The sequence below is a fragment of the Tyto alba genome, unplaced genomic scaffold, assembly GCF_018691265.1.
Source record: "Tyto alba isolate M040663 unplaced genomic scaffold, T.alba_DEE_v4.0 Super-Scaffold_14, whole genome shotgun sequence".
Taxonomy (NCBI): domain Eukaryota; kingdom Metazoa; phylum Chordata; class Aves; order Strigiformes; family Tytonidae; genus Tyto; species Tyto alba.
Window position 1 is genome coordinate 30,110,523 of NW_024881276.1, and position 288,358 is coordinate 30,398,880.

Consider the following 288,358-nt stretch of genomic DNA (forward strand, 5'->3'; position numbering starts at 1 on the left):
CCCCCAGCTCCACGTCAGCTCCACTTCTGTTTGGAAAATTGAGCCAATAGGCTGCGCCTCTGCGATAACGTATTTGAGAAGGGATGTGGTGACGTGCAGTCGGACTTGGGAGGAGGAGTTGTGGCAGCTGTGTGAACACCAAGGTCAGTGGAGGAATGGAGGAAGAAAGGAGGGGGGAGGTGTGCCGGAGCAGAGACCCCCCTGTATCCTGTGGTGAGACGGCAGGGCGGCCCCCTCCCCGCCACCCATGAAGATCTACAGTGGAACAGACATTTATTTATGGCCTGTTGCTCCTGCTCGGCTGATCAAGGTTCTGTGCCCGAAGAAGGCCGCGGTCTCATGGGAAAAGGTGGCCCCACTGCTGTGATTCAGCGCTGGGAGGATTGCAGCATGCGGGGGAGTCCCACGCCGGAGAAGCTCGGGAAGGGCTGCAGCCGTGGGAGGGAATCCAGTCGGAGGAAGTTAGTGACCCATGACGGAGCAGTGTGGGGAATGCTGCGGCCCATGGGAGGGACTCACGTCAGAGAAAGTTTGTGGAGGACTGTCTTCTGTGAGAGGGGGACCACGATGGAGCAGGGGGGAACAGGTTTTGGACACTCCCCTCACCGAAGATGAAGGAAGTGGCAGCACTGACTGCACCCCCCATTCCCTGTCCCTGTGCCACTGGGGGAGGAGGTAGAGATATCGGGAGCAGAGCTGAGCCCGGGAAGAAGGGAGGGGTGGGGGGAAGGTGTTCTCAAGATGTGGCAATGCTTCTCACTGTCCTACTCTGTTACGTGTTGTTAGTGTCTGTAATAAATGTATGGGTTTTTTTTTCTTCCCCTAACGAGTCTGCCTTTTGCTCGTGATCATAAAAGGGGGAATTTTCCCCCATCCCAGTCCTATCTTGAACCCCAAGCCTGGCTCTCTGTCCCTTCTCATTTCCAGAGGGGAAGGGAGAGAGAGAGGTGCTGCATTGTGGTTGGCTGTCAATCAGGCCTAAACCACGACACCAGGGCTGTTGGAAACACCATAGTGGGAAATGTGTGCAGTCATCTGGTGCACCATAGACCAGCTACTGAAAGCATGGGGACAGCTGCTTCTGGGTCAGGCCTGGGCTTTCGAGATGTTCTCCCAGTTTATTCCTCTGGCTCCCGAGTCCTCAGCAGCTGTCTGCTGCTTGGGACACGCAAGACCTTATATGCTTGTTGATATTTAGTATTTGTTAAATTAACAGAAACATGTCACAATTTGGGATATGTATGTCAGCTACTGAAATTTGTTTTCAAATGAGGTAACTATGTTTTGTGTAGAATTAGTGTATTGAACAACTAATTTGTTCACTGAATTCATGACAAACTTTGATGGTAACTCTGGCTACACTTGAATGAAAGGTTTGTAACATCAAAAATCAATGCTATTAGCCTATGACAAACATCACTCCAGAGCTTACACATAAAGTCAATGCTTTTGGTAAAACTGCTGATGGTACTTGCAAGGAATATATTGTTTGCCTGACTATTTTTGAAATCAAATGGCAGCAGTTTGGAAAATTATGCTAGGTGATGAAACATACTTTAAAAATATTTTAAGTGATGATGCAAAATCCTCTGGTATAATAATGAATTTACTCCTAGTTTGGGGATAAGCCATACCACTGATGCAGAGAGACCTGAGCTAGTGCTAATACTGAGTTAATCAGGGTCTAGCAGGGATTACTTCTTTACAAACAACTTGGATATGGGCATTGTATTCCTGCAGTCAGGCAAAGAGGGGAGCACCATGGAGAGACACCTGAATTAGCATCACATGGTCAGCTCTGGTGGCATCAGGGCTGCCAAGGTGTGTCAGCTAATTAGTCCTTTTGGGCCAAAACTTACTCTGTTTGGAGATATTTTGCTAATTTGGGTACTGATTTGAACCACTTCTACCAGTTATTCCTTAGAGCATATCATCTTTCATTTTACGTTCAAAGCATGTCTCGACTTGCTGCGATCATGAATGTTAGTAGAAACTGTACTTGAATATTTGAATTTAAAAGCAAAGTATTTTGCCAATTGCATCATGCCATGAAATTATCTCAGACTTCACTGTATTATGAATGGACACAAATCACACTAAACATTACTGTTGTCAAGCCATGAAAATAATGCAAAACTATTCTGAGTAATATCAACACAAAAAAAAACAGTCAGTATGGAAATGGACATTTCCTTTAGGTATTATTTATGCAGTCATTTATACAGTCCCATTTCTATTTCCTGAGTGGCCACCAGTCCTCGCACCACCCCTGTGCCCCTGCCCTTCCACCCAAGCTCCATCTGTAACAGGGGCTTTTTGGAAGTGAAATGTCCTTTTGCCCGCTGGGGCAGTAAGTCTCCCTACCTTGGAGGTGCTACCAAGGTAATCAGGAAGCATCTTTCTAACTGACAAAAGTCCAAAGGCTGGAAAGGACTGATGCAGAGGGAAACAATGCACGAAATGCCCATTTTACCAGAAGGCAATGTTTCTGTTAACAGAACCATGAAACCATATGAACTGTGTTTCATTCAGTTAGTCTTTACCCTGTCTCTGTTGGACCGCGACTAATCCTCTTTAGCCAAACAACTTCAAAGTCTTTGATTAGACACCCCTTGCAAGCGTACAGCAGCTGCCTCTTTACCTCCGGTTACCTGCTGGCAAATGCTGCAAGAAAAGGTGTTATTGGTGAGCATCTGATCCAGTGCTTCGGGTCAGCCCTCAGGTTTCCTCCCCCCTGCCACAGGACACTGGCTCCCCAGCAGGCAAACACCCAGGCTGACCAGGACCGAGTTACCAAAGCTGACTTCTCACCATCTCATCTGGGAGGGAGTGGGGCCAGGGGGTGGCGGTGAGGTGGGAGGGCAAAAGCAGCAGGTCAAACCCTGCAATCCCAGGGCCGATTCCAAGAGAGGGTGTACAGCAATGTGTGCATCCCGTGGAAGAGCTGCATGCTGATGTATATGCATTTATGTATTGAGAGATTGAAAAATGTCAATTTGTGCTGGGACCGAATTCTGTGATACAGAGGCATCCATTTAGAGGTTAACTTTATAAAAGTTGAGGATTAGAGTTCCTCACATGCAATCACGCTCAGATCTTGTAGGACACCCACAGCAGTTATATGTGCTGGGCCAAAGCAACATTAGTTCTCAATCTCTGCTTTTCAGCATGATATTCAACCTTTAGTTCTCTCAGCCTGTCAAACATGTTCACTACAAACCTTGCTGTGATACAGGCTCTCCTTACACCAGAAAAATACACAAAACTACAGCAGCATGTAGTCTACTTCTCCAGGAAAATGTATCTTCCACTAGTGAAACTCCAGCCCCAAACAGTGTCTGGTAACACCTTGGTACATACTTGTTCAACTGAAAAGAAAAATAAGAAACTCTACAACTGGGAAGAGGTCTTTTTTTCTTTAAGATTTTGATATTATTGCTACTACTACACAGCTGTATTTACAGGGATGGATGTCTGTTGTCTGTCCTTTTAGTTCTCCCTTATCCAGTCTGTATAAATAAACAACAGTAATGCAGAATCAGGCAGAATCTGACAGTAGCTCTAAACCAACATAAAAGCCCTATGTATATAACTATTCTTTGAGTTCCCTACTTAGTTTTAATTTTATTAGTATTAATATTATGTGAAGGCCAGAGTATTAATAAGGGGTCAGGAACTGGTTACTGCTTAACCATAAAAATCTTAAGGTGATGGCTCCAGAGCTAGTATACCCACAGCACGTGTCTTGTTTTGCAGCACCTCTGATGAACACACGTTGCTGGACATGCCAGATTTACACACCTGTGAACAAAAATCCCTGTGCAAGGAAAGTAATCCCCCATCCGCTGTTTCCTGGCAGTCTGACATGGGGCAAAACCCAGACTCTGCTCCCAACACTTGGTGCTGTGAGGGCATGCACTAAACAATAACAGATGACAATAATCAGGATATTTTCTGTTCTTATGCAAAGATTCATTACAAATTGGCTTGCTCCTAGGGGTGAGCAGTTTTGAGGACAACATGAGACCTGATGGAGATCTCCACTTGATTCACCTTCGCCCTTGTTCAGGCTTGAAACATTTGTTTTCCTTCTGCTTTTCTAAAAAGATGGGAGAAAGTAAAAGTGGAAGAGGAAACAAACAGGACATTTGTAGTGTTTGGGGTGTCTGCAGTACAGCCTCTTCTAAAAGAGGGATGAGGGGGACAAGCAGAACTGATCTAAGATAGGGAAAAAACCCCAGGGAGGGAATGGGGTGTTTCCTCCAGGGAAGAAAGGAAGCCTCCCCTTCAAGCTAAGAGCAGTTTGCTACACAAAATGCCAAGGTGCTTCAGCTTCTGCTTGTGTGTCTTTTGTGTATGGTCATGTCGTGGTTTGAGCCTGGTCGGCAGCCAACCACCACGCAGCCACTCCCTCTCTCTTCTCTTCCAGCAATAAGAAGGGACAGAGAGCCAGGCTTGGGGTTTGAAATAGGACTGAGATGGGGAAAAATCACCCTTTCTGGGCACTGAGCAAAAGGCAGACTTGTTAGGGGAAGAAAAAAAGAACATACATTTATTACAGACACTAACAACACTTAACAGAGTAGGACAGTGAGAAGCATTACCACATCTTGAGAACACCTTCCCCCCACCCCTCCCTTCTTCCCGGGCTCAGCTCTGCTCCCGATAGCTCCTACCTCCTCCCCCCAGTGGCGCAGGGACAGGGAATGGGGAGGTTCAGTCAGTGCTGCTGCTTCTTACATCTTCGGTGAGGGGGGAGCTTCTGGAACTTTCCCCCCTGCTCCATCGTGGTCCCCCTTTCACATAAGACAGTCCTCCACCAGCTTTCTCTGACGTGAGTCCCTCCCATGGGCCCCAGCATTCCCCACACTGCTCCATCGTGGGTCACCAACTTCCTCCAACTGGATTCTCTCCCACGGCTGCAGCCCTTCCCGAGCTGCTCCGGCGTGGGACACCCCCGCATGCTGCAATCCTCCCAGCGCTGAATTACAGCAGCAGGGCCACCTTTTCCCATGAGATCCCAGCCTTCTTCGGGCACAGCACCTTGCTCACCAGGCGGAAGCCACAGGCCATAAATCAGTGTCTGCTCCACCGAAGATCTTCATGGGTGGCGGGGGAGGCCGCCCTGCCGTCTCACCACAGGAGTTACACCCCACCACTCACTCAACCCAGGACAGGTCAGCAGCAGGCAGACTTTCATGACAGGTTTCTGCCTTCAGGACTGTGCAATATTTGCTCCCTACCATTTTCCAAAGGTCAATATTTGCTACAATTTAAATTTAAGATCCAATTAAATTTCCCCAAATTTAAGAAATAAAGCACATAGATTGTTTTAGTGGAAAAAAGGTTATCTGTCTCTGGGAATAATACACCCCATCTCTTTCCTCTTCTCCAGCACCCTCCACAGCTCTAGTATTTAAATGGTTTCCAGGCATGAACTGGTTTATCCTCACAACATACCTGTGAAACAGGGAAATGCTGGCAAACCCATTTTGAAGGGCAGGGAAGACAGAGATGTGCAAGGGTTAGATTTACCACACAGCAGCCTCGATGTGCGGGGGTATGCTTTGTCCACCCCCAATCCACTAAAGCCAACTTCATCCCACCAGTGGTACTACTGCACCCCCTGTGGACTGGGATCCACAGAGCTAAAACAGTTTATAGCCCTGCATTTTTGCATTAAGTGTTTGCAGCCATGCTCTTCCCCTGGTAACCCATGGGAGATGGAAGGAAGCTTTCTGCTCCCTCAGAGAAGGGACATTTGTTTCGCATTTACTGCCGAGTAATAGCCCACTTGCAAACAAATTGCCATGAAGTAGCTGTTGTACTGCATGTTAGTGGCCCAGGTTGATTTACAGCAAATTGTCCATCTGTCAATATCTCTAGAATAGACCCCTCTCTCCAGGCTGTAATATTCATGTCTAGTTAGCACAGCACTTCTGAATTTAGGAGCTGAGACCACACTTGAAATACAATGTCGTTCAGCAGTTAAATCACAAAAAGCGCTTGCTCTGTAAATAGTGGCATTATCAGAAAAGTTTAGAGCTGCTGATTTAGTGCTAGCTAGAGCTCAGTTCACTATAGAGCAACAAAAAAGGGGATTTCCAAAAAAATAATTAAAAAAATAAAATTGGGAGAAAGAAATAAACCAAACCTCAAAGCCAAACCTTTTGCTTTGGTCTAGATCGAAGTTTTTTGTTCCAATTTTAGGTACTTTGGTTTTAGAAAATAAAACAAAAGTAAATTTAATAAAAGAAATGCCTGAGTAACACACAACTGCATTCTCCCATTATAAACAATAAACACTTCTGGCTGTTTTTCCCACAGAGGGTAAGCCTGGCATAAGCTTATGATATTTAGTGGATGTTCTAAGTTTGCATTTTTTTCTTTTCATTCACTCCATTTTGGGAAGTTCTAGAACTAGATAATTAGTTGTCTTATTTATATACTCCAGCAGTGGTTCGTGTGGCAAACGCCCAAGGGCCGTGGGTATGCTTCAAGCACAGCATTCAGAAACCAATACATCGTTAGTTTTATGGTATCTTGCATACTTTCACGCTAGAGTGACAGGGGGAGAAACACTGACCATAGCATTTCATAACCCGAAGATGAGTGCAAGGGAGGTGCAGCGAGATTCGTACGGGAGTATTTGGAGGAACCATCTGGGATTCTCCGAGGCTGGTAGGGGCTGTTGATCCCTGTGATGCTGGCTGTGAACCAATCCTGCTCATGTTTCACAGCAGAAGAATAGGAACTAACTGCTAATGTTCAGTTTCGCCCGAAAAATAATCAGGTGTCAATCACCAGCTGAATATAAGAGAGCTGGTGGCAGCAGGGAGGTTGATCTTCCTACCATATGTCTTTTCTCCTGCTTTGGATCCACGGTGGCATTTGTGAAGTGTCAGTACTCGATTCTTTCCATTACCTGGTTTTAATTAACCCCCTAAAGCCTCTTTGTGCGGCTGGTGATATCAGCTGGGGCTCTGAATAGAAGCCACTCCTGTCAAAAAATTTTGGAACAAGCTCCTCTTGAATGGGCCCAATGAGCCGGGGGGCTGTTTCCTCCTTAATCCCACATTTAATAGCACGAGCTGGGGACAATAGGCAGCTTCTCCAGCTTTTTGCAGCTTGATTCCAGTTTGACATATCCAGCCCTCTTTTGTCCCCCCAGCAAGGACATGCCACCTCCGCGTGCTGCGCACGGGACACCCTCCCCGAGTGTCACTGAGATGAAACAGTCCCCGGCAGCCTCTGACTCTGGGCCTGCCAGGTCCTTCGTTGCCCACAAAGCTGCCTACCAGCAGGGAGGACTCCGAATAGCAGAGCAGGAAAACCTGGATGCTACTGGTTTTTGTTGGTCTCTTTTTTTTCTTTTTTTTTTTTTATATATTCCTGTAAGGATGTGCTTTCATCAAAGAAGTCAAGGATTATAAGATTTCGCCATGGCAACATGCTATTATAAATGCAAATGTAAAACTGGAAAAGGGGAAAGCCTTTATTTCTCATAATTAGATGACAAAAGAGTATAACATTACAATTTTCCATATACTTTGAAACTAGAAAACTAGAAAAATCGTCCTCTCCTCTGTCACCTTTTTTTTTTTTTTTTTCTAGAGAGCTATTTTTCTTCAAAAAGAGCTTTTGGCTGGAGACTATGGAAAAAATAAAATTTTTAAACTTAATTTTTATTTTATTTCTGTGGTGAGATTGATACTTCACCTGAACAGGGGCTAGATCTGACTGGCTGCTGCTGTTCTGGGCAGGCATTTGCTAACCAGTGTGATCATCAGTCTGGGAGCCACATTTTAAATCAGGAGACTTCACAAGCAGAAGCTGTTCTGCCTGTGACCTTTCATTTGTATTTACAGCACCAGGGCTGATCACATGTTCATTAGATATTTCTTCAAATGCCTGCTGCATGTAGAATAAGTGGACTAATTAGGTTTAGTTTCGAAAAAGAAAAGTCCTAGCACATGCATAGTTGGCTAAGCGTAAAACACTGAGCAGCACATTATACAGAGAATACCTGTTAGCATCTTTTTTTTAACTTGCCCATCAGTATTTATCATTTTCACTTATGCAAAAAAACTTCAGAGTAACACAAAAACAAGCAATGACCAGCTTCAGTGTCAGATTGCTCCTACCTCAGGAAAAGAAGAAAAATTTGATTTATAACATATACTACTCCAATCTACTTTTCACATAAAAACAAAACAAAACAAAACAAAAATGCCGTAGAGTCACTGGCCTAGTGCTAGACCAGATTTCCATGTGTAAACAGCAATGTGTGGGGACTCCACTTTTGGATGATGCACTTAGGGCTTTCTTAAACACATCTTGTTTTCACAATAACAAGTCTTTCCAGGAAGTCACAATGTTTTAGGACTGCTCACCAAAGATGAAAACAAATATTAATAATAACTCCTCTAATTTGTCTGTATACCACCCAGTCAGACTTTTTCCCCATCTATTCATACAACACTCTTCCAAGATCCCTTTAAAAATAAATTTCTTTAATGCTGCTTGCAAACTCTCATCCTGACCTCTGAGGATTTTTTGCTAATTTGGTGAAGACCACACACATAAAATCAAATGCTTTTGTAATTTGTTTCTCATCGTACCCACTTTCTAAAAGAAAGCATTGCCTGCATTGTCTGATCATAAACATTGTAGTTCACAATCTGGCACCTTTCCAAATGTTCATTTTTCAGGGCAGCATTTTAGATAATTGTTGAGCTTCATGGTAACTATCAATTATATGACTCGCTGGAAGCACTAGCACACTTTCCTGTGTCCTGACATACCTTATGTTCTAATATTGGACTGGCTCTATATCTCTTTGTGGTTTTAGTCCTCACCAAGTCAAGTAAAGCAGGATTTCATCCTGTGACTTTATCACTTGTAAGAATATCCATTGGTAAAACAAGCTCTCTTGAAAATGGTATTATTAAAAGCTGCATCAATTGGTAAATACCATCGAGAGTTATTAAGCCTTATTTCAATGGCATATAGAAATATTGTATGGTACGTACTTCCAGCCTCACGAGTATGGCTTGTGATCTCAGTTCTCAAGCCAAGCACTGTTTATTCTAGCAACTATTTCCAGCACAAGTGAATGCAGAAGCACCACCCATGTAGGTACCAGAGGCCAAATCATTCAGCGATATGATATCCATTAACTCAACACCTAAACCTTAGACTCCTGGGTCCTGACATAAAATCCCCACTGCTCAGCTAGGTATCTGAGCTTTCTATGCGCTGAAAGAGGTTTGGGTTGGGGATGGGATGCGATCTACCGCAAGCCAGCCTACCCAAGTCAGCCGGCAACATGGGCTGAAACACAAGCTCCATGCACTTGACTCGAACAATCCTATATGCATTTGCACTGTGAAAAAATAGGCCCTCCTGGCATTTGCATGTTGGCCAACTTAATTGCATGACATAAACCCTAGACCACACTATTCCTGTTCTCCTTCCTTCAGTGTTGTCAATATAAGGCAACTCAACCACACTGACTTTCAACTTCTTCCTGACCTGACTGACCAAGAACACGACTGCTGTCAGGCAGACAGCACCCTTGTTGATGAGGTCATTTGTACCTGCTGTCTGCAGAGGGCCAAATATTGTCTGCAGGCCCCTCAAATACTTATGTGTCTGCCCTTTCTCCTTTTCCTTTGCTGTCCTTTAGCTCCTGCAATGCCTAGGTGCCTCACTAGCCTTAAGACTAGACCATAAGATATACTTAATTCTTAAAGGAAAGTAGCTGTTTTTCTTGTGATGATGGACTCTAAGCTCTTCTCTCACACTCTGTAATGATCCTGACATCCCTGTGAAATCTCACTGTTGGTGCCCCACTGCCCAGGTATCATTTTGCTGGAGAGACCAGAAGTGCTGGTGACAGGAAATCAAAGTGCAGAGCCCTCAGGGGAGCTTAGCCATGGCAGACACTCAGGAAGATTCACCCAGAAAAGGACAAGACTATGAAATATGTGGTCAGTGATGGTCTCAAACTATAAGGATCCCAGAAGTCTGCAGGCATAACAATATGAAGTTAAATATATTTCTCGTAATTTCATAGAAATAACTTCAGATTTGCTTAGGGTCAGTATACCATCTCATAGCAAAATAACTATCAGGACAGTAAACTTTAGTTGAAGGAGTAATCTTTAAACAGACAGCTTGCCAAGTAAAAATGTAAGGGGCTGTTGCCCCTCAAAAGATGACAATCTAAGATAATATAATATCATAGTATCATAGAATACCAGGTTGGAAGGGACCTCAAGGATCATCTGGTCCAACCTTTCTTGGCAAAAGCACAGTCTAGACAAGATGGCCTAACACCCTGTCCAGCTGAATCTTAAAAGTGTCCAATGTTGGGGAATTCACCACTTTCCTGGGGAGATTATTCCAGTGGCTGATTGTTCTCATTGTGAAAAATTTTCCTTTCATGTCCAATCAGAATCTCCCCAAGGAGAAACTTGTACCCATTACCCCTCAGCTTTTCCATGTGACTCCTTGTAAAAAGGGAAAGCTTCTTTGTAGTCAATCTTTAAATACTGGAACAAAGTTGTGTATACAGTTATGTATATACTTCCTAGGAAATAATTTGAAAGAATTGACAAATATGAACACCATCCTAACAAAAATTTCTCACATTTCTTCACAAATCCTCACAATTCGCTGCTTTTGAGACAATCTCTATTACTGTGTTGGGTTCTATCCCTGACAAGTAAATAAGGAAAATATGGGATTTCATCCTAGAAAAGAAAGAAGTCTTCAAAAAAGCATTAAATTAATCTGAAGGAATTCAATGGGAAAATGGTTTTCATATTAATAACTGAGCTGATGAAGGCTCTATGAAGTTCAAAGAATTGATATAACATCAGAGCAGCAACAGCATTAGGAGTCATGTGTGCCTCTACACCTGACTCCAGTAATTGTAGTAAAGTCAGTATCATGTTTAGTCTTGAGCTATTTTTCAGGGCGTTTTAGTGATTTTACTCTCGACAGACTGCATGAAAAAAAAAAAAAAATTCCCATGTTTGTAAAATGTTTGTATTCATTTACTGGGATTTCTTAATTCTGAAAAAATAATTGTTCTCCAGAATTGGTCAGCTGTTGCGCTCTGACTTCCAGGAGTAAAGCACAGAGGTGAGGTCCTTTTAGCTAGGAAGCTTCTTTATATCTGAAGAACCAGCTGCTCCATGAAACATGTTGGTTTCTACATCCTTAGTCTGTATTTGAACACCTAATTTTTTGTCCTGTGTGGATTTGTACCAGAAGCCTGGTAGGCAGATGTCCTGGTTTTGGCTGGGATACAGCTAATTGGGGTTTTTTCCTTCCTTCTTAGTAGATAGAACAGTGCTGTGTTTTGGATTCAGTATGGGATCTGATATGAGAAGAATGCTGATAATGTACTGATGTTTTTAGTTGTTGCTAAGGGTTATTAGGAGTGCTGAGGCAAAAGCTAGCCTGCTGATCAGATTTGTTATTTAGTTGGGTATCAATGCTGGAAGCACATTTTGAATCCAATAAACAGTAATAGACCTGAGTCTATTACTCTGAGCATGTAAAAATGGTCACATTCAGAAAAAAAAATACACTTAAGCTAAGAATCAAGCTTCAAGCCTTTGCCTCCAGTGTTCGCTGCTAGGATAGGTCATAGAAGCAGAGATCAGAGGAGATGAAGCTTGCCAGAGGCTCTGCTTCACTGAATGTTTCGCACCTCTTTCCTCTGCCTGCTCTTTCAAAGCCTGATTACACCAAGTTAACGAAAGCCCTTTTGCCTTCTGTAAAAGGATAAGGATTAAGTAGAAGTTTGCTGGTACGGAGTTCATTCAGCCACTCTCGACTCATCTGATACAGAGCCCTGAATGATGTCTGAACAAATTGTTCAGTAGGACTGGGATATTAAAAGCTCTACTGTAAGGCTTCTTTCCTTCATTTTGCATAAGGAGCTATCCTTTTCACTGGACGGTGCATTGTTTTTTGATGGTCAGTGAATATGGGAAAAGAAATTAATCTGAAGGATCCTAAATAGGGACATTTTACACAGGAAACAAGAGGCACTTCTCAGCAAGAAATAAATGTGCTCTATTTAATGCCATTCCTACCTTGGGTAATGAGATAATGGTGTGACACAAAGGGAAGGACACATTATAGAAATCCTGCATGATACTTGGTGCAAGTGTACTACATCAACATTTAAAAATGATTAGATACTGATCATCAGTAAAGATATGATTGTTCCCAGTGTTCCACTTCAAACACAGAAATGTACTAAAAGGAAACTCAGAGCATCAGTAATGAGATTTATTACTCTGAAGGTGAACTTGGGGCACTTGCGGTAAACTGAGAAAGGATGAGCTGAGACGACCTCAAAAAACTGGCAGATAAGTGTATGTAGGAGTGACATAGTTTTAGTCTTTAAGCCTGTTTTTGATTAGATGTTTTTGCAAGAGATTTTAATGGCAATGAAAGCTATTTTCTTCCTGCTAGCATCACTGCCTCTGAGGGGCCATGAATTTTCCCATGAGCATACAGTCAAAGTGCAGTCAGGAATATCTTGCTCTTGCTTAAGCCATCTTCTTAACTCCCATTGAAACGGCTGAGTCTTAAGCTCCTTCTGTTTTGTTTTCCTGACCAAGGCATACCACCATTCCATTGTATCTTTAATATAAATCCTGCTTTTATTTTCATTCCTTGTTACTTTCAAGCATACAAACCAAGCCAGCATCTTCCCTGACCCAGGCTCTTAGGAGAGTAATTCCAAAGGCTCAGGCAGGGAGACAGGTAAGAGGATTCCCTCCCTCCACCCCACCCCCCCTCCCCCAAATTACCCTTGCCCAAACCTAATATGTAAGTTCTCTTCAGCTTCACAGACCTCCCTGTTACTTAAAAAAAAAAAAGGAGAGAGGAGGGAAGGAAGATACGTATGTGATCGGTAGTGGAGACTAGGGGTCAACACAATGCACACCCTGGGCGGTTTGAAACAGGGAGTCGCTCAGAGCACCGAGGTCCTGCCAGCTGCTCTGCCCTCATCTGCGGGAATGGAGAGGGCACCTGGAGAGGGGTATTGCTCAGGAACCCCTCACAGCATTTAGCTCAAAACAGGCACATCTAATCCCTGGCAAGGCACCCCTGCCAGGGCTGGGACAGCCACAGTGGCTCCGTAGCCTGGGACCAAAGCTCCCAGGAATGCATCAGCAGCAGTTACGCTCGGCACCCCTGTCCTGTTCCCCCTGCACCCACGTCCCGCTCCCTTTTTTCCCTGGGGAGTCTGTGGCGAGGATCTGCCCTGAGGAAGGCCAGTGGTCACCCTGGGCTCCCCAGCATCCCTTCTCACTGACACAGCCCCCCTCCGCCGCTGCCTCCTGGTTTTTGATGACAAAGAGCTGTGCCCCAGGCATGCCCGTGGCAGGGAACAGGAGCCACCTGAGGACAGCAGTGAGGGCTGAAGGGAGATCCCAAGCACAGCCAGAATGAGGGAAACTCGAGCCATCTCCGGTTTCTCCCCAGCCATCTGTGTGCCCCACAGGCCAGGGGGGGCTGAGCAGGAGGAGAGCAGGCTATGCTCTCTCTGTGCTGCTGGGGGACTTCCTCCTGCGTGGGAGCCGCTTTAGCCAGTGGGGCACGAACCCACGTCCTCCACAGCCTGCGGCGTGAGCGCAAGAAGTTGCCGCGTTGCAGACGATCCCAAAGTTCGCCACCTCAAATTGCTCGTTAAAGTGGGAGAGATGAAATCTACGACGTGACCTGATCGATACCAGCCAGGAAGGGCGGGTTTGCGGCAGCAAGCACTGGGGGGCGAGGGGTTTGGAGGGGGATGTGGGAGGGTGTGGGGGTGCAGGCCGTTACCGCAACACCACCTCGGAGGACCCCGCTCCCGCTGCCGGCACCTCCCCGGCGCCGCCACGCCGCCAGGCGGCGCTCGCCCTCCGCGGGGCGGGCAGCAGCGCGCCTCTGCCCGCGCGCTCCCGCCGCGGCGGCGCAGGTGGCAAAGCTGCGGGCGCCCCCTGGCGGCCCGGCGGGGCGGGGGCAGCGCAGGGCCGCCGCCGGCGGGAGAGGCAACACACGCACCCCCCGCCCGCCCCGCGGTGGCTCCCGGCCGCTACTTCCCGCCCGTGTCGCGCACACGCACACGCAGGTAACGGACGGACGGGGTTTGCTCCGCCTCCCGCCTTGGGCCGGTGAATTCAGGACGGGGCGCTGTCAGCTGGTCGTTACCTTTGCATGCAGCGTCACTGAGGTCTGAGAAGAGCAGCCTGGCTAAGGGCTTTTGGCAAACCGTCATTTTTTACTGTTCGTTCCCCCTCCACCCCCCCGCTTTGCTCTCACATCTGTGTTTTGCTTACATAAAAGAGAAATCCCTCCTACGGTACTGGAAATCCCTCTTTTGACGCTAATTCCTTCATTTGCTGCTGAGATTTTTGGAAGGTCTGCCACAGCCATTTAGCGGGTTTTTCAAACCACCCGTATGTCCAGGCAGCATTTTGCAGGCAGGTACAAGCTCCCGCTGCCCTCACCCTGAGGCAGCAAAGCAAAAGCAAACTGCAATTTGGCAGTATACTTTCTATCCCTCTGTCCTTCCCCCTTCCACCTCATGCCCCCCAGTACAGCTTGGCACAGCAGCAGTGTTGTCCCTAAACCAGGGTTCATTACTCGGGCTGCAAAAGCCAGTCTCACATATAGAGCCAAGATACCAGTTTATTCCATGGTTGCACAAAGATGGGTGCTAAGGGGTAATTCCACGAGGCTAGCATACTACACAGAGGAACTACAGACTATTTATCTTGTTACATGGTTAGTAAAAACCTAAGTTTACACTCATTGGTCTGTAATTACCATTCCATCTGCTATTGGTTAGTTATAGTTGAATTAGCCTTGCTTGCTGTGTAAATTAGCATGTATGCTCCTTACAGATGTGGGGGGCAAATTCCCTGTTACCACAGATTTTTTTTTTTTTTTTTTTTTTTTTTTTGACTTCATGCTTCTTGGGCAATCAAATCATCCAGCCTCTGGCACCTTCTGGGACAGGGTCTTTACCTCTTACCAATCTCTCTTCTCCTCTTCAATAGCATAGTAGTTAGCAAGGCCTGCTTCTTATCAGACTTACACAATAGAGCCACAAAGTGTCAGGCTTACACTACAGAGCCAGTGATTAGTGGTCCTTGTGCTTGATTAGAAACGTTTGTATGGGCTACAGCAGGTCAACCTCTGGTGCTGGAGGAGGAGCACAGAGAGGTGCCTGCAACACCAGAGCTTCTCCTGCTCCTCTGGTGCCTTTGGACTGTCCAGGTAAACTGGCAATCTGCTTCCCTAAAGATCAAATAGGTTGCTGATTACTAGACTTGGTTTGTTATTAGCTATATTTATTGTTGTAGAATTGACTCAGAAAATACAACTGAGTGCTCTGCAGAATTATACTCCTCAAAATCACTTGTTGGATCGGATGAAGTCAGTATAAGGTCTTCAATGTAAGTGTTTTTAACGGAAGTAGATTTCTTTTTGTTGAGATCTTTTTGTGATGTAAAAATGCTTGTACTGTACGTAGAGCAGTAGCGGCATGCGTGGCTCTGCTCAGGGAAGAACGTTATGTAAGGTGGGCTCCACATTTTGGGCTAGGCACATTATTTTGTCTTCCTTCTGATAAACCAAAGTAAAGTCCTCTGAAATAATCTGGCTATCAGTACAGCTAGCTTCTTTCCTTGTTTTTCATCAGGTTTCTCAAGCCTTAGCTGGAGAGATGATCTCGTTTATGTGTACACAGTCCTTGGCCTGTGGGTTCACATGAACACTGGTTGCTGCCAAGTGTGGAAGTGTGATTTTGGTGTTTGCTTAGAAAAGTTTATCCAAGGTGAGGTTTTGGTGTTCATTTAGGAATGTTTATCCCTTGACCACAGGACAAAACATTCAGTTCCCTTTGTGGATGATACTGAACTGTGACTACCAACCCTAATGGTTAACCCTAGTGAACTCAGAAGCAAGCATTGATTTATCACACCCAATCATCATTCAATTCACATGGGTTTAATACTGCTGTAATATATATATATATATATATATATGCATAACATGTGTTTATTACTAGTCTGTGTCAGCATATGGGATATTATACTATTCCACACTGTGGGATATGTGCTCTGTTCTGTAAAGCCTCTCTGCTACTTAGCCTCTTGCAGAATTGCTGATTATTTTTATTGACTTAAGGCTGTAGGATTTCTGACACACTATAGGATTTCTCTTCACATTCACGGGATAAGAATGCAAAGGACAAGGGGAAAAGGCACCCCAGTCTCAAGCCTTCACATTCTCCTTGGAGGAATACTGAAACTCGGAATAATCTCCTGATTCAAGAACCTACATATATGCACACATGCACATAAATGGAACAGCTAGCAGGTGTATTTTCTTCCTTCAAAGATAAATGGCAAAAGATATCAGTCACCTTATACAAATGCTTTTGTGGCAGTCCACTCTGCACGCAGATGGGAACATGTTCCCATTCCCCATGATGACATACTGAGAGGTGCTGGACATAAGCAGGAGCACTGCTGGACAAAAGCCACTTGACTCACTTATGAGTCCATAAAACAGAGCTGGACTGAGGCAAGGCTGATACCCACCCCTCAGCCTGGCTCTGAAATCATTAGAGGTTTAGAGTCTGATCCTGCAATGTTGTGAGAGCTGAAATGGCAGGGATGAGAGTGCCTGGCATATTGCTGAATCTGGCCTTCAGGGAAGTAATTTACCAATTAAGAGAAGAAGAAATTTCTGTCTAATGGACTGTGGTACTACAGAGATTAGCGGTTGCTCATGGTAGCCCCTTGGCTGAGCAGAATGCTACCCACAGGTAGAAAAGAGGGAACACTCCTGCTGCAGTAACCCTACTAGATGCAGGGAGTCAGAGGGAAAAGGCTTTAGGAAGGCTGAAGGTTGGGCTGGATTTCAACCATCATCTTGGCAAAGCCAAGTCTAAAAACTTGGCTTAGGCTCACCAGGTGACAGAGCTGTTTGTTCTAGAAAAGGGAAGACTCAGAATGACCGTTTCAAAATTTATTTTTAAAATATGTGGTCTTCTGAGAGTGAGGGGAAAGAGCAACTTACTTTATTTGCAGGCTATATACTCAGAAAAACTTTCCCATGCTAAGTTTTATTAAATACTGAAACAAGTTTAACAGGAAGGCATTGGAATCTCTTTAGGTGGAGATTTTAAAAAGATGATCCAAAGTTGCTTAACAGCCTAGGAAATGGCATATACAAAGTTTTCAGACCTCTTCAAGCTCTGCCTTTCTGGGTTTCTGTGATTAATTTGAATGTGTTCAGGAGATGAAGCTAACACATCCACAACTAAAGCACAGCAATGTGTGCAGTCTCTGTGGAGCAGGCACTTACAACTGAAACAGTGAACTCTCGACCAGTTGTTTTTTTTTTTTTTTAGTTTTTGCATAGTTCAGAGACACAGTTGGAATAGTAAGACTTTTCTCCCATGTGGGCAGGAAAGACTTGACAACAAGAATGATACTCCAGGCAGACAGGAAGGAAAAGGTGCTGTCATTTAAATAGCAGAGCCCCCCAGTTGCCCCTCCACCCCACCACATGGCTTCAGGAGCTCAGCTCCTGGGTCCCTGTTTCTTTCTCGACCTTTCAGGGCAGGGGCCTCCTCTCGGTTTGTACAGCAGCTTGCATAAATAGCAGTACAATGTTAGTTGGGCTCAGGAGATGTTACTCCAATTCAGGTATTAATAACTGGTACTAATACATGTTGAAGACCCGGCTTGTGACACGCAGCAGCACATGGGTGGGCTGTATGCCACAGGATGGCAGCCGTGCACTTTGCACCGAGCCATCCTGCAGACACCATCTCTCCCCCTCCCTCTCCCCCTGCTAGATAAGCAGCTCACAAAAAGGGTCTCTTAAAGGAAACCACAGACTTTGAAAGCTGTCTCCCCCATGCAGGCACAGCCAGGTACTAAAATGTCACTTCAAAGAAATTCTCAGCATTTTTATCATAGACCTGAAGCTACCAGGAGTTTGTTTCACTGTGTTGTCCAAACACTTGGGTTTGACAATTCACATTTCCAGAGCTGAAGCTATACAGAAGCCTGAAGCAAAGAAACATGGTGCTGAGCTGGAAGACTGAGGTGATTAGTTCAGTTCTAAGCAAACCAAACTGGGGGGATGAGTCAATATGCTCAAGGGCAAGGCTGTCACTCAGAGAGAGGGACCTCAGCAGGCTGCAGGAAGTTTCCAGGAACCTCAAGAAATTCAGCAAGGACAACTACCAAATCCTGCACCTGAGAAGGAATAGGTGCATGCAATGGTAAGGGCTGAGGACTCACTGGCTGGGGACAGCTCTGCAGAAAACGCCCTAACAGTCTGGGCTAACAGCAAGCCAAGAATGGGCCAGAAGCTTGCCCCGCAGCAGAGAGGGCCAGCAGCATCCTGGGCTGTTTGAACAGGACCACAGCCAGCAGATCAAGGGAAGGGATTTTTCACCATTTATTTGGAACTTGTTGGACTGCATCTGGAGTAATGCTTGTAGTTTGGGGATTTGCTGTACAAGAAAGACATGAGTAAACTGGAGCAAGGTCAGGGGAGGGCCACCAGGACGGTCAAAGCTGGAGCACTTGTCCTATGAGGAGAGACAGAGGGAATGGAGATTGTTCAGCCTTGAGAAAAGAAGGCTGCAGGGGACCTAATAGCTTCCTCCCTGTACCTATTGAGTATTATCAAAAACATAGACCTAGACTTGTTACTGAGGTGCATAATGGAAGAACAAGAGACAGTGGGAAATACAGGAAGATCCAACTTGGTATAAGGGAAAAAAATTCTCAAACCCTGGAACAGGCTCCCCTGAGGGGTTGGGCAGGCTCCATCCTTGGAGGTTTTCAAGGCCTAACTGGAGAAATCCGTGAGAAGCCCGGTCTGATGCCAGAGCAGGCCCTGCTCTGGGAAAGAGGTTGGACCAGGTATCTCCTGAGGGACCTTGCAGCTGAGTGACTGTGATTCTGTGAAACTGCCTACCTGACAGTACTCTTCCGAGCAGTAATGGCTGAAGAGCTGGGGATGCAAAAGCTGGCTCTGTACCTCATCACCTGCATAGCTGTGTGTGAAGAAGATGAGCAAGCTTTTCCAAAATGTCAAAAATCACGTATGCAGACACAAGTGTGTGGGAGTCCTGACCAGAGCTTCCTATTGCTCCCACCTATAATGTGAAATTGCAACATCAACCTCTGTGCAAATGATGTCTAATAAGCACATTGTCCACAAGTTCTCAGCAGCAAGATGAACGCACTCGTAAGACTGTGGACCTCATCCAGTTCTTCTTGAATATCAAACTCTTGGGCATTGCAATACAAAACTTCTTTAGAAATCACTAGAGCAGAAAAAAATAACTGTATTTCACAGCTAGCATGAATGGCATGTGCACATTTTGTAGTATATATGAAAGCAACAAAAAATAAGCATGAGGAAAATCTAATAAACTTTAATAAACTTTTTTTTTACAGTTGACAGCATCTTATATTTTCACAGTGAGGTGCATCAATGAAAGGACCTTTCTTTACTTGTGCCACAACATGGCAGTAGCAACATAAACAAGCAAAGTGGTGTGTCAAGGCGGAACAGCAAGAAACTGTCAGTAACTCAGCTTCAAACTTTCTCTTCATTTGCCCCAGGGACAGCTCAGCCCTGCACAAAGGAAGGATGAGCCAGCCTTAACAACCACCATCTTCTTCTGTATTGCTTGTGCCAGATGATAATATTTTGCAATAAAAGATTACAGTCTGATTAAGGGAAGATTCTTTATTGGTTTACCCTTTTCTCATGCTTTTTGCTATTGAATGACAAGGGCAAATAATGCTGTCTTTTGAGGATGTTCATTCAGAGTTGCTCCAAACCTGTTGGTAACAGGTCCTTGGAGTGGAGGTGCACACAGGTGCCAAACCCAGGTTTGCTCAGTTTCCAGAGCTGGGCTACTGAGCTGGCTGCCAGCCAGATCCTTTCTTAAATTACTTGACAACACCCAACGGACCCACAGGAAGACTGAAATTACCAGAAATAAAGGCACTTTGTGTAAGCCCTAAATGAAAACATTAAAGCTAAGAATGGTTTGGAGAAAAGAGGGAATAAAGGTCTTCCCTTATTAGATGCATCCAAGGAGGGCAAAAAGGGTTTAAAGTTTATCCTGAAATACAACGGACTTTCTGATAAGTGTATAGAGAGTCAAATTCACCACTACCTTACATGTGATATAAATAAGCCAAAGTGTCTCTTGTTGTGTAACATTAGCAACAGAGAAGCACTCTAGTGAACAGATTGCATACGCTTCTCACATTTGCCTGATGCACAGCCCATGCATTTATTACAAAACAGGGATCCACAGAGTACTTCTCCTTCAGGAGCTGAATGGGCATCTTGGGAATTCAGGCATCTAAAGAGACTTCTGATGGGCAGAGCGAAATACTGCTCCTCCAATTCTTGAAGTCTCTCATGTACCAGCTCTTCCAGGGAAAAAAGTACAGTCACAAATTTCAAATTCACATATCAGACAACTTGCTTGAAATATCTATAGTATAATTGGTTGGATTTTTTCCTTCACATTTGCACATGCAATACGCCTTGTAAATGAGTAGGTAGGACTTGAATCACAGCAGCGTTTCAGTGTCTAACCTTCATTGGTTTCAGTAACAATAAAATGCCCAAATACTTCTCTGACTTGGGCCTAAACAACACTCTAACTCCTGGCTTTGGCCAAATGCCCTTACTGAGGTAGCAGCATCAGCACTTCCCAGAGGGCTTTTGGGCATGTAAAGGCCAGGTGTTGTTTTTGAAAAAGCAGCAGATATATTTTCATTTTAATCACAGCAATTCTTACTCTGTTGCTCACAGGGGCCCTGTCAGAGTACCTTTGCCCCCCAGCATGTTGCCTCATGGTTTGTTTTTTAGGATGCTCCTAGTGCATTTCCTAATGAAGCTGCTTATGACTGGCATGTCCTTACAAATAATCCCACTGGTTATTCATGCTAGTTAGTACCAGGCTACCTGTAGAGATTCTAGCTTTTGGTAGGTACTCTCCTGTGGTAACAGCATTGTAAAACATGCTACAAATATGTTGTTTTCCATGCTGGATCATGGAGAAGCATCCACAGCATTTAAGTCATGGTTGAGAGACACGTTTCCCTCTGCTAAGTTGTGACAGAAAATTTCCAGTTACTCCTTCCAGTTGGGTGATCAGGCTTTCAAACCGGATCTGTTTTTTTTCTGTTTTAGACCTACGCACAAAGCCCCTGGAAAGCAGGCAGAGCAGAATATGTCCTACGGGGATGGTCACGGGGCTGCCCAGGTCACGGGAGGGGAGCACAGCATGCCGGAGGTGCCATCTCCCTCCCTGCACACCAGGCTGGCCATCCCCCTGCGAACACGGGTCACCAGCTCCCATGGCTCGGCTGCACTCCAGCTCCCCTCCTAGAGCAAGCAGAGAAGCCGTCGGTCAAGTCAGCATTTCCAGGTGAGCCCTTCGTGTACGGCAGCACACCCGACGGCGTGGGAGCAGAGGTAATAAAACCAGGTAGGGATCCTGCTGCGGTGGTGTTAATGATAGGGGTAGACCTTGGACCGCTCTCCCGGTTGTCAGGGGAACGGCACGGGTTGCTGGCCGGTGAAAACATAAAAGAGCAGCTGCAGCGAGCGGGAGAGAAGGCACTGCCGCTGGCCCCGCAGGCCCACCCCGTTCCCAGCCATAGCCGAGCATCCCTGCCTCGGCCCGCTCGGCCGAGCGGGAAGCCGGGCGGTGGTGAACTCATCCGCCAGAATCTGGAGAAAGAGTAAGTCGCTGTCTTTGTTTTGGCTCTAAAAGGGCAGAGGGGTAAAAAACAGAATATATTTAATAGCTTGTACTTTTGTGAATGAGGAGGTGTCTCTTCTAGCACAATTATTTCCTTGCCAATAACTCTGTTCCTGGCAGGTATTTTTCTTTCAGATTTGTTGTTTTGTAATCACAGTGAAATAACAGATTCTGCAAAGTTTGTCTTTCATATGTTGCAATTGTTTAGACACTGTATCTGTATGCCTTAGGTAATAATTAATATCCCAATGAATGATAACCACAAAGAACAGCAGAATGATTTTGCTCTATTTTGCAAATACTTCTTTAGGCAAATCTTTAAAGGTGACATGAGTGTTGGTGGGAATTATTCCAGCTGACAGGAGTTGAGTCATTTTATTCAGTCAACTGCCTTGAGAAGAGCACTGGAAGCTGAGGATCGGAGAAAGAGCAGCTAGGACTTGTGTTTTATTCTGCCATTTAACTTACCTGTGTTTTAGACCTGTGTTTTATTCTGCCATTTAATTTATAAATCAAGCCAGTGATACAGTAAGGACAAAAGAAACTAAATACACCATCTCTATATAGCTTTGCAGCCTTGATGGCAATGAGAACATCCACTACCCCAGTGAGTGAATGGAAGCCAACATACCCGGCACCAGGAGGCCCTACTCCAGAGTTTCAGCCTCCAGCTGCTTAGTGACCATTCACATTTCATAACAGCTTTCTATTATGCAGCCTTCTCCTCTCACATCTTTTTTTATTAATTTATGATTTGAACAATAGAAAATAAAGTGTTAACGTATACTTTTTATGCCATTTTCATTCATGAAGTAAGCACTACACTTTGGGCTTGGAAAGTCTTTAATTTAGTGTAATGCTTAACTTGAACTTTTGCCCAGGTCAGGTTAGAAAGGACACTGGGAAATAATAACAGAAAGTTGCAATCAAGCTTTCTTTCCTGAAGTTCACTCAGTGTAAGTACCCTTGCTTCAGGGAGTAGTTGGTTTGACATAAAAAAATGAGAATTTTAGAAAGTGGTTTTAAGATTAATTTTAGTACCCCAGTGTTCAAGTGCTCAGCTTGAGCCACCAAGGATAATGCTGGTTTTCAGGCAGTGCTGACCACTCACCCTTGGGACGCCTCATTTCCCAGAAGGTGTCCCTTTCTGAGGACAGATGAATAAACAGGGATGTGATGGCGTATACCTCACAATTATAAAAGTACTTGTATGAAAATGTGATGCACTTGTGCATTCATGAGCATATGAATTCATTCTTTATGCACGTGTACACACTTTTGGGTTTTTTTGAATACTCAGACTTTAATCCACAGAAAGCACAACCCCCCTAGCATTGTAGCTTACATACATTCCATGCATTCAGAGTCAGCACTAGTACTGAAGGAAATTGTATTTGCTAAGGCTTCTCTTTTATAAAATTAAATAAAATTAGCTTATTGGAAGGCAAAAGGCTGGGTCGTTCAAAAAGCAAACAAGGAAGTTACTGAAAGGTACTGATCTATAATTTATTTCACAGTGTAACATATAACTTTACTCTCTGGGGTTTTTCTTTAACACAAAGACAGGACTTGATTTTGTATCCCTGACAACTTTTTGGTACAGGGCTCTCATAAGCATCAGGAGAAGAGTTCAAGCCGTTAGTGCTTCCGTTATTTGAAAGCTGCAGAAGGCACTGCAGAGAAGTACCAGTCAACAGACTGGAATAGCTGCCTGGTTAGATAGCAACAGGAAGAAACTTATTTTTCTGTAATGCCTTCCCTCTTAAAGCACTTCATAACCCCTGAATAGAAAACTAGACTTCTAGTCATAGATTGTACTAGTTGGCAGGATGGACACACACTGCTGTAACGACACTGCTAGGAGTAAAAATCTGATCTTTCATCTCATTAGATCAGATTTATACCACTGATTTCAATCCAGTTACACAGGTGTAATGACAAATCCTGCCTATGGCACTCGAGTGGGTAAAATACGTTTGATCTGCTGCTGCTTTGTAAAGCTGTGCAGAACAGTGCTCTCCTCCCAAGTTGGTAAAGCTTTGTATCAGTTTCTTCTCACTTTTCATTTATGTAAATGCTTATCCTGGTGCAATTCAAAGGTGAATACCGAGATCAGTGTGTGTCAAGCCTTCCTGGACAGCATGTACTGTGCACACCTCCAAGCTGGAATAGCTCCAGGTCTGTTCTGGCAAAGCAAATCCTGCCACCCATCTTGGTCCCCCGCTCTTTATTAGGAAAAGTGCAGACTGCATGTGTGAAGCTGGGCATGAAAATGAAGGCCTTACATATGCATCCTTTATACCCACTCAGGTTGGGAATAATCAGGCTGTGACCTGCTGAGAGTGACCTTCATCGGGAAAAAGGGAGATATCACCACTCCCAGTTCTTTGGGACAATAGGACTTCCTCCTTTCTCTTGAGTTTTCTCCTATTAATCTGCATCCTTGCAGTTACATGTCAGAACTTTCCCCACTGTAATGTTTGCCTCCAGTATGGACAGAAGCTTTGCATGGGATGGACAGGCTTGATGATTTTGCAGAGGTGTTTTTAGATTAATGGTCTGTCCCAGAGTCTGTGTACACCTGAATACCAAAATACCCATATGGGAACATTTTCACGGGCCTGTGTGTACTTCAGGGAAACAGAACTGCCTATTTTATCTTGCATTTTTACCATTGCTGAGAAAGAATGTGTTCTGCTACACTTGACGGCACCACTGCTATGGCACTGGCTGCTTAGCCTAATGACAGCAGCCCAGGCTTTTGCTCCACAAGCAAAAGCAAATACAGTTTTCAAGACACACAGATTGCGCTGCAGCCTGGAAGGCTGCAGAATGTCATTTTTTATCACAACGTTATTTTCCTACATTTATCTGTGGAGTAACTAAATAATTATGGTAATTGTTTAAACAAAGAAATGGAAAACAAAATACCTCTCTCTCTGCCATCAGCCCACTTAGGGAACTCCTAAACTCCCACAGAGTAAAAAGGTCAAATCCAGCATTTTGTTTCCCTCAATGCATGAGCCTCCCTAGGGCTTCCTGGTAAGATAATGTAGCTTGTCTGTAGTGGAGACTCAGACTGTACGTATTAAGGGACTGACTCTTTGCATTTTACATAACCCTTTATGTTTTCCTGTAATCTTGTAGTTTAACACCTGCTTAGTTCAGTAGATGTTAAAAACTAACCTCACCCTTTCTCAATGTGCATACCTCTTTGTAAAACAGGGATGTTATTTTTTTCAGTTACAATTTAACAAAGGGTTTTTTTCCAGAAGATGTGATAGGCTTTCAAGCAAATTGTTAATATTATCTTTCAGGGGAAAAAAACAAACCAAACCAAACCAAAACAAAAGAAGTTCATTTTACTTTTTCAAATGCCAAAGAAATTGCACTTCAAAAACCTCCATTTAGTCATGATGTGAACACAGAACAGCCACCCAACTGTAGCCCTGTGCAGTCTTTAAAAAACCCTTTATCAACAAACATCTTACAGGTTATACTGGTATTAAATATCACCAAAAAAGTACACAGATGAAGGCAAGCCTCGGGCATGCTTTGCTCCTCGGAATAACAGGAGCCTGTCTGTGCTCCTCTTCCCCCTGGCTCCCTTTTGAGGTTTCTGAGTGGCAGGTAAGTAATGCATCAGCCCAGGTAAGATCAGCCCAGTTAAGCTGCTCTACCTGCCTCCTTGCTGCCACCTTCACTCTGAAATGCAATGTGTTTTTTTACACATCCCTACCATACCTACATGCAAAAAGGAAAAGAAAGAGGCCGTCTTTGTAGTTCTAAATGCTTTTGGTGTCCAGCCTTTCATGCTATTTTGATCTAAATTGGGTGGTTTTGGTATTCATCCTGTGTACATTACTCAAGCTGCACAAGATTATATGGATTTAAGCTCCTCTTTGCTTAATACAGCACTTTCACATAGGCACATGTTAACACAAGTGATCAATGAGGGGTTTTAATTAGTTTTTTTTTTTTTTTTCTGAATAGAGAATGGAAGAAAGCACCCTGTGAAGAAATTAATTGTATAGGCTTGGGACTTCCATTGAATAGGATTAACTTTCCTTGAGACAGTAGCATTCTCACACAACAGTCAAAGGCTTTTTATTGCTTTTTTGCAGTTTTCTTAATACATAGATCTGCAACTAGAAAAAAAAAAAAAAAAAAAAAAAAAAAAACCAAACCAAAAAACAGTGGAATAATCAAAGCAAATTCAGAAACCTAAAATGACACTATTACTAAATAAGCATTGAAAATCTCCTTTAGCTATCAAAACACAAGAATTAAAATGAGTGGGTATAGAATCTTGTTCTCTAAAACTTTTGGGATAATATGCAATATAACAGGGGTTTCAATGCTGGAAAGAGATAACACATCTAAAAACATGCATGGCTGAAGCAATCAAACTGGACTAATTTTCTGCTGGTATCTGTGTCTAATCCAATTTTCACTTGGAAGGCCCGCCACTCTGGACAAAAATGAACAAATTATTTACTGGATTTAGATCACTCAAAATTGTTTAATCAGAAACAGGTTACTGCTACCGGAAGCAAGTAAAATTTCCCTACAATCACTAGGATTTTTGTTTGCTGCCAAGCAGAGAATGCAGCTTCTCTTCTCCCCTCCCTACTGCAGAGATCCCAGCTCCGGAGCAGTGGCCGCCTTCCCCCTCCCCAGGCCAGCACTGCAGGCTGGAGGGACTCCAGAGCAGCTGCTGGGATCCAGTCTTTTTCCATTTTTTGCATAATAGGGACAACTTATTACTGAACAACAAATATTGGACTGGATATAAATCACACAAATCAGTAGCCAAAGCAGAAGCAGAACGGGTGGCTCTTTGGAGAAATGTTATTCCTTTTCTTTTACTTTCTGTCAAGACATGCTTGTAAAGTTAGCAAAAAACCTGCCTCAGGACCTCAGTTTTGTACCCCTTCTGTATGTTCTGCCCTCTTAAAGAACTTCCTTATTTGCTGAGGAAGGCTTCGTACTCCTTTGTTCTCCTCCTCTCCTCCACCCCATTTCTGGGCTGCACTAGCTTCTCCTCCACCCAGCCCCTTATCAACCCTTTTCCTCCTTCTCCCCACAGCTTCCACTGTATTCCACCATACAGGTTGCTTGGGTTTCCTCCTCACCCACCTGCATCTGCTTGGTCTGTCTCTGAGGTTTTGGTATTGTGTCCAAGTACTTGCACATCCAGATGTGCTTTACTATACACTCATTTAGTTGTTACAGAGTTGCCTTCGGTGCGTAGAGGAGACCTTTTCTCCCTGTTCTCCAAGTATTCAGCTAAACAGACCTGATTACAACAAAAAGTTCTCCAATTTGGGGTGATGCAAGAGCTTCCCTTTAATGTCAAGGAAGACTTTTCTAAAGGAGTCTATGAGGAAAACTGGATGGTAGCTCTGGACTTCAGGAAGCTTAAATGCCAGATGAAAACCAAGACGACACCAATCACCAAATCCTTATTGTTGATTAATATCTTCAGGCCAACTAAGAATCTCTTGATCTTGAACATACCCTGCTTCTACCCTGCTATTTCCCAGAAAGCACTTGCAGTGGCAGAGTTTCCATCAGTACTCTTTTTCTAATCGTTGAATCTTTGCCTTCTGATACCTGAACTGAGGTAGCTCTTCAATTTATAGAAACCAAAATCCACACTTCAAAACCTTCCTGTGGTGTTTTAATGTTGTAATTGGAAGGCAACCATTGGGGAAACACTGTAAACTGTGTGGAGGAGAACTGGATCAACTATCAGTAATTCCCATCAGGTAGTGATACTCTACCACTGCTCAGTGAAGTTTAGTGACTGCTTACCCAGGCATAAGAAAAAGCAGGCCTAAGAAAAGACCTCTGGGGCAATACAGTCTAATTACTATTCAAGGCACTGAATCATTCTCATACACTGATTTAATTTTTCACTTCATTCTCAAACACTAAATGCTTACTGCACTGTGACTCTGGACAGCAAGGTGGTGTGGGAGTATGACTCAGCAGCTATTTATCTACTAGTTTTACTTGCCTCTTGTTTTTTCCAGAACTGGACTATGTAAAGATGGAAAGGGAAGGAAAGTAGGCTTTACTTCAAATTTACCTATGCAGGGGGTGAATTTGTTGAAGGTTGCAGATTCAGTAACAAAAACTGAGCAGTAACTGATAAAAGGAAACATTGCAATCACAGTGCATCATTTCAAAACACTGTGTAATTGTTAACTGGCTGTATGAGACCAACTTAGAAAAAGTAGCAGTGCGGTTGGGTGAAGGTCGTGTTATCATATCACACCTATGCCTCATTTGAAACATGGTTATTTGGGTTGTTGTTAGAAATGATACCACCATGAAGAAACCATGTTATTAGAATAAATCACCATCTATTCAGACAAATTATTTCTTCGCTTCATTGGACAAAGAGATGAACCCAAGGTGGTATTACTTCTGGAAGTCATCTTCCAGCCTGGTAGAGCTCTAGATTATTCTACTCAAACGCTTAAACCAAACCTTCAGCAATAGCACAAGACTCCAATAGCACATACCACATTTAGGTTACAGAGCCATTCTGTGTTTCAATCAAAATGTATTTATCAATCAGCTCACTACAACTGGATAATGAACAAGTTCAATCACTTCTGGTATGAAAATGTGCTACCATTTTTATTACTCCAGCCACTCTTAAGGACTCATGAGCATTGGATATAAGATTGGACAAGAATTGACTGTCTAAATTAGCCAAATTGAAGAATTACATGGAAATAAAATGCAGACCAGCTCCTTCTTACCTTGAGCTTCTATAGATAAAGAAGTTATACTTTGCACCAGAACAGATACGTACAAGCAGATGGGTTTTGGTTGCCCATCTGTGAGGGAAGAGCATGCAGATAATTTGCCAAGTTCAGATTTGACATTCTGTTCTCATTTCTTGAGTTCAGCAACCTTCTAGTATAAACTGGAAAGCTAAAAAATGTTTATATGATTTTTACAGTACTTCTATACCTGCTATGCTATGTTATGCAAGGAAATGTCAAATGACTTATGGAAACAAGCTATAAAATCCATTGTGTCAGGTGGATGAGTCTTTAAATAGCTATAGATTTCAAAAGTTTTAAGTAGAAACAACACCCACAGATGTTTTCTTCATAACTGTATGATAAAACTCCGTTTTCCAAAGTTAGTAGCATAGTAGAAGAGTAAGGCATAGACTGAGTCTGTTGGGTTGTTTTATTACTGAAATGTTGTCTCCTAGCCATAATCAAGGAAAAAGGCTGCAGAACTAACTGGACACATGCACATTAAATGCATATGATGAGACTTGCTTAGTCTCTGAATATGTATTGATGATACTGGAAGTCTAGCTAAGCTGATTTGAAAACCAGGGGAGAAAAGAAGCATACCCAGCAATTTTTCCTCTAAAATTGTACAAAAATTCTTGACATTCAGCACAATCTGATGCATTCTTTGGGTTTCTATATGTTACATCTAAAAATATTTTAGTGAGCTCAATGGATAAATTATTTTTGTTAAGGGGAGTGGGTAATGCTCAGAGAGAGAGCATGGTGGGAAGATGTATCCCACAGGCCAAATTCTTCAGTTTTCTGAAGATACTCCATTATTCTTTGAAAATTTGGAGGTGATGGAGAACACAGACCCACAACAGGCAAGAGAATCACCCCATATTTTCCTTCAGCTTAATGGCAATATTACAACAAAGGGCTTTTGTAGGCATCCTTGTATCTTTGCACTACAAGCAATCCAAAATATAATGAATCTCTGCAAAGGAGGGAGATTTTTGGAAACAACTCCACTAGCTTTTGCAACTTCAGAAATACTTCCTGAGAGACAAACACTTTATTCTTTGTGTAGCTCACCATGACATCAACGCACCAAATTAAAAAAAAAAAAAAAAAAAATCAGTCCTTTCCATGATTAAACTCAGATCACCTCACCTCAATCATTTTGCTTCATAATAATAATATGTTATACTGCAGGTGCATACATTCAGGCCCTGGCCCTGTTTTTCAGACCCATGCTCTTCTATGGTCCTCTTTCTTTTCCTCACATCTTCTACCCTAGCAAAGTCCTGTTCCTCGACTGCCATGTGTGTGACTTTTGCTTCACATTCTTTTTTATTTTCCTTACTGAAACTCAGACTCTTCTAAGCCACTCTTAGAGAAGACAAGCTAATGACCTCTCCCCAGACTTCTAGTGAAAAGAACCTCTTGATAAGGCGTGACTCCTTCCCTCCTAACAGTGCCTTGACAGCAGTAAAAACTCAAAAAGATACAACTCAGAGCCATTAAGCTAGCATGGTTAAGTTTTATCTATGCTTTAACTCGCTTCTTCTTTGCAAGGCAGCTCCCCCTACCCCTAAAAAATTAAAGCCAACTTTTTACCAAAACTCAACCAGTGCAGGCAGCAAAGTAATTTGATTCAGAGCCATATAATGCACATTTTTCTGTAGATAATTGGTAGCTTAAGTAAAGGTGCATAGCAGGTGACTTTGACACTTCACAGACAGGCAACCTGAAATGTATATTTCACTGCTTGCATATCACCCACCAAAGCCACCCAGAAACTAAGTACCAAGAACTGAACTGATAGGAATGTTTCTGTATTGCAGGGAGCAGAAGAGGATAGCAAGTATTTCTGGAGATAACATTTCCTGAAATGCCAAGATTTAGAATTTTGTTTGGGTTTTGATGGGTGAAGCCCAAATGCTATCAGCTCAGCTAAACTTGAAAGAGAATTTTCTCTGGCTGGCTGCAAGACAGTAAAGAACTAAAGGTTCTCCACTCTTCAGGTACTGAAAGAAGATATGAAGAGGAATGAAGACTTAAAACTAATGAGGATGCATCAGAGTATTTTATCTAATGTTTTATGACTATTAAGTCCTCACATGTTATATGGAAAAAGCAGTATCACCCCTTTGATGCAGGTGGGAGTTTGCAATCCAAAAGTGCTGTGTCTTCAAGTAAAATCTCTTTTACTAGTTCAAACTCATATTGTTAACATTCGCTAGGAATTCTTCTTGCAAATATTACCTCCAAAACAGATAAATCCAAATAATTTCACTGAGTTGTGAAACGGTTGTGATATTACAGATTTCTGATTTATTACAACTGTTAGCCACAGTTAAGGACAGAAAATAAGCACAGTGTGGAGGCTTAGTAATAGCATTTTCATTGTGATGCATGAATAGAGGCTTAGATACTGGAGACCAAATTAATCTAGCAGTAATGACACCAGAACAGCTACCGCTTGGATGAGTCTGACCTTTTAAGTTAAACATTAGCTAACAGTTTGACTGGTATTTCTGGTATGTTCCACAACATGGATTAAATATTTAGGCATTAAAATGTCTGTACCCTTCACTTAAGAAAACAACATACTAAATTCAGGAAGTACATACAGAATTAAATCACGTTTGACTCAGTTTGCATATTTACACTACAGATCTTGTATAAGAATGGCCATAATCTGTCAGACCAAACATCTATCAAGTCAAGTAGCCATCTCCATGTGCAGCCATAAGAAGGTTCATAGGATTTTGAATAGGACAGCGACATGTGATACTTACATGTGGTAATTTTCTTTGCCTCCAATTATTTTCAGCACAGGGCCTTCTGTAGTCTGGTGTGGTGCCTGTGTACATAATAACTACAGTGGACTTCTCCTCACTGAACTTATCCAGTCCTGCCTTGAAAACGTGAAAACTTTTTGCGTCCCTGACATCCTTTGCTAAGGATCAACAAGTCAACTGTGACTCTACTGGTTTCATTTGAGATGTCTTGCTCTTGTTCTTGGAAGAAGCAGTGAAGAACTGATCTTTACCCACCATCTCCATTTTATTTGTGCTGTTATAAGTCACCACCACATCCTGCCTCAACCATCTCTTTTCCCACCTAGAGTCCTACTTCACCTAGTCCCACTTAAAGAGAAGCCTTTCTATATCTCATCACTCTTGTTGCTCTTCTCTGAACTCCAGTCCTGTGGTATCCTTTCTGAAATGGTGGGATCTGAACTGCACACAACAGGCAAGTGTCAGCAAACAAGTGATTTATGCAGTAGCCCAAAAACATTGTCTCTTTTTTCCCATCATTTTCAATCTTAACAATTTAATTACTTTTTGACTGCTGTTAAGCAATGAGCTGATATTTTAATGGAACTGTCTATCACAACCTGAAGATCTCATTCCTGAAAAGGATCCAGTGGTAATGTCTGGCCCAGAGTCCACCATTCTTATGTGCAGATATTTCCCCCATGTGCACATAACTTTCCCTTTTCTTGTTTTTCCCATGGATGACAAAGTCCTGGTCATTTATGAACTATCACAGTTTCTACAAATTCACTGACAGGAGACCAAACTTCAAAGAAAAGAAGGTGGACTAGAGGACTATATCTTCCATAAGTGAGACATGTAGAAAGTAGGACACAAACTGTTCTGTCAAGATGCAGTTTTATGGGTTTTTAAAATTCAGTATTAGTCAAAGGACACTCTCATTTGAATTTTCAGCAAGAATTGAGCTTGGCAAACTACCATGCATATGATAGTGCTAATGAGTAAGAGAACTTGAGTGTGCTCCTAAAGACACTTTCCTTTAATTGTCTGTTAAATGACCATGAAGTTATAGCAGAAGATTCCATTGTCTAATGATGGAAGATTGAATAACAGACAAAACCAATTTGTGTTTTTATTATAAATACTATTATTTTCCTTTTTATCTGGTACGTTTTTCCAAAACTGTAGGTGCATTGCCATGTTTATTCCGGTGCTGGAGACAAGCATTTTGGACATGGATGAATCTTTTCACATGCTTAGGACCAAATTCTGCCCAGGGCATGCTCTACTGCTGCCTTCACTTGGACCTTCCACCTTTGGACAAAATTTGGCTCTAATGTCTCTTGGTGCTTCAAAAAAATTACAGTCAAATCAGACAAACTTTCCAACATCTTATAGTTTGTGTTGAGAATTTACATTCTGCATTGTTGCTTGTATCATCATCTAATAGTACACAACGAGTACCCAGATGCACCTGGTAGGATCCAACGCTGCTCTGAAAACCAAAGGGCTGGTAGCTGAGAATTCAACAGTCCCCAGCAAAAGCTCCCAACCATTTGAGGTGGAGCACGGCTGGGATGGAAACTTGCTCCATTGTCATAAACGCGTGGAAGTCCTACTTTGCTTTGCCAGGGTAAACGAAAGGGGCAGAGCAACCAAGAAAGCCAAGACCTATCCTATGCTAGTTGCCATGCAGACACAGTGAGAGATGGTCCTTGGTCCCCAAAACTTACAGGCTAAGGCTGAAGCAGACATAGCTTCAGATGGATCAAAAGCAGGTGTTATCAGCACACCACATAGCTCAGAGGGGCACGTGCTGCATCCAGCAGTGCTTCTGCTCTTAACCACCCTTTCTTTCTTTCCCTCTGCCCAGTATATCCCACACTCAGTTTAAAAGGAAGGTTATCACAACCCTTACTTAGCAATTCAAGTGTAAAACAGAACACTTGTCTTTAGCCCTTCTTAGACTGCCTTTCTTGATGAAGTGGAGAACAGGGTCATTTTTCACCCCTATCTGTTGGGAAGCAGACAAAGAGAAAACAGGAAGGACAAATAAGCAGGAGGACTCCTGCCCTTACCTTCACACTGGGCAGGCTGAGGAGCTGCCTGGATAGAGAAAATGGTGTCCAAGCTGACCCATAAGCGGATGAAAACATTTAGAGGAAAGGAGGAGTAAAAGAAGGGTCACAAACATGAGTCACAATTTTTTGAATCAGTGTAGCTGTGCTTCCTCTCTAATGCAGGGCAACCTGCAAAACTACCATATGGTTCTGACAAGATGAGACAGATAATGAGTGGGAAAAGTGAAGCAATATTAACTGCTGAGTGGCCTTTAGTATAATAAAGAAATTGTTTTTCCTCAGTAGGTAAAGCCAAGTGATATAATTCACTGAGTAAAAGGAGGAGACACCTGGCAGCCCGGCACCAGTACTAATGAAGCCAATAGCCTTCTCTGCTTTCTCCTTTTGGCTGGCTCTCATTTTGGCTGTCTTCCTTGGCATACACATCACTGGCAGTTTTGTGAGAAGTCAGAAGAACCATACGTTAATTTTCACCAAGGAAAACACAATTCGCAACTGCAGCTGCTCGGTGGATATCCGTGATTGTGATTACTGCCTGGCAAACTTGATGTGCAATTGCAAAACGGTGCTGCCTTCTACCATGGAAAAAAATACCTACACTAGCCATCTGACCATTTGGTTCACGGACACCTCTGTGCTGGAGATGCTCCTCAACTTCACAAGGGTGTGGGATTTGAAGCTGTCCTTCTGTGGCACCACTCTTCTCCCAACAGAATACTTGGCCATTTGGGGACTTCGAAAGCTCCGGGCAAACAAGATCAAGGGACGATTTCCAGAGCAGAGTGTAACCATACACAGCAGCAGCAGCAGGAATGAAAAAGAAGACTCACTTGTGGTACACAACAAAGACAGGCAAATGCCCGTGTATATTTCTTTTCTGGATACCTCGCTTTTCAATGGATATTCTTTGCTGAAGTCATACAGTGTGGAAAACATCTCTAGTATCACAGAGTACTTTCCCAGCCTGCTGTACTCTGATGTTTTCTCAACCTCAGATAACAAGAGCTATGTTGTAACATTCATTTACTGAGTTACTTAACATATTCAGTGGTCAGAGGCATGGCAAACTGCTAAGAGAGAGATGGGACTTCTTTAAATCTGTTTGGTTTGGCCAGGAGGAGCTGTTACAGGATGGACAGTTCTTACTGTGACAGCACTCGACAAGGAGGTGCTTAAAGTAAGACAAGACTCATCAGACTAATTCAATAAACGCTTTCTTAAGGAACAAAGAAAATGTGAAACAACTGTTTTAGAAAGCATTGGCACAAATTCTTTTTATATATTGTAAGCTAAGAATTGAAAACTGCTGATAAATTTTGTTTTAAGGTTATGCCTCAAACAGAGAAAGATGTAACTCTGTACCTCCAACAAGAGAAGGACCTGAGCCTACTGCAGAATCACTCGGGTTAGAAGGCAGCTTGGGAGCTCTCTAGTCCAACTCCCCGCCCCAAGCAGGGCCACCTCTGGGATCAGACCAGGCAGCTCAGGGTTTTCTGCAGTCGGGTCCCAAAACCCCCCAAGGATGGAGCCTGCACAACCTCACTGGGCAACCTGCTCCACTGCCTGCCTGTCCTCACTGGGAAACTTTTCTCCATGTAATAACCCCAGCCTTCTCCACGCTGAGCAAGCCCAGTTCCCTCACGCTTTGCTCACAGTCACATGTGCCATCCCCTGACCACCTTGGTGGCTCTCCATGGGACCACTTCAGTTGATCCACATCCTTCTTGCACTGGGGGGGGCCAAAACTGAATGCAGTACTCCGTATGCATTCTAGCAAGTGCCGGGACAAGGGGACTAATCCCTTTCCTCCATCTACCAGCTGTGCTCCTGTTGACACAGCCCACTGCTGTCTCGTTCCAGGGGTACGACGTGGTTACAGGCTGCTCAGACTGGGAGTGCCGAGTTGTCTTTTGCCCACTGGTACTTGGTCAGAGCTGGGAATCCTCCGGTCAGGCTGAGTGACGCAGCCTCCTAGGAAAGCAGGGACGGGCTACGCAGGCAGCCTCCACCGCCAGCGTACAGCCGAAGGTGTGACTGGGGAATGACTGGGAAGCTGTGTTCTCTGCCAAGACACGGCACACACCGTGGGAAAGCACTGGGCAAGAGGCCACCTGACAGGTGAGACGCCACGCTCACAAAAGTGTTTTTCCCAGGGAAAGGCCTGTCTCTTGCACGTTGGGTGTGCCCATGCCTGCAATTTCCCCAAATGCAAGGAACTTCACTTCATCTTTTGTGACAATGGCAAGCTCTGCTCATGTGCTCTGAAAAACATACATCTGGTCTATTTCTATAGCCCAAAGTCTGCTCCTTGCCCACATCTGTAGGATTTGCATTCTATGAGAGATGATTAAGGCTGGGATCCACCCGTATAGTACATTAAAGACTTTGGAATAGCAAGCCCTAACAGTCTTCCACTGTCAGCAAAGGATTACCTGAAATTGGGATAAAATATGTGTACTGAGGGAAATGACTATCAAGATTCTGAAGAACCAATGAATTGATTTAACAGCTTTAAATTAAGAGTTTTTCTGTAACTGTAATCAATGATGGAGCAGTTTTGCTAGGAAGCAAAACTTAATTTTTCACAATACTTGAATACATGCACACCTTCCATTACTGTGAGCTTTCCCACCAAAATCAACAATGCGGTAACTATTGAATTAATGGGGTCTATTTGCAATTGTAAATTAACATATTTAAGCACATGGGTGCTTGTAGGCTGGGGACTGAACTCAATTTAACTCAACCAGAGAACTTTTAAATCAGCTGTTATAAAGACGTTGTTTCCTTTGCACCCTGGCAACAAACCATAAGCCTCCTACTCAGATCACAAATATTTCTAGTGATACCTCTCATAATTGTGTCACAAGTTACAAAATGGTTAGGAGCTGGAGCTGGGCTGACAGAGACTGGAAGTGGGGCAGGGGGGAGGTGTTCTGAGCATGTTACATGCCTGGAATATATTACAGACACAGACAAATAATACATATTGTCTGCCCAGGAATCCCATGTTCCAACTGTCAGTGCAAACGTACTAATGTTGCCTTCACAAACTGGCTAGTCACTAATCCTGCACAGGATAGTGTTGTTAAAAAAAAAAAAAAAAAAAAAAAAAAAAAAAGAGCTGGCAGACACAAATACGTTGATTTCTAAATGTCACCAACTCTGTCTTTAAAATCTGGGAAAATCAAACCTAACCAATCCTCAGCAAATTCACTGAGTTTCTGCTGCCCTCTAGTAAAAAATGTGCTGAATAACACAGTACTACCACATAGCCGTAACAGCAGCGGTTGGCTGCTACTACAGTTCAAATTTCACACGTGCAGCAGTAACTGAGAATGTATGTATTCCGGCCTTCTTGGGAAGAAACCATGAGATTAATAAATCCATGGACTTTCTAATATTGCAAATTACAGTTTCAGTTACTTTTACCACTGTAGTGTTCTGAATAAGGCTGAAATAAAAGACCTTTTATTCCTGTGCCCAAGTAAGCATTGCAAAGATTTTCCTGGAATCAGGGAAAAAACCTCCTCTCCATTGCATCTGCAGCAGAAATCCAGCAGAAATCCACAGCACTAATATTGCAGTGATCTTTTCGGCTCCCCTGTTTTTTCTGCAGCAGATACCAAAAACCAGATTCTCCCAGTTTCAATTTTATGACTTTGCCACATGAAAGCACTTCATTAGAAGTTTGCAGAATTTCTTCAAAGCAATGCATACAAAACATGTACCTTGTATATTGTTCTATCAGTTCTATTGGTGGAAGTATGTCTGCATGTAAACCATGCAGAGGCACATTAAGCATCACTCTGCAGAAATAATGATGTGATTTTGTGAATTTGTTTTAAATTCTAGTGTAAGATATGCTTAACCACACTCAACACTCTATGGCATTTCCTCCTATATTTATATCAATTAACATTTATATACACAGTGGTTTCATTCTCTACGTATCAGGTTCAACCTGTATGTATTCAACACTTTAACCTTGATGCATGATTATGGGATGTGCCAATCAATGGAGAATGAGGTGATTTTTTTGTATCAGAAAAAAAACAGAAATAGGAGCTGTAAATTTATTTTCCTTCCTACTAGAAATTCTGGTGTGACTTTGGGAAGTCAGTACAGATTGCAAACAGCACGAAACCAATGCGATGCTTTCTACAGGAGATCTCGCTGTGCAGCTGCAGTGAGAGGCTGCGGGAGGCCAGCCAGGCCCCCTGCACCTCCTCCTGGGCAGACCCCCAAGGCGGCTGGCAAAGATGGGCTGCACGGGACCCTGCCCTTCCTGATCCGGCAGTGTCACCGAAATTGGGAATGAAAACTCCTTAATGCTGCGCTTAGCATTAACTGGCAGTCATTTGCTTATTCAGCCAGGGACGTGGAGGGAATCATTCCACCTAACATGTCCACTGTATGTTACAACAGCCAAAGCTTGTATCACTCTGTTACATACATAGTCATCAAACTCTAAACTTGTTATATATGGGTCTAAAACTCATTATATATATACATAGTTATTACAGGTGTGGTTTAACTCTCTGAGGGGCTTCCATGGGGGTCTCTGGTGGTCTTAGGAGAGAAGCGCTTGTCTATACTTTAGAATTGGCCTTTCTTTGGTTTATGCCTGCACTTCCTTATCTCCTGCCTAGCTTCAGCTAGTTTGTTTTTCAGAGGGCCTTTATCTTCAAGCACAAGGGCTTCTGATTACAAGTCACGCCATTTACCCACGGATCCTCTCCACTTACACATTCCTGAAGAGGTGCTTATCATGCTTGCCTAGCTCAAGGACTTCTGTGCAACAGACACGTCGCAGGTGTTCAACCGACTGCTTAAGTTCTTACACTACCCTAAACAATTTTCTTTTTTCTTCACCCATTTTCCAACAGCAGGAAGGCTGAAAACAAGTCCTTCCAGTTACCAACACTTGTACTTGAAGAGATGGTCTTCAGAAAGGCCAGTGATCTTTTGGCATCTGCCACCAAACCTGCAGTTTTTCTTTTAGTCACCACAGTGGCCACTGAGGCCGGCTGGACCGAGTCCCGAGGATGCCCCCGGCCCACATGAAACCGAACCCCACACTTAAGACGCTACTGTTTCACATTAGCGAAGAGGACCACCACATTATTTCTCCTCTCCAAGCCGGAAGCCAAAATTTCTTCGGGGAGGGCAGGGGCTTCCTGGCAGAGGCCGCGCAGCGCCGGGTAGCGAGCCCCGACTGAGGCGAGCACCCCGGCCGCTGAGAAGATGGCGGGGGCTGGGCCGCTGCGCGGGCCCCTGCGCCCACTCCGGATGCGCGCTGCCGCCGTCCCCAAGCTGGCTGCGGAAAACAAGCCCACGGGGATGGTAAGGCCGAGGCTCAGCGCCCCGCTTTACCCCCGCGGGGACCACAACCACAATGCCCGCTCCCCAAAAACAAAACCACACACCCCCGACGGCACACTTCCCCAGGGTCCGCGCCGCTTTCCCCACACAAGATGGCGGCAGCCGGGGGAAAAAAAGGGAGGAGGGCGGCGCGGCGCGGCCGCTCTACCCTCCGCCGCCGCCGCCTCTCTATGGCCAGGCGGCCGCCTGGCCGCTGGCGGGCGGGCGGCGGCGGGCGGCGGGCGGCAGGGGGCGCTGTGGCCGGCGGCGCGGCGGCTATCATGCTCGGGGAGCCGGGCCTGGGCCGCGGCGCGGGGTGGCGGGAGCGGGCGGTGCCGGCGCCGGTGGGGCGCGGCGCGGGGGGTCGGTGCTCGGCGGGATGTTCCGCAAGGCGCGGCGGGTGAACGTGCGGAAGCGGAACGACTCGGAGGAGGAGGACGAGGAGCGCGACGAGGAGCCGCCTCAGGAGCCGGCGCCGCCGGCCGCCGGGGCGGCGGGGGAAGGGCCCGGCGAGGCCTCCATGGCGCTGGCGGCGGGCCCCGGGCTCCTGCCGCTGCCCGCCGGCTGCGTGCCCCTCGCCCTGCCCGGCAGCCCCGCCGCTTTCGCCTGCGCCGCGGGCTACGGCGCGGCCCTCGGCTTGGGGCTGGGCTTGGTGGGAGGCGACCGGGCAGGCCTGGGGGCTCTGCCGCCGCCCGCCCTCCTGCCCCCGCCACCGCCGCCGCAGCAGCAGGGCAACGGGCTGCCGGCGGCCGGGCGCCCCAAGGAGAAGAAGCGGCCGCGGGAGAACAAAGAAGTGCCGCGGGCCAGCCTGCTCAGCTTCCAGGACGAGGAGGAGGGTGAGGCGGGGGGGGGGGGGGGGGGGACGGGACGGGACGACACACGCTGCCCGCCCGCGGGCACCGGGGACGCGCGCGGCCTTCGGATCGCTGCCGGCAGCGGTGGACGGGCCCCGGAGCTGGGCAGCCCGCGCCGGGCCCCCGCCCCGCCGTCTGCGCCCCTCTCGTCCCCCAAGAGGGCCGGGACCTTGGTTTTATTATTGTAGGGTTTTGTTTTGTTGGTTTTTTTTTTTTTTTTGGTATATTTTTTTTTTTTAAGGTAGTCGGGTTGTCCCCAGTGACTCGGGGGTGATGGGGGGCGGCACAAGAGGGAACGAGCCCGGCGGCGCGGAGGTCCCCGTCCCCCCCCCGCCGCCTTCGGCCCCGCTCCCTTCCCGCCTCCCGGCACCGGGGCGATGTCCCGCGGGTTTAATTCCGGTTCAGCGAAGTAGGTTGCCTCTGCTGCGGTGTTTGCCGGTGCCTGACTGGCACCCGTGTTGCCCTCGCTGCAGCTGGGTGGCTTGCTGGGCCTGAGCTGGGCTTTAGCCTGAGCTGGGTTTGTGCGGTAGCAGGTACACCCCCCCCCGCCTACCCCCCCTCCGCCCTCCCGAGCCGGCAGCCCCGGGCGAGGCGCATCTTCCCCGCGCCTTCGTGTCGAGTTTGTTTTCATCCGCTCGGGCTGGCTTTCACAGGTCATGTCAGACTGCCTGTTGTCCTAGCAAACTCCGTGTGAAGCCACGGGTGTTTTGTTGCAGAGTTGGTTCGTCTAGCTGGCCGCAGGGTTTATTAGATTAACTTTTACAAATAATGGAAAAAGAAGTCGAGCAGTTTCTGGACCTCAGCTCTTGGAAAAGTATCGTAGTTGTGTTTGTACAGTGCTTCAGCTAATAATTCTGATGTATTCCAGCTGGTGCTGCAGTTATGAATTGGGCCACTCACACTCAGATAATCTGGTTATGGATAGTAGTTATTGCATATTCCAAATGATCCAAAAATTATCAAAACCCGCTCCTCGAACTTCAGAGTTCATTGCATCTCAGGAGTATAGGGTGAATAAAATGGGGGGCTTATTTTTGTGATACCTTTTGTCAGCAGGGGAGTTAGTGTGCATTTTGAATTCTGTTCAAATGAATTCTCTTGTAATCACTGGAACTTGGATTCAAAGACTGGGGGTTTGAAATCTTGACAGAAGTACTGGAAACATGGAATTGCACTATAGACTTTAAAAAATCCCAAATACTTGCAGATTTCCTACATCAAACTGTGATTTTTTTTGCTGTGCTATTTAGTTCTGTAACTTACTGTATACCTTTTGTCAGGTTGTAGTGTGCAGGCATTTGAACTGGTAATACAACCAAAACCAGTAGTTCACTTACTCATTAGTTGGATATATGTATGGCTGTGAAAAGGCTGTTGACCCAAAATGTTGGGGCTTCATGTTGTTTTCTTGTAAATTTGTGGTCACGGTGAAGGATCAGCTGTATTTTGTTTGTTTGTCGTCTGATTTGTTTATGGTTTTGTTTGTTTTTTTAAGATTATTGCAGTCAGATAAAAGCAGGCCATTTGTGTATGCTTTTGTGTAACTTATGCTTTGCTTTTCTGTGACTACAGGATGAATAGGTTTGAAAATGAAAAATGTTGAGGTAGTTGTTACTCACATGAAAGGATATGGGACTGGTTTTGTTGCAACAGTGCAAATGTAAAGTCACATTAAATTGTGGTGTTAGTGGCATTTATTAAGTCCTAGGTACAAAATTAAGAGATTTAATTAGGTAAGTATACTTCTTGGCAGGTCTAATGTAATGTTTTCCAACTTCTCTTTTAAAGAAACTGAAGAAGTTTTTAAAGTGAAGAAATCAAGTTACAGCAAAAAGATTGTAAAACAACTGAAGAAAGAATACAAAGAAGATCTTGAAAAGTCAAAAGTTAGAACAGAGGTCAATTCTCCAACAGATGGTAACTGCAAAACTAACAGTAACTTTTGTAATGGAAAAGGTTAAGTATTGTAAATACAAATTACTTGTATTCAAGATGAAGTGTTAGTCTTTTTAGAGGATTTAGCATATAGAACTGACGTAAAGCATGCATTAAATGTGTTCATTCAAACATTACAAGTGCTATTCTGAAGCTGGTGGAGAGTTCTGTATTTCAGCTCTGTGTCAGATGAGTTCCTTCCTACTGAATTAAGAAGGAATTAAATTAGTTTAGAACTGCATGGTGCTTATCTGACAGGATGTGTCCTTGTAACACATCTTCTCAAAAAGGAAGATTTTGGGGGTGAGCAGAGTGATGTTCCTTGCTATAAAGTAAATTATTCAACAGTTGCCTGTTTCAGGACTTGGGCCTCAGGAGTAGACTTGATGATTAAGATGACAGGATGAAAGTGTTGGAGCAGAAGGATCTTCTAACAGTGCACAGTCCTCCAGAGCTTGGAGTAGAGCCTGGGATTTCAATTTCATTGTACTTTTGCTATTGGTGTTTGGCAAGCTCGTTGTTAAAGCATAATGGTTCCTGTTCCAGTTAGGTTTTTGTGTAGAGTAATAGTTTACAACACCATGAGCACAAGTTGAGAGGCTTGTGATCTAAAGATTGCTATGATATAACTGAAGCATATGAGAGTTAAACATGGTCCTATGCAGAAAATTGCCCTTTTTAAGTTAATTAAATTAGTCTTTTAAAAAGGATTCATCTGCATTTAAAGAACCCACGAATTCTTTTTTATTAGAATCTTTTAAGTTGCCTGTGCAGTGGTATGTGGTGTGAGCAAAAGCAGAAATGATAATTTCTGTGGCTAATATTAAGGTGATCTGTGGAAACCTGTATCTTAATTCTTGCTTCTGTCACAACGATCCTTAAAAAATTGCATTTTGTACATGGCTAGTGTGTGCATATATTCTGTTTGTTTGTTTTGCAGTCTCTATAGTTGTTTTAGTTATAGTGCAAAGACTTCATGGCTGCTACTGAGTCAGTAGCCCAGATTCTCTAAACAAATGCTAAAGTCTAAGAACTCGGGTATGGACAGCTTGGATTGGATACCTGGATTTAACATGCATTTTTTTACGTAATACTTGTGCCTGCTGCTTATATGTATGTTATCCACCTCATGTAGGGTCATGTTGCAACCAGCCCAAGAGGAAAATGAAGGGGTTCTTTTGGAATGAGTCTGTTCTTGTGGAAAGATATGGTGTAATGCAGGCAGTGCTTTGTAATTACATATATAAGAGGCTGTGTGAAGGTTGCATATATGATCTTAATTATTGAGTTTCCTCATTTTTTTAATATTTGGTAATATGTAGGATGTTTAATGGTTGTTGGGGTGTCTGCTTTGTCAGATTTTATTTTGAGAGGATGTCAGTGACTTAATCACAATTAAGAAGATGTATTTTACTAGATCTCAAACAATAAATTAGCACTTAACATTTTCATTTGATTTTTACTTTTGCTTGTTAGACCTTAAAAATATACTTCTGAGTAGTCTTTATGAAAGGAGTAAAACATGGGCTTTGTTGTCTTCCCAGTCGAACCACCACTAGAAAAGGCAGGACAAATTAAGGATTTAGGTCAAGAAGATGGGACAGCAAACAGTGAGCATGGTGAAGAAGAAATGGAAGTTGAAAGTGAGAAGGAAGAAGAAAAACCAAAATCTGGTGGGGCTTTTTCAAGTGCTCTGTCATCACTGAATGTTCTCCGCCCAGGTTGGTTATTGTAATATGTCTGATATGTTAAATGCTTTAGCCAGTGTCCACAGCAGACTAATGTATATTGAGAGAATAGGAAGTATTCTCCAGCAATATATCCAAAATCTGAAAATTCAGGAAATGGCTATTTTCCAAAGCTGTTCATTTTACCAGCTTTATGAGAGAACATGTTTTACTACAGAATGCTTCATCTTGATGTCAAAGGCAGAAATTTGCCTTTCAAAGTGATTACAACCTGTATGAAAACCTAGATTTGGAATAGGTGACTTAACACGAATTTTAACTGCTTTCAATTAAAATTATGTCTTCAGTTCAAATGTCTCTGTTACAGGTCTGCAAGGTATCTCAGATGTTTTCCTATCTCATGTTGTCTAATGAGGTTCTCGTCAGGCCCAGAGGCCAAAGAAATCAGTCTGAGAAAGTATTTCTGAAACTAGTTTACTACTTATTAGCTAGCTTGTGGTAGCCTGCTCCTCACATAGAAGATGAATGTCCTGGGGCCACAGACCTAGCCTAGAGGAAGAGATTTTCCTAGTTGACTTGCAAATCATTTTTCCTTTTAGGGGTAATTGCAGAGTGGTGTGATATGTACGTTCCTGCATCTCTAAAGATATTTTGGGCTTGAATGGAATATGTTATGTCAAGTGTAAAGAGAATCTGAAATTTAACCTTTTGTGCATGCCGAACAAAGTAGTGGTAGGAATTATTTATGTTTCAAAAAATTTATTTTGGGGGACCATTCTTTATATGAGTTATGTAAATTGTATTAATTTTGTGCTAGGGGTTTTAGATTTTTTTAAATTCGATGTGCTCTTCTTGTTTCCCTTTGATTGTGTACAGTCTTCTCATATTAGTTTTGTCAGGTTTGGTGTCCCCGTAATCTCTGAGCTGTTATCTGTTGAAATGGACAAGGGTTTTTTGTTCCCCCAAAATAAGAAGAGTTGGGGGCAGTATCAGGGCAGGAAGTGACACAGTCAAGCACCTTGTTTTCTTCCTCACTTTGCAATATTCAGCTCCTGTTAAGGGCTTGCTCTTCTTCAGGAACATTTTGCGTAGGAGCATTAGGCTTCTGCTCTTAGGGCACTTAAGGTGCTGGAAGCAGAGCCAGACTTTCTGGGAAAGATCCCAGCTTTGAGTGTTTCTGATCAGAAAGTTTGCATGTGTAGCTTAGAAGTTGCTTGCAAGTGTTTCTGTGAGTATGGATTCTTTTCCTCTCATTGTTTTTTCTGTTTGCAAAGATGATCAGGTAGGGTGACAGAGATAAGTAAGAAGAAGTCATAATACCTGTTTTGTTGCAGTGCTTGTTTAACGGTGCAAACATCTGTCTCTAGGAGAAATTCCAGATGCTGCTTTTATTCATGCCGCTAGGAAAAAGCGTCAAATGGCTCGTGAACTTGGAGACTTTACCCCTGTTGACAGTGAACCAGGTAAAAGCCGCCTTGTTCGAGAAGATGAAAATGATGCCAGTGATGATGAAGATGATGACGAGAAGAGGAGGATAGTTTTTACAGTGAAGGAAAAATCCCAAAGGCAAAAGATTGCTGAGGAAATAGGTAAAACCATTTTAGAAGGATAGCTGCTAAATATTCACACCGTTTTCACTACAAGTACTCCCATTCAACATTTTTAAACAGGCTTGAATCTGGACTGTATTCTGTTTCTAAGGAAAAGTACTGCATAATGGAATTTGCATATAAAATTTTGAGCACAGACTCTGTTCCTGTGCTAGAAGCATACAACTGCTGAATCTGGTAGAAACTTACACTAAGGGTCTACTAGTATTGTTCCTGCACTTTGTTTTTTAGGAAATATACAGTTGTGAAGAAAAAAAAAAACAACACATCAGTTCTTTGATATATCATGCTTCTTGCAGGTAAAATAACCTTTTGGAAAAGGTCAATTAGTAAGATATATAGGATTTTAACATTAGAGGGTTTTACCAGCAGTTAATTGCAGATTTATCCATTGGATTTTTAAAGTGGCACCTCTGTGATAATAATTCACAGGCTACCATCCTTAATTCCTCATGAAGAGGAAAGGAGAATGCACTGAGATGTTCCCACCAAAGCATGGTCTCTCAGGTTTTTGAACTCATGGCCCTTACAATGAATACTTTATCTTCTTTTTGTTACATGTCTGTTTTACTCGTATTAAGGTATTGAGGGAAGCGATGATGAAGCACTGGTGGCAGGGGAGCAAGATGAAGAACTCAGTAGATGGGAGCAAGAACAGATACGGAAAGGAATCAACATACCTCAGGTATGTATTTAGTTATGAACTCTTTTTCAGTTTGTTTCTGTATATATGGCTAAATCTGTTGCTAACTTGAGTAATTTACAGAAGGCTGGTTCATCTGAGAAGTTCAGTGTGTAAACTTCTGATATTCTTTAGAGAAATGAGAGGTCAGATTTTAAGTGTCCAGTGGTATCTGTCTCATTAGTCTCCCTGTTCTGGGTAGATACTGATTGTTGTGCCGTTAGCCAGCATTTATTTGCAGCCTAAAACAGAGCTAGAATAATGCCACTTTGAAGAGACCTCTGTTGTTTATTATTGGGTTTGTAGAGTCTTTGTAAACAGTGTGTGTTTCTTGTTGTTTCTGTACCTTGTGTTGCAGCATAGAGTTGGAATTTGTAGCAGGTTGTACCATATGTTGTCTGTTCATTGGTAGTGAAATTGCCACTCAGTTGAAGAGGATAGTTTGTTTTTTTAAAAAAATAAAGTAAAACATTTCAGCAAAATTCCAAGCAAACACACTGACTCTAAGAACCTATGTCATTCTATTAAATAGTCTTAGCAAAATTTAGTATAGTCCCAAACACTTGGTTATTCTAGGAGTTAAAATTGTCGTTTAAAAACTTGTTATAAGTATAAATATTTAGAATGAGAGTGATACGAAGAGTTTGTCCATTTAAGAAGATGTTTCTGAGGGAATTTTTCTTCCACCTTAGGTGTTGGAGGTTCTACACTTAAATTCACTTGATAATTACATTTTGTAAATGTACCTGCACACGTTTTTCACTTTATAACATTTGAGATATGAAAACCTTATTTTCTTTCATTTCTTTAAAGTCTTAATTTAGTACAATTGCATTTCTTTCTCCTTTAGGTTCAACCAAGTCAGCCTGCTGAAGTGAATAATCTGTACTACCAGAACACTTACCAGACACTGTCTTATGGTTCATCATACGGCATTCCATACACTTATGCTGCGTATGGATCATCGGAAACAAAATCTCAAAAAACAGATAATACAGTTCCTTTCAAAACTCCCAGTAATGAGATGACTCCTGTTACTATTGATTTGGTAAAGAAACAGCTTAAAGACAGGTAGGACAGACCATCTTTTTAGACTTAAAGACCTGTACCCTAGCTTTCTGTTCCTCAGGCATCTTTTAGTCTCGGTGAGCAAACGCAGAGTTTCATCGCTGGAAAAGTACTGACTGGCACATCCATTAAAAAAAAAAAATAAAATAAAAAGGCAAACAAAAAAAAGCTCAGAGTGAAGATGACATTGACACTTTGTTCGAAAATCTCCTCGGATTGCTTCTCTGGAAGTGAAGCTTTAAATATGAGGCCATTGATCTTGTTGAAGACAGGTCTGAGTTGCATCTTCTGGACACTGCACAGTCTCATAGTCAAGAATTGAAAGGCCAGTGAGGTGTTTAGCGTATCAAATTGCATTCTTTCAAACTGTGAATCAGAATTTTTTCCCTTCAGTAGATAAAGAGTTAAAATTTTAGTCTATACAGGGTGTTTTTTGGTTTAAACACTGTAATCCTCTTGTCAGGTACGCAAAAGGTCCTACTGAATGAACAGCCCAATTGCAGTGAGAAATCACTTGTAATGAACAACTTGCACTTTACATGTCTTCAAAATTGGTTTGTATGCCCCCTGTAGTGTTACAGCCTTTGAATCAAGTTAGTAGAGGAATACGACTGCTTTGTATAAGCTGTAGTTCTCCGCTCCAGACCTTCCCCCCTGCCCAGTCTTTCCTCCCAGTTCTACTTTAGGGCCAGCCGTGTGCTATTCTGAGTGCTATCAGTTCTTCAACTTCTGTAAAAATTTGTGGCAGTGGGCAGTGCAATGCACTCAGCATAATTATATAACTCAGCAAATCAGTTTAAACCATTAGCCTTGTTGTTTCTGTAGAGAGCGGAGAAAGTGACAAATGAAAGTTAGAGAACATGTCTTTGCAGTATTTCCCATATATAGACTTGGTACTTGCACTGTCTGTTTAATATCTCAGCGGTCTGAAACATACAGACTTTTGGATGTAAATTTGCTATTTATCCGTTGCCCTTCAGGTTGGACTCTATGAAAGAATTGCACAAAGCTAATCGGCAGCAATATGAGAAACATCAGCAAAGCCGAGAGGACTCTACCAAGGCAATTGAAAGATTAGAAGGGTCTTCTGGGGGTATTGGTGAACAGTATAAGTTTTTGCAAGAAATGCGAGGGTATGTCCAAGACTTGCTTGAGTGTTTCAGTGAAAAGGTAAGGATGCAAAAACATTCATCTTTTTTCAAAAAAAAAAAAAAAAAACAAAAAAAAAACAAACACAAAAGAAGTAGGGACTCTTAGTACATGCCAAACACCACATCTCCTGTTTTCGAAAAAAGTCCCCTGAGAACATATTCTTCTAAAGGTTTGGTTATTTGAGGGTTGAAAAGATAACTTTTCATCATGCTAAGCTGGTTATCAGAAACCTCTTTTTCACAGTGTAAGAGATCACTGACTTTAGATTGCCTAAAAACACTTCTAGATTATAAGTCTCCAGGATTTTGGTAGATACTCTGACATTTCCACTTTACTCAGATGCTGCTTTTTATTTGTGTTGGATATCAGGTTAACAAAAACAAGGGCTGAATTACAGCACTGCTAGTTTCTGGAATGCTTTATGAACACAGTGACAAAGACTTGTACATTGTGTGTTACTATAAACTTCCTCTTGCCAGGCAGTTTCACATACTTGATATTGCTCTAGTGTCTGAAGGAGAAAAGCTTTAAAACTAGTGTAGCTGTCTGAAGACACCCAAACTTAAAAATACATTTCTTTCATGTAGTGTGATACTTCTCTATGTCTAACTTGTTTCATTCTTATATTATTCATTATGCTCAAATGACTTCATTGTAAATATTAACAGGAGCTCCTGAATATATATATATATATTTACTTTATATATATATATATATTACACACACAGGAGCTGTAAAATTCAGTTAGCAGTATGTAAGCTATTTCTTTGTTGTCTTCTGACTTGAATACGATAGTATCTTCTTAATATATTAGCTGTCAGAATTACTTGAGGAGTTGAAGCTACTGCCTAGCTAGCTTGTTAGGTGTGGGAGAGGAACATAAAAGCATTGTGGTTGCTAATCAGTTAGACATTAAATAAATGTCCAACATTAGTGGTATTGGGAGAGTCCCATCTTCAGTCCTGTAGGTTGAAGAATAGCTATGTCATGAACAAACCCAGGAAGTGCGGACTAGTTAATTCACCCAGCTAATTGATTAGTTGCAGTAGATAATGTTCACTGAAGAAGCAGTATTTCTGAGTCTGTATTGGCATTAGCTGTTGAGGGGTAGTAAAAGTGCTTTCCCTTGCAGCTCTGTCAGTGCTGGTCACCCAAATGCCTAAATTCCTACTTAAAGATAACTGTTTATATTCTTTCTCTGAGATAAATTTGTATTTCAAAAGACATGTTAAATACCTGTATTCAACACTTGCTTTCTAAAGATCTCTTGTTTAATTTCTTCTGTAGTAATTATAAGCCATGTCTGGAAGTTCTCTTTGATAGCCCATGCTGTTTTGTTTAAATATTTTCTTCAAACAAATTGTTTTAGAATGTACCATTCTAAGTATAAACCAAGTCTTTTAGTCTCCCAGATTTTGTATAAACCAGGAAAACTTACTGTTAAGTAACAGTGTAGCAATTCCAGTTCAGTTTGTAGGAAGGTCAGTGACGTATCTAGCTACAGTAGTAAATAAATCAATTCCAGCCATTATACAGCAAATTGTCTGCTGATAATTTAACAAACATGCTGATTAAAGTTGCTTTGTTACAGTGTACCTTTACTTTCTCAGTAGTTGGTCTTCTAAGGAGTCTGCATACCTGGATACCTTCCTCCCCCTTCCCCACCCTCCCCATACCCTACCTGCCATGGCAGTCCACTGAGCTTTTAAGATGTGAGTTTTATAATCTCATGCTTAGGGGCATTGACTGAGTTTTGCTGTTTTCAGTTGGAGGCTGCTGCAGTACCTGTATGTACAGTGAGTTGCAAAATTAGGAGGTGACGTGGTCAGTTTAACAGGAGCATTTCATTTATTATGCTGTCCTGTATATTCCTCAGTTCTTTGGACAGATAATCTGTTTTGGAATTCAGTGCTTTCAGCATGACAAAAGTACTATCAAATTCAAAAACAGTAGCCCACAGGACACTGCAAGGTGTTCTAAAAAGGAGACGAAGGGAGGGAAAAAAATAAAGTAATAAAATCAGTATCAGTGTGTATTTAAATTAAATAATGAAATGCAGCAGGACAGTAAATTCTTTTTATCTTCTGAGTCTAGAGATAAATTGCCTTCATCTTTTTTGTAGAACCTTTAGTGCTGACTACTTAATATTTAAAGTGTGTGTGTGTGTGTGTATAATGTATAATGTATGTAGTTGCTATAATATACATAAGCATATAAAATGTGTATCCGTATGTGTAATAACAATATTGTGTGTGTATCTGTGTATATATATACACACATACATATATGAACACATATCCTAAATATGTATAAAGCTAGGTCCCTCCATATCCTTTCAAATACAATGCTTTGATGCTTTCTTTTTATTAGGACTAGTCATGGTTATTTAGTCAAATTCACATTGGTACTGATCTGAATGAGAAAGTGGTTTGCCAAAGAAGCACTAATGGGTTCACAACATACTTACCCACTCCAAAAGAGTCCATTCCCCTAGAGTTTCATTGTATGTCTGTTGATTTAGTTTTGGAGAACAAAAAAGGTCATCATACATTAGACTTTCTTCCCTGTGCCACCTTATTTCTGCACCTATTCACCATGCTCAACCCTTCATGACCCCCCAACCAAGCAAAACCATTTTGTTTGTATTCTGTTTAGAAGAGATTCTAAATGTTAGAAACACTTCACTCGCTGGTAAGGTGCAGTGGAGAGTATAATGAGACAGCTATTATGGAAATTTTAGAAAGAAGCAATAGAAATGTCAAATCCTTTGATTTTATTTTTTTTTTTCTTTCCCCATAAATGATAAAACCAGTGGAGTGGAAGATGCTTGCATGACTTCCTTCACAAGTAATTACTGTCAAAATTATGCTTTCTGAGAGGGCTAGAAAATAGTAATGGTGTCTTTACATTTTGAATGTAGGAATATGCAAGGGATACAGAAAAATTAAATTGTTCCAGGTGTATCTCTGACAGCACAGTTAGATGAACTGTTATTTTACCTGCAAAAGAAAATTATCAAAACACACTGTTAGAGAAGGAGGGCTGTAGGTTAAAATTATGCTTGTCAACTAAATGTTCAGAGAGCTTTCAACTTTTCCTCTTGCACTGTTGACAGTAAAAGTGAAGAAAAAAAACCCAAAACATTGAATTCAAGGTATTGACTAAACAAAACACAGTGAATGAGAGCTGTAACTTTAACAGTAGTCAGTGAAATTGTCAGCCATTCCTCAACCACAGTATTGATTATAAAAGAATAACAGTTTCTAAGTCTCTTGTATTTTAAATGGGAAATATTTTGAGTGGATTCATATGTCTGAATACATAGTGAGTTTTTTAAATCTTGAGGCAATTATAGAAGGAACCTCTAGGGATGTTTTGAAAATTTTTCATTTAACTTTTCAATTTTTGAATTCCTTTTACACTTTCAAGAGAGGAAGCTGTATTTTCTGTAGTGAACTGCAGTAAGACTAGTATTTTTTTTTTATTATTTCTGTTTTCAAAATTGCCTTAAATACCGAATATACACTTCCAGCACTGGGATATTCTCTCCTCCTTTTTCTCTCTATTATGTTTTCTCCAAAAGAAAGTTGTATGTATTTTGAGTTGGTGCAGAGTTGCTTTCATTTTAATCCCTGTAGCCCAGTTTATACCAGAAAGAGCTAATATTTCTTTCCTTTTAGTATCTTCTCTGATGTGTGTGTCATTCTCAGGTAGCTGAAATGGCCCTGTAGCTATAATCTTCTATTTTACTGGAGGAGGTTCTTTAATAGCTGCTGAGTCACATTCTAAATTACATCAGGAAACAATTTCTGATTTTAGCTTTTGTTTTGAAAAAAAACTTAATCCTGGATGGTAGGCAGCAATGAGATATTTGAGCTGAGACTGGAAGACTGTGGACTAAGCATATGTCTCAGAGGTAAGGAGGATATAGCTTACGTGTTCATACCAACAGGACTTTCCTTTCCAAATTAAGAGATTGTGAAAAGTTCTGTTTTGCATTTGATTATAAATAATAGTCTAATCTTAACTTGTCATAGGAAATTATTTTTTTTGCAAAAGTGAGCAGTGAATCTGCTGTTTAATGTCAGGAAATTCCTAGTGGTTATAAAATCCATCTATTTTTGTTGTAGTTGCTACTGAAATTTAGTCCACTAAAAAAAATGACAGGTCTGATCTGATTTAAGTCTATATAGTTCAAAGGGTATACTTCATGCATCACTCTCATGAATTGTACAATTTTAATGATAGGCTAGAGTAACACTTTATTGATTTTAATTACCTGTTTGCATAATATGCTTATGCAGTATTTTATTGCATTTCAGTAATACTATTTCAGCATATGCTAGTAAGAGTTATAGCAAAAATACCCACTGGCTTCAGGTGGTTAGATTCATGCTTTGTTTTTTTCACTGTATACATACAGTCAGGTTATTTTCTCACTAAAGTGTAGAATACTACTACATTCCAGTTTAAAGATAGAGAGGAAACAATGAGGTCTGAGAATTGGAAGAACTGTAACACAATGTGTAACGCACTTGGTAGAGAAGACGGGGACTTGAAATAACATTTCACACTCTCTAAAATGGTTGTCTTACTGCATAGGCTCATTCAATCAACAGGAGTTACTTTCAGAATGCTACTGCCACAGTTGAAAGCTGTCAACGTTGTTAAATGCATGCATTTTCTTCACATTGAAATATTTACTGGTCCAAATGATACAAGTGGGTAAAAGGAAACAGTTTGTGCTGCTAGAAGTACAGTGACAGCATTATGCTTCGGAATAGTATGGTACCCCAGAAACTAAGCACCTGAAGAATTTGATATTACGTAGTGTGTTGTATTTTTACAGGTGCCTCTGATTAACGAACTTGAGTCTGCAATGCACCAGCTGTACAAACAGCGAGCTTCCCGCCTTGTCCAAAGACGACAAGATGATATTAAAGATGAATCTTCGGAGTTTTCAAGCCATTCAAGTCAGTCCATCTTGAAGGTTTTTATTATTCATTAAACAACCTTGTTTACTTAGTATGGCTTAATTTAAATGTAAATGTTTAAAGTATGACTGTGTTAAAGTTTATCCTTACTCTTGAGATAGGTAGAAGCAAGTTTAGATAAAAGTTCTCTAATTGGTTTTATTTTAAACTCAAAGCCACTCTGACTTCAACTCTCCTTTCTGTTGCTCTTAACTATATTTTCTCTTTCTTAGCACTGAAAATGTATGCATGGTGGCAGTGGTAGCCTGTGACTTCCGATTTTCCTCTTATATCGGGACTTCTGTTTTGTTTTGCTTTGGTTTTTAACCTACTTGAATCTATACATTTCCTGTAACATCTACAGTTAACTGAACAAAGCCATGAAGCACTGAACTAGAGTTGGCTTCTGTCTAATGCTCTATTTTGTAGACAGCATAAGTATTTCATTTCAGACACTTAATTGGTAAAGCTAAGAACTGCAAGAGACTGGTGCCATTGTTAAAAAGTCAGACTAATATAGAGAGACCCTATATGTAATACAGCTTAAAATCAGCCAGTTAAAATACCTGCTTACTGTGAGTGTGTGGATGGGGGATTCTCACTGAGTTTTCTTGTGGTGATTACTCTTCAGTATGTAAAACTCTATACAAAGTATAAATGTTAACTTGGATAGAAATACACGTTCCTTGGTGGAGGTTTTATTCAGCATGTTAAATAATGGGTAAAATACCATATTAATAGTAGTTGTCTTCTGCTTTGGAGAGCTTCCCATTTTTAAAAATGGCTTTGTCTGTCCTATTGCTGACCTAAAATCCTGTAATAAAAGACATTTCCTATTCTGTCACAATGAATCCAGAGGTGAAATTTTGTTAATACCATTAGGTAGAACTTGCTGAGGCTGATAATAAAGCATTAGGGTGTCAGAGTTGGCATACGTTTTCCCTTTAGGACTTTATTTGAGCCCCAGGCATCACAGGCAGGCCTTGCAGTCTTACCATGAAAATACTGTTGTGAGAATTAGAAACCTAACGTACTAGAAACATATTTTCTAAAAGAAGCTTAGAATGGATTAATTCAGGCTGGAGTTTAATGGTAGGTTGGGAATAGTTGTCACTGTCAAGGCTGGGTTTTAAAGAGAGATCATATTTAGTATCTGGGAGTCTTGAGAATGAATTTTACTGTGTCTAGAAATAGTTCAGCTCTGTTCCTCAAATTATCGCAGAAACTAGGAATTGGCACCAGCTTTTGATTTGATGTGTGTTGCGGACATAGATGATCTGCTTTTCATCATACAGTGTCAGAACACTGAAGGGCTAGAATTGAATTTAAGTTTATCTGCCAAATTTTGCTTTACTTCTGTGTAAAGACAAGTAGCTCAGCTTTGAATAACATTTAAAAAAATTGGACAGTTGATGGCTTCATCTGTATGTGAAGGATCTTAGTGGTTTTGATATAGAATTGGAATACTGACATAGAGCATCATTAATATTTTTAATGATGGATTTGTGAATAGATTTAGTTAAACATGTAAATTTACTCCTGAAATTTGGGTAGGTTTTTTAAAATTTGATGTTTATATTATAGAGGATGGACTTGAGCACTGGCTAACATTCAGTCCACTTTTAAAAATTTAGCTGAAAAGGATGAACTGGAAAACAGTCTTGAGTCTGCTTTCTGGTTGCTGATCAGCTTCACTGGTTAGCTGTGTTGTTTTCTATAACGAGGAACATATACAATGAATCACAGCTTAAAAAGAGAAGGGAAGATGATTTATTCTCCTGTAGGTTTTGATGTGTTTTAAACTTTAGGAAATCTAAAGCATATAAACTTAGAAAACATTATGACTAGAACTCTGAAATACCATATATTCCTGCTTCAGTCACTCTTCTCTGCCTTTCTTTTTGTTCATTTTTCTTTTCAAAAGACACATGGTGAACATGTTCACATAAGGAGCACTTTTTGTCTTGGAACAGTCAATTTATGCAATTCCTATTACAACTGTTGACTTTTATATAGTTGGGCACTGTTGTGAGAGGGACAAGAGGGAAGTATGGTGAAAACTATTTGACATTTAAGTGGAGATTTTTCCAAACTTCACTACTTCCTCTTTTAACCTCTACACTTGGAAATTCAGACTTCTGGGTGCATCTTTTGGAAAACTTCGACTCTCTACTTCAAATTACACTTAGTGTAAAGTAGGTAAAAGGCTCTTATGAAACTGCCTACAACACATTTTTATCATCATAGATGAGCATTTTAATTTTCATCGATGTAATTTTACAGATAAAGCACTGATGGCACCAAATCTTGAATCTTTCGGACGAGACAGAGTGATCTATCAAGAACAAGTAAAGCGTCGGACTGCAGAAAGAGAGGCTAGAAGGTAGAGTACTGAGATTTCTTGTTCATTGGGTCTTTTCCTCCTTGCAGAATACTTTTGTCCTGGGTGACATACTAACATAAGTAGCAGTGTTTGCTTCTTTCCTACAAAGGGAAGAAAACATAAGCTGGTATGCTGGTCAGGGGTATTCTTATATATCCCAGTTTATCATGCCAGTGTACAAAACAAGGCACTGTTACATGATACTGATTTAACAATACTAAAAGAAAGCATAGTAACCCCATTCCATATCTATATGGTCTCTGCTGGTTTCTCTTCTTTGCATTGCTTGAGGCAGCACTGTAGTAGAATGTTTGAGGGAACAACATAGTGAAAGTTTTTCTCAGCCTGGATTTCCTGCATTAAGTCACGACAAGCTTAGCCAGGTCTGTTCATTGTATGGGGTGGGAAAGGTAATAGTTGGTTCATACTGCTGATCCTTTTCAGAGCTCGTCGTAGACAAGGAAGAGAGCAAACTGGTAAGATGGCAGATCACCTTGAAGGCCTTTCCAGCGATGATGAGGAAACTTCAACAGATATTACAAACTTCAACATGGAGCGAGGTTAGAAAAGCTACAAAAGCTTTATGTAACAAAATACAGAAAGTTTGGCATGAAAAAAAAAAAAAAAAAAGAAAAATTGATCCAAATTCCACCCTGTCCTTATATTTCACCATATTTTGGAGAAAGTTTAGGACCTGTTCCATGCTGGATCATCAATGTGACCAAAACAGTCTCTTTAGCCAACCTATTGTACAGTTTGCAGCTAACTAAATACCCCATCCTTAGTGAGATTTCTTACTTAATTCAAACGTTCTTTTGCTGGCAAGCAGTAAGCTTCTGTCCCTTCAGTGGATACTAAATTTTCCTTCTGATTTGTAACATGGTTTATCATTTGTCAAATATCTGTTTATTTTACATGTGAAATTCTGAAAACCTCAGTGCTTTAGAAACCTTTTATTACTTGATAGGAAGTATTTTCTGGAGTTTTGCATAAGCATCTAGAAATGCAATGACAGAAGTTCTGTAAACTTTTGTTACAGCCTGGCACACTTTGCAGATGACAGAAAACAATGTTGAATGCAAACATTGCAGAAAGATTTTGTGGTACTGACTTGATTTGAAATTCATCTGCAGTTTTATGATGGGTTGCTCAAAGTAACCATTATTACGCAATAAATGGGGTTGTAAGTTAAGCCAATGCCTCTAAAGCACTGCGAGAACTGCAAGAAACCTGAGATTTGGGGATGTATGTGTAGTTTGATGGAACAGTCATCTTTTACAGCAGCAGTTAGAAGGCAAACAATTCTAGTGGTTACTGTGAAACCAGTAGCGGTGGAAGTAGAACATCACTGTAGTCATCCTGTTAATTTCTCATTTTGAACCTGAGTACAATTGTCATTCTCTCTGATTAAAGATAATTTAATCACATTAGAAGAAATGTGAAGAAGGGGAACATCAAGGATCACATATATAGAATTGCTTATGTTGTATGTGAGGAGGGATTAAACAGTTTTAGACTCCTCAGCTAGGAGAACGATGTTGACTTTTCACAGTATGAGAGATAGGAGGCCTGCAATGAAGTGATAGGATAGGCTTAAAGTAAACAAGTCACTTCCCACAGAGAGTGTAATAAAAATGCCAAAGTCATTGCTGTAGGTGGTTGTGGAGACCCAAAATATGAACGAATTTAAAGAGCAGTTTTTAAGGATGATCTGTCTAGCAGTTGGATCCTTCAGAAGTGCAGTTTCCACACCTTCAGTTGCTGGCTGACTTACCAAAATTGTGGATGCAGGGAGAGCTATTTGATAAACACAGTAACTGTTTAGGGTTGTTAAGTGCTATAATTAACTTTGCTAAGTTAAATGATCTAGATTAAAAATTCAGTGTGGCTGAATTGCTCTTTGTAACTTGGCACTTATTTGTGTAAAAAAGCCTTTTGTAGGAGTTTCAGCAATTTCTGAGTAAGCATAGTATTTCTAAAGCTTTTTTTTTTTTAATCATTCATAGCTCTCATGTTAGTCCAGTATCAGCAGTGAGCTATATGGAACAGAGGAAAGCACACTGGACCTGCTAACTTCATCTGTAGCCTCTTCTTGATGCCTGTGTGAAAAGTGTGTTTACGTGACACAATCTCATGTTCCTTCAGCCCTGTCTCTGCCTGCTGTGAGCATGAGTTGTGCTATCTGTGTACAGGTTACTGCTGTAACTGTACATTTAGAACTGTGGCTGCAGCAAAAATGGCTGATTAAAATGAAACTAACCCTGGGAAGTAGACAAGATGAAGGAAAAATAATATATAGAGAAAAAGTCTTGGCTGCATAATATACTGGTACAGGAAATACAAAAAAATGGAAGGAAGATGCTAAGAGATTGCAATGGCTGCCCAGTACTAACAGTCATGTTATGTTCAGCAGTTTAGCATGATATCTGCTAGGACCCACTCTGTCTGAAGTGCCAGTTCAGTGGGCTTATCTGAGATACCCTCTGGTATTTATACTTGTATCTTGGATGAATGAAGTTGTAGAATAATTTGGGTTGAAAGGGACCTGGAGATCAGATGTTCCAAACTCCCATGCAGAGCAAGGCCAGCTTTGAAGTTAGATCCACACTAAATACAGCCCAATACATCAGCAGTCCAGTGTCTGGTAACTGAAAATCATTGTATGAAATGTTTAAAGCAAGACCTGTGATAAAACAGTATATTGGAGAGTACTCCAATATGCTTATGTTTTTATTGCTTTGTATATTTGAGGCAGAAGTAACAGAACTTTTAATTACTCTTTCTCCTCCCCCACCAGATCGTATACTGAAAGAATCCAGCAAAGTTTTCGAAGATGTTTTGGAAAGCTTTTATTCAATTGATTGTATTAAGTCACAGTTTGAAGCTTGGCGCTCAAAGTACTTTGCTTCTTATAAGGATGCTTATATTGGCCTCTGTTTACCAAAGTTATTTAACCCTTTAATCAGACTTCAGCTGCTTATCTGGACTCCTTTGGAGGTAAGGTCCTCTGCAAGCAACTTCTGCATTAGCTTCTATATAGTGGTTCTTTCATACTTCTGCAGAGCAAAGTAAATTGCACTTTTGATGTATGCTTCTTGTAAATGCATGTTCTAGGCATGAAATTTAAAATGGGCACCTTTCTTGGGGTGAAGCTTTTCTGGGCTGTTTCTGGACTGTTGTCCTCAGTGTTCCCAGCAGGCCATAATTCAATTTGGAAGATGCCAGTACCTTCTCAGTGAGTGGTATAAACCATAAAGCCAAACAGCTTCTTAAATAATACATTTAGGTTTAAAAATACTTAAGAGAAAATTGTGATTGTTGAGGTGTTGTTTCTTCAGAAGTGGAACCAAGAGGCCTGTTGACTTATAACCCATGTCTCTAATGTTATACATCCATCTTTGTCACCTATACCTTCGTACCCTGCAGAAGAACTCTGCCTGGCAGTTTCCAAGTCTTCCCCCTAGTACTTGTTGCCCAGTTATTTGGTGGGGAACAGGAGGAAAGCAGGACAGCATTGTTGCTTTTGTACTATCTCTGGCACATGTTCATTGTCCAGCTTGCGTAAGTGTGCTGACGTGAGTAGCCATCAGGACAGACAGTTTTGGGTAGCTTTTGACTCACCCTGTTCTTCCTACCAGTGAAAGCTCTTGTAAGGTGTTTCTGCTGCAGTCAGGTGCTTATTTTCACAGTACTGGTAGGAACTTACTTTTTTATGCTATGTTAGCTTTTTCTGGGAAATGGGAGTAGGTCAAAGCAGAGTGAGTGCAATTGCATAAGCTCTTTTTTTTTTTTTTTTTTCCTTCTTGGGAAACTAGGCTAATAAGGCAGATTGTCTTCTGCCCTTTCAAAATTTAGCTCATCTACAGCACCATCTGCAGATGTGTCAGCATTATCTCACAAATGACTGAATCTCCTTTCTTCAGAAGTGTTTTTTTCTTAACTACTAAGAGAATATTTTTAAAAGGGTATCTTCTGTTGCCTCTGTTCTGATTGCAGAGGAAGGGAAACATGAGTCGTCTTCAGAGAACATTCTGAGTATTTAATTTGAATAAACAAGGGGAAAAATCTGTGAAAGGTGTCCATCCTCATTAAATTTAAAACTGTTTTTATACATTTTCCCTTAGTTGAAGACATCATACAGAATTCTCAAATATAATAATAATATTCACTACTCTTGGTCTTGTTAAGCATTTTAAATTAGAAAAATTACAAGGTATTCATAAAAAGAGGTTTTTAATCCAGAAAGCATAATTTTGTAATGCAGCACGAATGAACTATACTTTCTACTTTTACCTCTAATCTGTGGGCTTTTATTTGGCTCAGGTGTAATTGGAAGTTAAAATCTGTAGGGCAACAGCTGCCAAAAAAAAAAGCAGTCTTACTTCCACTATTTTCACTTCCTTTAGATCTAGTGATTGTGTGGTTGTAGAGTCAGTTGGTTCATTTGGCTGATTTATGGAAAATTGAACTTGCTCCTCATCCTCTCTCAGGTTTTGGTTGGGTTGGGTTGTCCATATACTCTAATCTGACCTGTGTTGGCATGATTGGTAGTGTCCAGGCAGAGACAGAACATATTCTCATTGAAGTGAACTTGTGTTTCTGAAGGAAGTAGTAATCACTGCTTCAGAGGTAGGAGAGCCAAAGCAGGTGCAGTAATTTGCCCATCCTTGTACCAAATTAAGAGACTGTTTGGTCTTAAGGCACTATATCCTTTTTTTTTTTTTTTTTTTTTTTTTTTTTAATTTGCATTGCAGATGAATACCTGACACATAGACAAAAAGGACTAAATTTTTGAGTTGTTGTTGTGCTCGGTTGCTGTTTACCCTGTCTGCTTAGTACACCCGGTAGAGTGTTTTAAAGTAGTTTTGTTCTGTTTTGTGAATGTATCACACTTGAATATATAATACTTTTTTTTTTCTTTAATATGTTGACTTCAAATCTCTGTTGAGGAATCTAACCTCAATTCTTTCTCTATTAGGGCAAGTGTCGAGATTTTGAGACTATGTTGTGGTTTGAATCGTTGCTGTTTTATGGCTGTGAAGAACAGGAGCAAGTGAAAGATGATGCTGATATTTCACTATTGCCTACCATTGTAGAGCGAGTTGTCCTTCCTAAATTAACAGGTATAGTCTTAGAAAGAAAATGAGGGAAAAAGAGTGCGTGTAGATGTTGATGCTTGTTTGTTCTTTCAGAAGTTACTGGTTTGTAAATTATTGTCTGACTCTCTTAGTACCTGTATTTGAATGTTTGCAAAGTGGAGTAATTCTTTAATCTCTTACAGTGATTTCTGAAAACATCTGGGATCCTTTTTCTACCACACAAACATCTAGAATGGTAGCAATTGTACAGAAACTAGTAGATGGATATCCTTCAGTTGTGAATGCAGAAAACAAAAATACTCAAGTAAGTTGTATTTTTCTTAAATACCTTGCATAAGTTAAGGAATTTGGATGTATTTTTAATACACTGTTGGCATGGTGTAAAACTGGCCAGCAGCCAAACACCACACAGCCACTCGCACACCCTTCCCCCTCCCCTGGGGGTGTGGGGAGAGCATTGGGGGGGTTAAGGTAGACTCATGGGTTGAGTTAAAAACAATTAAATAATTGAAAAGAAATAAAATAATAATAATGATGATTATAATAATAGAATATACAAATGAGTGATGCACAATGCAGTTGCTCACCACCTGCTGACCAGTGCCCGGCCCATTCTCAGCTAGCGATCCAGGAGGAGAGAGAATCCCAAATTTGCAAACCTGGAAGGGAGCTAGCTTCCCTGCCAGCCCTCATCTATATACCAGGTGTGGTGATGTATGATGTGGAATATTCCACTGGCCAGTTTGGGTCCATTGCTCTTGCTATACTCACTCCCAGCTTCTTGTGCACCTGCACACTAGCAAGACATGGGAAGTTGAAAAGTCCTTGATTTCTTACCAACAGATAAAAATGTCAGTGTATTACCAACATTATTCTTGTACCAAATCCCATACTGAATCCAAACCACAGCACTATTCTAGCCACTAAGAAGAAAAATCTAGTTCTATCCCAGCTGAAACCAGTATAACTATTATGGAGAACAGAGCATGCTCTAGTGAGGAGCAAAAAAGAGAATTTTGCAATTATTTGATGCTCTGCAGCCTAGTTATAGAAGGTCAAGAGGGTCAAATGCAGTGATAAATTAGGAGGAGAAACTCAGTGAAGTCTCCCCGAAATAGATGCTGAAGAGGTACCAAATGTACTGAGTCTTGTTGGTCTGCAGTTTTGCCTTAAGGGTCAGCTACAAATAGTCAGGCTTTTTTTTTTTTTTTTTTTTTTTTTTTTTTTTTAATCTTTGTAACCTTTTGCAATGCGTTGCCTTAAAATTTGATTGTTTTACCTTCTATGTATACAAGAACTGATGTCATGAGGTCAGGTGCCGTAGCTAATGCAATATATGCATTGCCTTTAGAATAGTAGGAGATAGGCCAAAGTGCACGTGTATGGGGAAGTTAGCAGAAAGTTAAAAATGACAAAAACCCTGGCTTCACAGAAGCTAATTATGTGGCCAAGCTTAACCATAAAGTAATTCTATTGCCTTCAGTTTTTATTGAAAGCGTCAAATTTCAGCTCTGTTAATTATTATAGGCTTGCCTTTTACTGTTAGGTTAGGGTCACAAATGTTCTCTCTGGCTTTGAAAATCAGTTTCTGAGTGGTTAACTACTAAGCAGTGCTGCGGACACTTCTAAAAAAAATTTATCTGTTTCAGATGCTTTTAAAGGCATTGTTGCTAAGAATGAGGAGAACACTAGATGATGATGTATTCATGCCCTTATACCCAAAAAAGTAAGTTTGCTTTCAACTATGGTGTTAGACCTTTATTAGCAAGTCGGTGTCTTCTGTCTGTAGTTAACAGGGGTTTTTTCCCAGTATGGTTCACTGGCTGGATACAGGAGATCTTTCGTTACCATGCTCTGAGGACTTAGCAAAGACAAGCAGGATAGAAGGGAATATGTATAGAAATGCACTGTGTGGGAAGGAGGAAACCAGCAAACTCCAGACAGAAGTGGTCTTGGTTGCTCATTAAAGAAATCTCTTACTTTCCAGCATCTTAGAAAACAAGAACTCTGGTCCATATTTGTTTTTCCAACGTCAGTTTTGGTCCTCTGTTAAGGTAAGTCAGTAAATACATCTGGTAAATCTTTGGTCTAGACAGTGTAGCAATAAAATCCTCTTCAAATTTGTGGAAAACGGTAGATGGAAATTGCTTTAACTTTATTTGAAAGAACTGTAAATTAGGATTCTTAGTCTTTGATAATGCACTGTGCCCTCTTCAAAAGATTGCCAAGTGAAAGCACTGTCATTTTAACTTGTATGTTGTGGGTTTTCTTAGCATACTCAACACAGTTTTTTCAATGTTGTTGTGCTTGTCAGAATAAAATATGCTGCTTTTATTTCACTTATGTGGGAATGAGAGAGCTTGGTTTGTGGGTTGTTGGGGTTTTTTTCTTTATATATATAGTCTGAGAAACTCCATGAAAATAACTTAGCCCCTTTTGGAAAGCTTACTGCTATTTGTAAGGTATAAGCGCATTTGTAATTTTAGTTATTGAAATGATAGAGTGTGAAAGAAAAAGTCTCTGTGTGGAATGTGCAGTATAGAGTTTGCAACGGTCTGTAAGAAGCTATGACTGTTGTAGTTTATTTCCAGTAAAAGGCTGTGAAGAAAAGTAACTCCCCAGCTAAACAGGAAAGTAAAATACAAGACCCATGTTGATTGAAGTGCTGATCTCTGAGATCATGCAAACAGAACTCTTATCTGGAATTTTCTGTTTAAATTGCAGCAGTGAGGGAGACTGTATTCTGAATAGGTTAATTAATTTAAAATACTTGGCACAGAATTCTTTCACTTTGAAATAAAAATAAACTTCTTAAATGCTGCCTAGAGGAAAAAAATGCACAAAGCTCATTTATTAAAATGCTGTTTTTAAGAGTTAAACTGATTGCTTATTTAGGGCTTGTGTCTCTTTTTAAGAGTGAAATTGCCTGCTTCTGGCAGTGTCTGTAGGAACCTGGGCAGTTTAGAGGTGCACATGCTGTTACCCCTGTTTTATTTTAGGGAAGCATTAAAAACACAGCTCTCTTGCTCTAGCAAGTCAGTTATAGCATCACAGATGAGCAGAAATAGAAGCTGGGAGGCAAGTGCTTGTTTACTGTTTCCTGATGATCTGCCTCAACAGTAAACTGCTGGCTGCCTTCATTTCTACGAGGCTGGCAGCAATTCTCCACAGGCCCCACGCCAGTGGGGAACAACAGCTTTATGGTTGGCTTAGCCAGCACTCCCCCATGACACTTCTCCTGTGTCTCTTGTGTCACCGTGCCGTGGAAATAAGGGTATGCTGGCAACATAGCTGGGGATTTCATTGACAAGGGGGCTGTGAATTTGCCCCCATACGGCATATGCTAGACCTCACTTGGCTTGACACTGACATTGGATTTTGAGACCAGATGGCTTAAAACTTTTAATTCTTTTTTTCTGATTTCTTGTGCAGAACATGAGCAAAGTTGAGGTGGTAGTGGTGGTGGTTGTATGAGAATTCATAACACTCTAGACTGGTACTTTATGGATTCTGAACAGTTTTGAAGCCAACGGAAGGCAGATTTCCACTGCTTACTTTGACCATGCCATTTCTTTTGAAGAGGCTCTGTAGTGTTTGATCAACTTCTTGGTTTCAGTACGTTTTTAAATACTTATTTTCCTTGTGTTGTATTTGCAGTTGTTAGGAAACTTTCTCCAATGGTATGGAATCCTTTCGAACAAAACCCTCCAGGAACTGTCAATAGATGGTCTGCTAAACAGATATATTCTTATGGCTTTTCAAAACTCTGAGTGTGGAGAGGACAGCATTAAGAAAGCTCAAAGTGTAAGTAAAATCAAGCAATGTTTAAAATCACTTGTAATTCACAAATTTCAAATGAAGGAAAAGTGTAGTTAAAACTTGAGGTTACCTATGAGTCTTGGCTTTGATATCTCAAAGTTCTAATGTCAGTGAAAATTAATATTTTTTTTTTTAAACACACAAAATAAAGAAAGAACCTGCTCTGTCTCATACCTGCAGATAGTCTAGGTGTGGTGTAGGTTTCAGTGTTTTATTGGTTGAATTTAGGAATTTTTTGTTTGTTTGTTTGGTGGGTTTCTCACTGTTACACTCGCTTGGGCCTTGTGACTGCAATCTTACCTGGCAGTCTTCACAAATCATGTTAGATAGCTTTTAAAATTTTCTTATGTTGTGTTTAACTTTCTTTTTCCTGTTATGTCTAGGTAATTGCTTGCTTTCCTAAACAGTGGTTCACTAATCTAAAAGGAGACAAGACTATTTCTCAACTAGAAAACTTTTGTAGATACCTTGTTCATCTGGCTGATACAATTTATAGAAACAGCATCGGTTGCTCTGATGTAGAGAAAAGAAATGCGAGGTAACTTACTTTGAGTTAATGTAGTTGCAGTTCTTGTGCTTTGTGTTATTTTGCTGATGCATGCAAACATGGGTAAATATTTCCATACTGCTGCATGTCTTTTAAACCTCTTTGAATTCAAACTTTTAAAATGTTATGGTGTGGTAAATAGGGCGATTTTGAAGGTATCAGAAAACAGCAACTGCTGGAGACCTTTAAATATTCATAATCTATTTTACACTACTGCTTAGTGTCACTGATTCTGGCAAATTTTGTAGCTACTGGCTTTGGATTGTTCCACCTTGTGAGCCTGTTGCCAATTCCTGCATAGTGGCTTCTAAATTACAAACTGTGCTTTTGTATAAAGTTCTGACTTTATTTACACAACCAACTAGATGAACCTGTTTTCCCCTAGATCAGAGAGTCATTTTACTTGTATCTAATAACCAGCATAATTAAAAGTTCAGATTAGATGCATAAATGTTACTGCTGGCCAAGTAACCTGAAATGCTATGGGTGTATCATTTTAGGCAATGATAAACTTAAATTGCTGCACTGATATGCAGGAATATAACAAGGCTGGAAGATCGTTTATTCCTGTGCTGCTGCCTGAGAAGGAACGGTTTCAAGGTCAATAGTTCTGTTGTTCCAGCAAATACGAAACTTGGAAAGACGAGCCCCCTTGCTACCTACATTAGTCATTCTTGATAGCTGAACTTGCTTGAGCCATTGTTGAGTTACTCTTCAATTATTGAGGCTCTCTAGGGGATTAGCTCCTTCTCCCTTTTTGATCTGATGCTTGGAACTGAAACATAGAGACAGAAATTTCCCTTAAACTGTATCAGAAAAATCTTGATTAAGATGTTGGGGTTTTTTCTGGTATTAATTTTTTTTCCAGTTGCTATGTTGGTTATTAGACATTTTTCTGTCTTGAGTCACTTTTGGCTGTGGTGTATGAATCATCTAATTTTCAGAGAACACTGAGCACACCCACACTGGGTTGTGCTCAAACAATTTTCTGTCCACTCCCAGGTTATGCCTCAGAAGTTTGTGTCCAAAGTATAATAGTAGTGTCACATAACAGTTTAAATTGCCCCAGGATTCAAATTCAAAGTAGACTTGTTACTGTTTCCTTTCTGAAATCAAAATGCCTAGCCTAGCACGATACTGGAACTGAAATGAAGGAGTTGAGAGAGAATCCAGCAGATATTAAACTTTTTCTCCTTTTGGTAGCCTGTTTCTAAATTTGAAAGAACTTTCTTTACTAGCTGAAATGATAACTTGGTAAAGCTTTGTATTGGAAGAGAAACATCCAGTTTATCCTTTTTTTCACAGTGAGTTCTAATTTAATTTCTATCTTCTGTCCTCTTGATTTTTACCAACATTTAACAAAATCTGTTGCCATTGCCCCCATTAAGCAGATAAAATAAGTCTGCAACAAAAATACTAGTTTTTATAACAGAAGAATGTCATGTCTCTTCATATGAAACCTAGTACAGTTGTTTGAAACAAAAATGCATTAATTTCTGCCAAGAGTGAAGTGTATCTTTATGTCTGGTGCTAGTTTTACAAATGCTGGATGCTTTTTCACAGATCAGTTAGGTTCATTTTTAAGATTAATTTTAAACTTCTAGTATTTTTTGTGAGACTGGTCTAAATTTCACATCCATTCTTCTAGCACGATAACAAAATTGTTCTTGACAGCCAAAGATGTACAGTCCTCCTAGCAGTTTGTTCATTTTAAGATTCCTGAATTGACTCAAATTGTAATGCAGTTCATTGGTGGCAAGCTTCCTACCTTTTTAAGGCATGCGTTAAAGCATAGTTGATGCCTTGATATCTTTTTTTTTTTTTTTAGCTTAAACATTAGTTACCAAGAGCTGTGACTCATTGCACAGTACCATAAGTAATCCAAGACTTCCCCTGAGATGATACTGCATCTAGTATTAAAGCATGTTGTATGATTAATTCCTACTCCCAAAATAAATTTTTCAATTTCTCTACAAAGCTGAAACTAATATCAGGGTAGGCAGGTGGAGATTTGAAGTTTATCTGAAAGTAATTTGCTGTATGGATTAATAGTGTTGAAAGACTAATACTTGTACATGATTGTTTAATTCCTGTATTGACTTTTCCTTCCCCTTTTTTAGGGAGCACATAAAGCAGATCATAAAACTTCTAGCAAGTATCCGAGCACTGGATCATGCTGTGACAGTTGCAAATGATCACAACGTAAAAGAGTTAAAGATTTTAATAGAAGGAAAATAGACTTTTCAGACAACTCATTTTGAGCTTTAAAACCATTCCTGATGTGTAATTTATGTACATATGTAAAGTTTCTTAAACTGTAAAGTATTGATCTTTGTTTTAATACAAAGTGCATTCTTATATACAGCATCCTTAAAAAAAAAAAAAAAAAAAGACTTATTTGAAAACAAAAATGGAATCCCAAGATTGTCATCTTTCCAGAAATCAGATTTTCCTGAAAGTTTCTCAAAATCTTGTTTACAAAAATACTTTGTACCCATGATTAGTAGTCATCTACTCCTGTTAATTGTTCCATGGTTAACTGGAATGTGTATAATATATTATGTGTAATACAATGTATGCATATATTTATACCACCATGTTGCTTTCACACTGGATATAGGGATCTTGTACTGTTGGAATAAGCTTTTCATTTGCTAAAAAATAATAATTTTGACAATAAAATGATCATAGTATTGTTCAAAAGGGCTGGCAAAACATTCAAATATATGAAAATTATTTGAGCTAAAGTCCTTTAAAAAGCAGTATTTGGAATATGGAACTCTTAAGGCTGTTCTTAGAAACAAAGCAGAAAGGAAAACCCAAATCAATGCTTATTTTTTTTTTTTTTAATACAGGTATACAGTGAGAACTTACGATTCTTGCGCAAGTATACATGACAGCACTCCCTAAGCCCCAAACACCTTTCATTTTGTAGGAATAGTAGTTTACCCATGAACTCTGGGCCCTTGTTCCTTGTGCACGGTGGTTATTTCACTGTTTGTGTTAAGGTTTTTGTTTTGTTTTGTTTTTTATTGTAACTTCATACATGGAACCTGTTTCTTCTGATTGGTATGGCTAAAGATGTCAAACAAAATGGAGGTGAAGAAAAATTGATATCCTATGATTTGAAGTATTTGTATTTTGGTAAATATTGTTACACTTCCCCCTAAATACTGTCTAAGAACAGTCTTGCCAAAAAAAAAGCATTTAATTTAAATGTAAATTATAAAGAAAACACTTTAAAAATCTGGTGATTTACATTGGAACACTAGTGACTTGATCTTGGGGTCCAAGGCATGGGAACAGCTGTAATAGCCTTGGATTAAGAGCTATTTCCAGGTGTGCCCTACTTTTTTGGGGAACTGTAGCAATAAATTGGCATACTGAATAACATAGGAATCATTGTATTTTATGCTCATGTCATGTGCTATAAATGAGTATATTAAAAATGTACTATTTGTAACATGCACATTTCATTTGGACACCGAACAATTGTTTTTCTGAACTGTTGGGATTGGAATATGTTCAGAAATACCTGCTTTTAAAAATTGTTTCAATAAACTCGTCTGTCAAGGAGCTGTTGCAGTGCAACTTGGTAAGCTTTATTTCTTTAGGAAGGTAGTAAAGGAAATGATACGTGTGCTGGCTGTTTCAATATGTCAGAAAGAAGGTGGATTTTTGGAGTGAACAAAAGTGTCTTTACTCTGAAAAAGCAATAGGATAAACACTGGAATTCATACACCTACATAAAAAGTAGTTAAGATATTTTGAAATATTATTGTGCTGGTAGTTACGTGATTTAATGGTAACAGATTTGACCTTTCCTGTGCTTAAAATTTTACTGATTTTTAGTATTTTGTTAGACTGAAGAGGATACAAATAATCCATGCTACCACTGTTTCTAAAAGACTATTTATACTTGATTGATTTATTCATGGAACTTGTAGTGTGGTTCAGGGACGAAGAAGGGAAGGAGCAATCAAAAATATGCTAAATGAGATGTATTTTTATGAGGAGGAACAATACTGTAGAGAGACTTTTCTGCATTGTACTGCATGCCTGCCTTCTAGTCCCAGGGTCTCCGGGGTGAGGATGCATAGTTCACACACCTTTTGCAGTCTAGTTTGGCTAATCTTTCTAGTCTAGCCACTGCAGTATAAAGCTCAGTGAAGGTTAAATTCCTGGCTTTGGATAAAGTCTTTAACACAGGCTTTTACGGTACAACAAAACTACTACTGGTATTCAGAATAGCTGCTACCCTTACACCTGTGATTATAACGGGGGTGGGTATATTCTGCGGATGGAATAAAATATGCTCAAGCAGTTCTAAGACCTGTGCTGCTAAATTAGGTAGGTTGGTAGTTAGTGTTACTGTTTGCAAATTAATGTAAACATCTAGTATTACTGCAGGGATGAAAAAGTACTTTCTTTGGATATTTCAGGCAATGAAATTCCTTCAACTGCTGAAATTACTGAAACAGTTGTAAACGTTTAGAAGTCTGTCCTGAATATATTAACATAAGTGCACATTGTGTACTGTCAAATTCGCTCAGAATCACTGACTAATAAATGCCAAAACTTGTCACTAGTTTTTCTACACCCAGAATTTTGACTGCCATCTAATGCTGAAGCCACAAGGTGGCAGGTTCAAATATTTCAACACTGGAAAATAAGGAAAGCATTTGACCAGGAGGTGTCAGAGTTTGGATTTTCAATTATAAAATTTTTCGGACACTGGGGGTAATAAAGCTAGAGAGTGCAGGAAAAGGGTTGGAGTCAACTATTGGTGCCAGGTGCCTCTGTTGAAAAAGGTGGCCTGCTCACAAAAGGTGGTCAGCAGTAACCTTTCTGCTCTGAATACCCTCTTCAGCCATGCTCTGCTGTCCATCCCGACTCCCTGTGGTGGTGGTGTGCTGGGTTGGGCTAACAAAACATAGTATCTGGATTTGTTTTGGAAATCATGTTTATTCAAACTCTACTGCCTCCCTGGGGAGTATACTTGTAAATAAGTCATTCCCACACTCCCTGGATGTAGTTCAGGGAAGACAAAAACTATAGGTTCAAGCTATCGGCTGTCATCTCCAATTTTGCTTTTCTTCTAATTTTATATATATATATATATATATATATATACACACACAAAGCTTAAATGCAGGTTCGTGACTGCAGTTTCAGTAGGTGTGCACACTACAACTGGAGCTCCAGACTAGTGGAGCAGCGAAACTCAAGACATATTAAACATAGAGCATTTTGCTCCAATTTGGATTTTTGACTAGGACCGTAAGGGAGGGAATTAAGAGAATGTCTTCCTTGTAACCTCATTATAAATGATAGCTACAGAGAATCTTTTTCCAAGCTAGCCTGTAGTCATTTTCCTAATTAACTGCTGCGGAAGACCCGCTATTCATATCACCCTTAGCCCATGCTCCTTCTACCATAATGGCACCCCCAGGCTATTCTGTCTGAGCCCTGGCACACTGGAGGATTTTCGCCTTCCTATCACCATACAATGTCGCATTTGGAGAGCAGTTATATGAAGAAACTTGCAGCAAAGTATACTTATGGGTGATGAGTAATCTAACTTCTCATTTGGGGCAATGCGACGCCTTTCCTGTATATAAATGCTTAGATTTCTATAGGTACTTAAAGACTATGTAAACAAGGTTACCCAATTTTATGTGAAAACAAATAACCACTTGCACTTCTACCACTTCACCTGTCTCTCATTTATTGATGCGAATTAAATGCTATTAGCAAAGTGGTCTGCTTTAGGTAATGATCTTTAAACAGTGTTACACAACTGCTGCTTGCTTGAGGTATGATCGCAGGACAACTGCTTTAACATTATTCTCCCACAGTTTACTACTGTCAAAATTAACAAATAATTATAACATGTTAAGCGGCAGATGTCCTGGATGATGACGATGAAATCCCATGTGGTACTAACACATTAAGTGACATGGCAATCTTATTTCTGCTCAGAACTCTACAGGGACTCGAGAAAGTCTAATAACCTCTTTAGTAGTTAGCATTGTTTAGGAAAAGGAAAGATGTAGAACATGTAAGAAAAAAATTTATGTAAAATTGTCAATCAGTGATATTTTTATGAACAGGATAACATATTACAGAATTATGACAGTTATAATTTTTTTATTATACAGTTATGTATGATTACAGTTATTACAGAATTACCTTCACCCTAAAGGTCACCAACAGCAAAGGGAAAACCTTGTCCTTTACTATAAAGGAAAACAAAAATGAATTCTGAAATGTGTAATGGAGAAGTCTGAGGAAAAATTGTGCAGATATGGGCAACCATATGATTCCTCTTCCTCCTCCTTTCAGATAAATCTAATTTTCTGCAAAAGTTTACTAACTGGTAGTTCTGCTTTCAGTTCTCCCTAAGTTAGTCTACAAAAAGGCATTTTTTAAGAAAGAACCCTGAATATATATACTGGGGGAGGGGATATGCACCTGCAGTTTTGATGTAGTATACAGCTTCGGTGGAATGACTTGGCGAGGTTTGTTTTAACAGGCTGAACTGTCCCCCTATGCATGGTGGTGCTTAAAAGTAATAACCCTGTAATCTTAGATTTATTAGTTGTCCAGTGAAAATTAAATGTCCTGTGATCAGTGCTCTAAAAGGAAATAACAACACCTGTGATGTGACCATTAGGCTTTACCTGTGAAGTCACAAGTGAATCACTCCTGCAAGAGTTAGTAGTGGTGTGTACAGAAAAGACAACTTTGAGAGGGCTTCAGAAATGATTGCTGCAAGGAGGGAGGATGGCTGTGGTTTTTTGAGAAACTCACGCGCAACCAACAGGATGAATCAGAGTTGAGTGGATTTGCCCTAAATGTGGTACTCCAAACATAAAATTCTAGTAGCCTTACAATTGTTAAATTAGTCTGTCTGCACAATGAAATAATGTAGGATTTTTTTGTCCAAGAGTACTTAATTTCTGTATGTAACTAAAACTCTTGCCCTAAATATGCAGAAATAAATAAATGAGGATAAAATAATTGCATGTAGACAAACTTAATAATACAAGGGCCTGCAATTTAAGGCTCTGCTTCAAACAGACACTTCAGCATATGCGTTTGTTCGAATATGTGAACTGTCCCATTGACTTCAGTTACATTACTTTTGTGTTTTATGTGCATAGTTAAATGTTTTCACAGAGCAGAGACCTGGAGTGAAGAACAGATGTATCTCCAAGATTTGGCCTAGTATTTTCCTTACATGATTAAGCCCAAATTTTCATGGCCTAGATTTCATACGAATTCTTGAGTATTGTCTATTTACTGTCATAAGACTTTTGTGATACCTATCTAACAGAAAACATTAAGTGGGATGTAGGTTGTATGACTATGGGCATCACACACCCTGGGGACATGTGGATTAAAATCGCTGTACTCCACTTTAAATTACATATTGCCATCTTACCCAAAAGCTCTGATCAGGATAAGACAGTCATCGAACTAAAGATACTAAAATTATAATGTACACACGTGGTTACTACCTCAAGGAGTTGGCAGTTCAGAGAACCGGCATCTCCAAACAAGTGGTGGATAGAGCAAACTCAGCTTTAAAGACTTAATGAGTGGTGGGAGTTTGCAGGAGTAAGGCCTATGATAAGCACTAGGAAGGATATGCAAACCAAATATAATTTCAAAACTTTCATTTATTTGCTGTTTATGTGCCAGTTTAGTGATATACAGCACAACAGATGTCCCTGAGAAAATGGTGGTTTGGACACTTGGTGGAATGGGTAAAAGAGGCGGTGTGGCCCGGCAGCCCTGGGCCGCGCCGCTGAGGTGGGGCAGGGTGCTGTGTGTGAGGCTGCTGATACTGCTGAGGCTGAGCCTTGCCCTCTCCCCGGTTTTTGCCATTGCTGCTTTTTGCACTCCTCCTCCCAATTTTGCAGCAGGATCTGCAGGCCCGGAAACCTTCCTCTTCCCCTTTCAGGCATCCTAATTCTGCCTTGACACTTGTCTTCCCTGTGACAGGCACAGCACGGCCCTGGGCTTCCTCACCTTTTGGATACCAAAGGCAGATGTTGCCTAGGTTGCTGAGATGCCTTGAGCCAACTTGGCTTTCAGAAAGCAAAGAAGTTTAAAACAGGCTCTGCTCTGAAGCCCAGCGAAGTCGTGGTGGGTTGACCTTGGACTGCAGCCAGACGCCCAGACAGATGCTCTCTCGCTCCCCTCCTCAACAGGGCAAGGTGAGAAAATAGGACCAAAAAGCTCATGGGTCAAGATAAAAGACAAGGAGATCACTTGACAATTACCACTGGGGGAAACAGACTGGACTTGGGGAATTAATTTAATTTACTGCAAATTAAAATAGATTTGGATACCAAGAAACAAAGACAATTAACATGAAACCTCTACCACCCCCACCCCCAACTCTTTATCCCAGGCTCTTCACTTCTTCATTCCCGACCCCCCTGCACTCCAGGTACAGAGGTATGTCTCAACATTTCCATATATTTAAGGTTGCTGAGATTCTGAAATTCAGTTGGCAGGTGAGGAAAAATTACCAAACTCTTTCATTACACAAAATTGAAGAACAAATCAAACTTTGTTTGTAATAAGCTTTGCTATATAATGTAGTATATTACATTGGCAATTAGTTAGAATCGAATATTTATTCTCATTTTCCATTAACTTATGAACAGCAGTATTTTCTGAAGTTAATAGTTTTATCAAAGCTCCCACTATTGGATAGCAATGCATTTTTTACATTCTCAGCTGATGTAAACTGATACTGGTGGATGCAAGGTTGGACATGAGCCAGCAATGTGTGCTACCAGTTGTATCCAGGGCTGTGTAAGAGGTCGGATGGCCAGCAGGTCGAGGGAGGGGATTCTCCTGCTCTGCTCCACTCTGTGAGACCCCACCTGGAGTCCTGTGTCCAACCCAGGGGTCCCCAGCACAAGACAGACCTGTGACCTGTTAGAGTGGGTCCAGAGGAGGGACACAAAAATGGGGGCCTCGCATTTGGGAGGGCTGGAACACCTCTCCTACGAAGAAAGGCTGAGAGAGTTGGGGTTGTTCAGCCTGGAGAAGAGAAGGTTCCAGGAAGACCTTATTGCAGCCTTGCAATATAAAAAAGGGGATTGTAAGAAAGATTCAGAGACACCTTTTACCCAGGCCTGTAGTCACAGGAAAAGGGACAGCAGTTTTAAACTGAAAGAGGGTAGGTTTAAATTAAACGTAAGTAAGGAATTCTTCACTGTGAGGGTGGTGAGACACTGGCACAGGTTGCCCAGAGAAGCTGTGGCTGCCCCCTCCCTGGAAGGGTTCAAGGCCAGGTTGGACGGGGCTTGGAGCAGCCTGGTCTGGTGGAAGGTGTCCCTGCCCACGGCAGGGGGGTTGGGACTGCATGATCTTTGGAGGTTCATTCCAATCCAAACCATTCTGTGATGTTTCAAAAAGTCACTAAGCAAATAATGGAGTTGTCCATTTTCGACTGTGTTACAATGATTAGCTATCAGAAAAAAAAAAAAAAATATCCTGAGGCAAAATATATGTGTTCATAAGAAAACAACCACACGTGCCAGATGAATCTATTTTATCTGATGAAAAAATGTGAACAAACTTGATACTTCAATTGTATTACGCTACAAGTACTTACCATTTTAGCCTTGGGTGTATCTTGTAAAACAACCTTTAAATTGTTGTACCTGTTAGTGATCTTTATGCATGGATAAGACCAGAACACAGTTGCTTTTCCTCCACAGCAGACACACTGTCATTCTTTTATTTTTACATTCTCAGTAGTAAAAAAGTTTCATGAGTTTCTTTTTGATGCTATGCTAGAGATAGCTCAGTAACGTCAGAGTTTACCATGAGCAAGTGAGAAATAGCATAAACTGTAATAAGCTGTTAGCAATTATGCACTTTAGTAATTTCAAAACCCATGAAAGTTATCTTTAAATAGTCTTTTAAAATGTCATACTTTTATTTATCTATAGAACATTTTCAGTGGGGTCATCATAATGCCTGTAGGAAGCTGGCCAGCTAAAAATACATTAAGATTATTTACACTGTATTTTACATCACAAATATCTGCTCTGTGTTCTCTCTCACCAGCATACTCCACTGAACTGGTACTTACCGTATGGTAGATAGGTGGGATAAGACCATATTTAAATATCAGAAGATTATGTATACAATCTATGATTTCACTAGAATAGAGTAGAGCTATTCAGAGAGTATATCTAAAACATAACATTTTGTGTTTTAAGTTTGTAAGAAACAAATAAAGTCTTCCCATTTTTAATTTTTATCCCTCTGTCCCGGTTTTGGTTGGGACAGAGTTAATTTTCCTCCTAGTAGCTGGTGCAGTGCTGCGTTTTGGATTTAGTGTGAGAATGATGCTGATAACACACTGATGTTTTAGTCATTGCTGAGTAGCCTTAACCCAAGTGAAGGACGTTTCAGTTTCCCGTGCTGTGCCAGCGAGGAGATGCCCCAGAGGCTGGGAGGGAGCACGGCCAGGACGGCTGACCCGCACTAGCCACAGGGATATGCCAGCCCATAGGCCCTCATGCTCAGGAGATAAACGGGGGGGAGCTGGTCGGGGGGGCTGATCGCTGCTCCGGCATCGGTCAGCGGGTGGTGAGCAATTGCATTTTGCATCACTTGCCTTTACTTGGGTTTCATTTCTCGCTCTTTCAGTTTTTCATCATTTGTTTCTTCTATTTCAGCTCTCCACTCAAACTGCCAGCATAACCCGAGGCGCAGCAAGGCCCACTTCTCTCTTGATTTTAGCACGCAGCTCCCCAACCTGCCTCCTCGGCAGCTTGCAGCCCGTCACCAGCGCAACACCGCACAGCTCCCGGGAAGCGGTCCGCACTCCTCCTCCCCTTACAGCCTGCGCAAGCTGAATGGAAATTTCCAGGGAGATGCCTACCGTCTGTCCCTAAAACTTTGGGAGCCTGCCTGGGGAGGGCGGGCGCTCGCCGCCATTCGGAGCCCCCACCCGGCCCCAGCCCCTGCGCGACCGCCGGCACCGGCGGATTCCGCGCCCGTCGCGCCTCTTCCGCTGCGAGGCTTTCCAGCGTGCACCGCCCCTCGCCGCCCGACCCCTAAGAATCTTCTCCCTGTACGTAAATAAAGAAAGAACCGGGGCTGGACCCTGCACCCGCAGCACGTTTTTTTCAACCCTGAAGCCTGCGAGCCGGCGCCGCCACAAGACGACGCGAAGGGAGAGCTTCTCCTGAGAGCTCTCCCTTCTTCCTTTTTTTCCCCTCAGCGGCCGGGGTTTCCTCAGGCTGAACCCCACCCTGTCCCCTGGGCTTGCCCAGCGCCCCGTGTCCTGCCTCACGGAGCCCACGCCACGGCTGCTGCTGACGGGGAAGGCGGGTCCCCGCTGCAGCGTCTCCCACCGACCCCGCTCCCCCACGGCGCCTCCCCACGCCCCCCCATTCCTTCCCCCCGTTCTCCACCCCGCCCGCCGCCGCCGCCGCCGTCCCCTCACGCCCTCTACCGACTTTCCGGCGGCGGGAGGCGCAATGCGGAAGGGACGGCGGGGCCGGGGAGGAAGTGAGGTCCCGCCGGCTCCCGCGGCACGGAGCGGAGCGGGCGGCCGTTGGTGGCAGGTGGCGCGGCCGGTGAGGGGGGCGCCGGTACCGGCTGCGGCCGGGGGTGGGAGCCGGGGGGTGCCCGGCGCCCGTCAGTGCGCAGCGCAGCCGGCCCGGCTGTCGCCGTCGCGGGGCTCGGGCCGCGGGGGCGCCGCTGGCGCCAGACAAGATGGAGGCTCTGTCGGCGTCGTGGGTACCGGCGGCACCGGGCGGTAGCGGGGCGGGGATCTGCCGGCTCCGGGGCTGCCCCTCGGCCGGGCCGTGGGAAACTCGCGGGGGCTGGGTGTCCCGGCTAAGGCAGCGGGGGGCCGGGCGCGGGGCCGGGCCGGGCCGGCGCCGCTGCTCCCCGGGTAGCGCTGGAGGGCGGCGCGTTCCGGGCCGGCGGCCTGACGCCCGCGGGTTACGGAGTCTGAGGGGAGAGGGGCGGGAAGCCCTGCTGCTGGCTTTCAAGAAGCTCCCCTGGCTGTATGTTTCCTGAGGTTAAGCCTTTAAAATTTGGCTACTCTCGTGTTTGTTTATAGTTTCTTATCGTTTGGGTTCCTTTACTGTTTTAAAGGAAGATCTCACCTTGTGGCTTACAGGCGGTTTCACGAGTACGATGCCGCAGTGTTTCAGTCGTCAGCTGCTGCAAGGGAGGGTTTAAATACAAACAGAAACCTGCCTTCGTTTAAAAAAATAAAACCAAAATAGGTTAACGTTTTTTGTGTGATCTTTCAAAACGTCTTAACAGCTTTAGTGTTTAAAATATACTGTCCTTTTGCACAAGGTCAGAATCAGTAAAATAGATCTAAAAATTGAAGTGTGCCCAGGCTTCTCGTCTTCTGCATTTGGCATTAGTTTATGATTAAGATAGATGCCACTCTTGCATATTTGTGGTGGCTAGAGATTTTTTTTTTTCCTATGAAGAAATCCTATTTGTGAAAGAAATTTTTGTTGTCTCTGAGAAGCTTTTAAATAAATCCTTTATTTTGAAAGATGTTTCTCTGGGTAATTGTGGTTTTGGAACATTGTTATGTTGTCTTTAGATAGTCCCTCTATTCGTTTTGGAACATGAGGTAAAATAAGTCTCATGAGGTAGAAAGGGGGAGCAGGTCTTTTTTTCATTATTTGTTTTTGTTAAATATGTAAATCCCTAGGAAGGGATGCAAGTCAGACCTGCTTTGCAGAATGTATTTGGAAGCACAAGAAGGTTTCACTAACATCATCTTGCGTTGGACAGGACTGCCTCTGGTAAAGGCAAAATGGCTTTCAGTAAAGGATACCGTGTCTATCACAAGCTGGATCCGCTTCCATTCAGTGTGATAGTGGAAACCAGAAACAGAGAAGAATGTCTCATGTTTGAATCTGGAGCTGTGGCTGTCCTCTGTAAGTTGATATGTTTTGATAACTACAGTGTACAAAGTTGGCAGGCTTGACATTGTGTAAGCTGTTTATTTATGGAATATAAAGAAGCAACTATTCTGTTTTGTTATTTGGTAATGGAGAGGCTTCTGATTTAAATGAGAGGGGAAAAAAAAGATGTTTTCATATCTTCATCTGTTGAGAGAAAATTTTACACATTTCATTATGTTTCATCATGCATGTAGATTTTCATGTATACTAAATCTTCTTCTAAGAGCTTCCAACAACATCTACTTATTTCTTTGGTTCTGAACAACCTTCTCCTTTTGAATACATGATAACTCATTGAAAAGCTAATTCTCAATGCTGTATTTAATAATAAAAATTTCTATATTTTGAAATGGTATATCATCTTAATTTGTTTTTCATCTTATTTTGTGTCATGATTTTTGTTGGCTTTTTGATTTTTAGCTTTATTTTGTCCCTGTATTTTCACCTGCCTTGAGACTCTGTATTGATTTGTCATGTAATAAAACGAGTAATATTTGGAGCAAGGTGTCTTGCATTGCAAAGTTATTTTTACATGTTTTCAGTGATAAATGCATTAATTGTTTCCCTTAAATTCTTTTGGGCCCCTCCTTCCTTTTTTTTTTTTTTTTTAAACTCATAGTTGAAGGCGGCCACTAGAATAAGTGCAGAAGAGATCCATGGAGCCTATACATAGGGTTTTAAAACGTAAAATGTTGTTTGGATTGTATTCTTCAGAAAGTCAGCACCTGGTTGCATAGTGTTTCTAAGCTTGTTTTTGACTCTTTTATAGAAGGCTTTCATACTGCGGAAGTATTTTATTTTTTTTGTAGTCAATAACTTCTTGATTAATTCATTCTGATGCCTGTTTGTGGTTTTCTAGCCTAGTTGTTCTGAGCACCCCATCACATAATGGGAGATTTGATTCACTGCCTGAAGTGCATCTGAGTGGACTCAAAAAGCTACCTTTCAGGAAGATACTCTGGCTTTGAGACCATGGGGTAGGCTGAATGGTGTGTGTGTTCTCTAACAAGACTCAGAGTTAGAAATGCGATTTCCAGAGAAGAGTAGAACTTGAAATACATTTCCCTTCTTCGATATTTGCAGTTGGCTCCTGTACATGAGTGTGCCCCTTGGCAGTGTCATGGTTTCTTTCTGAGGCACCTGACTGTCCCTGTGTCTTGTGTAAGGTACTTAGAAGGCAGGCTGTAGAGTCAGCTGTACTGGACAGGCTGTATGAACAAGAGCTTTCTAGCATACAGCTTAACTGGCATCTTTAATGTGCGATTAGAACGAGCTGCCATTAACTGTTAGAGGCCTAGCAATAGGATGTGCCTGCATGACTGACACTGTAGCTGCAGTTATATGATGGTCCAGGTGAAAAACGATGAATGCTTTTCTCATATTTTTGAAAATACTTTTTTTTTTTTTTTTTCTGATAGTTTCTTTTTAATATGCATTTAAGTAATCTCATTGACTTTGTGACCAATATTTGAAAGGTGTTGTGTGGTACGGACTGGGTTGGGAATAAGTGTCCAGTCATAAAGCTAGCGAATAGGTTTAGTGAAATCTGTAAAATGGGGAAAAATGCTTAGAAGATCTGTGGAAAACTTTATTTTAGTGTGTATTTAGTAACTACTGAACAAGCTTAAGCTACTTAAGGAGTAATGTATTAAAAATAATTTATTCCTGGAAGTTATGCTTAAAAAGGACAGTAAGCTTTTTGTGCTGTGATATACTGCAGGCACCTGGATGAACTTTTTTCTCTAAAAATTAAAAGCTGTATCACAGTTCCTGCCCTCTTCTATGCCTTATCTTGTTACCAAAGAGAGGAAGCAAAACCCAAAGGAAGTTTGAAAGCTTCTCTCCTCCTGCATTCTGTACTTAGTAATAGGATGTAAATCTGTGAAGGTTTGTCCTTGGTATTCTTGTTGGTAGGTTACGACATAGTAAACGCTCATACTTAGCTAGACGTAGTTACTCTGAATATCGTTTACCTTAACCAATAAACCCCTCACTCTTTTTCTATCTGGTAAATGGGTGTATTTTCTCAATGCATGTTTAGCAGTGGCATTTTACTTTAGGCCCCTTTTTGCACCTAAACTCTTCACGTACTGAAATATGATTCTTTTGTTAATGGTTGAATGATCACAATCATACCCTTGAACTGGCAGCAGAAAAAGCACTAGAGTTCCCTAGCTCAGGAATTTATTTTTTTTTTCTTTTTCTGCTTGCTGCTTGCTCCTGCTATCATTTTAAAAAATATATTTAAAGAAGTACAAATATTAGTGCTTGGAGAAGATTTGTAAAGTGCTACTTCTTCATCTCACTAGTCATGCTACAGAAACCAATCAGAAGATTCTAGTTTGTAGTCATACAAACCTCTGGATATTGGTACAAATCTAAAAGCCAGAGTTAATGATAGACTGGCCCTTGGGGAAGATTCCCCAGGTGTTCGTAAAATCCGTGTGAATAGATAGAAAAATGATCAGAGGAACTATATATCAATTTAAATCCAGAACAGCATCACTTTAAACTGTTAAAAACACTTACTTTTTGCTGATGGTGCTAACACTTTTTTAGACTCTACAAAAATTGACAGTACTGATCTCAAACTGTTAGGCATTTTTCAAAGTATTTTAATAATTACTGAAGATAAAATAAGATGTTCAACCTTGTTTATACCCAATCATAGTTCTTACTTGTACATAGGATATATAATACAGGCACAACCTAGTGAAATACACTTCACCGTTAAAAGTGATTCATGTGGTTCACTTCTGAGAGCCTTAGTGACCTGCATCTTCTGGGTATCCATATATAGAAATTTGGATTTGAAATGGGCTAAGAGAAAGGAGTGAAAGCTTACAGAACCTTTAAATGTCATCTTAAAGGAAGTACATCTGTCATTTTGCAGAGGGAAGGATAATGGTATTAACCTTCATCAGCTTTACATTCAGTGAAGCATTGCAAGATGATTCAGAGGGTTTAGTTAGGCCTCTGTGTGAAATGCTATACAACTCCTATTTAGTGTGATTTTCGGTGCATGTTGTATGTGCACTGAATCTGTTATTCAAGTCAACAAAATAAGATGGAAGAAGGGAAAAGGGATGGTTCACGAGGTGGTTGTTGAATAGTCATTCAGTCTTAACATGGAAGCAGCCTCAGCCATGCTTCAGCTGAAGTGTTTGGTGTACTGCTTGTAACGTGGATTAGCCAACATTACTGTGACCAAAACTTCTGAGAAATACTTTGCCTGACTTTATATACTTAATACCTCTTTTATTGACTCACTCCTAGTATTAGGTTAGCCCAAGATATTGAAGTCTGAGGGGATCCTGTGAACTCGCTTCTCAAGACCTTGTAAGAGCACTTCATTTTAAATGTCAGCAGCTTCACTGCTGATTTGTTTAGAATTTAGTGGGAGGGTGTCATAGACCTATTTTTTCTTATTTGACATAAAATAGACAGTATATTTATTCTTTGAAATAGGACTCTAATGAGATATCTTACCTGTAAAGATTTCATTGACTGAGCAGGAGGGTGTTCTCTCTCCCTGTTCCTCAGTGGTGAGTCATAACGAAACAAGTGGGAAGCTGTCTTTACTCCTGCCGCCTGTGATGAGTAAAGGAGAATATTCTGTCGTCTGGGAAAATATTGAGCCCAGAGTGGAGAGAACAGGAGCTTTGTGCACGTCCTTTGACTTAAATCTTAAGGTAAAGGTGAGAACAGAGCAGGTGTGAACAGGAGGAGGCACTGTGCTCACCCTGAGCTTTCTGTAGAGCTAGATAAAATAAGGGCGGTAATAACCTGTGTGCAGGAGACATCCTGGTATTCATAGTCATGTTTAGCAATGCTACTCTATCACCCATTCATATTCCACTTCTTTTTAAAAAGAAAATTCTTCTACACTGCATTCTTGGTGGGGGGAGGGGAGCAAGTATGCTATAACCTATCCATAGTAGCAGATGGGCTATAATAATTTTGCAAGAAATTTTAAGTTGATATGGTTCTTGAGGAAACTTAGACACCCAGAAAAGAAACATACTGGCAGATACATTTGATGAGCACCTGCTATATGTACATAATTATAGAGGAGGATAACATTCTGTCTGCTCACAACCAGAGTTGTTTGTTTGGTTTTTTTTTTTCCCCTTGGTGTTTGCTGCCACCAGTAATAAACTGCCACTGTGTGATTCTGGTAACATGTATATGTTACCATGGACATGTACATGACTTTGTGAAGTGAATAATTGTACTTTATAATTTTGAACTAGCAAATAGAGTGGGGGAAAAGAATCGTCCTATTATTTGAAAGCAAATATGTAAATTGTGTCAGATTTAAATACCAGCTGTTGTCCAGTTTTCTGTGCATCTATTTGTAACAGCAATTTATCAAAAGTAATAAAATGGTTTCTCAGTTGGTTGATTTATAAGTGAAAGTGGTGACTCCACTCTGATTTTAATGTCACCTATGTGGTAATACTGAAATGTTAGCTTTAATGTACCTACCGAAAGTTTTAACTGTCATAATTGGACAAAAAGCTTAAAAAACTCAATCTTAAATACTCAAAAACAAACTATGTAAGAAAAGTTCATAGATTTTTCAGATTTTAAACTTTTGAAGTGACAGTAGCATGAGCTTTTTCTCATCTAATGTAAATGAGAAGTCTTGTTTCTGAAGGAACTGCACATAATTTCAGGAGAGTGTCTGTGTTCCCAGCTCAGTGTCTGGGAATTATAGCCACTAACAAGGTCGTCATGGCACTTTGAACCCACCGAGAAGAGAACATAACTGTAGAAAGCCTAAATTATAACCTTTAATGTGTTTTTTAGTTTTATAATTGTTAAAATTGCAAAACTAATTTCTAACCTGGAATTAAGCAGAATACATGTTGAACCAAGTTGTCCTGAAGACAGAATTTTTAACAGAGTTCTGTTTGTGTAACAGTAAGAGGGCTGACATAATCCCTTTAAATAAACCTGTCAGTCACCTTTCTTAGTCAGTGATTGATAAGATATGATTATTACAAATGTACACATGTGATTTAACTTGGAATAAATTAGATGTTAACATATAAAAATACTATGACATTAATTTTTAATGAAGATTGACTTAAAATTATTTTATGCTTTTGCTCTTGACACTGCAAATGAGGCTTGCTGGATTTCTGCAAGAATGCATTACAACTTGACCTGAAAACCACAGTATAGGTGTTGTGGGTTTGGGGTTTTTTTGTACTGCTAAATAGCAAGTCATTATTTCCATTTTAGAAATTAATCAACTTGAATCTAATTAATGCAGTGGGTTAAGCAGAAGCTGCTTTTAATTTCCTTTCTGCTTAACATCTGAATTGACACAAAGTAATAGAAGAAATACTGCCTCATAATGTTTTGTGTCCATCTTTATACAGAGATATATGGATGCTTGCATTCTCTACTGTTTAGTGCTTCTCTACAGTATAATTTAAAATCTGTTATGTCCAGTGTTGTGGATGAAAGTTCTAATTCCAGCTGGTAGTTTCTGTCTTCAGAAGTTGCATGTCTTAATTCGTTCTTCTTAGTGGGTGACTGCATTTTTTTATTCCAGACAGCCTTAATTGTGTTTGCTTACTTCCAGCTATTTAAAGATAAATGAATAGAAAAGTCAATTTCTCAAGGAGAAGTAGCTTCATTAATTTGCAGGACTTTATGTTTTTCTGAGTACATATTTATGTTAGCTGTATTTTTTTTCAAGATATGGAGCTCATAAAGTCAAAAGGGTTCTCATGGCTGCAGGCCAGCCTACCACTCTGGGAAGAGATGTTCTCATTCATTAAAAATGTTACAGAGGAAATGCTCTTGGAAATGTTCTTTCCTTCTGTCAGGGTTACCTTGCTCTTCCTGTAGTTTAACTTCCTCACCCAATTGGTAATTTCAGCTATTCATAGAGGAAACTGAAAGTTGGTTTTGCATACACTGAATATAAGACATTATAGTGATGAGGTCTTAGTCATGTATTTTTGTAACTTCAGTGGCTGTTGCATACCCAGCTGTATCTGATGACTGCATGCTGAATGAAGTGAGAGAGCACAGATCTTCATCAAGCTTACTGCTTTGGTGAAGGAGGAAGAGTTAAATATTATAATTATGGGGAGAACATGGATGGTTTCAAAGCACTTGTTATTCACACTGTTTGATATGGAGTGATGTGAAAACCTGCAAATTTAATTTTGGTATCTTCAGAAACAAGAAATGCCATGTGCAGTGACAGTAATAGATTACAACTTGGCCTGAGTGTCTGGGTTTTTTTATTTTAGCATCCATAAATGAAGGGCAACCTTGTGGCTAGCACTGGTGGAGGTGCTGTTCAGCAAATTCTTGTAAATGTTTGGACGCCAAATGAACTTTTGATCTAAACCAGCTGTACAACCATTTGCATGTTTTCATAGCATTACTGCTTGTTCACGTCAGAACCCTGAGGACACCACAAGCCCTGACTGTCCCTGCCCGGTCCCACTGGGGCTTTCCTCACCCTGCCAGCAGCCCAGGATCCCATTTCAGTCCCCTCAGGGCTGTCAGTCCTTTACCCCAGTGATGCTGCAGCAAAGTGCTGGTCTTCAGCTCTCCACAGCCCTGCCCAGCCTGGATCCGGGCCTTGCTGAGCTGGGCTGATGTCCCAGCCCAGCCTTGGCCTCTCCCTGTCCCCACGGCCTGCCTGGCCATCCTGGGACTGTATCCAGCCTCGGTTCCTCTCACCAAGCCTGACCCTTGCCCACAGGCAGACATTGTGGTCTGGCCTCAGCCCATCCTCACGGAGATGCCTGATGTCCTGGGCTGGGGCTGCTCCTGGCCTGCCCTGCCTCCTGGGGGGGAGCCCCCGTGGCTATCAGTGCCCTGGCCCCCAGGGAGATGCTGCTCCCCACGGTGTCCCAACAGTTCAAATGGAAGAAAACAGAAAGGACTGTGGTGTAGCTGTGTCTTGTTCTTGATTTCATCTTGGTTTTCAGAAAACTTTAGTGCTTTTCCATAATATTGTATCACCCCTGATCATGGGAAGTCCCTTACTGTGCATTACCCCAAAAGCAGCCTAAACACTGCTGCAGTTGGCCATCCAAACCATCCCTGTGTTGCGTGGGTTGGTGCTGCTGTGGTAGGGAGAAGGCAGTGGTGCGGTGCTGTGGAGTTGCTCCCTTTTCTGCTGTCATTGGTACTTTTGTGACTGCTTTCTTTTTACCTCATTTTCGTAAAGAAAAGGAGGTTTATATGATAACTACTTTTTATCCCTCTGTGTTGGCTAATATCAGTCATCACCAAATCTTGTAATTCTTTCAGGTTTCATGAATGCTGATGGCTAGAGGTTTAGATGGATGCCCTCAATGAAGGGGAATCTGCCTTATGGGTTTGTGTTACAAAGTTATAACTTGTAGCACGCATGATGTGCCTTATGAGGGGGTGGTAGGAACATGTTGCAGGTAAGCTCTTTGGTGTCCTGGCTGCCTGCTGAGGGGCCTGTTAAATGTACCTTGCACCTAGACTTGGGTTCTGCGGAGGCAGTAGCTGAAATCTGGGGGTAGGTGAGGATGGGCCAGGACAGGATGGATGAAGTGAACCTTTTGAAGTGTGTGATGCTTGCTGTTTTCCCATGTGAATTTTGGCCTTAAAAAAAAAAGGGAAAAGTGAAGGCAGTGTGAGATAGAAATACTTAAATGCTCACTGTGGAAAAGCTTTACTCAGAGTTCACACTGTATTAGATCTAATGTAACTGAAAAACATGGCATGAAATGCTTTTGGTTGGTGCTTGGGTACTTTGTAAAGAGAATAATAACTAGCCAACAGTAAGTTTTTCCATTTCCATTTTCTTGGTTTTGCAACCCTTTTCTGCTTTATTAGTGATGGCCTTTTTTGTTGATCTGAATTTGCAAAGCCCATGTTATTTAATTTATTTTGGGCATTTACTTATTAAGGCTTAGCAAGGAAAACGGTTGTTCTGTGCAATGGAAAAAGAGACTAAGTCCATAGAAGACAGAAGAACCATTGTTCTGAAATGTTACTGAATACTGGCAGGCACCTTTAACAAAAATCCTGTAAAAAGTTTGAAACTAAACCTCATCTTTCATTAATAATTTGAAATGTGAAATAAGAACATGATGGTTCTCTGGTTACTGAAAGTTGAGTTTTAGAAGAATGTTGACATCATTAAGTGCTTGCTAGAAAAATGGATTGAAAGAACCAGGTTTTGAAGTTTAGAAGTTGTTCTTTCCAGCCTGATGGTGATCTGGTTAAGAAAAACATGGTTTGGTGGTGCTGACAGAATCACTGTCTGTAAGCAATGTGGTTATATTGGCTGCAAGTCTTAACACCTATGGGTGAGGACTTTGGAAATAATCATGCTGCTGTAACTGTCTTATCTTTAGCACCTGGATTACAGGAATACATCATATCAATGCAGATAGTTAAGGAAGCTTTTTAAAAATGCACTTAGAATATTGAATGAGCTTAGATTTCAGACTGAGGTTAAATAATTGTTTCATCTATGTTGGTGTTCCTGATCTGCTTTAATAATAGAACTGGCAGACATTTGAACAGAAGGGGTAGGCTTGTGCACAGGCAGGGCTATGCCAAGGTTAGGGAATTATCACTAGAAAGGTTCACAACAGCAATTCTAAAGAAAATATAACTCATGAGAGAGAGCACTGCAGAATGCCAGGGCAATAGGTGTTTTGATTTATGCTTTTCTTTATGACAAGTTCTGATTTTTTTAGTGTCAAAGTGAAAATTAAATTGGCGTATCACTTCTGAGGAGGGAGAAGGTGCTGATCCTTGGTGACCCAGAAATCTCAATCCCTGTGGGTCCAGTGGCACAGCTGGAATTGCTGGTCTTTGTGCTTCAGGTGCAGTCTCAGTCATGAGCAAAAGCTCAGGACAGGTGGGATCTGGTTTCTGCTCTGCAGCATCTGTCACCTGGCTCTGCAGTCAGGCTTGTGGGCCTGGTTTTTCAAGTGCTGATTAAAGTTCTAAAATGTGCACTAGTAGTACCTCCCAGGTGAATAATTGTACATATACTTTAATTTCTTCTAAAGTATTACAATTATTTTTTTCTTTAATGTTTATGAAAATTGTGTTTTCCTAAGCTAAGACATGGCTTTTAAATACCATTACCCTGTGGGCTTACAAGTGTTTTGATTTTCTTGGAATATATCTAAAACTAGTTAAAATGCACTTGTGATAATCTTGTTTACTTATCTGGAAATAATACTGCCACATCATGGTTTTATTCTTGGAGAAAAAGGGTAATTTTTGTCATAAAAAAAAGCAGCATTTAGCACCACTCTAATTTCAACTAATTATGGAAGAGCATTCTCATGGAACTCATTTGCCTGTGTTTTAGCTGCTTTTTATATTGGGAGATGATGATGTTAAAAATGCCAGCGTTCTCCTTTAATATCACTTGGAGTTTTTGCAAGTCCTTTTTTTGTTGCCTAAAAACATAGCATGATCATACTTGTCATAATATCAAATACTTATTTTCCATTATAAAATGCCATATGCTCATACATTTTGATTTCTTTCCAGAAGCTTCAAGTAAGCACTACTTTTGTAATCTCTTGGATTTTCAGTTTAGAGTGGAGTCATTCTGCCTGCCATAGCGTATGGTCTTTTACATTATAAAATCTTATGCTGTTTCTCCATAGCTTCTGCAGAAAAAGACACAATCAAGAATACCTACTCCAAAGTAATGGATGCATATGGGCTCTTGGGTGTATTAAGATTAAACCTTGGTGAGTAAAATATGTAAAACCTTAATTTTTAAGTTGGGAGGAAAAATTATGCTGCTTCTGTAAAACTGCACAGCACAGGATTTTTGCAACAGGAACTGGGCTCTTTTTAAATTTTTTTTTGTCTTTGTAGAGTAACTTGCAAGTTTGGAGCACTCCCAGAAATGAGGGAGTGGACAAAAATAATTTCCGTTTCCACAATCCCTGTTATTTGCAGCATAGTTTCTCCTGTTTGCATTTCCTTTTCTTCTGTAGAACTTGAGAATGGGTTCTTGATGTTGGTTCTGTTTTGTACTTTTTTCAGGCAAACTGGGGAGAGACTGTTTGAATTTAAGCATATGAATACATCAACACCACACTCCACTAAGATTTATTCTGTTACTTGTGCCTTTTATTGTTTTACAGGAGACACATTGTTACATTATCTGGTTCTAGTAACAGGATGCATGTCTGTGGGAAAGATTCAAGACTCTGAAGTTTTTCGAGTTACCTCCACTGAATTTGTATCATTACGAATTGATTCAACAGATGAAGATCGTATTTCAGAAGTGCGCAAAGTTTTGAACTCAGGAAACTTTTATTTTGCATGGTCTGCAACTGGTGTCAGTTTAGATCTTAGTCTCAATGCTCACCGCAGCATGCAGGAGCACACCACTGACAATAGGTTTTTCTGGTGAGTTCATGATGGGTTTTATCAGACATTATACAGAATAATGCATGCCTGTACAAACTAATCTGTGGCAAGTTTTTATCCTTGTTTTTATCAGCTCTTAAATGTACATCTTTGTCCCACAAATGTCGGTGAGATAGATTAGCATTATTTTAACTCTAAGGATATAAATATGTTATTAATGATACAGCGTTTCCATGGCCACTTGGAGTTTCTTAATTGAAAACCACAGATTTTCACTGCTTATGATATTATACTTTGATCTGAACAGTTGTTGTGATGTTATGTTTCAGCCTTGGTGTCTCTTAATTCTTCATCAAGTGTGTCAATTTTTGAAAATGAGTGTGGTAATGGAGCTGTAAAGAAAACTTTAATCTTTTGAACATTCTGGTTTCTAAAATATTGTGGTGCTTATATATAGTTTCTAAGAGGGTTTTCAAGATACGAAAGGGCTTTTAAAACTTGTATTACACAGATAATTGTCACGTTGTTGATTTTGCTGAAAAAGAGCAGGTAGGCTATGCTACAGTGCACGTTGCTTGGCTGCTGAACTCACTGTCTTTTTACAGAATATTTTAAAATAAAGCATAGGCTTTCACTTAGAGAATTCTTGGTAAGAGGAATACTGCTGTTTCTGCAAATAAGCAGCTTTAATAATGCCGGTGATGCATACTGTTACGTAGGAAATTCTGCTTCCCTATTTTCAGCCTATGTTAAAAAATGGTGTATTTGTCCATGAACCTTGGAAGGGTTCTGAAGATGTGGCAGTATGCTGTTAGAACAGATGAAAAGCTACATCTTCTCCCTTCTTCTGTCCAACATACAAGATGCCAAACTAGCTCTGACATAAGTGCCCAGTGCTGCTCTACTCTTTGCCACTGTTTTGGTCAGATAGAGGAATAGGATCAGATTGCTGTATTAAGACAGAAAATAAGCGCTAGTTTTCAGAAACACATCCACCTTGATGTAGGTTTACAGGAGTTATAGGAACCTAGCTCCATGTCTCTCTCTGCATCTGGAAAAAGACAGGGCTCTCTGTTAATGTCAGCATTTCAAGGCTTGAGAAACGATGATGCCTGTTGACTCTGTCCAAATAAGCTTGGCTGATTTTGATCCCTGTCACAAAACTTCTTAAGTTATCTGGCTTTTTTTTTCAGTAGAATCAGTCCTTACAGGAGGTAGAAGGAATGTCCCAGATTCCAGGGTCTAGAAATGTAAACACTAAAAGTCAATAACAGAAAATATTCTGCTTGTGCACTTCAGTAAACTTTCTTGGGATTTTTCTATTCAAAAGTTCCAGTCTCAGTCTGCCCAGGGAAAGAATATTGTTTGCTTTCTCAATCTCCTATTGTATTGCCTCTGTATACTTTTCTGTAAAGTGAATGGATATTTGATTCACAGGATTTGAATCTTCATTAATGATTGAACTGAGGTGTTTGATAAGTTGCAGATTTTTTTTTTTTTTTTAAATTGGAAGTTTAGGTTAAGAAGGCTAAAATTGAAGTGAATAGCTTCAAACTTTTTACCAGATAGGCTATTTGCAATGATGGTAGAATTTTTTGGGTGGTGACAAAACCAGCCATCTTACTAGAGTTTACTTTTCTTTGCTATGCAGAAAACTTTACTTCCCTTTTACCCAAATGAATGTTTCCAAAGAAGATCAAAAGTCAAGCCCCACTAGAGTGAGGTGAAACAAAAAAAAAAAACTCACAAACCCCAAACTTCAGTGTTCATTGGTACTACTTAATGCACAGGTATATCCAAACTGTGAATCTTTCTTTCGTTTGAGCAGTAGTTGATATTAGAGAATGGTATATGCAATATATAAAGTACCAACGCTTAACCCTGAAATTGATATTTACAGAAATTTGAAAGTATGTTGGCTATTAATGTGTTCCTGGAAGCTTGTCTGGGAAAGTGATGTGTTATGATGACATATAATAGAAATAATCAATGTATGTGGGCAAGAATTACTGTCTTTATTTCATGGTGGTGTGAAATTGAATGGTGCTCTACCCACCACAAAAGTAACCCTGTAATTGGAATTCTGGCTTGCTTTTCCAAAAGTCTGTAATCTTTGGCTTTTCAAAGCAAGTCTGAGTAGAGAAATATAAACAAGTTTGGAGTGTTGTTTTTTACTGGGTGAAGAGCAGAGGCTATAAGGGTTATTTTTTTAATGTCATTAAAATTCATGGCTTTACCCCATATTCTAATTGTGCAAACGTTTAAGGTGTTCTCTTGTAAACTTTGCTATTTCAAGTATGTTTAAATAAGAGTTATATCATAAAACTATAACATACATATTTTCATTTTCTTATTTGTAGTAGTGGGTGTGAAATATAAGAAGTCGATAGCTGGTTTAACAATTTGAGCTGTATTTTATTTTGTTCCAGTTATTTTTATTTTTTTTTTTTTTCTTTTCCTGATAGGAACCAGTCACTGCATTTACATCTGAAGCACTATGGTGTGAACTGTGATGACTGGTTGTTACGTCTCATGTGTGGAGGAGTGGAGATAAGAACAATTTATGCAGCTCACAAGCAGGCAAAGGCTTGTCTCATTTCACGACTAAGCTGTGAACGGGCTGGCACCAGATTTAATGTCCGGGGAACAAATGATGACGGTCATGTTGCTAATTTTGTTGAAACAGAGCAGGTATGTTATGCTACAGTGCACATTGCTTGGCTGCTGAACTCAAGATAAGCATGTGAGTAGATAGTTTTTTGCCCTGAATCAACAGATCACAAGTCAAGTCTGTAACCAACAAATACTGGAGTAGTTCCTTTGCTGCTAAATAAGGAATCTAAGTAGGTTACGTGATTTGATGATCTTGGTTTTTAGTGTAACTTAGGGTAAGGGCATGCATGGGTCTGAGTTTCAGTAGCTTAAGAAGCTGTTATCCATCAGCTGAACTGTTGTATATGGTTGTACTTCCTTTTAGCCTCCTGAGCTGTGGGTGAGTGTGTACTTCATTTGGCCGGAGCTAATAGTAAAGTAAAAGACCTCAGAAACAATCAAAAGAGATTTTTGGCAAATACATGGTACCTTGTGGTTCAGGAAAGATAAAAGCATTCCTATGGCTATTTAACTCAGCTCCTCTGAAAGGTAGTTTTGAAAGCCACTGTAATTCTGCTGCATTTGATTGCATATCTTTGTCCTTATACAGAAATGCAAGAGGTTATTAAATTCTTTGCTGGCTTTTCTTTGCTCACTTCTTACGATAACATAGTTACCAAGATGTTGTTCCTGCAACTGTATTTATGTGAGTAGATATCTCTGATTGACTCACTGACTCTTTGCCAAACCTAGGTGACTTCAGTAGGATTTTATTCAGGTAGGGCTTCGCTTGTACGCATCCAGTTTCAGGAGTTTAGTCAGAAGACTGTTGTTACAGTTTCTCTGTCCGAGTTTCCTAGCAGGCTAATGTCACAAGATGACTGTGACATATAATTCAACTTGAAATTTTCTTTCCTGTATACTTAATAGACCACTGTAGTTTGGATTCTGATGCACAAAGTCTGTGCAGGTCTTCTGAGTAGGCTGCATTGTTATTTTCTGTGCCCTGGTGTACATTTTAACTGTTCCTACAGGAAGGTCTTACAAAGTTTTTTAAAGCAAGTTGCTCTTAGCACAGGAGTCATTCAGGCACAAATAATAAAAGCTTGCTGTATTTTTCTTAGATGTTGTGAATCATAATTCTACAAGGAAGCATGATAGTGCCTGAACTTGTTTTATGAATTGTTCAGAAGAGTTAGAGAGATGTTTAACCGCAGCCAGCAGCTAAGTCCCACCCAGCTGCTCACTTACTCTCCCCTGGTGGGATGAGGGAGAGAATCAGAAGAGTGAAAGTGAGAAAACTCTTGGGGTGAGATAAAAACAGTTTAGTAGGTAAAACTAAAAGCCATGTGTACAAGGAAAGCCAAACAAGGAATTCACTCACCACTTCCCATGGGCAGGCAGGTGCTCAGCCATCTCTGGGACAGCCAGGCTCCATCATGTGTAATGATGACTTGGGAAGAGAAACGCCATTAGTCCGAATGTTTCCCCCTTCTTCCTTCTCCCAGTGTCATGGTTTGAGCCTGGTCGGTAGCCAACCACCATGCAGCCACTCCCTCTCCCTTCTCTTCCAGCAATAAGAAGGGACAGAGAGCCAGGCTTGGGGTTCGAGATAGGACTGGGATGGGGAAAAGTCACCCTTTATGGGCACAAGCAAAAGGCAGACTCCTTAGGGCAAGGAGTCATTTACATTTATTACAGACATTTATTACAGACACTAGCATACATACATTTATTACAGACACTAACAACACTTAACAGAGTAGGACAGTGAGAAGCATTGCCACATCTTGAGAACACCTTCCCCCCACCCCTCCCTTCTTCCCGGGCTCAGCTCTGCTCCTGATATCTCTACCTCCTCCCCCAGTGGCGCAGGGCCAGGGAATGGGGGGGTTCAGTCAGTGCTGCTGCTTCTTCTTCCATCTTCAGTGGGGGGAGCTTCTGGAACTTATTCCCCTGCTCCATTGTGGTCCCCCTCTCACAGAAGACAGTCCTCCACCAACTTTCTTCAACAGGAGTTCCTCCCACGGGCCGCAGCGTTCCCCACACTGCTCTGTCGTGGGTCACCAACTTTCTCCAACTGGAGTCCCTCCCACGGCTGCAGCCCTTCCCGAGCTGCTCCAGCGTGGGACACCCCCGCATGCTGCAATCCTCCCAGTGCTGAATTACAGCAGCGGGGCTACCTTTTCCCACAAGACCCTGGCCTTCTTCAGGCACAGCACCTTGCTCATCCAGGCGAGAAACACAGGCCATAAATCAGTGTCTGCTCCATCGTAGATCTCCATGGGTGGCAGGGGGGGCCGCCCTGCCGTCTCACCACAGGATACAGGGGGGGTCTCTGCTCCGGCACACCTCCCCCCTCCTTTCTTCCTCCGTTCCTCCACTGACCTTGGTGTTCACACAGCTGCAGCAACTCCTCCTCACAAGTCCCACTGCTCGTCACCACGTCCCTTCTTAAATACGTTATCGCAGAGGTGCAGCTGATTGGCTCGGCCTTGGTGCAGAGGCAGAGCTGACTTGGAGCTGGGGGAGCTTTGAGAAGCTTCTCGCAGGGGGCCGCCCTGATAGCCCCCTCCCCTGCCACCAAAAAACCCGCCACTCACTCAGCCCAGGACACCCAGCTCTATATGCTGAGCATGACATCATATGGTGTGGAATATCCCTTTGGTCAGTTGGGGTCAGCTGTCCCGGCTTTGTCCCCTCCAAACTTCGTGCGCACCCTCAGCCCTCTCACTGATGGGGCAGGCTGAGAAGCAGAAAAGGCCTTGGCTCTGTGCAAGCACTGCTCGGCAACAGCTAAAACATCCCAGTGTTATCAACTCTGTTTTCAGCACAAGACAGAAGTCTAAGGTACATGATACTTCAGCTTGTAGTGTGGAATATGTAATATTTAAATATGTTTTATTTACTCTATGTTTAGCTAAGGCTAAGAAACCACAAACCTGAAATCTCTGATACCTATTAATACTATGCTGTTTGGTTTTTTTTTTTCTTCACAGGTGATATTTTTAGATGACTCTGTGTCATCTTTCATACAGATTCGAGGATCTGTTCCATTATTTTGGGAACAGCCAGGCCTGCAGGTAAGCAGGAGATAGATTTAATTATACAGATAATTCTTATTCATGTCTTTTTAAACATCTTACAGTAGCATTTAGACTCTTCTGTTAGGATGAGATTATCCTTTGGGAGCAAGTTGGTGCTATTGTTTAATTCACCAAGCCTGCTACTCTTGAGCCTCTGAATGCGGTTTTGCACAAGATTTGAATATCTGTTGCTCTTTACATGTTTTCTCTTTGAAATTCTGGGGTTTTCTGTTTTAATTTAAATTGCTATTTTAAAACAGCTTATCTAAGGGCATCTAAAGAGCATGTTTTCTTCTGAATTGTTCTTGAGGATAAGTCTTTTCAAGTAGTGGATATAATATAAGTGGATAAGTGATATAATTTAGATATAATTACTGTAATATAATTTCATTCCAGTTTTCCTGAAAGAGGGTTTGTATCAGCAATTACTACTCTGATACAATTTTTACAGGGAAGATTAAAAGAAGTTCATGCCTCACAGTAACTCTAGGGTCTTTAAACTAGACATACAAGCATTTTGCAATAGAACTGCTGAAACATTTACATGCCTTCTACTCAAAACAAGAAGTAATTAGATGATATGACTAGGTATATTGAATAAAAAATGTGTTTTTTTAGGAAAAAGTGGAATTTAAGAAAAACCTATAAAAAGAATGCACATCATAGCAAGCAGAATAAATTTGGGAGGTTTCATTTAGAAAGTGAAATGAATTTTTAGGCCACATTTAGGATCAAAACAGGTCTTTGAAGAATGGTTAATCAAAAGTGTAAAGGCATAATTTAACATAATCTTCATGTCATAGGTGGGATCCCATCGTGTCAGAATGTCAAGGGGTTTTGAGGCGAATGCACCAGCTTTTGACAGGTGAAAGAATGTCTTAAATTTTTGTTACTGCACTACAAAGCTCTGATAAGTCATGCATCAGAGGGATGGTATATGTTATTCCAAACAGGAGGCTTTGTGTATAGAAACGTGTGATTCAGGAAAGCAGTGAACTGCGTGGGCAGCTTTTTCAAACTTTTACAGAATTGCTTGTACTTTTGAGTGCCTTGTTGAAAAGTTTGAAGAAAATTTAAAATAGCGAAATACTTTGTTAGATTTAAACCAAAAATTACAGCATGTTTACATTGAATAATCTGTATTTGTCAGCTGCTGTATCAAGTTTATATTTTGATTTTATTCCTGCCATGAAACTTCAGCTTCACAACCTTACGATTTTAACTAAATGTATGTTGTAAAATTGGTGCTCTTATCCTAATTAAATAGCAGTCAGTGGTTGTATGCTATTATTAAATTATATTGATTTGTTTGGACATGACTTAATATAAGGCTTGCAGCAGTTATTAGAGTACCCTGTACATTTCTACAGCCTCTCAGTCAGCGTTGCAGGTGTTTGTTAATTTTTCTGCATGCCAGTAGATGAGCATGCAATTTTATTTCTGTTAACAGGCATTTCCAAACTCTTAAAAATTTATATGGCAAGCAAATTATTGTAAATTTACTTGGGGCAAAAGAAGGGGAGCACATGCTCAGCAAAGCTTTTCAGGTGAGTATGACAATCCTCTAACTGTGCATATCCTTGGAATTTGCTTTTGTTTGCAATGAAGCATTTATATAGCCTTTGAAAAATGAAACAGATATACTGTGCTCTGGAGCCAACTACCCCTTGTGGTTAAAATTTTATTTATCATAGAAGCACTGCTTAAGATACATAACATGAAATTAATTTTCAAAAGGTCTACATACAATTAGTGTTTGGTTATGTTCAGGTTGGTTACTTTACTGAAAAATTAGAACAGCAACATAGACAATATTGAGGGATTTTCAGTTATTTTCATATTTCATGCTTACTAGTGGTTTATTTAAAAAGTAAATCTTCTTTGCTTTATAAAATTGGTGAATAAAAAACTTATACTTTGTGGTATTTAATACTGCGATGTTTCTTTTGAAAATCATTCCCTTGGAATTCCTGGATATATTCCTTAATATTTTTTTAAACAAATCAGAAATTAATTTATCAACTTAAACATAAAAGCTACTTCATAATTGAACCTAAATGTTTGTTCGGAAGATGTAAATTGTAAGTGGCCATTTTCATGAATTCCCACTGGGTTAAAAATAACTGTCATATTGTAGTCCATAAATACTGACAATTTGAGAAGTTCTGTCTGAAGCCAGAGAACATGTCAATAGCCATCTGTTATTTTCCTTTCCCTTTTCCCTTTGTATTATAATGGTTGAGTATCTTAGGCTGTTCACTAGTATCTTCCCTGTACCCAGCTATCCTGGTAGGAGATACTGGTGTTCTCAGATGCATATTAATGCCCAGTGCAGATCATAGCTTCGCCAACAAAGACTGTGTGAGCACTTCAGGATTTTTTCAGGGAGTATTAGGGAAAGTTTCGCTCAAGCCACCCTCCACAACAACCTAAATAATTTGTCTGGTTTTTTCAGTAGTAGTTTATGGGGTGTTTACTCAGTCCCTGTTACTGGCAGGTATGTCTAAAATGCTGACTGTTAGTGAAAGGGGTTTCCACTGAAACAGCTCTTTGCGAATCAAAGCATTTTGACAGTAGAAGACACTGTAGACTTTCTTGATGACCCCTAGTGTAGTAAGGAAAAAACTGACCTTGATTGTGACAAGAAGAAACAAAGGTGAAATATTACTCAGTTCTGAGTCATTTGTTGAACAATAGTAATAAAAACGGTTTAATTTTACCTAAGAGAAAGCATGTAATAAACAAGATAGCTAATAAAATAGTTTTAAAATATCTGTAGACTCTTATTTAGCTTATAGTACTATATGTGCAGATATTGGTATATTTATACTTTTTTCTTCTCTTTTTACGTCAGAACCATTTGAAAGCATCTGAACATTCAGCTGATATCAAAATGGTCAACTTTGACTATCATCAAATGGTTAAAGGTGGAAAGGCAGAAAAACTACACAGTGTGCTTAAACCTCAAGTCCAGAAATTTTTAGAGTGTGGATTTTTTTATTTTGATGGAAAGGAAGTTAAAAGGTTTGTGTGTATAACTTCTGTAAATTTGTTCAGATTAAATTATGGTTCTGGGATGCTTCTCGAACCGTAGCAAGAAGATAAGAGAAAAAAAATGTTACTTCTGTTACTGTGTTTTTATTGTGTCTAAGATGATGTTCAACAACTGAAATACAAGTTACTTTTTGAAAATTTTGTTGTTCTGAATATGCTCTAAAAATCTTAATGGAAAATATATCTGAGACATTGATGTTGCATGACTTAATTTCAGGCCTTTGACCTCATGGTTTTGGTGAAAATGGGCAATTGTCCTTTTTTTTCTTGTGTATACCCACATGGGATTAAAGAATGAATATTTTTCCATCTGTCTGTATAATATTATTAATATTTTCCTCAGCAACTAAGCATGTAATTATCTGTTTATTATAAATGCTGATGTTCAGCGCAGTCTTTTTCTAAATCTGTTTGCATCTGAATCCCCCATTTGAGAGATTCAGTTCTCCACAAAGTATGAATGGCATGCATGTTTTCTGCCCTGCTTTGTACTTCCCAGTCCTGCTGTACTTGTACTTCTGTCCCTATTTCCCCACCTCTCTTCCTAGAGCAAAGGCTGTGTTTAGCTCAGCAGGAAAAAGGAAGCAGGGCTAAAAGTAGGCAACATTCTTGCTCTTCTCCCTTCCACATCCTTCCTCCTTTTAATACCAGAGCAAACTGCTGAGTGAGGTTTTCCATGAGGAAGAGAATTGTTGAGTGAGGGGACTGTGCCATGTGCAGTGGGGTTTCATCTCCTAGTGCAGTGGGAGAGAAGAGGGTTCCAGTACCACACTGTGCTCTAGCATGGCTCTGGGATTAAATCACTCAGGGGCAGGTTTTAGTAGGCCTGAATAAGATTAAATTTAGTGGGAAGGTGCTTAAGTCTCATCTCCACCTCAAAATGTCACTGACCATTCTCCAGAAAGCTTTAAAAGTGTTGTGACACTGTGTTGGGAGAACACCATTTGGTCTTGATGGAGATTCAAATGATATTATCACCCATCAAAAAAACGGACAACAGAACAAAAGCAAAATAGGCTGTGGCTTGTTACAGCTTGAAGAATTGTATTAATAAAAGATACAGTGGTAATTTTTATAAGTTCATGGACCATCTCCTCTGTAGAGTGTCAGGGTTTTTTCTAACACAGCAAGTTGTTTTGTATTTAAAATCAAATACAGAGATAGTAATGAGAAAAAAGTAATCTTGGAGAAACTTCTTCAAAACTTTCTGCAATTTATGGTTAGATCTCCAAGTAAATGTGATGAAGCCTTACTGACTTAATAGCTCCAAGTGTGTAGTGGGAATGACGAAAGTAAGGAATAAGTGTGTACCATTGGGAGAGCCAGCAGAATTTTGTACTCCTAGCCAGGCAAGAACAACATGGATGTTGTTGATACGATCCTTCTGAGAGCCCCAGAGCATGAGTTAATGGGCTTCTCCCAAAGAACGGGGAGCAATTCAGAGTGCCTGAGGGCCTCAAGCATCTGTTGAGCTAAGGGGGAGAGGCTTATTTTTCATTTTTATTTGGGGAGGAAAGAGAAAGTAATGAGTGGTTGAAATTGGCTTTAGTTTTATCACAAATTCTTGTTACTTTTAGTTTAGTTAAACAAATTCAAGAACTGTCCCAGTATTTTTTTTTTTTTTTTAATTTTTGTTTTAACTAAGAGTTATTATTTCCCTCTGTGATTCTTGGGAAGTGTGTTAGTTGGATTGTTTGAAAAGAAGACTTAATGCTGCATAACACTTTAACCAAGAAGCAAGGAGAATTGAGAAAAACTGAAGAAGACTCATGTTATTTGGAGAAAATAAATTAGTTTTGTATAGTGAACACTGCTGCAAAATTCACTGCTGTTATTGGAGCTAACCCTCTATTGCTGACGTATTTTTAAACATACTTGTCAGTGCAATGTTACTGTCATCACAATACCCTGATTTACTGTTCTGGTTCAGATCTTGATGTCCCTGTCTTTGTTGATGGTATGTGCGTTAAATGAGTTATTTCAGTTGTTTTCTCTCTCTGTCTCTCATTGTCCTTGGCACAGATCTCAAAGTGGTACTGTCAGAACAAACTGCTTGGACTGTCTGGATAGAACAAACAGTGTGCAGGCTTTCTTTGGCTTAGAGGTAGGAAAACCAGTGTCCAGATACACAACTGCTCTTAATGCTTTTGTAGCCGTTAAGCTGTAAAAGTAGGATTACCTTCCCTATGAAAGATGAATTCAAATATTTCATGTATGGCAGTTTGATTTATAGCGTGATACTTTTTTTCTTCTGGGGCAACCATATCTTAGTAGTTACAGAAGCAATAGTTGTATAGTAGTTGCAATTAAACAGTAGTCATGCAGCATTATGAAAAATGTTCATTCTTTTTTTTGTGTCCATTTCTTATGTCTTTTAAGGTTCAGTCTTGCAGTTCTAGAAGCGGTAGTAGTGTTGCAGTCCTTCACAAAAACACTTGCATTCACAGTTACTCTATTAGATTATGTTCTTCCACATATTTGATTATTGTTCTTAGCATCTGCCAGTGCTGTGTATTCATATTTTCACAGCATTGTACTGTGAATTCTTCATGGGACAATACCATGGTTGAGGCTTTGGCCACACTCAGATTGGGTAGTCGGAAAATAACCATGGGATTCAGTCCTCCTGCAGGGTTGTGCTTCGGCGTATTGGCTTGCTATTGAAACAAAGGTTCTAACCTCTAGGCTTATATAGTAGAGCTTGAACACATGAACTTCATAGGAATTGATGGAGTAAATAGTACTGATTGTGTTAAAAGAGTAGTTCTTTTGCGTGTTGAGAAAGGAAAAATTATGGGTGCTGTAACATACAATTTAGTAAAAGGATTATTCTTTTTTTTCTGAATTTTATTTAATTAAAATGCTCTTGTTTTAGTGGCTATAGGAGGAATTTCTTTGAGAACTGCAAAATCCATTGACTGCTATGTATGCGTTTACCAAGTGAACACTGTTGCCAGTTCATGGGTGTTTTAGTCAAGCAGAATACTGAACCGTTTACCCTCATGCAAATACTCAGAAAATTTTTCTCTTAACATTCACCATCAGTACATACTCTAGCAGATACAACACAGTTTGAGAGACCTAGTGCCTTTTTTCTTCATTGTTTCAGATCTGCATCTACCATAGGGGGTCTCACCTTTTAATTACTAAAATTAAGAAAAATAATTCTTACTCTTTTCTTTAGTTCATTGTGTGTTGAAAAGAGTAGTGTCATGCTTTGAAAATCTCACAGCATTGTATTGCATTAAATAGTTTGTATATCTGTCCATCCTGTATTGACCTTGCGAGGGGAGAGACAAATGATTACCTTAAAGTCTTTCCTGGTCCTGCACCTGTTTGCTGGAGTTTAACACTTCACTGCAGATAGAAATGCAAGCTTGAAGTAAACCGTTAGGCTATTTTAAATGAGCCATGAGAAACATTGCCTCTTGTATTTTATTGGTAATACTATAGTTTTCTATAGCATAAGAATACATCTTTATACACTCTTAATGAGTATAGTACTTACATGGCAAACTTAGCTTTGCAGCTCTATTTTATCTTTCTTATCCTATTAAGAACTAAAAAAAGAAAGAAAAAAAAAGACAGTATTTAATCCAGATTAAATACTGTCTTTTTTTTTCTTTTTTTTTTTAGACCAGGTGTGCCAAATCTTTCCTTGGTGAAAGCTAAATTATGATCTCAGCTAAAATATGAGAGCTAAAAGTATAAAACTAATTAAGGAAAATGCTAAATCCTCATGAGCTGCTTACATGAGATATTTAAATTCCTTTTTTAACATGATAGATACTTGATATAACAAGTACTGAGCTCTGGATGACCACCTACAATTACAAGATGAAGCACCCAATTTCTGAAGCTTCTTTTCGTGTTTATTTCTACTTAATTTTGTCTGCAAACTTCCTTTTCTAACTTTTGTTAATTCCTGCCCAAACTTCAGAATTCTACCTTTGTCATTTTATGTTCATCATTTTAGACTCCTTCTTGCCACTGGACACATCCAGGTTTTAAAGATTTTTTTTTTTTTTTGAAAGCTCTTGAAAATAGCTCTTTTTTTTTTAGTTCTTTATATTTATTTTCAGTATTACATTGGTAACCACAGACACTAGGAAATAACTTGACTTTTTAAAAATAATCGTGATTCCATAAACCAGGATTTCAGACAGGGTCCAATGTCCCATTCTACATCTGTGAGCATAGTGCTACATTTAAGTAATGTATTTAAATGAAAATGAATACATTTATAAGTATTATATGTATACAGTTTAAATGCATTTAATGTAGACTGTGCATCATGGAATATTTATGGAGGCATATTGATTGTAAGGGTAAAGATTGCAGTGTCTTATGCATGAAAACAGAGTGAAAGACAGAAGCCGTTGCTGTTTCACTGATCATAGAGCTCTGTTGCTGCTGCATTTGATAATAGAAGTCAGTGTGATGTTACGCTTTTTTGGGAAGAACACAAATTTCTCTAATTCTAAATTATGTAAGTAGAAAGACTTGAGAACCAAAAGTAACTTACCCTGTAACTAGTGAATTTTTAGAGGAAAATATTTACATATCAACTACATCATTCTTTTCCCATATTGCTACCTATCTTTAATAGAAAATGAAATGCTGGTGCTAAAGTTACATGCATGATGCAGCCTTTCAAATGTGACATGGTGTCAGTTTGTTTAGAATTCCAAAGATTTTTTTGTTTGTGTATATATGCTGAAAAAATATAATTTACCTTTTAATAAATACATTTAAAGATTTTTCTTTTGCGAATGTTGTCTTCAACTGTTGCAGATGCTAACAAAACAACTGGAGGTATTAGGACTAGCTGAGAAGCCTCAGTTGGTTACTCGCTTTCAGGAAGTTTTTCGATCCATGTGGTCTGTGAATGGTGATTCTGTCAGTAAAATTTATGCTGGAACTGGAGCCCTTGAAGGAAAAGCTAAGGTAAAGGACATTTTGTTAAAAACTTTAGCAGTATCCCATATAGGTTTTAAAGAATTCTATCAATAATATAACAACTATGAGATTTTCTTTTTTAAAATGTGCTTTTGTTGTAATCCTAAGAAAACAACAAACCAAATAAACAAAACAGTAACATAAAAAGGTTGATTATGTTGATACGCCAGATTTTGTTTCAGTTCATCCTTTCTCAGCCATGCCCTTGCCTCCCACATAACACCATCCTGTAGGAGAGGATGAGGCTCAAAGCTTCCATTTCTTTAGGTCATAGTTCAGAAAAATCTATATTCAAAACAGTTTTAGTTTCTTTGAATATTTTCATTTTTGTCTCTGTACCTCTGTCTCCTATTGTTTTCGTTTCATTTACTGTATCTCCTTTCTTTTAAAATGTGTTTCACTGGATGTAGTTGTTTGTGCTTTTAGTGTTTATTAACAGTGTTAAAATTAAATGGGTTGCATCTGGGTGTTTTTTGTTTGCCTGTTCCTCCAGCTATTTCTGTTTAGTTTTGCAATTACTGGAAAAAACCCAAATTCTGTTTCTACCTTACTTTCTAATGTTGTGTAACAATTCCATACTACTTGACAGTGTAATGCTTTATTTCTCTTCAACTTGCTTTATCTTTGTTGATGCTTAAATTGTTCAGGTTTTCTAATGCTATCTTTTATTTTTCTTCTAACAATGTTGCTTTTTTTTTGTTTCCATAATTCTCTCTCTTATCAGTTGATACCTGTCAAGACAAACAAATGTTGAACCATAACAATTTTTGCCCTAAGTTCTTTCAAGAATTTCTTTTCATACCATTCTTTTTATTCAAGAATGTGATTCTTCTCATTCCATATTATATACTATTTACTCATAGTTGACTGGTTTGTTTTTCCATCGCTTGTTCATTCAAACCGTATCAGGGTCCTTCTCTGTACAAGGCATCGCAGTAAGCTACTTAAAAGGAAAATAAACAAAATGGACTTGTTGCTTATTTTACCCTTAATTTGTGCATGCAAGACTTTTTAATTTGGGAATTGCTTGTATTTATAGAGTGGAGTTTGGTTAAAGATGTTTAATTTTATTTTCTTACAAAAATGTCACCCAGACCATTAGTAAAACTACAGTAAGTATTTTATGGGATGTTTCCCCTTCTCCTGACTTTCTCATTCAACCTTACTAGGGTTTTTTTTTGTAAATTAATAGTTTTCTACCATTCATTTGGCTACTTATATTTTTTACTTTGAAAAATCCATTTGCTGTATTTACACTTCCATTTTTAATGTTTACAACACAGAGTACATTTACTCTGTTGTCTTTGTGATAACACAGGATCCCTGCCCTGGTACAACTGTTAATGAGTACCATATCTCATAAATCAAAGACAGCGTCCCTGACAGAAGTCCATCTATTGGAAGAGGATCTTTCATACTTGCAAAGCCATATAATACTTCCCATTGTTTCAGTGAAACCTGACCAGGTCACTACTCAATATCTTCTTGAGTACTCCAATAATTTATTTTGAAATATAGTTTTTAAGTTGTTAGTTGTATTCTCATTTCTCAAATGAAAAGTTTGATGGTTGAAATTTCTTGCTCGTCAGTTTGAATCTTCAAACTCCGAGAGTACTTAGAAGTAAGAATATGGAAATTCAGGATAGGAGAAAATATATTTTAACCTTAAATGTGTTAATATATATTTCTATACTGAAAAACAGTCCTTTTTTAAAGTTTTATAATACTTGTTACATCTAACTCTTTACCTACTCTTTCTTTTGCTTTCTCTGGGTTCCTTTCAATTAATTGCCTCATATGTGAATGGTGAGTGTGTTTTTTGGATCATAAGTTATACATTGTCTGACAGAAAGGGAGCAGCATCCTATTGCAGTAGTATGCTCCCCAACACCTCATCCACATTGTCTTCCAAAAATCATGGTGCCAATTTACTACTACTTACCCTTGACAAGAGAGTAGTTTCTTTCTTGTTGTTTAGTACAATTCATAGAACCTAATGATGGATTATTTTGTAGTTTTCTTAAGCTTTTGGGTTTTTTTCTTACGCATTTAAGAGACCTGCATGAACAATGCAAGCTGTAAACTTGGAGTATTTTTTACAATAATATAATACCATGCAGCATCCCTGATGGATTATGGTCTGTATTTCATATAAATGCAATAGCATATGTTTACGTACACCTCTCAAGCAAAATACACTTAATGTGCCTAAGACACAGTAAACTATGTAATCGAGAAAATGTCTTTGTGCTTGTCCTTGTTAGTGCTGTGTACACAGATTAACACTGCTGGTTTTTGAATCAAGTATGAGACTGCATGAGATGTTGATTACATTATCCTCTAGGTGTCTGACCCACAGGGAATATCTGTTATAGCCACGTGTGTGCAGTGTGTGCATCAATGTCTTTGTATGTATGTAGCTATAGAGTAGTGTGTGTGTTCCTTCTGGGATACTGCATGAGACTTGCATGTTATTTTAAAAAGTTAAGGGGTCTTAGTAAGTTGAAGCTATCTCTTTTTTTTTTTTTTTTTTTAACATGGATATTTCAGAATGTGTATTCTGAACTAATATGCTCATATGTGCCTATACATACATATTCATGTATCATGACATTTGGACTCAAGTGCTTACTCATCTCTCACTATTTGGGGAAAAGCCCAAAATCCCGTATCATGATCTAAACATGGCACTATATCAATTTAATTTTTGAAGTCCAAGAGTTTAGGAAAAAAAAAAACAACTTATTCCCCTCCCTGTAGTATTTTGTCTAATTTAAAAAATTTAAATTGGAATAATTTGGTTGTTAGATATGCCTTAAGGTAATACTGTGTTGTTTAGCATGTCAGGATGGGGAGAAAGCACACATAGTACAGTAGGCTCGGAAGACTTCATTTAACACTTAAGGAAATTGCCGTAGATTTTAAAATCATTAATGCAGTTTACAGATATGTTACTGAATATTGCCAATGTTATTGTAAGCATTGTCCGACATAAAATATTTTATACGTGTTCCTCCCTAACAGGCTGGAAAGCTGAAGGATGGTGCTCGTTCTGTGACCAGAACGATTCAAAATAACTTTTTTGATAGCTCCAAGCAGGAGGCCATTGATGTTTTGTTATTGGGAAATACCCTAAATAGTGATTTAGCAGATAAAGCACGGGCTCTCTTAACCACCAGCAGTTTACGCGGTATGTGTCTTTCAGGATTTTAATCTGTCTGATAACTATTTGGTGTAAGAAAGCTGTATGGAGTCTGTTTTCAAAGCAATATTGGAAAGTATAAATGCTATTTTATGTTCTGTTGGCTTATTAAAAGATGAAAATTACTTCTGCTTTACTAATATTACCAAACTAACCTTCTGCAGTATTTTCTTTACTGTTTATATTTTGTTGATGTCTGGTGGTGTAATAAGTAAATAAGAGCATATTTGTCAGAAATTCACTATAGATTCATGTTAGATGTGTTCTGTTGAGTTCTTCAAATCCATTTATAGCACGTGTTAACCATGACAATTACATGCTGAAATTGGGAAAAAAATCCTGATTTATTAAGATACTAGATTTTTTAATTGTTTACCAAATGTCTTCCTTAATTTGATCTGTCATGTCAGTGAAGAAATTCTCATCATGGTCTTAACTAGATAGAAAGCATTTATTATTTTCTCAAGCTTAAGAATGTTGGTATTTAGCTTCATTTTGGTTTCTAAGATACTGAGGAACAAAAAGGGTTTTGCTAATGGAGGAAAATTTGAGATAACAGCTATCAGAAAACTTCTGATGAATGATTTTCCATTACAAAATGTTTTTTTGTGAGAAGAAATTTTTCCCAGGAATGTGTGCACCACAAGAGCTTGTCAGGCTGTAGGTGAAATTCTACATCAGAATCAGAGAGATTTCAATAAGAAACTCTGCTTAGGTGGAGTAGCCATGTGGGACTTGGGTGGTCTGGTTACAGGTCAGTGGTTCACGTAATCAGAACAGGGAGCTGAACCACAGCATCCTGCATCCCCAAACAGAGATACAGCCTTCATAGCTGCCAGGACTACAGTCATGTCCCATCCTTCTGCAGGGAAATAGTAAGTGGGCCAGGTGTAGGGCTATGTTTTAGAGTACTCTCCTGGGGTATAAAAAATAGAGGAGTTAATTCTTGGGCAAAGAAGGAACTTAAATTTGAGTCTTCTTTCCAAGATTCCAGGTAAGACTGTCCTAAATGATGGGTTATTGCCATTTTGGGGGTTTAATAACATTCTTACTTGTCGCTTTTCTTTTTTTCCCCCCCTTTCTCCTGAACACTTCTCAAGCTAGAATGAGAAAAATGTTTCAAAGCTTCAGTGCAAATCTGTGGCACAAGGAAAAATATTCTTGTCTAATTGTAGTCTTCATCTTGTAGTTATTTATACATTTCCTATGTGGAACCTGAAGGACTGTTTTCCTCTCATTTCTTTACCACAAGGTTTCACGTATTGTAACTTTTCCTGTATCTGAAACCTGCTAAATCAGCCTTACCTCAAAATTAGTTGAAAGTCATTTTAGTTTCTTCTCACTTCCTCTGTGAATGCAAGCTGTCCTTTCAATTTTTGTGGTTTCTGTCAGCTGAGGAACATTAATCCCTCTTCACTGGACATAATGTCTGCATTGTCTACTAGGTGGTGAATGAACTAGTGAGATACTTCATCATATGTAAATCCATTATTAATAAAGTAAGAAAAGAAAATTTGTTAATACTATTGTGGAACTTTTTAGATTTTGCAGCATAATAGAAGTGTATTAACTGATGCAAATGGTTAGGTGTAATAAATTGTATATTACAGCATGTTCTCTCACATATTGTTGGAAAATTTTAAAATACAATTGCTTGACTAATTTTTTTCTTGTTTCCTTCTTACTGCATCCGTAGTTTCAGAGCAATCATTACAATCAGGTATAGTATAGTAAATTAAGCTGTAAATATCTGAGCAGCTCTTATTCTTCTCTGGCTTTTTTCTTGTGCCTATTTGCATAATATTTGGTTGTGGGCTCACATTTTCCTAGTATGTTTGGATCTGTCATTCCTGTGCCCCAAAATGCCTTAATCCAGGAAAAGCTCTTTAATACAAGAAAAGTGAAAATATAAAGGGTGAAAAATGTTGCTAGTTGTGGTTGGGTGTGAGTTATGAACAGAGGCAACCATTTCTTTGGGGTTTATTTTTGCAAATGTTTTATTCTAGCTGTAGAAGAATTTTGGGGTTTTTTTATGTTTTGGGAGCTTCTGTATTTTTGTTTCGTCTAAACATTTTGTTTAGGATAAGAAGTTAAATTCCTCAGTACAATTTAAAACTTCATCTTATTTGCTGTTAGAAGACTCTACCTGCTTGTGTTTTTGCATGAGATGGACTGGTTTTGTAGTATCTCCCAGCAAAGGTCAATGTTGTACTGGAATAATCTGAAATAACATGCTGACACTTGCGTTTTGTGGAGCAAAAGTACAGTCTAAACCACCAAGATATGGTTACCTTGGCACGTGACACAAAGTGAAAGTATTAGACCATCTATTTAGGTAAAACTCCTAGTGAAGAGAAGGTCTGAAGAGGGAACTTTGCAATTAACTCCTAATCTACTTTGAGATATTGCAGTAATATCTTGATCAAAGTCTGTGATATTTGGCTTAAAATACGAGAGGTTGGCTTTGGAGGATTCATCAATACTGTGAATGTAAGGAAGCGATATATAATAAGAAGAATGTGTAGGGATGAGCCAGACAGGGCAAAATGACATGAAAGATCTCTTCAATTTAAGAAGCTTCTGAAAACTTAGTTATTGTCATTGTAAAATAGCAACATAAGCAACATAATGCCTTTGCAATTTGTTTTCAAAATTTTCTAATTCTTAGTGGAATTTCTCCTTTTTGTTGTAAATTAAGCTGTTTACATGAAGCTGCTCCGTTTGGTGAGATGCTATATATACATATTCCATATTTTTAAGGGAGAGCTGCAAGTACTTGTCAGCTGTGCAACACTTCATCATCTCCTTGCAAAGTTGTGCACAGTACACCCTGAACCTGTGTGCTCGGGTAGTAGCCACTAGCCTGGGGTGCTGAAGATTATCAGGGGAGGATGCTTGGAAGAAAGCATTAGAATTTGTTGTTGGCTAGACTGTTCAAATATATCTGAAGTGTTTAAAGCTTGTTTTTGTTTTTTTTTTTTTTTCCCCCCTTGGAAAACCACTTCAACTGTAATGGTTTTTTTGAGCTTTAAACATTTTTTCCCTTTATGTTCGTCTCAGCTTTGCCTTTCCTATTAGTTTTACTGTATCTACTTAACTCTTACTGAGTACTTCAATAATGAAGTCTGAGTTACAAGTAACACACACCTGAAATAACTGATTCACTGTCATTTTGTCAGTGTTAAAAACTGTTTATTGGAATAAAGAGTCACATTGTCATTTATGGTGTGACCATCTAGACTATATCAGCCTAGTTTATAACTCATGAAGAGTCATACATGTTAACTATTTAACTGATGTAACATTTTGCTGTGGGTAGCATCTGGATACAAATTGCATAAATTGAAACATATCTATAGTAATTTGGATGTTGTAGTATAATAGTTCAATCAAGTTCAGTTGCACAGAATATCCCACCAAGAATTTCAAGTTATATTCCCTTTGTAGAACTGATTTCCAAATGTCTGCCTACCTAGAATGGACAGCAGTTAAAGTAGTTTTGCTGCAAAATAACAGAAAATGTAATTGGTTGGATTTTTAACATTGCAGAGTGAGACGCAATTTTGTTGAAAAGATAAATAGCTAGAAATATGTAGGAAAATAATGTATGCGGGAGGCTCAGGAGCTCTGAAAAACAATTGGTTTACCAATTATTTTGGAAAAAAGATGAAAATATTTTCCTTCTTTTTTTATTTAAGCAAATTTAGAAAAAGAGTAATTCTACAATTTAGAAAGCTTGCTAGTTTAAAGGTATGAATTTTATGTTTGTATAAGGCATGTTGCCAGTTCACTTCTAAAATTATATTCTATCTGTGTCAAATTTTTCACATCAGGGGTTCATGACAATGTCAGGAGTTAAATAAGCAATAATTCAATTTTGCAGCTTTTCTTAAAAGCTGCTTGGTAACAAAAATTAATTATTCGGAGTAACTATTTAAAATTAAGCTGAAAATTGCTAAATTTGCAGACGTAAAAGAAGGAACTGAAGTGGAGAGAATAAAAGTCCAAACTCTGCTTTTAAACTTTCTCAGAGCACTACAAAGGCTAATCTGTGCATATCTTCAAAGCTGACTGTGATGCTGTTTTGAGTTCCTTGGGTTCAGCTAATCTTCTGGATGATTTGGGTACTTGTATATATGGTGGCTATGGTTCCTGGATTGGTTTCTCTTCAGTGGTCAGGTGCTTGGGTAGCTTCTGTCTTTGACCCTCAGAGGCTTTCCTGGAGTTTGGTGGACTTCTTGACTTGACTGTCACCTCTAGTGTGTAGATACATTCAGAAGTAGACTCGGTATTTGGCTCTAACCTGAAGGTGTAAAGTATTCTGTTGGCTCCTTGCTGTTTTCTTGACTTCATTTACCTGGATTATGACAAGGAAATCATACCCCCAAGCATGATCTACTTGTAGTATCCCAAGGAGACACCAGCCGGTTAATTGTCTTTTATATAAAATTAGCCCATAAATGGATATGATTTATTCAGCAGTGAAAGAGCTCACAAACAACAAATACAATATATTATTTTATTCTATTGTTTCCAGTTTGTTTCAAAACCATGAGGGCTAGAGAATCCTTGATTTTTGTTTTAATTGTGTAGCCAAGATTCTGTAGCAGATTTAAAGGTGATAATGACTAAAAAGACAACAACAGCTCACTAATCATACTGTTTTGGGGATTTGAGTGAAATTATTCTGCCCAGTAGCTGACCATTTTGCAAGACAGCACACAGTGAAGGAAAGAATTTCACGTAATAATGTTTATACAATTCTCACAGTCTCATAACCATGACAGTATTCAAAATAGGTAAATTAATATCACTTAAGTACAATTCAAACAATATCGTTTACACCTGACAGAATTTTTATTCCACTGAGATTAAAGAAAAAAAGGAGTATAATTTAAAAAAAATATTCAAATCTGTCCATTTGCATTAGGAAATATATCTCTGAGTATATTATGCAGCTGATTTATGAAGGGACTTTTAAAATCTCTGTAACTCCAGTGTATGACCATTGAATAATCCTTTTTTGTTTGTTTCTCACAGTGCCCTTTACAGATGGGTCATTACTCTCTCTGCCATCTGGCAGATAGAAACAAGGCACAGAGAAGGGCTGGTGTGACAGAGGAATTAGCTTAATTGTTTTGAATCCTAGCCTACTTTCCTCACTAAAGCAGAATTTTAGGAATTCAGCTGACCCAAAAAATAATTCAGTTTTGTGGTTTAAATAGACATACTCTAACATGATAAAATAATGTACCCTATCTATTTTAGTAAATGTAGTATATCAGTCATTTTTACACTTCTAGAAATTAACATATCTGTAAGTTGGTTTTGTAATGGAAATTGAACTTCATAAATGTAGTCTGTGAAAATGAGGTAGATATCTGTGCTGGCACGTATAAAAACTAATGGTTTCCATAGAGAATCACAGATAGGGTGAAAGAATGACAGATATTTATAAAACATAGAAATGATGTTTCTTTTATATATTATTTTTATATATATTACTTTGAACAAATTACTACTGTCTTTCATTCAGTTAGTATCCTACCCAGACAAGTAATATGTCTGCAAATGTACTTTTCCCTGTGAGCAGCTGCATTCATCTTGCTTTCACAGTTTAACTTTCTATATGTCTGTGCATGGATTTGTTGCCATTTTTTTAAGGGAAAGATCTCATTGCCAAGTTTGCTGAAGAAACATTCTATATAAAAATAATGCTTTTTCAAATGTTTTTACAGCATCTGTAAAAGTGCTAAAGAGTATGTGTGAAAACTTTTATAAGTATGCAAAGCCGAAAAAAATTAGAGTCTGCGTCGGGACGTGGAACGTCAATGGGGGGAAGCAGTTTCGAAGTATTGCCTTTAGAAATCAGACCCTCACTGACTGGCTTCTAGATGCACCAAAGTTAGCTGGTATTCATGAATTCCAAGGTAGGATTTGTATTCTGTCAATTTTTTCTTGAAAACTCTAATTTTCATAATTAGATCATAAACATTAAAATAGATATACGAGTTCTTGATTCTTAATTATAAACAACAAAGAGCCTTTTTAATATTTAAATGCAGATCGCAAAAGCAAGCCTGTAGACATATTTGCCATTGGATTTGAAGAAATGGTGGAGTTAAATGCAGGAAACATTGTGAATGCCAGGTAGGTGATACAATATATACAATACTAGTTTAGTTGATAATCACATTTTTTGAGTAAAACATTATTTAAAATTCTTTTTCTCCTGTTTTGTAATGGTTGGGATTGGTCTGGATTAATTTTTGACTGTATTCCAGTTCTCTCTGCCAGTTTCTGTGCCAGGATTGCAGGCTTCATCACAGATTTCTCTAGCAAAGCTATGATCACTTAGATCATGTATAATGTAATCTCAAGGATCCAAACAGTCAATACTTGACCATATTTTGGATTGCACCTTCAGCAGCCCCTCAACTTTTTCCTTCATTTAACACTTTGGAGGAATTTACTTCCAATGCTCATAGTGTTCTGCAGTGTCTGTGCCTTCCTACTGCTGGGAGCAGCAAGTCCTGTGAAATTCCTTCCAAAAGCATGTATTGTTGGTATGACTTTTATATAGTGTGTTGCATCAGATTTTGATCTGTGTAAAGCAAGGCTTCCTTCCATATTGTCAGTTTTTGCTGTCATTCCGTGTATCACATGTATCTATCATCATGGAGTTCACATTTTTTGCCCCTAGAGGAGTGGGTTATGAAAATATATTTTTACTAGTGATTGGTGATACCAGTGATGAAGTCTTTATGTGTAGTCCTGGGACTGTATTCACTTTGTCCATGGTTTTGTCTGCCTGTTTTGCATGTTTTCTGGTGTTTAGCAAGCTTCAACACAGCCTTTGCACAGGCTTTTGTCTTGCGGACAAAGTGGCAGTTTGTCATCACCTAATTTCACACTATGACTAGTTAACGCCGACTCCAGGTCTGATGTTTTTCATTTATATCCAATGTTAGCTCTGAAAACCATAGTCTACTACGTCTCCAAGGAAATTTTTTCTTGATTTCTTCTTCCAGTATTGGGTGAGCTCTGGGCTAGGAAGTAACTCCCTACAAAAATTCTTAGGTTTTGCTCCTCTAGTCAGAAATACAGGCTCCTAACATTGTCTGTGGTATAGAGAAAAGTAAGGCAGCATTTTACGAAGCTGAATTTGAAATGAAGGTGTCATGATAGTCTTACAGCCAGTGTCTCTGTTAAGGAAGCATTTGAGTACCATTCATGACTTGGCTTTGGCTCACTATCCCAAGGTTTAGTTAAGATTTGTATGAAGTTATTCAACTAGATCAACAGTTTATGTACCTGCTTAATTTGATTTCTTTTAAAACTGGTGTTTTTTAAATCTCACTGGTAGCACAACCAATCAGAAGCTCTGGGCTGCTGAACTGCAGAAGACTATATCAAGAGATTACAAGTATGTGCTGCTGGCTTCTGAGCAGTTGGTGGGCGTCTGCCTTTTTGTGTTCATCAGGCCCCAGCATGCTCCTTTTATCAGGTCAGTGAACATACAGCTGTGCCCAAGCTGGGTCACCTTCAGTTTGCTTTGTATTGCAAGCTAACATAGAAGTGTACTAAGAAGCATATGGGACTCTGAAAGAACAGTTCCATCTTCTGAGGAACTAGTTGCTTGCATTTTTTTATCGTAGTTTCTAAATGCCTCATCAATTGCCAAGAAAGCTTGAAAAGCTGAAGTGTTATATTGTTACCTGCTCAATAGCTGTTGGCATTTTTAAAAAATAGCCCAGTGGGCTTGCTGCTGAAAGAACAATGTGAAAATGTTCTCTTACCAACACAATGTCATAATTATGTCATACATACTTAAGGCTGTTAACTACTGTGCCATTGTATTTGAAGGTGTAATAGTTGTTTAACTCTTTCAGGGATGTTGCTGTTGATACTGTAAAGACTGGGATGGGAGGAGCCACTGGTAATAAAGGTGCAGTAGCAATTCGGATGTTGTTTCATACATCCAGTCTTTGCTTTGTCTGCAGTCATTTTGCTGCAGGTCAATCACAAGTTAAAGAGAGAAATGAAGACTTCGTAGAAATAGCTCGCAAGCTTGGTTTTCCAATGGTAAGCAACAGTGTTCAAATTCCATAATGAATGAGAAGTTAAACCCTTTGAGCTCCAGCAGTGTCATCCAAAAGCTCTGTTTGGTTGGTTGGTTGTTTTTTTCCCCTCCCCAGATTCCTGTGGAAATCAGATTTCCTTGAGTGAGAAGTCTCAGAATTGATCAAGTTCCCACAATTTTTATTAAAATAGATACAGAAAGAATAGACCTTTCCAGTGCAATGACTGATAGAGATGGAGAAGTGTGAATTCACGTGCATTAGGCATCAAGGATTTACCATAGCAAAACCACTATAGGATTCTATGTGAATCTATAAAGATTTATATGATATGCAGTAGACTGTTGTAGGCACCGGAGCTAATCAACTATGAGAAAAAAAATCCATGGGAAACAGCACCATTTTCAGGACACAAGAATGATTTTTAACTCATTTTAACTTCTTGTTTATTCATTTTTGTCAAGTTGAATTGTACAGTTCTGTACTATATTCTCATAAAGAATTATCAAACACCAAGTAAACACTTGATAATTTTATCAGTGCAACGAAATGCTTCCTTGAGACTTAAAGCTGTCTTAAATTTTGTAGTCAAACTGTCTTTTGTTAGTTTCTATGCAGGAGCCTGACATTGTATTTTACAGGGGTTTTTTAATTTCTAAATTTGTTCCCATGGTTATGTTTCAGTTTTTCTTGAAAGTACTGCATTCTTATGGTCCCCAGAAACAGCTTCCTAAATCTGCTTTGATTTACTTAAGGGCAATGGAAAAATCAAACAAAGAGGGAAGTGAAAGTTCTCACTTTAAACCCCAGGCTTTGTTTAAACTAACAGAGCCCTTCTGTTTCTCCCTAGCCATGAAAATTGTATGTAACTGAAAAGTCGTCTTCAATTAAATCTGAATAATAAAGCCCTTGATTTGCAGTTTGTCAGGATATTGTGCCACAAGATCCCAGGGTAGTGTTTTGTTCTCCTTTGTAACGTCTTTGTGACACAGGTAGCAGTCATCATCTTAGAGCAGACTTCTAAAACAGGAGTTGAAGAGTTTTAGAATCCAATTCAGATGATTCATGTTTCTTTAGAAATGCAAACTACATAAGGAATGTTACTTCTTTCATATTCTGTATGTGTGAATACCATATGGTTGGCTATGTTGTTCTAACCATATGAACACTAAATACTAACATATATTTCAGTTGTCCTCATCAGCTAGATATGATGCATATTTTACAGTTAAAATCTGAACTTCTGCACCTGGAAGTAGTAAATTTGTCACTTGGTTGTTTTTAACTTCACTGTGTGTTTCTGTTTGACAGGGAAGGATGCTCTTTTCCCATGACTATATCTTTTGGTGTGGTGACTTTAATTATCGAATAGATATTCCAAACGAGGAGGTTAAGGACCTAATACGACAACAGAACTGGGATCCCCTTATTGCAGGAGACCAACTTATCAATCAGAAAAATTCTGGACAGGTATCTTAAAAATGTTACCACACTTAAGAATGCTTCAGTTTTCTTTTTGGCTTTAGGAAATTTCTCTGGTGCTTCTGTAAATCTGTATCCTCCTCAGCATGTTTTACTTCCCACTTTTGTCCAGGTAGTGGTATGGAAGGGTGGGACACAGCAACATTTAGTGACTTACTCATAGTAACTGACCTGAAGAGGCAATGATACAAATACAGTGACTAGCTGTAGGAGTGAAGCTTTTCTTTCTCTCCTGAAAAAAAAAGGGAACTCTGTCATTTCTTTAGAACTTCCAGTTGGAGTTTACCAAATGTAATATTTTTTCTCTTTATCAGGTGCAATTATTTTTAAAAATATTTACAGAAGTTCTTCTGGTAATGTTACTGTTTACTTTAAATTGCTGCAGTAATAGGTCTAATGCTGTTACTGTCATTCTGTTGGAAAAAAAAATAATCCGAATGGTAGCCTTTTTACTTACAAAGGGCATGGAATAACAGTCTGAAGAGATCTTCAGATTTACGATTTTTAGGGTTTCTTGCAAGGCAGCATGTAGCAATTAAAGGAATATTTGTAATGAATCAAATTTTGTATGAAAGTGTATATTCTTTCTTTCCAGCTTTATGTGGGAATGCTGTAGATGGTAAAATGAGAGACAATCCTCTGTTGTCAGTTTTGTCTGCTTGCCAGCACTTTGATCATAAACAGTGTTTCTTCTGAACTAGAGTTTTCTTCCATTTGTGCTGGTGTCTTGTGCACCAGAAAAGGAGGCAAAACACTTGATAATTTGTAATTTTTTTTTTTTTAAATAGCCCAGTTCCTAGAGCAAGAGAGATACATGTTCAAATGGGCAGACAGCATTACTGTCTGTTAATTTGGCCAAAACAAGAGGTGTAGAGGTCTTGGGGACACTTATAGCAGTTCTAAAGTTGGAAGGATCTCTGTAAACTACAGGGACATGGAAAACACTCCAAATAGTCTCCTGGCTGGGGTGTGAAGAAAGGGCGGTATTGCACTGTTCGGGTAATATTCCATTATTTGGAAGTAGCTGGCTGGGCGGCAGGGGCTATCAGCTGGCTGGTGAGGGTTGTTGCACGTGGCTGTTAACCGGTGTATCTGCTGTGCAGGAAAGGCATTTATACAGCCACTTTCTTTGTAAAAGTAGGTTAAGAAATAATTACTGTGAGGCAAAGAAATTAATAAATTGTCTTAGAAGTTGTGGATCTTGACATTGATTTTTAAATTGACTGGATTTCATTTTATATTTCCAACAAGAAAATCAGGCTAACCTGTCATTTGATGCAGACTTGACTGTAGGATCTAAGTTAGATTTACATTTTACAGCTCTGATAGGAAGTAAAACTGCCTATACAAGATTAAACTTGAGACTGGAGCTGATCAAGTTAACTAAAGGATTTTAGCTTATGTATAGTTTAAACACTTAAAGAGTGAGCAAATCTCCTGGCTTTCTAGGGTCTTGTGTCAGTTGACTATATCTGTTTATGTTGCAAAGTATGTAATCAATTTTTCTGATTCCTTTCAACTGACTCTGTATCTCTAAATACCGTATGTACTCTTGGTAGATAATTTAACATGATACCTCTTTTTATTCTGTTTTCCTATTCAGCTGAGAATAAATGGTGATACTATCTCTCTAATCTTTCAGTTCATATTGAGTGTATTAAGGACTCTCTTTTTTTTTTTTTTTTTTCTTCCTCCCTTAACTCCTGTCTATTTGTGGGGCATCTTGTGTCAGTTTGGGGGAATGCTCTGCATGTTCAGATAGGTACATAAAATACAAACCTTCATTCCCAACTTTTGCTGACATGAGCAACTAACCAACTAACTAAAATTCTGTGGACAGCACCTGTGTTCTGGATGACCTCAAGTTCTGAACAACATTGGAGAAACAGTAGGTTGCTCGTGAGCCTGGGTTTAAAGATATAAATGTTGACACACCTCTGTTTAACGATGGTCTATCTGGGTCACTAGTTAGTCTTAGTGGCAACTGTAGAATGTTTTCAGCAGATAAAATTTGGAGAAGAATTCATATTATCAAATTAATTTTTTTTTTTTTTTTTTAGATGTGTATACAGGTTTTCACTGTTAGAAAAGAGAATTCTCATTAGTTTCAAGCTGTTTCCCATCTGTTTTTGTCTTCTGGCATGACATATAACTGCTTTGTTTCTTACAGATTTTTAGGGGATTTTTGGAAGGGAAAATAAATTTTGCTCCTACATACAAATATGATCTGTTTTCTGATGACTATGACACCAGTGAAAAATGTCGCACACCGGCCTGGACAGATCGTATTCTTTGGAGGAGAAGAAAATGGCCTTTTGACCGATCAGGTTTGAACGCTTCCTTAAATTGTTTAAAATATTCTTTAACTGTCTTACAGAAACAATTTAGTGAGATTCACAGTGCCAGTGATTCTGAGCTCCTATCCCTGACTTCGTATGAGGCAGAAAGTTTATAACAGCTTCTGCAATAAATACAGTAACACTGTTAGAGATACCAGTTACTGATATTTCAGTAGTTCAAAAGGAACTTCTGTTTTTTTTTCTGTAAAACAGTGGGTTTGGTTTACTTTCTTTTTTCTCTTTTTACAAATAGCTTATTTTTTAAAGCATATTCTTACAATCACTGTATTTTTCCCTTTTGTTTTCATTAATACTGATTGCAGCCGAAGACCTGGACCTTCTGAATGCTAGTTTTCATGATGACAGTAATGTCCCTTATACGTGGAATCCTGGTACTTTGTTGCACTATGGAAGAGCAGAGCTGAAAACATCTGATCATAGGTTTCAGTTTTATTTTATACATAACTTCCTAATCATTGAAGATTTAATATTCATGTTATATATTTTGTTGCTCAGATACTCTGCTTACAAATTTTTCCTGTGTATGTTTTTCCAAGGCCTGTGGTTGCACTGATTGACATCGATATATTTGAAATTGAAGCGGAAGAGAGACAAAAAGTTTATAAGGAGGTGATCGCAATGCAAGGACCACCTGATGGTACTGTAATGGTCTCCATCAGAAGTTCTTCAGCAGAAGAAAACTATTTTGGTGATAACTTGATTGATGATCTTCTTCAAAAATTTGCAAGCTATGGTGAAGTTATACTTATAAGGTTAAAAAGACTTTTTACTTTTAATCTCTATCCCTCTTCATTATTCCCATCTATTTCCTGAATAAAGTTACTTTCTTAGCAGGCATTTCAGTTATGATCTGCTTCATTTTTAAGATTTAGATTTCAACTTTAATGTCTGTGCAGTAAAAAATTATTTTTACATACCTGAATATGTCTCACTTTTCAGACTTAATTTTTCCAGATACTCTTTATTTCTGAGATAGAGTATCATACTGACCTTGTTAGAAATCAGAGTTAAAATTTGTTATTTACGTGATTTTATACAAATTTTGTATTCTAAAACTAGGTTAGTAGTTTTAAATGAACTGAAGATGAGAGGATCCCCCTGAATGTTGAATTTTCACCAAGCTGTTAATTGAACTATAAGTATTGTGGTATTTTGTTTGGGTTTTGTTTTTTTTTTTTTTGGAGGGTTGATTTGTTTGCAGAAGACTAGGAGCATAGTCCCAAGTCCATAGTGTGATGTAATGTGGAACACCTAATACAAATATCTAACCTGTAGCCACAGGATTACTACTGAATGTGTAACTGTAGTCACATAATTTTTAAGAGGACAGTGCTTCCTCTGTGTGATATTTACCTGGTTCTTGTTTGTTGTTGTTGCAGGGATACATTCATTAAAGCTTATTAGCCAATTATATATATTTTAATGAACTCAACAATTCTTCTCCATCAAGTGAAATACTGAAAAAGCTTTAAGATAAGGGGCTTCAAAAGTTATTAGGTAGGATAAAGTATTTTAATTATTGTTTCCAATGGACTTTTCAGGTTCGTGGAAGACAAGATGTGGGTAACATTTTTGGAAGGAAGCTCTGCTTTGAATGCTATGAATTTGAATGGTACTGAGGTAATGTAAAAATTACTGAACCTGCATACAGCAAGAGAAAATCCAACTTTTTAAAGAATATTTGGCTGGGTTGGGTTTTTTGTTTGTTTGGTTTTAATTCTTAAAACTTTTTCATGTTTCATACTAGTCTGTTGCATCTAATCTTTGGTTTTTACTTTTGATAGCCACATTGCATTATTTTGAGCTTCAAAAGCCAGTTGAGAGAAGTACCAAACTTAATTTATTTTTTGGAGGAGGACTGATAGAGAAATGAATTCTCTAACAATTGAGGGGCATCTTCATCAAATGAGGGATTTTAATTTTTTTTTAATGATTTAAAAAGCAGAGGTTTTTCCTTGAGTTTGTAGTATGAACCAGTTTATCATATTTATAGCTTGCAGTTATTTAAAATTCAGCACTCCTGTACTGCAATCACTTAAAAATGTCAAAAATTCAGCTGTCATCTACTTCCGTTGGGACAGTATTGAAACTCTGTAAAAATTTTAGTTTTGATCTTCAAATGCTTAATGATCTATGTTCCTGTTAGATTCTGTAATGTGAGGATCCATCTGCAAACATCACATTTGCTGAGAGTTTCACTGACAGTCCATGCAGGATAGGAGCTCAGTGTCATGTGTCAGTTTTCAGAATGAAGGCGTGCTGTTTTATCAGTCTCTAAAAATGACTTTATTCATGTAGTTTATAAGCAGGTCTGTTTTTCTTTACAAAAAGTAGTGTTGCCATTGAAATAAAGAAACCAGAAGCTTTCATACTAACTGAAAAGGAAAATTTTAAGAGACATTAGTTTTTCTTTAGAAAAATATTAAATAGTTGTAATTAACAGTTTAAACCACACAATTTCATTTTGATAATTAAATACATTTAAAAGCATAATAATTTTTGTGACATGTCACTGTCATTGTTTCATTCTAGAAATTCTTATAACATTATTTGTGATATTTTCAGTAATATATATTTTTTTCTTTTTAAATTTAGTATGCTGAATGATAATGTTCTTACTCTTAACAATTTCTGGTTTGTACATACCTTTTTGGAAATTCAGCTACAAGGAAGGACTATAAATATAAGCTTGAAAAATCCCGATTGGATCAGAAGTCTGGAAGATGAAATGAATCTAGAGAAGATTAATATTGGGCTGCCTTCATCGACAAGCTCCACTTTACTTTGCGAAGATGCTGAGGTTACTGCAGACTATGATATGGAAGGTTTGTTGAAATAAAGTATTCCTTGTTTTGAAATGCTTACAGTCCTAAATAATATGGTTAATTTAATGCATATATCAGTACTTTAAGAAGTTTACGCCTGTATAAAACATATAAATTAGAAATCCCATTATTTCCAACAGTATCTTGAACACTTGTTGAGCAGTGTCAGTTTGCACTGTATCTCTAGGTTTTACTAATTTGCTGACATTCTCTATTCTGCTGACTTTATCCTGTAACTTACACTCTCAGGAGCACTTCATTCAAGCAACTTCTGTTGTTCATGGAGACACCCTATAGGCAGGATATACACAACTTCATAGAGCAAAGCAATTATTTTTTTTGCCAATACACATAATAGATTAATAGGACTAAGGAGCTCCCATGCTAAGTGTTGATGTGCTTACCCCCCCCAAGTACCTCTTGGTGTCCCTTTGGCAAGGAGGCAAATAAGAGTCAGTCAAGGAAACCTTCATCCTCAGTTGTTCCTTGGAACAAGCTGATCTTCAGCACTGATGAGTTGCTGGTTTCTGTCTGTTTTGGATTTTCCCTGAAGGGTTTTTATATCTTTTAATGTCATACTTTTCTAGCGGAATCCTCAAGTTGCTGAGTATCACTGTTGCAGCAATTGTACCTCTGCATTTTGCCTTTTCTTTACTTGCATGTTTCTAATCCATGTACTTTGTCACAACTTCTGTTTTTAATCTATTAACTAATTTGCTTTTATGAAAGGTCTGCTTCGCTCTCTTCTCTACATTAAAATATATTCTTCTTATCCTTGGCAAATAAAACAGCTGTTTTTCAAACAGCAGCAAAAAACCCACACACACCTTACCTGCTGACTCTTCCTGTGTGTATTGCATTTCCAAATGTATTTTACAGGGTTGTTTTTTTGTAATTTCTTGAACAGATGCACTTTCTAGATGTAGTAATTGTGTCTATATTGATTTATTCTAACCTTGAGTAGTTCATTTGCTTTGAATTTCTATCCAGGCTTCTTAGTGGCAAACATGTTGCAAAAGCTTCAGGGAAAGATATGGCAGCTTTGCATACTGGAAAGAGTAGACTGAGGGTTTTTTTGTACAGGTGTTTCATAGAGGGAGATACATTTTGGTAAGGGTACAGATGTGGGAAACCTGTATGAAAAGCTGGAATTTGCATTAGTCTTGGTGTCATAAGATACTTCATCTGTTTTCCAGTGCAGGTAGGAAACATAACAATTTAGACACCTATGTGATTGGTTGCTTTTTTTAATAGTCCTATGTGAAATGGTATGATTCCCTTAAAATGTGACATCTCAAATCCCACGAGACTCCTCTTGAGTCAAGAGCTAGTATCTAATTAGCAGCCTGGTTACTCTGTTACTGCTGAGCAGTGCAGGGTTGAAGCTGGAACTTCTGTAGAACTTTGTGTGTCATTCATGTACCTGAAGAGAGACAAGCCTAGGAGTTATGGGAGAAAGGATTACTGTGGTCTTAGTGGAGTGTGATGGGATAATTGTCTATTTTAGGCATTTTGAATGTCAACATAAAAATATTCTAAATTGACAATTTACTTTTTAAAGGCATGTTCATGTTGAACCTTTTTTTTTGAACATCATTCCACCTTTTCAAACAGAAGATATTACAAATAGCAAATATCTTGGAATCCTCTGCCCAGCCTTCTGAAGAAGGATAAGACAAGCTTGCCATCTGTTGCAAACCAGGGAAATAATTCTTGCAAAGGTCTTTGTAAAGCTAACTGTTTCTTAGATTAAGCGACATTACAGTTGCCACCTTACTATAATTACCTATAATATATATTGTGCATTTGGAGTATTTTTAACTAGTTTGAGTACAGATGCATTCTTCATGTGTAATTTTATGATGCGAGAATCATACTTTGGTTGTTGAGCTAATTCCTTGGAACTTGAAGGCTTTTTGCAGTAAATCTCATGCCCAGAATCAGTTTATAATTTCCCCCCTTTTTAAAATAAGTAACTATTGTTCCTTTTATTTTACATGCTTTTTCTTTTTTGGGGTGGGGTTTACTATTTAGGAGACATTGATGACTATAGTGCTGAAGTAGAAGAAATCCTTCCTCAGCATCTACAGCCGACTTCAAGCTCTGGTCTTGGAACCTCCCCAAGCTCCTCACCACGTTCCAGTCCCTGTCAATCCCCTACGCTGTCAGATGGACCTGCGCTCCCAGTGAGACCAAGCCGAGCACCAACAAAAGCTCCTGGACCACCTGTTTCTACACACAGTGTGTATTATTACCTTGCTCAACCACTGCTATTGCTCCTCTGCAGTCTGGCAGCTGTATGGTCCGGTGGTAGAATACTAGCTTATAGGTTATTTTTGATAGAGCTTTTAGATTAATATAAAAAGCTATTCTTGTCATTATCTAGCATTTTAGGCATAAGTGGCCTTGGGGAAATCACCTCATTCTTTGTATCTCAGTTTTCCTAATGGACAGTGGAAGAGCTTTGTTTTCTGACTCTTATTTAGTGTACAGTCCACTGATCTACGCTGCTGCAAACTACATAACGCACTCTAGTTCTTCAGCATTTCATCATGAAAGAGACATCTCAAAAAGTTATGTGATTAATGGGCTTTCTAAGGCAATTAATTTGAAAGCTCTGTTCAAAAATTCTGTTGCAATATGTCAGTATAATCCTAGTTCACTTTAGTCATATTCTTCAAACACAGCCTATTTCAATTAATGCTTCTGTCAGCTGTAATATGTAAATTGTAATCAGTAGATTTATCAATTGAGTGTATGAAATGGAATACAAAAGCTTCTGTTTAAACACAACTTTATTTTAGTGACAAAGTGGACATTTAGAATTAGTGTTTGGAATGGCTTCTAGAACAGTTTATTTCAGTGTAATTTGGAGTAACTTTACATAGACTGCTAAAATGCCTTCAGAATTCCCCTTGTGACATTTTTTCCCAGAGCACTTAGTTCATAGATAAGGATCAAAATAAAAATTTGGAACTCTGCAATTTGTAAAAATGTTCAGGATTGCATGAAAAGCATGTACTGATTAAAGCATATGAGACAAAAATCTCTGTTTAGGAAATCTGCTTCTTTTCACCATTGATTTATTCCTCTTGTTTTCCCTCTCTCGCATACTTCTGTATCATTGTTTCCAGGGCTGGGGACAGACTGTCCTCTCTGTGAAAATAACTTGCTATTAGAAAAGCTTTACTGTCATTAGAATGTACAAGTGATTTATTTTTGCACTGTCTTCTGTCATGTTCTTCAGCTGAATTTCAGCTTGGTCCCCAGCAGAAAGAGCCTTCTCAGAGCTTGGAGCCTAAGCGTCCTCCACCACCTCGCCCCGTTGCTCCTCCTGCACGCCCTGCCCCACCACAGAGGCCGCCTCCGCCATCAGGTAATGTGGTGATGTATATCAGGTGGTCAGGAATATTTTGTTTCAAGTCTGTGAGATGAACTTTGAAGTCCACACCCAAACTACATACTGTATTGTTGGTCTGGAGCTCAATGGAACATACCATTTTTTCATTAAAATATTTAGTTGGTACATTTAATAGCAATAACAGCACTTTTCTGTTCCATTTATATATTACTGTCTTTGCTTAGTGAATAAGTTTTAAAATTTTATAAACTTGTTTTAAAGTTTAAAAATGTGGGCTTCCTACATTAGTGTTTACTCAACATTTTCATTTTTATAGCATCTTCATTTTTAAAATAAAAGATAAATAATCTTGTGCTTTCATTGGTTTATATTCCTTTAATTTTGGCATCAATATGTATGCATTTTATCACGTTCAAGTTTTTAATATAGAGTTCATCTGGATCAACTGAAAATGTAAACAGTTGAGCACTAAGTGAAACTGGATGTTCAGAAGCATATGGGCAACATCGATAATAACAAACTGACCTCTGTCATTTTTAACTTTCTCATTCTTTTTCTTCCCTCTTACTGTACTGATATTTTTCATTATTGCTGCATTCATTTCTTAAATACTGTAAGGCGGTAGGAGTCCTGCACCTGCTAGAAAAGAATTTGGAGGTAATGATTTTAATTGTTTTCGAATATGACTACGTAGAAAAACTACTATGGTGGTCTGTTGTGACAATACTTAATATGATGATGTCCAAAAGTATGAAAGTGGGTAATTCTTGAATGTCAATGTAATTTCTTTCTCGGGGTTTGTATCCCACTCTGAATTACATTTGACTTTTTAGTGAAAAAATATTTCTCCAGAAGTTGGTACATTATAGTCAGAGAGATTAAAGTGGTTCCAGGCTCTTATTACTGTGTCCTGGTCAAAATACACCCAGCTAACTTTTCTGTGAAAGTAGAAACCTGTCTTCAGTTGTGAAGAGGCTAGCTTTTTTTCCTCACAGTCCATGACAAGGAGCATTGTAACATGGATCGTGAGTGTAGCTACTTGCAGCGATTATCTGTTAATTAATTGTTCAAGTTGAAACTACTGCCGGTCTGGCACAGTCTTCCCCAGATGATCACCAGTTAACAGAGAGCTCCAGATCACTGAGCTATATTTGTCTTTAAGCTGAACGCTGACATATGGATAGCTTCTTTTCTGTTTCCAAGACTGGAATGTGCTCCTAAGCCCTTCCTAGAGACATGAAGCATCTTCCATAGTTCTTGGAACTAGCACGTACTTCAGACACGCAAACTCAGCAAAGGAATTTATTCAGTTAGTTCGAAGGCACTCAAGAGCTACAGGTCTTTACAAAGTAACAAAATCCTGAAATAATTCTCCCCTAATTCCTTCCCTTTTAATAATGCTGAGGGTCTTATCAACCATTCAGGCTAGTTTTGTTTTTTTCCAGTGTGATCTGGTTTTGCATGTAACAATGACTCACGTGTTCTGAGAAGTGCTTCTTCTTGACACTGATCTTTGTCCTTCTTTGTCACACACTTCAGTCTAGCTGTCCTGCTTGGACTTAAGTCAGCTCATTAATATATGGGATAGAGCGAGAATAGTTAGCAGCTCTGAAATACTTTCTTAATGGGTTTTCAGACACTGCCACTCAGGTGGTAGGAAAGAGGGTTTTTGAGAAATAATTCAAAAGTTTTGAGCAGTCTCAGAAAATGAGTAAACTGTTTTACGTAGTACATGAATACCAGCTAACTTATTCTAATGTCAGGCGGAGATGTGCATGTCTCTCAGATACAGTTGAGGAGGTTATTATGCCAAAGGCATAATATTTCAAATTAGTTAAAATGCGTAAGTTTTTGAAAATAGCCAGTTTATACATAATGCGCAACGTACGTGAGATGTAATTCATTGTACTACTTCAGTCCTATATAGTTTTATGTGCACTGACATAATCCTCTTTGCCTAGTTCTTCTCAATTGTGCAAAGAGTAGCCTTCTTTTTTTACCCTCTTTTCCAGCATAGCCTTCCATAAAGAATTGGAACTGGCATCACACTTGCTTTTTATGCACTCTTTTAAAAGAGATTGTAGTTTATTTTTTCATATATTGTTCTGACCTAAAGCTCATCCCACTTTTTCTGTCTTCTTCATTTTCCACTCATGGCATACATTTATAAGGCATAATGCTTTGCTTTTCAGCGGTACCTGAGCTTAACCCTGAGCAAGCTAGCACAGGACTGGAAACAGTATAAATGTCACAGTGTGTTATTCTGCTTGGGGAAATGGCATCTGTTTCTCTTACCTAGAATGAAGGCTCCTAAAGCACTGTGAAAATATCCCTGTGTACTATATAAGTGTATCAAACTTTGTTTTTAGACTTCTGTATTACATGTAAAGTGACATTGATCATGTCTTTAAAATGTTGTGCATTTGAAATGTTGGTTTTTTTTTTTTTTGCTCATGTGTTAACACTTTTTTTCCCCTCTGAGTGCTTTACTCCCTTCAGTGCCCATAACATTCCTTCTAATGGCTCAGTATGCTTTGAAGATGTGAGCAGGATTTGGGCATCTAAGTTTTTTTTAGAGTTTGGTCATATTGTACAACAGAAGTAACTTGGAATTCAAGGAAACAAGTCTATGTACTCATTGCAGGGCTTTGTAAAGTGTAGGCTTTTCTCCTGCTACTATAAAAGATTTCCAGTGAGGATTTTATAAGCTCTCTGTTTTTTTTGTAGTTAAAAATTAAAATGTTGCACTCTGTTTACCCAAGATTTTTTTTTTAATACATTACAGAGTAAATTCTTACAGGACATTAAAAATTATAAAGCCTGCTAATTGTCAATTATTTGAAGTCAAAAAATAACATTTGTTTTGTTTTGTTTTGTTTTTTTCTTTAATTGTATTAGTCAAACTTTTCCTGATTAATACAGGAAAGGCTTATAGTTGTCTTTTGTCATTGGTTGAAACTGTTAAAATGGAGTTAAGATTGAGAGAATGCAGAGTATTTTCAGTATATGCAATAATTTGGGTAAAATGCATTATGTTTGCACTGTGATTATCCTCCAAATAAATGAAATAAACCTAGAAAATACAGTAATAAAGTTGACATTAAAAGAAATGCATGAATGTTAAGCTATGAAAATACATGCACCCAAGCAGCAAGTACTTGTTAGTGTACACTGATTTTTATAGTCACAGATTAAACTTAGCCTTGCAATAACCATACAATGTCTTTATTTTTCCCTTGTAGCTTTTTGGGGTTTTTTTCAGAGGAGAGTTCAGGTTGTTTAGATGCATTAGGGTATGGCAGTCATTTTGAAAAAAGGTTTTTGTTTTGTTTTGTGGGGTTTTTTTAAATATGGAGAGCACCTTTCCTCATTTCTTGCTGAAGAAGGAATGTTCAGTAATGGAAGAAACAAGAAGCCTTAATGCTAAAATAGTAAGTGTATTGTTCAAATGTAGGCAAGTGGCCTAGGTTTTGTATAGATATAGATGTATATACATATACGTGCACATGTGTGCATATATGCATATTTTACTTTACAAGAAGTTGGGGTTGCTTTATTTTCCATTAAGCTAATGTGTAAACATAGTCTTTGCAAAACATGCAGCTCTGTCTAAACAATGTCAGGGCATAAGTTACCTGTTGTTTCTGTTTAAATCTAACCCCTTTCCTTAAAACAGTATTTAAAACAAGTATGTGATAACTTTACTTGCAAAATACTGTTTTGAACTGCAATAGAGATTTCAAGCTATATGCAGACTACAGTGACAGCTTAAAATGATACCCAAAAATGTGTTTCTGATTCACGTGTATGTTTTTCACTATCCTTAAGTTTAAAATCTTCCTATAATGTCAATTATGATAGCATTATCACAGCATCATAATTTTGCTATATTACTGTTGAAGAGTCTTATTAGTAAGTGAGATTTGGGGTATTTGACCTTTATGCCCTTTCTCTCCCATATAATGAATATTTTAAAATTTGCAAAACCTCTTAAAATCCTCATGCACAGAAGCCTTCCCCTGTACAGTGCACCAACACAGGAACATGTCTATGTGCTATGGTCAGAGAGGTCCTCTGCCTTCCTTCTCCTGAAAGGAGTTGACCTGATTAATAATCTTGCATAAAACCAGATTGGCTCAACAAGAGCATCCTGAAAATACCGATTCAAAGTATGGGCTAAGTTGAGCTTTGGGAGGAGAAAGTGCAGATGATCTGTGAAATGAACAGGCTAGTCTCCTATTCTTGGAGAGGTTTATTGTGTCCATTTCTATTAATGCTCTGAGACGAACAGTTAGCTTTATGTTTCTGTAAACACAGAAGGTTCAGAGGAGTGTCCTGTATGCTGTTGGGCTGCTTTCCACCTCCCTTTATTTTCCTCCTGTTGGCAGATAGTCTTCTTATAGCTTACAAATGACCACTGCTTTTTCTGCCCCAGGGTTCCTCTGGGTTGCATGGGAGAAGGGCAGCGCTGGTACCTGAAAGCAATGGAATGTTCTCAGGCAGTGCTCTCCTCCTGTGCCCTCTCCTTATGAACATGCTCTGTTCATCCCTCCTCAGTGCTCCTTCTCTGGCAGAATAGTTCACTGTCAGAAACTTTTGCGATAGAAATCTAATGTCAATTGGAAGAGCCTGGAACCCACCCAGAATATATAACATATGCTAGTATTTAACATCTTTGAACCAGATGTTCAGCAAAACCAGAGATCTGACATCTCTGGAGAGAATCACACACCAGCCTCATCTGCAACCTTCACTCTTCCTACTCTGAGTGACACCTCCACCCATATCTGACAAAATTCACAGCACTCTTTCCAGATCATAGAGAGCTCCTGAGCAGATACCACACATTGGCACATGATGAGAAAGCATGAGGCTGTGTCATCGCTAAGGCAAAAGTTGCTTTTAAGGTAGGCTTTTTGAACACTGGCTCCCTTTCCTTCCTCTATACTTGAGCCACTCCAGAGTTGCCAGATATTACTGTTACTTTTTCCTATGCGCATGCCTTAAAGATTTCTCTTTGCATACTGTCTAGTTTTATCTGTGCCCTGCTATGTTTTTGCCATACAATTTTATGGACCTGGTATATGCTTGATCATACTGCAGAAATAAAATAATTCTGCATGGTTATGCATGATTGAAAATCTTCTTTCTCTCAATCTGAACTGTAACATCTACTGTGCACCAGTTGATACATCTTTCCCAAGTACAGAGTGCTGCTTGGAGATAACTTAATGATACATTTCTGTAGGATACAATACATTACATATAGTGGGAAACTTATTGCTTCCATAAAATTGCTATTCAAATGTAGTCTGGGCAGAAACATACTATGTAGTATTCTCCTCAATTACAGGAAGCAGACTTGATGTTGCAGGGTATAACTGATGTACCTGTTTATTTTCAAGTGTTTGAGTATAGGTATGTGCTCTGCTTTAGAAGAGTCTCAAGACTGACATTTAATATCATTCTGAATTTACAAAAGTTTGTGGAAAGTGGATACTGAAGAAAGTAAATTATCTTTTAACTATAATGTAAATTTGAAATAACAGCATGTTTCTAAACATGATTGTATTTTCTGATCTCTAATTCCTGTCAGTCTGGTTTCCCAATGCTGCTACAAACAGTTATCTCCTACAAGTAACCTACAATCTAGCTAGGCCATTTTTAAATTATGTAAAGCTGTCTTGTGGCAGTGTTCTTTTCTGGTTTTACTTTCTCAATCTACTGCTTTTCTTATGCAATGTACAGCTTCTCTTCTTTCTCTGAAAAGGTCTTGGAGCTCCTCCCAGTCCTGGGGTAGCTAGGAGAGAAGTAGAAGGTAACATAACACTTTTTGTATTATAGAAATGGATTTCTAATTTAATACCTGAGTAATATTATTGCCCTTGTGATACTAAAGGTGGTTTCATGAAGGTTTTTACTGTGTAGGATCTTTCTTCTTTGATATAACATAGTTTTCAGACAGTCAAGCTGCTTCCTGCTTTTCAGTGATGGTGTGAATTGTTATAGAAGGCAGTCTTCATTTATGAAAAATGAAGTGAAAACTTAGACTGCACTAATCAAGAAGATTGCTTTCAAGGCAGACTCTCAGAGGAAGCTGTAGCTGAATGATTGCAAGAGTAAATCCTATACCTGTAACTAAATCGGGAACCTAGGAAGCCAATATGTTCATATATTTTGGGGAGATAAACTTCCATTTAAATAATTTAGCCTATAATTTAATATTTTGTCTCTTTCTAAAGAGCACAGTGTAGGTATTTTGTTTCTGATACCTAAATGTACATGCAACACACTTACGAGAAGCATTTCTCTTGCATTATTCTAGTTGGAATATGTGCGTATAATGCTGAATGGATCCTGTTTTAGCTATGCCAGTAGAGTCATGTTTTTGGGTTTCTTCTTATCCCCTCAGGAATGTGTCCCTTTGTAGCAAATACAGGTATGGTAATAGAAATACTAATATAGTGACAGTCAAGATTGTCCTCCTGTATACTACAATTAATTTTGACTATATTGCTGGATCATTTTTCTAAATTGGCAAAATCGCTGTATGCATAGAATAGTTCAGGTTGGAAGGAAGCTGTGGTGGTTATCTAGTCCAGTCTCCTGCTCAAAGTAGGGTAAACTGGCACCAGGTTGCTCAGGGTACAAGTTGCATTACAGAGAACTGTACCCAGAAACCCATTCTAAGTGGTTCTAAGAAAGCAGGCTTGTCTGACAACTGGAAGCCAATTTGATAAACTAAGTGTCTTATGTACCACATAGGTATTCCTTCCAGTTACTCTAACTGACATGGTGATTTTACCTTCCTGGGAAATAGGCAACAGAAACACAAACCAGAATCCTAAAGCTCTTTGCCTGTTACAAATTGTGCACTTGTCCGAGGTAAAGGAAATTTTTTAATATCTTGCACTTCACAACTTGAATGTTGCATACAAGGTTGTCATTAGCATCAGCATGTAAATGTTGAGGTTGGTGCTGTAATATATTTATCCCATACACAAAGAGAGTAGGTTCAGGAACTTTGATGTAGACTCTGTAGATTGCAGAGCCATGTATAATTACACATGTACTCTTCTGATCGCATGATTTCTTGAATCAGCATGTTACATCAGTTCTTTTTGTTTTAAAGGACTCCTGTTAGAATATTTGCAGAATATACTACAAAACAAAACAACTTATAGCACGATTGAGAACACAGGGTACCTGCACAAGTGGGTATCTTTAGCTTGCAACAGATAGGAGGTAATTTGACTTAATTTGTAATTAGAAGGGTCAAATTACTTCACATGTGCCATGGGATCAGAGTGTGCTAGAGCAACAGCTTAGCTGATGGATAGACTTCAGTACATAACAATTTTGAAAAAAAAAAAAATCACTAATGTCTTTTTGCTGCCATTTCCATTAGTGATAATGTACCATTGTCATATAATACCTGTTTGTTGTAGCTTATCTAACAAAGATAATTAATTTTTTTTCCATGCTTCAAAGCACAAAAAAGTCCTGGAACACAAAGAAAGGATAACTTAGGTAATACAGATACATGCTTTGTACTAATTATAATACAGAAAGAAGTTGATTTTGAAATATGTTCTAAGTCAGTCATCTCTAATATCTGTTCCAGTTCGTAGTCAGCCTCCACCTTCAACTGGAATATCAAGCACAGGAACTGCTGGATATGGTACAACCAGACCGGTAGGTATTCTGTCTTTAATTTTTCTCCTAAGTTTCTACGTTTTTTTATGCTGATGGTGGATTTTTATAAGTCGTAACAGATATAAGAAAACTGCAAAATTGACAAGTCATTTTACAGCTTATATGAGTTAATTTCCTCAGAAATTCTTGTCTGCTGACTAAAAATACTCCAGAATATATATACTGGACATGACTTTTATTGTTTTGCACTCTATGCAGTCACTTCACAGGCTTCCAAATAATACCACATTTTACATCCACTTTCAAATAACTGCAAACTGCAAAGTTGTTCTTTGTATTATATGTTCCTGTTGACTATGTTGCTGATTTGATATGATAAAATGCATTATCCTCTGTGCTGAAATGTATATCCTGATGGCAGTTAATTGCTTGCAGGCAGTTGATATATTATATTACTGATTACTTGATGTGTAATGGAATTTTGTACCTTGTTTTAAAAATTAATTTTGGTAAAGGTCTTCGTGTAAAAATGAAACGTTCCACTGTTTCAACAAAATATTCAACAAATGTTAGTTCTGCATTTCATTCTTCTATTGTGGAAAGGAACTGCAGGAAGTGAATGAAGGATTTGTGGGTGCTTGAGTGCTTTGTGACAAGCAAGAAATCAGGAGATGGAAGACATCTGCCTTATTTCTCTTAGCAGCAAGTAGGAGCCTTGCGTTAGAGAAGGAATAAATGTTTTAATTAGCTATAGATCATCTTAAAGAATTTATAAGAAATGGTATTGTTCGTTGATAATTCTTTAGACTTTGCAGCATATTTCAGAGAGAATTTTTGCAGCAGTACAAAGGACTTTTCTTTCTATATCTACATCAACCACGTTATTTGTGCTTAACTTTGTTCCCACTGTTGTGGCAGTACCAAGCTTTTTGACTTAGATTGTACCTCTTTATACCTGGACATTTTATAGGCTAAAAAGCAGCAGAAGTTGGCTCTTTCTTACCAGTTTTCTTGGTCATTTGGTTTCCTTCTCTAAGGCATTTTGCTATTCTCATTGGGATAATGTTCACAATGACACGGTCAGGATGGAAAGCACACCTGAGTCTTTAGTAAAGGCTGAAAAGCATTCTGCTTGCATAAATGTCAGTGTGATAGATACTGATGAGGTTTCTGACCTATCTACAAATACAGCACCTGTGCTTTAATTTCATAATTTTCTTTCAGGTAAAGCAATAGAGCAGCTGTTGTGAATGAGAGAAAGAGTGTGAATAAGTCATTAAAATAAAGATGCAGCTAACCACAAGAGCTTAAGTTACATCAGTACAAATTTGTTTTATAAAAGGTTGTAGAGTCTTTTTCCACATTTTAAATGACCAAGAAACAAAAGAATGTTGCCAGCTGTGCAGAAATATCAGAGTTCTTGTAGTTCTTGTAGAGCTTAAAGGAGTTGTACCTTACTGGTATTGCCATTTCTATTGTGCTCTTGTACAGTATTGAAATCACTGAAAACTACTGTTGAAAGCCACCACTGAAATCACATTTTGCTGATTCATTTTTCTCAAAGAGAATGATTCTCACAGTGAACAGTTCTTGATCTTTGAACTTTTTTGTTATTTTCTCAGAAATGTAAACCACCCTTTTTTTAAATTTGGGTAAAGAAAATATGGTATACACAGGAGAGAATGTATTCATTTATTACCATGTGCCTCACTTGTTTTTTCTTTTTTTTTGTAGTCTCAAGCCAGCACAGGAGTTGCCATTTCTAAATCAAAATAATTCAATAAAAAAATTTGGTGTACAGAATTGACTAGAATCCACCAGTATCTTGGAATTGGTATAAGTGCAAGAATTTTTGTTCATATTGTCAAGACAGAAAAAAAGCAGTACTATTCTCTTGTGCTGTGCTTTTCAACACCCGGGCTGGTCTACAGTTAGAGCTGCTTGAAAATTTCCAGAAAGAGCCGTGGTGCTGCAATTGCCAGCATAATTTGATAAGACAAAGCTGACTGCATCTCTTAATTTGTAGACGTTGAGATTTTCTTTAAAAAAAATCCAAGCAAACCAAAACAAACAAAAAAAACCACAACAAACCAACCAAATGAATGTAATAGAAGGTCTGAAAAAATGTCTCCTAAGATCTGCTTGGCTTTTCAAGCCTTAGCTCAACCCTTGTTGAATTTCCTGAGTTGACTTCTTTCCTTTTTCTTGGGTTGGTTTTGGGGCAGCATTTCATTTCTAGGATTTCAGGACCAGGGACAGTAGCCACGGTGGGCGCTGCTTCCCGCTCACCGCTCCTGAGGATTATTTTAGACTTCCTTTCTGTTTGTTTTCTGTTCTTTTTTTGATGTTTTTGGTTGTTGTTTTTTTTTTGTTTGGTTGGTTGGTTGGTTTTTAATACATTTTGGCAATTTAATCCAATCATTTTTCTGCCTACCTTCAGAATATTCAAAGAAATGACAAAATGCGTCTTGACAATTAAAGGGAAGACGGGTATTTCAGAGGTTAGGTGGTTTAAAGCATTTAGAATGTTGTTAAATGGACTCAGCCAAGCATAATGAATCGGCTGTTATACAAAGTCTTCGAAGTAGACTACATACATCTAGTAAGAGTAAGATCAAGGATGATACTTGTTTTGTAGTGGTGAAGTTTCTTTGCTTTTTTTTTAAATCATGTTTGTGTAGGGAGATGTGTAATAGTACAATGGAGTTTGCTCTGAAAACTATTTTGAGAACATCCACTATGGCTAAGATCATTTCAGAATATATCAAGTACACAAAAATTTTACAGGACTCAAATCTTACAAACTATCTTGCCTCATGATATTTTTTTCTTTTCCTCCACCTGAAATATGTCATTTTCATTCTAATGCTTTACATTCAGCTTTCAAGTGTGGTGTTTGTAATTCACTCAGCTTCAGTTGCAATCTGGGGTAGTTTCCTATTTCTCTTTAAATACTGATGTAGACTTTTAAATTTTGTTTTATGACAGAAATTCTGTTCCCAGCACAGTAATTTCTATTCCAGAAAGTTTGGGAAGACTCCAGCCTTCAGATGAGGCAGAATGTATGTTTCATTAATACTGTTTGCTGAGGAACAGGAGTAACTGCCTTACAGTTAGCAAACATAAGTTTCAGATAAAAGAATTAACCATGGTCTTTTATGCATATCTTGGACTTTCACTATATAAAATTAACTGTAGCTGCTGTTTGAAAATGTCAGGCTACAATTATAGCCTAAAAGGTAGATGGTGTCTACGGTCTGCATTGACAGTGGGTTATCAATGTGTCCTTACAAGATCTCCAAATAAAGTAATTGCTGCTGTTGATTTTGTTGCTTACAACAATTTGCAGACTTTGGTAAAATTAACTTACTAATACTAAGAAAATATTAAGTGTTTCTAACATTGTTGCACAGGTATATATTCATATAGAGTTGAAGACTGTTGTAAAAATCCTTGGCTTTGAATTGAACACACATAATGTTTTGAGAATATATTCTTTGCTTTTATATGTGCATAAAAAAATAGCTCAGCAACTCTTACCAAATGATTTATTTTTCACAGGGTCCTAATTATCTTAAATCATTTAGCAGTAGATAACTACAGATCCAAAATAGAACTAAAATATTTTTTTAACAATTATTATGTCAGACTGTTCCACCTCGAGCTGGAGTTATTAGTGCACCACAAAGCCATGTCCGTCCCTCTGGGGGAAGACCAGCACCCGAAACTCAGACCAAACCAGCTGAACCACCAAGGGGTATGTTTACTTTAGAAGTTAAATATAAATGTCACTATTCAGTGCAGAGGTTTTGTTTGGCTTGAATGCTTTGTTTTCAACAGAAGTCTTCATTTTTCACGAGAAATTGAGATTCTTGAACGTAGTAACATTTGGCAGTTTCTGCTAATCATCCACAAATATTGTAAAACCTTATCAGATAATAGGCAGCAGTCAGATGAGATCTAGACCCATAGATTTCACACAAGCAAGAGAAACTTCGATCAGATTGCTGTGTTGTGGTCTGAGCACCTTGGTGTGTCCTATCGCATGTTGATCACGGGACCATTCTCTGCACTGGTTGCTTTGTAATCATAATACCTGGAATAATGTTTATGTTTTACTCTCAAAGCGACTTCCTAAACTTAAAGAGTTTTTAAAATTGTCTTAATATCAAAATATGCATTTTATAATAGTGTTTTAAAATACTTTTAAATACAACCGAAGTACATTTTAAAATGACATGGTTCCTGGTTCTCTATTTTGTCTCCACAGTAACAATTTTTAATGGAGATATGCTGGGCTTTTGGTAACTTCTACTCTAGTTGCCATGAACACCAGCTGTTCTTACAGCCTCTTCTTCCACAGTTCTGTCTGGTGCTTCAGACAGAACACAGCCACATGTTCTCATTCATGCCATTCTTAAGATTCCTATTTCAATTCTTCACAATGAAAACCACTGCAAATATACTTGCAGGCTCACCGTTGCTTCCTGAACCACTAAAGCCTCAGGCTGCTGGACCAGCTCAGCCACCACCTGCGCTAAGGATGCAGGAGCCTCTGATACCTGTGGCATCACACCCATCTCAGACAAGTGCCCCACAGAGTCTGGAACCCCCACAGCCGCCGCCTCGTAGTCGATCATCTCACAGTTTGCCTTCTGAATCTGCTCCTTCACAGAAGCAGGTAAGTAAAAAAGACCTTATATATATATATGTTTTCTCATTATGTAAATTAACACAGCTTGTACTGAGTGCTGTAGATTTGTGAAAAACTCCTAAAGCAAGCAAACAACAAAAATAAAGGCCAAAAGACTGGATTCAAAGATTATCAGGCTCTAGTAGGTTAACACTTAATTGCCTATGTATTGCCTATGGATAACTAACATCTTAAATACTAAACATTTAACTTAAGATTTCTTAAGGAAGACTTACAACTTCTGGACAGTTTGGTCCTAAAATTGTGTTGTCATTTGACATTTTTTTATGGAAAAGTACACAGTCTAAGAAATTTAATTTTATAATGATACATGCATGACTTGAACTGTATAGTAACTGCCTAACACAGGTTTTGATTATAAAGAAAACTTAACAGATTGCATGATGTGGTGCTTTGTGGTGATGATAAGGAAGACAGTACTGATAGATATTTAATTATTTCTCCCCATTCCTCAGTGTCAATTAAAATATAGAAACATACCAAAATAATATGAAAATTTAATCCAGTAACATTACCACTCTGTTCTGTGGGACTATTTAGAGTGTTACTTTCAAATAAAATAAAAAAAAAAAAAAAAAAAGGAAAAGTCATAGTTTCTTACTACTGTTTAAAAAGCGCAAAAATAGTTTTTCAGTGTTGTCTATATATACATAAGGCTAAACTTCTTCACCAAAGGCCAGTGCTGTTAGTTTTCACATCAGGTGCTAGGCCAGACAATACACTACTTGATTAAAAGTACAATTTATTGAAGCTGATGGATTTGTTCTCACTTCTTACCAAGAGTAAATTTCTGGTTTTGTTTTCTGGTGTTCATTTTTTTTAAACATAAACTCAGCTGTGGATATTTACGACTACCTAAGTTTTCATCAGTATTTTAGGTTTTACCTTATCTCTACATCTGAAGCCCATTTTCACTAAAGCAGTTAGTTAATACCTATTTTGTAGCACAATGAAGCAGCCAAACTCAGTCCTCGGTGCTCTTCCTTTCTTTCTGCTGAACCTCTCTGTCTGCCTGTTAACTTCTTTCCATTTTGGAAACTTAAGCCAAAAAATGGAGGATATTTTTGAATATACAGGTAGAATATCAGGACTTTTTGTAATTTGTTAGCAAGTACAAAGTGTTGCCAGCAGAGAATATACATGGAGGCATAAGGTACTTGAGAATGCACCAATTTTGGGAAGAGAAACAGATTGCATTGTGCCACTTTGGAAAGCCTCACCTTTCCTAAATGTAGTTTTACCACTGATCGTTTTGTGAAAGAGGTGCAAGCAGTTCTTTCAAAATTATGAAAATTACATTTATCTGTGTGTATACAAAGTGATCAAAAATATGTTTAAGAACACTGTAAACTGGTTATGGAGCTGTGTACTGCTATGGCTATATTGTTATCAATATCCAACCCAGATAGTTTAAGACTAGTTCAAGGAGCTATAATTTTCTCTGCAATCAGATTTCTTTGATTAATGCAGGCTAAGCAATTACAAGGATGACCCACTCTGAGCTTCATTTATTGTCTCCAGCTTAGGTTTTTTATTTCCCTTTTGTTTTTTGTTTTCTTTTAGTTTAGTTAAATAGTTGATAATCAAGAAATGAAATAATTTGTAAATATGAAGTTTTCTCAGAAAAGGTCTTTAAATAAATACGAAGTCTTTTGCAAGGGAGTGGATTCCAAGCCCATCTTTTGATTCAAAGATTGATTGTGATATTTAAGATCCTAAATCTCTCCTTATAAAAATAATTGCTTGTATGTTACAGTGTGAATACTTGGGACTCTATAGGTTACCAAACAATACATTAGAAAACAAAGGTAGCTACTTTAAATAGATTTTATTTATTGTAAATTAAGGAGATTTTGGTTTTCGATTGAATGAGAAGCCTTATTTTTTTTTTCAGCATGAAAAACTATCACTATAGATGACTCTTTATACCAACATGGTTCCCAGAATGAGGGCTATAGTGCTTTTCATGTTAATAGGTAGATGGTTAGCATTAGACCATCAGTAGTCAAATTCTTATAATCAGTCTTCAAAAAATTGCTCAATCAGCTGCTCAGTGAATGTCTGTATGGAAATAACATTAGAATTGGCTTGAGCTGATACTTGACTCAATGTAGAGCTTACAATTCTTACAATAGAATACAACATAAATCAAAAATTTAATATAGAATGTAATAAATATTTTTGGTTTGTGTTCATATCTCAAAAAATGGCTTTGTGAAAGTACTTTTAACATGAGGTTGCTTTGTTGTTACTTGGATTTTCTTCCTAATTTTCTTTCCTTTGATGTCTGTTTCTCTTTCACAAGCAGGAGCAACCATCAGGGTAACAGGTATCTGACTATTTACCAATCTTGTATGTGGTCTCCATCTATTCAAGCAGAAAAGATGTATGAATCTTGTTTTCATACATCTACAGTCTCATCCACGTTAAAAATCACCTGTCTGTGTTAATGAATGACTGTCATACCATGGTTTGCTTTTTCCTTTCATAATGCAATTAAAATTGATACTGTTAACTATATTTATTAGCACCATAGCAAATATCTTGCTTCATCTTTTATGGAACAATTGGAACCTCACGTATGTTGTTGAGTCACTGCTGAACCTCCTGGTCTCAGTCTATTTAGAAAAAAATGAGTAGGTGTTGGAGTTAATATTCTTCTCTAATACAAATAAATCTTGATGCAATTACTCTGCCAAAGTTTTTTCAAAATAAACCCCATATTTCATATTTCTCAAAGAACAGAGAATTTACTGTTACCCAAAGTAAAATAGACTGTTTGTTACAATTTTAAAAGCATTTGCTGCCAGAATTATTCAGGCAAATTTTTGCTTACAATAGAGAGCAGTTGGAATTCATAGTTTCTGTGGGATCTTGTACTTTTTGATTAGTTGGTTAACAAACACAGGATTTAACCAGCTAGTGCCAAGCTACATTTGATTTACAATTTTTCACATTTCCCCCCTCAGTTACTTGATGCCTTTGTTTTAACATCTTCCAAATAATGTTAAATTTTCCACTTAGTATATACATATAAAAATACCAATATTGAACTATTGTATTTATGGTTTGGTCACATTAGGCCTCATCTATTTGAGAAACTCTCTGATGTAGTAGTACCAGAGATGCATGTAACCAATGTTGTTGTTTCAAAAAAAACACCAGAGCAAATGCGTTGCTGCCAGCATACTTTGTTTCTCCTGCCAACCAATTCAAGCTACAACTGCAGGTTTTCTAAAATAAATTGCTATGTTGAATACATTGGCAAAAACTTAAAATAGTCTTACTATTTCCGAGAGTTTCTAAAGCCTGTAGACTACTTTTGCATAGCTGCTTATGCAGTAGATATGTGGAGACATACCTCAAGCTATTGACAGTAAATGCAGTTAAAACAAGATGTTTAAAGATTGAGGTTAGGCTATAATAATATGGATTTTAGTTGATAGTTTTAGCTAGCGTCCTAGTTCAACAAAACATTAGTTAACAGAATTTTCATGCTAAATATCTAAACTATTTGGGTATATTAAGGTGATGTGTTAAAATGACAAATTGGTTTGTGAAATTTGAATTCTCAGAAGGTGTTTTGACTTAAGCTTAATTCCTTGCAATCATTTAGTAAGGGGAAGCTCCAAACTCTGTTCTGTCAGTGTGGTAGCTTGAACAAGTTTATATATTCTACATTTTTGGGCAGTTGTTACAAGGTATAAAAGTTGCATTGTTGTTGTTTGAAGAAATTTATAAAAGCAGGGATATTTTGTTTTTAAAAGATGAGAAGTTCTGTGGAGAAAACTCTCTCTTCTCCATTTGGTATTATTCTAAACAATGATAACTTGCCATTTTAAAATACTACAAACCGATGATTGTACCTTCACATGTCAGGCAGCACTGGAGATGCCTACAGGTGCATATGTCTACACAGAATGTCTGAAGTGCATATACTAACAACACTAATTTTTCCTTTCATTGTGATGCTTAAATATTGCTTGTAACATCAGTGCTATAAACTCTCAAGCAATGGAACCTAGAGCTTTTTATTTCATATTTGTGCTGGGTTATCACTTGTTTAGAATACAGCATCATTTCCCAGGTTTCTTAAAAATTTTCTTAAGCAATGTCTGCTTGTGCTTTTGGCTAGGATTCTGACCTGCATGAAGTAGATTCAGGCTGCATCAACGAACAAGGGGGGAAACTGTGTTTTATGACTAGTAAGCTTTAAGAGAGAGAAGGGTCTAAGGGTTATTGTTTTTCAGAAAAGAAGGCCATCATTCTACTACAAGTGCATTGTACAGGTTAAAACTGAATTATATTGAAGTTTGAGTTTAAGACCAAGAGCTTCTTTTCTTCTCTTAGAAGAGTGAGAAGTGGGGAGTTAGTAATAATCTTAAAATGGCCAGTCACATGATTACTAAGCACCCTGTTTTCTTTCCAGATTAAAACAAATGGAACATACGGCACTAAACTTGAAACACAGTTAAACAGTGACCCTTTTGAAGATTTGTCATTTAAGCTGCTTGTGTCAAAGATGCAGAGGTCTGTTCGAACATCACCTGTTCCGACTTTAAACCAAAAGGAGTTGATGCAGTTGCCTTCAGCAACACAAAGAAATACTGATGCTCTGAATACTGTAAATTGCATGCCAGCAATGCCTCCTATTCCAACCTTTAACACATCGCAGGAACATAAGCGCAGCTCTCCAAATCCATTTATTACTGGTCTGAACTGCACGAATCCATTCACTGAAAGAACTCCTAATGCTGGAAACCCATTTAGAACGGAAACACAAGAGTCTGAAATAACTTCACATTTACTAGAAGGACGTGCCGCTTGCAATCCTTTCCCTTCTCTAAATCCCCCCAGCTGTAATACAAGCAAGCCTGTATTTTCTGTTGATGCATCTGAAAACACTTCTTGCTTGCGAAGTAAATCTCTCATGGTAAAAAACATACAGCCAAAAGGATGGGTAACATTTGAGGAGGAGGAGGAGAATTTCCATGTAAAGCTAAAGCCATTTAAAAGTGTTCCAGATTTTAAGCAACTCAGTTCCAGGAGGTCAGCTGGATCTCCAGATTTGCTGGACACTGAGCAAAAGACTTTTCTAGGTTCAGACTTCAACTTTGATAATGACTGGAATAAAAGCTCTACTGATTGCTTCTATACAATGCCAGCAAGAAGACCACCTGCACCTCCTATACCATCACGAATAACCAGCAACAGGTCCCCCACAGATCCTTTCACTTCTTTGGCACCTAAGGTGTCACCAACACAAGATTTTACAGAAAGATAGATGTTCAAAAATATAAGAGGCTATATTTGTTGCTACATTTATCCAGTAGAATAATTGGGCATTTGAGATTATTCTGTGTGCAATAATTAATTGTCAAATGCACTGAAATTTAACTCTACTCATAAACAGCCACTATTGTTTGTGTATAAATTTTGAATATGTATATATGGTAGAGCACAAAAAATTGTCTGCAATTTATTAAAATCCCGATGTAATAGTATTTGAATAGACAGAGAAAAAAAAGGATGAGCTACTAATCTCATTAAAATATACCAATCTTGGAAATAGTTTTTGCTTAGGGAGCACTCTCATTTCTGTTCCCCTTCATGGAATTTCAAAAATAGAGTCTCCCTGCTGGTAGCCTCCCCACTCCCTTTTTGCTGTTTTGTTAATTGATATTTATAAGTATTTACCAAAGAGCTGCCAAAGTTTATTGAGATTTGAATGTTGACAAGTATTGTTTAGAAGTTGTTTAATTTATAACAGAAGCTATGGATATTTGTAAGGCTTATATTTGAATTTGAAGCACAACAAAAAATAGTTTAATTTCAAAATACAAACAAAACTTTGCGTATTAATATATTCAATATTTGACTTTAATTTTCTGTGTCAGTACATTTCAGCTATTAAATCTTATTGTGACATGTACTCACTAGCATTACTTCAGAATAGTTGTTCCACATCATCCATTTATTCATCACTATTTAAAAGATACTTTTTTCCACAAATCAGAAACAACTGATACAACACATTTTCCCCTCAACATCTGGAAAAAAATTCCCCTTGGGTTTTGGAATACAAAGCAGTCTTTACCAGTTGCAGACAACATATTGGGGTGGGCTTGTCCCACTCTTCTCTTTTGCACGTTGGAAGGGCTTTCTTGTCCTATAGAAAGACCTGAGTGAAGGGATCAGCAGCCAAGTTACAGCATCAGAGAAAGAGAAAGTCATCTTAGGTGATTGGGCTGTCTGCTCGGCATCCTCCCCAGCTACTAGACTTACTGCTGTATTTTTAAAATCTTGCTTTCAAAGAAAACAGGAGAACAGTAATTCTCTGAGCTGAACAGTCACCTTTGTGGTTAATTCTGTCACTTCTGCAGTTAAAACTAAATGAGTAACAACTCTTCATCCAGAGACAGGGACCATCCTCTGTGTGGTGCTGCTTTGAGGCTTGTGAAGGTTAAGTCACAGTTCTGCGTATTACGCCATAAAAACGCAACTCTTTCTGCTTTTATGATTTTTCTCAAGCTCACACGAGATTACATAAAATACAGTATGTTGTTACCTTGAAGCAATTTGAAATAACTGATTTCCTTAACTCCATTTATGAATGCTATAAAACCCTGCAGTTCTCCTTACGATTCGCAGTGTCTTAGGACATAACTTGTATATGCAGCTGCATACTTTCATCCAAAGCAAAATGTGTCACAACAGTGTCGCCTCTCGGGGGACTGCAAATATATATGCCTACACGCATTGGCTTACTTGTGAGCAAACTGCACTGGTTCTGCAAAACCAGGGACTGAAACACAGCATACTAGCAGCGTATTTATATCAGCAAAATACACAATGACAGCACTTTCTTTTTTTTTAAGTTCTCAAATGCTATCAAAACATTATTTATAAAATAATCCACTCTTCCTTTAAACAGTGTATATGGTTAGCCATGAGCTGCAGTTGTATAGAGGAGTGAGGATAGTGAGTTTTATATTGTGCTTTTTTCTGTTCAGGTCATTAAACAGTACTTGTGCATTTTTAACAGCAGTGGTACTGTACTCTTTGTGCTTCAGTATGTGAATTACCTTGTTTTAAACTGTTGCTATAAACATATGTGTGATTGGTGTTTTGGTATATTCTTACATTAGCAAAACAATTTTTGGGGGGAAACTTTTTGCTAGTGGGAGTTACGTGATAAATATGTTCTCTGTTGAATATTTAATTACAGTGATTAAAAACTACTGTTTAAACTAGACCTGGTATACAGCACCTCTACACTTTACAGGATTACGGAGATTGACAGCAACCTACTGCAAGGATCGCAAGAAATGCTCCAAAAATATAGTGTGTATGTCTGTGTATATATAGCTAACCGCTGTAACGTGTACTAATGAAAATAATTACTAGCAGAAGTTCTGAAGATACAAAGAATTAAAATTAGAAGCGCTCAAAACTTTTCTCATGAATTCTGTGTTCCCTGTGGTAAATTGCTCTGTTAAATGTGAGGATGTTCCTGCTTGTGGCGCACATATCTCTCTGGCTGTACCCTGCGCCAGAGCTGCAACATTCCGTATCTGCCCGCGGGAAGGCGGTGGTGTATTCCTGAAATAAACGTATCTGCTCTTTAAAAAAAGAAAAAAAAAAAAAAAAAAAAAAAGGCAAGCAAGCGCTTTTTCTCCGTTTGTACCGTGGGCACGTCCCCTCTTTAGCGCCGAGGCGGGAGCGCGCGGGCCCTTTAAGAGTCTCGCATGACGGCAGCGAGAGGGCCGGAAGCGGAAGCGCGGGCGGAGATCCGGCGGCTCGCGGCTCTGGTCCTTCCCTTCCCGCCGGCGGTATCCAGGGACGCGGAGCCGTTGCTGCCGGGGCAGCGGCTGTAACGGCCGCCTCCTCTCCCCAGGGCGGCCCCGGCCCCGCCATGGTGCGGCTGCACGTCAAGCGCGGCGACGAGAGCCAGTTCCTGCTGGAGGCGGCCGGCAGCGCCCGCCTCGCCGAGCTGGCGGCCCTCGTCGCCCGCATCTACAACGGGAGGCTGAAGGTGCAGCGCCTCTGCTCAGGTACCGGCCCGGGCGGCTGAGAGCCCCTTCCGATGAGGCTGAGCTGACGGGTGCGGCCCGGCTGAACTCTGTAGCGTATGAGCCCATCCCGAGGCTAACCCGAAAGTAAAAAAATTCCAAACCCCAGACACCGTGGTCTAAAGCACTCACTCTTTCTACGGAGCTGCTGCAGTTGCTCCGCAGTACTTGCTAATTTAGTCACAGCCTTTATGGTTTTGGGTGGGCGCCTGTATTCCCAGCCACGGGAACAGAATTGCTGTTTCTTGGGGCATTTCTGGTGTGTCTGTTGTGAGGTGGATCTGCTTTCGTTAGCACGGTGATGGCAAGGAGGCTTGGAGGGCCTTCAAGGAAAGGATGCTGTCAGGTGGGCTGGCGGCTGGGTCAGTTGTTTTGGGGAGAGGAGCAAGTGCAGCTCGAAGGCCACGGGTCTGACGCTGTGGGCTGCGTAACAGGGTTAGGAAACTGCATCCACGCGCTGATCTCCCTGCTCGAGACTGTACATTGGTAACCGGCCTTTAATTCTAGCTGAGACAACAGAGAGGTGTGATTAGACATAAATTACTATAGAGACTTTTGTTTATTTTCTAATTGATACTGGGTGTGAATCTGACTCTGGGTCGGATGTATGCACAAAGCTATAGGTAGTCCAGTTACATATTTTTTCAACTTCAAAGTTACTGTACAACAATAAAATGTTTTTCCATTTTGAAAAATGTTGCTTTCCCAAAAGTACTTAGAAAAGGGAATACACAGCCAGCTAAAGCTGACTAAGGAAATGCCAAAAAGAAAAAGCTGGTGGCCAGCAAGTAACATCTAGGTTTGTGTGCTTGCACTGTCATTTGTTACATTGTTTCGTATGTATGTGAAATGTGTGAATTGTAATTATAGCACATATGCCTATGCATATGTATTTATATACCTTATTATTTATTCCATATACTTAGCTCTTTAAAAACTGAAAGCTAGGAGTGAGGTTTGCCTGCATGTACATAATGTGAAAGGCTTTTGTAACCTCTATGTTCTCAATAACACAGACTTTCAATCTTGTTCTCTAAACGCTTTAAAGAGATGGAGGAGCTGGCAGAGCATGGTGTTTTCTTGCCTTATAATATGCAAGGACTGACAGATGAGCAAATTGAAGAACTGAAGTTAAAGGATGAGTGGGCAGAAAAGTGTGTACCAAGTGGTGGAAGTGTCTTCAAGAAGGATGAAATTGGGCGAAGAAATGGACATGGTAAATCAAAAGTAAATGTTTGTTTCTTTCCCTGCAGACACAGATAATGTATAATACAATGAGGAACACAAAAACCGTAGTTGTGCACCTTTCACTTTTACCTCACTGTCCTGAAAGAAGAAAAAAACCTAGTAGATACTAAGTATATGTTTGATTTTAGGCCAGCACCCTAGGCAGCTCATGTTTATTTGCTAATTATAAAAACTGTCCTATAAATAAACTATTAAACGCAGTTGTAGATTAAGTAATAGCTATTTCAGGAGCCTGTTTTCACAATGGATTAGCTAAACTATCAGTTACGTATATCTTCTGTCTTGGATTAGGACCTGGTGTAACGTTGATTAAAAAGCCTAAATAGTAGTTTATCTCTTGAGCACATGTGCTGTTTAACTTTGCAACAGTGGTACTTGGAAGTGAACTCCAAAGATAAGTAAACAGATATCAGAAGCAAGTTTGACTGTTTCCCTTCAATTTATTCTCCCCATTTGTAAATGTATACTTGAGTACTGTTTTCCTCCAGAGGCTCTAAGATACATTAACAGGCTGTTTTTCTAATATTTCTCCTTTTTTCTCATCGACCGTGACTCAGACTTACGGAACTCACTCCTGTCACTTTTTCTTTCTGCAACTCAAATGGCTTTGCTGTAGGGATTGGGATGTGTGTTGAGCACCACTTTACAGACGAGGGCATGAGGACTGATTGCACAGAAGAAACCACGATTGTCTTCCTGCTGTCTGCCCCTGTACTCCCGACACCACGGCAGCCCTTTAGATGTTGATTGCAGGGCAGCTCAGTTAGGGAGGAACCTTTGAATAACTTAGCCTTAACTTGTCATACGCAAACAGCTTTCTCCAAGTGTCTTATTTTGGGGAAAAGAATTCTTCTAGCACGACATATTGCCCAATCAAATTTAAGCCTTTGCTGAACTTGATTAAGAGCTTATATTGTAGCTAAATGCTTTCCCTCTTAACTGTGTTTTTGGAAATAGCTGAGTGTCTCGTACGCAGGCATGTGACAAAGCCTGTCTTGTTTGGCATGGTTCTTAGCAGTGGCAGACCTTGCAGTAAAAGTCTGCAAGTAACTTTAACATAAGGACAGTACCGCTTTTACTTGTAGTTGTACTCTGGCATTTGTTTGTTAGTGGGAGGACAGCTTTGTAATATTAGCAAAGTTAACTGAACAATGTAAATGTGGGCCAAAGTAAATACCATCAAATGATGCATTGATGTGTTGAGCTGTGAACAAGTATGATTTAATTGGATTTTTATATTTGAGGAGAGGTTTTTAAATAACAATTAAAATAGATAACTATGATATGAAATGCACATCGTATTTGCAAAACTGCATTTGATGTTAGATTGAGATTTTAATTAGAAAAAAGTCAGAAAACTCCAAGCTATTGTCCCCAGTTAAAGCACGTCGGCCAGTACTGCCCACAATAGTCATAAGTATGGCATGGGAAAGAGAGTCTTGTTTTCAGTTGTGGGGAGTGTGAGATTATGGCTATTGCTTTCTACTCAGTACTTTTGTCCCAGATTAAATTCCAAAAACCAGTCAGATGTCTCTGTGGAAAAGTAAGTTTGGCTCTCCCGTGAGAAATACTGTTTTGTTTCTTAAGTTAGTAAGAAATACAGCAATAAACTGTCAAGCTTGTAAATAGATGGCAACTTAGTAGTGTCTCTCTTGCTTTGTGATTTACCAGTGTTTCATTTGCTTACGGTAGAGAATAAATTGGACAGGTCCTTTGTTTGGTTTCTTTATAGTAAATGTAGACTATTAAATATGTGTCTCTTATTTTTAGCTCCAAATGAAAAAATGCAGCAAGTTATAAAGAAGACAATAGAGGAAGCCAAGGCATTAATCTCTAGGGTAAGTTTTCTGAAATGGCATTTGTTATGTGGGACTTTCTTAGTAGGTGCAATGTAGTTGAGCACCTTAAGGAAAAAATAGGCTCTATTCAGTGCAAGGGCTGACAATTTTTGAGTCATATCATGAAGTGATGTGAATAGTCTAATAAAAACTCACATTTCTGTTAATGATTTTCTTAATGGCTTTTGGCAAGCTGGTTCAACAAGTTAAGGAATTGGATATTAAAACTCCAAGTGAATGCTGGCAGCCGAGACCACATTGAATGATTAAATTGCATTTAATTTTATCCACACACTCTTAATTTGCTATTGGTGCATTCTTTAGGTGAATGCTTGTCGTGTTTTCTGGTGAAAAATTAACTGCATTCTGTGATGTTCCTGTAATAAAATACCTCTTGCTTATTAACATAGTCTTTTGAGCTTTATGCATAAATAATTGAAAAATGTGTTCTAATCTCTTAGATAAGGTCTTGGTTTTACAAGCACTTGGACTCATGCTCAGTCCCAGTGAGTTTGTGTGTTTAAAGCTAAGAGTGAGGGGGTGCCCTGGTGGGACTATGGTCTCGGTTATTCAGCTTCACTTTACCAAATCTGTAGATGCTCTGTATTGCGTTTCAGCTTTCATATGACTTTGAAACACAAATTAAGTGATATTTATTATCTGATTTTTAAGCATCTGAAAGTCATTTTCTTCTCCCTACCCTTACAGTGCTGGGAATTGGTATGTGTGGAAGTTTAAAACAGCTTTAATCCAGTTATGCAAATAGATAGTGTTACTGAAGTTTTAGTGTTGCCTGTGCACTTAAATTGGCTTTCTTGGCTATTTTGTTGCTGATAACAGTGTCCCATCAGTCATTTAGCCTGAGCAGCTCAGTGTTTCCAAAGGCCTGGTGGAAGCAAGCAGGGGAGCTGCCCTGTGGCCTGGCACCACTTCCAGGGCGCTGCGTTGCAGCAGACCTTCCTGAATTGGGGCAGGATTTCAGCCAAACCGTTCTGAGTCATAGCAAAATCTACGCAAAATGAGAGAGATGTTTCAGATTAAAGCTTCTGGGCTATAAAGATTTTCTCCAGATGGACTTTTTTTTTTTTTTTCTCCCCCTGTTGAATTGCATTTCATCAGCTCTATTTCTAAACAGGGAGGAAATTTACAATGTGTAGGTTTACTTCTTGAGTCAAAAATATTTGCAGATCTGGTCTCTGCTTTGCAGGTCTTCCTGGGTGAAACTTCCAACTATATACCATGTTGCCATTTACAATATAAAGTTACAAAATTGCCATACTGCATGCTGAATTACTCTCAAAATTACTGCCGTTCATTGGTGAATGAAATTAAGGACAGTTTGGGAATTAGTTTGTTACCTTCATCGCTTTATAATGCTGAAAATGAAGAAACATGCCAGTGTATTTAAAAAAAAAAGAAAAAGGTTGATCATCTGAGATTGAGAAACCAATCTGTACTTTCCAGTTAACTAACTTAAGAATGTCCACAAGGAGGCAACATCCTCTTACTCTCTTTTTTATAAACCTTGTTACTTAAAATGTTGGAACTGTTAAAACCATAAGCAAAAGCTTTATTTCTTGTCTTCCAGATGCGTCTTGTTTTTCCTCTATCCATTGCGGTAGGGTTTGGAATGATCTCAAGTACTTGATCTTACAGACCTCTGCATATGCCGTGCAATGTGCCAAGCTTTACTCTTCTGCTCACATGTGCTCTATATTTTTTTCCTCAAGTTTTAGGCCCCTTCTCTAGCCCCCACTTGAATTCTACTGTTTTGAATCTTGTTCGTGAACCACAAGTTCTTGCAACAAAAGACTCCCCATCCAGTTTCTGTGGTCATATGTGTACTTGTTGGAATGCCTGTATCCCAGAGACATTTGTTACTAAATACCTCTTCACAATTTAGTGAAGATCTCTCTTTTTTTTTTTTCATTTATTTATTATATCTTCCCCCCAGTGTAAGCAAGCTAAATAGAGGAGAAAAAAGTGGAGTGATGTATTCAGAAATCAATATTCAAACAAGAAAATTTGTGCTTCTAATATCTTTGTGCAGTCAGTTAGTTTTGCTCAAATATCCCACTGCTGAACCTTTGAACTGACTACAAAGCAAAGTCTTGCTGCATGTTTTTTAAAATTACCAGTGATCCCTGCCTGTATTTCAGAAACAAGTTCAGGCCAATGTGTGTGTTAATATGGAGATGGTGAAAGATGCATTGGACCAGCTCCGAGGAGCTGTGATGATTGTGTATCCAATGGGATTGCCTCCACATGATCCAGTTAGGATGGAGTTTGAAGATAAAGAAGACTTGTCGGGAACTCACGTATGTAGTAACGTATTTGAATTCTGTGTAGTGCCTGGGTTAAATACGTGCTATGCAGCTCTCCATCTTATCAATGAAGGTTGTTTTCATTTCATGACAAATTTGGTTTAATATTTTTGTCTGATAGTTTATGTGAAAGCACAACAATAGCTTAACTAGAAATGAGATGAATGAAGCTTATTTCACATGTTACATACAAAGTTCAGGTAAGTCTGGGACTCATTTTAAATAGCTTGTCATTTCTTTCTAATGCCAGTATTAAGAATTTATTGCCCTAAGTGTTTATGTTAGGTCAAGACTGAATAGAATATGAATGAAAATGCTGTAGATTAGTATGAGGAGAATAACATAGCAAAAGTGTAGTGTAAAATTACACTGGCCTTTCTGTTAGGAATTCCGTAAAGACTTTCCCAGAAGACTCTTCTGGCTTGGAAAAAAAGCAAAAAACAACACCCCTGCAACACTTCACCTTGTTTGTATTTATTTGTCACAGGCTGGACTTGAAGTTATAGAAGAATCTGAAGCACAATTATGGTGGGCAGGAAAGGAGCTGAAAGAAACAAAGTTGCTCTCTGACTATGTAGGCAGAAATGAGAAAACAACCATCATTGTCAAGATACAGAAAGTAAGTATTGCTGGGAGATTTCTTTGCAAGCTATTCACCTTTAGCTGCCTCATTCTCTGTGGAATTGTCCATAGGTATATAAAATGGATTAGATTAGTTCCATCTTGAGCGTCTTAAAACTGTACATCTATTTTAAGGTTTTAATATACTGTATTCTAAATTTTCCTTAAGTAATTCGTTTGCCTGTAGTTAAATAGTATAATTGCTATTACTTGCTCCATAGCACTTTTCCAAAGTACAGCAAAGAGCTATTTAAAAACAGATGAAATACAAACTGAAAAGTTTAAAAAAACTCTGCTGGCTCTCTGTTCCATCTCAGTGCAGAGCGCTGAACAGACCCAGTCATTCAGTCAGCCCAGTTTTTCTGACTGTACTTGGGAATGTTTTTCTCTCTGTATTCTGGCCTTTAAAAAATGCTGTAGACACCTCTCACACCCGTTTCAGCCTTTTGTGTGTCTCAAAGACAGTGTCTAACTCAGTAATGTCCTGACTTGCTTGATGGCAGGTCCTCAAACTGTCTCGTCTGCCTTGCAAATGTGGACATGTGTCTTCTTTGAGAGGACTCTGGTTTTGGAAGAGCCTGAACTTAGGCTCTTCCAAAGAGCTCAGTGAGAACTTGCTGAGCGCTAGAAGGAAGAACAAGCTGCTGAGCCTGTGCTGCCCAGTTGTGCTGTTGGCTGTTTGCTGAAAGCTTCCAGCTGAACTTCTTTAAAAGAAATGTGACTTTCCAGCTGTCAGATGTGATGAAACAGATGAGGCCTTCTGTACTGATTGTGAACACAGGTCTGAGTCATCTGGAGTAATGAGCTAAAATGAGGCAAAGATCTCCTGCTGCTCCTCAGTTTATAGATCTGATGCTTCAGCAAAAGCCAGTCATTAAGCACATACTGGTGTCTGATGCATGGTCATGCTCTTGCAATATCACAATTAGTACCAAGCTACTGGGACTGTTCATTATTTTTTGGGCAAAATGATTCTGTACTAACTCTGCAGTTGTGCTCATCTCTGGTGAGAATGCCATACTGAGGAGTGTTTGGTGTTTCAGTTCATTTTCAGAGCTCTGTCAGAAGATGCTCACCCTGTTTGTGTGTGTATATATCTCTCTATGTATATAAAATCACATTTGCAGGGTGCTTTTGTGAATGTCAAATGTCTCAGAGTACTTACCCATAGCTCAGAATTATTCTTGAGCTGCATTTCACTTCCATATCAATTAGAGCTTCTCTGCCACAGAAAATATTAATATTTATGGCAGATCTTACTATCTGCAGGTGTCTGTAATAGAATTCCTCAAAGATAACTCAAGTGATTTATGTGTATATCATTTAGAAGACCAGAATTGCTTACTCTTTCCTATCAGGGTGAGTGAAAAATTGTGCGACAACTCAACAACCACTGAAGTGTAGGCTCCTCAGAAAGTTGTTTCGCTGTTGTATTAGTTTATGGACCCCTTCAGAGAATGCAGAGTAGTACAGTGGTTTTCTATCTAACAGGAGATGCTGGCATTCTTGGGTTGGGAGAGCTAAATTGAACCACCTCAGACCCTTTTTGATTCCAGAGAGGATTCAGCATCTCCATTCAAACTGTTCTGTTTGCAATTGTTGACAATAGCTGTCATCAGCTATTTTCTGCTGTGCACATCACTTCTTCCATGAGGACAGTTGGAAAAACATTTTTTTCTTTTATTTTTAGTGTTTTGTAACTGCCTGCCTTCTCTGCTTTACTAAGTCATATGCCATCTTGAGTCTGCATTAGCAGGGGAGATAAAGATGGATGGGCCCATCCTGAGATATCTAGAATGACCTTAAAACAGAGGGATTTATTATGTCTTTTAGAGCAGAAGGTTAAGTAAAATAGACTCAATCCTGTTTGCAGCTTCCACTGATGTCCACAAAATTGACAGCATGATTCAGATGGTGGGATGAAAAAAGAATTCTTACTTGTTTGCAGCAGAAGTTTCTCAACATTTATTTTCCTGTCCTGTGAGACCTTACTAAATTTGAGAAATTCTATTGTCTGAAGAAAGATTTTGCTATCTTTGCATAGCAGCTTCTCTTTTGTATCACAAATGCCATCATAAATAAAATTTACGATTTCCCTTTCAGAAAGGACAGGGAGCTCCAGGGCGTGAACCTCTGATTAGTCATGAAGAGCAAAAGCAGATGATGCTGTATTACTACAGAAAACAGGAGGAACTTAAGGTGACAGTGTCTTTTTGCTGTATGTAAGCTGTGCACTAACGGCAGATTACATTCATCACTGCCTTCTTAACCTGTTGGTTCTGTTTACAGAAACTAGAAGAGGATGACGACGACTCATTTCTAAATGCCGAGTGGGCAGACAACCATGCTTTGAAAAGGCAATTTCATGGTGTAAAAGACATCAAATGGGGGCCACGATGAAGCTCTGCAAACACCTTGTTGCCTCTTTAAACTGTTTGCAACTTGCTTAACTTGCTTGCAATGAGGAGTTGCGTTGTGTGCGGTAGATTCTTCTGACAAAAGCTGGAATTGTCACTTCCATAGCAGATGCCTGTTTCAGCCTTAGGTTTTTGATAAATGTTTACGTTGCTGTGTAACTGTAGCAACACTTGCCTCTGCAAAGAATTAAATCAATCCTGTTGAAGTTTGTTATTTTATTAGAAACTTGTAATTTGAATACTAAAATATTAAACTACTTCCTAGATGATTTATCTAGTGAATATGCACTAGAATGTTTGGTATTGTTTTGAGTGGTCTTTATACTTTCTTCCTGATTCTTACATTTCTTTTAGATGGTATGGACTGTAGAAGGCAATTTATTTTATAAGAGGCCAGGTTTCCCAGGTTAATCCAGTGAAAGTTAGTGATCTGTATGTGCTTGTTTGCATTTCAACATAGCTAATTCCAGACTCTCATTTTTAAATAAGTTGACCTCTTAACAATTGTTTAAAGGAAGTATTTTTCTATAAACACAAATAACACAAAAGTATTTGTGGAACGCTTCATTTTTGTTCTTTTGGTTTAGTTTTTTCATTGACATTGAAAGCCAACCTGTTGATTTCATTCAGTTTAACAAGCTGTTAGCCATGATGCTTTTAGATAAAAATTGACAGAAATCTGTTTACAAAAGTAAGCATCATTTGCAAGTAGACTGGGTACAATAAGACCAAGTTTAATAGGGCAAGATCTGTAACATGGAACTACTACTAAGATTGACTGGAATACAAGTGTTTCATTTCTAACGAATCAGCATTTTAAAATGAGAAATCATGAAACTTATTGGAGAGTTTCCACTATATGCTTGATGTTTAGGATCCTGTTACCATTTCTAAAATGTACCATCAGTCACTTCTGGGTTCAAGACTAACAAAGGAGATGCTAGTAGACTTGAAGCAAATGTTGTGTCTGGTTTTGAAGGGAGGATTCTGATTTGGGATACTGTATGACTAATGGATAATTAAATCTTTAGCATTACCTATGTAGATAATTAATGCTTAGAAGCAAGTTGCTCAAGTTTTACACCTTTAGACTTCTGTGTCCTTAAAGGAGATGCTTTTCCATGGAGGCAGATGTGCATCCTCGTCAGGTCGCTGAGCAGTGGAAAGCCAGGGTGCCCTGAAAACTCTGCATGAGGATCCACCAAGTGTTTTAAAAAGGGGTGAACCGATGTGGGCGCTCACAGCCAACAACTGAAGTGATGTCTTCGTTCACACCACAGAGCAGTTGTCCCTAGGGCAGCAGGGAGCCGAGAGCACCCACCTTTTCAGTGCTGCAGCACGGGCAGGTGAGCCAGCTAAGGACGTTGGTTTTGGCATTGGTAAAATAGTCTTCAGGTTACCAAGCTGCCCCTGCCCCTGCCTGCTTCCTTTCCACCTGAGCCAAACTAGATCATGTTCACAAACAGCATCAGCCTCAAGAACAGGCAGTTGCTCATCAGCATGTAGTTTAAGTCCAATTTTAATGCAAAATGTTTTTTTGCAGGTGCCGTGTTATGGCACTGTTGTGCTGGGGCTGCTCAGCAACTTTGGAAGTCAGATGGGTTATGTTTGCTGACTGAACTTACACCCACATTTGACGTTTTTCATTGATAGTTTTTTTTGTTATTCATGCCCTAATTCTCATGTCAGGCGGGCTTAGTGGCAGAGATGCTTGAAAACACAAATGTCTGCTATATTATCAACAAGCAGCTTCCTGCCTTGTCAAACCTGCCAGTGCAACAAGATGGAAGTAAATTCTGTGGTCGTTGACTATCCCCTAAAAATACCTGGCTGTGGCTCCCCAGATTCACAGATCTCAGGACTTCTGGCTTCAATCTCTCTGCTTGTTTAAGTCATTGTAAAATAACAAAGAGAAAGTGTTTTGCTAGTCATTTTTGATGATTAAAAAGTTACCATTTTCTGTATGTATTAGTAGGGTTGAAGAGACACTGATCAAGTTAAACTGAAGTATTTGTTGAACTCACAGCTGGAAGATCGAATACAGAAAAGAGAATTAATACCATTCAGTGAACTATTAATGTTTTTACTTCAATCACTGATTCTTTTACTTTCAGGAGTTTGGTGTCTGGTAGTTTTTCTTGAATATCAGCTTTGCATTAACACATTTTTTACAAATAAAATATCAGTATGTGGGATTTTTCCAAGTTGCAAAACTTCAAATATTTTATATTTAAAAACTACTTGAAATTATTTCTATGTGGCAAGAAAAAAAGAGCGTATTTTAACAGAACACTTTGTTCTACCACACAGTCAGATGAAAATCAGTGTCCTGTACAACTCCTTGGAGATTTTTAACCATTCCCATAGCTGAAGGCATTTTTCCTAATGTCCTCCTTTGTCATCATCAAAGGGTGGAGTGAAGAATATCTGGAAATAATTAATTTCTTAATATCACTGGCATTGCAGCCCACAGTGGTATAGTGAATGTTCTTGATCCATAACTATGATTGGGAGCACTCAGTGAAATCATTATAAAATCGTAAAAGTCATTGATTTAGTATAAAGGTGGTTAGTCACCTAGCTCCAGCTTCTGATCAGTCCTATCGGTTGTAAGAGGCCTGGGTTGCTGGAGGTGTTGCTGTGGCTTTTAAGGGGGCTTCTACAGGTACAAAACCTCCCCCTCCCCTTCCCTGTCCCCTGCAATGCTCTCCTTGGGGTTTCACAGGGATGTGCATGAGTGCTGCCTGAGGGCCCAAATTTCAAAACAGGTTCTGCCTTGAAAGGAATTATTTTGTTTGGGCAATTATATATACATGCTTAAAAAAAAAAAAAAAAATCAAATGACTATTTATAGATTAATGACTTAGGGTTGCCTCACATTTGCTTTCCTCTTTTCCAGCAATGTTCTGAAATATTTATGTCCTTTTGGCAGCCAGGAAAGATGTTGCTCTGTTCGTAAGCTTTTAAAGCAAGTTGGGTGGCAGCCTGGCACATTTCGCATCCAGGGGGAATTATAACCTGGCGGTTCCCAAACTTAATTCCTCCAGGGATCGCTTCGTTTCCTCTGCTGCTGGTGACAAGGCTTCCCCTCCCCAAAATCTCATTTTTTGTGTTTAACAAGCTGGCTGAGGACAGCCAGCCCTGCCATGTGGTTTTTGTCCTGCTGACCTGGGAGGGGGATTCCCGAAAGACAGACTGCCCATGAGCTACCTGAGGTGAGATCCGCTCCGAGATCAGGGGTTCCAAGGTGACCTTACCTCAGGGGGCTTGGTTATTGGCATTTATGCACCCTGGAACAGTTTCGCAGCAGGAGTATTTCCTTATCTGCTCTTCATCATTTGAAAGTCTCTTTTTTTAGTTACTTTGTTGTAACAGCATTCAGCTTACTGGCCTTGGCAGGAAGCTTCCCAGATGTTTTGGATCAGTTATAATGAATGCTTGAAAATATCCAACCGAATCCCTCTTACAAATAGAGCTTTCCTCTTAGATTAGTATTATTCTGAGGAGTTTGTTCTGTGGGCTCCCAGTCCTGTAAATAACTGAAGTCATTGCTGGCTTTTGGCCATTTGATTTATTGTCCTTGATACTAAGAAAGTACTCAATAGCAGAGCAGGCAGAATGAAAATCACATAAGCAGTAAAGTATCTGTACTCCCCAGATCTTGCTCGTTAAGCCCCGCTGCACATCCACGACCAAAAGTATCTGGTTTTCCATGACAAAACCCTAACGCGTTGCTAGCACCTCCCTCCCTGCAGAGCTCTCTGCAACCAGTGTACATCTCAAAGGAGCACAAGAAGTTTTATTATCTTTACAAGACTTGTTGAGAGTTATTGTTTCAGTGAAAAAGAGACTTTTAAATTACCATTTATACAGAGGATTCTGAGGGAGGTGTTTGAACATGACCTTTGATTATGGTGCTTATAATATTGTCATTTCATCTCTAAAAGTGAGGGAAAAGCAGGTGTAGGAAATAATGCAGAAGAAACTCTGTTTTATTCTGTGTACCTTCGACTGCTGTTCTCTACTGTAATTGGCCTTGTTTTCTTCTTTGGCTGAGAAAACTGTCCATAGGATCAATGCTCTTCTGAGTTCTCATCTGTGCATCTGCTGTGTCTGTGTCTGCATCTGCTGGATTCATTTATTATGGCTGAAATTGAATGAACTTCCTGGAAAAAGATGAAAGAGTATAGGAGCAAAGCAAAGCCTATAGATATTTAAATATCTAAAGAATTTGAGAATTATGAGATAGGAACACCGCACACAGGTTTGCAAATTTGCGAAAGCGTTTTATCTTTCTTCAAAACTGTTTATTTCTGGAAGTTTGATAGTAGACGTGCTCTTCCAGAGGGAAAATCTGTTCCCTATCAAAGGACACGCACAGTGGAACATTGCTAAAATGTTTGTTTTGTGGCCATATCACCATCCCGATTAATAGAAACTCGTACTGTGTGTTGTGAGAGCTGCCAATGCCATTACAGTCCTTAACATGCGATTGAGGTTCCCCTGAGCAGGAGGGTGAGGGGAAGCAAGGCACGGGCACTTTGCCCTGTGTGGACGTGGCTCCAGCATCTCTCCCCCCCAGACCCCTCCCCGGGATGTGGGCTGTGCCCCGGGGTGCAGGGTGGGTGCTGCTCTGCCTCGGGCTGCTGCCACCCCACGGCCTGCCCTGTGCCCACTGGTGGGTTCTGACCCCACAAATGTATTGTCCTGTAACATTTCACCATGTGAGGGTCACTGGAAAAACCCAACAAGGAGCTTCAATTTGGCTGTTGTGCTGGAAGGTCTTGGAGCAGGGCGAGCCTCATAGACACAGTGTGCTTTAAAATACTCCGGTGACATTTCCTGATTATTTTCCCTCTCTGTTCCCCCCTCCTCTGGCCACAAACCCCTGTGCTCTGTTGCAGGTTTCCCGAATGACAAGAGGGGAACACTGTCGGCCTGGCTGCGGGATGGGGTGTCTGTGGTGGGCGCCGCTGCTGCAGAGGTGACCCTGGAGGGGCCCTGAGCACCCAGTCCCCAACCTTATGCCCGAGGCAGGGGCCCAGGGAGCTGAGGCCTCTGCTTTCGGCAGCGCTGACGTCCCGCTGAGGCGCAGCTCTTGTTCCTGCTCAGCACTGACAGCCGCAGGAGCCTGCAAAGGTCTGGCGTGATGGGGCTGGAAAGCGGAGGTCGCCCGCTGCCGTCGGCGGCAAGGTCTCCCTGCCAGCAGGCGGGAGGAATTCCCAGCTGCTGGTGACCTCCTGAGCCCGTGTGCTCTGACACGCCGGCATTGGAGGAAGATGCAATGAATTGCACCCCCCTGCCTGGCTGTCCTCGGTGTGCCAGTCCGGGAGTCACCGAGAGCATGAGCTCGCGCCTCTCCTCCGGCTGTTCCCGCCCTCGCCCACCACCTCAGGGTGCTGGGTGATGGGGTGGCCGTGGCCCGGGGCACCTGTGGGCTGGCCCTCCCTTGCCACCCAGCCCCCGCTGCATGAGCGTGCTGGGGGCACGGCTGTGCCTCACCCAAACCCACCTGCCCGCCTGTGCCGAGGGCTCTGCCTGTCCCCGTCCCGGGCTCTGCTGAGTACGGGCTGTGGTGAGTACGGGCTGTGCAACAGCTACGGCAGGGTTGCGTTGAGAATGAGGAAGTTTATAGCAAAAATAGGAAATCTGGCAGTTCCTCAAGGAAAAAGAAAAGGTAATTATTGTTTTATTCCAAGGGTTGTGTTTGTGAGAGCAGGTCTCAGCAAAGGCTGAGTAATACAGCCAAGTACTTACAACATTGTAGTTAAAAGTTGTGGGGGGATTTTTTTGCCCTGATAATCAGCGTACAGCTGCCACTCATGCAGTGTGTAAGGGCCTGGGGGCACCGCTGTGTGAGTGGTGTGATACTTCATACCACCTCTCCTTTGCCCCTCACCCAAGCGACAGCTTGCAGCTTAAGGATTCAACCCGTAACTGTCCCCAGAGCAGCGGTCAGTTGTGAGTTTGCAGCTCAGTTTCTTCCTGCCTCTCCCTGCAGCCTCATTCAGAAAAGGATGTTTCACCTCTTTACTGATGAGGGATTTTCCTGGAAACCCCATTTTAAATTTTTGCTGCAGATAGATTAGCAGGGTGATGGAGTTGCAACACAACCAAAAGGCTGAAGAGCAGGGTTGTTGCAGCTCCGAAGGCTGTCTCCCAGGTGTGGGTAGAACTGGCCACAGGTTCAGAAAACAATTTAGGTTGGGCGGACCTCTTGAGGGCTGCTGGTCCTACCACGCACTTGGAGCAGGGCCTCATTCTGAACTAGATCCAGCTTTAAAACTAGATCATGTTGCTCAGGGTCCTGATTTTTCAAAGGAAAAACAAACAACAAGCAGCTCTGTTGTGACTGGACCTACCAAGGTTTCCTACGGATTTTTATCTTCCAGCTGCTTGACTCTACTGCATGAAGAAGGTGTGAGCTCTGGCTGACACTTTCAAGCTCTTGCTACCTCACGAGAAAGAGCAACTGGACGTTGCCATCATGTCTTCAAGTCTTAAAAATACATGGTCTTAAAAACTCAACGGTCTTAAAAAAGAGTCTGGGGAGTTGTATAGGGCTGGGTCAGTGCTTACCCTGTGGCCAGCATGCCTATGATCCTCTACAGACATAATTACTCTGCAACAGGAATTGTTAATGGATAGTCACTAACACACAGCTCCCCTGATGTGTATTTCTCAGGTGCCCTGTGTGTTTGAAGGCACATTTCTGGAGCCTGATGCCTGCCCAAGCTGTAGCCAGGATGTCACCAGAGCTACTTGTAGCACCAAGCTGGCATTTGTCTCTTTCTCCACGAGAAGCCACAAGTCCTACCATTTTCTACAGTGCTGGAAAAGGAGTTTTTTACTACAGTACTGGGCCAACTACCTGTTGGGGCTCTTTGTTGTTTGTTTTTTTTTTTTTTTTTCTTGCAGAAATGAGAACATGAGAAGATAAATCAATCCCCTCATGCTGAAGGAGATCCCTGGAGGACTTGGTTTGCCAGGGGCATCGTGGAGTGCCTGGACAAAGGGTGGCCACTGTGGGGCAGCCACCCCGGGGGTCCTTGTGGGGGCAGTGCTCAGGGGCTGGCAGGAGCCCCACTTTCTCTTCATCCCTGAAAGTGACACTTGGCAGCAGAGCAGGGAGCACCCCCAGCACCCCTGAAACTGGGGGTTGAGACACATCAGCAGACAAGGTGTTTCGGGCACAGTCCTGGGCAGTACAGCATGCTGGCATAGGGCCCTGCATGCTGCAAACACAGAGGGCCTGAGCTGTGCTCCTTGGCAGGGTTTCTGTGTTGCTTTCATGCTCCCAAGCTGGAATTCAGCTCTGGCACCCAAGCCCACGTCTCCTCTGAGGACAACACTGCCGCCATCTCGGTGGTGCTTCACAGGGCATGCTCCAAAGCTCACTGGAGAGTGACCTCTCATCTGCTTCACAGGGTCTGGGGGGCTTTGGGAGTCCCACAAAACCCACTGCAGACGATGTCACAGGCAATGTGAAATCCCCTGCTTGGCCCATGTTTGAATGCTCCATTGCTCAGCCACGCACCTTGCAAAAAAAAGGTTGTTTGTGGTCACTTATCCCTCAGGCTTCCCAGCATGCAAATGAAGCCAACTGGATGGTTTCCACAACTGGTTTCACTCCTTCACTCCTTTCTCACAGGCGTACAGTTTTGTTTTGCGAGGTTGTTTTGCTTTCCCAGGTTGTTTTGCTTTCCCAAGTTGCTCCAGTCTCTGCCCTCACCCCCGCTCACCCCCAGCCCTGCCCACATCTTCCTTCCCTGCTGCCCCGGGCACCAGCGCACTGCCCCGCCAATCACAGGCACCTCCTGCGAAATCACGGGGGTGATGGCAGGGATTTTTGGCCACGGTGTCACACAAGCGTTGGGCACCACATCTGAGTGGCTGCCAATAAAAGGTGCGAGTTTTGGAAGGATTTATTTACAGCTTCCTGCAACCTCACCCAGGGATTACTGGTGGTAAGCGCTGGGATATTTTCAAGGCGGGAGTGGGGAGTTAAAACAGCCACACCAGCATTGCACACTGCCTTCCAGCAAGTTTAGGTGTTAATGCTGGGTCATATGATTTTCAAATGCACATCATTCCCTGAGGTTCATGCATGTAGCATGAACTTAATCATTACAGCCAGACAACTTGCAAGCTCTCCTCTGTAGTATTTTCTTCTTTGGCTGCTCTTCTGGGCAGATGCAGGAATTTTGCTGCTGAAACTTCATCCTGCTGCTAGCTCCGAATCGCCTCCCTGTAGCGTTGCTGCTGCCCTATGGCACCCTCCTCAACATTTGTGCCCTTAGCCTGGAAATGAAATCCATATTGGTTACGGCCTTTCTGCTTCTTGTATTTTTAGTTTTCACATCCTACTAATAACTTGCCAAATCAAATTTCTTCTTACCATTGCTCCTGTTCCAGTAAAGCAGAACTACCATTGAAATGAGCCTGGCTCACCGCACACACTGTTTCTCTTTGATGGGCATATGCTGTGTTTTCCCACAAAATTGTGATTTGTGTGGGCTTGGGTCAGGTAAGTATGCTCCCCATTAATTTTCTGGTTTCTATGCTGGATGCTTTTTCTGCAGAGGATGTTGTTTCAGAAAGATCAAAATAATTCATTGTCCGTTTCTCGGATTTTTTCCTTGTTTGTTTTCACTCTAACTTTCAGATTGCTGTGAACATTTGGGAACAAGGTGAATCGATAGCTTTCCCCTACTAGACTTGGAAAGTATATGCAAAAAGAAAAAAATAGCAACCCAAAGTCAGACTATAACCAATTCAGTCATAGGAACAGCTCCTGAGTGAAGCTTGACCTTCCAGTCTGGAGCAAAGGCTCTTTTCCTTGCCCTGCCGAGTTACTCCTGGTGCTGGGGTTCACAGTAGGCCTTTGTCACTATGTTTGAGGATACATTAAACGGGCATGCATTATTAAGCACATTTTTTTTTCTTCACAAAACACGTTTTCAGAGGCTGTGAAATGCTCCATGTTGGGAAGCAGGCTCTTCTCTGGCACCCGCGGAAATCTTTTACTGCCCATGTGCAGCCTATGGTGGCAGGCAGGGAGGAAAGTCAGGTCTGTTAAGTCATTTACAGGCAACACTGCAAAGGTAACAGAAAAATAAATTGCTAATCTTCCATTTAATACAAAGGATTTTTTTCCATCCAGGGATGTAAAAGAAGATAGGAGAACTGGGAGTTGGGAAAAGTGAAGTGTTTTGCAGTTTTGCTGCAAGGAAAGGACTAACCTCTAAGTTAAAGACTGGTTTCTGCTGATCTGCTGCCACTTTGGTTGCTTCATCACCAGGAATGAACATCCCTGTTTTCAGCTGGGAACCCCAAAGCAGGGCTATCAGATGGAAGATGTGCATGGATGATGCGAACAAAACAAGAGGGCCTACGGTGGCCAGTGGCAGGACCAGAGGCAGTGGGCACAAAATGAAACACAGGAGGTTCCCTCTGAACATCAGGAAACACTTTTTTACTGTGAGGGTGACTGAGCACTGCCACAGGTTGCCCAGAGAGGTGGTGGAGTCTCCATCCTTGAAGATGTTCAGAAGTCATCCAGGCATGATCCTGGGCAACCTGCTGCAGGTGGCCCTGCTCGAGCAGGGGGGGTTGGACCAGATGCCCTCCAGAGTTGCCTTCCAACCTCAACCCTTCTCTGATACTGTGGCCATCTCTAGGACATGCTAATTTTACCTAGTCCTGAGCAAAGTGAAAGTCTGATGGAAAGACTTAACTCCCAGGTGTCGTTATGAAGTCAGCTTCAGGCCTAAAACCCCACAGAGGCTTACAGATAAAGAAAGAGGAAAGAAGATACAGAAATTCTAGTGAATGCAAACATTAAGTTGGACAGATAACTTCAAAAAGTCTATCAGCTTGAGATCAGCTGGCCTGTGGGCCCCAGGCTCTTTTCAGAAGGGAGTTTCACTGGGGCTCAGCATTTTGGGGAGACAGCTGGAGCAGGGCCCGGCACTGGGGAAGGGGCAGCACCCCCCCCCCTCCGCCCTCAGCCCTGCTTGCCATGCGTTGGAGCCCAGCCCGCGCTCTGAAATCAAATGATTGCCTTTTCGGAGGGTTAGTAAGAGGAAGAGGATCCGTGTTTTTACCACTACGGTCTGTCAGCAGGGGGAATTGTTGGAATGTAGATCGGTCCCCTTTCTTTCTGAGCGGGGAAATGGGTGGCACCTGCCCCCATGAGTCAGGAGGAAGGAGCCAGCCCCTGACCAGAGCTGTCCCACACCTACCCACAGGGCTGGCAAAAGGAAAATCTGCCTTCTTCCACCTTCAGGACGAAGGCACGGGGTTTTTCAGATCACAACCTATATGCACCAATACTGTGCAGTGGCACAGGCTGTGATGACTTTCTGTTGGAAAGGGGGAGAGTCGAGGCCCAGTGGGCGTGCAGCCAGGCTCCCGGGGGGCGCCGAGCATTTCACGCCATTTCCCAATGCCACGGGTGACCTCAGCTCTCCGGCCATCTCCTCAGCCTCTCTTCCTTCCGCTGATAGCATGCTAATCACTGCTAAGATTCTTCCAGCTGAGCACGGGATTGCGCCTTAGTCATTTGAACAAGCCCCTTTCCTCCCTTTAAAGTTTTCCCATGCTTAATCCAACTTTGTATCAGTAGGAAATGACAAGTCATGTCACTTTTTTTTTTCTAAGTGTTTCATACTATTTCACTCTACCTAGACGCACGGCGTCTGAGTGGGAAAGCACAATGGATTTATGAAGTATTACCAATAGGAAGTGACATTTTTCCTCCTTTTGTTCAGTGAATTCCCTATGGGCTGTAGTTAAAATATTGGAGACATTCTATTTAAAGACAGGAAGGTTGTGTTTTCAACTTAGATACATTTCTGATTTAATTTTCTGTCCAACCGAAACCAAATCTGACTAGTCTGAATTTTCAAGTGAAGATTGTGAATTTACAAAAAAATCCTGATAATATAACCTTCAATCAAGTGCTGGCTCTAAACGATGCTTTAGTATCAGAAGAATTAACACAGCATTTCACTTAGGGAGTAAATGTTCCTAGTATGTGTCAACTTTAAGTGTCTTTTATGAAAGCAGCCATTTTCAAGCTTGTGCTTCACAAAATTTGCCAGCATGGGTAGCAGCAGAATTGCATCTCGGGCACATATCTTCTGGTTGTTGAATGGTGACCTTTTCCTTAACAACAGGGCACTGAAGGTCTTGAATACAAACTGATTTTTGCCCTTTCAGCCAAGCTTCAGCAGTGCTTTTCTTCCTAGGGCTAGCCTTATCTGGTGGCTACGTGCTTTAAAAAAGAAGGGGTAGACTTGGAGAAGTATTGTGAAATCTCTCTACATGGAAGTGTGCCCAACTTCAGGTGCTGTTGCATTACAATCAAGGGGACTGCAACTAAGGAAACTGATTCTCAAACCATGAAAATTTTCACTGAAATACCGGGCGCCTTGCAGATCAGTTTCCAGACCTCTCAGCCCAGAGAGTGACACTTCTTTTAGGTCTCTTGTAAGTAACTGCATCAACTGGACTCAAGCAAGCAGAACATAACCCCTTGTAGTCAGGATCACTCCTACCAGAGGAACAGGATTTATTAAGGAAATGTTGGGTTAAGGAAACAACAGGAAAGCTTCAAGAACCTGTGTTTAATTTTGCTCTGTCCTGCTCATGCTATTAATACTACTCAGATTTCTCATCACTAGAGCATGTTCTCATGTAATTTACGTGCTGCAACACACTAATTGGTTGCAAGTGCCATATGCTAATGCAGAAGTTGTTTCTCCATGCTATAAATAGCTGCTTAAATATTTTTCTCTTTTTTTAATATTCCTTGACCTGCATATGGTGGTCGATTCCAAATTACAGTGAAAAGTAATCCATAACATTACGTAAAACTATGAAAGCTTGTAAAGGTGGTTTTCATAGAATGATTTATATAGACAGTCAAGGGTTTGAAACTCTCCTTTTATTGCATATATTTCTTCTTACTTTACAAATAATTATATGCACCGATACAAATGTTCCTTCACAGAAGGTACATTTCTTTTTTAAAAAAAAAGGGCTAGGGCATCATCCAAAATAAGCCATTTATTGTTCATTAATATAAAATGTATTCATATTTCTAGGAGGTGTCATATCCAAGCCACTGTTCATCCAAATTTCTTGTATGATCTGCTCCCTGCGCTCTATTCTTTCAGCCAGCTCTGCTGCCTCTGTTGAATTATAACCTGAGTAAGAAGGTCTGTAAAGTCCCACTATCTCATCCTGGATGTCCGAATCAGAGGAATCCTCCTCCTCTTCCTCCTCCTCATTTTCACTGTTATCATACGCTCTGTCACTTTCTGGCACCAAGTGATCCTTCTTTCTATGCAATTTCTGGAAGTCATTTGAGCACGACATGTGGATCACCAAAACACACAGTGTGAAGATTAATCCCACGCAAACACTGGACACAAACAGGAGAGCAGCTCTTTCATAGTGATCTGAAATCAGAAAGCCAGTGCTTAAACACTTTACAAACTCTGCCAAAGCCTAGCTACAAAAAAAAGTCAGCTGCCACTTCCAAAGCACCCCGCATTATGTAGCTGTAACAGTGGGGTGTGTCTGGGGGGATGGGGGGTGGGGGGAGGCTTTTTCTGTCATGCACCGAAACCACCCTGAATTTGCAGTCTGAATGCTGCTATCTCTGCCACTTCAAATTACTGTGCAAAATTCCCAGCCTCTTAGTAACATTATAAAAAAACACATTATCCCATATTTTTATTAGCAGCTTACTAGCATTCTCAACCAGCTACCAGAAGCATACCTTTTTTTTTTTTTTTTCTAGCCATGCTGCCAAAACGGGCCTTACCCTCACAAAGAGGGGGCATGGGAAGGGCAACTCTGGGCTCCACGGAGCCACGGCAGCATCTTCATGCCAGGGTGGGCAGAGAGCATTTTTCTTCCTTGACATAGTCTGAGATCACTTCTCAGTACAGCAACTAGTGAGACACGTGGAAACGGCCTTTCTTGATGGGCTGTAAAATCCAACCCTGTCACTAAGAGTGTGGGGAGAGCTGCTGGGGGCAGCCGGGTGCTGCGGGCAGGGCCGGTCTGTCTCGCCGTGCTGGCAGGGGAAGCCCTTGCAGCGGCTGGGGCATGATGCTCCACAGCTGCGTGGTTCTTGGTGTCTTCTAGAGGAGCAGCAAGCTTAGCTCCATAATCGCTTCTCAGCATCAGCCTTTGCTCACTTACAAAAGTCGTGACTTCTCCTGTGGTGTTAGAGATCTGGTGGTTTATTTGACTAAAAAAAAAATTGCCTTAGTGTTGCTAAGTCACGAATCCTGCCATGTTCCATACCAGAGATGGCTGGGTTTGGGCTGGTTTGTTTTTTGGTTTTGGTTTTTTTTTTTTTTTTTTACTGCTCCTCAATGATCCTTATATGTATGCAAACCAACATTTCCAAAAATGGATGCTCTCCAGCACTGCTCCCAAATCAGGACCAGGTTTTCAAAAATACCGGCAGTCCGCATTGAAAATATTCATTAAAAAATATCTTGGCTGCAGTCTCTAAAAGAGTTTGGATCCTTCAAGATGGAAAATATTCTATAAATATCAATTATGCTGCGATTGTCCACCCCATCCACAAGACTGTGATTATATTGTAGTAATATTGTTACTATAAACATGGGATTGCCAATTGTGACCTGAGGTGATCCTCCCTTTTCCCAAAATGCCATGATCTGATGAACCAAACAATGTCAGCCTCATTTTCCTACCTCTAATGTATGCAAATGTAGCCAAGGAGCTGCTGACAATAATTCCATTTTTCTTTGGAAGTCTTGATTCCTTTGGATCGAGGTCAACACCTGTGACACAAGGAGGTGAAGCAAATTCAATCATATTATAGGTGATGAAGCTACTAAACTGACATTCACCCAATAACTCTTAAACTAACAAGTCCACCTAAAACACAGGCAGGCCAGCACTATGCTGTAGGAACCTTGCAGAACATTAAACCACAGAACAGTTGACAAAGAATATAAATATTGAAATAAAGTATAAATAAATGAGTAGTGAAAATACTGACTATCTAGAAAATGAACAATCTATTTAAAAGAATCTATTACCAAGTGGAGCCCCTTGCCTACTCCTATTAAGGCTTCTGAAATAATTTTACTTCATTAAGCTTCACAGCTCTCAAATGGACTTCCCAGCCCAATCACTGTGGTACACTCCCACTACCGATGACAGCAAATATGCTGTAGCCACATCGTTAATTCCGTTGCCCTTAAGAAGAGCAGGTGTTGGCGTAACTCTTAAAAGCCGCTTTGCCCTGAAACAACTGCAGTTTCACTTTTATACTTCTCCCGCGGTTCAGTCGAAGCCAGAAGTCAGCACGCTGTTTGTGAGTGCCTCTGGATGGGTCACTCGTCCCGCAGCAGGGCCGTGCCCGCACGGGTCCCAGCCCACTCCCAGCCCGTCACGCTGCCCTCCGAGGGGAAGAGCAGCGCTCTCAGCAAGGCTTCCACTACCTCGTCCCACCTCCCTCAGACCAAGCTCTGCAGTGGGAAAAACATCCTATTTCAATCAAAGACAAAGGAGAGCAGCAAACAGTATTTTTTCAGTGGTACGTACCATCGTTCTGTTTGACGGAAGACTTGCTATCGGTGACCGGGGGGTTGACAGCCGTGAGGATAAATTTAGGAACTGAAAAGATGAGAGACAAATTGCGTACTGTTAGTTTTAGGAACCAGACCCCCAGTGACTTACCAATCCCACTGCTAACCCTGGGCTTACCAGCTGGGTTTCCAATGGTGGTATCGAAGGGATCGGAGCGGGTGGCTGCGCCCAGAGACAGCACAGGCAAACACCAGCCCTGCCAGTGTGCAACCCTGGCCCCGGCGCTGCCGCCAGCCGGAGCTTCCTTGGTGGCCCCGAGATGCTCCCCCACGCCCCAAGGCCGGGAGCACTGGCAGCGGTGGTGCGTGCTGCAGCCCCAGGCAGAGCTGTGCTGCTTATCCTCCCCCGTACCACCCCCAGCTGGGGCTGCTGCCGCTGCCTGCTGCATGGCCTTGACTTTTACAAACCTCGTTACGCTCTAACCTGGGTGGTTGGCAAATGCCCCAGGAGAGGGGCTGTGCCCAGCGTGCCTGCGTCCTCCCCCCTCCACCACCACCCACCGACCTGGCGCACCAGGAGGTCACGGCACTGGGATGCTCTGGCATGGCACGGTGGCAAAGAGCATGCTGCTCACAGGGTTAGTGCTGGCAGGGGGTGGGGGAAAGGAGGTGGGAAAGGGAATAAAGTAACTGGGAAGAAGACCGAAAGGAAGGTGGGGTGGGCAGGGAAGGGTGACAAGGGCAAGCGCGGCAGGCAGAGAGAGCCTGAGGGGTGGGACACACAGGTAGAAAGCCAGTAATTTTCACCTAAAGATGAGTGAAACACCGAAAGGGAGAGACAGTGCTGTAATTTCTTGCTAGGGACTAGTAATGGCAGCTCTGGACCTGTGGCTGGATTCACACACCAGCCTGCGTGGAGCTCCAGGAACATCCATGCAGCTGCATACAGCGTGGGGACCTGCCCCCCTTGTTTTTTGCCCCCTTGCCTTCTGCCCCGCCAAAGGGTGTGCCAACCAGTCGACAGGAGATAAAATTGGCCTATAAATTCAGGATAAACTGAACTTATCCAGAATTTAGTCAGATGCTAAACTGCACCTAGATACTGGTTTTGGATGAGGATAATTCACTGTAATTCTCAGATAAATGTTTAAAGTCTTGTGTGACATCCTCTTCAAAGCCTCTGCGACGAATGCCCACCAAAGAGGAAGGTGTGCAGGATGGGAAGAAATATGCTAGGTGGGAGTGGGCTGCATCCTTCTCATTTGAGTATTTTTTTCCCTTTGTAGGTTTTTACACTCCTCTTAAAATAATTAAAAGAGCTAAAAGCAGGTGCATCATGCAGACATCGAGAGTTCACATATTCTGCGTTAGATGAATGGGCCCTTCAGATACCCAGATCTTGGCACCTGTTCCCTGTACTCTGTGAAGGCAGATTGATTGATTTTCAGACTGATGTGAAGGGGGAAAAAAAGGAAGAAATTTCAGGTATGAAGCTTACCTCTATCCCGCATAGAAACATTTGCCAATAAATAGTGTTAAGGAAAGTTAAAACGGAACAGAGGAGACTGAGGTTTGCGGCTTAGCATAGTTTTCATTTGAAAAACAACTAAAAATAGCACTTCTTTCTGAGCAGAACTTTTGTTTGTGTGTGGGCTCAAAGTCATAGCTGTTTCCTCTCCTGATGAAGGAATTTTTTGGGGACTCTTAGCTCCTGTTTGCAATAGAAGGCCAACAGAGATAGGGGAGAATGAGCTCATTTCTATTTTGGCTTGTACCTCATCATAATTCTTAACTGTTTTCCAGCAGCAGAATATTTTTGTTGGTGCATGAGGCAGACAGTGAGCAGGTTGGTTTGCTTTCAGACCACACTCTGAATTTGCAGGCCTGGCTGTTATGAACAATGTGCATGTGTTACAAACAACATCCTGGGAGGACGCACCGTCCCCAGCGCCTTTGTGTGACCTGAAGCTCCTGCCGCGTGGCCTGGTGCCCAGGCAGGGGCTCCTTCACCTCTCCTGATGTTCTTCCTGCTCCCCTCCCAGGGCTTTGCTTGCTACGGGACTGAATCCTTTCACCCATGGCTTCCCATCGGCTTTGAACGGCTGTTTATTATGCTATTCAAATATTTGTTGTAGAGGAGTGTTTAATTCAGAATGGCATGGACAAAAAAAAAAAACAAAACAAACCTCCTGACTGCTTGCATTGTTAATTTTTGTTATGGCTTCATTTCAGACATGAGGACTTTAACTAGGATAGGCTACGTCAGGTCTCTGCACAGAATAACTGGTACTAGCACAAGGAATTTTTATCAAGATAATCACATCTATACTACAACTTGTGCCAGCACTACTTTGTCAAGTAGGGTAGGAGTCAGTCACCTACCGCAAGCTGCCAAAGGCAGCCCACAGACGGACTTTGAATGGCATCCAGGGAGTGCAGATACAACACAGGGTGTCAGGAGCTGTGGGAGGCCCCTGGAGCCCAGCCTCAGCAAGAGCCAGGAGATGTCACCTCGTGCAGACACGAGATGATGCTGATCAGGTCACCGGGGGCACTGAGACTGTGAGGAATCAGCACCTCCTGGCTGCTGCTATGTTTTTACTAGCACGAATTAACTGCAAAAAACAAAAATGCAGCCAGACACACTGGTCCTAAACAGTTGCTGACCACTGAGGTGGGGAGTATGATTTTTTTCCACATTCCTGACCGTGATGAAAATACTTCCAAGCGTGGCATGGCCCTCAGAGAACGTGGTCTGCTCTGTTGTGCTCCTGTCACTTCAGGGGGAGGCCTATTTACCTCATCTTGGGAAGCATCAGATTAGCAGGGATCTTTTAGCGAGGGGAAAGAATGTAAAATATCATTTTGGAATATGCCCAAACTCTTCCCATGTTCACTAGATGATCTGTAAAATAATTAGACCTGCAAATCATTGGCTAATGCTTCAGATTGCACAGCTCAGTAGGATTTGGCAGAAGAAAGTCTTCAAAATGTGCCAGCAACACACAAGAAAACTATTTATTACCCACGTGTTTTTGCAAAACCACTTCACTAAATAACAGAATGCATAACCTCACTGCAAACAAACATACACTGGTTTTCTAGTACACGGATATGCAAGAAAGAACAATTTGTTATAATTATCCTTTCTCTAAAGAGAATTCCATTAACTCATTCATAAAATAGCGCTTACTATACTATAGCACAAAGGTAACTGCACAATAAAATAATACATTAGTGCAAAGGCAGATCTCCAGCTCTCTCCACAAATATAAAGCTGAATTACTGCAATGCCTCTCACCTGACAACGAACTCATAGGGAGACTGAAAATCTCTCATGCCAGTAAGGAAGCAGCTGGGGCTCTTTTTCCTCTGATCTTCAGGTACACGGTGATCTGGTAATCGATCCTACATTGCTGTTCCCAAAAGCACATCTCAGATAACCTGTGCCCTTTGACCACTACTCACTAGAGATGCAGCGAAAGGACTCTGTGATATGTCCCCGTGGAGCTACTGCTGCGACTCCCTGCAGACCAGAAAGAGCCAGAAAGGAGCAGAGCTGGCAGCTTTCCAAGCCGTGCACAGTAAGCAGAGCGGTAACTTGGTGAAAAAGCTTTTACGCATCCTCTGGTTGAAGCAGAGGCGTGTGAGAGACAGTCAGCCCTGACCCTCACGCTTCCACCCCGCAGCTAGCCAGCAGCAGAAAGCAGAGCCTGAGGAAGCCTGTTCGAGGCTTAAGAAATGCGCAGCCATTCCTAAAAATGTGCAGTACCAAAATAAGGCACTACACTGAAGTTCTGCAACCACTTTGCTCCCACCTTTATCGATATTACACTTTGCTGTCCAATGGCCTTTGCTCAGGAGAAAAAAGAATTGTAGGGAATTCTGCTTTTCCCTGATGTAAATATATTAGTCTGTGGTAAAGAATATGGAAAACTGTTCCCTCTTGTCCAAGGAATGAGCTGAAGTAGGCTTCAGTCCTGCAAGGGATGCATAACCTCAAACCTTTACTTTTAGTGAGACTTTGCCCATGAGAAAGGAAATCCCTCTGCAAGGCCGAAGGCTGTAGGTGTGCTCACGTGAATCAGATTTCAGGACTGGGCTTGTACACAGTGCTTCAATTATGCTGGGCTGCTTTACCTGCACTGATGGAGGGCAATGCCAGGCTATTTTTCCTCTGTTGGGGGTGAATTCTGTAGAACAGACTCTTATTTTGATAGTATTTCTCAAAATATTAAAACACGTACTTTATATTTTACTGTCAATTGAATTATTAGGAAGAAAACCCTTAATGCCTGAGTTAACATTAGGTGCAGTTCTGCCCATGGGACTGTCCACATATTTTGGTAGTTCTTGCACGGCTATGTCACAAACTTTCTATGTTAAAAGGAAGGGGAGATTTAGGAAGCCCCTGTGTGCATGTCTGTGCGTGTGTACGTGTGTCTCCATGTGTGCACCATTTGGCATTGTTTTGCTTTGCAGGTAGAATGAAGGCTTTAAAATGATGATGCATTTGCTCTTACCACATGCATAGCTGACGTTAAGGTATTTTGTCACTCCGGGTAGGCACGGACTTCCAAAATCCCGGCTAGTGACAATGATTTTGCATCTCTGTTTCCCATAACACCTTTTTGATAAAACTTCTAGCGCTGTGTAAGACAAACAATCTGAAAGAAAAATACATACAGTAAATATACAACACTAGTGTTAGCAGAAATGATAGCTGCTACATGCATGACTAGAGATACAGATCTGCTATTGACTTCAGGCACGTGTTTGCCTAAGCAGGATTTCAGAATTAAATGTTAAGATTTGTCAATGCAAGAAGTCAACTGCAATGAAAATGTGAACTTGCAGCAATCTACCTACCTCACGCTGACTTCCAGGTACATACTAAGGTTGCAATAAGATTCATGATAAGCTCCAAACGAGGTGACCAGTATAAGACCTCTATGTTTCCTTCATGAAGACTTGGAAAAAATAAGCACATCCAAATAGTTCTCCACCTATTCCATCTCAAGATGCGTGTGCAAATAAAAGGAGATGCAATGCTGTTTGCAGGTCTTTCTCTTGGTCCCTGGGTTATTGAGATGATCTGACTGGATGACAAATTTCAGTTCAAGCCAGGTAAGATCAATGTTTGTGTGCCGCAACAGGGCTACAGCAAAGTTTGGTGTATGAAAGGTAGCTTTTGATTTATTAGGCCTGTCACTGGTAAGAGCCATTCTGTTGTGGCGAAGAGGACAAAATGGGCTCAATATTTAACTAGGGAAACATTTGGCTTCCTCCTCCCATACCAAATTCCAGGCTGTTCTACTAAGGCTGCCTCCACAACCCAAATTTGCATGCCTGTAGCAACCTCAATGGCATCTACACTGCACTGCCTTCACGCCCTAATTACATGAGGTAACCCACATAATTCTCAAAGCAGCCTAAACTACCCTCAACTTTGCGCAGACGAAGAGAGTCCAGATTGCTGGACTGAGCACGAAGCATGTGCTGTGTGTGAAAACCTGCCTTGCTAACATCTGCACTCAGAGTTGGGATTTCTTTATTCAAGACTTACACCTCCTACCACAATTTATGAAAGAATAAAACTTGATTAGCAGGATTTTACACTGATGCTGAAATTATATAAGTGGGAAAATGTGTGTGTCAGACAAACTTTTAAAAATCTGCTTTAAAAAAAGAAAGAATGTCTCTAGACGTGATTAAATTCCTGGCACCCACATGTGATAAACTCCAAGCCACAAAGCAAAAACTCCTCTTAGTTTCAGTTTCTAAACAAAAAGTATGCAGAAAGGACAAGTCTGGAGTAAGTATTACTCTTCTGAAGCTGTCTGCTTCCAGTCAGCATTACCTCACACATTTTGTGACTTTCTGTGGATGGTATTTCTCACTCTAGTCTTCTGAGGCAGGAACACTCCAGAGGCCTGAAAACATATTTCTTTGGGCATTAAAACTACTTCCTATAATAAAACTCAGACAAGGATGGCATCTTGTCACCTTCCAACTGCTGAAACTCATTTGTGCCTCTTTAGAGGAAGGAAAAACTGTGCTTGCAAAGACAAGCTCCCAAATCAGTCTTGTTTGAAAAGAACGAGGTTTGAGACTGGAGTTCTCGACAAAGAAGACTGACATTTAATATGTGAAAATGGGACAGATTTGTGATTTTTAGCGTTAATCCCCTGACACCAGCACTAAATAAGTCATGTACTTGAGTGGAGCCATTGGGAGATACTGGGCCAATCTGTTTGTTTGGCAAAGGGCTTGGGGGTTACCTTTGGACATGGATTTTTGGGAGACTAACTCTTCTTTTGTCTTTTCAGAGACCTAAAGTCTCAGTGCCTTTGTGTCTTGAGAGGCTGCTGGGCAGGCAGGGAAGGCTGACCTAAAACATTGGGTGGTTCGGATTAAGTAACTCAACCATTTTAGTTTCCCTCCCTGGCGATTTTAGATGAGTAAGGATATATTTGGGTGGACATTTTAGGCAGCCAAGTGACTTATTTTGGCAAGTACAAAAACAAGTTAAGAATATCAGGAGGAATTATCAGATGATTCATAAATGAATGGATTTGGAACACAACAGCAATTTGGCAAATTGAATTATGTTTTCTACAAAATTTCCTGCCCTGGGAGCTACTCACAGTGCCTTAAAAAACAGGAGGCTGTTGTGCTGATGGTTTTCTACAAATTCAGTGATACAGCGAGTACATGTTTCATTTTGCCTTTGATAGATGTTTGCTCATGTTTCCGTGGGAGTTAATAGCTCCTTATCATCTATATTCATGTTGGATTTGGCTCCTCTACCTGAGGAGCCAGTCATCACATGCCTGCGGGCTCTTAGCAGGCCAGTTTTTTGAGAACCTCCCAAGGCTTGTCTGGTGTCACAGGTGAGTAAGTGAAAACCAAGGCTGGCTTGCTTTTTCAGGACACCACAGATGTTAACTGGAAAGGAGCAAACTCCCGCCTATTTAACAGCTTCTTGTGGTCTAACAACACTTTGGCTTTTAGTGATTCAGTCAAAAAATGTTCAATTTTTTTCTTTCTGGTTTCTGTGCGTCCTTGCTATCTCCCCACCACCTCTCCCAGCAGCTATGATGCCCGCTAAGCAATGAGTTCAGCTTGGAAGAATTCTGTATACTCGGTACCTAAGGCCACTTTTTCAATGCCTGCAACTTTGTCTGTACAATCTCCCACAAGCAGACATTACAGAAGTGTATCTGCACTGAAGTCAGAGGAATCAGTGTGTGCTGAAGGGATGCTCAAGCGAGTTTCAATCAAACTTGCTTGGGGTCTAATAACAATGCAGGTGCAGCAACACAAAGCTCATGCCAGGAATAAAGTCTTCCTTCTGGTCAAACACCTTATTGCAGTGCCTGAATGAGGAGATAATTCTGTCACTGCCGCATTTTGAGTAAATAGTCTCACTGAATGGTCCCAAAGAAATCACCAATCAGGAGATGAATACAAATATGCAATGTGTCTTCTTTCTGAATATCTAAGTAATGTTTGAGTTATACATATGTTTATGGGGCTTGCTAAATTGGTACCCTACACTTAAAATAAACTGTCTCTTGAAAAGCACATTCCCAGTGTGCTAGAAGGCTGGTGGTATCCACCAGCAGTGGCAGAAAAGGCAGTGATGTGTGGATGGGAAAACACTCCACTCTTCACGCCTTTCTCCCGAAGTTGCCTGCTACATAGCAAGACTGTTGGTGGATCTTTTGAAACAGACACTTATATGGACGGCACGGAGATACGGGTGTCAAGAAGAGGTTCTTAATGCAGTAATAAACTATCAAATCTGACTGCAGCTATTTAACAGTTAAGAGTAGAAAGCCTTGTTTCTGGAGGAAAGGCTCTTTCAGCTCCCTAATTAGCTTTGTTTAGGAAAGTTTTGGCATGCAAATGACATGCCATAAATCATGCAGGCTTTAATGAGAAGCAATTTGTCTTCTGGTTTCTTAAAGCTTCTCTCAATTCAGACAGGAGGAGCTTTCCATCCCTTTCTTTCCACCCTGCCACACAAGACCTGCAGGTGATGGAGCAGCCAGAGATGGCCTGAGCATCTCGTGCCAAGCCCTGGCAACAGCACCCTGTCACACCCTCTCCAAACTTTAACGACTGCCGTCTTCTCCCACATCACTATGCACAGGGTGAGCCTCAAGACATGGTGGGTAGGGGATGTGTATCAAATGCAGATCTGCATGACATAAAAAGTAATGTGCTGGTGAAGGACCAGGGCACCCAAAAAAGAAACCCCTCCACAGTTTGTCACTCCAATACTGAAGCCCAGCTGCCTCTTGCTTTCATCCCAAACTGTTGGCTTATGCTGCTTTATGCTTCCTGGGCTGTGCCTACCCGCAAAAGAATAAGGAGCTTGCTTTTAAAATCAACTGAAAGCAAAGATTTCACACTACCAAATTGGGACGGCTGTGCTTTGTGGAACCCAAGTATCAGGTCTGGGGATAAGAATTGACAAGGGGAAACTATGGAGTTCAGAGCAAGCTAAGGCTGCAGACTCCTAAAGAATGCTACCATAATAATATGGTAATTTATGCAAGAGCATGGCACACAGGGTCCTGCCTATGCGTCAGAAAAGGGCCATTTGAACTGCTGCTTCTAACAAAAACACACAATATGATCAGCAGCACTTAGGAAAAGTGTTGTTGATATCTTTCATATTCCAGGTCCAAGTATTGTCAGTAAACAACGTAGTACGATATGCTAAAAATACTACTTATTGCCTTCACAGGCTATTCCTTAGAAGTGAATACAGCACCAAGACTTTCTGAAAAGGGGCACCTTCTCTCTCCCTCTTACCGCAGGGCCTGTTGTGAGGCCCTTGTAAGCCTGCATGAGATTAGTCCATCGCTTGGTTTTATTTACAAGCGGCTCCAAGTTCACAATTCACCCTGTAAGTATTTTGCACGCACACACCCACCCATGGGCTCTCTCCCCTTCTCGCACGTGCGTAGGTACAGAGCAGGAGATCCACCTGCCAGCACAAACACCGAGGGCAAGAGACAAGCGGAGCTTCACGCTCGCTGGCGGCAGCAGGAACTAGACTCCCTCCGCTCAAATACTCGTTGCTTTGTTTTGCACTGTTTGTTGTCTGCATGTACACAGGCAGGAGTTCCTTGGCTTATTTTAGACTCGAGTGCCAAGTGTACTTTTCCAAGCAGTTCAGAAATCTAAGATAGAAAAAACTATACACAAGAAAACCCCCTGAATTGCTAGTGAAGAAAACATTAATGGATGAAGTGATGTGTGTCTGAGCATGCTTCAAACAACTTCAAACAGCTACTCAGCCAAATGTGACCTTCCCTCTTCATCTCAGCAGAAAGTTAACTGGACTCTAAAAAGGGTGGCTGCTCTCTTCTTCCCTTCAAACAATCACCTCTCATCCTGCCACTGTTTTGAACAACTCTTCCTTTAGGGCAGCTTTGTTTTGACAAGATTTGTTGGGCTCAAGGGCTCCCACTGGCAATTTTTTGGGGCACAAAACACCTACTAAGCTTCCCAATTTGCTCAGGCTGACAGGGACAAGGAGCTTTTCTTATCTGGTGTCTGCACACAGAGAGCTGACTTAATGATTTCTGTGGAGGAAACAAAACTGAACAATTTTATCCTTACTTTTGTACCCATAACATTCAGTTGACTGTTGTCTCCCACACCCAAAGTGGCAAGGCAGTAGTGGCAGAAGCTGCACAGGGAGATGTGAACCTACCCCATGTCTCTGCATCTACCCCACTCACACCATCCCTCTGCCTTCACAGCTGGAGCACATCTGCTCTTTCACAGTGTCCCTGTAAGAGGTTCTATACTGTGTTACTAAAATAACTGCTCTGCAGCTTCAGGTTTCTTCCACTCATGAGCCTGCCACTTGCATGACTGCCTACAGGGCTTGTGTTTGAAATCAGCCCCACAGTTAGCTAGTAAATATATACTAACCAGGTGATGCTCAGGAATGAAAGGGCTTTGAACCAGTGATACCTGCAGCCTAGAAAGGACTTGGTCACCTTCTCTGTAGCAGCTCTGAGCTGCACTGGCTCTTGCTTCTTTCCCCAGCAGAGGACTGGGCTCAGTGTTTCTGTTAATTGACCAATCCCTTCCTGAAGTGTCTCTACTTCAATATCCATCATTTCCTAAATTTTGGCCAACTTGCATGTTTGTGTTTTATGGCACCTAGAAGTCTATAGCTAGCATGAACCTAGTAACTTCAGTGTGTAAGCATTTCCAGATCTGCCTATAGCCATTTGTACCTTTACTTCCTTTAACATCTGCTCTTGAGACTTATACAAGGGACTAGCTCACACGAGAAGTATACATCTCTTAGTAAGAGAAAGAAACCAAGAGCTTTTCAATGACTGTTAGTGAATATGAGATGTAGGCCCTTTGAACAGTCCACAATACTGATACCAAAAAAAAAAAAAAAAAAAAAAAAAGAAAAAGGAAAAAAAAAAAGAATCAGAGTATCACAAAATACTGTTATATAACAAAATCATGATGCCTTGTTGGGCTGGAAAAAACATACAGGATTTTGGAAATCCCTTTCTTGCCTTGCTAACACCCCTTCCTTCTTCTTAGCTGAATGCCATTTCTCTGGGAAGAGAGGATTAGGACAAAACCCAGCCCCAGGGTATGTCATGCCATGGTGCAAGCTGTATGAGAATGCCTGAATTCTCCACCTCCCCTCTCAACCTCCCCGAAGTGGGAACAGTTAAAAGAGAGGGCTGTGCTGGACCCTACCTTCCAGCAACAAAGGTACGTAATTCAGGGCTCTGATGGCCATTAGTGCTTGAGGGAATGCACATCTGACCAGCCAATGCACATCCAGGAGAAATTTCTGGGAAGGATGTTTTCTAGCTTGCAAGTTGCAGCTAGAGGCGACCCACTACCAAGCCTTCTTTCAAGTACTTTCATGTATTAACAAGAATAATTTACAATTTGAGAGGTGTTTGTTGACCTGAATCTTCCTTGTACTCTCTATGGTAACCTGTTCTGGCACAACTCTTTAACTTCTTTTGGCCAATAAATTTTCTCTTTCCTCATGCACATGTTAGTACAAATATAAAAGAGGTAATATGTCAGAAAAGGCAAAAATTCACACAGGAACAAACTACAACAGTTTCCTGCTTTGGTGCTGGGCACAGTAGATATCCTCTAAGCAGAAAGCACTACAAGAGTGCACCCAAAAAAGTTACAGTTTTCTTGTGAAATTTTTGATAGTAAAACAGGGAAGTTACTTTCTGTAAATTCTATACAGTCGTAACAGTGCCAGCCACTTGAACAGCTGCAGAAGCAGGATACTGCTTCGAGTTTTTGATTTTTCTGCAATGATCCAGAGATTTTATAATGGAAATAATCCCCTGTGCTTCAATGAACTCTGTGAATTATGGTAGGATCTTACTTTGCAGAAGAAACATTTCCTGAAAAAAAAATACCCTAAAATGGCTGGAGACAAGATATCATGCACTGTTCTTTGAAGTGGGCAACGGTCACCACTCATAGGAATGAATGGCCCGGATGACAAGTCGGAGAGCAAGACCAGAGACATGTAAAAATGCCCTATTTCAGTTTGATGGTGAAAGATACAAAAAACGGGAAAAATGTTTTATAATAATCCTATATGGAAATTTCACATTCTTTAACAAAACCTCCATCTCTCCAAATTGCATCAAGCAAGATGAGTTGTTCTAAGCGCAGCTTTCTGTTTCTGGTCATTTTTAACAAAAGCAATAGACATTTTGAAATGAAAAGTGCAAGTTACACACATAATAAGGTATCAGTCCTAGGACGGAAGCAGTGCTGTCTTATCAGCTACAGTACACATTGGAGAGTTTCTTGTACTCACAGTAGTTCAAAACTTTACCCATATTCAAATCTTCTCTTTATCTGAATCAGAACAGGGACTTGAATGCATGTCTCCCATAACCCATACTACGCAGGCTTTTCAGTTGGCTTTGTCTCATCCTGTTCCATTGCCTAGGGTAAGTAAGACTTAACCATACCAGAGGACAACTCTGCTGTAAAGCCTTTATCTAGCAGGAGTGACACCATGATGACATTGCTCTTCTTCCTCCTCTGTATTGAAAATGGCATGTAATTTACATTATTAAACTGGCTCAGAAATCTAGTTCCAAGGGGAAGCAGTCATGCTAAATGTTGAGCTGAGGCTCAGGACCCTACAAGTGCTCTGAGGCCACATAGATATCACCAATACCAGATATGGATTTATATACTCTATTTCCTCTTTGGAGAAGTGCCTTTATGCTAAAGAAATTTTATATTTTCCTGTGTTCTCTTTGAAGCAAAGCTCCGAACATCTGTCAGCTGATTTGATAGACTGTTTACAGAAAAGTGATAGTTCAGAATACACCTGTCTCAGTCCAAAGCTGCTGTTTGTCATTAACTGCTTATCAGCTATATTACATGTAACATAAGGTCACCAAAATCTAGAGAAGCATCTAATTAACTCTATACCCAGTACTCCTAGCAGGACCATATCAAGTATGGATAGATGCAAAACTCCTGAGCTCAACAGATACCTCCTGTACTTGCCATTAGGACCTACAGATGACTTCTATTCTGCACAGTACTAAAAAGACCCACCTCAGAGTTTCCCTGTGATGCAGTGAAAGAAACTGAAAGGCTCAAGCACTGCCTTTAGTCTGAGATGCACAAATGTGGGTAGAAACAACAATGGATGTGTGTTGGAGCAGATCTAGCCTTTGGTGCAAACATGTACAGGTACATGGGCTCTGATTCAGGAATGAAGAGCAATTGAAGTTTTCTAAATTGTCTCAAATCATTAAAACCACATTGACATTCAAATTACCATTGCTTTCCCTGAGAAAAAGGTACATGGACATTTAAAAAGTCTAATCATGTACCCACATTTAAGTGTGCTTAAATAACCACATAAATAAGATTTAAGCTCAAGATGGATAGATCTGGACTCAATTGGATTTGTCTCCTAAGTGCTAAGTCTTTTGTGATAACTGAATGTGTACTCCCAAGCCACATAGGTGCTTTTGAAAACGGTACCCACTGCAGAGGGTTACTGGTACCACGCAGGAAGAGGCCAAGCACTTCCATTAAGTAATGGGAAATCTATACACGGATCTACCTTCTACAGATCTACCTTGTGTTTGTCTCAGGTTTTACGCTCCCTCCTATTACCACAGTTTTAGGTTGCTTTACGGAACACAAGACCAGCAACAGCCAGGGTGTTGCTCAAGAGGTGCTCGTATGCAAGAGGCCACAGCAGAGTGTTTGTTGCTGTTGCAAATTCTTTCTCTATTTATAGTGGGAAACTTTACCCAGCAAGAAGGTTTGCAGTATTCTGATCTGTGAACTGTAAGTGCTGACATTAGAGGCGAGTGATTTCCAGAAATAAGTAAAATGCAAGAAATAAATATGATGACAACCCTTCTTGATCAGCTGAGCTATCTCTGCTCTGCCTTGTGTCATACACTAATGTCACCATCATGAAGGATGTATGGGCCTGCCAGAAACCTGCTAAAATGTTTCTTCCACTGAACAGACAGGCAGAGGTAAAGTCTGTGTGAAGGACCACACAAGACAGCCAGTGTGAAACACAGACCTGGCAATTTAAAATAGATTATTGTCTAAGAACATATTACAATTTTCAGCCAATACATTTTTAATAATATCTATATAACTAAATAGAAACATTGGCTTGCAGACAAATGGCTTTTAAGATTAATTACTGATCTCTTCTTCATGTTCAGAGATGCTTCTTATAGACTTCACTTGTAGCGTGTTTCCTAGCAGTAAAGTTCAGCCTTTCCATCAGTCATATAAGTCCTTCCCTTTGCAATATTAAGGGATTTGAATAGCACATATAACTTGTGCTGGCCTTCTCCATGGCATGAAAACTTACCTTCATACCTTCTGTGTCAGTCACTGAAGATATTATTCATACAAGTATCAAGCACCCTCACAGCCACACGCTACTACAAATGTAAACATTTACTGATAAAAAGTGAGTCATAAGTCATTAATTATACACCAGCTGAGACTATAAAGTCAAGTCAATGACTGGTTATCAAGGCAGACCATACACTACTTATGATATTTTAGGTTCTTTTACCTATTCAGAAGGGAGCAATCTGTGCCTGAAAGTGTTCACAGTCTGACCAAAGTATTATTCATATTATAGCAACATTAATATATTGTTTATATATTAATTACTAATTTAGTGACATTAATATTACCTATTTTTTTACATATATATATAGGGATGCACCTGTACCAGCAAATCAGCAGTGAGAGTGTATGTTTCTGGCACTGCTACACAGTGCCAGTGATTTGGCCCTGCACTTATCTGGCCCGAGCCAACAGCATCTCAACAACTCCCCATCACAGCTGAGGAGCTAGCGCAAGCCAGGGAGCAGCCCCAAGAAGCAGTTTGCAAGTAGTCATCCTGCTCTGGAGGGTATGTGTTTAGTACTACATACATACATCCCTGCCTGCTGGACTTGCTGCCAGAGAGAAGTCCCAGGCACATTTAATCTTCTAGTATACCACCATGGTCTTGGCATCTGCTCATACAACAGCATCTAAAGCAATGGACCCTGACCTATGGACCCTATCCTTACAGTCTGCATTTAAGACAATGGAGAGATCAGAGAAGAAGGTAACAGTAAGACAAGGTGTCATGACACTTGGGCTGCCTAATCATTGTCAGAAGTTGGAGGAAGAAGAGAGGCTAACAGCTGATATTTAGTAAACATCGCCTAAGTTCAAGAGAACCAAGAGAACTAGAATTTTTGATGTTAATCATACTAAGGACTGATTAACTATATGAAAGTTTATTATTTTGCTGCATTTCTTACTCTATGTCTCTCCCTCGTACTGAACAATTTGTTTGAGTTTCAGAGATAATCTCTCTTATATTTCAATCACCGGCACTTTCAAAACGCCACTGCTCTTGCACCTGAAGTTTTCTCCCCATCTGTTTCCCCACTTCTCTGTGCACCTGCCTGGAGAAGGTCTATCAACAGTGTAAAAACATACCAAAGCGGGGGACGCGCTCCACTTCTGTCGAGCAGACGTTCTCCTCATGTGCCCATCTGCCATAGGTGGCAGAGTAGATGATAAGGAACTTGGACTCCTGACAGTGGAGTTTCAGTTCCTGGTTTTCACATGCTGATTTGGTTTTGTATTCAGCTAAAATAGAAGCAAACAACAATATGGTAGCATGAGGCAATTACTCGGCTGGACTGTTAATAGCAAATAGCAGCATGACAGAAAACAGCTTTTCTGCAAGTTCTGTTGCAAGTGATATGTGGCACTCTTACAACCAGAGACAAAGCCAATAGCAAAGCGGAGTGTTTCCTCCAACTGAATTGCTCCCATATGACTATCTAAAACCTCTGGCTCCTTTTTGAAAGGAGTTAAAAAGTTAACTTTTGACAATCTCCTCTCCCTGTGGGACAGCCTTCCCCCTTCCTGCCCGATTTCCTGGCTTGCTTTCCACTGCTGCTGGGTAGGAGAAGCCTCGTCCTTTCCCTTTGTCTCTCTCTGGGACAATGTTGCATTCTGCGCCTACTTCAGATGCCCGCCTGAGCGCCTCCGACCACTCATCAATCATGGGGAGGGCTGGCATCGCCCCGTGCCACCGCACACGGCCCCGAGCGAGCGCCGGAGAATGGGAGGCATAAAGGCACGGGGACGGGCTGCGTGTCCTGAGCCAGACAGTGCTCTCGGCTGTATTTGCGTGGCTCCACCAAGGTCAGTGGGTTTCCCTGGGCGTGACTATCTAGCAGGGGCTCATTTGAAAGTTTTGCTGACAAAGCGGTGTGAACCAGGAGCCTGAGAAAAATACACCCCCTCCCTTTCTCAGCTGGCACAGGCACACTGGCAGCACGCTGAGCACAGAGGTGGGGAAGCCGGCGAGATCACCTTCCAGAGAATGTGGTTTGTCCCTCCCAGGGAAGTGGCTAAAATCTGCCATCTGTCCCAGGAGGTCTCTTGCTGGCCTAAGCAGCCACTCTGCTCGCAGCATTTTACCGCTCAAGTTTTCCTGGTTTAGGTATGGTGGCAAACCTTTTTACTGCAGATAAGGCCAGGGAGAAGAGTTTATTCTGCTCCATTTTTTTGTCCTTCAAAAATGTAAAAACAGGAAAAGGAGGTTCCTGAGCTGAGCAGAAGAAAAGGGAAACCTTATTGTTACTGAGTGGTATCCCTGTGAGTAGAGTGTGGGTGTTGGTGCTAGGGGAACTGGAAAGAGAAAAACCTCCTATCTGTTCAATATAGAAAACATTATTGTTTCATTTAGAATGGAACAGATAAAAAAATGGGTTAATGTTCTTGGTAATAATTCTGTTTCTTCCATTTGAACTCATCAGCAGTCACAAGTTTAAGTCTACAAAGAGTGATTTTAAAAAATAGTTGACCTGCTGCAGATTGTTACTTCTGCAGAAGCACCTGCCATACCCTACAACCATGTGGATCATGCCAAGAAAACAGAGGCTCTGACCCAAGGGCTGACCAGCCTAATGCTGTGCTCTGTCTGTATGGCTCTGCTCCTCTTTGCTGGAGAGGCTATGGAAGTACAGACAACAGAAACAAAGCTGCAAATGGTATAAGACAAGGGTAAGAATACAACAGAGACCTCTGCAGAGACAGAGCAACAATATTTCTAAATAGATGAAAAACTAAGGGATTCAGGTAATTGCTTAAGTGACCACCTGAAGGCAAGGAGACTGTAAAACATACTTGAAGTTATACTCAAGTGATTTCCTGAGTAAAGATGTTTTCCACAGACAAGCCTAACAACATTGGTATCTTACCTACAAATACAAATTTCCTGTCACATGAAATCATGTAATTTGCACTGGAACTGGACTATTCCTCTATTCTGAAGGCAGCACTTGCTGTTAAATACACTTTTGACCAGCTTTTGTAAAATTCAGATCACAGAGAATGTTATATATTCAAAGTAGCTCATTTTCAGTGAGAAAAATATTAAGCAGCTTATAAAAGTAACAAACAAGATCACAATCCACTTTTGATTAATAAAAGGAGATTTCTGATGACACCGACATAGCTATGATATTCAAATTCATCTACTATTAATAATGCAGCAATTGTAATATGTAAAAAAAAATAAACTATTAAGATAATAAACAAGATCATTAAAATTTTAAATTTCTGACATTTTTTTCCCCCTGATGACTGGCCCAGTAAATCTCCCTGCAAATTCTTGTGTCACTGCTTTGCCAAAGGTAACATCTGCCTAATCCATTCCCGTATCTCTGCTCTGACTTCAATACTCTGCATAAATTGGCCCTTCCATTTGCTTGCCACCATTGTTCCTATTCCACCAATGATGTCTGTCTTCATGCTCTCATTAAAGAAAATCCCTTTTGTGCTCTCTCCTTTGGTTGTGGGATGGTATTTCTGAGTTGGCTGGTGAACCTACCCATAAATCATCATTCAACTATTTTATTTGGGACCCATTTCAGCCACGCTGGGGATTAGCTGCCAAAAAAAGCTGAGCCCCGCGGCTACTGGGGCTTGTTCTTATATACAATAGCAACAAGAAAAACAATTAAAAACCACCAATAAATGAAACCTCATTATGATTGTCTTAATCCTTCTTACACTTTTTTCATGTTTACAAAGTGCATTCTCTTTGAGGCAGGATTTGTCCCTTTACATATCAACATCAGTTACTTGCATAAAACACAGGTGATTCTACAATGAAATTCTGTGATAGTTAGCCACACATGTGTATCCTCCAGCCATTGTTCTACACACTGGAGGTAATAACAGAGAATCTTTGAAAGCTTTGGTCCTACCTCCTTAAGCATTTTTGCATATTCCTTATATGGTATCTTCATCATCATTTGGATCTTTAGCCCAAGCATCTGTTTTTGCTGTTCAGCTCTACCTTTCTTACATGACATTATCATTGTCATCTCCTTAAAAATAATTTCCAAAACATTTTTCTTTTCTAGTCTCCTGTCTGACATCTGACTCTGACAAACTACACTGGTCATTAAATTGGCAGCAAGCACGCTGAAGTTGTAAACACAATGGAGAGCTAAGGTAAAGTAGAAAAACCCAACCTGCTATTAATCTAAGAGTCTCAGAACTTCACATGGATTTATGCAAAGCCTCGTGCAGTGGCATTTTAACCAAAACAAACAACAAAACACACACAAAAACACATTTGCCTGATGTGGATTACTTACTAGGTTTGCATTTAAAGGAGACAAGGAGGAATTTAGTGGTCCCTGGACACAGATCAGGTCCAAAAACCCGACTATTGACAAGGAGTTGGCAGGATCTCAGGTTTTGGCATTCATCCAGTACTTTCTAGAACAACGGGCAAAAACGATAGTCTTGAAAACAAGGTATGAAGCTATATAGCATTGAGAATAGTTACTTGTACTTTGTTCTATACAGGAGAGAAATCATTCCTTCATAACTTTTTGACTATAACCATGTAAGAAACATCTGTATCACTGGATTTAGGCCACATCTCTACTGGACTCTGAGTCATGGACAAGTTTATGGGAACAGCGATGCCCATGGCAAATTAGGAAGTTACCATTTTGCTGTTGTTTATCACTCCTCCCTCTGCCCCCAGAGGGTTAGCCAGAGCTCACTGTGTGCCACCACAGCCTTGGTGGTGCTTGGGACTCCGTGCAGAGTCCAGAGCAAGTGGGAACACGCTCAGCCCCCAGCCTCTTCACTGATGTGCCTGAAGCACTTGCACACTCCTGATAGCATTTATGGGAGTGCAATGTCTAGCTGAAGCATGGTAACTCAAAAAGATGTCTTTTTAACCATTTCATCTCAATCTACTGAAGTTTACCTGACCATGCTCTGTAATATCTTCACTAGAAAGAGTTCTAACTAATGACTTGGTGTGGTTAGTGACACTTAAGCACAACTCTAGCTTTAAGCCATATGTAGGATCTCCTGCTTAAGGGGTACTTACTTCTTGCTTGCCATTATACACATTATCAGGTATTTACTTGACTTGCCACTTGAACAAATTTCAGAATTGGTTTGATCAGATAGCTCAATGTGCCCGTCTATTCTAAGCCTGTTTGTGTTTTTTTTTTTTTTATTATTTATTTTAAAAATGCTGTTCTAAGTTGTATCTACCCCAGATCTTTTGGCCCAGCAATATACCATGGTTCTTACTGTGCCACTTCACTGGGAGTGCCAACAGAGAACAACAAAAAGGTCAGCAGTGTTAAACCCAAAGGCTCACATGGGCCCTCTTCTGAGTCCAGCAAAAGGACTGAGTACTCCTAGTCCTCACATTAGTGTTCCCACTTCATCAGTGGTTTTGCAGCTCTAGCTATAGAAAATGTAAAGACATTGCCCAAGGTGAGTCCAGTATTTAATACAGTCACAAGCCAAAGCACCTAAAAAAAACCCCCAGTTTAAATGCAGCAGTGTACTTATGAAATTCTTATTTGCCTTAAAAGCCCAGCTTAGAGAGGGCTTCGTATATGTTATTTTTGGCTAGTCTATGTCGTTGTGCCCCGGATTCTTGATGTTTAAAATCACAGCAGGCTGCAACAAGGAGGGTGCTGCCTCTGGGCCACCCCACTCTTAACAGGAGTAACTAAGATACCATTCTCCGATAGTTTTTGGTACTCCCATAAGATCTAGGGGAATTTTTGCCTTGTTTCTCATCAGAAGGGGTCTTAGTCATACCAAGAGGCCAAATCACAAATTTACTACTGTGATAGCACAAGCTGCACTCTTGTTTCCACGCTGAGAGGGTTGGCAGTGGCTGAACCTCTCCTGTCATCCCTGGAAGCTATCCCTCCCAAGCAGAAAAGATACACATTGGCAACACATTGCAGCAATCCTGTAACACTCTTGCCTTTTTATTCCCATTGGTAGAAGAAGAGGACTTGCATCCAACACTTTTTGAACACTAAGTGCACTCCAAAGAGTTTAAAAGGGAAGGAAAAGCACAGCAGACTTAATTTGATCAGTCAATTCTTCTTTTACAGAGTTGCAAGTCAAACAAATAAGTCCTCCTTAATTGGGATAGTTCTGGAATGGGCCAGTGAAATAGTTACATCTTTAGTACTTTGAGATAGCTGTCCCCTCCTACTGAGTCACCTTCTGTTTGCACCTGAGCTATATCATCTCCTGTGAATCTGTATTTTCTCCTACTTAGTGCAAACAGCAGTCACATTTTCTATCATGTTGCTGTGCAAAAATATGCAACCACAAGAGCAAACAATGATACTGGCAATGAGATAGCACTGGGATGTTAATATCTTGAGACAGATCTAATTTTGCAGTGATTCTTTTAATAGGTCACTGTAAAAAATGCCTGTTATGCTTCCTCCCGGCTGCAGGGTAGCATCACACCCGGTTATGCAGACTGCAGATGCAGTTCCAAAGGGAAGGGGAGGAGGGATGAGGTCACTGGTGCTCTTTTCTAAGAAATCGGTTTACAGGATGTATCTCTTCTCCTTGACAGAACTGGAACTTCCCGAGATGCAGAGCATTCTTATCTCTCACGTTCATGGCCTCGCCAAAAGGCTTTCATGCCTTTGATCAGCAGCGGTGCCTGAACGATGATGATAGTTTACACAACAGTTATATCATGCTGTGTTTTTATTATATTCAAGGGAAAAAACTGCCCATGGAGTCCTCACAAAGGCACTCACAAGCCCAAAATAATCATTGGTGTCACCTTGCTGTAGTCAATAAAATGACAGCAAGGATGCATCTGGCCTACTGCTTTTGGTGGAGGGATGTACTTTCACATGGCCTGCAGGTCATGCCTGGAATGTCTTTAAAAGTTGCAGTACAGCATGGGCAAGCCACACTTACAAAACTGACCTAATATTTTTTCTGGAGAGAGGATATTGCTGCCAAACCACTCTGTAAAACTCTTCAACTCACTAGTGGTGGGAACAGACATTCCCTGCTGTCAAGAAGCAACGTGTCAGCTGCAAGCACAAATGTTACAAGCTTCACCAAAGCTTCTGCAGAGCACTTACAACAGTTTCACCAACAGAACATGTTTGGATTCCACTGACTACTCATTTTTGCAATTATTTACTGAATTTGGCCTAACACTGGGCATTTTCACTACGATGAAACAAGTCTCTGATAGCACTGTAAGTCAGACCTTCTAAGCCTTGTTACCAAAGACTCCACAGCAGAAAGTAATAATTTATGAAGCATAAATCATTTTAAGCTATACTTAAGTGGTCCCAGCAAACAACTGATAGGATATTACTGATATAAACTGTGTATTCACAGAATTCTGCAGTTATCTGCAGAAGTGCTTAGGATCTGCTGTTTAGCTGTCACAGCGCCTTTTCAGTGAGCGCAGACGGGCATGGAACAAGCCAAATGCCAACCAAAATGCCATCTTATTCAGTGGATTTGTAACCCAGCTCTGTCCAGTGTTTGTATCCTCTCCTGGGGTCAAGGAGGGCCTGTGTGATTGATTAAGACTGGTCTGCTCAGTCATGACCAGCCCTTGATTAGAAGGGAATTGATTATTTTAGGGAACTTTGAGAATGGAGTTTCCAAAGCAAGGCTCATCAGAACAGAAGGCAATCTACAAAGCTTTCACAATCCTATGGTAATACCCTGCCATCCAGACAAATCCTTTCAGTTGTAGTACTTTTGATGGTAAACTGACATAGACATGATGTCATTTAATTCAACGCTGTGAACACTTGCCATTTTCACACAGCATAGCTCACCACACGAAAACCGTCAAAAACATTCTGTGCATTAAGAACCTTTACAGCGTGCGATACCTGCAAAGAGGTGGGTGCCACACAGTTTATGGGTTCTGTCATCCTGGTTTCAGGCTCCTGAGTACTACACATGCGGTAGTCTTGCCCGTAAAATGCTGACTGAACACTTATTGTTGAATGTCGAGGACAGTGCAGACTCAAATGTTCCCCATCGCAGGCATAGGCAGTATGATTTTGCAGAAGTTTGGTTAGGTAACCTAGAAAATATTCAGCTCTGTTACAACTAGTACAGGAAATGACAAGCTCGTTAGATAATAAGAAAACCACAATCAGTCTCCGGAAAGGGCATTGTAGTCAAGGTTATACGTATGGCCCGCTGCCACACCACATGGTTCTGTGAATGGGTCAACCTTTATGTGCTCTTAATGCTCAGGTCTGGAAAACAAGAGGTCGCGTGGCAGTGAGTCAGAGCCCTAGCAGCACTCCAGCAGCGGCACTGTGTCGGAGATGTCATTTCACAGACAATAAATAGGCTCGGGCCCTTGCCAGTCGTTGTTGCTAACAATCCCAGGGCATGTTTGCAGAAGTCAGAAGGGCTATTACTTGATTTTGTGGGCTAGACTCTTGCATTCCAGCTGGCTAAGGTATTCGCTACACTTCGTCTTAAACTGATGCTTTGCACTTCTGGGCTCCTACGCAGTTGTGTGATAGGCACAAGTGATAGAAAAAGTGATTCTGTCTGTATCGCTGAATCAGTTGCTAGGATAACAGAGGAAAGGTGGTCCATAAATACTTAGACACCATAGGTGCTGGACAGAAATCCAGAAGTAAGATACGTAACATTTTGTATTTGATAGAGTTTGTCAGCATTACAACAGAGGGAGAGGTAGTACCTGTATGCAGTTGTCCACCTGTACCATCCATTTGCATCTTTTAATAAGTAAGTCCATGAGAAGCAGAGCTAATAGCTGTTTCTCTGATTTGTATTTCATTGTGTATTGTCTCTTCAGACATGATTTCTGTTATCACCACAAATATTTATAGATTTAATCTCTTACTGCCCTTGCCTCTGTTCTGCAGAATTCTTTATTGGAAACATGCAGGCTGCTACCTTTGATAATTACAAATTAGCCATTGTGATGAGAAACTGTTAGGGGTAATTTCATTCAGAGTTTCCTCACCTATATTTATGAAGCTTTGATACCTCTACCACTTTGTCACACTTGACTGAAATCCATCTTTAAGCAGAGAAGGTTTGTGGGTGAGCGGGAATAAAAGGTGTGAGGGACAGAAGAGATAAAGGATACAAAATACTTGTCTATAAATGAAGCATTATTCTTCCTCATCCATAAACACATGGAAATTAGACCCAAACCTACTTTTTTCTCCATGAGTTTTATGACAACCTAATATACTACAATCAAAGCAAATGTTTTCTAATTCTCCCACTATTAGCCAGACTTTTATTAATATGCATACAGTAAGTATATTTTAATAGTTTCCTTATTCTTATACATGCATTAAATTCTGTGTAATTCTCTCTAAAATCAGTTCCCATCTTCCAGAACAGCAAGTTCAGCCACGTTCACATCAAAAAACCCAAACAAAATTCTCAAACCCCAACATATTAATTAATGAGAAAGCATTAAGAGCTTCCACCAATTTGAGAAAAAATTTGTATAAGTTTTAAAACTGAGACCATGATTATACACATATCTTTTTAATTTTAAAAATTGCATTTTTCCTATCTTTGCCTCTTTTCGAACATATAATTGGTCTAATTAAAGACAAAAGCTAGTAACTTCTCTTCAGAAGCCTTGCTGTGGTGACAGCAACATTACTACTGGCTAATGGAGAAAAAAAAAAAAACAGAACCAAACCATATTTTCTTGTTTTGGTGGCTCAATCAGAACTAGAGTTACAAGCTTTTTGTATCATTAGAACAAAAATTAGTTTTCTCAAGGAAAATACTGAATAAGAGTTTGCTTATGCCATTTAATTTTCACACTTTTTGTCCCTTTTAAATCTTTCACCAAAGACGAGCAATTTATAGAAAGGTTTTTAAATAGAAATGTAAGTATTCCAAGAAAATTATATGAAAATAAAATATTTTGGTTCTCTGGCGTCTTTTCCAGCTCCATCTGTGTGACTGGATAGGAAGATTCAGCTCCCCTATCAGTTACTAAGTCTGGAGAAAGGAGAAGCCTGCTCTGCTATTGTCTTTGCTGTTCCTCAGCTAGCACCCGAGAGGACAGGAGTCAGCCAGAGTCACCTTCCAGCGCAGCAAAGATCTAGGCGAGTACCTCACCTTATTGAACTCAGTCTGAGCACCGGTGCTAAAATTAGGGTGGAGAGAATTTCTTGCCTTGTATTTGCAGTCTAGATCTCAGGGAGACCAGTCCAGCAGAAATCCCCATGGCTTCTCACAGGTTAAATTAAAAAAACAAAACAAAACAAAACAAACAAACAAAAAAAACCCCAACCAAACAAAAATCCATCCCCTACATTTTCTGTGTAATTGAGTTCACAAATAATTGAGCTTTCCTGTCAGAGCCACTCCTCTGTCAGTCTACTCCTGAAAGGTACCGAGTATTGCCAAGAAAATGGGCCGAATGCCCAACTGCACCCAAGTGACTTTGCTACGGTCCAATACTGTAAAGGGGCCTCCAGTAGCATTTACTGCCGCTGAATGCCTTTGACATTGCCATCACAGCATAAGGGGCCACAGTGTAAAAGAGTATCCGGCCCAACGTGAGTTGTGGGCACTCAACACCTTGAGAGATTTAGCCCGATATTTGTAATCATTTCAATTCTTCAGGTTTTAAATTACTTGGAGCCAAGAGTGCTGTATACAAAACAGCCCAGTATTCCCTAAAGAATATCAGCTATGTTGTGATTTGGATGAGTTCCCTGGCATCTTAACTGCTACTTTGATCCTGCAAATTCCTAATCCAGTATCTAAGCACCTTTCTCCAACAATTGCAACTATTCAATCCTTAAAAAAAATGCCTCTATAAAAAACTTGTTCTGATTCTGTATAAGCAATATAGTTCACTTGTAAAAATAGCATTAGATGGACTGCTGAAAGTAAGACATCATGCTCCCTGGCCTTCCAAATGCCATTTAAAGTGACTCTGCTGTTACTAAAATCCTTGTGTATTTGCACACAATAAAGGATAAAAATAGTAATGGAAATTGGCTGAAACCTAATGTTCTCTGATAAGAGAAGTGGTGACGTACTAGCATCTAAATTACTCATCTCACATGGCAGACCATGTAAATCTGCATTTTTTATTACTATACACACAGACTACATAGACACAGGTGGAGCAGTCAGCCCTTTGTAAAGAGCGGTGCCAGCTGGGCAGCTTACAGCCCACGCTGAGAAAGAGTTTCCACTCGAAAAGTCAATTCCCACTCGAAAAGTCACTATTTCCTCTTGCTCTTCCCTGAAAAACTCCAGCTTCTTTCCTCTCTTCATGCTGGTCCCCTTCATGTACTGGGGCACTGCCTGCCCTGCGCTCAGCAAGGGAATAAAGTTTTCTCAGCAGCTGCTGCCTCTCACCTCGGTCCCGGAGCGGTGCTTGTGCAGGAGGGAGCAGTTTCCAGTTGCTTTCCCTCTTTTCCTGGACAGTGTGGCCTTGTAGTCACCATGGTAGAAAGCTTCATCTTCCTGAGACCACGAATGTCCCTATAGTGTTTACCAAATTCTGTACAGACTTCCCTCGAGGCAGCAAATTTAGCCAAACAACAACGTAAAGTTAGGGAAAAAATATGTCCTTATCTCTAAAATTAATAACTGCCATGATTATCAGGGGAGAGGGCGTTGCAACAGTTGAATGGATCTGTCACTCTTTCTGAGGCGTGCTGCCTTTTCTGCATTTCTCTCGACTGGCACAATTAAATCAGGTCATCCAAAACAGACAACCGAGCTGTGCCACCGTCCAAATCGGGCAGTGGGACTGTGTGACTTTCAGGCACCAGCCCAGCACAGTGCCTGGGCTACAGGCACTTCAGGGCACTACTTGTTCGGAATCTCTCATTGTGTATTTTTTTAGTCCTGGTTCCCTGCATGCTAGGGAAGTACTCGCTAGCTCCTCTCCGGCCAGCACACCAGGAGATTCCCTTCCCCTGGAAAGCGGGGCCCGGGGAGGGCTGGAGCAGCACCACGGCTCGCCCCAGCGCGGATGGAGAGAGGTCATGGCTGTGCGTACGCCTGGACTGGGGAACTAGAAGACTAGTGAGTTAGGGGGTTTCTTACCCTGAGCAAAGAGAATCTTAAGCAGACCCAAAAAAATCCTTAGATGGCTTAATGTTTTAAACCTAATGTTGAGTTTTTTCTCTTTGTTTTCTGGGTTGTTGGGTGATGGAGGGGGAGGTAATGTTTAGCTATGGCTGTCACTTTTTCAAGCACTATTCTGCAATGGCAACGACTGTAGATTTCATCTTCCTTTTTTTTCCAAAATAATGAATGTCACTCCTCTTTAAAACAATATGAAACTTTATAAAAAAAGTCAACTACTATGACAATTGTCTAAATTAGAAAAACTTGGCAATACTGCAGTGTCCCGACATCTCTACGCCTCTGTGTGAAAGCCCCACTAGGAGCTTTCCCATTTATCCAAGACACACATTCATAAGCAATGTATGGTCTGCTCTGCATACAAAATCATGTACAAGATGTTACAGGCTGGCTGGGGAGTTAAGCCTGAATCATATGGCAAAAAACAGATCCTATTGATTTGAAGGCCTGAAGGTATCATCCCACTCAACTGTCTGCATAACCCAGACTGTTCACTCATTGTTACTTTTTACTGAGACTCAAAACACCAATGCAGAATCCAAGTGTAATCCTTTCTTCCAGAATTAGCCAAATTAGTCACAGCATCCACTCTGTTGACAAAGATCTTCAACTGAAAAAACACAGCACCAGAAACACACACAAAACACTGAAGCTGAGCAGCTGAACAAAGCTTTAAGCCTTACTGATCACTTATTGCTGCAAAGGAGGACTAATAAACTCTAATAACAATGACAGACAAAAAAAACTTGCCTAAGAGAGTAAAGGTTGTAAATAGATACCTCTTTGTGTGAAATAGAGCTCTTAAAAGGTTATAGCTTTTATACTCAACATTTGCTCCTGGCATTATTGCTATGAATAGAAACAGTAACAGTAGTAATGAACGTGAAGGTATGAAAAACTAGAAAGAATTTTTTTTTTTTTTTTTCTTAAAAGCACTGAAAAACTGGGAACTTAGAAAGTTTCAGTTTAAAAAAATATGACTACCAAAAAGCCTGGAAGCGGTCAGCCAAGAGATGTGTTATGTCTCCGGTGTATGGCACAAGACAGCAAACAGTACTCAGATTTGTTAGATTCATTCCTTATTGTGGAAGATGCTAACACAAGGCCTTAAGGCCCTTATTCTGTTGTCAGCATTAGAATAAAAAAAGAAATGTATATATTCTGTCCTGCCTCACTGCACTAGCATGAACCTCACCGTATGGAAGCACCAAGGAGAACAGCATTTCAAGCTGTGAGTCTAATGCCTAGCACGTATTAAATGCAATCTCAGCGTTGACTGATGTAATGTCTTTTTGGCAAGAGAGCAGCTTTGAAATGGAGTATTTTTAGAGCCTGAAGCTGAGTAGCACACGGCCTACAAGGATTCTCAGAGTCAGGCCTTCATATAGAGATTTAGTAATACTAGTTCCTGTGCATAACTCAATCTAGGCTTAATTAGCACAGCAATTTGCTACCTTGTTTTAAAGACATAGAAATCCATTTTAGATCAAAACAGATTGAAATGGTACACATATTGTTGTGGGAGTCCCAGAAGGCTAATCCATTCGGTAAATCTACATCAGCTTCTGTGGTTTTATGAAGATTTGTGCCAGCAGTCATTAAAAATACACAAGCAAGATTGGCAAGTTTGAAGGAAGCGATCTTATGCAGTGATAACAGAATTGTTGATAAACTCTACTACAGACACCATTAGAAGCATCAATTTGATATTTATTGGTGTTTGGGATCCAGCTGCAGTACTTCCCCAGCAATTTTTTCTCCATTGGTGTGTGAAGGAAGCACTGAAGAGAAATCAACCCCCGATTTTCCTCCCCCATCCCCTCTGCCACACCTTCCGCTGTCTTCAGAGGCAGTTACGCCACAGCCCACGCTGTTCAGCGTTACTGCACAATCACTGCTCTCGGAGCCTGGCTGCGTGTGGGGATATGACAGCGCCTCTTTGGCTCCGCTCACAGAAGCAGGGATCTGCCTCTCGTAATTCTCTTTAGTCTCTTACCTCAGTTGCCTGCAAGTTCTCTCTGCAGCAGCTCTTTTTTAGAATTAAGTAATCGTGACAGAGGGCAAAGTGTTATCCGGGAAAGACACTGTTTCTAAAACTCACAACACTGTGTTTCTCACCCCATCATTTTATTCTTTTTCATCCAAGTGCTTTGTAAGCATAATGTTTGAGTCATTCTAGCCAGACTTGGTCTTACAGTCTTTGATCAGTAAGAAATACACTTAGGCAGAAGCATTGCTTATTCTACTCACTGTTCAGAAATGAGCATAACAGCTTCTCTCAGCAGCTACACATATAAATCCATGCTTGCTTAATATATGCTTCCTTGCATAGTCACTAATTTGCCTTAATTTCCCTCCATTGCTTGTTTTTTCCAGTGTGCTTTTTTCCATTATTCTTCTCAACACTCATACTCTTTACAAGTGACTGCTATCCTACTGACTTCTTCCTTTTACCTGTACTGTGAGAGATAGCATGAAAAGCTGGTTTGACATGCAAGGCAAATAATTTCTGTATAATAATTGTATTTTTTATCTAAACCTTTTTGATGTGGGGATAGATGTTCACTTGGAAAAACTAATGGTAGTATAGTTTCACTGATACACTAGTGACTGTAAAAAAACTTTCCATTTCCAGATGGCTAGTTTGGTTTCAGAGCAGCCAAAGCTGTTACTTTTCTTAGAATCAGTCCCTGAGTTTTCAGTTGACCATTTCTAAAGGAGATGAAGCTTATGAGATCATGATCTCTGTCCATCTGCCATTCCCTTACTCAACTCAACAACTTTTAAGCTCAAGAGCCAGCTTCAAACCTGAGGGGTACAGGGTTCAAAGAAATAAAGTTCCTATAAGTTTCATAAAAATTGAAGCCTGAGCTGACAGGTCAAAGTAAGAATTGTCACCTCCAACTCAATCTAATTGACTAATGCTAAAAGTCAACAGGCTGATGAAGACACAGCATACTGACTCCGGAGAGCTAATCAGCCTGCTGCTAATGGAGCAATTTGTTTTCACTGGCCTTCCTAAGAGGTGAAGGATTAAGACTTCCATAAGAAAATGCTTAAGTTAAAAGTGAAAATTATTTCAGGATAGCATGGCCATCAAAGCAGGCATCAGTCAGGTTTTCCATTAACTGCTTTATCAATATGCGCACTTTCCTAAGGAAATTGTCTTGTTTAATTTTTTCCCTCATAGTCATACCTCATGGATCATAACCATCTTATTGAACTTAATTCTCACTGTCTGCTAAATCTGAGGGTCAAATAAAGCAAGAGTTTGGTTCCACTTAAGCCAGAGAAGGGACCCAGGTAGCCAGCAGATAATACCACATAAAAACATATTCAAACTCTGGTATGTGAACATGGTTTATCCAGCGAGTAGCAGCACACGCAAGAAGCCAAGCCATGAGCTCCCAGACTTCATGAAGAAAGTATAGAGCTCCTGTAACTTTTTGCTTATGCCAAACGGGCACTGTTTCTCCAGGAACCACATAACCTCTTCATATCCGAGCCACTCAGCTCAGACTTGCAGTGATGTGAATTAAATTCTTGCAGAGTGGGAAAATCCATGAATCCTGCACTCACAAACCAGATGCTTATTCTCTCTCATATCCTCCCACAGCTGTTCTCTGTTTCCTTCAGATCTGCAGTTTCGTATTCCCTTGTGTTGTCTCCTAAAAGTGATGCTTATTTTTGTTGTATCCCAACAGCTTTCAGAGGAAATCTGAGAGATCCCTATGAACTTCCTTTTATTTTCACTCACTCTCTCTTTTTATTTCCTTCTTCCCTTTTTGTGCTAGGGAAAGGCAATCTATTACAGATTCCCCAAAGATTTTGGTCTGTAGTAAACTCCATGCTATGGTCAGTGATACTTCTCTCAGCTATTTCATGAAGCCACAGGGGCAAACACTTGTCCTGGGACTTAATATAAAACTCTTAGTACAAAAGGAAGATTTTCTCCTTCCTGTCCCAAGACACGGACAAGAGGTACAACACCGTTGAGGGAGACTGTGAGACTCCTTTCTGCCCTTGCCAAAAAATCTTTCTTTTGATTGGAGTCAGAATAGCCTCTTCTAGTGCCATTAACAAGAAGTAAGAAGAGAAAGGCTCAGCAGGCAGCAACTGCTTCTGGGAACAGAATGAGTGAATCATTATGCTCAAGAGACAGCAAAGTTATAATCTTCCCAAAAATTGCAAGTAGGAGAACCTCGGGAACTAGAGGAAAAGATTTATTTGAAAACTTGGATTTATGAACTTGAACCACCATGCAAACTGTGTGTGTGTGTGTGTATGTGTGCTGTTCATTGCCAACTCCTCAGAAAACAAATTGCAGGTTTGGTTTTGCAAACAGAACTCTGACTCAAACTCTGCATTTTTTGTATTCCCATTTATATTTGACACTCAAAAAATCAGATAAATTAGAGATCAGAGAATTTGCCTATTGAATCACTAAGTCCATCCTCTGGCAGCTCACAGATCTGCAATGTTATGATGGCTTATAGAACAGCGAGTCCAAGCAGGAAAAGCAAAAAAACCCACACCTTACCCTCACAGCCTGATAATTTTCTTTACAACAACATTTCATTGTCCCCAACTCAGTTTTAGCCTGAAGAAATTAAAAATCCAAAATTGCAAAATGATTCTGAAAAAATAATTCTTGTTTTCCTATCCAGGAAAAAAATGCAAGGAAAAAAACCAAACAGATATCTGCAGGTTGAGACCCTCATCCAAAGCCCAGCGAAATCCTTGGGAATCCTTCCAGTGACCACAGGCTTTCAATCAGGTCTTATATTATGAGTGATGTTTTAAAATTAATTCTAAATTAAGAGTCAAACATCACTGGTATTTAATTTGTTGCCAGAAGCCACACAATAGACCTTTGAAACAAAACTCTTAAAATGCATAGAAATTCAGATGAAATGACTCACCAATGGTGAATAAATAAGGCGCAACCACGCCTCCTTCTGCTCTTCAGCTCCCTTTAAGACACTATTTTCTCTGTGTTCGGTAATATATCAAAATATTTCAATTTTAATTGTAGATTATGGTTGGCAGATGACAGAATTCTGATAACTGGTGAATGGTCAGACAGTGATTTCTCTGTCTGGGGGCACTTCCATCAAAGTCTGAGTATTTATTTGGAACCAGTCTGTAACCCCTTTTTCTAATAAAGCTGAGACTGTCTGGAAGCTCTGTCTTACTAAGAAAGGTATTGGCAGCAGATGGAATAGGAAGGCAGAGGGGAGCTAATCCCTGCTATTTATTTTTAATAAAAATAACATATGATGTGTCATCTGCCAGCAATCTGAACAGTGAGAACAAAGAGAGATCCTGCCCCAAAGGTGTAAGAATTTGCAAGACAGACTCAAACATGTTGGTTTCTGAGCAGTGGAGCTCAGCAAGTCAAGTTTCCTATAGGTTTGTGCCCCATGCCTGAATGTCCCTGCATCTGTTGTAGTAGTAGGAGCATCACACTTTGCTTTAACTCACTTTGGGAGAGCTTTTGGAGAAGCATCCTTTCTTGGGGATACTAGTAGGGCCTAGCTGCTTATACGCACAAGATGTGTAGGAACTTAATAGGACCAAAGCTTTTACTTCTCAAACAAGGATGATTAAATCTGACTGGTGTATTTAACAAAAAGTATTAGACAAAATCCACATCTAAAATGGGATTTCATAAGCTACAGTTCCTCAGGAAAGCAAAGAGAACTGCAGCGACAGGCCTGAAACAAAACCTTGGATCTTAGCACCATGATCTAAACTTCTCACTTCTGACACCCATCTCTCTGTTGCACAGAAAAAATCCCAGATCCAAACCCGCTCTACTTTGAGAAACTTTAAACCAGACTTTGAGGTTTAACTCCCATATTATTGAAAAGAAACATGTTTCTAAAATAAAATGTTTTCCTTTAAACAAAGCAAACAAAATTTTCATTTGACTTTTACAAGGTAGTATCAACATGATGCATCATTGACATCACTCCTTTTAGCACCTCTTTAAATACCCTGGTTGAAGGACAAGCTTCACTTGCCACCGTGAGTCAAGAGAACCAACTCAAGAAAATTTATACAGGATATTATTTGACCAACACAAAACCAACAAAAAAACCTCTGCATCATTGTGGTCATGATTGATCCTGCCACGTTATTACAAACAAAGCATTTGCTCAAAGCATTTGTTTGCTTTCCTTTTTCCTGGGGGAATCCAGGATGGGTGAATGCCACAGAACTTAATGGAAACTTTTAATGCAGAAAGGCCACAGGATCAGATTATATTTCTTGGGTGAACTGGTTTGCTTTTTCATTAGATCCATTTGTTTTCTGTTGTTGGGTCAGAAGATCAAGTCTATGGAGTTAAAGCAATGCCTAGCTCTGAACTGCTCAGGAAAAAGAAAGAAAAGTTGACATCAGCGGACAAGGATTAAAAGGTTCTACCTAAGCAGCGGCTGCTTTTTCTGTTCATAACCAGAAAGTCATTCTTCAGCCCAGTTATGCAATCACACAGTTACCTCATTTTTGATCTTTGGTTACAGCCACATTTCTTGAAAGCTGTCCAGAAAACCTGGCTGGGACTAAGGTAAAGAAAGGGAGATTGACTGATGAAGTGAGCAAAGGAGGTCAGTTCAAGCAGAAAGCCTAAGCTCAAAGAATCATGGAGAAAAGGAGAATAGGAAGAAAGATGTATAAAAAAAAAGGTGAGTGGGTGTTCCTCAGTGTTGCTAGAGAGAAGGAATTTGTTCCCAGACGGATAAGAGGTCAGTTCACTTTTGCAGCGGACGGGAAAAAGGTGGGAGAAGGAGCAGGGCTAGGACAGAGAGCCAAGGGGAGAGCCCAGCACTTTTCCAACCGCCAGCAAGGAGGGCCGGGGGATGAGATGAGGGAGCAGTGACTCCTGCTGTTGCTGGGAAGGTACATGCTCCTGAGCAAATGCCACCCTCCCCAGAAAAATCAACTCTCCCTCAGCAGCAGTGGTAGCAGACAGTTGGGCTTTCTATATGACCAGTATTGGTATATAAGTTTAGTATCTAAGTTAAGTGTAAGGATAGTACATACATTTGCTGGGTTTGCCAGCAAATTTCAGCAATTTCTGAGAGCTTTGTCAAGTAGGAATTGAAACTATGGGCATGAATAAATATTTTGGTGAAAAGGTGTTCTGAAGAGTAGGCATGAGGGGAAGAAAATTGTCTAGCTGTAGGATCAAACCAATATGCATGAAGATCTGAGGGAAGAACTGTGGAGTAAATCTCTCCGTCTTCCTCCAAAGCTTTCAGTTTCAAATTTGGGCATAAATGCTTGGATCCCACTTTTAAAAATTAATCATATAAAGGACTGCAGACCTCAGAGCAAACTTGCACTTCCAATAACCAATGCAATTAATAAATACATTCTTTGTTGCCACCAGACTGCTAGAGAAGAATAGACTATGCAGATCTTTAAGTATTTAATGTATCAACATTACTTTACCTCCAATATCTCCTGTTATTAAAAGGAGAAACTCATTTTGCTTATCGACACTGAGTCCTCCTCACAGAGTTTGATTTAGAACTGCTGCTGGAGTCTTGTTTCAGAACATTTTTCTCGCTAGAAAATACCAATTCACATACCAATTCATAAAATGTTGCACAGTGAAGAAATGTGTGTGTGTGTGTCCCAAAAAAACAAACCACCAACAAAAAATTGTTTTTCATAGTTAAATGCTGGACTGAGAAACCTGAGAGAACAATAACCTGAAGCTCTATATCTTATAAGGGCAAGAGTAGTAACAAAACCACAGTAGCAACTGACCTGCAATAGCCAAGTGAAGAGATTGTACTCACAGCCAGAGCTGCCAAACTCTTATGAAAAGGGAGGGATAAATACTGTACTAGTTTCACTGCTGCTGTTCTGTGAAGTGATCCATAAAAAATGACCACAGTTTTCTAAATGGGGAAATAAATACAAGTCAAACATCAAAAAAAAAAAAAAATACCCTTCACTATCCACATATACTGCTCCCTGCTCCTCTTTTCACAACATCAAACAGACCCCAAGAGGGGTCATTTTTGTGTTGTTACAGTCAAGCAGCTAGGTCTTGTGATTAACAAACGGACCCTGGCCAGGTTCGAATTGCTAGGACAGTTTAATACATACATAATAAGAACACCAAATATTGCACATGCAGTTGTTACCATCTGACAGCAGCCTGGGAATTGATTACAGAAAGCTGTCAGAATGGGGAAGGGGGGGGAGAATGAGAGGAACGGAGTTTGGGCTCCCAAGGTAGAGATCTGATGCTGGAAACATGCAGAGCAGAAAAGACAGTGACCCAAAAAAAGTATGCACCTGATAATCTGAGTATAAAAGCCTGAAATCTGTGAAAAGGAGGAAAAGTTTAAGCAACTGGCCTTCCAGTTCTCTGTGCGCTCCTGAATTCCCAGTACCAGATTAACTCATGCGGAACAAACACATTCGAGGTGCGGATCTCAGCTCCTTTTGCACTGGAGTGGGCTGCACATGGAAACCTGTAACCTGCTGTCTGGAAGCTCTCCCCTCAGAAGGACAGGGTCAGCCCCGACCCGTTCCTGAAGAGTGAAGGTGCAGGTGGTGGGCAAAGCAGGGGGAGCCAGCTCCCTGCTCCTCAGCCCTCGGGATAACTCCCCAGGAGCTGCTTGCACCCTGGCAGCAGCAGGGCCCTGCCCCTTTAAACAGGGCAGATTTATTTTCGTGTAAATTCAACAGAGCTTATGAAAATCAAGTCGTTCCTGCTGAGGGGGGGAGCAAATAAGGAAATTCAGCAACTCCAGAAGCTCGGCGTGGTGCTGCTGTCTACGGAGCTTGTAGTTCTTTAACAAGGGGATGGCACTGCAGGGTGTCATCTTACCTCTGACAGTTCCTGGCCCACAGCACCTGCTCCTGAAGTAGCTAAAACCTTCTCCATGTGCTCTGGATACCTTTTTTAAAAAGGCTCCTGTAACATTTTTGTCTTTTCTGTCATTCTGGATTAGATCTCCATGTTAAAAGTAAAAAAGAAAATGTAAGCAGCATTTGCTCAGGCAAATTCTGGAAACTGGAAACTTCCCAGTCTGGCAAGAATTTTGGAATCTAATCTTCCTTTCTACATCTCATTTACTGAATTGTCTGCATGACATTTTTAATACTGATCTCTGGGGTGAGACAGAGATTCTTCCTTGGTCATTCTACCTATTCAAAAAGTTCAGCGCACAATGAATACTGAATACAGCTGTACTTCTGAAATGTATCTTGGATAACCTTATCTAAATAACTTCATTTGAAAAGTGAATGGACTTTTGTGAGAGAAACTTTCCTAGATAAACTAGAGGGACATTTTTTAACTCAGCGGCTATTTGAAAGGGGAAAATTGAACATTTATTTTATTTTCTTGTGGAGAACTACCATGTGATTCCAAAACTAACTTCTACAAGCCAGCAATTAAGCAAAAAAAACCACTAAGGAATGAGATAGCAAGCATTTAAAAGCCTTTTACATGTGAAAGGAATCTAATAGGAGAAACTTAGTTTATCTAAGTATATAATTCTGGTCTTTGTATTTTGTGGTTACTTGCTGAGAAATGTTCAGGCTTACAGAGCTGGACACGATAATAAAATCACAAACTGTATTTTCCTATTGCTGAGAAAATAGTTTCCACAGAACCATCACCAGCATTTTGAAGCATATTAACACGAACTACATTAATATGCATAACCACACATTTGGACTACTAATTATATACTAACTTTTTTTCCAGTGCACTCGAGTGGCTTTGGGAAAGTTCTGCCCTGTTCAGTAAGGGTAAGGTTTGTTTTCTGCCCTGAAGGCAGCTCCTTAAGCTTGCTGCTGCCAGGTATACGCTGTGCTTACTGTGAAATATAGAAAGGAGAGAAACCACTCTCCTAAGCCGCTTTCTAACAGCAGCGGGATGTCCTGGAGCACAAGAGAAGTTACGAGAGTGCGGTTTTCTCGAACAGAAAAGAAAGACTGCTTCTTCGTTCTGCTGGCAACGAGGACGACATCTTTCCAGTTTCTACGGTCATTTCATTTTCCAGGGACACAGCACCCGCGCAGCGATCAGATACGCGATTCCTGACTGACAGCTGGTGCCTCCGCTCGCTCCCAAGCGGCTCTCACCGTCCCGGCGCTGCGGGGCCAAGACGCTGCCCCGACCAGAGAGAAGCGCAGCGTTCGTTTGCCACCGGAGTTAAGGGCGGCTCGCTCAGGGCCCGACTCCAAGTCTCCAGGAGAGAGTGGGAATCTTTCCAGGGACTTCCACGCACTTTTGGGGGCAGGCCCTGGCCGATTCACGCACGGCTTTCCCACCGCGCAGCTGAGAAGAAACCGACAGTTCAGGTCCTCACGTCCCTCTCCTCGCCTGACCACCACCCCCCCCCCCGCCGCCTCTCTCCTCGCCCTCCTTCACCCGCTGCCGCAGCCACGGCCCCCCGCCCCCCCCCCCCCCGATCGCCGGTCAAAACGCCGCTTTCCGAGCCGCTTCGGGCGGGGCCCGGCCCCGGGCCGGGGAGCGCCGGCACCTCACTGCCGCGGGGTCTGGCCGGGGGTGCCGGGCCCCCCTCCCCGGGCGCCGCCAGACCTCTGCCCGGCGGCCGGGGCTCAGGTGCCCTCCCCTCCTCCTCCCGCCGCCCAGCCCCACGGAGCTCCCGCGTCCCGGGTGACCGTTAGTCGGTGCCAGCCCTCCCGCCCCGTACCTGAGAAGTCGGCGAGCGCCGCGACCTCCGCGCTGCACACGAGGATCGCGCAGGAGAGGAGGCGGAGGAGCCGCCCCTGCGCTACCTGTGTCCGGCGTGGGTGCCGCCCCGCATCCCCTTCCCTCATGGTGCGGGAGAGGGCAGCTCGGGGCGGGGGGCGCAGACCCGCCGCCTCACATGGTGGAGCCGGCCCCGGCTGGCGGCACGGACACCCCCGGCCCGCCGGGCGCCCTCCGCCGCGGGGCAGCGCCGGCCGCCCCGGGACCGCGCAGCAGGAGGAGGAGGAGGAGGAGGAGGAGGAGGAGGAGGAGGGCGGAGCAGCCCTGCCCGAGGCCGAGGCCGCAGCGCAGCCGCCCCCCGCCGCGGCGGGAGCGGGTCCCGGCCGGCGCGGGGCCCCGGGAGTCGCGTCGCCGCCGCCGCCGCCGCCGCGGGGGAGCCGGTGAGGGCGGAGGGGAAGGGAAGAGGCTCCTCGGCGGCGCCGTGCCTGGCACTGCCCTCAGCGCACATCGCGCGGGCCGGGCTGACTCAGAGCCGGCGGCACCTCGCCCGCCCTCCCCCGGCTCTCTCCACCCCTCTCCGGGCAGTTCGAGGTCCCGGCACCTCCCTCTTGGCGAAGAGGCACGATTTCGCCTTCGCACCCCGTGCGAAAGGCTTTATTTTAAACTTATTTCCAATCCCCCCACCCGCTTCCCCACTCCTGCTTGGCGACGTTTGGAGGACCCTCACGGACTTGCACACACACACCACCCCCCCCCCCCCCCCCCCCGACTCATGTGGCAACATTTCCCTCCTTGTATTTTTTCCCAAGGCAGGTGCAAGGTGCCCCCCGTCCCTCCCCGTCCCCCACGCCGCGCAACTTCCCTGCGTTCCCCCCTTCAGGCCGCCGTGCCCCCCACGCCAGACCCTGCCAAGGCTGCTGCTCCAGCCGGGCTCCCGCCCCTCCACGCTGGCTCCCGGGTCCCTGGGGGAAGCCCGGCCGAGCCCTGAGCCTGGCAGCACCTCCGGGTGGCGGATTTCAGCGGGCAAACAGCTGCGTTCAGAAATGGCCCCGACTCTTCCACGTCGCAAAAAGACACTTCCCCTGTTTCCCCTCCTCATGCTGTTGCCTGACAACACTTTAACGCAGCCCTTAGCTTTAAGACTCGTGTAGTTCAGCATAGCTGAGTTTGAAGTGTTGGAAGTGAAGGCTTGCTTAAGGCTTTCATTGCAAAGTGAGAAAACATCTTGAAGTTACCTCGAGAGAGTTCAGGTTGTTCCCTGAAATCTTTCGTAAGACTGAAAAGTAAACCAGTGGGAAGTTCAAACAAATTGTTGTTACAACCTGCTAAGCCACCTTCAAACATAATTTGGAGCTCCTTTTAAGGTATGAGGGACTAAAGAAAATAAACCATGACACTCATTTCCTAGTTCCTGTAAGAGCTGCCCTCAGGAAAGAGAGCCTAAAAGCAACACTGACTGGAAACAGGGCATCAAAGCATCTTCTGCTCTGGGGTTGTGCTTGGGTATAAAGTTGGTAGGCAAGAACATCTAGCTGTTTACAACCTGGCATGCATGTTCACACCGATCTTTCTCGTGAAAAAAACACGAGTGAGTAGGTGAGAGATGACGGAACCAAACCAATTCTGTTAAAACCGTTCCTTTCCTCCTGCTCCAACTGAAGCTGGATCACGTCCAGATTTGAATTTCCAAACTTTGGCACCTCTTTCTGGACGTTACACTGAACTTTGAGCAGCTTGAACTTCATGTTTGAGTCTGAATCCACTTTCTTCCTCACTCTCTCCCGCTTCACACACAGAATAACAGCTGGATAACACATGTACGCTTCCTTAGTCTTGGGCAGATAAGAGCAAACCAGGTTTCACATGAACCGTCCTGAGGTCAGGGACATTCCATCAAGTTTTACCGAACTCAGATAAATGGGATCAAAGATGCCGAAATAACAGAATAAAATGGAATAGCTCTGAAGCATCTGCAGCTGCAAACACGGGTGGGAAGAGAGAACAGTAGCTCTGCCAGGTGTGTGACGCTCTGGCTCCTGGCTGCTTCAGATAAGGACAGTCTTTGCCTTTGAACTGAATCAGTTACCCTGTGCCTTCTGACTGTGGTACTGGAAGGAGACTTGTGGGGATCTTCTGCCTACTCCTCTCATTTTTTTTTTCCCTTGATCATGCCTTACCTGGTCATTTAATCTGACATTTCCTGCACTTGCTGTCATGGGTCAGTTCCACTGAAGGCAGAAATGAATGCCAGGGGGACATTACAAGTAGCACAGACTTTTACCCCTCCATAAAAAGAAAGCATTTGGGGGCCATACTCGGACCTTCTAGAAAGGTGTTTAGATGACTACGGTGAACTTCCTTGTCTCCCCTAACTTCACACCTGCCATGTCTACCACAAATACATATCTACCGTAACTTCATGTGAGTGCAGTCAGATGATCTATGGCTTCTGGATGCCAGACCCTCACTCCCTACACAGTCAACGGAGAGATATCTCATATTCAGGCCACCTGCTCTAGCCCTAACAGGAAGTGTTTCACCTCCTCCTCTCTGAATTGCTCATTAATCCCTGGAACATACATGTCAATGACAGCAACTCTGCTGCATGTGCCTCCAAGTAGACAATGGATCTGTGACAAGTACACAATCAATGCAGAAGAATATATAAACCACCAGAAATCACTGAGAAATACCCTGTACTCATGCTTGAAAGGCTTTGGATCAGAAGATCCTGTGGGGCTGTTTGCCTCATGAGAACTTGTGAATCTTCTTTTTCCAATGCGATAACATTGCCTTTTCTAGCCCTGTGATGCTGTATGAAAAAGACCCTCCGGTGGTACAGGAACGTTATGCTTTTGGCATTGTGCAGGTATAACCCAAAGGCAAAGGCAGTTTTCAAGTGGAATGACTGAACTGGGATGAGTTCAAAATGCTGTAGGTAACCTCCAGGGAGGTGAGGTAGTGAGGGCTGAATAACAACACGAGAGGCAGCTGGGTGCTCTTACGTGTAGGAGCATTTTAGGGAAGGCTTCTTATGGAGAACAGCAACTTGTGGACATTGCAGCTAACAGGATCGTCAATTGAAGACATGATTTCAGTAAAATGGCATTGACAGTTGTTGGGGTTTTTTTGTTTGTTTTGTTTTGTTTCGTTTGTTTTTTGTTTTTTGTTTTTTTTCACCCAAATGAGGGATACATTGCTATTCAACATTAACTTAAAATCTGCAGTGTTTCTTGGTAATCCCTGCTATGTCCTGTAGTGCTTAAATAGTTACAGATAGCAGTATAAAACATTAAGGTAGGGAGGCAGAAGGTATTATTTATCCTGATGTGCAGAACATGTTTCTTTGCCATAAACTTGAAAGCAGCTTCTACTAGCTGGCAATGCTCAGTAGTTGGAAGACAATATAACTAATCCAGACACGTTCAGCATGTAGAATTACAGAATCTCTCATCCCTGGCCTTTCCGTATAAGAAGCAGGACTGAGATTCATTTTTTCCCCAAAGAAAAAACGAAAGCCTGTAAGTTAGAATTCAGGCTAGATATCATGTCTGCTTCAAACAGTTTCTCCTTTTTGAACTTGGGGAGAAAATAAATCATTTCAGTGTCAAAAATGTAGGAACTGTGTTGTTGCATGGAAGCTTTGCAAGAGCAAAGCCAAAGTTTGAACTCTTTATTTCTTTTTCTCCATATTATTAATTTTTATCTGAACGTCAGGCAAACTGCCAATTTGAAACTCATATCATGGCTTAGTGTATGGAAATTCAAATAAAATTAATGCTGTCTGTTAGGAAATAAACAATGTGAAATAATAGAAGACAGTTGAGTTAGATGGCCTAAATTTTCTGTTAGTAAAAAAAAATAACAAGATCTATGGCACAGTAACAAAAATTATCAGAAATATATAATCTCAGAAATACTTTTTTCACAAATACACACATATATATACACATCTCCCCTCCTGCTATACCTCCTACTGCTTTTACTTCCTCTTTCCTCCCCAATAAATTTATTGGGAGCTGATTTATGTAATTTTCGTTCTCCCAGAATAAAGTTTCTGAGAAATTCACTAATGTTCTTTTGGGGTTTTGGGGGTTAAAAAAAAAAAAATTCTAAGTACAAAACCCCAGGCTTTTCCCACATTTTTAAATGCTTTATATTCCTGCATTCTGACACAGATGACATCTACAAGACAGTTCAAACAAGTGGGCTGCTACCCTCTCTCTGTTTCTATGGAAATGAGTGTCAGACCAGTTAAAACAAAGCACATGCTTTACAGTAATCACTATATGGTGATTATTTAAAATAACATAGCACATTTTTCCCGATTCAACCTCTATTTCTACGGATACAAGAATGAAAATAGTGGTAGAGAAGCCTCTAGTATTTTTTTTCCATCTCTAAATGTGTTTTAAATGCTGTAACTTCTCACAGGGTGCTACAGATTTTAAGTTCTAACAAGACCTTCAAGTGTGCAGTAATTTGAACTTGAGAGGACCAATTCTGCAAGCCATAGTTAGGAAACATTCTCATGCATGTAAGCAGAAGTTTGAATGAATACAGAGTACAGTACTTCATCCATCAGGTTTAGAAGGAGGGGAAATATTTGCTGTTTTCTGAAATTTTTTGACTCACTTCAGTGGGCAAAGTTAGCTAACAAGTTTTAAGTTTTGTGGTCATAAGCTGCTTCCTGCATAGTCAGCTCTTGGCCAAACCAATCATATGAGACCCTCAACCACTTCACAAAAAAGAAGTAAGATCTAACACATGAAGTTTGTAATACCAATCTCCTCGTGTTTCATTCCATCTGAATGAAATCTCATTCCAGCCTCCTCATCATATGCAGCAGGAAGGTCACCACTCTTCATCCTCCTGAATGCTGCCAGTCTTACTGGCAAATACAGATTATTTTTTCTAGCAGTACACCAGAGCACTTGTATAGACATGAAGTAAGAGGCATGCCCTATCTTACAGAGCTTACTGCTGGAAACAAGAGGAAAAAAGACACAAGGTGGATGAAGAAAAAACACACTGAGAAAAAACGGCCTGGCTTTGTTGTTCTTGCCCTCTTAAAGCAAATAAATCATCCCTGGTCACCTCCTGACATGAATATTCAAAGATGGACTGGAAAAGACCATGTGTCTTGCCTCTCAGTTTAGGAAGGACATTAGGACAGAGCTGCTGGGTGGACCACAGTCTTGGAAATGAGCCTGTTTACTTGTGAAAGTGCCTTATTATGGGTTTATGAGCCTGCCTTTTGGCTGGTTGTTGTCACTGTTTCTCCTTTAATATATATTTAGGCTAAGATTTTCCAAAATGACTAATGATTTTGTGTACTTGAAATTCAAGACAGCAGCTTTTTAAAGCCACAGAATCAATGTCAAAGCACTGAAAAAGCGGTGGCTTTTCCAAAAGCCTTGGAAAATCAGGCCTCAAGGTCTCTCAAGCTAGGTATGACAAGGCATGCAAAACTGGTAGTGTTTCAGAAAAGAGTAACCTGTATCAGTAACTAATCACTGAGTGTTAATAGTTTTGAGATCCAGACCTCATGCTAATTCAACCTGAGTACCCCAAAATTAGAAGCAAATAACAACATTTTTAAATAATACTTAATTGTTTTTCCTCTCAGGACTGTAAAGGTTCCATGGTAAATTCTGAAGAGATGATCAATGACTATGTTAAACTAACCCAGGCTTGATGACAGTTGAAGATTATTTCATGTATAAAAGGTGGGAGGGGTGTCGGTATGAATGGAAGATATCCTTTTTCCATCTCTGGATGTAGCTATCCTATATTGCCAAAGGGCCTGTTCTGTACATTGAACTAAAGGGTTTATTCAGTTTATTGCAAGTAAATGCCTGTGCCGGTTTTGTCCAGGACAGAGTTAATTTTCTTCACAGTAGGTAGTATGGGGCTATGTTTTGTATTTGTGCTGAAACCAGTGTTGATAACACAGGGATGTTTTCCTTACTGCTGAGCAGTGCTTGCACAGCGCCAAGGCCTTTTCTGCTCCTCACCCTACCCCACCAGCGAGGAGGCTGGGGGTGCACAAGGAGTTGGGAGGGGACACAGCTGGGACAGCTGACCCCCACTGACCAAAGGGATATTCCATACCATATGACATCATGCTCAGTATAAAAAGCTGGGGGAAGAAGAAGGAAAGGGTGGCATTCGAAGCGATGGCGTTTGTCGTCCCAAGTCACCATTATGCGTGATGGAGCCTGGCTGGCCTGGGGATGGCTGAGCCCCTTGCTGCCCATGGGAAGTGGTGAGTGAATTCTTTGTTTTGCTTTGCTTGCATGCACGGCTTTTGCTTTACCTATTAAACTGTCTTTATCTCAACTCGTGAGTTTTCTCACTTTCACTCTTCTGATTCTCTCCCCCCATCCCACCAGGGGGGGAGCGAGCGAGCAGCTGTGTGGGGCTTGGTTGCCTGCTGGGGTTAAGTCACGATAATACCCAGAGCTGCTTTCAGCTTATACTTCCTCTAGCTCTTCCCAGCCTGCTCACTGACCTTCCCACTCTCCTATCCTCTTCCTTTCTTTTCTGATCTTTCCATCCACCTTCAGCATCTGGGCAAGCAGCCTGATTCCCAGCTCATACTGTGCTCTGGCTCAAAACCCTGGTGCTAATGCACGTTTGTACTGCTGACACCGCAGGCGAGTTGGGTCCTTTGATATTGATAGGGGTCTAGTGTAATGGTAGGGAAGATAAACTGTCATTAGCCAGGTTTTAAAATGCACTCCTTTAGCTACTTAGAAAAGTGCTGCTCCAGCTGAAACAACTAAGAGCCTGGCAGTGGAGGTGGAGAGGTGACTTTGTTTTTCAGTATCCAGAGCAAAAAAAAGTTGTGGTTTTACTAAATTGGTGTAACTCCTTATGCCAGAGCGGCACTGGCACTGCAAGCCAGTTCCACCAGGGTTACTGCCTCAGCCCAGCCTACCCACGCGATTCCTGAGCCCAGCCACCATTCCTGCGCACCACCCAGAGCCCTTGTTTCTAAACTTCTGGAATTCAAGCTCTGCAGTGTCTGTGTCTCCAAGTGTGTGAGCTGGCACTGGGCTGATCAGAGTGAGGGTGGTGGGAGCATGGGACCCAGGGCATTTGGGTATGTGACGACAAAGAAGTGATAGCGTTGCGCTGTGTTGGGAATATTCCCTTCTTGCGAGGCTGTGCTGAGGAAGCGGTCCTGGCACTTAGCCCATCTGTTGGCAGCATCCACCCTCTCTCCCGCTGTGATCCCATGCCTCAGGTGTCAAAGGCTGGCAAGCGGGAAGATCTGGTAAGCAGCTGTATCTCACTCAGGAACTTGAAATTTTGGGAAAAACTGAAGGAAACTTTTCTGTGAAATAATTCTGTAAACCATGAAAGAACATTGAGAACAGCAGTTTTAAAGATGGGATTTTTTATGAAATTCAGTCCCTCTGAATGCTTTCTATAATTAATTTATATATCAAATGAAAAATTTATGATAAAAAACTACTGCATTTCCTACATGCTCTGGACCAAAGTCAGTGTGGAGTAGGGGATCACAGATCAGGTATGGCCACTAAGTGATGCCACCACTGAGAGCAGTAGTGGTGCAGTTGTACTATAACTGGCAGGGGCTCCACTAAACCAAACATCAGTGTTTTTAAAGGTCAAGTCTGGTCTGGATTAGCATGGGATGTATAGTTCTGTTTAGGTACCGGTTTACCAGCAGCCCTACTCATATGGATTGTCACTCCTCTCTAGAGTGAGGTTGCCGACCAGGAGATCAGGCCGAGTTTGGTAAGGGTCACCAGGGCATGGTTAGGGAATGATGTAAATTCCTGTCAACAGGTGTAAGCCTGCAGGCTGGCACAGCAAGTATTGCTGAGCTATAGCTAAAGGCTAGCGATAGGGGCTGGCTGAGCACAACGGGAGTGTTTACAGCTGAAATCAAAAGATAGACCTTGATGAAGCTATTGGGTAAGAAGTGGCCTTATCTGCCAAAACGTATTTTGTCTTCAGGGTTGCATGACTGTGGACTGCAGGGCTGGGGCTTGTTACTTTAAACACTGTTCAAGCCAGTAAAGGCTTCAGAAGTCAGATTATAGCTGATGCAGGAAAGGGTCACTTGGCTCGATTAGTTTTGTATCTGGAACTGTTCATTGAACACAGGCGAGAGCTAAGGTTCATGTGAGGGACTTGGAATTATTTTTCAGACTTGCAAATGCCAAAGGGGCAATGTGTATCTTGGATATGATTATATGTTCATCTGGCAAGAATCATAGAAGTATATTTCAATTTACTGAAAATTGAGCAGCTTGGAAACTAATACTTGACTCATTCACTGCTTACATCTGTTAAAAATGTAAGCACAACAGAGCAGTCAACTTTATCTAAGCTTGATGTCTCATTCTTCCATCGAGCCTCCATGAATGGAGCTGGCCAAAGAACAGACTTGGGAGAGGAAAATTGTCATAGATATAATAGACAAAAAAAAAGGGCATAGGCTTCAAAGTACACTGCAGCAAGAACATAGAAGTAATCTGTCTTGAAGTGAACCTAACAGCCTTTCTCACCATCCTCATTAAAGCCTGTGATAGCTACTCAGGCAGCAAGGGGAGAGAATAATTTAATTTAAAGTTGAAATGAAAATAGTTTTCACTAGCATTTTGAAGAAATATTTTTATACTAGATATTCTGTGAAATATGGCCTGATGATAGTGATCATGCTTGTGACTTTCACCTGGAAGATATCGGTATGAGTGCTTTGAGCCTTTTAAAAGCTGTGTTAAATAATTTTTTTGTTTCCAGTTCTACTAGTTGTAGCCTCCCTTTTCATCCCCTCAAAATCAAACCAACTCCCTCCTGAGAATGTTATTTACTTGCTATATTATGTGCCACTCAATTTCTGGAATTGCAAATGTATTTGTATATCTATATACCTTCAGTTAATTTTCAAGAAAACTGTAAGGTTGAAGCAAAGGATTCCCATCATCCTGAACAACCCATCAACAATGTTTTATGGAAGAATTGAACAGTCTGTGCCTTTGCATAGAAATTACTATACTATGGTGAAATCCAAATGAAAGTGCCATCAAAATGAGCAGAAAAATAGTTGAAATCTACTGAGTTAAAATTTAACTATTTCTGGAAAAATCATGAATGATTAGCAGAGTTTGGAGTATAATCTAAGTAGCAGCATTAAGATGCTTGTTAGCCTTGTTCTTCTAAGTTACTTTAAAAAAGCCCTTGTACCTAGTACATAGCAATTCATATTTTCACATTTCCTTTTTTTTTCCCAGTCTAATGTACTCCTTTTATTTTACCCTTTTCTGCCTTCTAACTTCACCTTTTATTTCACTCCATCTGTTCTCAAAATATTGAAGCATCTTTCATTAACATTAAAGTATTTGTCCGTCCTAAATCTTAAGATGGCTGTTAATGTTGCCCTCTTCTGGATCACTTTTTTTAAACATTATTTTGTTAAAAAAAGTTTTAACAAAAACTCATGTCAGGAAAACCAGAAAAATATCAATGTGACCTTTATCTATTACTTGTAAATAGGAAAAAAGAATCAATTTTTGGTAGATTTCTAACTTGATTTTATTTTCTCTTACTGACATAACAATCTCCTTTATCTTCCATTGCTGTTTCAGCTGTTGGCGTTTCATATCTAACAGTTTATCAGAACAAGACTTTTTCCATTCCTTCTTATTGTTGTGCTGACCCTTGCTGAAAGCAAAACCTCTGGTTTCTACTGAAGTCTAGAGAACAATATATTTGGCCACCTTGAGTAACGTGTTTCACACGCTGACAGGCGACCAGTACCCTCGTACAGTGTCTCATTATTTGTTTGTAATTGCTAGGGTTTACATAAGACATTTTAACCAGTCAGATTTAAAAATGTAATGGAAACATGTCCTGTTGGAAAGCAGTTTATGACTATTGCTTTGGCAAATGACAATCATTCTACCTTTTCCCTAGTATCTGAAGATGTTCTCTCCTCTCCCTGCCTCCTGACGCCCTGTGCTTTCCCCTTCCACGCCAAAGGCTGTGTCTCCTTGACCGCAGTCCTGTGAAACCGTGATGCCAGCGGAGACAACAACCTGCTTGGCCGTGCGAGCAGCGGTGGGTGTGACTGCTGCAGGGTGCTGGAGATACGCTTTAGAAGCCCCCCTACTCCCCCTTTCACCCCTCAGCTTTCACACCCAGCAGCCGGCACCCTGTGGCTGCACTTCAGATGAGGCGACTGAACCACCCTGAGAGAGAACAGGGAGGAACGAAAAGGGGTGATGACTGTTTTTAACTCTTTCTGTCCATTTGGGCACCGACTGCTCTGCCAGTGCCCGCAACACGCAAAGGGTAGTTCGTGGTTTTACGCGGGCTGCCGTACCAAGCGCCTTTGCTTTTTGCCGCCGGGCCTGAACGCCCCACTGGGAGGGCGGCTGCCCGACAGGCCATACATAACCCCACGGACGGGGCACTTTCGGGCAAGAAAGCGCCAGCTGAAACGCGGGACAGGGGCAGGGCCAAGTCCACCGGCAGAGACGGGCGGCCGAGTGCCCCGTCGGCGGAGAGGGATTTCGGAGCGGGGGCGGCTGGGCAGCGGGCCCTGTGCGAGCCGCCGGGGCAGAGGCGGGAGCAGCGGGAGCAGCAGCAGCAGCAGCAGCAGCAGCAGCAGCAGCAGCAGCAGCAGCAGCCCGGGCCGGGCCGGGCCCCGGCTCCTCACGGCGGGCGAGGCGCCGCTCCCAGCCAGCCGCCCCCCTTGCCCAGCGCGGCCGCGGCGGGGAGGAGGCCCCCGCTCCCGCCGCCGCCGCTTCCTTCCGGGGCGGCGCCGGCACCGCCATGGCGGGGAAGCGCGGCGGGCAGTCCGCGGCCGGCCCGCCGGCGGCCAAGCGAGCCCGTCCCGAGCAGCAGGAGGAGGAGTTCAATGGCGCCCGCTTCAAGGCGCTGCTGCGGGACCCCGCCGCCGCCTGGAAGGGTGAGGGGCCGGGCGGGGCGGTGCGATCGTGAGGTAAAGGCGCAGCGGGGGGGAGTGGAGCGGCCCCCCCCCCCCCCCCCCCGGGCATCCCCTGCCCCTAGAGCGACGTCGTGGGGCTGGCGATGAGGATGAGGAGGATGGTTGCTGTTACCGTACCGGGAGCACGTGCCGGTGCCGCACGGCGCGGGCCGCCGAGCCGGCGTGTCCCGGCCACGGGGAGGTGTGTGTGTGTGTGTGGGGGGGCGGTTCGTAGCGTGTCGCGGGCGAGGTTTTGGTTCCTCGCGTGAAACTCTCGCATCGCAGGTCTGGAGACCTTCGTCTCGGTCGCTAAGAGGCTGCCGTCACCTGAAATATACGATGTGGTGGAGGGATACGTGAAAATTTCCATGGAGTGTGCTGAAATCTTCAAACTTCTGGACGGAGAACGGAAGCCTGACAGTGAGGTGAGTTGGCCCTTGGTGTTAGAGTGTAATGACTGGCAGCGTGCGGCCCGACGGGCAGAGGAACCGCCGAATAAGCGCTCTGCAGCGTTAAGTAGCTTTGATAATTTGGTATGGATTTGGTTTGTGTGTGTGTTTTGTTTTTTTTTTTTTTTTTTTTCCTGGGAGGTCACAGTGGCAGAAGCACTGATCAAGTGGGAAATGTCCTTTTCAATCCAAAGGTTTTTCCTGGATTTAATGATATGCACAAGCAGTAGTCCTGCCAAAATCAAGCTGTTGAGGTTCTTTAAATGTTACCAGAAGACCGTCTATGAAAGAAGGGGGTCAACAGAAGCAGTTAAGCAAACAAAATAAATAGTCCAGCGAAATTAATTGATTTTAAATAACTAGACATCTCCCTGATATATCAGTATTTCTAGGAAGCTGCTGGTAAAGTTGACCTCATATTTCCCATCTGAGCCGGACACAATTTTTCCTCATCAGAATATGATGAATGAACTAAAGAATTTTAAAAAACTTTTCACTGTGAATACTGGGGCAGCATTATTAGCTTAAATCTGCTTACAACGTGAAGTTGGATAGTGTTCTTTTTAACCTCCACTTGTTGATCTTTACATTAGTTTATAATTTTTTCCTGTGTAATAATGACCTGTGTCATACTTCAGTGACATGCTTTCTTCGAGATCCTTTTACTAATAGGGTCTGCTACTTGTAATGACTACAGTCCCAGTGCTGTGTGGACTCTGCATTCATCTAGATGAAGTTATTTGCAAGACTGGAGCAGTTCAGATGATTTTTCCAGCACGTTTCATTGTGTGTTTACTAGCAGTTGTCTCTTAAAGTGCTGGTTCATTAGCCATAGGCTTTGGCCTCCAGCTTCGAAAGGGCCTTCAAGATCCATCAGCCCATGCTGAGATTTGCACTGCAGTCAGTGTTTGCATCCCCAGAAGTGGCTGTTGTGCGTACGCAGATAAAACATGAATATGCGTGTAGATCTGGATTCATGGGTGAGGAGGGACCCTGTTTTACATTCAATTCATTTGTCCAGGATTGTACAGGCCTTCAGTCAGCACATTGGCTGGGGCTTCCAGTGGAGGTTGTCCCTCCCTACTACTGAATTTCATGAGTTTAGCAACTCAAATAAAAGAGAAGTCGGCTGATCTCCTGTGGTTCTCTGGACTTTCATATAGTATCTGTATAGGGGATTCCTTGAAAATTTGTACTTTAAGAACTAATCCTTTAGAAGAGGAAGCTTTAATTTGGGCGAGAATTCAGAAGTTAACTTCACCTTCTTATGTGGGAACTTTCCTCTTGTGATGAGGTTACTCTTTTTTTTATGGTGTTTCTTACTGTTTGCTCAGCTAATAATTTCAAGCCTTACCTGATATTGTCAGATATTAACATAGTTCTTTATTTTACAGATGCTGTTAATCTTTCAAGCTCTGGAAGCCATTTTACTGAGGACAGCCAGTGACCTCTCCCATTTTTCTGTTGTGGGAATGAACATAGTCAAAAAGTTGATTCATTCCTACATGCGATTGGTCTACGCTGCTTTGTATTCTGAAAATCACATGTAAGTCTTCTCCATACTGTTGCAGAGAATCTGTCAGTTGGTCCCGAGGGGCTGTCTGGATCTTGCACATGTGTACAAGGCATTGCAAAATTCAGCTTGACATATTACTAATAATCCACCTTTGTTTAATGATACTGTTCCACATTTCATAAAATAATTGCACGTGGAAGTCTTTGCAAGGTGGAAGCTCTGCTGTAATACACAAACTAATGCTATATGATACTTTCCTGAGGCTGTAGTTTTCATCGGTTGTGCCTGTCGTAGTGAGAGGTAAAGTGAGTGGTATCTTGAGTCCTATTATTTCAATGCTACTTGATTTGTGAAGTGAAATGTACTGCATGGACAGGGAGGAACAGGATTTCTTGGACTCCACGGAAGTTGAGCAGTCTTAATCTTGTGATGGCATAAAGAGCTGATCTCAAGTGTTTTATTTCCCTGTATTTTTTGTAGTCTGATTTCCGTGTTCATAATAGAATTTTTTCTTTCAGACTAGCTTTTCCTCTGTAGCTTAGCTTTTCCTGTCTCTTAAATCTAAGGCCATTTTAAACTGATTGAAATACTCATGTGTTATCTAGTGCAGTCTAAACAACAATTTTTCATGCTCTGTGGGCAGAGTGAGAGGGGTTCCAAGTGCCAGAGACATTTTAATACAAACCTGGGAGGGAGAGGAAGGGAGGGAAAAACATAGAGACTACAAATGACTTGTCCAAGGTCAATGACTTGTCTTTTGGTCTTTGGGCTGGCCAGAATTAGAAGAGCATTTTTTGCTTTCCAGTTTATGGATGCAACCACACTTCCTGCACCACTCAGTTGATCTTATTGCATCATGCATTTTAACTGTACATAGAATCCCAAATACAGATGGATAGGTGTAGTGTAAATAGATTTTAAAACTGTGCGAGATCTGCACTTCTTATTAAGCATTTAAAGATCACAGCTTTTGTCAAAATCCTTCTAGAACCTGCGTAGGGGAGGCTGCAGGCTTCTGATGGTATATGCTCTGCTTTTTCTGTGCTACCTCTTTGATGTACAAAGGGATTTTATTGTGGTGGTATGTCTAGATGGGATCTTTGTTTTAATCATACAGCTTTCTTAAAGATTGTCCATGAATGAAACATGATGGACAGACTCAAAACCCCTTTATGGGTAGTGGCTATTCAGATGGTAGAGGTCTGCAGACTTGTACCCAGTGGCCCTGTCATGTTCCCATTGAAATAAATCACAAGCTCCCATGAATTTAGGAGTTCTTAATTTCTGGCACTTTCTTCCTTTTACCCTACTTTATAAAGTGAATATCCAGCCTCTCATTACAGCTTTATTTTTGGGAAGAATATAAATAGGCATTCCCTATTCCCTTATTCCCTCCTGCCAGTTGCCATTATCACTGCCTAAAATAATGGTTTTGGTTGTTTTAACTTTCCTTCTAATTTCTCAGGCAAATTTTCCCAGTGGTCTGTGAGCAAGAATCAAAACTGAGTGTAGATCTTAGAATTTAGTTAATGACAAGACCATGCTGCATACCTAAACTGAAGAAAACCTCTGTTATTCAGATAAAACACAAAATATGCAGTCCTACTTGGGCCTACGCTGTATGCATCCTTAGCTGAACCATCAGCTGTAGCTCCTACGGACATACTTGTGGCAGTAAAGTGCATAAGTATTTGCAGGACTGGGGGATCCGTCCATGAAATATGCTTGTAGAAATAGGCTATTCACAAAGATGACCTGAGTTCTTTTTGAATAGCAGAATAACATTTGTGTTTGGCCTAAATCTGTATGGTGATTGTCATTAAAATGGTTGGTTACGTATTCAGCTAAAGCTCCCATCATCTGCAGTGAGAGTTTCACCTGACAAGGGTTACTGTCCCAACGGCTGTCTTGGTTGCTTGTATTGGCACTGACTCAGAACTGCTTCATGCCTGAAACTCCTGAAGGCTTGGGTGGGTGTTGGAGGCAGAGGGGGAAAATTTCTTTTACAGGAAAAAGGTCTTTCTTTAAATTTTAATCTCTTAATTTGGTTGGTTGTATAACTGTCATGCTGGAAATAACCCACAGGTTTTCCTCTGCATTTCATTTTAGGATGAGCCGAGTGTGCCTTACCCTTTTGTCAGCAATGGTGGCGCAGGGGCCAGATTCAGCAAGGGATGTGTATAGCCATTTTGATTTCAATAATAAGTTTCTGCCTGGATTATTGAAAAAAAGATGTAAGAAGGTAAATTAAGCTTCTGTGTGCTGTGAAATGCTATGCCATGGCTCCATCAGTTTTCCTGTGCCAAGTATTTAAAATCAAGCTGTTGCCACAGTCTCTTTGCTGTGTTTTCATCTGCAAGAACTTACCTCTTCTTTCCTGTCCTGTGTCAGGCTGAAATGCTTCTTGATTGTTTCTAATTGGTAGCAGAACTGATATATGGGGCGAGAGCCTCCCATCTACTTACATAGGAGATCCCCAGGGAATGTTTCTGAGTGTCTGCAATAGTGGGAGAGCTGGCCTGCACCCCTGAGGTATAGCTTGCTTCATTTTCCATCCTGTGCTGGTCGTTCTTATCTTGTCAGGGTACCCTGCTCCTCAGGATAGCCTTGGTTTTACACAGCTTCGTAGAATTTACTACAAAACATCAAAGTGCCTTGTCTGTTCCTAATAAGCTGTGGTGAAATATAAATGTATACTTTCTATGGGCTACCCTTTTAATGTCTAAAATAGAGTGAAATGGATGGTAAACTTCTGAAAACCGTTCAGTGATGTGTTTGGGAAGAGCTCAGTCTTTTCCAATGCAAGGATTGCAGTTTAGTCCCACTGAAATAAATGGAGGTTGTAAGTTCTGCGGTTGTTTTAATGGAGAAAGCATTTTTCCCAGTACTAGTACAGTCAGAGTAATTGCATTTGAAAAGATAACCAAGAGTTTTAAACAATCTCTTGGTGGAAATCCTTAAGGAGGATATGTGAGTGACTAGAAACAGTCACTCCTCTTTTTCCAAAAGGAATGTTATTTCATGTTTCCTCTCCATTTGCTAAAAACAGCCAGAGTTGACCTGAACCAGTGTTTTAGAACAAGAATATTTATATGTCCTTCCAAATTTAAGTGTGTAATTAATCCAGTATTATTTCCAATGCTGATACATTGTTTCTGTTTTTTAAAGATGACTTGAAATATGAATGTGTACATTTGTGTTGGGTCTGTGCCATCTGTGATGACAAATTAGACTGTTTATATATAAAGCAATCAAGTAGAAGGCAAAAAACCCAAACGCCTTTTTCCCTGAAACCACCTTTTACAATTCCAGGAATATCGGATTTCATGGGTTTTGACCTTATTGCAGAAGTTGTCTTTAGGACTACTTCCACCCCTTAAATTTAAATGCTTGGATATGGTCTTCTGACCACAAGCTTAATAGATATGCAAGTAAAGTACAAGGAAAAAAGTTTCCAAAAATGGATTTAAGGTCTTACTCTTGCTCAGCTTTCAGTGAAATTATTGTCACAACTGTCAGTCAAAGGTGAATTTGTAATACAAAAATATCAGGCCCAGAGCTTACAGCACAATCTCATTTCCTTCTCTTTATTTCTTCTTTCAACCCTTTCATGAATCGCTGCTGCCTTATGTTTAGCCTGGTCAGTATCTTTGTTCAGGCATTTTTACAAGCAACTTAATTTTGCACAGTAACTTTCAAAGAACTAGAAATCACGGAGGGTCTCTCTATTATAGTGTAGTGATAGGATCAGGGGTAACAGTTTTAAACTGAAAGAGGGTAGATTTAGATTAGATATAAGGAAGAAATTCTTCAGTGTGAGGGTGGTGAGGCACTGGCACAGGTTGCCCAGAGAAGCTGTGGCTGCCCCCTCCCTGGAAGGGTTCAAGGCCAGGCTGGACGGGGCTTGGGGCAGCCTGGGCTGGTGGGGAAGGTGTCCCTGCCCAGGGCAGGGGGGTTGGGACTGGGTCATCTTTAAGGTCGCTTCCAATCCATTCTGTGTTCATATCCTGTGATCCTCTTCCAGGCAAAGCTTTCACTGCTTCCACTGCACTTTTAATTTGTTTGTAGTTTTATAACAAATTAGCCCCTTTATTAAGGGCTTTTTTTTCTAAGCTGGTCTAAATTTCATGACCCGCGTAGCTCTATGTGCAGCTGGGATAGCTGAGAGGTGTGTAATGCACTGCAGCTCAGAGATGGCAACAAGCAGCAAGAGTTGCCAAGACTGGCACTGCCTGGAAGCCTGTATAGTAAGAAATTGCAACAGCACTACTGCCATTAATGTTCTTGAATGTTTTTGTGAATTGTCCAGTGTACCAAGTGGTACAGAAATTAGGATGTTCAGTGATGTGTGTACAGGGTTTGGCATGAAACTACTGTTAACAGTCTCTTTTTATTATGGCCTATCTCCTATATTGAGAATTGAAATATATGTGAACTAGGACACCTTCCTTTTTAATGTTAACTTTAACAGACTGATCTGCTTAACAAGAAGTTTTTAAAATGAATGTACTATGGATGTATTGCATATAAACGTATGTGTATGGCTGTGTGCAACACGTTTATGGAAGTTGTTTAATTTACCTGTTTATAGTACTTAGGAGGATATTCAATTGTTGCAGTATTAATTTTGCAGTTGTGTACAATTTGTATGCTAACAGTGTGTTTTCTCTTTTTTAGGGGAGAGTTGATGTCCGTATGGCCTATATTCAGTTTGCTCTCTCCTTTTTAATTGCTGGTGACAATGCAATCTTGACACAGGTGCTGGAATTAAAAGGTACTTCACAATTGCTTGTATCTTTTTTTTTTTTTTTTTAAGTCAGAGTCTTTTATAGGTGATAATAAATATGAGCTAATTCAAAATGTGAACCAGCTAAACAGCACTAATAAGACAAAAAATACATATTTTTAATCTTATTACCCAAAATGTTTTAAACTTCTTAAGTATTATAGTGAGTGCCTCTTTTGCTTAAGAATAATGTTTGCTATCTGCAGAAACTTTGCAAAAATAGAAAGCCCTTGGTGACACAGGTATAAAAAAGGTAAATGTAATATAACTCTGAGGCCATGGAGTCAGTAAGCAGAAAAAACTTCATGGCCTCCAGCCTTGCTCATAACACAGGAATAGTGTATATGTTGCATTAAATTTTTTTTTAAAAGTGTTAAAGGCTGCATGTACTTTAGTTTCCTTTCTGTCCTTATGCAGGACAACTGTCGTGTACACAATTAGACCACTTTTTGTCAATGATTCAGCAGACCAGTATAATGTCCTTTGCATCCTTTATGGAGGCAGTAAATGGGAGTGCAGTCCAAGAGTAAGTTACACTCATGTCTCTTAGAGAAGGGGGTCAAACTAAACTGACAAAGAGGAGGATCTAGAAAGTTGAATCTGACATACACTTGATTAATGCTTAATCCCTTATATACTGAAGTTAATGTAAAACTTCTGTTGACTTCAGTGATTTGAAATCTAGTGCTGATGTTCCTCAAGTTGTGAATTGCGACCCTTGGTAAGGTTATGAAAGAATTCAGGAGGGATCTAGAAATGCTCTAAAAAAAAAACCCCAGAAGTCATTAGCTGTCAGCAATTAATTTCTTCTACTGTGAGGTAGTGAGAACAGGTCATAATTACTTACTTCTAATGTTTACACTACCCTGGGAGCTGCTGATTTCCTTTAATTGCTTGCAGTTGTTCAGTTCTTTCAGGACAGGGAATGGCAGGGCACACCTAGACCCAGTCAGCACAGCTGGCTTTCATTCCCCTGTATGATACCAAAGTTCCTTATAAACTGAAGTTCTCTAACTTTGGGATGCACAGGTGAGCCAAAACATGATGCGTGTGGTTGGAGATGTAACCTCCAAACACCTGAGAATCACTCAGTGAAACAGTTGCGAGTCCTTCAATTCATATACTCCATAGCACATTGAGGCCTGAAATATATCTGAAGTTGACAGATACTGTTGCAATAAATGTTAATAACCCAATTGGCAAATTAGCTAGTTACAATGAGAGTAGGTTTGGCAGCATTACTTGTTCATCACTGTAGTTACAGACACCTCATCCTTCTGAACTCTTGATTGCATCTTTTTGGTTCATCCTTAAATATAACAGCAGGGTAAATAAAATGACATTGAAGAGAAATGGGTATGAATTCCCTGAAGCATTTTAGTATGAAAATAGCTTTCACATTTTCACTTAACATTTGCATTGTCTTTTTAGATTTCATTCCAGATATTCTTCGCTCCGAAATAAAGGAAGACAAAGTTTCTACTATCAATATTCTACTTTCCACACTGAGAACTAAGGTATGATATACCCTTGAAACTGCATTGTCTCTTGTTTTCTGTTTTCTTTGTGGCTGGAGACAGTTTTGTAGTAATTTCTCATAAAATGTATGGATCTTTCAGATGTTGGTGCTGTGCTGCTGTTGCTGAAGGTTTGTCAGTGTGTCCATTACTGATAGTATTTGTTGGAGGTTGATAGCTTGGCCATATTACTGTTTCAAGACTGAAGCTTGTTATGCTTTTCCAGTGCCCTCTTTTAAAGGAAGTCACTGCAATAGCTTGTACCTGGATGCTAATCTTATCTCATCTTTAGTGTGTGGTGTCCAACAGATTCCAATTGTTTCATGGGTTCTGATTGCATCAGTGCCAAGTCTGAAGGTCAGAAGAACTGGAGTCTTTTTGGTGCTTCCAGTGACAGTAATATTGGTCCTTCAATTAATGTGTTGTGCCAAAATGGGAAGGTCAGCTAGATTTGAGTAGGTTTGTTAGCTCTGAGCTAGGTAGTGACGTACAATCTTCTTTCCAGGAGAAAAAGGATTTTGTGTGTTTTTAGTATGGGGACTGTGACAAAAAAATGGGTTTCTAGGAGCTATCTGGTTGCAGTTGAAGGGTGTGTGGTACCACTCCCCAACTAGTCTTGGCAGGGCTCCGTTGAGACAACATCCTGGTTAGGTGGTCTTTGGACTTGCTCACTGTTAGGATGGCAAGGTTTCTGCTGCAGGAGATAAATTCAGTCAAAAGTATTTCTTGGTGGGATAGAGGAAAAGGGAAGTCTTATCATAAAATTGTCTTCCCAAGATCAGAGAAGTTTTTGTGAAAAATAAAGTGTACATTCCACCTGCTATCGGCAAGTACTGTTGGAGAGGTAAGTCTGCTCCCCTTTGAAGATGTTTTTTCTGATTCTTTCATAGCAGACAGAAATAACCTTGTGATATAGCAGGGTTGAAAGCAGGAATTGCTGAAAGGTGTGAGAGTTGGTTTAGTCTCGATTGCCTTTCCTGTGTTCTGTTCCTTAGCTTCTGAGCATGGCTGTGCCTCTTTCACTGTGATGCACCAGCTTGTTGCTCTTGTGGGTATAGCAACTGCACCAGACATATATTTTATGTCTATAAAAATGTTTTTAGTTCCAGTTCTATGATTTTTGAATCTCTGTTTTGAATTATTGTAGCAATGTTGCACAAGCGGTTGTATGACCAATGGAGAGAATGAAGAAAAATAGTTTCAAATTTCGACTCTAACCTAAGAGCCTGCCTCAGACTCAGGCTTTTCACAACTGACAGTTTAAAGCCAAAAGTATTGTTTCATTTTTCTGTTGCATTAACCTTGGAATAAGAAGAATAAAAAACCTAGCATTTAAATGTAAAAAAAAGCCTCCTTGAAACTTTGTTTTCTAAAGGAAGCTTTTCCCATGTGGGATCATACATAGTGTACTGTTCCATTATTGATGAAACCTAACTCACTGTATGACTCCTTCAGTTTAGCAAGGAAAACAAGAATTAAAAAAATGCAGACATGAAAACACAGTAGAACGTTTGAGAACTTCCTTTACTGTATTTTCACTTGCATCCAAACTTCATTTGTAGCAGGTTCTACCATCTCTACCAGCAGGTTTTCATGATCCAAGCCTGTGGCTGTAATGCTCTAAATATGTTCTGTGTTCTTTAGTTGAACTTGAAAGTCTATCCTGTCCAGCATGTGCAGTGTTTTCAGTGGTTGGTGTAGAGTCCCATGGCTTCAACCATACCAAGATGGGAGCAGGAGTGCATGAAAGAAGTGTTAATAGGACAGACAGAACCTGTTGTCTGCTGTAGTGAGGAGAGCGAGCTATATGTATACTAGAAGATTGACGTATGTTGCTAATTTGCTATTGTTTTGTGATAACTTGCAATAAAGAGAAGGATTGTTTGCTTTTGTCTCATTGTTTTCAGGTGGTTCAAAATAAAAATATCACCAAAACACAGAAGGTACGATTTTTTACTGCAGAAATCTTGATTCACATCGCTTCACTTTACCGGTGGAATGGGATTACTGATGTCAGCCCTGAGAATTTAAAGGTCTGATAAGTTATTTCTTTGTCCTTGTCCTGCCTTTTCTTTCCCCTACCCATGTTTCAGCCTACAGGTTTTGAAATAGCTCCCAGTTACTCTGACCTTGATGAGCTTAAGAAGAAGGATCTGCTGAGGCTACTTGAAAAGAAACTCTGACTTTCTCCTGCTTCTCACAACCTGAGGAGGAGGGTTTGTTTCCCCTCCCTGATTGCCAGAACTGTTTTTTTTTGGGTGCAAGTTCTGTATTCTGTTTTCTGGACACATTTGTGTCTACAGGAGAATGTATCAGGAGCAGTGTTCTTACCATATACCTCATTCCCATCCTACACACTGATCTGATATGAGAGCTAAACTCCCAAGATGGTTGCCAGCCTTTTCCTCTTACATTGTCTGAGAGGTTGGCAGGGTTTCTTAAGGTTGAACTGTTATTGATTCTATTGGTCCCTGAAATCACATTCCTGAAGTCATAGATGAGGCAAGGATCAGGGCTGCAGCTGGTGGGTGTGTGTTAGTATTGCAGATATTTTGTCATCTTTTCCATGTAAATAGTTTACAATTTTGATTTTTTATTTTTCATAATCATGTAGTCTCTTTTTTTCCCCTTTCACTGTGGGAATATCTAAGGCAAGTCTGTAAGCCCATTGCAAAACAGCAGAAAGACTGTTATGCTTCCACTGGGTTTTGGCTGCAGACTTTTCACCTATGTATTGATTAATGCTTGATCTTTAGAAGCCCAACCATTCTTCATAACTTCTAACACTGAGCAACTGTTCACTTCTTATAATTCCTCTACTGGACGTTTATGCCTATGCCATTCCAATCCTGATATATTATAAACACCTTTTGGAGGAGATTTGTTTCTAGTAGGTGTCTGCTTGGAGCTATGCAAATCTATGACCCTATTCATAAACATGCTTTGAGTGATTTTAAATTCTTACAATTCAGTACAGTCCTTGTGAAGTATATGGTTTGTGATTTCCCAGCCACAATTGTCAAGAGACTTCTCATTTGTAGGGATCTTGAGTTGTGCTGGATGTTAAAAGTTAATGGAATATGGGTTCACTTTTTTTTTCTTTTTGCTTGAGATGGATATTTGGTCACTTCTCCCATTTTTGTATGGTGAATGTAATGGCATTGATGCCCCACCTTTCCCAAAAGTGTTGGCATATTCAGTGCATTGTTAGCTATCCATCTTTCTTGCCCTGTATTAAAGTTGTTCCATCTTCTGCCAAACTGGCCCCCAAAACATACACATGCTTGTTTTACATCCTTTACGCTGAAGGGTTCAGTGATTTTTTTGGGGGGTCTTTCTGAACTTCCTCATAGCGAACCTCAGGTGTACAGTTGAAAGTTGGTTATTTCAGATAAAATATTAGATCCTTGACTTCAAAGTCCCAGGATGGTCTTGCCCTGTTTATGTAAGTTTTATATCATTACTTTTCTTTAGCTTGATTTTTCTCTGTCTTTTCCTGTCTTTCTTGGTAGCAAGTGCCCTAAGTCTGTAATGTCCTGCAAATAGTACATGTATACCTAAGGTTGAGAGGTTTGCTTTCCTTGAAACAAGAAGTATCGTAATATTGAATGTGTTTAATACAGAAACTGAAACTTGTCTCGTTAATCTAACAAAAGCCAAAGTGTCTTTCAGCATTTCTATAAAAGCAGCTTCATAAAATGTAGAGTGAAACTGATGTAAGATTTTCTTTTGTGGTACCAAAAATCATATGCCTTTTTTACTCCTTTTTGACTTTTATAGATGACTCAAGGTTCTGAAGAAGTGGGAAAAATGATGGTACGGGAACTTGTTCATAATTTCTTAATGGACCTCTGCTGCTCTCTGAAACATGGCATAACTTTCTATGATCCAAGTCTTGGAACTTCTGGCAAGTAAGTTGCTGGACAGCTGAGATTTTGTGTGAACTTTGTCCTAGGAACAAGAGAGACCTCACTAGTTATTTTGTCTGCTTTTCCAGGCCTTTGTGCATAACTTCACTGGGTTCTGCTTCCATCTCTTTCTTCTGTGGCAGACAAAAGTAATATGTTGGGGTTTTTGTTATTTTTGTTTTTGACCTCCCAAGATCAAACAACTGGATCTCCTTATACCTCAGCCTACTAGAGTAGAGGGTGCTCTGCCCTACTCACAGGGCCATAGCCAGTGGTGGTAGTTCTCTGAGCCATCTCGTGTGTAACTAGATACAAAGTCTCTTATGCTTTTGGACCATAGATTTTTTTCATGTGACAATAGAGCATCAAAGCTGCAGTGTTAACCAGATGGTGGTGAAATACCTAGTCTAATTTACATGTGGAACTAGATGTGGTTTATTCCAGATTTTGGCAAAATGCCAACATTGTTTGCGGCAGTGCCAGAATTTGGCCTGCGACACCTAATCTGGAAGCACATACTTACCCAACTGTTTCCATTTTCTAGCTGATTAAAATATGTGTGCACTTAGATTATGACTGACAGAGAAAATAATTGAGGCTCTTGTAATTCCATGGAGGGGTTCTCATCGAGTGGGTATTTGCTTCATTACATTAGCTGGGCAAAGAAGGTACAAGACTGCAGTAGCAGGTACTAATGCTGAGTGGTGCTAGATCAGGTTGTTTCTTGCTTTGGGAAAAATTTTAACTGGTATTCATCTGATATCTGCAGTATTCTCACTTTGTTTAAGGACATACAGAAGAAAGCTTAAAAAAAAAAAAAAAAAAAAAAAAGGGAGTGAAAGACCACAGAAAATACTTCCAAGTTTAATATTAAGTTTTAATTCTGCCTTTTTAGCTTTGTGAAGTTTGGTTAGAATATTTCTGAAACATTGTGTTTTTTTAATTAAATGTAGTTACTGTTTGTCATGCAGAAAACCTAGAGGTAAATTTAGTTCTTACTTCTCTGAGTATAAACTCAGAAGTTATGCCAGCAGCAGGAGAGGTCTTGCCTTGAATTTACCCCAGCAACAGTTAGAGGAGTTGCAGAGTCAGCATCACATGTAAAGTACTGAAATATTTTCTTTTTTAAAGTATTTTTTTGTCTTCAATAGGGGAGGAAATGTGGTGCTTCTGCGTTTTCTGCTTGGTTTAAAAACTGCAACAGAGGATGAAATGGTTGCTGATCTCGTGGTGAATATTCTTAAAGTATGCCCAGATTTATTGAATAGATACTTTAAGGAGACCCAGTATTCCTTTGTTCCTAGACTGAAGTCTGCTTGGATGGACAATATGAAGTTACTCAAAAAGGTAAGGGTATGAATGATGCACAGCACCTCTCCACAGAAATATGCACTCCCAATACTCTTCTTTTTTTCCTCAAAAAATGTAAGTTGTTTTTGTTAAACAGTAGTGCAGAATTACACAAAATCTTAATAGCAAAGATGGCAAAGTCAAACATTCCTGACCTATAGAAAAGACAACAAGCCAAGGAACTTGGTACTATATTGGTAAACCTGCCTTTGATTCCTTTTATTACAGATGGATATTATAATGCCATTTCTGTTACAATTTGCGTACTGTGCAGTCCAGAGCCTGGCAGGCCAGTGGTGTGGCCATGTTGGGTGTAAACTGTCTCTGAATTCATTGATTTAGCCAAGGTCTTCCTAGTGACAATGAACAAGATTTCATTGATTTCAGAGGAACTAACCTGAGGATCAGGCAGTGGGTTTTTTTGTTTCAGAAGCAGTTGTCCTGTATCAGAGGAAACTCACATGTCTGAAGATGTATTGTGTTCACAGCTGTAAATGCATAGTGCTTTAGAGTTTATTAAAATCACTAGAAAGCAGACAGGCACAATATTTCATAATGATTTCAAAAACAAACCAGTCCAGCAGTGGGGAAGTTTGGTGTCTGAAGTTTAAGTGAGCTAAACAGGAAGGACTTAATGGCTCTGAAATAACACCACCAATTACAGTATGTCAGGAAAGAAGCAACAGGATGCTGTTAGATGTCGAAGATTGTAAATGACGGGGGGAAAATGGCATCCTGTTTTCTGTGGGTGCTGAGGAAAACGACTCCTGGCTCAGAGCCACAGCTGCTTTAAAAAGCGTAGACGTAGAGTGAGTTGGAAGGTCATTTGGTAGAAAGCCATACATGGAGCAGGAGGCTGTATAAACATTTAACTAAACTGGGAAAGAATGAGTTGGCATTAGAAGCAGTGGGAGACATCATGTTGATGATATGTTTTCTGAGATGCAGCAACATCGAAGCTCAGCTAGAAGAACCTTTTTTCCTTTCCGATTGTTCCTTTTTGTTTAGCTTAAAATAGGCAAGTAGGACCCATAGTCTATTTGTTGAAAAGGGGTGGCCTTTTCAACAGCAGGGATGCAGGTTGCATATGGATGTTCCATTTAGTTGATTAGGAGTCTGGGGGATGCTCTGTAGCATTTCTCTGTAAAAAATGGACGTTTAGTGCTGTCATTACTTTTGACAAGTCAAACTCCTTCTGTCAAATGCTCCCTAGAAGAAGCTGTTATCTCCAGGGCTATATCAATGTTGATTAAATTGTTATTTTTATTTCAGATCTATGAGGCTCAACCAGAGATCTCGAGTTCTTTTAAGACTCCAGAGTTTATTCCTCTTCCCAGGTTGCTTTCTATGGTGATGGTAACAACAGTCCCTGCAGTGTGCAATAAAATAATGTTCACCCAAGGACTAAAAGTAAGAGCAGCCTATAGTATTTCAGTGGGTTTTTCTATCTCAGTTAATACCGTTTGGTTAAAGTGTGTGATCATCCAAGAAGTTTCTTAAGTTGGTTATTTACTTTCATTTTATATTGTCTGTCCCAGCATAAATTTGACTTGGGGAAGCACTGGAAAATTAATTATAACCCCTGGATACTGTTTCCATTCACAAACACCAATTTTGCTAATGCTCAGTAGTGGTTTAGGCTGGGGATCTGAAAACCTACAGATTCTCTCCTTCAAGCCAAGCTTTAGGAAATAATTAACTCGTTAACAAATTTTAACATATATTCAGAGTACAGATTAGGTGCAAAGCATAAGAGGAAGCACTGAAATGTCATTCATTCAATTTCCTTCTTGTAGTTACTCAGCACAGTAGTGAAGCAGAGTATACTGTCGCTTGTGTCAGTGGTTCTGAGAAGAGCCTTGAAGAATATTGAGTACTGTTTGAATGAAGAAACTTGGCAAAAGTCAGAAATCTACACTCTGTCAATGATGCAGGAATTTGTACAGCTGTACAGAGAAGCCATCGGCAAGGTACAAAGTAAAAAGAAAATTGGGATCTAATACGACTCATTTTGCAGCAGATAACTACTCCTCTGCACTTTCTTCCTAAGTGGTTGTGTCCTGGGAGTGAGGAGACAGTATCTTTGGGCATGAGGAGGGGAAGGCTGTGGGTTAAAAGGTGTTGATAACTGGTGTGGTAGTAGACTAGATTTCCTAACACAACTGGCTGATGGAAATGCAAGTAAAATTCTGTTGTGAGACAAGTATGTAACATTGACAACTAGTGTGCTGCAAATGAATTCCAAGAGCAGGGTCTGAAGCAAAATATTCTTCTGGTTCAAGTAAATTGTAGCCAGCAGAGTTCACAGAGTTAGACAATGTAGCACTTGAGTTGAAAAATACCATGAGGGTGAAGAACCAAACAAATTTTTAATGGGAAACTTTTTCAATAAAATGTTCTTTCCAGTATTTATGTTCTGTAGAAGTGAAGGTACATTACTTGATTTCAGATCTCTTTCTTATTGCATGCAAGGTCAGTTGCAACCTTTGCGAAGAGCTGCAAATCTTCATGTTGGTTGGCTGTGAATATTTTTATCACAGTAGCTTTGTCTCATGCAGGAGAGCTATTGCAATTTACTCTTTTTGCTTTTAGCTTTTACCAGACATGAATAATATAGTGGCTGTCTGGCAGTCCCTTCTGAAGCAAGGGAGAGAACACCACGATGGCCAAGAGGAGAAAAGAGGAAGTGATACCTGCACTGTGAAGGCAATGACTGAGACAGCAGAAGTTGCTGAACAACATGGTAGGCAAAGCAGGTGGAGTTACCCCTTCTTCCATGTATGTGAATGGCTGTTGTGAAATCCTCATCCCATGTAAGGTTGTTAACCTCAGCAGAGTCCAGGTGTCATTTGTGCATTTACTGTTCATCTTTGCTTTTTTCAGTTCTTCAGGCAGTTTTAATTCTGACCAGCATCAGAATTACCTAAGAACACAGTTTGACAAATAGGCTGCTATTGCTGCGAGGAGGTTAAGCAGTTTGACTTTCTGCTGTCACAGAATCACAGAGTTGTTGAGGTTGGAAGGGACCTCTGGAGGTCATCTTGTCCAATCCCCTGCCTAAACCTGGTTGCCCAGGACCATGTCCAGATGTCCTTTGAATATCTCCAAGGATGGAGACTCCACCACCTCTCTGGGCAACCTGTGCCAGTGCTTGGTCACCCTCACAGTAAAAAAGTGTTTCCTGGTGTTCAGAGGGAACCTCCAGTGTTTTGCCTTGTGCCCACTGCCTCTGGTCCTGCTGCTGGGCACCACTGAGAAGAGCCTGGCTCCATCCTCTTTGCACCCTCCCTTCAGGTATTTATAGACATGGATAAGATCCCCCTGAGCCGTCTCCTCTCCAGGCTGAACAGCCCCGGCTCTCCCAGCCTTTCCTCACAGGAGAGATGCTCCAGTCCCTTCATCATCTTCGTGGCCCTTCACTGGGCTCTCTCCGGTGTGCCCGTGTCTCTCTTGTGCTGGGGAGCCCAGAACTGGACACAGAGCTCCAGGTGTGGCCTCACCAGCGCTGAACAGAGGGGAAGGATCCCCTCCCTCCACCTGTTGGCAGCACTTCTATTGCAGCCCAGGGTACCATTCGCCTTCTCTGCAGCAAGGGCACATCACTGGCTCATGTTCAACCTGGTGTCCACCAGGGCCCCCAGGTCCTTTTCTGCCAAGCTACTTTCCAGTTGGGTGGCCCCTAGCATGTACTGGCAAAATGGGTTGTTCCTCCTCAGGTGCAGGGCTCTGCATTTCCCCTTGTTGAACTTAACCCTCTTGTCCTTGACCTTTCTATACTAATGGGAGTATTTTGCAGCTACACAGTAAAGCAGGCATGGAAATTGATATGCCTGAAAAATAATTTTTTGAGGGATTTTTGTTTGGCTGAGTTATTTTACTGAGATTTTTTTTTTTTAAGCAGTTAGTTACGGTGGCTGCATAAATGTGTTGGAAGAGGGATATAGGGTTAGAGTGGAGGCTTCGGTTTTCCTCTCTCAAAACCAGTGTCCTTCCTGAAGGGCTTGCTTTCATAGTCCCATTGCAGGGAACTGGAAGTTTTAGTACACTGCAGCTTGGCTAGCAGCCTGTAGTGTTTCACTTACAGACTAAAGGTAGATCTACAGCCAGTTTCACATCCTTCACAGGGCATATTCCACAGTGAGATTTCCTGGAGCAGAGAGTTTTTCAGTGTATGCCCTATGTGTGGCTTTGGACAGCAAAATAGTTATCAGCACTGGCATTCCAAGGCACTTTATTGGTAGAGTGCCTGCTGAAACCAATGGAGCAACTAATCTCTGAAGTACTGTAGCTGTAGTTTCTCTGCATACTAGGGTGATAATACTGTATCACTTAGTTTCAACTCAGCTTTTACAGCTTTATTTGCACTGTGGCCTCTAGAGGATTCTTTTTTAATGGGAGCTGAGACTCAGGCAAACAAAGGCAAAGTTTATGCATGGCATCCATCCAGTTCTTCATAGCTCCCTGAGGGAGACCCATTTAACAGGAAAAAAGTAGGTGTTAAAAAAAAGTTTTGGCTGTCCTTCATTTATTTTTTGCTTCCTTTCATTAGTGGCTGGATATCAAGTAGCTTTTACGCATCCTCATGTTATAAACTATAAGAATATTTAGCTGCTGAGATAGCTTTTCCTAAGAAGTAAACAGCTGCCTCAACTGGGGTTGGTGTGTCTCTCATACAGATATTTGCTGTCCTCCTCTTGCCAAGAGGTCACATCAAGAAGGTATTATTTTGAAAGAGGGAAGGGAAAGAAAGAAAGCTATAACTGAAGTAATAAATTAGTAAGAAATTAGTGTACTATCTCCTTCCCCAATCAAACCTACCTGGCATTAGGCAAAAATAGTGTCCCTGGAAACCAGCAGCATAACTATATCCTTTCCTTCACTTTTTTTGTTGTTCAGCCTCAAATTAAACAGCAGTGGGACTGATTTGATTCTTACAGCGAGTGTTAAAATGTTGAGGTTGTCTTATATCTGTGAGCATTTTTGAATCAAATTAGAAATGGCAACTGCCAATTTAAGCACTGAATAAGCTGATTTAGTTTGGAATGTATTGACACGGGAATGCTGAGGAAGGAAACTGTATTCCATGTTTTTTTTTCTGTTTCTTCTTGTTGATGAGAAAGATAAGCGATCATTTCACAGACAAGTCAATTGGAAATATAATTAGTAATTCTCATGTTGGACAATGCAGATGCTACACTGTGCTCTTGGTATGAAGGAAGGAGAAAGTAATTATGTAAACACTTTGTTTAGGTTCAGATGATGCTGAGACACTGTTTCTGAAAGCTGCACTACTTCAGGTCATATGCCTTTATCAGAAGGTTGTGCCCCACTTGGTAGCACAGAGCAACTTTGATTTTAGCAAGCTGCTAAAAGGTATGTGATGGGTATTTATTATCTTCATTGTTTTCTCTGACTATTTACAAACTCCACAACAGAAGGGAATGTTTGCTCTTCAGTGTAGATAGAGAATGAACTGTTTTCTAAAAGTAACCTGTTTTAGTTTCTTCATTGTGTTGGTATTTATTGTTGCTATTTCTGCAGTGCTCTGGCACTCTGTCCTCTTAAATTCCATAGCTGCTCTGCTACACTCAGTTGTTGTAAGTGGTAGTCTGTGCTACAGTCTTCCTCTGAGTGTGTCACATTACTGCAAATATTTGTTTTTTATGAGGTTTTAATTCTGATGTTTCTGAAGAAGACTTATGTCCAACTCTTAATGAGATTTGGGTGTGTAATTCTCCTAGACCTATGTCAACAATCCAACATAAGTAAGTTATTTCCAACCTCTTATTAATTGCAATGATACAGATTTTTTTTTTTTTTTAACAGGATAGTTCACAGAAAGTTTGGGCTGAGGGAGAAGCACATACCAATTCACCAGTGTCCTCTAAAAAATCTTTTACCATTCCAGTATTTTTTCTATTTGCTGTGTTTTGAATTATTTTGTCATAACTCAGTGTGTGTGGAGAACAGTATTCTGTATAGTATTATCTCCTGTGGCAAATCTATATGAGGAAGCACTTTAGCAGTATTTTCTTATTTTTATCTCTGATGTCATGTTCACAGAGGGTATTCCTCTTCATACAGCAGAAATAGAGATGTTCTGTATCTGCTTAATGCAGCAAGGATGATGAGCCACAAATAATGGGCTGTGGGCAAGATCCTCCAGTACTGTTTGTGGTGCAACAAATACAGCCATTTAAAATAGAGACTGGAAGAGAGAGCAAAATATTGTTTGGGCATCACTGCTGTCTGTGGGCCATCAGAGCTTGTAGGCCACCAAACTACAGCAACTACCTGTGATTTTAGGCAGGTCTGGGATGTGTAAGGATGGGAGTTATGTAAATGCCTTAATTAAAGTCTGTCAGGGGGAAAAAGGGGCTTTAAACAAAAACCCCATCTAAATCAACCATCTCATGCATGAGGTTTTTTCTCCCTCTGTCAAAGCATACTTAACCGGTTTGTGTACTTGGTTACTCACCAAATCACATACCCTGTTTATTGCATTATTTCTTGCATTTGTCTGCTTTATTCAAGATCAACAAAAGGCAGGATACCTTTTTGTGAGGCAGAAGTCTCTTTGATGATATGTTTTGTCACAGTATGAAATAATAAAGTTGAACAGGCTAGAAAACAAAGTGTCACTCACAAACAAATGTAATTAAGTAAACCTGGATATTAATTTTGATGAAAGATGATATGGTAGAAAATGACGGTGTAAATTAATCATGAAACTTTGTTCTCTCAGATTTCAGCTTGAGAGTTCTGTTATCCCTTCCTCTCACCCCGAGTGAAACATACACTCCAAAGGCAGTATGTCTACCTTGTAGGAATATGTTCTTTAAACAGCTGGTACAGTTTTATTGTTTGGTCTTACTGTTGTCTAGGCTTTGTAGTGACTTTTTAAAATTTATTGTTCTCTCAGATGTGGACCATAACAATACTACATAGGCTATGAGAAGCACACTGACACCAAAGCTTTATACAGCTGATCTCTGTATGTAACTTAACTGCAGTTAAAGTGTTGGCAGGTCAGTTTTTGGAGCATACTGTGAGCATCTCTGCAGAGCTTTGTGACCTGTAAGGTGGATAATTCTGAAGTTATGCCATAGCAGTCATGAGCAGATGATAAAAGTGACATAGGGAGAGACACAAGTGTAAAGTTCCGTTGCCTATAGCAAATATTGTAATTGTACAAACATTAAGATCTGTTGCTGATATAAATTCTGTATTTTGGTTTACAGTTTATCCATCTTCTTTGCTTCCTGTAGGACACAGCTTTTCAGCGTTGCTGAGACTGATAGAAGAGATTTTGTATTCCCATGCACCAGCCAGTGATGGCTTGTGCCAGGGGCAGGTGTTAGGTTCTCCCTGCTGAGGGCTGAATTCCAACCTTAGGTTGGTCAGATGTCATTGTAGTGTGTCTGGGGATCTCATGGTATGGAAATAATTTGTGGATTTCCAGTTTATCTCACAGTGGTGGTTTGAAATCCTAAATGATTAGGGTTCCTGAGATCGTGGGAAGATATACCAATATAAAGTTGATTGTGTTGCTTTCAAACCTCAGGTATCGTCACTGAAAAGGGCCTCCGAGAGGAGGTCCCTCCTGTTCTGCAGCACCATATACTGAAAGTGGCTTTGGAACTTCCTGCAAATAAATTTGCCTGGTTCAGAGTACAGGTAGGAATCTTCAAGGCAGATTTATATTTCTTTGGCCTGTTGTCCTCAAATCTTTATACCTGGCACTGCCTAGTTTTAAACTAGTTCCAGTCCAGTCATTTTAGGAGGTGACCCTTTTGTAAAACCAGTAGGAATTATAGTCTTAGCCTGAGTGAATAATCCCTTCTGAACTGAAGAGTTTCTCTACAAAGACAGAAATTTTTTGCCACCCTGATGAGGGCTGGTCGAGGTTCCTTCAGCTCTTCTTGCCTTTGGAGAGGGACACAAGTGAGAATTTACTGGTTTCCACTTGTCTGGAAAGCTTGAGATTTCAGATGAAGGGAATGAGCTGCTGAGGGGAGCCATCCCACCCATTCCCAGGGAACATTGACATTTGTTAAGGCGGTCTCTCCTCTCCATAATTACTGGAAACCTTTAGGTCCACTACCCTCTTCTTTACCGCAGACTTGTAACATAAGCAAGATGTAGAGTACCTGCTTTTCATGTCTGGAGAGAGGAGTCGGCCTAGCTTTGGGGAGAAACAGAGAGACCTGTGAGTGTTGTGACTGTGACCCTGCCTTGTAGGAGATTTTCTGTCCTCTCCAGTTGACCATAAAGGGAAAGTGAGGAGACTTAAGAGCAAGCAAAGAAAAACCTGGAAATGGGCAAAGAAGCTAGAGTATTTTCCTGTGGCTTTGCCATCTTAGTACAGACAGGCTTTAACAGAAAACATAAAAGCTGAATCTGGCAATATTACAGAGGGTTATGGTTGTTAGACATCAAATTCGGGTCAGTGAGAAAAGCAGGGGAGGTGCCTGAAGGATTGTCATTTGACGTTTGGATAGTATTCAGCATCCTTGTGACTTGCACTTTTTTCCCGTTCTTTGGGAGTCAGTCTTTCAAAGTATTATATTCCTTTCACAGACAGTCTTTGTAGGAAAGCTGAATTCATGGGGCTAACAGAAAGGGAAGTAGAATGGATGATTAGGGAGCAAGGTGGCTTTATCTTGGACTCTTGTATTACTTGGTGTTTCTGTTATTCCTCTGTTCTTCCACTTTGCAAAAAAAAACGTACTCATCTTCCTGGCTTGCTGAATGCAAAGTGTGGTATAAATGAACCCATTCATTTATGGCCCTGTTATTTTTGGGAAGGTCTATAAAGTAGCATACCTATGTTACATATCTGCTTCAGTGCAACATAATCCTGTACAGTGTTGCTGTACCAGGGGAATTTTAATACATTTTTCTTTTAGGACGTCTCTGAGACAGAGAAGGTATCTGGTGAAAAATCAGTATTCTATTTACTGATGAAAATGTTTGTTACAAGTAACCATTCTTATCTGAAAATTTCAACCAAAAAACTGATCATCAAGGTAAGTGATCTGAAATATCAGAATATTCATTATATCCGATTGGTCTGAAATTTCAGGATTGTAAACGTTTACTGCATAGTTGTGTGGTCAACAGTCTTCTGTTTTCTGTGATTGCTCTTGGAATTTGCTGTCAGATAACTACCTGTTAGCTATATATTCTATGAAAGTAGATGATACCAACTGATTTTGCTGCAACAGTTGATGAAATAGTAAGGAAAATGTCTTTCATGTTTGCCTACACCCCTAGGCTGAATTAATTCCAATACTGTAATAAATCAGTGTAGTTTATGCCTGCCAAGATCTTGGCATTGATCAAAAAGAGATTATTTTTGATTTTTCTTAGTTATCCTCATTTATTTAATCTGTATTTCATCACGCTAGCTTTCCTAAAGCCTTAGCTAGTTTGCTCTGGCCTTACAAAACAGTCCTATTTGTTACAGTCTGATACAAGCTCTGATGAAAGCAGTACTTTTGTCTCAAAAATTTAATTAAAATGCCCTTTTGTGCATTTAAGTAAGTTATCTGACTTTTCAGAAGTGCTGATCAACTTTGGTCAGCTGATCAATGAGTCTCATGAAGGCACCAGAGGCTGTTGTTTTTGGTATCTTTTTTAATCTGGTCGCCTTTTAGTTATCTAAGTAGGGGTAGAGACCTACATTAAAAGCAAACCCAACCAAACAACTGTCCCCACCAAGAGACAATCCAAAAAGCTGTTCTAAGCCCTGAACAGGGCTCCCTGTGCAATGTCCAGTAGTGATAGTGGCATTCAAGTTTGTATACAGCTTTGTGCATTTAATTTCTGTGTTTAGCTTCAATCACAGGGTGCAACTGTAATGTTCAATCCATTAAACCAAAGTTACAGTGATTGAATTAGGTTTTAGTTGCCCATCATCCCTGCAAGGGATTAAAGTAAGGTTAATTGACTCACAGTAATGAATATCTCAATCAAAAGATACTCAGTACAGTTTTTCTAGTGTGTTTGGATTCTTTTTTTGAGTGGAGATGTGGGCTGCCTGACTCATTCTTGTTTTGTCTTTTAGATTCAGTCCATTTCAATTTCTCTGGAAAGAATACAGGAGCAGTGAAGTTAGGGCAGTTATGTCAGCAGAAGGGCTGCTAAGAATAGATGTTAATGAGTGTGTTTTGCTTATTTTTCGACACAGTGCCATATAATTGGAAGGCATGTTTTTGGATTTCACATTCTGTTCCTGCCTGTTTTCATGAGAGCTGCAAGTGTATTTCTATTTTAAGACACTGCCAAAAATAGTTAAATATTTAAAAATTAATCCTTTTTTACTTTTTTTTTTTTCCCTTTATTTAAATGAATTATCCTGTCAGATTCATGTAAGCAGCAGTGTTATTTTTATATCTGCTGGTGATGTACACAGAGTAAATATAGAGCAAATGAGCTGTGATAGCTTCCTTTGTATTTTATGTGTGGGGAGAAACAAAGGCACAGATTCATCCTGCATAACTACAGTTGTTTAATGGAGGTGCCAGAGTTAGGAAGCTGGTCAAGATTTCTTCTCTTCTCTTGTTGAGACTGAGGGGCAGGCGGTTCTACCATCATGCAGTTAAAATTGCCTGTCATCTGGATTATCCTTCAGATAGCTCTGGATGTCATCTGGATTGTCCTCCTCCTCCATTCTTTCTTTTACAGATGGAGCATAGGGTCATGAAGTTCCTAATTTAGGTGCCTCAGATAAGGGCCTGAATTTAGAGAGTGTGAAAGTGGGCAAAATTTCTAAATATATTAATGCCTGGTATTTGATTGTGATAAAATTGTGTCTACCTCACCACCCACAGCAACCGTGAGTATGCCTACGCTTCTCTCTGGACCTTGCTGTGGTCATGACCTGCTGTTCATTTATTTGACTGTTTACCAATCTGCCCAACCCTTTTAAGCACAAGTAGCCTGATTTAGATTTGACTTAGCAATGATTTTACTGTATACTACATTTTTTAAGGGTACTGTGCTTTTTTTTTTTTTTTTTCTTGTGGTATAAAGATGTAGAACCCTCTTAAAGCAGGATAGCCTCCTCCCCTGATGTCTTAGTTTGGGCTGAAATAGAGTTAATATTCCTTTTCAGGGACTAGATGAGTGCTGTGGTTTGGATTTAGCTTTGGGTTTGGTATGGGAAGAATGCTGATAGCACACTGATGTTTTCAGCTGCTGCCGAGACTTCAAGGACTCTCCGACTCTCCATGTCCTGCCCGTGCGCGAGGGCACAGGGAGCAGGGAGGGAGCACGGCCACAGCACCTGACCCTAACTGGCCAGTGAAATATTCCATACCATGGAACGTCATGCTCACTATATAAAGGAGGGGTGGTGGGGAAGGGGCTCTCTCTCTCGCTTCCAGGATCGCGATTGTGGGATCTTGGTATCTCGGGGTCGCTGGCCGGGAACGGGCTGGATATTGGTTAGTGGGTGGTGAGCAATTACGCTGTACATCGCCTGTTTATATATCTCTTTTTGTTTTCCCCCATCATCGTTATTGTTCTCATTTTATTGCCATTATTAAACTGTTCTTATCTCAGCCTGCAAGTCTCCCTTCACCCCTCTAATCCCTCCCCCATTCCCAGGTGGGGAGGGGGAAGGGAGGGTGATTAGCTGCGGTGGTTGGTTGCCGATCAGGCCCAAACCAGAACACCTGAAATGATGAAAATAAGATTTACTAAGGTGGAGGGAACGAATGCTCTGTGTCCAAGCAACTTTGACCTCAATAGGGTTTGTGCTGACTGACTGCTGACAACAGAAGGACTTGCTGTGGTTGGACGAAAACTCCCACTAGCTTTTACCCTGGCTCTTAGCTTTGGCTGTGCCTTGGGGGGGGAGCCTCCCTTGCCTGTGTGTGAGACGGTGTCGTAGCAGCCCCTGTTGCAGGGGTCCCATCTGCTGTTTCAGGCCGCGTGATGGGGCAGGGGAGGCACTAGCTCCGTTGAAGCTGTCTAACAGAGGCGGCTCTTCGCAGGCTGGGACCAGCAAGATGGATTGGGCCTGGCTGTGGCTCTGCGCTGTAGCTGGCCTTTTTCCGCCGGGCCCCTGCGGCGTGGGCCTGGAGCAGCGGAGCGGCCAGGAGGCTGCTGCAGCGAGCAGCTCGGCAGGTGGCACGACGGCCTCCATCCCTGCTGCGCGCTGCCCCGGTGCGCGCTCGGTTCCGGTGTCCCGAGCGCTAGTGGAAGTCTTGTGTTCCAAATGCGTGGGAATGAACGTTCACAGTGAGATTGCCGCGTGTTCGCTGCCTGGCCCAGTGAATACAACCATTAGGTGTTTGCAGCGTTACCTGAGTGGGGTGCGCAGGGGATCTGTCCCATTCGTATGGTCAGTGTGAGGACAAGAACTGAGGGGAGTTGTGCTGGCTTTGTGCTACAGACAGCGGGTGAGAGGAGGAGAGGCTCCGAGAAGGCGGGAGCAGAAAGAAGCTGCTCTCAGCTGATTTTCCCAGTTGTGAGAGTGTAAGCCGTGTTTTGCCTCTTGACTTGGTCATTCTTAAGGCCCTCCTTTCTCTGTCCCAGCACTGCTTCTTCCCCTTTTCCTACAGAGCCTCTGCGTGTCTGGCAGAGCTCAGCAGGTTTCATTTGTCAGCTGAAACATGGTCATGCTTTGCCTCTTACTGCTCTGGCTGAGCGACCAGTAAGCAAACAGCCATGTTGAAGACACTAGGCCTTGGTCCTAATTGCACTGAGGCCAGTTGATACAGTCTTGGGAGATTTTGTTTTAAAAAATGCATTCAAAAAAATGCATTTAAAAAATGCCTCTGTTATGCAGTTAGAGCGGCCGTGCTGAGTGGGAATAAGGCCTCTTGAACTGAGGGGGTGAGAAGAGAATGACAGATACTTCTTTTCATCAACCTGTTTTTTTTTTCTTTTTAAGAAAAAAACATTCAATTGCTATACAAAAAGATCTGTGCTTTTTTAGGGTTTTGTAATTTAGTTGTTTTGTTTTTTTTACTACCCCTGTGGTTTTCTGGGCAGGTTTTACGTGACAGCGGAGTGTTTGAGTACACGTGGAAGGAACTCTCAGTTTGGCTGGAACACTTGGATAATACAGAAGAAGACAAAAAGGAAGCAGTGATTCAATTTTTGGAAAGGGTAACAACTGTTCAAATTAGCTGGATAAACAATGCCAAGAATAGCATTAATGGAAACTAATTATTTTGTTGCTGTTGTTGAGAAACCTGTCAAATATCAGTGAATGAATTCTGAGAAAAGCAGTGTGCAATTTTTTTATACAGAGCTGACATCTTTCTTGTTTTGGGTGGGAGGACAGTGAAATGATTTGGAGGAATATTACATCCAGAAAGATAAGTTGTTATTACAGCATTGTTGATATGAGGATAGAGTGTTGTGTGTGGGGGTAGCTCTTATCTCCTCTTTATGTGGCAATACCTGCCAAAATTATCAGACCTAAGTAAATTGTAATGTTTTACAAGAAAAGCTGATATTTCCTGTTTACTTTTCAGGATGTTAAATGCCCAGTGCTTCTTTCTCATTGCAGATTTCCCAGGGACTCAGTCTGTGGTAGCACTTTAGGTGCAAAATTGCAGTGGACATTTCTTCCATCAGACCCAATGTCCCATGTACAACAGTAACCATAGGTAGATTCCTGCAGAAGTACATGGAAGTTGTCCTTCTAAGACTTTCCCAGCTTCCAAACACTTTTAGCACATCGTCTTTCTTAACAAGATATGGTTCCTGTAGACTTAATAGCCTGTGCACTTAGGTTTCTCTCTCAACCTTTGTTAACAGATCCTGCTGAAACTGGTGACAAACCCCTATCCATATACAGATAAAGCAGCAGACCTTGTTCAGGAAGCCAGTATGCTCCAAGTGAATATGTTTAAACCAGAGTCTGATAATGTCAGCATCCCCATCTCTCACATTGACGGTATGTGGCAATTCCCTCAGCAGAGAATTCCAAGACTTTGTGCTGAATTTTCTAGTCCTAATCTGCAAACTGATGACTGATAACTATAGAAATCCTGCTCATGTATAGGCGTACAGGATTCAGCCCTCCAGTTGTATCTAGTATCAGAAGTCTGAATTGCAAAGTTACCACTTTATCCCCAAAAGTAATTTCTGATGCAGTTGCACTGTTTTAACAGTTTCTTAAGCCTTTCTTTGGGCCCCTGCAGCAGCATTTTCTAACTGAAATGAAAACTATTGCAGTTTCTCTCCCTGGTGCTGCTCCTATCTGTTCATCCAGGTGGAGAGGGCTGGGGTGCCCGGAGAACTTTCTTACTCCTGGGCACACAGCTAGAATTTTGCTACTCCTGCTTTCTGGGACCAGTCACAGCCCTGATGCAGACAAACTCAAAATTCTGCAGATGTGGACACTTGGACAACTTTCCATGTGCTAGCTGTTCTGCTATAACAGTCCATGTGTAGGATTTTGCAGTACATAAATGTAAGATAATTGAGGTGGTTTAACACTCAGTACCAGATGGATCAGTTGCCTTGAGTTGACTGTATTAGAGATGCAATGCCAGCCACAGAATACATGGTATCTTCTTTGTATATTAAAGCTGTCTGACTCTTTCATGACCAAGATTTGGTTCTCTGGCCATGTAGAGCTGAGAAGGTCTTCAGGACTGCTCAGGATATTCTTTTAATAGAGAAGTGTCTGTTTCCTTTGTACTTCCCATACACATTTCCTGCCACTGTTATGCTCTGATAGTCCTTACCTAATGCCATCATGCTAGCAGTAGGTGATGCACCTCTTCCCTTCCTTTACTTCTGTCAGCTGGACAGCAGTGTTGAAAGGCAAAAAGTAAAGTAAAACACACAGGAAGAGACAGTGATTTTTACAGTTGCTTTTACCATTACATTTCTAGACAGATATGTCTTTCATCCTTTTTTCTGCTTTGGGAATTTAGAATCTGCTTTGTATTCCTGGAGTGTTGGATTCTACCTCTGTTGTTTTCTAATTAGTCTGAATCCTCTGCTTACATATTTTTCTTCACTTAATAGATGTCCTGGATATGGTGGATGTCCTAATTGAGGGCAGTGATGGCTTAGATGAAGAAATTGGGTTCACTTTAAATGAAGACATGATTATCCAAACATTTCCATTCAGTGCTGTTGTCCCTGCTGCCTTAGAAGCCAGGAATACGTTGTTGCTTCAGTCCAAAAGTGGAACAGGTACAAACTTTTGTTTCTATGTATTGTCCATGCTAGTGGAGTGGAAGTGTGATCATTTTTACCCCATGAGCTCCTTGAGACATTTTAACAACCTCGTTGCAAGCAGAAGGAGGTTCGGATCAATGGGGTTCCCTGCTTAAGAGAGGCATCAAAGCTTATGAAGTATTTCTGTCCTTTTTTCCTGATCCTAATGAAGCTCACTCTTGGTTTCTGGAGCAGGGAAAATAGATGGAAGTGCAGACATTCTATAAACTGCCATTTGACACTAGGGAGCTACTACTGTGGGAAAACAAACTTGCCCACGTTAGAGAAAGAGACCCCACCTTTTCCCTGCGAGATGCAGGGAAGTGGAGGAGGAGGATGTCCCCAGGCTCTGAGCACAGTATAGAGGGGACTGAGGAGCAGTGCAGAGACACTGTTCCTGCATGGACAACCTTGGCCTGGAAGCAGCTGCGCTTCAATAACGGAGTATTTTATGCACAGAGTATGCAGGTCATGAGAGGAAGGTGGTTTCAATGGCTGTAGGCAGCTTGTTCCCCTGAGACCAGTCAGTAGGGGAGAGAGGACTGGTCTGTTGAACAGAAAATGGATACGTCTTTCAGAGAAAACTTCTTCAGAGATGAAACTCCAGGGGTGGATGTTGCAAAGTTCTACCACCTCCTTGAGGAGAGGATTTGGTGGAATGAGGAGTAACAGGGGCAGCAGTTGTCCTCAGAGCAGGATTTGCCAACCCCACAGCACCTCACTAAGTCCTGCGTATGTTTGGCTGTTGAGTAGCACCTGGGGTAGGACTGAAAGTCCCGGTTCTGGAAGAAAGTCCTCCATGTTTAACCAGTGTGTGTTAACCTGGGTGTATTCCCCCAGTACAAATTAGTTATTCTCTTAGGTTGTGCTTGGCTGGAGTCCATCAAAATAGATGCAAATTAAGCACAGCACAGTAAAGGCAGAATTAGTTTTATGCTTGTCTGGAAGGAAACAGGCCAGCCTGAGCATGTATCTTAAAGTAGGGTGATTATTTACTTTAGCAAGGACTACTGTATGGAGGATTTTTTCAGATACCTCAGTGGGTCAGGAACACTTGCCTAGCTTATCACAAACACCTTTTAATCCTATTCAGTACTTTTCTAAATAAAACTATATGACCTGCTGCCCAGGCCTTAAGGAAAGAGGGTTGTCCTAGTGTCTGTGTTCATGCAGATTACTTCTGTCAACAGAAATTTCATTTTTTATTTTGCTTTTCTAGGAGCACACGTCGTAGAGTATCTTACTGCTGTTTTCACTGACCTCCTGCACTCTCAGAGAGAACCCCTTGCCCTCTGCTTGATGTTCCAGCTCTATGATAAAGATCTGCAGTCCCTGAAAGTTTCTAAGTATCCTCAACTCTACCGATTTAACCAGTACTATAAACTCTGGATACCCCAGCAATCTCAGGAACCTGTGGTATGGAATACCTGAAGTCACTTGAATGCTTGAGCCAGTATTACTATAAAACCTCACAGTGTATAAAGGTTGCATTTCTATCAGAAAGTGCATTTACATTAAGCTAATTCTGTATTGCTTGTTGTTCACATTGGGACACAGATTTGCTCAAGGGCTTTTCTCTAACGACACAAGAAGTCTTTGTTGTGGTTGGGAAGTGAAGCCAGGGCTCGAGGGTTGTACGCAGTCACCCAGACTACAGCTCCTCATCAGGCACAGTGTAGCGTAATGTGGGACGTTGCCTGAGGAGCCAGTTTACAGTGGTTGGAATTCACCTGGATATGGGCTAGAATGCACGGACCAGCTGTGCCAGGTGTTGATGTGTTTTTCTGCTAGCCCAGCAGTGACCGTGTGTAGATTCCCCATAGGATGCCTTTGACTCGCTCTCTGATAGCAGGACTGTATACATGTGCTCTTGGAACTTCAGCTCTGGTTTCAGCACAGAACTCATTGCAAAACAGAGGTAGCTGCAGAAACTTTTGATTTGTACTCATCTTTATTTTTCTCTTATGTTTTTCCCATTTTAAACAGTTTCAAAAGGTTAAAGAGGTACGCAGAGAACCTGCGGTGGCCCTGGATTCTGTATTTACCACTTTGCTAAAGAAAGCCTATGAGAGAGGAAGCAATACCTTACTGGAAGACAATATCCAGACAAAATTGAGAGACTTGGCTTCCCAGCTCCCACCTGAACAGCTTTTGCTAGGAGTAAAGCATGTGTTGCTCTACCTGAAATCCACAGTGGAGAACTTTGGCAGTGTAAGAGCAATATTGTAATGATATTGTGGGTTTGTTTTATTTTAACACAGAAGGTACAAATGACTTGGCTGTTAAAACTTAAGGATCCAGTTCTGCAGCTTTTTCACATACCCATCTCACTGAGGCTGTAGAGCATGAGGCAAACCTGCACCTAATTTGTAAACAAATGTCTGTCCTAGTTGTTGAGGAGTCTTGGATTTTCTTTGCATGGGTTACCTTACTGATCTGCCTGAAGCACAAATAAACTCCAGATTTTAATCCAGCTCCTGATTCTCCATAAGAAACCTTTCCAGAGAGTGAAATTCACTGGCCTGTGTGACACCAAAAGTCGCAGTATAGATGAAAGTCTATAAATATTTATTTGGCACCCTGAGATTTTTCTTAGAATCGGGTTTCTACAGAGGGGAGTGATTCCTTCCCCCACAAAAGGTTGTAATCAATGAATTTCTTAGTTCGTTTCTGTTCCTGTTGGATTATTGTCCTTCCATTCTCTTTCTGCTCTTTTCTCAACTTCCAAGGTGTATTTGTTTTCACAGCTTAGTAAAACTTTTGGACCTCACCTTGTTGACTTCTATGTGGACCTGCTGAGCAGATTGTTGTGCCGGGGAAATCAGATAGAGTTGGATAATCAGCAGAAACGAGAAGAGCATCAGACTGAATCAGATCTCTTTATGGATGAGGAAGCTCTGATTACAGAGGAGTCTTCAAATAACAAGGTACCAAATCCCTTGATACACAGGACAGAAGCTCACCTGTTAGTAAACTTTGATTTGATTTATTCATAGGAATTAAGTTTTGCTGTAAGTTAATTAAAGCAAATGATCTTAGACATGAACAATTTTTGAGCACAAATTACGTTTACATATTTTCTCCAATCACCAAAACATGGAACTGGCTAAACGTGACAGAGAACAGGGGATTTAGCAGGGATCAGGCTTTGTGAGTGCTGCGACTTGATAACAGTCATGAGGATTTCTGGGATTTCAGTTAGGATTAAAATGTGTCTGTCACACTCACTGTATAAGGTCTTGAATAGTATTTTACTGCTTTGTAGAAGCATTACTATAGCTTTTGCCAGGTCCTCAGAAGGGCAGGGAGTGAACAGGGTGTCATACACTGTATTTCACAGAATTGTACTGAATGGAAACAGGTTGATGCAAGAGATGCTGTTAAGGTCTAGGAGGAGGACTTATGAACTTTGAACATGTGGTCCAGCAGTTAGGAAACTACTGCCTGGAGATTTGACTAAGCTGCATCATCCACAGTCTCACCTGAGCTGGGGTACAATCAGGAGAGGTTCTGACAGAGATCACTCACCTTTTGCTGAAAAAATTCTATTTCCTAAGCCCTGTGTAAAGCCTAGTTGTGAAAATTATTTACTTGGAGGAGTGAACCTTTGTCCCCCTTTCATCTGTTCGGTGGATTTGTGAAGATCAGAATGGAATTGTATTGACAAACCTCAGAAAATACAGTTTTCCCTTAGAAATGTGCTTAGACATGGAGAATGTTAAGTGGAGGCGTGCCTCCCACATCATAAATATTGGAAGAATGGTATTTATGTGCTTGTAATTCATTAATATTTTTATCCTCTGACTAGTGAATAGACAATTTCATGTTCAATAATTGTGATTAACAAATTCTGGAAAATAGGCAGAGAAATTTTTTTTTTTTTCCCCCACAAACTATAATTATCCAATCAATAATATTGTTACAACCATTTGTTACAGACTCTGGAAGATACATTCATGTTGATTTTCAGACATCCTACACTGGAGAGTTGGTTCCTGGCTTTAGAACAACGTTCTCTTCCTCAGCACGGTTTAAACCCTGTCACTGTGAAGCTTCTGTCAGCTCATCTCAATTCCGGTGTGCTCCAGCTGTTGAAAACAGGTGCCCCAATGTTGGAGAGCATGGATCACAAACATGTGTTGCTGAAGTATTTTGAAGCTATCACAAAAAGTGTCTTGAAAGAGCTACAGGCTGCAGGGAAAGACAGAAGCCAGGTCTCTCCCAAGAAGTCTCACCAGCTGGAGGCTCTGGAGGAGTTGCACATATACATGGCTGCAGCTCAGCTGAAGGAGATCACTTTAACCATGCTGCGACTTCCTGAGATGAGCTTGACTACTCAGAAATCTGAAAAATCCCCTGAAAAAGGGAAACAATTAAGCTTCTATGGACAGATTTTGGTACAGCTCCTCGCAGAAAGCTACCAAAGGCAGCCCCAACAAGGAGAACTACTGCTATTGACAGAGCACATTAAAGCTTTGGGGATATTGATGTTAGCATCAGCCAGTAAAGATTTGGAGAAAGTTTTACTTCAGGCTCTCCAGAGCGAGCCAGTCCTTGCACATGCAGTCAGTGCAGAGGTGCATATTCACTGCCTTAACCAGAGGTCAGAAACCTCCCTTGCCATTGTGGGCATACTGATAAAAAGCTGTAGGACTCACCTGCTGCAGTTCGAGATGTGGTGTCTGAGCAGTGCCACTGGAAAGTACCTCAGGAAAAACATGGAGAGCTTTCTTCCACTCATTAATGTGTATTTGCAATGCAGAGACCAGTATGATTTCACCCGACCTTCCACAGGTAAAGCCACAACCAATCCCTGCTTGTGATTTGGGAGGCCAGATTCCCAGCATAGACTCTGCTGGCCTTAAAGTCTTGGATCCTCTGCACGATAAGTAGAGGTGATAAAATTTATGTGCCTAACTTGTAACGATTCTCTTACAAGTACTTCTGCAGCATAAAAGATAAAGGACTGTAGTGAAGATTGTCTGTTAGACTGAAGCAAAGTACTCTTACAGTTGCTGTTCTTCAGTTTCCTCTTTTGAAGCCCTTATTTAATACTTGGTGCATATGAAAATCTGTCTTCATGCTTATCTTCATTTGGTATAGGAAGTAAAAACTTTTTCTCAGGCATAGATAGAACACTGTCTGATGAGTGGAATGCCATAGCCATATGGTTTTGCAGAACGTAAGCTTTCACTTTTACAAGTGTAAGAGTCCAAAACTTTCTAAAATATAATTCCAAATACAGCTTCCTACAGTAATCCCTTCCTAATATGGCAATCCAAGATTTCCAAACTGACAGCATCATTAAATTGACAAGACTGTTAAATTTTCTACCAGCAAAATGAGGAGTTAGGATTTAATTCAACAGAACAGGATCACCTTGATTTCGTTTCTCTTATTGCATAGAAATGTAAATAGCAACAGAAACTGACTGTAGCTGTTGGTGCCGAAGGCTAGCTCTATCTAGAAGAAGTTCAAGTCATGAAAAGAGCTTGTCAGCACACAGAAATGCACACCAGTGGTTTTGTGCTTGAACATTAGAAGGGGAAACTGCTGTCTGACTGACTTGATTTATAAGGTGTCTGTTAGCTGTCTGTTGATGTGAGAGAAAATTTCCTTTGAGCCCAGGGTCAGAGTAAAGTTTCATCCTTCCTGGTATGCAAGGACAAGGCTTCTTCTTAGGAAGTTGTCCCTCTTTTGAAGTTCTGCATTGTTTGCCTGTGTCTAATAATTTCAGCTGTATAGCAAGCTGTTGTCTGGTGCATATGCTGAATACTTCCTAATGGTGCTATGGAGCAATAGAGAGTGCCCTTCTCTATAGCAGATTAGCAGCTACTCTAGTATAATTTCCTAGAAACTAAGTAATCTGGGCCTTGATTAGAAAAGTCATTTGGGAACTTCGTAATTATAAGTCTGTTGTTGCTTAACACACTTAGATGGTGGAACCTGTGCCCCCTGCTTTCTTCCAACAGTTGTCTCAGCTGTCATACCTGTCTTAAGGAAGGCTCTGTGGAAGGAGGTCTGTGGTGTATTTCAAGAAACAGAAGCATCGCATGAGACCACTGTGAAACTGCAAGTTCTTTCAAGGTTGTTGCCATCTTCAGAGAGCAAAGGGCTGCGAAACCTTATTGACCAGCTTCCTGCTGTTCTTGAGAAAGCAGAAAATAGTGAGAGGTAGGCAAATCCAGTTGCCCTGTTTCAGGACTTGGTTTGTTCTATAAAGCCATTGTGATAGATACACATGAATACTCATACTGTAGCAAGATAGCATCCTCTCAGAAAATCTGTTGCTGTATGCTTTGGCAGCAAGACGTCTTTAACATATACAAAAAGCATGTTGCAACATTAAAAAAAAAAAAAATCTTTCTGCAGTTGGACAGTGGCAGATGCCATATCTAGAGTGCTTGAAAACTCTGAAGAGCTGCATTCCTGGAGGAGACGCCTTCTGTCAGCCTGCATGAAGGGATTAAGTGTCATGTACAACAGCACTAAGGATGAAAGCAAGCAAGAAGCGGAGAGGTCCATGCTGCTGAGGCTAGAAGAATTATTGGTGAGACTTCTTATCTGCATTTCCAGAATGTGACTGTGCGTGTGTGTGTGTTATTGTGCTCTTGTATCTTGGGTAAATATAGGTTGGACTTTATTTTCTGTTTTATAGATTATGGCTTCTATGAGTTTTTAATAGCTTTTGCAGCATTAATTTAGCCCTGCTAATCCTCTATAAGAAGCAGTTATGAGTTGTTCTTGATGATGGCTTTATGCTAACAGTCCCCTTTGAAAATCAGAGTTTGAGGTGTTCAGGAGTTAAAAATCAAAGGTTGCCAATGGATGTTTTTATTTAAAAAAAAACCAACCAAAACTGATAGAGACACTTTTGACAAGACCTACCTGCCATGCCCTCTGGAGTCTGTGGCAGAAATCCAGTTGATCATAGATAGAAATCTGGACTTTGATCATAAAGAACACTACTTGATCATTCCCTCTTTCAGTAAGGTAGACAGATCCACAGAAGACATAAAAATGAAGGGCTCTGCAGGCAGCAAATGCCTTTGACCTCTTGCTGGCTTCTAGGGACACTGCCTTTTAGGGCATGACTGGTTGTGCAGGATGAGGAGTCTGGCAGGATGTGAGGGGCCTCCTCATAGTGTTCATCCTAATGTTTGTAGGCGTGATGAGGTTAACACCTAGCATTACAGGGACTGCTGGGATGTGCAGCTGTCAGTCTTCTTTCTTCTTAAAACTGGCTGTTGTTCATTGTGGTTCAATAGCATTTCAGGGAAGATCATTTTTTGTAAAGAACATGTACACCCAGCCACTCTGTTTGCCACATGCAAAGGTTGGTTAGCTTAAGCACATTGTAGATATGCAAAAAACTAGTACCTGAGTCTCTTGCTTTGACTTGCTGACTTTTTATTCCTTTCACACTTCAGAAGTGTGAAGAGTTTCAAGACTGGGTTTTTTGATACCTACAGACCAGCGTGCTTTTTAATTGCATATAGCCTTTCTATGCTCCTTTGCTCCCAGGACCAACAAAACAAGACTTGCAGTTTCATTTGAATCAGGAAGTAGGATTGTTGTGTCCAAGAGCTTTCTCCCCTCTTATCCTTTGATCATCCCCCCTGCGCGTTTGGCTTGCATATTGTTAGTGTGTCTGTTGAACAAACATTGCTGGTGTTGGTGATCTGTAGAAGCTCTATGTGCTAAATATAAACATCTGTTTTTACTTACTACGTGCACAGCGCTTTGTTGAAGAAGTGGACCCAGAAGACTGGTACAGCCTTGTGAAGACAGGGCTCAAGTAAGTAATTTTGCGATGGCACCAAAGGTGCTGTAGAAGGTACGGTTCTGCTCACTTGGCCTTGTCCTGCATTATACTGGAAACACCCTGTCTCCCTTGAGTTCAATCAGATTTGACAATGCTCCTTGTTTCTTAGGATGTGCTTTCTGTCACATCCACTGGCTTCATTGGAGCCTGAACCTGCACAACTGCAGGCGGGTTTGGATTTTGTGCTCCAGTTAGCATAACTAACATGGCTGACTGGATAGCTGTACTAGCTTTTTTCAACCGGCATAAAGAAGCTTTATGCTCATATAGCTTCTTTTCATTTTAAGATATTTCCCAAAGACAAAACATATGAAAACAGAGTCAGATGTTTAATTTTTAAATGTAAACCATTTAAATAAAAGAAATAAAAGGTAGTTTAGGATAAGCGTAGCTTTTGTGGAGGTAAGAGTGTTAATCTGAAGGGTTGCTTTCTGAAGGCTTAGTAGGCAAAATTCTAATCCTTTATTAAGATCAGTGCAGCTACAAGTGTGACTGTGTGTCGATTCTCCTTTATTTTTTATAATTTGATGCCAGTATAACTTAAAAAGAATTAAATCAAAACAGCTCAGGGAAGGAGGTGCATGTGTTTTTTACTTTTTAAAAATTTGTTTTGGTTTTACTAAACTTGCTTTTTTTTTGCAAAGTTCTCATTTCTTAAACACATTTTTTTTCAAGCAGGTTTCCTTGGGTTTGGTTGAGATCTGACTTTTCTGTGATCCTTGCTTCTAAAGGTACCGCTACAGAGATGAAGCATTTTTGAAAGTCCTGAACATTGCTATTCAGTTATTATACAAGAAAGAATCCTCACTTAGTCAGAGCTTAGTCAAGCTCTCCAAACTTCACATGATGGTCACGCAGCACTCTCTATTTTTGTCAGTCATACTGAGGTCAAGCGAAGAAGATGGCACTAACATCCAGACAAGAGGTATTTTTTTATCTCCTTCTTCCCTTTAACTATATTTAGTAATCTTGTCTTTCTCGCATTATATTCTATCCATCCAGTAACCTATCCACCTACATACACTTGCAGAACTATTAAACAATTCCAGAATATTAGCATTTAGTTTTAAATTCTACCTCTGCTTGGATCCAAAAGTTGCATTTGTTTTATCACTACCATTTTTAAACACTTATGTTTCTAAAACTACTGAAAAGGTGGGCTTGAAGTTTTTTGTTTGGTTGGTTTTGTTTTTTTGGTAACCCTGTTGAAATCTTAAATTGATTCTTTTGGTTTCTGCGAGGCTGTTAGTGTAAGATCACTGAAGTGCGTATAGATTCTGTTAGAAATGTATGTGACATTTAAACCTTTTTTAAAATAGATTGATGCAGAAGATTTTAAGTTGATTTTGCAAGTTGTACCAAAATTTTAATCTAATCAATGTGTATTTGATATTGCAACCTTTCATGAGGAATATCCTTCCATGAGTAGTGTAATTTGGATGCTAGTTCATGTGTAAGATTGGCTTTGTTTCTTTGACCCTGCTATCTGAAATACTACCTGACCTTAAACCAATCATTTGATCTATATACACCTCAGCTTTTCCCATTGTATGGGGCTTTGAGATGCAATGATTGAAGGAGCCATATAAGAAAAGGGGAGGAGATTCTCAGGGCAGGATGTTGATAACAAATTTTGTGTATATTGGTGAGCAACGTGTAAACAAGCTTTAAAGAAACCTGGAAAGAGCAAAAAGCTCTTGTGAGGTCACAAATGTAGTGAAATTAAAAATAAGTAACAGATTTTGGTGCTTACTGTATGCGTTTCACCTTTTAAATGCATTTCTGTAGAGCAGCAAAATGGATTCTTTGAGGCTAACTTTGGTAATTCAGAAGCTTGGTGTCGCTGGGAGTAAAGAAATCTAGATTCAGGTCTTGAATCTGCCACAGATAACCTATTTGCCTTTGAGTAACCTTATCACTTCTTTGTTCTGTTTCTCGGATAGTTATAAAATAAAGGTGGATAATTTTTGCATGCCCAGGACAGAGTTCCTGTATCTTGCTGACTAATTGGATTCTGCAGCGATGACCCCTGTTTAAATGCACGATGCAGAAGCATTTTGATAAGTTACTGCAGTTGGGGTGTGAACTTACAAGTTCTTGCTGAAACTTCTTGAGTAGGTCAGGGAGGTTGCTGGGTTGTCTGCCTTTGCCCTGTGCAACTCCTGAGCCAATTTAAGAAACCTTTCTGGGAGAGGAGGGAGCTGCAGTATGGTAGGATAGGGTATAGCACTTCCTTTTAACCAGAGAGCAGATGTGTACGCATGGAAAGTTTCTGCAGGGTAGTATGCCACGTTGTGGACATCACCTCACAATAACGTTTGTGTGTCCAGCTTGGAAATACTGTTAACTTCCTAAAAAAAGTTGTTCCAATTTGTTCCACTTGAATGAAATGCATCGTAATCGTCCTTCAGTGTAGTCAGGGAAATGGGTTTTGGTATTTATAGAGAGAGATCTTTATCTAAAATGTATAGTACTGTGTGCGCATCTATTTAGAGAGGGTATATGTGGGGGGAGTATTTATATATACACTAACTGAGAGAGCAGCAAAGCTAAAGCTGTGTGTTTATTTCAGAGGCCTTGGTGGATATACTGCTGACAGTTGTGAAACTCAGCCCTTCTCTCTGTGAGAGCAGCCACCTCGCCGTGTTGCTGGGTGCCTACGGGGCTACACTGAGTGCTGTAGGTAAGTGTGTTAGCCTGGGAAAGGTACTTCCTGCTAGATCTGGTTTTCATCTTCATAGGTGACTGACTTTGGGTTTCATCTTTCTTTTTTTAAGATCAGAAGATACTGCTACTGCTTCAGTTATATGAGAAGAATAATCAAAGTCTTGTAAGTTCCAGGTAAGCTGACCACCTTCCTTTGTTCAGCGAACTACACACAAATAAGCAGTCTCAGAATTGGAATTTTTCCAGGGTCTTATTTTTAACTGAGATAAACAGTGAGCAAGGTCAAACCTAGAGGTGAATGTTGCATTGGGAAACATTTTTCCAATATATTTCCTATGTTTAACTTAATTCTTGTGTGTTGCCCAAACTTTTGGGTGTCTGTGGATTGGGTGAGGGACTATCTCATTTCAGTAGTCCCTCACTCTCCATAGTAAGAACCCACTATAGGGATTTCATCACAGATAAAGACCAAAGCGCAAGCTACTAGTATAGGACTCCTTCCCTGTTCCCTTGGAATACAGGATTCACCACAGCACAGCCCTTGGCCTTTCAGTGATCTTGCCCCTCTGTGCATGATGTTCATCTCTGGTGCTTTGCTGGAGAGGAGAGGAATATGCCAGTGCAGGAGTGATGTATAACCTCTTGCATTAACGCTTGTATTGTTAGTTTTGGGGTACTAACATGGTATCAATGGCTTCCTTGTCTTTCACCAGTCTGGACTGTAGCTCTCCTTATAGTGCAACCTTGCAATATACCTAAATACTTCATGAGAGAGAGCTATGTATTATATATAATAATCAGTGTCTTTTCAGGCCCTGTGCCCAAACAGTCCACAGGGATGTCTGTTGCTAACAGTTCGTACATACACCGATGTTTTTGGTCTCCCTTGCTCAAATGCACTTTTCTGTCTTTGAGATATGGGCATAAATATTAACAGCAGTGCAGGAGTACTGGCTCAGGCGGTTGGAGCAGTACTGGAACTCTGAATTAAGAACCTCCCTTAGCTTTGTCTGAGAATATAGATAATCCTTGCAGCCTGTGAAGGGGGTCAGGAAATTAAGGTTCTTGTTAGCGGCGAATTGAAGTGGCTTCCAGAAGCCAGGGCTCTGGCACTAGCTGCACCCTGCAAAAATCTTTACTGAAAGCGTTTGCAAATGGGAGGGTGTTACATGAGGAAGAGACTGATTTCAGATGGTAGGTAGTTTCCAAAACTTTTGTAGCCTTTTTAAAGGAGAAGCAATCTCATACTGTACCCTGAAGTGAATTAATAGTCTGACACTTGGTTAGACTTGATCGCAGCACGGATGTGTTTGAGTGAATATAGAGAACATTTGGGAAAAGTGCTGTACATGCAACGCAGCAGAGCCCAACTTGTGTTACAAATGGGAGCCTTCAGGTTCTGGGTGGTACGAAGCCTAACGCCATCCCTCCAGCTGGCTAACTGACAGTGAGGCATGCTGCTGGCTGTACTCACGTAATGACTGACAATATCAATAGCACTTTTAGCACAATGGCAAAGTAAGTGGAGTCCAAGGAGCAACTTGGAAGAGGAGAGGAAGGATTTGTGTTTTACTGAACTGCTGTGATGCTGGTTTGAAATATTGTTTGCATTTGAGACAATCTTCTCTGACCAGGTCTTGATCACTGTCTCTTCGTGCAGCTGTTCTCATACTTACCTGCATGTATAGCTTAAATCTAAAAAGTGTTTTTATTCTGAGAAGGTAAGTTCTGACTTGGATTAACAGGATAGAAAATAGCTAATGAGACACCCTCAGACTGAATTTTAAAAGCTTTTGGATGGATGAAAAAGGTGTTGCCAGGGAAACGAGTTCTAGTTTCAAGTTCCCACAGGATTATAAGTACAAATGAAGGGAAAATTTAAATACTCATTTATATCCTCTGTAATTGCTTTTCGCTCAGTGCTAGCAGTCTGTTGACTAATGCCTTTACTTTTAACAATGTTTAAGAATCCTGCTATGGGGTCCAGCAGCTGTGGAGCATCACAAGACTTGCAAGAGTCTAGGGAAGTCACTATGGCAGCAGCCAAGCATGGAGGAGATTCTGTGTCTGCTAGATCGAGAAAAGATGATGAAAACAATTCTGTCTTTCCCTCAGCATCGCCGTCTTCTGTCATCACAGGTGCTTTGGTTCAGACTGATGAATTATCCTTCTTTTGATGTAGAAAAAGAACCTTTCACTTCAGTAATTTCTTTCTTGCATTCATGTAATACATTACAATTTGTTTACATCAGAATAGTAATTTAGGTTTATAGGAGGGCTGGAATTAATTATTTAGGAGCACTTTTCAAATTAATTGCAATATATGGACCACATCTTGTTGGCAGGTGTGATTGTGCAGCACTGCAAAGATTGTCATGCGTAAGTGAGACCAGAATTTGACTTTTAAACAGTTGTTGACTGTCCAAGGATCCACTGACAGTGGGCTCTTCAGTCTTTCATACAGTTTGCTAACGTACTTTTATACCTGTTTGTGCCCATCAGGGGAATACTTTTGGAACCCTGATAGTGGAAGCCAGATTTAAACACAAGCATGTCTCACCCTGTGTTGCATTGCATTTTGCAAGGTTTAGTATTGGTTGCTTTATAATGGGATGAGGTGGTTGGGGAAGTCTGAAACCAAGCTGGAAATTGGTGTTGTTCCTTACAAATACTGGTTTGGATTTGGTTTCAGGAGCTCCAAGAGTCACTGTATAGAGATGAAAGTGTTGAGAATCTTGATGACTTCTATGATCCTTGTTTTCTACTTCAGCTGTTTAGTGAACTGACCAGACCAGGTAAAATGAATGTTTCTCTTTGATATTTAGTATCATTTTACTCTGCTGTGGGAGCTGTATGGTTCCATCTGTAGCTGTGTTATTCTCCATCTAAGAGCTAATGCTACAAAGAAACTTGTGCCTGGCTTTGGAGAGAAGAAACATACATGATTTAACCACCTAATGCATTGCATTGTAATTTTCAGAATAACTTAATAAGTAACAAGGTATAATTGGCATTAAAAAGAATTTTTTCAAATAATGCAACATATCTAGTGAGATTTGACTACTCAGAAATAGAGCAATGTAGCAGCAGATGGGCACTGCTGCCAAGCTGCTCTTGTTCAGAGGACTAGGTGCTCCCTCACAGCTTTTTTAAATGTTGTGAGTTAACCCTATGTGGAGGGACTGATCTGCTTAAGGTTGGGAGAGGTTTTTAAACTGGAACTGAAAACAGCTTGGAAGAGACAAAAAGTAGACAAAGATTTATGTTCTCTGATCTATCAAACAGCATTCTGTATATCACAAAACCCAGCACAATGTAGTTATAAAATAGCATAAAGGGGATCAGAGGGCATATTCCGCACTGCAAGGTTGTATTTTTTTCTGGTGAATGTGTAGAGCTGTGTTCTGCATCACCTGTGGTGTCACAGCAACACGATAAGCAAAACAGGCCTGGGAGGGATGGTGTCTTCTGCTGGACCGGCAGTGCCCCACCTGCAGCTGGCAGGACTGCTGTGATCTGGGGTTGCTTTGTGGCTCAGTTTTTGGGAGCAGTAATGGGCTCCTTTCAGCTATGCTCTCAGTGGGAGCTGGGCAGAGGTAGTGCAAGCTGGAGAAGGTGTCCTGCAATGTTGGGGGAGTTCTCTGGGCATAAACCAGAAGCCAGCATTTCTGACAAAGGGTGAAGCTCTCTCCTGCCCAGAGTGAATCTCTGCAGGGGTATTGATTTCTCTGAGGGACACCATGACTGAATTGACTGGAGATCTGGCCTGTTAATAGGCTGTGGTTATAGTATAGGGGAACTTCAGCTGACTCATTTTCCATCAGATAAAGATGCCTAGGGCCACTGCATGTCATGAACAGGCCTGTGCTCAGAGTTGATGGAAAGTTTTATGAGATCTACGTAGTGCTGAAAAACTAGTTGCTTAGACTCACTTTTCTTGTTTGACATGACCCTGCTTCGCAGAGGCATATCCCCGCTGTACTCCACAGGCATGCTGTCTATTTAGAGAGCCCTTAAAGGTCAAAGTGAGACAAGTGTCATAAGGAATTTCCTAACAAGCTCCCTCCCTATGTTGATTATGGTTAACCACTGTGCAGTGACAGATGGATTTGGCTTTCTATAACAATAATATCAGAAGCAATTGACAGGCTGATAACTGTCTTTCAGGGAAATCATACTTATAGTCCTTTGTTCACCTATACCCTTATAGTACAGTACCTGTTTTGTGTGTTCTTAGTCTATACTTAGCTATAGTTGTAAGCCGCTCCATATAATTTTGGCAGCAGCAAAAAGAACTGTCTTTTAGTCTGCTGAGGAAAAAAGGTACCAGAACTATTTGGCGTTTTGCAGTAGGAGGGATCTTAGACAATCCAGTTAATGCTGGCTCTCTGAGATTTTTATTGGTGAAGAGCATGGACGGCCAGTGTCTTTTTGAACCTGAGTGTAATAGTTGGAAAAAGCACTGCTGTCATGCACCTGTCACCATCACCCACCACCTGGAGGCCACCACCTTAACCAGTGGGAGGGATTTGCTGGCTGTTGGTCAGCCTCAGCAGCGCTACAGTCAGCCAGCGACTGTAGGACCGTTGTGCAGACAGCAGTGGGGTTGAGGGAGCCCTTGCACACTGTGTTGTTGCAGAGCTGTGGAGGCAGTGGCTGTCCCAGCATAAGCTGACTAAACCTAGAGAGGGGAAAAATAGCTCTCTTAACTGCTCCACACTGAGTGAGAGTCTGTGTCCTAAGAGGGGCATTTTTAAAGGGCCCAAGTGATTTATGAGTTCAAGTCCCATGGTGCCTCTAAACCACGTCAGCTGCTCTTGGAATTCCCAATTCCTTTTTATTTATTTGCTCTTTGTACTGGCTGCACAGTGCCCTGTGCACAGATGTTATATAACTGCTGGATTTATAAACATAGACTTATTGCACAGTGTTTAATGCTCACTGAGTAAAAAGTAAATCTGGAGTTGGGCAGACAGAGAGTTCTGTCTAACTTTAGCTCTGATAAGCATCTTGTGGAAAGCTTTTCCATCATGGTTCTCAAGGTACTTTAAACAAACTGTATGTCAGACATAGAATTAACTTTTTTTTTTTTTTTTTAATAACAACTTGTTATTTTATGCTAGTTGTTGAATGTACTCTCCAAGGTCAGCTGGATGGAAAATATTTCCACTGCATGTTTTCAGTGAAATGAAGTATTCCAAATAAATCTTTCTGTGACCAGCATGAGCTTTACTGCTGAAGTGAGAACCTTGGTTTCCACTGTGTGGTACCACCCCATAAAATTATCCGCTTTGTCTGTCTAGTTGGTGTACGTTCGTAGTTCTCAAGAACTGCAGTCTGAAGGAGAGCGGTGTGATGGCTTGCTGTGAAAGGGCATACAACACATATTTGATCCTGTGCTGAAGAGGGGTTGTTGTATAGGCCAGGGCTATGTGTGAGTTGTCCATAAGTGATGGAGAACCCTCTGCAGGCAGATGAGCTCTAGGTCATCTTCGCATGTTCACTTGGGATTCAGCAGAAAGCGTCCGTTTCCCAGAGCTTACCTTGCACCCCTGCACCTTGCCTGAAGAGTGGGAAGTGCAGAGTTGCAGTGCCACAGGCAGAAGGTAGCAGAAGGCATAGACTGTGTGTGTCTCTGGGCTCTGTTTCTCTTTCTCCTGCCCTGTTGTTGCTACTCCTCTCCCCATCTTTAGCAGTCAGGTGGTCACCTTGCCCAGCGCCTAGAAGTAGAGGGGGGTAGGGCTGTATCTGTACAAGCTCTGGTGATGTGAGAGGTATCCTGAGCTAACCAGCGAGGGATCTTTTCTCTCACTAGGAGAATGACTGAGGTGTTTTGCATTATGCCAGTTAAACTTCATGCACTTTGGTGGTATACGGAAATGTGCAGTAATTGGTAGTGTTGAAATAACTTGTAAAACCACTCAGTGAGAAGATCTGTTATTGCAATTCAGTGATGCCTTTGCATTGGTCACGTAGCAGTGGGCTGGTTGGGAGGCAGTGCTGGTGTGGAGACCCTGCCATTGCCTGGCCTGGCAGAGCTGGGTATGAAACTGTCAGGCATGAAATTCAAGTAGGAGTTCAATTCAAGTTGAGGAAGAGATCAGAGAAACAGCCCAGCTGCTGGTCTGGAGACATAAATAATCTGTGATTTTTTTTTTTTTTTTTTTTTTTTACATAAAGATATATACATAAAAAAAAAAATGTTTCAGTTGTGGGTGGGTGGGTGAGTGTAGGGGGGAGGAAGCTGGTGGACTAAATACAGTTACTTGTCAGTAAGACTGCAGCCTCTTCTTAAATAGGAATATTTGTTTCTCAGATACTTTCTCTTGACCGTCAGTGTGAATTACAAGAAAATATGTGAATATTGTTGTTAAACTCAGAACTGCAATACATTTGCACTTTAGTTGGTAAAATACAGCTGAGATGCCATTGTATTCCATTACTGGTGAATAAAATAGAAATAACACAGGAGATATTCTGGAGGTTTTACATCAAGTCATTTGCAGCCATCAGTGGGTAAAAATGGCACAAGCTCTTCAAAACACACACCCCTTAAATGAGAAACTCTAAATCCTGATAGCAAGATGCTATGGAAGATAAATGTTAGATTCAAGGGTGTGCTCTCCATTTGGCCTGCTACTGTTCATTGCTGGATTTTGTTTGTCCCAGAAGGGCACAGGGATACAGTTTAGTACTTTGCTTGGAACATGCCTTACCAGCAGAATCACTCATGCCTGCACAGTAATAACTTCTGTGGCTAAAGGCTTGTTTATATATTATTCTCCTCTCTGTTCTATTGCAGAAACAGATAGGCTTTTCATTGACTATGCTGGTCTTTCTTTCAGGCACAGACTTATCAGGTGCCCAGAAAATGTTTTGAGGAGGAGAATTTTTTCTCTTGGTCTTCTTTGTACTTAAATTTTCTGAAACAGTGAGATATGTGATGTCTTTACAGAATTTACTCCTAACTTTGCATGGTCTAGCAGGTGGAATTATCTCTGTCTCACATAAATGAGACTAAACACATTGATTTCGGCTCAGGTAAAGAAATCCTGTTCAGAGGGATTTGCAGAATGCCTTTGTTAGGTGAGGGAACCCTCAACATGCAGTGAAGTAATAGCTTATAGAGGTAGATCTAGAAATTGGTGTTTATGAATAGAAGTTTTGTTATGGATTATAGAGCTGTTATATAATCCATGACATGTCAATATAACACACTTGGTGTTTTTCTTTTGTTTTTCCCCCCTCTTCCCACACAGAGTGTGTAGTGGCATGTCACAAGTTTGTGGAAGTCAATGCCCTGGGTCTAACAGTAGCTGCCCTTAGCAGCTATGATTCCAACATGAGAGCAGCTGCATACTTTGTCCTGGCTTCCTTTCGTTCTCATCTGGAAGGAGCTCGCTTCCGAGAGAAGAGTCAGGTAAGACTGAGCTCAACTGATAGCTTGCCAGGTTAGACATTTCAGGTCATGGAGACTTATGAGAGAGTCACTGCTTTACTCATCCATCTACATGCACATGGTGAGGGAGCTAATATTCCATTTTATCCTTTATTGCTTTGTGTTTCCTCTGTCAACGGGCAGAAAAGGGGGGAAAGATATGTTTTGGAAATTCTTAAGAATTTTATTTGTAGGAATGGAAGTACTGATGGGATTGGTATTTGATTTATGGCCTATGAAATATCCTAAAAGCTTATTTATGTGTTCACATAAATTCTCCTATTGTATTTGTTTGGGTTATGGTTCAAGCTTTTCCCCCCTGGGCTCTTGTGCTGCAGTTGCTGTATCTCCTGGATGCTGTGCAAAATGGAATCAGGCAGCCAAACCTCAGATTTACCTTCTCTTTGACCCTCTACATTGCTCGTGTGGCACAGCAGATTCTGAAGCCAGGTACTGTAACATACTGTGCATGTTGAACTCCTGAGGTGAGTCACTGTGCATGGAGTATGTCCTTGATCAATACTGGAAGGTGAGATAGCTGTGACAGTGGTGGGAGCCATGAAGTATGCTTTCCTGCGTTTCAAAGAAAAACTTCCAGTGCTTGTGTAGACTGCCTTACTGGAGAAGTGGGAAGTGCCATTTTGATTTGTGTACAACACCGGTCTGATCCATCAGGGGTGAAACCACTACCTCCTCATAATTTTGGGGTGGAGGTTGGTGGAGGACTAGATGGGTGTGCTGGTCCTGTTCAGCAGATTAGAGTAGGTTGGCCTGAGCGTCTTGGTGTCCTTAGACAGTGAATCAACCTAAGTTGCTCTTGCAAAGGAGAATCTTAGCACTGGGGAGTAGTTCAGTTTGGAACTGACCTTGTGAGGTCTCTAGCTAAGCCCTCTCCCCAAAGCAGGGCCAGCTATGAGGGCAGACCACTTTGCGCAGGGCTTTGTTACCCAAGGAAACCACCAGACCTTCTAGACTGGTTCTAGAAAGCCTCCAATGATGGAGACTGTATAGTCCCTCTGGGCAACTTGTTCCACGGCTCATGGGGGACATATCTGGTCTGTAAGTTAAAAAATTACGAATGCCTAACGTGAAGTGTTAGGCTTGAAATGTGCAGAGATTTGCCTCTCACTTTGCTGCAGATTTCTGTTTTGTCAGTGAAGTGACACTGGATTTGCTGAAATCAGAACCATGTTGAATGTTTTATCTTCTCACCTGCTTTGGGCACACTTGAATGAGCTTTCCATTTTGGGGAAGAGAAGAGGAGGGATGGCCAACAATATAATCAGCCTTAGAGCAGAAGGCCTCCTCACTGTCATTAATGTCCTGTTCTGACTGCTAGCTGAAACACTGGAAAATACAGGTTCCATTCATTTTTCTGCATGGTTGTCTATTGTGAACGTTGTCCTCCTCCACAATAACCGTTGTTTCTCTTCACAGAGGAGCACATGTATATAAAGGTAAACAGATTCCTTCTGTCACACCAGTATTTGGACCTGAGGAAAGTACCAGGTTTTTTCCAGCTTTTCTACAGTTTTGATTTCGAGGTAATGTAATAATACCATCTTAGGTATCTACTAATTCTTCAGAAAATAATAGAAAGAAGCCATAAAAAGGCAATGAAATCTTATTCTTCCATAGGTAATTAATTAAAGGCATCTTAGTTTTGTTTTATTTTGAAATTAAAAATATTACTTGTAATTATTTTCTTTGTTGTTTTCTTAATAATAACATATAATGAAATCATGAGTTGTGCTGTGCGTGCTCTGTAAGCACGACAAACAGACTGTTCTGCCCTAGCTAGCTTACATTCATATTTGAGTGTAGATTATTAATGTTGAGTTCAACTGAGGTCTTTTACAAACAGCAACTTTTAAAGTTCCATTACCAGTGCATATTTGGGCTGCAGAGTAACTGTACCTGATGGATGTTATTGATTAAATTTGATAGGGATGAAAACAGAGAAGTCCAGAAAAAGCTGTTAAGCACTGTGCTGGCACTCACAGGGAACCAGGTTTTTTGTGCTCTTATGAGCAGGCATTATTTTGAAATGTCTGATGGTGGTATTTTTCTTATGGCTTCTAGTACAAAACAGAACGTGAGTGGATTCTCAGATTTCTTGGAGAAGGGCTGCGTGATAAATACTGCTATGAGCTTTATGACTACCAGAGGATTTTCCAGGTCATTCTTTCATTTTTCAACAGTCCTTTGTGTGATGAGGGCTCCCAGGTAAGAATTAAAAACCCAACAACAACAACAAAAAAACAACCAACCAACCAACCAAAAAAAAACCCAAACCAACCCCCCCCACACACACAAAACACCCCCAAACCTCAAGAGTTTGCATGGTTTGGAAATTTTAAACAAATACAAAGCAGAAAGGAGCAGTTGACTCTTCCCTTGCCCTCTTGAAAATATGTTCCGTGTTGATTTTGTGTATGTGTAGAGGGGGAACTAATTGCTTATGTTTAAACCAGAGTCACATCCTTGTCCCCTAAAATTGGAACAGATCCCTGTCATCATAGAACTTCACTCAGTTTCATCAACTGGTGGCCTGGCTTGGGTCGTATTTCTACTGCTTCATGGAAAATATTGCAGATACCGCAGTTTTGCTCATACAGCCAAGGCCTTTGCTTTTCTAGGTCTCCTTATTCCTTAACCAGCATGTTACCTGTACAGTGCTTTAGCAGGAAGAAAACTCACATGCCAGAAGCTCTCATGTTCATAAGCATCCACCCTGAGAAACCCCATCTGTTAAAAGTATCTCAGTTAGATATCAACATTTTGGACAAAAAGAGAAATTGCCTTGCTACCTTAAGACGTCTTTTTAAGAGTAGCATCTCTGTGTATGAAGCCTTGAAAAGAGAATGTCTTTTCTTCCCTGGGGTTGCTAAGAACATGTGGTGTTTTGTAATACATTTTAACTTTAAGTTGATCAGATCCCAGATACCAGTCAGATTGCTAATCACATCCTTCTGAAAGATTGATAATAATTAGATCCTGACTGTATTCCCATTTTGTAAAAGAACAAATTATATTTCCTGTTTCAGCGTCGTATTCTGGAGATACTACAAAATGCTGCCCATGTCACCAGAGCTGCCTATGAGCTGATACAAGACCACAGCCTCCTAACCTGGCTACTGCACATCTTAGAGAAAAGGTAACTAGGGAAATAGTAGTGAAATGGGAACAATTTTACTATCCACAACAGAATAATTATGCAGCTGAGTATTGATACAAGGGTGACAGAAATGGAGATGGCCTGTCCGCGGTTGTGACGTTTGGCACCTAGGGCCAGACTGGCAGAACTTAGTGAACTCTGAAGCGTTCCCTAATGTTTCTATACACAAAGACAAGGTGCTTTGAGGTTGTTGTAGGAGGGATGATTGTGGGGGGGTGCTTCATGTTTTTGATAACACTTCCTTGAAAAACTTAGTAATCAAAATGCCACCTTATTTTAGCATATGTGACTCTTTCAGCTCAAATACCCACAATTGGCACCCAGTCATAGGACCTTCTTACACAGTAATTGGCACAATAATGAATTTGAACCGTCTATAACATTTCTCCTCCCACTCCTTCCTCCTTCCCTTGCCTCTCCCTCACATACACTCATACATGTGCACACACAAAATCTCTTTTGCATAGATTCCCCTGGCAGGTTCAAGCAAAGTTTTGGGATCATCTACAGTGTGATTGGTCTGAACGGGTTCCCAGTACTGCTCCCCTGGTGTACACCTCTTTTTGGTACAGTTTGGTACACTTGGTGGAAGTGAAAAAGCCTGGATTTGGCCTCTGGCACCCACTACTTACTTTGTGATTGTACTTTTGAGGAGTATTCTTCTTGCATCCACTGTACATAAATCAGATTGCTCCCTCCCCCTCCTCCCCCTTTGCCTTTAGAATAACAAAATAAACGTGGCTCCTGATACTGTGCTGTAAGCATTGCTGTTATTACTTAAAGTCTTAGGAACATAAGGAGCCGAGCTGTCTTGAACAGTGACTGCTCTAAAGTAATGGTGGCAGTGGTTGCAATGCAGTGGAATACTTGGCAGAGCTGTGTAATGACAGGCACAAGTCAGAAATCGCCAGTCTCATGCGGGGGCCGTGATGTGCTGCTGTGTTTCCCCAGCTGCAGTGTGGCAAGAGGAGGCCAGTAGCCAGGGCCTCCGTGGTTCTGGGCCTTCCAAGAGGTGTGCTCTGGTGGGGTCCTGGCCGAGAGGCACCTGGTGCCACTCACAGCTCCAGAAGTGCACTAGAATATTGTCCCCTCTAGGTGATGGACTGGTTCCTGATTAGGATCTGCCTTCCAATTGGGTGTTTGCTTCTTTTTTTGTTTTGTTTTTCAGGTTTCTGGAAAACAAGCTGTTAAATAAAATTATTTCCTTACTCCATACTCTGTGGCTAACAAATTTAGGAGGCAAGAGAGAAAGCAAGAATCAGTCCCAGGAAAACAGGAAGTTTCTTCCTATTCAGCTTGTAAATGAATTTCTGTATGTTTTGATCATGTTAATCAAACACATTCGGTGAGTCCTTTTTTTTTTTTTTTTTTTTTTTTTCTATTTAATCAATTTGCATCTCCTCCTCTGTTCAGTTTGAAATTTATTGTGGCCAGAAGAATTTCTTGATTTCTGGTAGTTTAATGCTTTTTTTCCCCTTCAGTTTGTATGTTGAGTAGTGAATTTTGATGAGATTTCTTTGACAGGAAAATTTAGCTTTTTAAATAGTAGGGGAATGAAATAACAGCTGATGCACAGTTCCTGTCAAGTTCTACATCCTTGATTACTGGCCATTTTTAAGCTGCTATGTTTTACCTTTTTTCTTCTGGATTAGAGCCTGCAGTTAGCAATGCTGTTTGCTGCAAGGATCTTTCATACCCTCTGAAGGGTACAGACTTTCTGTGTCTGTACCACACACGCAAATTGTACGAGGATAAACTGTGCAAAGTTCTACATTACAGCATTAAGAAGGGGTCAGTCTCCAGGTCTAGAGAATTTAACCTGTCTAAGCACAGCAGCTGCAGCAGGGATAGTAAAAAGCAAATGGTTAACCACTTCTGTTTGGGTTTATAACAGCACCTGCAGCTTACTGTGTGGACAAGCATTGCCACAGCTTGGAAAAACTGTTTAATTTGATTTCCTCAAAATTTAGAAAAATAAAGAAGCATAGGTAAAGCTCTAGGCCTCTGGCCTTTTCCTTGTGTGCTCTCTGCCTTTGCTATTTACAGGCAGGAGGGCAAAGACTGTGTTTCATGGTCTGTTCTGCCAAACGCTAATGGAGCAAAGCACTGGGGATTCAGTGGGAATTAAAGTAATTATGACTGGCATCCTGAGAAACAAAAGTATATGTCTAGAGAACTGCAGGAGAAAACTGTAGGGAGAGACTCTAAGGAGGAAAAAAATTGTACTTTTTTTATTAATTAGCATGCAGAAAAATATATGGCACTTTTGTTTTCTCTTCATAGGACTAATTTAAATCTAGCCAAACTGACTCAGTTTTTCAGTACACTCAGTTCTGTGCTGGAATATCGTGCTATAGTTGTGGAGGCCTTCAAAGAAATGAGCCGGTTCACTGTGAATGACAGTGTTCTCTCAAACAAAGAGATCCTGCTGCTGCTGCATAAGTGGAGCATCATCGAAAAAGACCTCCGACTGCAAGAGGATGTGCAGACCCTTGTTCAGAAATACCAAATCAAAGAGTTGCTCAGTAAGTACTAGAATACTTCAGGAAAGTATGTTGTTGAGGTTGTTACAGCTAACCGTACAAGTGAGGCAAACTTCATAAGAAGTAGTATTAATGACTTTTGCTGCACAATCTGATATAGCTTGGGGGAGGGGGAATGGAAATGGAAAGCCATTTTTTGAGGTCTTCGGTGGTAGTGATTTCTGTCTTCGGCACAATTCTGGAAGCTTTGGAGAAACACAGTTTTTAAAAGGGAACGAGCTTTAAAATGAAACTTAGTTGCAAGTCTAGTGTCAGGCTTTGAAAAATTATATTCTTAAATGAAATCTTGAAAAAAAAACCAGTGCCTGGAGGCTTTGTGCTCAAAGATGTGAATCATTCTGAATGTGGATGGGGAATCTGAAAGTGAAATATGGGTAAAACTATCAGTAAAGGAAGCAAAAATGAAACAATTAATTTTTCTTACTGTCATCAGTGTTGGAAGAAAGCAAAAATACATTTGGACTTGTATGACTTCTCTTGTTACCTCTGTGAATAAAATGTACAAGGAACTTGGTAGGGGATGGTGTTAGACAATGCTGGTTTCCTGCAAATACAACAACTGCTTTTGGTGCACATTAAAACTTCTGTAGGTTTCTCTAAATGTTCTGTATCAGTTAAACTAACTATTAAAATATCACTGTATTTAAGGGATACTCTAAAAGCTTTAGAAAAACTAAAGTTTTTCACACCCTTTTAGTGTCTTTCTGAGGATGGAGTGCATGGAGCTCTGCCTGGGGATGGATGAGGAGCCGACTGAGAGCTTATGGGTCAGGATTAAAGGGAGGAGAAGGACAGGAGACGTTATAGTGGGGGTCTGCTACAGACCACCCGACCAGGAAGACCAAGCAGATGAGGTCCTCTAGAGACAGATAGGAGCAGCCTCATGTTCACAAGCCCTGGTCCTCGTGGGGAACAGAACTACCCCAATATCTGTTAGAGGGACAACACAAGCAGGGCATAAGCAATCAGGAGGTTCCTGGAATGCACTGATGATAATTCCAAGTGGTAGAGGAGCCAACGAGGAGAGGTGCTATGCTGGACCTTGTTCTCACCAACCAGGAGGGTCTGGTGGGGAATGTGAAGCTCAAGGGCAGCTTTGGCTGCAGTGACCATGAAACGGTGGAGTTCAGAATTCTTATGGCAGCGAGGAGAGTGTGCAGCAAGCTTGCTACCCTGGACTTCAGGAGAGCAGACTTTGGCCTGTTCAGGGATCTGCTTGGCAGAGTAACATGGGATAAGTCCCTGGAGGGACAAAGGGCCAAAGAAAGCTGGTTAATATTCAAGGATCACCTCCTCCAGGCTCGGAAGCAATCCATCTTGACAAAGAAGTCGGGCAAAAACGCCAGGAGGCCTGCATGGATGAACAAGGAGCTCCTGGACAAGCTCAAACACAAAAAGGAAGCCTACAGAGGGTGGAAGCGAGGACAGATAGCCTGGGAGGGATACAGAGAAATTATCCGAGCAGCCAGGGATCAGGTTAGGAAGGCCAAAGCCCTGACAAACAAATCTAGCCAAGGACATCAAGGGCAACAAGAAAACCTTGTGTAGGTATGTTGGTGATAAAAGGAAGACTAGGGAAAATGTGGGCCCTCTCCAGAAGGAAACAGGAGACCTGGTTACATGGGATATGGAGAAGGTTGGGGTACTCAGTGACTTTTTTGCCTCAGTCTTCATTGGCAAGGGCTCCAGCCACAACATCTAAGATGAAGAAGGCAAAGGTGGGGATTAGGAGAATGAAGAGCTATCCACTGTAGAAGATCAGGTTTGAGACCATCTAAGGTTGGGACTGGGTGATCTTTAAGGTCCCTTCCAATCCAAACCATTCTGTGATGATTTTTAGAGAGTTATTATAGTGACATCCGTAACTTACTGTATGGGTGGTTTTTAAAAAATCTGTTGCTTCAAGCCTCAGGAGCTTATAAGCACTTAGAAAAGCTGGATCCTCATCTGAAATTTTGTTTCTGAGGTTAAATTTCAAGAGTAGTCCCCAGCCCCCATAGCCCCTGGGGAGAAAACGCTGAAATGCATTTAGTTCATTTTAAGCTGCAGAGTGCGACATAATTGAAATTTCTGGTTATTTTATCAACAGCTTCTCGAAAGCAGATTGCCGTATAAATGCTGTGTGGTGTGGTGGCAGCAAAGTGCTGCTGCTGTTTGGGAGCTTCGCTGCTCCCGGTGACACAGGCAGCGTCTAAGAGAGGGCAACCCTGCACCAACAGGGTTGGGCTGCCTGTCTCTTCCCTGGGGGTGTGAAAAATTCACGTGCCCTTGGTTTGACAGCGCCTCGGCCGGCCACGCAGCCGGGGTGCGGCCGTGCTGGAGGAAGGCAGACTCCTCCGCTTTAGCCTGCGCCGTTCTAAAGCGGCGTCGCTGTGCAGAGGCCTCCGTCCCCGGGCGGGCGCCTGCTGCGCCTGCGCTAGCCCGGAGAACAGCGGCTGGAGGGTTTCTCACGGGGTGGGTGTGAATTACGTAGCCTTACCGACCAAACTACGTCTCGCGGACCTGCGAGATACTGCCTCGGCTTCGCGGGGCTGTGGGCCGGGGCCTGGGGGGCATTACTGCTCCCCTCAAAGTTAGGTGATCCAGTTCAGAAAAGCGTTTCAGCCTGGGAGTCGCTGGGAGCTGCCCGTAACCCGTTCACTCTGATTTGCATAGTCCCAATTAGGCTGCTAAATGAGGCTAGTAGTTCTCCTTTTAGCAAACGGAACAACACACGATACCGTCTTTCTTGCACGATTTTGGACCAAGAAAATCCTTTGGAATATCTGATGTTTGTTTTGGTGGTGTTTTTCTTCTTACAGAAAATATTAAAGAAAAGAACAAATCTCAAGTCTCATCTCATGCATATCATCACATTCGTAAGAAGGATCAGATAGAAAGAGAAGACGACACTGCGGCAGACCTGAAAGTCGCTGAGCTGGAGAAATGCAGAGATCACCTGAATTCCATATTTGCCCACTGGCAGCCTGTTTTCCCAGCGCCACCTCCCAAACACCAAGGGGAGTCCCTCAAATCTTCTGACCTTGTGGATGAAACAGACGGTCTTACCTGTGCGTCCACTTTCTTAGTAGCTAAGTGGCTCCTGAAGTCCATGGTTGAGCACAGCCTCAATATGCAAAACGTATCGTTAACTCTGCGGTGGCTACAGAATTGCATCTTGCCACATCCAGTGGTGGTGCAGGAGATACTCAGGGATGAGACACTGAGGAACAACATCTTCAAGTTTTATACCCAGACCTGCGAGGCCAGCAGCGGGACGGCTGGATTCCTTAAAGAGCTCTGTTCGTTCAGTTCAGTCATGCTTCACCTAATGGATGCTCAGGGCCTGACCAACAACAGCTTTCACAAACTTGTGAAAACATTGTGCCTGTCAGCAATGACGGAAGAGGATGTGAACAAGAAAGGTAACTCATCTTTTCACTCACCTTACAAGGTGGTAATGGGAGAAAGTAGGTAGTTCCATGTTTTTTTTTTTTAATTCATCAAAACAGTTTAAAGTTTGCCCGTGCCTCTTAGTGCTCATAACTTCAAAAGTAAAAGATATGTCTGTGGTGGTATGGGCACTGGGGTTGGTAGCACAGAATAGGGTCACTCTGTAGGGGTTTCTGATAGTACAACAGTCATACTTCCTCAAAGAAACTTTCTTTTCTAGGACTAAAATGGAGTTCAGTGAGGTATGAAAAATATAATCCCAAGAGGAAAAATAGTCTGCAATAAATGAGTCCATGTGGGCATGGGTTCTGATCCATCTGCTGTTCAATGTTATCATTTGATTGCAAAAGCCACAGGTCAGATTTCCAACTTTTTTATTTGAAGAGGTCAGAAGATTGTGCTAACAAGAAACTATTTTCTTTCCTTAATGCAAGGAGCATTGTTAGCTTTGCATGGGCAAAAACTCCACAAATTTTCCATCTAGAAAGAGAGTTAGGAAACTGTTTTAAAACATAGGTCTTGGAGGTAAAATGGTTTGGTTTTGTATTACTGTGTGGAAATAGAAGAACATCTGTTCTGATTTTTCTCTAATTTTTCTTCCACAGCTGTTTGTGTATTCCTGACTTCTGTTTACATTGGGGACATATGGCTTGGAGCACAGGAGCCAGATATGTTAATAACCCATGTCAAATTGATCTGCAGTAGTACAGATGATAAATTAAACAATGATGACTTGGAAACTCATAAACAAGGAGAAGAAACTATTATGCCTCTTTGCAAAACCCTTTACTTGGCTACATTGGGGCATTAATTCAGTGAACTGACACTTAATCTTTAATGTTATATGCTCTACCGTTGTTGCTGCGAGCCATGAAACTCTCTTGAACTGTTCTCCATACAAATCTCACTTGTTTTGTCATAAAGATCAATATTTTATTACTTTGTGCAAACTCAGAGGGGGAAGATTGTATTCATCATCTCTCAGTGGAACATTAAAACTATAATTTCCCTTTTCTTGAACAGTATGGGGCACTGGATGTTATTTATATAATTTTTATTACAAGCATTTTTAACTTTATGAAGAACAGAAAAAGACTGATTAGTGCATTGCCTGTGGACTTTATTTCAGTCCCCATGTAGTTAAAATCCATCCTTTCTCCAATATAAGATGGGGAAGAAAGACTGCAGAACTTCACCACAATGTGGTCTAAGTGCAACAAACGAGTAGTCAGAGGTTTAGCCACAATGATTTACTATTTCTGGAAAAACCCAGTTTCTTTCATGATATATGATACCAAAACCAGTATGAATAGAAGACTGAACACTGGAATCATGATGGTCTGGGATTCTTCTTGTTTTTAAATTAAATGGCTTTTGAAAGCATTTATATCTGAGCTAGTCTCTTTTTATTCTCCTTTCTGGTTGGTTTTTTTTTTGTTTGTTTGTTTGTTTTTGTTTTTTTTTTTAATTAAAAAAAGCCTTGATCACCACTGCTGGGACTTGCAACAAGGGCCCATCTTCTCTCCATTCTGAAAAGATGAGAGATGGAACTAAACCCCAAATAACTTGCCGCTCATTGATTATACATGTTTTTTATTGCAAATTCTCTGTGAAATCTGATAAATATTTCTTGAATGTGGCCTTGAGGGCAGTTTAACATATCATTCCAGATATGCAAACAGGCAGAGCCTGAACTTGAACCTTTGAAATGTAAAACAGGATTTATTAAACTGACTTGTGAATCTGTGCTATACTGAGGTACTTTATACAAATTCTGTACAGGGAAAAAAAGTCAGAGATGAACACTTTTTGTGCTGTTTATTTAATTTGTTTTTTAAATAAAAAAACATGAGACGCAAATAATGAGGATTGCTTCTACATCTAAATGTTCTTGTCCACAAGAAGCCATAGTATCTGTATCAAGACTTGATTTAAAAATAACACATTTATTGAAAAAGCTGCAAGCCCATTAAAGGCTAAATTTTGTGTCATATAAAATCCCTAGGGTCTGACATCAGGAAATCTTTGTGATGAAAAGAACTTATTTTACTTACTTAAAAAAAAAAAAAAAAACAGGCAAAATGAAACCAAAGGGGTTCCAAAATGAAAGATGTCTTTCCATCTCATCTAACTGGAAAAGAAGATGCTCATGGCACATAGGGAAGGGAGTTTTTTAGCTGTCTTGAGGGACTGGGGATATCTAACACTGGTTTATAGTATGATTTGCTTGAGAGAATTAAAGAAATTAGTTAAGACTGTTCAACCAACCTAAGGACAGTAATGCAGAAACATATTTTCTCTACACCAATCTATTGGCAATAAATTAAATCAATTTTCCCTAAGTTGAGTCTGTTTTTCCCATAATGGTAACTGGTAAACAATCTCCCTATCTTAATCCTGACCTATGAACATTTTCATCCCATTTTCCCCCCTGTCCTGCTGAAGGGGGAGTGAGAGGGCAGCTAGGTAGACATCTGCCAGCCAGCCAAGGCCAACCCACCAAAACCTGTAAGGTGGTGTAGCTCCTTCGGATCCCTTAGTAAAGTAACAAAACCCAAATCCTAAGTGCCACAGCCCAGTTGTTACACACTCTCCAGCAAGCTGCAAGCCCAGGATGTTTTTGGGTGTGTGCTTGCATGCCTTGCAATAGCCTTTCACGTGCCCTTTGGCCATGTTTGCTTAAAAAAATAAATTGTGTAACTGTGGATAGACAATGTCATAAATATATGAAATTTTGGAATCACACTATCACCTACTCCAGGCTTTCAAAGATCATGTCTGTCCCCAGAAATCCATAAATAGGAAATATTAGCTCTGCTTTTTTTTTTTTTCAATCAGTTGGAAGAGTTATTCTTGAGTGAGATCTCATTCTAGAAACTGGTTCAGCAGATGCAAACAGGCATGCTAAATTGCTTAGGCTTCAACAGCTATTTGCACACCTTAGTACTTCTCTCTGCAGCTGGACATAGTGATTTTTGAATGCAGTTTTGTCACTGCTAAAACAAAGAGGATAATTTTCAAGCCTATAGTGGGCTTTCTCTAATGAGATGCACGGTGCTGTGGAAGTGGAAAGCAGTATCGGGAGACGGTGACTACGACGAGGGCCCGTCGTGCACACGGGCATGCCTTCCTTACAGAGTGCATCTAAATCCTGACCGATTGCGCTTGAATCTGCCCTAAGGGCTCATCCTCGATGAGTTGCCAATGGTCTTAAGTATTTGGAAAGGCCCAGCAGTGAGTGCTTTCTCCCTAGCTTGTAATGTCTTGTTAGTATCTCCAATACTATTACCAAAATACTCAAGGTTGGAGGATTGTTCATATGCATTTTTCTTCTTTTGAAATGGTAGTTTTGGAAACAGAAAGAGAAAACGAATGCAAGTGAATTGACAATTTAAAGCTACCAGCCTGTCATGTAAAAGATATGCAGCTCATGTATGCTTATCAGTAAAGAATGTAGCTGTGCACATGGGAACTCTAAGGCTTAATCTCTCACTGCCTCTGAGCCTCGATATATTCCAGTAATGTGGCAATTAAAAGATTATTATGAAATCCTTGTGGAGATAATTGTTAAATATCTTTAAAAGCCATACATAGTTAGGAGTTGAATGATGTGTATATGTGAATTACTGCCAAAATAATCAAAATGCATTCTAATAAATTATATAGATGGAGAATCATTGTTTTAAGAAATAAAGCTTGATTAACATAAATTTTGGAGAGCATTTGGAAATGGAAAAATTGCTCCATATATGAACCCGCATTTTAAAAGAAGGAGTTTCTACAATTTAACCCAAGTTACTCACTTTGATGCTGTTGTGATGAGAACCATGTGGATGAAGCTCTAGAGCGCTCTGTGCCAGGCCCAGTGGTCTGGGCTGCCCTCACAGAAGTCATTGCCAGGTCAGGCCTTTTAAGCCTTTTACTCAAAATTCACAAAAAATCGGTGAAGTCAACAGCCCGGAAGAGCACAGTGCTTCCTGTTGTACCCGATGTGTAGAGCACGTAGAGTTTGAGTTGCAGGTGGGGCCTCTCAGGATTTGAAACGGATCTTGGCGACGGGCCGCTGGTGCCAGTGCTGAAGATGAGGACATCTGACACGTTAGCGGGAGAAGACTTCACATGGCACGAGCGACTGGGCAGAACGCTGTGGCTTTTGTGGGGGCAGTGGTTTGGGGTAATATTTTTGTAGAAGTCAGCCATGTCTTTGAACCAGCAGCATCAGCTGATTTGGGTCACACTTTGCTGACTGGTGGGTGCAGCTTTTCAGGCATCCACGGATGCTGCAGACCACCCAGGGAAGGCCTCTGAGGGAAGGGGAAATAAAGTGCTCGCTGTGGAGAGCAAAGCACTGGAAGGGCCTTGAAACTGGAATGTATGGAAATGTTGCAGAAGGAAATGCATTTCTCTCTCTTCTTCTCCCCTTCTCCCATGTTAGGTGCTATAAGGTAGGCCTGCATTTTGCATATTATTTATTACTGTTTATTTACTTTGTACTATACACCTTCATTTCTGTGCAGTTTGAAACGGGAAAAAAAAAAAAGTCTTTTCAGTGGTTATGTACTTATGTTCCAGTGGAACTAATGAAAGAACACCCATCGTTACGAATGGGAGTATTCACATCTTGCAGAAATCCCCTTAGAACCCATTTGTAGAGAAGAGGTTCTTGAAAATCAGGGTGACCCGAGTCTGTCATGAGTCAGGGAGGAGGATGCCGGAGGAGACTGTGCCAGCAGGCAGTGCAGAACTGCTGCAGGAGAGATGTTCTAGCTCAGGGTAGACGGACATGGCAGTAATGATTGAAGTGCAGTTGCTGCATCCTTGAGGAGGAAAACGGGTCCAGATGGTCAGACCCTCTTCAGACTGTCTTTGATGACCCTGTGTGATTGCAGTGGGGCTAGAGGTAACTGTCCCAGTTTGCAGCGGGAGAGCTGGTGCCAACAAGGGAGCTGGTTCACGTCTCTTGTAAGAACTACCTCAGCTCCAGCAAAAGGTGGGGGTATCTGAGGGCAGGGGAAGGCTGTTGTGGCCATCTGAGTTGACTGATGGAAATGTCTGGTTCTCTGATACATCTCCGTCCATGTGGCACCTTCAGTTCCTGCAGCCTTTCCTTGTTTTCTCAGACTCAGTCTGACTCAACAGACTTTACACCTTGACAGGTTTCCAAGCCCAACACCAGTAGTAGTCAGTTTGCTCAAAAAACAAACTGTAGAAGTGTTTATCTCAGAGATTTAAAAATTTGAAGATTAAAAAAACCCCACAATACAAACATATGCCTGGTGGTTTGGTCTGTCTCTTCTGTTTAAGGCTTTTTTAACGCAGCCCAGCCCACCCAGTCTCTGGTAACATCATAGCCCACACTCCCTGTACACAGCAGAAGGCTGCTCTGGCAGTGCTTCACTGTAGGAATTTTTGCTGCCTGCTTGGGGAAGTGGAATTTCTAAGCTTCTCCTCAAGTTTCAAACGAATTTTGTCTTGTCCTCAGCCCAGCAACTAGCTGTGCAGCCTTAACATCCATTCCAGCCCTCGCTGCCATCCTCAGCCCGACTCTGCAGTCCCAGCTTCTTGCTTACCAGAGGTCGAAGGGTTCTTCACCCTCTCGTGGACCTTCGCCTGGTTCTGCCTGGATTTGGTGGAGCTCCACAGGTGAGGAGAGGTGGAGAGAGCAGAGGCCACTGAAGAGGGAGGGAGTGCAGGTGGCCCTTGTGACTCCACTCCAGCTGAGCTAAACCTGTCCTCTCCACCCCACCGGGAAGCTGCTGTGACCCTCATGGAGGGCTGTAGCTTCTGTTTAACTATTTGTCAGCTGAAGCTGAAAGCAGGCAACTTGTGCAGAAATGCAATGTTGCTTTTGTAGTTTTGCCAGCATTTTCCTTCGATACCAAATATAGTAAACACACTTCTCTTTTTCTAATGCCTGGGTAACTAACAGATACCATTTCAAGATTGTTTGACATTAAGAGTTTATTTTCTGTCTACCATTTCAAAATGGAAGCAAAAAGTAATCGGTTATTGGTAGCAAAACTGCATTTCTGGCCAATAGGTAAATCTAATTACCTTCCACACTAAGACACCCACTTGAGATAATTAGTGCTGCCATTAGCTTTTCAAAGGCTGTTCTAGGTAAACAATGTTTTAATAAATTTTAAGTAACCCAAATATTTTTTGCAATAAAAAAATAAATAATAGACATACTCAACTCTTGAGGCAACTGCTGAGCTTCAAGTCAGTGAAGCAAGTTGTAACCCTTCTAAAAGCAAAGTTTTATTGTCGATGTTGCACTTGACATTGTTGCTCATTTTTCAGAGGATGACCAAGCTGAAGTGTCACTGAGATGCAACTGATGAGTGTGACCTGAGGACAGAGCCAGAAATAAGAAATAGATGACTCGTGGCTCTCATGATACATAAACAATGTTGGTTATGCTGCCTGCTCAGTAAGATCAATGGGATGCTGCTTGCTTTCACAGCAAGACAACACAGTGAAAACTGATGCTGCAGAGACACCCCTGAGGATAACAGGACACAGTGTGCATTCAGGTGAACTCTTTACAGGACTTGGGGTGTAACTGGTATAGACTTCCTGCTGGAGCCATAAATCTGGTCTCAGCCAAATGGGTCTTAATGAGAACCACTCAATCGGCAGCACACACTTTGCACCACATAACTGGGAGAGGAGTTTGAGTCGGAATCCTTACTTTAAAGACAGAGAAATTTTACAGTCATCATCATCATCAGGATCTAAAATGTTGATCTCAAATGCTGATCAGGCAACTCCAGCAACGTTGCTCAGATATGGCTGTGAGGGCTTCCTCTTAATGCATCCAGGATTTTCAAGTTTGTCCTTTGTTGAAAGAAATTTTTCTTTTCCTTCTTCTCCTGAACTAATTCAGGTTTGTGGTATCAGCATTTAATAGGCAGTCACAGCACGGAGCTCTTCTCTGCAGTCAGAACCGTATTGCTGTTTTTGTTAACCTGTTCCAGTTTTAACTCCAGCTCAGATCCTTCCATGAATACCAGTTTCATCTGAGAGGGAGGTAGGTGATTGAGAAGCAACCACATCTGAGTACGGGCTACTGAGATCATCGCAGTGAGGCTGTTCACTACTGGAACTGCTTTCTTCTATCTGGTTCCCTACAGTCACTTGTCTGTAATGTGTGGAGAGAAAAAAAAAAAAAAGCAGTTAACAGAGATACCTGTTTGGAAGACAGATAGCAGCAGTTTCATAAGGAAGTACATTATCAAAGTTTTAAAAGACATAGAAGGTGGTTTTTCTAACAGAAAAGACATTGAATCCATCAAGAGACATGCTTTTGGACTTCAGCATTCCTTATCCACCACGAGAACCAAGTCCGTACCTGGAAATGGAGTATGACCAACAGCAAAAGTGTGAGCTGTGTCTGCTATGTGGTGACTCCCCCTCTCCCACTCAAGATGGGACTTCAGTCCAGCCCTTAAGCTTGATTCTTTAGCTGGCTTTTTAAAGAGGAAGCTAGAAACTTTGCTATGACTTGCTCTGTACCAAGGGTGAAGGGAACTGTCATGGGAACTGCCATTTCCTCATGGGAAAGAGAAGAGGGATAAGAGCTTTGTGCGACTGTGAACGGGTGACACAAGGGACAAGAACGAGAGAGATGCGTGATACTTGGGAGAAACTCCCTGACACTGGGTTTGGGAAAAGACAAGACACAGCTCTAAGGGCTGGGGGGATCTGAGCAAGAAAATGAGACAGACCTAAAAAGGAATGGGTAGGATTAGGGTAGCAGGAAACTTCCAGTGTACAAATAATAACAATACAAAGATGTGTGATTCTGCCAGAAAAATGAGTTAGTGGTGGAGTGGAGGGGGCAATGATATGAGAACAGCAGAGCACACCCTGCCTCCTCCTCCCCTGAGCCCTTTCCCAGCAGCTTCCCAAACTTCACCCTTGAAAAATAAATAGCAGATGAGTCCTGGCCTAGAAGCAATAAGTTCCATTCAGTATGGCTGAACACAAGATCCCGACTACTACTACATCCTTAGGGCTTCAAAGGTGGGGAGGAAAATTACATTGGGAAGAAAACGTAACCCAAAAGCAAGAAGGGAAATGGAAAATTTTTGAAAAGTCTTATTAATGTCCTGGAGCCATGGCTTCAGAGATGAGAAAGAAGCCATCTTTGACTGAAAGCCAGTGTTTCAGTGGCTAGACAAATGTAACAACCAAAATATAGAAAACAAGATAAAGTAAATGGGATGAAAAGAAAAATAATTCTTTTTAATACTTCTGAGGAAGGGAAATATAAACTTTGTAACTTCAAATTTATATTCGTTGCTAATGAAACCTTAAAATATTTGTGCCTGACAATTAACACAACAGGGATTTTGCGTAATGGTAATTCAAAAAACCAAAACAAAACCCAAAAGTCTCAGCAACGGGCCCACCACAGGCAGGCAGATTTGAGGGTTTTTTTGCTATGATGCAGGCATATTCAAGATATCTCGCTTCTCTCTGACAGAAGCAAGACAGAAATCCTCTTACCAAAATAGGACGTTTTCTTTCCAGTCCGTTAAGTAGCTAAATATCATCAGCTAGCTATTCATATTTTAAAATCAGCTGGAGAACTTGCATTCCAGAGACCTGGAGACTGTCTGAGGAGAACTCTGTCCGGCTCTTGTCAATCGTTAACCATCCCTGGAACAGCAGGGAAGGAGGCTGGAAGAGCCTTAGCGTCCCAATACTCAAAGAGAGCGAACTGGTCAAGCCAGGTCACTATAAGGCAGTGCAACTGACCTCAGCCCCAGGCAAAATCGTGGAAATAAAACTAAGATAAGATACAACTGAAAAAGTATTTCAAAGGACAGAAAAACTAATTCCAGACAGTGTAGTTTTATAGAAAGACAGGTACGGTGAAAAATGTCTGATGTCAGATAGTACAGTTGTTCGTAGGACATTATTTGAATGCATGGCTTGAGTTATTTCACTCTCTTGATTGTCACTTGTAAATGTCTTTCCGGTCATTGCTAGATGGAAGCCTTTCTGTGTTATTTAAAACCATTAAACAGTTTGAAAACAAAAAGCCCCATCATTTCAGTTTGTAGGAGAAAGGGCAAAAACTAGGAAGAACTTCAGAAAGCAACGGAGTGCACCTTAATGCTAACGCAGCCAGCCTGCTCCCCAGTACCTCAGCAGTGAGGTCCCACTGCACAGCCCAGCTGGGTGGGCGTTTGCCTGGTGGCACCAGACTTGGAGAATGTCCGAGCAGCAGCCACAGAGGGGCATGTTCTGACCTCGCAGCCAGCAAACGGTGTCCTCTCAGCTGCAGAGTCTCGGTGCATGGGATGTCTGGAGGGAGGCTGGCTGCTGGCAAACAACCCCTGGCCCTGGCTTTGTGCTCACACATCCATTCACGCAGTGGCTGGTGCTAAACAAAACCCCAGCCTGTTAGTTTTCACTTGGAGTTATCGGTTATCTCTGAACAACCTCAGCACCACCCTACCAAGTGTGACACCAATCCCAGGCCTCTCTCCCGTGGCATGATACCCGCTAAAACATATGGAGTATGTTTCTTTAGATGACAGGAGTGAGAATACTTTTATGTGAAGATACTGTAATTTGAGCTCTAGTGGCCTAAGCCTTATAACAGGCTTTGATGGTTCATAGCTAACCTTTTTTTACAGTCTCTGCTCCTGTGGGTCTGACAGCTGCTCACATCAGAGGGAGCTGGTTCTGTCAACATAAAAAGAGAAAGTTCTCCTAATGATGGAGGTGTGAAAGGCCACTTTATCCCTTGAAACCAGAGGCTTGAGAATAGCAAGATTTATTATCTGCTTTTGAGACTAAATTCAGAAACTACTGGGGAGAAATGGGGATAGATCCGCAGGAAGCCATCTGTAAAGGCTTAGCTGTCTCAGCTTCTGACACAAGCAATGATGCTGTAATCTATGCAGACAAGTCATGTAGACCTCAAATACTGGTCTTGTGAGAGTCCCAACCACGAGATTTAAGTACCACTGAGAAACCGTGTTCTTTCTGAGCTCTTAACCGATCTTGGCTAGGAAGTTCAAGATACCTAGGTGTGAGGATATCTCATTACCACTAGTGAGAGACAACAGGTAGAGATCACAGTTGAGAATATCTTAAGTGAGTTTATAGACAGACAAATTACCTTGATTCCATGAAACAGTCTACTGTGACGGGAAGAGAGGGCTAAAGAAAGTAGAGAACAGGAGCAACTGCCTTAAGAAAGCAGAAAACAGGAGCGTCTGCTTAGCTGGAGAAGTCCTCTTATGAGGATGTTCTTACTATAGTATTAAAAAGGACTTCCTCTTCCCCAAAGACAAGGTAGCATGCTCAAGTAGAGCTATGACATGTCTTACTGTCATCTGGAAGAATATGATGCCTTGAGTGTCAGATTCACTGCTGTTGTGTACAGGAATAGGTACTTTTTTTGTTATTGTAATATTTGGTGGTTATAATGTTCACTAATGAATATTAAAATCTTGAAGGTAAGCTAAAAAAAAAACCAAAACAACCCTCTGAAAACTATCTGCCCTCATGTGTGATCTAGAATATTGATATAGATTTTTTTTCTGTCCTAGGGACAAAAACCCCTGAGCTGTCAAATATCCAAATTAGTTCCCCAGTTCCAGGAATGAAGCAGCTGTTGCAATTGATCTGGATAGAACAAAAAATTGAAAGAGCACATGGACATTGTACAGTCTGCCCACCGAATCAGTGGTTATCTGTCTGTCCATAAAGAAAACTCTCACCTGCAAACTGAGAAGAAAGATGGCTGTAGAACAAGTGTTTTCAAGCCAACTCCCACATCTCTGTTTGGCAAGTGGAAACCTCAAACTGTGTTACCATATGCCCCAGAAATGTTGGGTAAAAGTTGGTGGTAGTCAGGGGGAAAAAATATCTAAATGCTGCATTGGGTTTCTTATTGCAAGAAAGCTGTCTGAAGCCAGCAAGGCTCATGCTACCAAGGAGTCCAGGGTCCCTTGCCTGAGCCCCTCTGAGACCATTATGACAGCAAGAAATGTGGACAAAGGATGAGACAGATCTCCAACTCTCTGGGTACCTTTTTTTTTTTTTTTTTTTTTTTTTCAAATTACACTGCCTGGTAGGAAAGTGATAGCCAGAAGAAGATTTTGGATGTCCACAGCAGTCTCAGTCACAGCTGTCAGGAAAGCACAGCCTCCAGTGAAATGCATGGGAAACCAGTGTGTCCTCTTGAGAGGTCCAGGAAGAAGCTTCCCCTGCCCCCCTTCCACTGCGTGAAATTCCAGCCTTGGCTGAGAACTGTCTCCAGCCACTAACCCTTATTTTTATGTATCATTTTGGATGACAAGAAACATAGCTGAAGCAAATTATTAATAGTGGCTCTTGATTACAACAGCAGTGTGGTAATCAACTGCCTTGGCATGCTAATGGGTTAGAAATAATTGGTCCTGTGCCCCAAACCTTTTTTCTTTGTTTATTTCTGTAGGGGTAGTTGTAATGGTGACAAAAGGGACTGGGACATGAATTCCCTGCTGCAGCTCTCTTGCAGGCATCAACCCTCCCCCCCCTCCCGAACTCACTCATCTGACTTGGCACCGAATTACTCTGTATTGCAGAGAAGAGTGTGGTGCAATCAGATCCTGGATTCAGGTCCAGGACCCCTCAGTGTCTAAGGATTATGCTGTGGCATAAGTAGCTCTAATTGTTGCATATGCCTTTCAGGGGACACTTTTGACACTGACTTCTTTTCTGTGCAGACAGGCAGGTAAAAGTCAGCAGACTATACTGTCCTATTTAGCCCTTGCCAAAACAGTAAGACCTTGGTGTACAGAGTGGTGGAAGAGATATAATCACGGCATGTTCTACAAGGCCAAGATGTCACCTTCAGGGACCCCTCAGAGATACAGCTGACAATGAAGACAGCTCACATGCAGTGGGGGGGGTGGGGGGTTGCTCGACAGTCATCTGAAGCAAGAAAGTAGACTTACGAACTGCCAGACCTGAAAGCACGCTTTTTTCACCAGGCGGTTGAGCAAGCTGGAAGAGTACACGCTGCCCTATATGCCCCAGGGCTTGACAGAGAGATGGATGAGCACAGAAACAGTGAAGGTAAAAGTTCTCCAGCCTTGACCAGTGACGTGTATGTACGTTTGTTGGGTGAATGTATCAGAATTATCACAGGAAAAGAGACAGGAGATTTCAATATAGAAATTAGATGATTGCCATGCCAAGAGGAATGGATGGATTTCATAAAAAGAAGATGACAGGGGAGGATGTTGGATGTTAACAAGAAGAACTTCTTTCAGGCACCCCACATTGTTTTATTGCTGGAATGGGGAGACCTGTAATTGGAGTGGGGGTTAAAAACCAAGTGGAACTCAATCAGAAAGGGCAAGTTTGGGGAGGGTGGTGTGTTGAATAGTCTCTTCAGTCCTAAAATTATTTTCTTACAGTACGTTTCAAGCCTAGAAAAATATAGCAAGACAGGATGATTTCAAAGCCTAAGCAAATCTCATCCAGTATGGCTTTCCATTAATGATTCCTGGGCTCTCCACAAAACATTCCTAGACTTACCCTGCTCACAACAGCTCTTTCAATGGGCAAAACTGAATAGGGATAAATATGGATATTTTTAAGCCAAGTATTTCACTCAGTAACATGATGCAAAAGTGAAAATTTAAAAAAATTAATATTTTTGTTTCAGTTTTCCAAACACTCTGAGATTTTCATGTATATAGACTTCTCCTGCCAGCTTTTTAGGAACAGTGAATTAATGGGAACATGCCTCTGTTACCCTGTAATTTTATGTTCATTTCCATGTGTTTCTTGTTTTGTTAGCTTGCCTCCTGCTTTGTGGTTTATTTGGGCAAGTTGCCTTTTTTATTGTTGTTGTTACCTTTTGTGAGCATGCCAGAGGCTGTAGGGTGCCAATAAATTAGAATATTAGTGCTCCTTTTTACTGCCATATTATACTTGTTTCCCTCTGCTTGTTTGTGACCTAATCTTGAACCTCTGCCTGATCTGCTGAGCTGAATTTTCTGCGTCCTGATCAGATTAGGAGGAGCAGTGGGCAAATGCATCCTTGTTTGCATAAAACATGTTTGCCAGAAAAACTAGCAGCAAACAAAGTAAACCAAATGTAGAAAGCTGCAAACAGAAACCTGTCCTTAGACAAAGTTCAAAATCACAGGCAGCGTTAGACCCACATTCCCATTCAACCTGTGGGTGCTGCACATCAGCAGGCGCTGTGTCTCCATCGGGCACATCCACTGCAGCTGCTGTCACAGGACAGGGTCTGTAAACTTTTAGGAGACTGGGGACACGCCTGTCAACAGTGAGCTGTTTATGCAGCCTCTCTTTTCAGCCATGGAGGTTTCAGGTGCAAATACGCTACTAGAGCAGATTAGCTATTCCATCTATCTGCCCCTGCAAGACATTTCCGTTTCAAGCCCAGCTGTAAAAACAGTCTGGATGACACGAACGCGGGGCTCTGGGATAGAGCTAGATACGCTGCACACACTCGGGCCTGAAGATGCTGTTCTGCTTTACTGGGCTACTCACCAGCCCATACCCAACTCTGTCTCCATAATGCCGAATAATACTCTACTGAAATTTAAATTAAGGTACTCAGTTAAGAGTGACAGAATCACACCTGTAAACTTGAAACACTAATGACATGGCCTGAGCCCAATGCCAGGAGATTCTGTCCCAACAGAAAATCCGGTTTGACCATGTTGTCTCACTCCTAAACTGACTGGTACTGTGAATGCTACACATCCATGACTGACAGGTGCTTCGAGTCATTTCACATCCACACTTTCAACTGATTAATACTCTAAGTGTATTTGTAGTTTTGCTATGGGCTTACTACGCTGAAGGACAGAAGTTCAGACATGGACCATCTTTGGGAAGGAAGGTATTGCCACACGCCTGACAGGCCTTGCAAAACAAACCCAAAACAAAACAAAACAAAACAAATCCAACAAACAAACAAAAGCAAAAGGAAAATTTGCCCAGATCTTCAGCTAACTATAGATCAATAATTTCACTGAGTTAATTTAGCCTACAAGAACTTAAAAGTGTTTAGGGACTGAGTCATACACTTATTTTAGGCAAGAAAGAAGCTTGCCTAACCTCCTGCATAACAGGCCAGAGAATGATGGAGCATAGGCTCCTCACAGTAATTTTTGGATGAATGTAAATGCATGTTTTTCAGACATACAGTCATCAAGTGAAAAAGGAATTAATCACAACCCATTTAATATTCTAAATTGTTCCAGTGAGTCATTATCCTCACATAAAATATGCGGTACATCTGAGTTTGTGTAGCATCAGCTTCCAGCCGTTGCATTTTAGGACGGTACTTTACCATCTGATAGTTATCATGGGGCTCCTGAATTGCACACTCGTGTTCTAAAAGATGCAGTCAGTTCACAGGGAGCATCTTTGAGCCACTGCTCCTTGAAAAACTAATTGATTTGAGTTGATTTCTCTCACTGTAGAATGCATTTCTGGAACTCAAATCAGTTTTTTCCCCAATACCTCCCAATTTCTTTAAAACCCCTTTTAAGGAGTGCATTCTAACATAAGTACAACATTCTTGGGGTGATCTAAGCAATGGCACACATACTATTATCTTCCTGATCTTACTAATAGATTTTCTCTTATTTTGACCAAGGCTTACAGAATTGCTTTGGGAGCTTGTGTTCACCTGCTTTGCCACCATGTTTCCTACTTCATTCTCAGGTGTGGTTTGCAAGAAGTATTCCCCCATTCTGTGTGTAAAAGAGACACTCTTACTTCCATAGTATGCAACCTGGATAGCTGGCACAGGTAAAATGCATGCTCTTTGCCAACATACAAAGCAGTCGAGACTACTCTGTCTGTCCTTGTGGTTTACCATTCCCCCATCTTTCTGTCACCTGCAAACCCCATCTGTTATGGACTTATTTTCATCCAAGTGATTAATACAGACAGTGAATAGCTCTGAGTTGAGAGACACTCAAACCAAATAATAACAGAAAAAGTGTCATCTCTGTGTGTAATTATAAATGTTGTAATTGCTGAAGCACTTGAAGCAGTGAATGACTGTTCCATGCGGATTATTTTATCACACTGATCTATACTTACTTTATCTCTGGTTGTACTTACTTTACTGGAGTTGATCCAGAGCGGGACATATACAGTAAAATAAGGAAAAGAAACGTCACAAACGCAGCAAGCCCAACCCAAAAGGCTATGACAATAGAATCTGTGGACACAACACAGTAATTCTGTCACTGGTACCATAGCAAATATAAAACACAGCAATATAATTTATGATCTCTAAGAAAGATATGTCATTTAATTAATTCAATTTAATTAAACCCTTGAAAGAGAGCAATCTGAGTGCCAATTTGTTAAAAGTATTAAGAGCCTCCTAGCAGTTTCTTGTAACAGTGCATTGCCAGGGCTGGGGAAGAGGTTGGGGAAAAAAATCTAGTAAGTGTGATGGTGACTAGCACTCTGCATACATTTAAAAGGTAATACTGAGCACTGATGGTTTTCTCAGTCTCAGCTGTTTGCAGGGGATACAGCTTCTTTTACAAAATCCCAGTGCGGTAAGCAGTGTGGTACTCAAGACTGAGCCATTACTGCTCATTGCATAGCCAAATCCCGCTCTTAAGTGAAAAAGTACAACAATCTCCAGTCTTTAAGGTGATGCTTTTAGGGAGGGAATTCTAGACTTGAAAACATTTTATACCAAGAGAAATACTACAGAAAGCTTGTTGAGAAGTGCCTGGGACCCTCACAGCACATCAGTCCAGGGGAAGAGAATGTGAACCTTCCCCTGTTGAGCTGCAATACTTCAGTAATCAACATAAAATAGTTCAAAATGCAATTTACTTTATCAGGACTAAGTGGTTTCTTTAAGGAACAATGGATTCCTAGCACCAAAGTACGGGTTCACAATTGGTTTAAACCAGCCTAAAATCCTGCCCCTGCTGCTATCCCCAATTCAGATGAAAACTTTGGGGTTTTTTAATTAATAAAAGAAAAAAAAGATGAACTGACCCCTGATCTGGGTGACCAGTGCTATGGGGAGTATGAGCTGGTTGGGGGAGAAAAGGGAGTTGCTCTTTCATGAATGAAGGCTATGGTGCTGCTGAAATGACTGCCTCAGTTAGGGGCTTGCTGTTAGATGGGGTGGATCTGCAGCTGCCCCAGTAGCACACTTGGTCACTGGTTCACAAACACTCCTTGCTGGGATCAGCGTGGTTGTGGTGAGGGTCCCAGTTAAAGCCTTGAAAAGGTCGGGTGTTCTGCAGAACACAAGTCGAGAGATGCCCTGAATTCATAACCGGCTACTTGCTTAGACTGAGGTGAAAAAGAAGGGTCATTGACCCCAGAGACAAATATTGACCAAGATAAATCTTCCATCTGAAAGGACAGAAAACATTGTGTTCTTTGAAACAGGTCCAATATGTTTGATTAGGTGTTTCTTTGTGAAAAAGTTCAGAACGTGTTGTCATCAGAGCCACAAAGAGATTAGGGGGAATTATTCCAGTTCCTTTTAAACCTAAAACCAGATCTGACCCATCTGGAGTCTTATCAGAAAGCTGAATTTTGGCTGGGCTACTGAGAAATAAGAATGTGGAAGGTCAGATTTTTTTATTCTCCCTCTGTTAAAAAAAGTTATACTGAGCTTTAATTCAGAGGATGGTAAATTAACTTGAGGGACAATATTCTGACCTACTTTTCCCAAACTTATTATGGGAAAAAGCAATGGGGTGCTACTGGCCAACCCCAACTTCCCAAGTGAGAATTAGGGGACTTCTGCTTAAAACAAAACAAAACAAAACAAACAAAAAAAAAAAAACAAGCTCATGGTCCAGTGATATTCTGAGAAGCTCAAAGTTTTGAAGTGTTCAAAGCCATCATGACAGAAACAAATTATAGAATTCCCTATCAGAGCTATTTTGGTTTAATCTTTTAAAAGCAGCTTTAGTACAATTCATGGAATTCACTGAAGCTAACCAAATTTGCTCCAGGTCTCAGGGGGAAGTCTGAAGTCTTGAGGGATAAACAGCAACTTCCTGTTTTTAAAGTCTTACAATTAGGATTTTTTTAAAACTCAGACAACATATTTTAACAATCTATAGAAAGCTTTTCTATTGATAAATTTTACAGTCACCTTTTTTGTGTGTGTGCCTGTTTTTAAATAGCCTATTAGTCCATGGGCTAATTAAGCTTTTTATTATTTTGAAAGAAAATGAAGAGAGCCACACACCACTATTAATAGAAAGCAAACCCATGACTTTATAGCTGGATTTAGATTCATTTTCATGAGACAAACACGGTCTCATGATGCTTCAGGGACAGGCCATATAACAGAGGAATGAAAGTGCAGAGACTCAGGTCTCTGTTTTACATTAAGTAATAGCAAAAAAAACCAAACCCAAACAACCAACAAAAAAAAAAAAAACAGGCAAAATTGAATTAGGGAGCTATAATCCCATTCCAAGGTTGTGACAGCCATATGATTCATTTGGGCTGATTCAGCAATGCACCTCAAGAAACACTCAGGTGTAATTGCAGTCAATCAGCAGAGGCGCTCTGGAACATCAGTACAGCTGTTATTGTAATCCTGGAGGTATCCTACATTTTGCCAAACTTGGAGTGTTTGTGGCTATCTGAGGAGAAATTATCACATTTCATCTCCAGCACAAAGGGCAAGGACTTGCTGAACTCACTTTGTCTACACAGTTCCAAACACATGAAGACAATAATCCCAACAATGGATTTTGAAGGTGTAAGAATGTAAATATTATGCAAAGACAGGAAAACCTACAAAGTATATTCACTGCTTGACTAGTGCTTTTATTCAAAACAGGGAAAAAACTAACCAGCTGTGGAATTATATTCCTTTATGTTTTCTTTATAACTTTTAACTCACTGTTCTCCCACTGGTATTTGGAGAAAGAAGAATAGAAGTACGAAGATGATGCTATCTCCATTCCTCCTAGACTACTGACACGGAAAACCATCTATTTTTAGAGGAAGAAAAAACAAAAACAAAAAACAAAACAAACCCAACCCCCCCCCCCCCAAACAGTTTCACTTCCCAAGCTATCAGAAAACCAAGTCCAACATTTTTAGTTCAGAAATTGTTACAGCCAATGTGGGGTCTTTTAAAGACACAAATCATGGAGCAGAACTCCATTTTGACAAGCTGCCTAGAAATATCTTACGTAAACAGCTGCCCCAGGGAACTGAAATTGCCTTAATGTTAACCAGCTGAGGGGGAAAAAAAGTACATCCCAAACCCTACACTTGCATCTTTTTCTTCTTTGCCTGGGAGCTGAGCCGCTACAATACAGAAGCCTGTTTTTCTGCAGATTTTTTTCC

General features: G+C 40.9%; 7 protein-coding genes across 21 annotated transcripts in view; 5 read left to right on the forward strand and 2 right to left on the reverse strand.

The window, feature by feature from the left end:
• Positions 1-21,538: 21,538 nt before the first annotated feature.
• On the forward strand, positions 21,539-36,199 carry CUNH21orf62 (chromosome unknown C21orf62 homolog). 2 transcript variants are annotated; one of them, XM_033011355.2, is made up of 2 exons: positions 21,539-21,571; positions 33,764-36,199. In XM_033011355.2, the coding sequence occupies exon 2, from the start codon at positions 33,834-33,836 to the stop codon at positions 34,509-34,511; it is 678 nt and encodes a 225-aa protein (XP_032867246.2). In that variant the 5' UTR covers positions 21,539-21,571; positions 33,764-33,833; the 3' UTR covers positions 34,512-36,199. The 2 variants fall into 2 exon arrangements, with proteins under 2 accessions (XP_032867246.2, XP_032867247.2); XM_033011356.2 differs by lacking the exon at positions 21,539-21,571 and adding an exon at positions 21,741-21,827.
• A 2,948-nt stretch (positions 36,200-39,147) lies between these two features.
• On the forward strand, positions 39,148-68,231 carry PAXBP1 (PAX3 and PAX7 binding protein 1). 4 transcript variants are annotated; one of them, XM_042788322.1, is made up of 18 exons: positions 39,148-39,681; positions 41,488-41,655; positions 43,179-43,355; positions 44,690-44,911; positions 45,514-45,617; positions 46,465-46,685; positions 47,663-47,852; positions 52,684-52,807; positions 55,091-55,190; positions 55,635-55,750; positions 57,988-58,187; positions 60,169-60,313; positions 60,472-60,593; positions 61,939-62,015; positions 62,277-62,343; positions 63,947-64,093; positions 64,492-64,646; positions 66,776-68,231. In XM_042788322.1, the coding sequence occupies exons 1-18, from the start codon at positions 39,225-39,227 to the stop codon at positions 66,891-66,893; spliced, it is 2,910 nt and encodes a 969-aa protein (XP_042644256.1). In that variant the 5' UTR covers positions 39,148-39,224; the 3' UTR covers positions 66,894-68,231. The 4 variants fall into 4 exon arrangements, 3 of the variants coding, with proteins under 3 accessions (XP_042644256.1, XP_032867128.2, XP_042644257.1); XM_033011237.2 differs by having other exon boundaries at positions 41,488-41,616; XR_006164908.1 differs by lacking the exons at positions 64,492-64,646; positions 66,776-68,231 and having other exon boundaries at positions 61,939-62,019; positions 63,947-64,048.
• A 5,758-nt stretch (positions 68,232-73,989) lies between these two features.
• Positions 73,990-143,003, forward strand: SYNJ1 (synaptojanin 1). 10 transcript variants are annotated; one of them, XM_042788869.1, is made up of 33 exons: positions 73,990-76,276; positions 77,466-77,611; positions 87,289-87,375; positions 87,778-88,045; positions 90,472-90,697; positions 93,598-93,681; positions 94,488-94,549; positions 95,135-95,231; positions 96,539-96,708; positions 98,761-98,842; positions 101,533-101,685; positions 104,722-104,887; positions 106,596-106,619; positions 110,638-110,829; positions 110,965-111,049; positions 112,266-112,406; positions 112,792-112,984; positions 114,292-114,450; positions 116,633-116,789; positions 117,125-117,242; positions 117,359-117,574; positions 118,364-118,442; positions 119,485-119,647; positions 121,682-121,888; positions 122,895-123,023; positions 123,627-123,665; positions 128,779-128,826; positions 130,500-130,538; positions 130,633-130,703; positions 134,313-134,421; positions 135,137-135,345; positions 137,684-137,707; positions 139,808-139,918. In XM_042788869.1, the coding sequence occupies exons 2-32, from the start codon at positions 77,488-77,490 to the stop codon at positions 137,702-137,704; spliced, it is 3,918 nt and encodes a 1,305-aa protein (XP_042644803.1). In that variant the 5' UTR covers positions 73,990-76,276; positions 77,466-77,487; the 3' UTR covers positions 137,705-137,707; positions 139,808-139,918. The 10 variants fall into 10 exon arrangements, with proteins under 10 accessions (XP_042644803.1, XP_042644804.1, XP_042644805.1 ...); XM_042788870.1 differs by having other exon boundaries at positions 137,687-137,707; XM_042788873.1 differs by having other exon boundaries at positions 73,991-76,276; positions 104,731-104,887.
• A 128-nt stretch (positions 143,004-143,131) lies between these two features.
• On the forward strand, positions 143,132-152,199 carry CFAP298 (cilia and flagella associated protein 298). The gene is made up of 7 exons (XM_033011376.2): positions 143,132-143,432; positions 144,499-144,666; positions 146,469-146,536; positions 148,696-148,854; positions 149,348-149,479; positions 151,585-151,680; positions 151,771-152,199. Exons 1-7 carry the CDS (start codon positions 143,294-143,296, stop codon positions 151,879-151,881), a joined length of 873 nt encoding a protein of 290 aa, XP_032867267.1. The 5' UTR covers positions 143,132-143,293; the 3' UTR covers positions 151,882-152,199.
• An 11,629-nt stretch (positions 152,200-163,828) lies between these two features.
• On the reverse strand, positions 163,829-203,675 carry EVA1C (eva-1 homolog C). 2 transcript variants are annotated; one of them, XM_042788777.1, is made up of 8 exons: positions 203,221-203,664; positions 188,284-188,480; positions 184,717-184,840; positions 181,532-181,684; positions 171,007-171,150; positions 166,500-166,571; positions 165,641-165,730; positions 163,829-164,365 (listed from the first exon to the last, which is right to left on the reverse strand). In XM_042788777.1, the coding sequence occupies exons 1-8, from the start codon at positions 203,345-203,347 to the stop codon at positions 163,971-163,973; spliced, it is 1,302 nt and encodes a 433-aa protein (XP_042644711.1). In that variant the 5' UTR covers positions 203,348-203,664; the 3' UTR covers positions 163,829-163,970. The 2 variants fall into 2 exon arrangements, with proteins under 2 accessions (XP_042644711.1, XP_042644712.1); XM_042788778.1 differs by lacking the exon at positions 171,007-171,150 and having other exon boundaries at positions 203,221-203,675.
• A 10,350-nt stretch (positions 203,676-214,025) lies between these two features.
• Positions 214,026-271,386, forward strand: URB1 (URB1 ribosome biogenesis homolog). The gene is made up of 39 exons (XM_042788638.1): positions 214,026-214,170; positions 214,474-214,613; positions 216,032-216,183; positions 218,263-218,395; positions 220,831-220,927; positions 222,371-222,456; positions 224,364-224,489; positions 226,237-226,367; positions 227,516-227,711; positions 228,987-229,124; positions 229,511-229,684; positions 230,307-230,457; positions 232,965-233,087; positions 235,279-235,391; positions 236,624-236,743; positions 240,720-240,836; positions 241,494-241,632; positions 242,715-242,885; positions 244,129-244,325; positions 244,896-245,120; positions 245,657-245,836; positions 246,848-247,703; positions 248,882-249,083; positions 249,282-249,459; positions 250,649-250,707; positions 251,466-251,659; positions 253,307-253,417; positions 253,512-253,575; positions 255,369-255,540; positions 256,094-256,196; positions 260,661-260,821; positions 261,178-261,289; positions 262,277-262,383; positions 262,922-263,065; positions 263,887-263,996; positions 265,186-265,362; positions 266,301-266,542; positions 269,362-269,964; positions 270,598-271,386. Exons 1-39 carry the CDS (start codon positions 214,035-214,037, stop codon positions 270,801-270,803), a joined length of 6,846 nt encoding a protein of 2,281 aa, XP_042644572.1. The 5' UTR covers positions 214,026-214,034; the 3' UTR covers positions 270,804-271,386.
• A 4,242-nt stretch (positions 271,387-275,628) lies between these two features.
• Positions 275,629-288,358, reverse strand: part of LOC116965892 (melanocortin 2 receptor accessory protein) — a 15,013-nt gene continuing 2,283 nt past the window's right edge. The window contains exons 2-3 of the mRNA XM_033011377.2: positions 285,122-285,221; positions 275,629-277,136 (exon numbers count right to left, since the gene is read on the reverse strand). Coding sequence (XP_032867268.1) covers positions 276,986-277,136; positions 285,122-285,221 — 251 coding nt within the window. The 3' untranslated portion in view covers positions 275,629-276,985. The remainder of the gene's footprint in view (positions 277,137-285,121; positions 285,222-288,358) is intronic.

Bases quoted from the DNA above. Each gene is read 5' to 3' on its own strand.
- CFAP298 (XM_033011376.2), top strand. From the start codon at position 143,294: ATGGTGCGGCTGCACGTCAAGCGCGGCGACGAGAGCCAGTTCCTGCTG. The intron at 144,667-146,468 runs GTAAATCAAAAG...TCTTATTTTTAG, and splicing joins TGGGCGAAGAAATGGACATG to CTCCAAATGAAAAAATGCAG. The intron at 149,480-151,584 runs GTAAGTATTGCT...TTTCCCTTTCAG, and splicing joins TCATTGTCAAGATACAGAAA to AAAGGACAGGGAGCTCCAGG.
- EVA1C (XM_042788777.1), bottom strand. From the start codon at position 203,347: ATGAGGGAAGGGGATGCGGGGCGGCACCCACGCCGGACACAGGTAGCG. The intron at 188,481-203,220 runs GTACGGGGCGGG...AATATTTTCTAG, and splicing joins GGCGCTCGCCGACTTCTCAG to GTTACCTAACCAAACTTCTG. The intron at 164,366-165,640 runs GTAGGAAAATGA...TTCTGATTTCAG, and splicing joins TACATTTGCATACATTAGAG to ATCACTATGAAAGAGCTGCT.
- URB1 (XM_042788638.1), top strand. From the start codon at position 214,035: ATGGCGGGGAAGCGCGGCGGGCAGTCCGCGGCCGGCCCGCCGGCGGCC. The intron at 245,837-246,847 runs GTACCAAATCCC...CATTTGTTACAG, and splicing joins AGGAGTCTTCAAATAACAAG to ACTCTGGAAGATACATTCAT. The intron at 269,965-270,597 runs GTAACTCATCTT...TTTCTTCCACAG, and splicing joins AGAGGATGTGAACAAGAAAG to CTGTTTGTGTATTCCTGACT.
- CUNH21orf62 (XM_033011355.2), top strand. From the start codon at position 33,834: ATGAAGCCAATAGCCTTCTCTGCTTTCTCCTTTTGGCTGGCTCTCATT.
- PAXBP1 (XM_042788322.1), top strand. From the start codon at position 39,225: ATGTTCCGCAAGGCGCGGCGGGTGAACGTGCGGAAGCGGAACGACTCG. The intron at 41,656-43,178 runs GTTAAGTATTGT...TTGTCTTCCCAG, and splicing joins TAACTTTTGTAATGGAAAAG to TCGAACCACCACTAGAAAAG. The intron at 64,094-64,491 runs GTAAGTAAAATC...TGTTATGTCTAG, and splicing joins GCATTAAGAAAGCTCAAAGT to GTAATTGCTTGCTTTCCTAA.
- SYNJ1 (XM_042788865.1), top strand. From the start codon at position 77,488: ATGGCTTTCAGTAAAGGATACCGTGTCTATCACAAGCTGGATCCGCTT. The intron at 104,888-106,595 runs GTATGTGTCTTT...CTGCATCCGTAG, and splicing joins AACCACCAGCAGTTTACGCG to TTTCAGAGCAATCATTACAA. The intron at 128,827-130,499 runs GTAACATAACAC...CATGCTTCAAAG, and splicing joins AGCTAGGAGAGAAGTAGAAG to CACAAAAAAGTCCTGGAACA.